Source organism: Neolamprologus brichardi, chromosome 1 (assembly GCF_056152115.1).
Source record: "Neolamprologus brichardi isolate AB-2024 chromosome 1, ASM5615211v1, whole genome shotgun sequence".
Lineage (NCBI taxonomy): Eukaryota > Metazoa > Chordata > Actinopteri > Cichliformes > Cichlidae > Neolamprologus > Neolamprologus brichardi.
Window position 1 is genome coordinate 7,362,282 of NC_142104.1, and position 238,775 is coordinate 7,601,056.

Genomic DNA, 238,775 nt, shown 5'->3' on the forward strand with positions numbered 1-238,775 from the left:
AGGCCAGAGGCCTGAGGGCATCCCATCACCCGGAAGGGGCCCAGCCGGGCCACAGACACCAGGCCCCGCCAATCGGCCACCAGGAGTGAGCCGGTACATACATGAGCGCCCAGCCCCAGTCGACAAGAACCACCAACAGACCAACGTCTGAGGGCATCAGCCACTGGCAGGGAGTGTGGAGAGGGGAGATAGGCCTCCGTACTTTGGAGGGCCTGAGATGTACCCAGAGAGGTCGAGTCTAAGACCCAACCTGACATATAGACACAGACGAACAGGCGCACGCAGACACAAACGTGCATTCCCACACCCATATACACAACCAAATACTCGGCACTCACCCAACATGTAGAAAGACACAAATAGACACTGCACAGACAATCACACTCCCCAAACATATTCTATATCCCAGGTCCAGGTACCTCCGCCCCCAGAGGGGCAAACCGTACTCGGACCCAGGAGATGTAACCCTTCTGTCTGGGGTGGAGGCAAGCGGACCGCCTCCTTATCTGCAGTAGCAGGGAGGCCCCGCATCCCAGACCCCAATCTGACGGCTAGCACCTCCTCCCAGCCCCCCAGCCCTGACGGTTAACAGAACCGGGGTGAGTGAGAACCCCGAACCTCCCTCCGCCCGCTCATATGTAGTGTTGCTGTGTGCTGTTCTGAAGTGCATTTAAAACACAGGAGAGCATGGTTCCTGCTTCCTGCCAGAGAGCAGCACGGCAAGCAGCACAAGGTATGTTTTTATTCTTGAATTTGTCGTGTAGCCTGTAAAAGTTTCCCCTCTGATTTGTGGACACGGCTTGTGTGATTGCACGTAGGCGACAGTATGAATGCAGTTGTTAAATGGGATGCTAACTCATCCTTGGAATAAAACTGTCAACTGTTCCTTTATCACAACAAAATGCTAAACAGCACCCACCTTTAAATCACCTAGAAAGTGGCCACCGAGAAAGTGCTCTTAGCAATGAATAACTTGAAGCCTTAATAGAATTTAATTCAATTCCATTCAATTTTATTTATACAGCATTCACAACAATAGTCGCCTCAAGGCGCTTTACATTGTAAGATAAACCCTACAATAATACATAGAGAAAAACGCAACAATCATACGATCCCCTATGAGCAAGCACTTTGGCGACGGTGGGAAGGAAAAACTCCCTTTTAACAGGAAGAAACCTCCAGTAGAACCAGGCTCAGAGAGGGGCGGGGCCATCTGCTGTGACCATTTGGGGTGAGGGGAGTAAGACAAGATAAAAGACATACAAAAGAGCCAGAGATTAATAACAAGTAATGATTCAATGTAAACAGGATTCAAACACAAATATATTTTCAGTGCTCGATGATAGGTGATTAGGTTTTGGGGCTTTTTTTGTGTGGTTTTTTTTTCCACATCCACAGGTTGATTATACAATGCACAGATCAGCGTCTCCTAAATTTTGATGCTGAACCCGTCTGGATATTTTCTTAATGTGACTTGATTGGCCGATGCCTGTGCTGGCTTGAAACGTAACTTTTTAGTGCAAATGACCAGAAAAAAAGTCTTGCAGTGGATCCACAATTCAGTCTGGTAACATGTGACATCACTGCATGTAAAGTGAGTATGAAGAGCACTGATGGCTAATCCTGTCTAAGAGGAACTTCTGGAGCTTCTGGATTGGGTTAATTTGAAAATGTCAGAGATTACAGCACGTTTATTGCCCCGAACGGCGAAAATTGGTTCCTGCAGGTTTGTGGTTTTATATTGTGGTATTTCTCCTTTGACTCATGAAAGAAATATGAGTACGTCTTCCACTCCTGAAGATCTGCTGGTGATGGTCTTATTAGTGTTTCTGAGTTCTATTTTCTACTGACCAAAGGCCGAGTGAGTGGAATGAGCTGCAGAGAGATTATTTCTCAGTGAAAGTGAAGCCTTTTGCTGTAACACATCAGTCTATTGGAAAGTGGTGATGCTTTGATAAAGTTGGCTGTTCTAGTTCAGCTCAATTCAAAGCCGCTTTCAAACTATCAATTAGACAGATTTAGACAGTTATCATGTGACGGTAATTAGCTCAACAATGCCAAATTTATCTTATCAGCTGCAGATAATTAATAAATCTGAGAATGTACCATGAAGTTTATCGTTAGTCACTCAAGCCTCACAGAGTTATCAGCATGAGCAGCACGGCTTTTCTCCTCTTCTTCTAAGCTATGATGAAATTTTTAATTTGGAATATTTACATATTCATGCTTTTATTTCCCTTCGTTCCCTCTCTGCCTCCCAGCTTCCACTTTTCACTCGAGGCTGTGTGGTTTTCTGTCACTGCACGTCACAGGCAGACTTGCTGTTTGCTGCTCTAAACAGAGATAGGTGAACTTTTACAGGGGTTTGGACCAAGAAACAGAATTTGCACTGCACCTTATCAGGCTACCTACACGGCTGAGTCTTATCAGCTGGTATTTTGTCTCTGGAGCTTATATGTGGAATGAGCAAAATGGGGAAATATTTAGAAAGATCCCATGGTGATGAACTGGGAATAGCATACAAGATCCTACAGTTAAGGGGAAAAAAGCCTCCGCAGTCGAGGTTTCCAGAGGCAAAACACCGCCGAGCATGGAGAGATGAAAGCAGCTGGCTCTTTATTTATCAGGAGAAACGAGTGCTGCCGTGTGCCACCTCTGCTGTCAATCCATCAAGATCTCTGTCAGCTTTTTCCTCTGGTGGTGTTCAAACTGCAGCACGACAACAGGAAACAGGAAATCAAAGCATTAGCACAATTTAGTGATAGCAATTTAATTGCCTCTGGAACAAAAATTGGATTAATGAGAATGATTTTTTTTTTCCATTATTGTGATAAAGCTTCCAAAACAAAACAGACACAGTTGCTGCAGTCAGGACCAGAATACTGATCAGGATAAAGGGGAGAGAAAGAATCCCAGTTAAAAACTGCACTCATTACCAGCCTGGATTATGTACTGGGCAAAGTGGGCAAAAATCAAGGATGGTCAATTGGATTATAGTTTTATTAACCTGACAGTGTGGGTCTACATGGCAAACTACCATGTTAATACACATGGTGGTATAAGTCACCAAGTACATGTGTTAGTTCTAAAGTCTAATAGAGCTTTCTTATTGGTAGGCACAGTGTCCAGATGTGAAATGCTCACACTTATTTATTAGGATATGACACAGCCCGAGGGTTGGAAATGTGCGAACAGCCAACTTCCTAATGGCAGCGGATCCAGTGAGTGTGCTCAGTCATGCAGGAGGCCAGAGGTCTTTAGCATGAAGCAAGAGGGGGGCTTAGCATAGTCACTAAGGCTGCCACAAACGATTATTTTGATAGTCGACTAGTCACCGATTATTTTTGTGATTAGTCGACTAATCAGATCATGCATCCATTGGATATAAAGAGTACAGCTTATTGCACCAGCAGCATCTGCTCTTATATAACTATCATTAGCTTACAGCTGTAAGTGTTTAAGGTACGTGCAAACTAAAAATAAAGACAAGATGTCAGTTTATTAAATTTTAATGAAATTTGCAGATTGTTTCGGTGAAGTTTAATAAACTCCTTGCTATCTAAAATATAACAGGACACCGGAGTATATTCTCCAGCATCTCACACTTCTGATAATCAGTTGTCTGCTTGAGTTTATTCAGCTGTGTAAAAACTATAACTTTAATCTCAGCCAAACCGATTTACTCAAGAACAAATAAAATACTAAAAAAAAAAAAAGCCAAACAATAACATTTTTAAGTTATCTAAGTTACTTATATATGTTTAACCTGAGTAGCGAAAGACAGCGGTGGGTTTGAAAACGATTTGCCGGGAGTCCGGTGCTCTCACGGGCTCTAGTGAGCCTTGTCCCCGGTTAGCTATCGAGCTAGTGGGTAACAGACGTCTCCGAAAACGTCAGAGCGCGTTTGAAAATGTGTGGCGTCTTGATAAACTGAGCAGATATTTGAGGTTTACACAGTTACATTCTCGCCTGAAAATATGTTAAACGTTTATTTTGTGACCCAGAAAGAATAATAAGAGTAATATTAAAACTAACCAGCTTCCGCCATTGTTGGAAACTGAGTTAGGCTGCGCTATGAATTCTGGGACACAGCTTCTTCTTCGGGGTTTAACGGCAGCTGGCATCCTTGTACATGCAGTGCTGCCATCTTCTGTTTCAGTCCGTTATTACACTCTTAAATCCTACTACTTATTCCTGCGCCTTTTGGGATCTTACAAAGCTTCAAACGACGCGTCAACTATTAAATCAGACGTCGACGATTTTGATAGTCGACGTAATCGTGACTAGTCGACTAATCGTGGCAGCCCTAATAGTGACTATTAGGGCTGCCAGACCTCAGGTTTGAATCCATGTTTTCAGTGTTATGAAGGTGGCTTAATTGTTTAGCGGGTTCACCATGATACAAAACGTCCAGTTACTGACCAAGCAGTTCTCTGGAAAACCTGAGCATTATCCTTGCAGACCTTCTACTGTATAAACTCTGTACATGGCCTAAGCCCGTTCTGTACTTTTTTAACACCACAGTAGCTGCAGACAAAGCAACAACGTTCTAAAAATCTAAAAACTAATAAATTTAAACCTTAATTATGTCAGGTCCTCTTGTGTCTTAAAGATGAAGCTGTGATACCATATCAGAAGTACCATATCATACCATAAACATGCACGTTTGCAAGCTTTCCAAAATGATTTTCTGTATCCCTTACGTTGATATAATGTTGATGCTTTTTGCTTTTACAACAGTAGTTTGATTTAGAACAGGGGTGTCAAACTCCAGTACTTGAGGGCCGGTGTCCTGAAACTTTTCCATGTGTCCCTGTGGCAACATACCCGAATAAAATTAGTAGCAAGAGTATAGAACTTGACCGCCTGCTGAAGTGGCAATCCCTAATCCTACTCACGTAAAATGTAAGTGTTTGGAAAAATTTTGTTCTAAAAGTACTTTTATTGCAGTGTTCATTCACTTATGAGCTGCTGTAACATGAATCAAATTGTCAACTCAAGTTCTACAGAGTCTTGCTAATGACCTACTAATTTTATTCAGGTGTGTTGCAACAGAGACTGGAGTTTGAGACTTATCCCTGTTTGCAGCAGTCTGCTGAGAAACCTGAGCACGTTACTTTGAAACAACCTTTCTTCATCACACTTGATACCCAAACTCAGGTGGGGGTGATGATATCTTCCCCCCCCCGACCTCTCCCCCTTGCCATAGCATGTGTCGTCAGTCTCTACCTGTGAGATCAGTCCCTTCTTCCAAATGGAAGATCCCAGTTGTTGTTTTTGTTGTTGTTCGTGAATGTTGGGTATCGAAAATTCCATCCCATATTCCAATTCCAGTAGACTTGGTTAGCATGTGTCTAGCCTAGGACCCTTACTGGATACGAACTTGCGACTCCCACTCCGAAGGCCTGTATTATACTTAACAATTTAATGTTCTGTTAAAACAAATTAATTTACTTTTGGAAATCCTGCTAAATAATGAAAGTGGTGCATTTTAAATTCTGTGAGTATCGTTTGTTGGTAAAATAATAATTCGAATAAATGTTGAGGACAAATAAGTCAGCAAATTTAATAAGTTATTGGGGCAAAAACTAATTTGAAAATCTTCCCCCTGAAGGCACAAAAACATACTGTTCTCTCAAGAACTGCTGTGATGTCTTTTTTTTTCTTTTTTTTTTTCTTTTTTACAAAAAGCTGAGAACTTTCAGAAAGTTGGATGTTTTTTTTTAAACTAGAAGTCTTCGTTCTGTATGAAGTCAAAAAGGGAGGACCTTGATATGGTCCTCTCAGACGCCCCACCATTCTGCTGTTCAAACCATCTGTTTCCATGGGGCACGAACTGTAACATCAGCAGTCTTGTAAGTTCACTGCAAGTCACACTATGTGACACGCATAAACTTTTTTGTTTTCTTTTTCTTGCAGCGTCTTGTAGAATCTGCAGAATGAAGGCAAAGATGCACCACTGTTACGTCTCCACTGCATTCCCCACGGTTCGATCACAACAACAGCTGGAGGACAAATACACAAGCAAGTATCTGCTGCCAAAATTGAACTAGATTTTTCTTCTTTGCTACATCTAGTTTGATTTATTTATTTATTATATAAGTACAGGCGTCACAGTCTACAAGATAGGCGTAGCCTCTGGGTCTGAAAAGTCAAGCCAGCAGACTCCTGGTTTCAAAAACACTTGTAATAGTAAAACAGAAAACCAGACCTCCTCGCTCTTGTGACCTCTGTAACCAAGTTTCTGATGAGTTTGTCCTCAATCAGTAGTTTCAGGTCATAGTGAATAAAAGATGAGATCATCTGTAAACGATGTCCATCGTTAGAGTGAGAAAGGAGTCGTTATTCATGGTGTATTCTGAATACCACCCTTTCAAACAGTAACTGTAACGGAATACAGTTACTCATTTTGTATTTTAAATAACGGTACATGTATTCCGTTACTCCCCAACACTGGCTGTACATTACATTCCTATTGGTTGATTAGCAGACATCCTATTTTGTCACAATTCTTTCATGTTAGTTACAGTGTATACAAACTGAAGCTTGACCAAGACAGAACAAAAAAGAATAGCTGTAAAAAAATAACCCACAAACACTCAGGGTGTCAATTGTGGTATTTTTTTTATTATGAGAGAAATACACCTTTACATTGTTTATCACCTTGTTGGTGAGAATAAAACATAAATAAAACATTCTTACAAAATGCTTCAATAAATCACAAGTCAATTATTTTTTACAAGTAATTTGTATTATACATAAATCATATTTACACATTTGCCCTTCTTTTTTTTTTTCTTCTTTTTTTTTTTACATTGCTGAGAACGAAACAACTGTGTACCAGTTGAATAGTACAAACATTTCCTTCCTTTCAAAGCAGAGGTATAAAAGCTCTCCTCTCTCCTGAGAAGACGCTGGGTTCTACTCTAGTGCATTTTATCATTAAGATTTAAGGCTACGCAGGGTTCACCTAATGGACACACTCGTCTCTCGGACAGGCTTATCATCATCACTGGGTGAGGGAGTTCATTTTCCCGACTTGTGTCTGCTGATTGTCCCTTACAGAGGTCTGTGGTTCTGCCCAGTCGCTTCCTCCAACCTTTTTATTCCCCCCACATTAAAGCTGCTGCTGACTGGTTACACTGAATAACCAATTACAATCTCTGACAACTTATTTGTTTCTGCAGTCAATTACAAATGCCGTGGGGAAAAATGTCGCAGAGTGTGAGAGCCCACGCTCATCACATTATCTCTGACCTGCTGAGAAAAAAATACATCAATTTCTCACAGCAGGAGTCACAGGAAAAAAAACCAAAACAAAAAACTAAACAGTTTCATACTTTCTGGTTGTTGCTCTTGTGTGAGGGAGGGAAATTATTTAGTTATAGGTGCAGTGCTCCCTAGTGGTCAAAACACACCTTAAAGCAACACCAAAAGTCTACCCCTCTCCGTTTCTTTGACAGGATTACACCAAAGCCATAAACAAAAGACATGAAGCAACTAATTGGCAGGCCGCATAAGCCTCTTACAAGACACACTATAATAAACCAGCCTGGACGTGAAGTCAAATCCTCAACACAAGACAGCGAGTTAACAAACAAGCACTTAAACGTGAGAAAAAGAGGCAGCGAGGAAGCAGTTCGGCAATGCTGCTCTGCCTTTCATGGGAAGAGGATCCTTTTTAAACGTCTTTGTCCTTCCTACCTGTCCCGCAGGTAGTCCTGCCCACAGTGTGAGCTTCGCAGGTCTTAAATATTAAGACGGGTTATCTTTGAAAAACTCCATAAAAGCTCACAGCCCCTTATTCAATCTACTTAAACACTTTAACCGTCTTTGGATCATTTTGCCCTTGATTTAAAAAAAAAGAAATCATATTTACTCGTATCTCACGCTGATTAAAAATAAACATGTTAACATTTTTAGGACAAAGTGCTCAAAAACACTGATGAGTGTTGACTAATCTGAAATGATCAGAGACTACCTGCTGAGTCGGTTTAGTCACGAAACAACAACAGAACATATTTGTAGCTAATGTCCACTCTCATTCCCTCTAAGCGGTTGTTTTGTCCGTAAATTAACGGCCTCCGTTCCTACGACCAGCAGCTGTGTGCATCTGCAGAATCTATTATGGGAATTGAAAGGAGGCGAAAGAGAGAGTTGATCTCTTTAACACACAGAAACCATTAGTATGCTACCTGCAGAGTTACATGCAATTAAAAAAAACGAAGGAAAGCCCTGCTTGTCGGCGCTCAGATGAAAGATGAGGGCTGCATAAAAGCCCATTGACAGGCAGATGAAACGACAATCGAGCCAATATCCATCCAAGACTCTAAAACACACTAAAGGATATGAATTGAGCCATTAGACAGAGAGAGATATCTCTCAATCCTTTCATTACTGAGCGTCTAAGAAAATACACATCTGAAGAGCTTCACTCCAAATTGGAGATAGCCATAATTCAAATAAATAAATTAAAACCTCATTAAGGAACATGATTGATGGCATGAAGTCATCATTAAGGATTACACAAGTTAGCCAATTCCCTTTTGCTTGCGAACTGGGGACAGACTCGGCGGATCTAATCGCATCTGCTTTTTGAACACTCGACGCGAACGTCAGGCTATGATTCACTGCGTCTTCGACTGAAGCACTGAAACGGCTTTGGACTCTCTCTGATTAAGAAATGTTGCTAGGTCCCGTAAGTTCCCCCCCCCGTGGGTTCAGTCATCAATTAGCTGTCAATGAATATGATTAGGTGTGAGGAGTTTCCATCGCCACAGGGAGCTCGCTGACATTCACAGTGGCATTTGGATTTGTCTGTGTCCTTGAACGTGTGGTTGAAGTCGCACGGAAAAGGCCCTGCTTCTGTAAATTAACATCACAGCCTGCTGGTGTGGGGCTCTAGGAAAAAAGGCAGCCGTAACACACGAGCCCCTGACAGACTTGGAAGAGCCTGAAAGGCAATTCGCTGTGAAATGCTTTCAGCGTGATACTGAGCTGTCACAGATGTCTGATTTTTGAAAATGAAGAAATTCTAACCATTTCTTTGGAAAAGGAAAAGATGAATTTTGGACAGGGAATAACGAAAAAGTGCACAGCCAGTCCATCATTCCCATTTTTAGCTACTGAGCTGAATCCTAAACGCACACCACAGCAGAGCCTAATATATCCTAATTCCCAACAAACTAAAAGCTGTGGTATTTGATTTTAAAATGTATCTTTTTCCGTGTAATGTTAAACAGCTCTATGTTATGACATGGAAAATTAACTAAAAGCCTTTTCAAGGTGATTCAAAAAGCCTGTGTGCGCAGGTGAATGTGTTACTACTTGGCAGCACATTCCACCATCAGAGTGGTTTGATGGGTTCATGGTAATGAGGAGGAGGAGGAGGAGGAGGAGGAGGAGAGCCACTTGTCTCAGCAGAAAAAAATCTCTCCATCCAGAGGCGGCTCTGGAAGGGGCTGGGAGTCTGTGAAGAGGAGAACAGGAGTCAGCATCACCCCGAAAACACAGGATTTCTGATCAGTTGCCGGTGACGTTTCACCTTATACACGTCAGGATTTTGCAACCCACAAATATTCTCTAAATGCCAAAACGAGAACTAAATGCTTCCAAAATGCAACTCATGGCTGAAATTTAGTAACAGCAACATATTTGCAGAAACTCCCAGCTTGTTTTTCTTCAACGCTTCAAGGACGATAGGCTTGTCCTCCATTTTTCATTGCCGGAGGCCAAAAGAAAAACCACAGTCTACGAGAGAATCTGAGTTATAAGGCTTTTGTAACATAGTGTCACCAAATTTTGCACAGAAATTGAAATATGAGTTCCAAATAATTCAGAGTTGCCCGTATTACTGCTGCAAAAACACTTGTCTGAATAGTGTCCACACTGCATGAACCAGGGAGGTCAGAGTTCCTGCAACATAGTGTGTGCCTGTGTGCCTCAGGGTGAGTACTGTCCAGCACCAGCAGCCTTTACATTTACAGTGATTAGCCCAGAAGCAGCAACTGGCAAATTTGTGTTGGAACTGAACACAGAGAAATAGACCAAGAATAAAGTCCAGCCTTTATTAAGCCTTTATGCCTCTAAGCTGTTATGGAAGTGACAGCTTAGAGAATTCTATAGCATTTTCCTCTAAACTTTCTGAGCCATCCAGGAAATTGTAGTGGGGAAAATGCAAGAGAAAATGATGACGCTGAAATGGAATTACACCCAAAGAAGATCTGAAATGGTTTAGTGGACACCATTTTTGTCACTGATGTTTATTTGCTGCTAATTTAAACATAAACGATTCATTACTCAAGGGTAGTGGTTGTCATCTAAGACACTGTAGCTTCTGTTTAAGCTCTTAGTAACACGTACTGGAAATGGTTACTGGTGGTGTTGTATAATGAAGCTGGCCAGTATGGGTTAACTGCATAGTCTAAATTCAACACTTTAGTATCTCTTTTTGAACTCTGCTACCATCAAGAGACCCACAACACACAGCAAACACACTGCTGCAGTCACAGCTGGGTAGGATATTAACATTCCCCTTGGGCACTTTAATTCAAACACAAAATAAACTCCTAAAGATATGTTGTTACCAACAGGGAGTCCCAACTGTGTGGCCTTATGTTGGCTCATTTCAGAACCATCAGTTCACATCTACATGTAGTTCATATGTTTCATAACAAGTGTAGTTCTTCTGTGTCAGACATAAGTTCACTTCTAACAGTGTTCAAGATCACCCTAAAAATGTAGGACAGTCGAATAATTTACTTTTGTGACTAATTTAATATTGTAACAAATTTAAGCTCCATGTGAGGCCTCGTGACAGCCTGAGCAAATCTGAGCATGTGACCAAAATTACACGTCTGTTTCTCACTGAGCTCACAGTTTTTTCAAGTCTGCTTTAAAACAAGATTGGCTTCAGATCATTCTGATCACTTTCATTGTGACAGAACATATCAGGCCAACAGCTGACACAGAAAGTGGTTTAATATGGTGTAATATAGTGTTGCACAATGCATTTCTAATCACTGATCAGCTCTCTAAAGGTGGATTTTCTTTTTAAGTGTTATTTATTCATTAAGCATTTGCATTTTAAAAAATTCAGAAAGGAGCTGTTCAGATCAGAAGCAGACATTTCTGCAAAGGGCAGAAGCATACGTCACCGCATATGTACATCAACACGGTGGACTTGTGCAGGAAAAATGCTCAAATTTTCTGTAATTGGATTAGGAAACGGAATATTCCTCCACTCTGAATCCAATGCAAATGTAAATAATTCTGGACCTGTTTCTTTCTGGCTGAGGTATTTATATGGAGCCTTTTTATTCTGTTTGTACTTCTAATGCAGTTAGACTAGAAACACCATCATGCATGTAAACTGGGCAGTAGGAAAACAGGAAACTCCCTCTTCATGTTCTTCCAATAGGGGAAAACAAAAGATAAAATCTAGTCTTCGTGTTTGTAATGTATATTCCAACGTTAGCCAGGTGCATATATCAACGCAAGCGGCTCTCTCCTAAAATATCTTCTTTTTAGTTTACATTTCATTCTGTTTCCTGAGGCAGTGTCATCAAACTGAGCTGTCGTGGTGGGATAGTAACACAAAGATGGAATTTTGCACAAAAAAAAGGTAAAACTTTGAAACATTCTCCTTTCAACTCCGACTTGGCTTCAGATTAGATACTTAAGAGCATACATTTAAACAGATTTTGTCTCCAATCATTTCCGTGGTGGTTTCTCTGAAATGCTGCAGTTTAGCAGAAACTAAAAGAATATCTGAAAAAATGCAAACTTTGTAAGGTCAAAAAAAAAAATTCTTTTTTCTAAGTTAGTCATAAAGAAAACTAATTTTTTTGGCTGGTCGTGACAGATGATGCACTTTGGCAGGAAACAAAAAACTACCTTGAAACTTTGCACTCAGCTGTAGACCTGACATATCCTTCCTTCTCCCTCCATTATCCATCCATCCACATGTCTACCAATAATGTCTCCTTTTCAATAATAACTAAACACAGTACATCCTTGACAAAAAGCACTCCACTCCAACCTGCTGACTCACTGTGAAACACTGAACAATTCGACTCGATCCAGCCGGTTTATCATCTTATACCTGCTGACTGTGCGCTCCCCCCTTTGGCCTTTTTCTTCTTCTTCTCCTTCTCCTTCCCATCTTTGCCCTTGTTCTTGGCTAGCTGCAGGAGGCTCTTGGAGATCTGGTTGTTGCCTTCGCTGCCCTTGAGGTTCGTGGAGGATGAGGTAAAGGGATTGAGGCCTTTCCCTTTGGGCTTGGACCGCTGGGGCTGCAGCCTCGGCAGAGACGAGGAAGAGGAGGAGGAGAACTCCGGCGGGTCCAGCTCCAGAGACTGGGAGCTGCCAGCGAACTCATCAGACGTTGTAGAGGGAGTCCTCTGGAAAGGAAGGAACAAGAGGCGCTTAGGAAGATGAACAGCTGCGGTCTACATCTGTATGTGAATATGCATGAAAGGCTTTTTGCTAAATGATGAGCACGACTGTTTCTAGAAGAGCTCAGTTTTGGAAAATGATCATATAACAGTGAACATAACAGTGCTGTTTGGTTTGTGTTGCAGCGATGCTCGCTAGTTAAAATGTGGCCAAGAGCTTTTTTTAAATGCACTTTTAAGAGGACCCAAGTTCAAGCCTCTGCTGTAAGCATCCATAAACATCAACCAGGCTGGAGTGTCATTGAGCGCAAAAAATGAATCCCTCCAGGCTCACACAGTGTTCCCCTGCAGCTGAGGGGGCGACAGAAGAGGCGGTTTCCCTGCAGGGATCAGCAGATTGTGTTATCATTATTATGCTTTTCAGAGTGTCCCTGCTCACCTCAGCTAGACGCAGGTCCTCCATCTTGTTGAGGTGCCGCTGCATAGCCTCCCTGTCCCTCTCCAGCTTCCTCTGGGCATCTCTCAGTCTCTCCAGATCCTTCTGGTACTCCTCCTTCTTGTTCTGCAGCTCCTGCTTCTCCTCCTCCAGGTCCTTCTGCTGCTTCAGGATTTCCTCCTCCTGCAGCGGTTGATACGAGTGTAGATTGATTTATTGAACTGATAGACACGTGAGGCGTCACATCGTATGTTTTCAGCTCCTTTCCTTTAGTGGAAACCTGCAATAACTGAGCCTGAATGAATAAAAGCTAATGACTGCCTGATTTAATATTGTGATCACATTCAGTGTCTCAACCTCTCCTTAATGCACGTTTCCCCATCAGGAAAAAATAAGCTGGAAAAAACAAAACTGAAGTCTAGACTTTACCAATGCTGACTGAATAATTTATTGTCTCCTCATAAATTAAATCAACTTCATAACTCCACAGGTGCTGCTGCTTGCTGTGCATTATGAAGCTGATCACAACTGCATTTAACTTGGTGATTTTAGCCCACAATCAACTTATTATCCTTTAAGTATTCAAACTTTGGGGACACACTGCAGGGAAAAACACGCGCTGGTGATAATGAGTGTGAAATTCATTTAAACGAACAATGACCCACTCGACAGATGCAAGGATATACTGCTCATATCATCCAAGGTGCAGTCACTACCAGTAAACAAACCATAGACTGCTGCTCATTTTGCTGTTTACACCTGCAGCATATGATCAGCGTACCACCCTGAACTTTAATCCCTAACCCCATCAAAATAAAATTTCTCCAAAGTCAAAGCAATCAGAAAATACTAACATTGTTATTGTAAGTATCACGATTCAGGTGTGTTTTTTCAAAATGTACGATTAGACGCAACCCTGTGGTGGGTTAGAACTCGAGGGTTAATCCAGAAGTTGTGGCTTTTTAAAAGAACCTTAATCATCTCCATGTCTACTTGAATAGTTCGGGTTTCTTGTACTGTTGTAATGCTCAAACTCTTAAACATGAGTTTCTTTGCAGATCTGGATGACTAAGTGATCACTATTTTGTAATTATTCTGCCGTTTGGCAGTAATTTAACATGGAAAACAATAAGCATAAATTGCACAATTGAGCACTCACGTGTCTCATTCACCCATTTTTTTCTACATCTTAAGTTAACATTCAGACAGATGATGAACGTGTCAAATATCCTTGCCCAAGGATACTTTGGCACACAGACTGGAGCAGCCAGAAATCAAACCACCAACCTACTAGATGGTTTGCTTTACAGCTGCCCTAATTCACAAACAGAGAGGATGTTTACTGCATGTTGTTCAGCCTTTAGTTAGTGCGACGTTTCAGCCAGCCGTGGAGGTGAATCTACTACCACGCCTTTGCAGCCTTGTCAGATGAAATCTGACCCTGCAACTTTTCTTTCAGCGTTTCAAGCTTGTCAGTGAAAGCTATATTTGAAGGCAGTGTACCATCTCTTTAAAGCACCACAGAAGACTTTAATGCCCTGCACAAGTACGCATTGTAATCTATCAGATAAAACGCTGCATGAGGTGAAACACTGCAGCATGAAACCATCCTGGGGGGTTACTGTCAGAATTATAGCTGCCCTGAAACTATTAATAATAAACAGGGCTAGTGGAAGATGATGCATAGTTACCTGTGCGTGCACCTGTGCCTCCCTCTCAGCGAGCTGCTTTTCCCTGTGCTCCCACTCCTTCTCTCTTCTCCTCTTCTCCTCAGCATGAGCTGCCTGTTGTCTCTGCAGGGATGCCAACTCCTGCCGCTGCTTCTCCAGGCTGCGCTGCTTCTCCTGTTCGATCAGCGAGCTGGGCCGGGAGGACGGTCGTGATAACGATGTGCAAGAGGACGAGCGCTCACTCAGGGCCTGCCGCTGGTCCTCTATGAAACTGTCCTGCTGGACTACCACTGCCTGTGTTAGACAGAGCCACAGAGATTAGGTTAGACATTCCCATCCTGTGGATTGTGGGGTATTCTGCACTGGCTCTATGTGGATGGAGGTCTTTTTTCTGTTCTTTTCATTGGAAAGCTTCACAGACTTGCATCATGTCAGTTCTGATCTGGAGCGCTGGATGTATTGTGATGCTTAGAAACCATCATACCTGCAGAGTGCTTAGCAGAAGATGCAGGTTGGAGACGCTGTGGAGGACCTGCTGTTGAAAAAGAGAGAGCAGTGAGTATAACCTCAAACCTCCGGCTGTGTTCTTGTTATCCAGGAGAAAAATCCACTTTGGCTGCAAGAACAAAGCTCTTTGATGTTGCCTTACTTACTGCTCCACATGACATGTTAAAACTCACCATTATTGGTAGCGGTGTTTTATACAATATCAATTTATAACAATATGCTGATTTAACTTTACAGAGATCTGGACTTTTCTGCGCTCAGATATTAGCACAGTAACCTTGTATTTGTCATCCGTGTTTACAAGGACTCAAAAGGGATCCAAACCACGTTACTGCGAACTAAACAAAACAGCTTTCATAAAGTGACACGTCTGGAGGAAATGTTGTGGTGTCACACAGAATATTTTAATGTAATAATAAAAAACTGATTTTACTACAGCAGACTACGTCCACACGTACACGTATTTTTGAAAACTGAGATTTTCCGTTTTAAAAAATAATCCCGTCCACACGTAAAGGCAGAAATGAAGGAAAACGCTGCTAGGAACATGACAAAAGCAGCAGGTGGCGCTATATTCCTAACCTGTAGAAATGTTGGCCAATCAGAAGTCTAGAAGCCTCGGTGGGAAAAAGTAAACAAAGCTGGGGCATAGAAGCAGAACCGAGTCGTATGTGTGGAGGGACAGTAACTGTGTGTGTATATGTAAGCATTTAAACACTGCAGAGAGAACAATTAACAGTAATAGTATTGTAGAAATTCATTTCACCGAAACAATAACGTGGCGCACAGTGTGACGTCAAAAAATGCGCACACCTTTGACGCTGCGTTTTCTCCGTTTTTCTCGTCCACACGTAAATGCAAAAACGGAGTTTTCAAAAATATCCACCCTGGCCGGAGTTTTTAAAAATCTCTGTTTTCAGTGACCAAAAACGCCGTTTACGTGTGGACGAAAGGTGCAAACGCATAGAAAAATCTGCATTTTCAAAAATACCCGGGTATGTGTGGACGTAGCCTTAAAGTTGTTTATAGCTCCACGATAATAAAACCACTGACAGATGAAGTTACAAATGTTGATCTTCTTTGAATCGTTAAGTCTTGCATTATTGTAAATGCTACTTTAATTCACTGACCTACACATCATGACTGACTAAGCACACACATATTATCAAAAGCACACAAACCACCAGGAAAATGTTCCCTGCTTCACTGCAAAAAAATGTTCAGGAATAGCTCAACGAATATGACAACGAGCCAAAGGCATCAATACACCAGAATAGGACCCATATCTGCAGACAGAGGCATGTACAAAGGGAGGCCACGGAAAGCCTCCTTAACTCGTTTCCCCCTTGGACTTATTCTAGGGGTAACCCTTGTTTTTCTTTGCTAAAGACTGGCTATTCTGACTAATGAGTAATTTTACTTTTTAAATAAAATACTTTTAGGAAGCAACCAGATACAGAAGAAAAAAATTGAAGAAATAAAACAATTAGAACTACTTTGGGCATATTTTTATGGTTAATGTTTTTTTATACTTAAATAAGTTTATGACTTATTCAAATAAAAGGTTCTAAATACCCATTTTGCCATTTTGCAAAACAGCTCAGGGCTGGATATCAGCTTAAAAATTATTCACAGTGATTTTTGCACGGATTTCCAACGATGTATTTCTTCCTGATCAAATGTTCTAATTTGCTGTTGTTCCTGCTTTTGAAAATGCTCCCAAAGCTGCAAAAGTCATGTAGCCTAAGCTGTGCACCATTTATGGTTTTATTTCGCGTGCAGCGTTAGCAACATGAAACGCAAACAACTTCACCGACCCACTAACATGGTTTTAGACTTTTACTCTTGTATTAACTGCTTACTGTTCTTTGATGCTGCAAAAATATAATATTTATTAGTTAAGCCTTATTTTTTCCTGTTATTTTACAGCGCTACGCTGCATGAGCTGCTTCTGATTATTGTGCATTTTAATAACAATTTTCACTTAAAACTCTTCCTACTTTTATTAAATGACAGCTTACTTTGCTTGGCACACGCTCACTTTCACTTTGAGCTATTTTGTTATTTATTACTTAGCAGAGCTTTTTACAGAAACAGCAGTAAATCCCTAAATGTGGGCAGCAGGGTCGTTTAGATTAAGTAAAAACAATTTCAAATTTGAATTTATAAAAAAATTTATATGCTGTTATTGATGGAGTATAAAAGTGTTTGATAGGTGGCAAAAGGAAAGCTGTTAGCGGCAAATCAACCTCAACAAGTGAATAATAATAAATAATAATTAAACAAGTCGATCAAAACCAAAAGGAGGAAAAAGTCCATCACAGTTCTGAGTCATGATCAGTGCTGTGGTTAAAGGTTTGTGGAAGACTCAGATTTCAAACTGGGCCGACGCATTCTGGCTGAACTTGAGCTTTACTGCTGTTTGAGACAACACGCTGATTAATGCCGATAACAATGCCGTTGACACAGGGTTTTGGCAGTTTCTATGTAAACAGCGACTTGAACTGAATTAGACACAGGAAGTCAGTGTTACCTCACTGTTCCTCTTCAGCAGCTGCAGCAGGTTGGCGTTTCCTCCCTGCACACAAACATTAAGACACACTGAGTAAGCTAAAACACAATAATATACTCGCATGCAAACATCTGCTCTTGTGTACAGTATGCGTATGTGGGCCTGTATACTGTATATATCACTGAGCGAATGTGATTAAAGTTGCACATGTGGGTGTGCTGTCAAGTCTAATTGTTCCTGGCCCTGATTATGTGTGACGGATTTAGTGCCGCGCCGCTTTATTTTAAATGGGGACGAGACGAACGGTTCTAAAAAGGTATTTTCAGTTTACAAAAGAACGGCACAGACCAACGTGAATACAATAGAAGATGGAAGGCTGGAATCAACTCTGCATTGTATTTTTTAATGATGACTCGGACTTCTGAACACCCTCCTTCTTTTACTGCTGAACTCTCTTTGAACTTTGGCACCGTGCCTGGGGTGAAATGTTAAGAAAAATTAAATGCTTCCCTTCTGTTTTCAGAGAGCAGCATTTACAAGGAATGGCCTGGTGAATAGCTGGCTCCTTTTTCTTTATTAAACAGCACATTACGTTTACTGTAGTCTGTCTCTGCTAAAAGATTCAAGACACAATAATGTGCAGTCCAGCTGCTGGTATATGCAGTATAAATGACTACAAAGGCTGGCATCCAGTGCAGAGCTACAATAGCAGCACCTAAAGGCACTCCATTCATTTCCATCATCTATTGAATCCTACACAACTGATGGTCGCCATTAGCAACGGGACCTGGGAGGAAGAGTCAAGAGGCTAATTCATTGGAGGGAGAGAAGCAGTTAAATTCATCTTAATGGTATTGTTAGTGTTGGAGGACAAATGCACCCCCACACATGCCCTCAGGTTCTCTGTGACATGTAGGGGCACATTGGCGTCAGAATCAAGGAGAATAACTGGCTGCTGGGATGCAGACCTTCTTTAAAACGCTGTCGGACTCCGTCCTGCGCAGGTCTCCCGCCATATCCTCGCTCTCATCTCTGTCTCCACCTGATATAAAGAGAAACCACAGGAAAAAAAGATGTGATCAAGAAGAGTGCTGCAAGACAAAAGGAGAACTCTTAGAGCTAGAATATGAAAAAAGACAAATGTGATTGGAATTCAACCAAAACAACAGGCTATGTCCTCAAATAAAAAACCCAAACAAACCCAACAACAGTAAGCTGCTCTGCTCAGTCAAAGTCAAATGCTGGGGGAAAAACCAAACCAAAAACAGCTGGGTGAACAGGAAAGGAAAGCACTGCAGATCACAGGTTCACCACAAAGAAAGAAAACACAGAAAAAGATCCGAAACACTGCAGTGGTCAGATGTCATGTCAATGAACAGTTTAAGTTCTTTGAAGTATCGGTGAGAGCACAGACTTATATGAAGCATTCCAGGTAATCAGGTGACAGCAGACAGCCACGACATGTAGACACAGGTCTGCAAAGCTCTGTGTATCAGCTACAGACTACCAGCACCAAATCATGCCAGGACCTTTAGCCTCTCCACAGCTGTGGCACATCTGCAGGCTGCTTTGCAACCCCCACCACCACCCCAGATCCTCTTTTAATGCTAAAACGTAATCGGTGACAATGTCTGTCATTAATGGCTGTTCTGTTATGGCAGCTCATGTTGCCTTTCCTTCCACATATGTGCACATGGAAGAGCGGGAACGTCCCAGAACAGAGCCAAACCGCCAAATCTAAACTACTGCAGATGGAAATAACAACCTCTTGATTACAATGGCCCTGCCTGAATTATGGTTACTTATCAGAATGTGGGTGATTAAATGCAAACTCTTTCTTCTTGGTGAAAAGTTTTGGTGGCGAATGTGAGCATAAATTTGTAACTGAAAAGCAAAATTCGTGTTTTATGAAGCAGGATGGAGACTTAGTGAGTAACTACAGGTTGCAAAAATCAACCTCTTCACATCCATTTTTACTAATTTTGTAGTTTTGCTGGGTTGTTTTTCCCACATTTGTCATTTAACACCACCAGGGCTGCAGCTGAAAAACAATGGCATCTAAATGACACATGGATTTAATTAAATAAATACACTGCAATTATAGTCAAATCTCCACATCTTAATGACAGAGCTGTGATGCTGAAAGTCTATTAACTTATGCAGTCTGCATTTTGACCAATTTTCCTTCCGGCTTCTAATCAGGCCCCAGAAGACGAACAAAATTAGCTAAATGAACACCGAAGCTTTAGCTTTTATCAAAAGAAAAAAAGCAGTGTGTAGATTTGTAACTTAAACAAAGAGTTGGTAGACGTAGTGTACAAATTAAGAATGTAGTTGGTGTTCATACTGAAATAATGTGAGGCGATATAATGATTAATATTAATATCAACCGAGACCTCAAGCTGATCAACCCCTCCCTGCAAGGAAACACTTTTTCTCTGCACCCTGTCGTTTCCGACAAGGTTAATAAAAGTCCTTCGTTTACCATTAGAGAGAGATCCTGTGCAATTTTGTGTGATAGTGAAATTCTATGATTTTAAAAAACAGAAATGACACTTAAAATTGGGGGAATCGTAGATATAATTCATGCTTTTGACACAGAGTCGACTTTCTTGGCGGCCATCATTTCTTTGGATGTATGGGAAATGAGAAATTCTCACTACATTTCAGTGAAAAGCAAAGTCTGACAGATCAGTGCAGCAGAGTAGGCCATTCAGAAATGCAAGCTCTCAAACAGTCTGCAGGAGAGCTTTTTGTAAACCCCCCCTCCCCCACCACCAAAAAAAAAATCCAAAGTATTACAGGTTTTATATTGTCAACAAGTGACTCCTGTGAAGGTTACAGCCGGGTTTGCTATGTCAATAAAATAAGTGGCTCTCACATAGTCTCTGCGGAAATTCGGGAAGGAATCAAAAGATTTTTCTGCTGACCTACATTCATGTTGTGTTTATGTTAATGTTGAATCTGCCATACCATCTGAAAATTATGCTCCACCTTTTTCTTTTACATCCTTTTAGTTTTGCTGCTATTCTTTGATTTACATTTTCTTCCTTCTCCACCTACAGAGACTTGTGTAAAGTCTACATTTACTTTAAAATATAATTAACAGTCAACACATTTATCTATTTGTTATATTCCCTTACATTAGTCTCTATATTTCATTATGTTTGCTTATTTAAATAAATCAAGGCTGCAATAGTGTTTAAGAGACATCCCCCTTAGACAAAAATATCATTGTTTAGCTGTAGTTTTCCAGGTATGCTGGCGATGTAGAGATCTGGACCTCTTAGAGCTCTTGTGGTTCAATGGATTCGACACTATCAGCTTGCAAGCCACCAGTTCAGAGATATCGCCCCAGGCCACCTTTCCCTCAGGAAGCTCCAGCTCTGCTGTCCAAGCCTCCGTCTGAAATGTTTTATCTAACTGCTCTGAACAGGGGAATTGTGGGGAGCGGTGGGTATGACCACCAAAACCCCGTTTCAAGATGAAAAATGAAATATTCCACTTTTAAAAACTGTGCTTTGGCTTTCAGCAGTGTTGTTACACATTTGCAGTCCAGTCACCAAGTCGGTGCAGTTATCTTGACAAGCAGGTGGGGGTTCAGCATGTTTCACTGCACTGCATTGCACAATGTTTAAAAAAAAAAAGAAGAAGAAGAAAATAAAACGTAAAGGAAAAAGACACCAACAAATGTCCAGAGCAGCACACTTACTCTTACTGCTGTGCATCTGGTGACTGTCGAAGCCTCCGAAGGTCTCAGCCCTGCGGGGCAAACACACCGGCCCCGCACCACCTCCTCCTCCCTCCTGGACGCTGGCCATGGCCCCGCCCAGGCTGCCATTCACCAGTGTCTGCAACGTCTCCACTGTCACGGACACACACAGAAGGAAACATCAGCGTGCAGGTCAGTAAGTGAATTATCCAGCTAACTGTGTTACAGTTCAGCTCTGCAGCCATATATCCTGGCAGGCTGCTACCGGCTCCTGTTGCTAAGCAACTATTGACAACCTATTAGCGCCACAGAGCCTCTTCACTAAAAGTTTAAACAGCTTCGCAATTTGAAATGTATAGAAACTCTGAAAAGATGTGTGCATTGCTATCAGCATACAGTGTACTGATGCAACACTGTGACCTTTCCTGTCTGGCAGATTCTCAGTAAAACACAATAACCTGAGGAGGAGAAATCACATTACTGCTGCCAATTCACATATCAAATAAGGACAATTACTGCTCCGGGCTTTACAAGGACGAGGTGAAAAAGACATTGTGCTTTAGAGTAGGTAAACTTTTACTGCTAGTTTGAAAAGTTATAATCATTACAGGAGTTTTCCTTCATTCATCCAACCTCCATTAGAGCTGCAGCCTGTTTTTCTTTGAACTGTCACAAACTTACCAAACCTGTAAACTTTAAAACAAATCCTTTGTATTTTTAACCAGCTCCAGATTTTTGTGGAACACTCTTTGCCTGCAGCGGGACTAAATAATAATGAGGAGCTGTTTCCTTACGCAAGTCACACTCTGACCACCGAAGCTACTCGGCTCCTTCACAGACAAAAACACACACCAACAACAGGTTCAGCTTTTCTCTTCACTTTGTCATATTCAACTACATTTTAAGAACGGTAAGGATTTCCCAGCATACATAATCAAAATTAATGTTTCACTTCATTATTACTCAAAGCTTGATGTCACTGTGCTACAAGAGGACATCAATGGGCCCGTAAAAAGTCCAAAATTGTCTTAAATCCACATTTACTGGTAAAAATCCTTAAAACAGATCAAATTATTTTTGCTTACAATTCTTAGAACACAATGGCACTATTCATGTAACCTCTGTACAGTTAAGACAGTGCAGTTGCACTGCTGTTAAGGCCACGGTGGCTTAATTTAGGCCCCACAGCCTGCTGAGTTTGCAGTTCACTGTTAGGAATGCTGAAGATGATGAAGGAGAGGGCCTTCCAACCAGCACGCTCGTTAGTCTACGGAAATGGAAAGATAGGAAGCAGATAATCCTAGAAACTTTATTTGTGTTACGGTCTTACCTGATTTCAACTAATAGATATCAGACATCAGATGGATATGTCCATGAGAATTTTGGTCATTAATTATATCTAAAATGTTATTTAAAAGTTCTTTAAATATACACTGTGATTGATTGATTATTGGTTATGCAATCATTTGCTTCCATTTTTGACTGAAGGAAGGAGCAAAAACTCTCGTGGCTGCTTGATCTTTTTTGTATTTTCAGCTTTCACTAATTCTAATGCTTATTAGAATAACAAACTCCAACCCAATGATCTGTCAAAGGGTACACATGGAAAAAAGATTGGCACATCACACTGCAGCATCATGCTCAGAAGGCTCAGGCAGACATGTCTTCATTTATCCACAAGACAAACGCTATTAAGCTTTCTCCAGTTTATTCTTTTCAATTATCTAAAAAGCAAACTGTCTAATATTCAAACAGCAATTCCCCATTAAAGTAATGCAAATACAGTTTCAAGCACTTAATCCAAAATCCAAGCACTTTTCAAACCTTGAAAACATCATCTTAAAATTCACGAGTTTGCAGCACCTGCAAAATCCCTGCATGTTGTTGTTAGACTGTATCATGTAAAATCCAAAGTAAACCCATACACTTGAAATAAAGCAGTGCAAATGATACGTAAAGTGAAAGCGATACATACATATATTTCAATACCTTTAACACAGGATACAGTAATTGCTCTGAGCTCACCTCTCCGCTTTCTTCTAATACACATTTGATTAACAACACTGCCAAAGCACCAACAAGCGCTGGAGTAAAATCTCAAAACGCATGCCGACTCCTTTAATATTTGCTATACACTTGAATCTCTCTCTCGGGCTATGAAGGGATCCAACTACTGAGCTCATTACATACTCAATTACATCATTTCCTTAGGGATTAATAACACGGTAGGCTCTCATCGGAAGAATTAAAATGAATAAACAAGTTTTCTTTACATACAAATTGTATATAAACTCCTTATACAAAAAGTACTGAAATTTTTACAGTGAATTTTTCCATGTGGTTGCCAAAGTGTATCCTTTTCACCTGCAGCCTCAAAAATGTGTGGTGGAATGAAAAGTGAGGGCAGAACTGTCCATATGTGCATAATTGATGAAAAATAATAAGGTGCTTTTTTAGCAGATGGCTTTATGCCTCATGTCATGACACAAGTTTTGGTTAATAATTGAAATTAGCTATACATATGAATGAGTCAGTGCTTTCTCTTCAATGAGATGTCATAATACCCTGTTTTATTCTCAAGGTGTCATTTACAAATGCAGTGTTAGGACCGCTTTGGTGTTAAGAACTCAAACCTCACTAAAAGTAGAATAGACCAAAAACTAAAAGGCGAAAGATGGTCCGCCTGCCTCCCTATCCTCACCTATAGTCATGGTCTTTGGATAGTGACCGAAAGACTGTGGATACAAACAGCGATAATGAGCTTTCTTCGAAGGCGTGGCTTGTGCCTTAGAGACAGGTTGATGAGATCAGTCGTTTGCGAGGGGCTCAGAGTAAAGTTGCTACATTTCCACATCGAAAGGAGCCAGTTGAGGTGATTTGGGGATCTGACAAGCACGTCTGCCCGATGTCTAGTACAGACGCCCACCACAGTCTAATAGCTCAGTCACACCAGAGTTAAAAATAGGAAGAAACCCTCCTTCCAACTAGGAAAAAAATATCAGTGGTTGCCCATTGATTCAATTGAATGTTTTTGCTGTCAGAGATTCATTGCAAGTAGTTGCAGCGTACAACATCCTCAGTCACCTTGCGATCAGTTTTGATCACAGGTTGCCTGGTGGGAAGCAACTTGTCTCCACACAATTACAATTTGATTCAGACCAACTGCAACCACTCTGACAGGTTTGAAGGTTTGCAAGTAATTGCAATCTAATTTATATCTGATGTTTATTTCCTAACTTGTGGTATCATTTAAAGTAAAACAGACAATGAAGGGCTGGGCATGATTAGGCCATAGGTATCCTGATTGAGGAGCCGAAAACGCTTCGTTTAAGGCTTTAAAAACACAACTTCAGGATATCGCACTTACCCACATCTTTTACATACTTTCTTATATACTTTTAAGTTTGCCTAGATGATAAAATTTAAAAACGTAAACAGGATAACATGTGAAAGATGTACTTTATGTTCATTGTGTAACAATGTTAGTATACAAGCCTCTCACTGTGTTTTTTTCTTTCATTCAAATTTTTTTCTCAGTATATTCAATGAATGACGCATCCACAGCACACATCTTAGAAACCCGTCTTTCTTACCTTCCTGCAGGGCATCTTTCATGATGGACGCCCCCCCAGGCGGCTCCAGGCTGCAGGGTGACCTGAAGAAAGGTTGGACCTGCCGACAGGCCTCCTCGCCTGGGCTCACGCCCTCCCACATCCCTCTGAAAAGCCGCACCTTCTCCTCCAGCAGAGACATGATTTCTGTATCCTTTTGCCTCAACAGTTCTGACCAGCAGAGACAGACGGACAGGAAGACACAAAGACAAACAGTGAGAAATCTCAGGCAAATGTGTGTGCGTGTGTGCTTGCTATCATACAAACAAATTTAATAGATTTCTCTCACCTCTCATTTCCTTTGCTTTAGTCTCTAGCTGTCTCTTGTCATCTTCTGTCTCGCTGGGAATCCCTTCATCCTCATCCTTGTCCCTGTCCAATAAAGAAAATAAAGATGATGTACAACATCCCATAAATTAGACAGGATTAAAAACCAACAAACAACCAGAAATCTACATCACTTACAGTGTACAAGTGTTTAATCAATTAACTGGAGTTAAATTATTCACTAAAGTTTTGGTAATTAAAAACTTAAAAACAGTATTCTGAGACATTTTCATTAATTTGCAACATTTTACAGATTTCTAGACTTCTTAAAAAGACGAGTCATGAAAATAACCATTAGCTTCCCTCCCACAGGACAACAGACAAGTCTCCCAAAAGTTTGAAGCACATGGTGTTTTTAGTTCAAGAGAAAAAAAACAGAAGCCATAGCCTTTAAAAAAATAATAATAATTTCTGCCAATAGCATGATCTCCATTTGTGCTTTGGCAGAAGTCAGACTGCGAGGGAGACAGAGTGCCTAATCTCTCTCCTTCCCACTGGCTGCATTCAAATAATCCTCTGCTTATGGCGAGCTGTCCTTGAAGCCAAACCAGCATTAGACTGTCCCTGAGTACATCCTATCCCCAGGTAGAGTAGTGCTAATCCTCCTGACAGCACAGTGCTCTGTCCACAGAACTGGGCTTGGTCTAACTCGTGGTTTACATCACAGATGGACGGGTGATGAACTCTGAGAGACAGAGCCCTTAATGTAAAGCACAGTGGAGGCAGAGTTTCTTCTGCGGAAGAGGTTACAGGTTATGGTAAACCAGGAAAGATCGGGGTCTAAGCTTGCTCTTAGATGTAGATTACAAGATGCAAAAATAATTGTGTGTCAAGTACATTAATATATTTAGTCTTCATATGTTTTAAAATAAAAACACTGACGTGAATTCTACTCACATAGACTGCATGGCTTCCTGGATGAGCTGCATCCAGGTGTTGCGTTCGTCTTTCGAGCTGGCCAGGACCTCCATCATCTCCGGCTTCTCTATGCCTGCCGTGATGAGGAAGAGGCCGCGCTCTTCGTTAGCGACCTCCCTGACAATCAGCTTCTGGAGGGAGATGACGGTGGAGCGCTGATCCTGCAGGGAGAGAGGCAACATGGGAGGAGAATGAAAAAAGAGAAGGAAAAAAAAAAGAGAGAGGAGAGATGATAAGGGGAGGGCCAGGAGGGAGGAAAGGGGGTGGAGGGAAAACAAATGGTGAGGATCAGGGAAGAGGATGGAGAAGGCAGGAAGAAGGGTGGGCTAAAGCAGAGGAGGAAAAAGGATAATTACAGGAGAAAAGCGTAAGAGAAACAAAGACAAAGGGATGAATAGGGATCACAGACACAAAGGGGAAAATGAAAAAATATGGAATAAAGAGAAAAGAAGGAGCCAAATTGACATTCTGGCTAATTTTCTGATTATCATGGCTGTCGGCTGATTCACAGAGCCTCTGCTAACCTTGCATTCTTAAGAGTGCCAACACTGTAAAGCACATTTTAGTACACCACAAACCACTGCATCATTTCTTTTCAAACCAGTAAAACTCCAAAGCTGTAACCACATCCCTACATTTTTTCTCCAACCACTTGTCTGAGGTTTAAAGAATAGGTTGAGTTTTTTTCCTGTGTGTTTGTCTTCCTGGTGTGACTACATTGTAAACAATAGGAAGAAAATCCACAGCACACGTTCTACAGTTTAAACCAAATCAAGTGAGTATTTTAGAGGGGAAAAAATGTTGTTGATGCAGCTCAACAAGTGGAACAGAAAGATTGAGTTTGCACTAAAAACACTCCACATTCAACATGAAGAGGGGGGAACTATGCATTCCTACATCAGTCACCTAAACATAAGTGCAAATTGTCACCTTTAATTGGAGACTTTCACCAAAAATACTGCAATAATTGCTAACTGCAGTCTTTATCAACAGCCGTCAGTCTGCAGGAACTTATGTGGGCTATTTCTCAGACACTTCTTTGTCAGTTAAACCGATAAAAGGTCTGGAGATTTAAATGTGGCATTTGCATTCAGAAATCCCACAACATGCAACCCAGAAGATCTCGCAATACTATCTTTAAGCTGCAAAAGCAAAACTAACGCATCAGAGAGAGAAAGAGGAGGAACATTACAAGAGACCAGATCAAGAGCTTTGGTACGTGTGGATGGGAAAAAAAAGAACACACAGCTACATAAAAAGGCCTTGATGTCCACAGAAGAGAGCAGTAGTGGATGATCACAGGATCCTTTCCATAGCAAAGAAAAGCAACCAAGCAGAAAGACTCCAAAAACACAAAAACAAAAACCCAACTGAAGACAAGACAGAAACCAGGAAAAATATTTCAGAGGAAGTATTTTCTTTGTGATGATCATTGGTTCCAAGCTTTAGGCAGTCACTGACTGAAAGTGTTTAACATGCTGCTAATTTGTCCAATTACATGTGAGTTTGAACTACAATGGCTACCATTCCTGTGCAGTTTATGTAACTTTTTTTCCCATCAACCCATGAGAAAAAAAGCACTTTAGCTTTGTTCATTTTTGGGCTCAAGCTGTGGTGATGATGCACACATCACACTAGATAGAATAGAGCATGGCCACCACATCTCTGCGCCAGCAAGCTAAGAGCACTGAATGCAACAAAATAGAAAGCTGAGGTGTATTTACTGAGTGTGTAACCATTTCTTAAGAGACAATTTCTGCTTTCAAAGTAGATCATTTCTGCTGTCATTTTGATGTTTGAATCGTCATTCCAGCAAAGATATGGAGCCACGGACAGAAGAGAGCATCTTTGAGGCCAGCCTCAGAGTAATGAAGTAAAAGCAGGCAAATTTTGGAGCCATTGTCACAGCGGAAAGTTGTGCTGTACAGTTAAAGCAAATATGACGAAAGATCTTTTGCTTTTCCTTCTTGTTTTATGCTTTTGTCAAACCTCTCAGCTTTGCGTTGTTCAGGCCTTTGACAGAGGCAAGGCAATACTCCCCTGTCTTAAGCACATGCCCATGTAAGTAACAGCAATTTGAATATATGTAACACAAAAATATGGAGCCAAATCTATAATATTCTCCTCATCTTTTTGTTTATTTCCTATCATCCATTCTCTTTTAGCTCTACAGGTCTGTGTTCCTGTAAAGGTGGTGATGATCTACGACCTGCTACAGTAGCTGCATGTACTCTTGTTGATCCACAGAACTGATGCCTATACTCTCAAAAACAAACCCTCTCCACATGGCTGCCATCCATTTCAAACCACATGTTATTCCCCTTTCTAATGTCAACAGCTCCAACTCAAACATTGCAGGCTTTTTTTTCTTTTTCTTTTTTTTTTACTGATGGATGTGATTATTAAGCCACCAGCCTGCCTCTGTTTCCATTCCTGCGAGTGTGAGAGAGGGAGAGGGAGAGAGAGTGTGGCATGCCATGAAGCTGTGAGTCCTGTAAACATGGAAAAAACAACTCAAACCTATATGATTTATCACAGCTGGGTTAAGGAGCCCAGGGCCAGATAAGCTTTATTAGGTGCAGCTAGCGTGCTAGCAAGAGGTAGGCATTATTTCACAATGGGATAGCTAAGAAGGGCAGCTCCTGCTAACAGCAACAACAGTGGGAGAGGAAAATATGACAGCATCAACTCTGGCAGCCCTCATGAGTTCTTCATAACTGTAGGGCAAAGGAGAGGGAAAGAGATGACCTACCAGCATGGCAAAGACATATTTCTGGTCTTTCTCTTGGAGGAAGACGAAGACGTCTGATAGGAGCAGAGCATGAACCTCTGGAAGACGACCAGAAGAAAATCAGTTGTTGTTGGATTCGTTTAAATACATCAAAATTTTAGCCCCTAAAAAGACAAACAAATTTCCCATCCCCAACTCCTCACCCTTTAATCTTCCCTGGGTGTTTTTCAGCTGCAGCGCTCCATCGTGGATCAGCCGCCTCCTAAGCAGATCCTCCCTGGCGAAAATTTGCCCGTTCTTCATCATCATAATCGACTTGTTGTCCATACGGCCGTGAAATTCCTTCAGGCGCCGTCTTTTCTCGTGTTCGTTCACCTTGCTATCAACCGCCGCTATCACCTCCTTCACGAGTCGAATAGCCTCCGTCAGGTCAAAGTAGTCTTCGTCGCTCTCTGTGTTAGACGTGTGACAAGATTTTAGAAAATGTATTCTACATTACATTACCATAGGAATGTGATTTCAAACCAGCTGAAGCAAAAATGGAGCACCGTTACATTTGGTAGTTTAATGACTCCAATCTAACACACTTAACCCTGAACGCCTCAGACAGGTGGCGTGTAAGTGCGGCAGACGATGAAGTGACATTTTACTTCTCATTTCAGTATTTTAACCGTGGCTGCATTTACACTCACTGGAAGAGAGTACTGAAAGCTTTTTTATGCTATTAGCTGGTCACAGTGAGTCACACATATTATTATAGAGACATCTAAGACATCTTACAATTTGTTTTTAATTCTTGTACATGTCTAATGAAAAACCTTCATTTACAGTATGTATATAGCAAATTAAAATGATCATTAAGTTTCTTAGTAAGATGTTCGAGCAATATTTGGAGCCAGAATACCTTCATTCCCTATTTTGCCGTTTGATGTTTTGATAATTTTGGATTATTTTGAAGAATTTAGAGATTGTGCCTGAAAAGCACAAAATGTATAGATTTTTGTGATTAAGAAACAATAGTGTTTTACTCGATGATTAAAATAAATATGTCGTTCTGTATGGATTTTGCATGTTCTCCCCATGTGGGTTTTTCCACACACTTGGCTTCCTTCCACAGTCCAAACACATGGAGTTACGGTAACTGGTGAGTCTGAATTGGCCATAGGTGTGTATGCGAATGGTTGTCCGTCACCCCTGATGTGGAAGAAAATGGTTGGATGGAAGGACGGACAGACAGAATAACTTGTTTAGACCTAGAAAAACCTTTTAGCTGTCTAGACTTTTTCATTCCCCTGTACTTATGCCTTCATGTGCACACCACAAATCACAAACTGTAGTAATTGATGACTTCGCAAAGCCAACCTGTGGGCTGAAATAGACCCTCTACTCTAAGGGGACTCAAGCCGTAAGAGCACCCACTGTATGTGTATATTACATTTTCTCTTTTACAAAATGCTCCTATGCTCCTTACTCTATAAATCCGAATATTTAACTTATTTTCTTTGCAGCAAATTGGACAAGAAGACCGATACCGCTTCCTTTGCATTATCTGCTAACTAGCTGCTGGCGATAGACTCATGCAGTGGACACACACCCAATACATATCAGTTTCAGCTTATGCTCAGCAGGAAAGAGAACGAGGATGGAATTATTTCTAATGAAATACATTTTTAATCAGCGTAGCTGCAAAAGCCATCTGGTTATCTAAATAAAGTGCGCACATAAAAGCCTTGATTAACTTGACAGCGGCTGAGTCACTGTCAAGTGACTCAAGCTTAACATTTATTTATAGAAAAGTACTGGGATTTTGTTTTTTAAAGTATAACAACAAAGGAGTAAAATATCAGGGTCTGCCGTGAGTCAGGAAACATGGAGTCTCCGCTGGGGTACTCTAAGGATTACAGTAAAGTCACGAGTGCCCTTTAAGTCTGCAAAGTAAGGAAAACCCCAGTCAAACTGTCCCGCATGCACACTTGTTGTACTCTATATAACACTCTTGAGTTTTGGGCTCAGCATGCAACATCCTTCCCTAAAGTGGAATCTTTTCCTCCTGCGTTGTACGTCTGTGCTCCAAAGCAAGAAAATATAATCTCAAACTGTGACTCTACTGTGTTATTTCCTCTCAGTACATATCAGAGTTGGCAGGAGAGACTCTTCTTAAAGCACCTTGGGGATTAAGGCAGAGCTCCCCCATCCCACATAGAACTATAAACAGGCTTTGGGGAGGGATTAGAGAGAATGCACACAGTGGGAGGCCAGCTGATGAGAGCTGCTTTAAATCAGATATAAATATGGTGTGAAATATTCCAGCTCCTCAGAGTGTGCTTGATCTATTATCCTATAAACATCCATCCAGCACATGTCTCATTCTTCTCAAAATATATGAAACTGTGTGCGAGAAATTGTACTTTTCAGGATGTTTCCTAAAACAAACGGCACACTGCTGTGGGCGGCTTTTCGGTGTACGAGCGGAGCCGAATGCTGTCAGGAAAAATATTAATAATGAGGTACTCCAGGAGTTTATTTTCTATTCTCAGGATAAAGGTGATGTGATAAATATTACTGTAGATAAACTCTCTAAATAAATATATAAATCATAGAGAATGATGTAAAGAAAATATTGTATTGTTGTTCTAAAATTAAAAAAGCCAAAACTGAAATGGGAAAAATGACTTAATTATATTGCTTAAATCTCCAACTTTAAATTCACACATTTTTTTCTGCACTAAGTGAAACTTAGTGAAATTTTGAATTAAGATTTAAGCTGCATCCACATAGGAAGTAAACTTGTAGGAACGCGGTGACCAGACCACAGACTTTATAAGCGACAATGGAAATAACCAGGTCGACCGACTGAAGCAGCTACCATCAACATATTTAAGGGTAGTAAATACATTAGGGCCTTGATGCATACTCAATCATGCAGGTAAGTAAATCCCCAAAAGTTGATTCTGTTCATCTGGACGTAACATTTTCAGTCGAAGAAACGTTTCGTCACTCATCCAAGTGACCTGACTGCAGGATTCCCCCAATCTTATGAACAGTACATTTGCATAACGACTGAAACCAGCCCACTGAAGGAACAATGGGCTGGGAGGCCAGTTCCTTGCTCATTAACATGCAAATTCTCATGACCATTGATCAACAGGCCATGGCCATGAGTACCATTCACAGAGAGTTGGGGAAAGGCTGCAATCACAGCATTGTGAGATGGTGACAGATGTACCCTTATCCCCCCTCCTCGATTCAGACATGGTCTTTCCCTTTTCACGAAAATGGCCTCCTTTGATCAGTGGTTGTTGATCAATGGTCATGAGAATTTGCATATTTTGGTGGTATTACGGCCTTATTCAGGCAACTGCAACCTGGAATGTTCGCTAGCAACAAACTTACAAAGTGATACTCGATTAGGAAACCTTCTGGTTGTTTGGTTGGTTTGTCTTTGTTAGTTTCTTGAAGTTGTTTTACCTGTTAGTTTATTGAAAATGTGTAATAAATATATCGATTAATAAGAAATTCAGTATATTTAGCCTGCAGCAGCAATCTGTAGTAATCCAGCATCTGAAAAATTAGAACCAAGTTCGTGCTTTTGTTTCTACCAGTTTTATAGACAAACTAAAAGTGAAAAAAAGGGCAACATGAAAATAACCTTTAGTGTGCTGCAGCAGTCTCTGAATCAGCACGGGGTACTTCGTTATCCTCTGGGTCACAAGAAGGATGCATTCTGGGATGCCAAGCCTCCGCACAATGCTGCTACTCATCTTTTTCTGAAAGAATAAACGAGAGGTGCTTTTAGTAAAACATGCCCACACACAACAGGTGGCAGGGTCTCACATAACCAGCGAGAAGCTGCAAAACTCATTTGGCGTAGAACAATACAGCAGTAGTACTTGAGAGGGTGTTTATTGTTATTGTTTATGATGGCGAGCACTGGCGTTTCTATAATAAAAATAAACTGCCTCGAGGGTAATAGAGCTTTTATTCAAATGTCTCCAGCACATGCCCTGATTGAAATGAACTGCAGATGCAAAATAATACAACTAAAAGGAAAGCAACACAGAATAAGAACGAGCTCTTTGTTCAACGCTACTTCAAGCACTTCCATACAAGAGAAAACAATGTCAGAACTCTATTCAACAAACACAATCGTGTCTGGAAAGCCAGACGTCCTGAAGAAAAATGTGTTTTCATCAAAAAGCATGAAAAGAGACTTCTCTGGAAAGTTCGTCTGCTGTGTGACAGACACTTGATAAATCCGCGAGAGAAGCCTGACGCTTACTTTGATGAACGCTTTGAAGCGTTTGTCTTTGTTTAGGAGGTCCTTGTGGAAGTTAACAGCTTCGTTGTGGCGACTGCAGAATCTTCCGTAAACCCTCTTCATGCTTTCACCATTTGATCCCGAAAACTAGAGAAGGATTTGACAGATGTAAGCACACAGAAACGTTGGTAGAGCAGAAATAAAGGTTAAAAAGCTAACATTATTTTCAAAGTTTCAGAACTTCAAACGTGAGCTGAGACAAATGTTTGGGATTTGTGGGAGCAATATTTGACTCAGAGATTGTGTAAATTTACTTTGGAGGTGTAAACTTAGACGAGAACAGAAAAATCAACATTAGGCCTTTCATAACAGCCGTGAAAACACATCTCGTTTCTGTAAAATAAACAGTCATGTTACCTTTTAGGTTTTCTGTAAAACCAGCTTGTGTTAAATCAGCTGTAAAGAATAGAAATGAATTTTGAACCAGCCCCTCTCACCTGGCTACCCAGGATGTCCCCTATCCTGCTAATGATGAAGCCTCCTTCAAAGACTCTTCCCTCTAATTGGCTCTCCTTTTTCCTCTCCAGGAGGCGCAGGAGGTGCTGTGTGTGGAGCTCAAGTAGATCATCTAGAACGGGGAAGAGCTTCTCCAACATCTGCTGCTCCAGCTGAACCTCCTTCTGCAGGCCTTTGCTGTACACTTCTGACATGATGCGCAGCGTCCGAACGTGATGCATCTCTGTCTGCATCAGTTCTGCAGGACATGAAGGGAAATCACACTTAAGCCTCCGTTATAGTCACTGACATATAACATCAGCATCGCACCATCGCCATTTCCACTTGTATGTGATTCCCTGCATGATTCTCCTAAATAACAGGTTTCGCAGCTCAGAAAGAGAACAGCTTCACTGGTGGAACAGGAAAAGAAGTAGTCGCTAACAAAGTGGTTATGGAGGTTTTTCCAAAGTTTTCTGCAGACTTTCTCATATTTTCAAACTGCTGCAGCAATCTGTGCCATCTGGGAATCCCTGCACTCATGTATCATAAGATGCCTGCAGAGACTCATGCCTCCAGCAGGTACCCAAAATTGGAGGTGCACAATAAGCTGAAATGACAGCCACCAGCATACACCACCTGCTATTCAAATACATCTATACCCTCCCCGTATCAGAGGTGCACAGAGTTTTATAGAGTTCATAACTTTGCAACTGATCTGCAACTACAGTGGTAGGGGTCACTGCATAGCTACGAAGAAAATTTGACTACAAATAGATTCAAATCAGCTCAGGCGCATTAAGAGTATCTCAGTGCACATTTCAATCAGGTAAAAAAAAGCCATACTAGATCACAGAGCCTGGTAGATACAACTGAAGAAATTCAGGAGAAAGTCCTTAAGTGGGGCCCAATTAAAATACTGTAGGTTCACCCTTAAACAAAGTCCATCGGGCATGAAAATAACAATGACACAGATGAAACAGCAGTGACATTTTTATTTTATCTAACACTGTTAATCCTGGGCTTAAAGGCGTTACCTCCTTTCTCGAGTTTTTGTCTGCTTTAAATAACATTGGTCCACTTTTACTAGATGCTTCCTTGCTAGCTGACACACAGAAATGTAGGAAACCAGGCCAAGAATGAGCTTGATTAAAAACGTTGTTACTCCATTTAATAAACTATTACCTTTCCTTGCTTTGCCAGTTACCACCTTCAGATTAAATTACGTTTAATCAAAGTTACTGCAGTGAGTATTATATGCGGTGATTACCGTAGATGACATCTTGTCTCTTCACCAGCTCTTTGTCCAGCTGCTGCAGGTGTTGCTGATCCACACCTAAACTCCACGAGTCTGCTTCCAGCTCTTTGGCCTCGGCCTCAAACTCCCCCATCAGCTGCCCATCCATCATTTCTGTTCCTGAGTCAACAACACAGCCTGAATTAATAAAACTGACTTCCATTTATACGATAATCTACAGATGAGAGGTTTGGATAAACCACATTAAGTTTCTGTTCGGTGCAGTATATGCATTAATCATTTATTTATTTTTAAAAAAGTAATTATTTGTTCACATTAAACTAGCTTAAATTAAAAAAACGTGGAAAATGAATTTGTGTGTGTGTGCCTTTATTAACCTTCATCAGTAAGTGATTCCATGGATTCTGTGACCTGGTTGGTTCTGTTGAGCGAGTCGGTGGACTGAGAGAGATACCGCAGACCTTTAATGGGCATCTCGTCAAACACCGGACTGAATGGAGACGCGATAATAAAATTCACGTTATTAATGTTGTCTTTGTAACAGGCCGTACACAGTTACCCATATATCTGTTTAAACACATTGTACAGGGGTCAAATAATGCATTAAAAACTATTAAAAATGAAATTAGATTAAGTACAGAAACATTTCACTCCAACACACACACAGAGCAGCTCACCCAGCAATGTTGCTTATTGAGAGACTCTTGGAGAGGTTGTTTCCCGTGAAAGTCATGATGTTGGTGTGTCTCCGTGATGGGATCATTAAGGTGGAATGATCCTCAGGGGGCAAGATGGCCGACCAGGGGCGTTCCTTTGTCCCACCAGCTGAACCAGAGCAAACTTAGATTACAACAATAATCTGAACACTTTTCAAAACCAGCAGGAGATCCTAACTTATCCTGACTTTTAAGCTAAATCACTGACAGGTAAAAGCGATGGTTTTAAGACTGTATTTTGGCAAATACAATCCATCTTTTTCTCTCCTCACAGACTGTCTACCTTCTTAAACATAATTTATTAGGAGACTTCAGAGCAAGCGGACAGCATAAAGCTTCTCTATTCAAAGGAAAAAGGTTTTGTCCTTTGACTAATTTAACAGTTTAAATCTGTTTAAATCATATTTATGTGTATGTGTGTGTGAGTGTGGCTGAATTTTCTAGGAGCAACACTTTGAGCTCTGGTCCTAAGAACAACCCCAAAGAAGCACTCTGTCACGGTGTGTACAAAATAAATGTGCACAAAAACCCTTCAATCTCCTCTTATTAGGGGATCGGAGAAGTTTGGCGATAAATCTGCAAATAATTACTGGCTGTGACAACTTGAGCTGGTTTCACACTCACGTTTGTTCCTCATCGTTACTGTAGGAAACAAGCTCGAATCTGGTACCGCAAACTGCTGGTTGGGCAACTAAGCAGAGAAACGGTGAGAAAAAGCATAAATGAAAAGAAAATCGATATTGGCTTCGGGACAGCAGAGTACTACAGAATCGGCGGAGGAGTAACTGCGAGGAAGCTGTACCTTCATCTTCACCTTGGCACAAACAGCCAGGCTGTCTCTGCAGCCCTTGTGGACGGAAGCATTGCAGTCTGGAAAGAAAAGAAGGAGTGAATACTGTTAGCCTGATGGTGGTGGTGGTGGGGCATGTGAGGGTGTGCGGAAAAGTGGGGGCTAGAAAATCTGACTGGTTTTCATAGCCGGCCAGGAAACTCCACCAGCCTGCTAATGAAAGCCAGACTGGAGCAAAGCATGTGATGCAATCGAGGGGTAATGCTGCTCGTGGACGATGGGGGGAAAAAAACAGATATGACACACACGCACGTCACCACCGAATTGCATGGGAAAATTTAAATCATGTAAACATTCTCGAATCACCATTTAAGAACAAAGTCATGGCTTTAGATTGCTGACATTTGACCTCTTCTACAGGCTGATCTGTCCACTAAACGCAAATTCTCAGTTTTTCCTAATATTCGCTCTTTAATTTTAATGCTCACATCAAGGAGGAAAAAAAATGGTGGCTGATCAGGATTTAATTATACGGGCATATTTCCAGGAGACAGAAGTCCACTCAACACACATGTGAAACCCACAAACGCACTATCAGACCTAGTCACCCAAGTTAGAATGCATACAGTGCAACATTTCCGTTCCTGGGATTACTTCAACAGCCGCTTTTAGTCTGGGTGAGAAAATAGCGCTGCACGAGTCACAAAGGCAGCAACACTGTCAGGGCTGGGAGCTATCGCCTGAAAATGTGTCACTGTAAAAATATTAGCAAGTAGAAGATTGCATGATTATCAAAGCACCTTGATTTATTGCAGTGATATATTTTTTTTTACATGCCTCTGGATTTTATTAGGTTTTTTACTGCTTTTTGGTGACATCCAAATAAGACCAGCTAATCTGAGACAAAGGATCACTGTATTCCTCTGCTGAATGGACACTAGCCAGAGTACAAACCTCCCTCACACTGTCTGTGGCTCTAACAATCTGAACCAGACTGACTGAATACAACAGGGGTTGTTTTTGCCAGTCTGAAGCATCTGAGGCAGATTGTGGCCAAGAGGTCTGCTGTGATCCATCGCAGAGCTTGTTTCTCCTTTTTAGGCTTTTTCTGGGCTTGTGCCAAAGGCTTGTGCAATAAACTTAAACCTCTTTAGGGCTGCCTCTGTCGCTCCAGTAAAAAACAATGCAAAAAACAGTTCTGTTGTCTGTAATCAAAGTCTGACTGGGTTGCATTAGAAGTAGCTCTTTGGGGAGTTTTGCTGCAGCTGCACAACTAACTGCTAATATAAAGTTCAGTTTGTGTTTCATGTTTTCTTGCACTGTCCTTTATAATCAAATAAAGGAATTCTAATTTACTTTTTCTTTAAATTAAAGCTTTTCATTTAGTGCCTAAATGTAAACACAGAGCCTTTACAGTAAACTGACTTGACCTACTATAGGGTTTGACTCCTCTGCTACTCATGCAGTTCCTGTTCATGAGCTACAATTGAGAGATATTGCCTAAATGCATCACATGCAGGAAATCAATTGTTGTGAAAGTTAACAGATATAAACATAGCATTACTGCTCTGAAAACAATGACTGAACACGCGTCTGTGTCACTGCTAAAGGTGTCATTTAACTGAGATAGAAACACTATTTTCTTGCTATGGTATACAAATGTGTGTCATGTCCCATCACACATAAGGCAGGCTGTAGTCCACCAAGGATATCGTCCATACATTTATGTTTGTTTTAAAATTTTCAACCAGGGTCCTGCTTTAGAACTACCTGCAAAAGGTGCCAAATAACCTCTTAACCATTTGCTCACTGTCAACTTCAGTCATGCCGGTCACCATGATTGCTATAAAAACACTAAACTACTGTAAACCAGATAATTAAATTGAGCTTGCATTGCATTAACTTAGCAGTGATACGGGTGTTTACCTTTTTTATTACCAAATTGCTTGAATTAATGTAACTTATAGCTGAAATATATCAGTAGAATTCAGCTGAGGGGGAACAACGCTGGTAACACAAAACAACTTTTAGCCAAGCAGCAACCCCAGATGCTACCGCTAAACGAGAATCACTCCACACAGACACTCATTTTAAAATGCCCAACTTCAGCTACAAAGTGAACACCTCATTTTATTTTTCAAATTAACAAATTTAAATTGGCAAGTTGGTATATTAAGTTGGTTTAATTGACAGGTGCGCTGACATGTACAGCTTTGGCTGGCAGCTGTCTGCTAGGCCAGTTCTTAACAAAATGATCTGACAAATAACATTTTTGGCAGGAGAAATTCTACACTGTATAATTCTGCTCCTCAGCACCAACATAGCAGCCATTTGTGCCTGTTTGTTTGGGAATGCAGCTTGCTAACCGAGATAGCTAGCGTTAGCTGACAACTTGACTCTTTTAATCCTAATATGGTCACCTCAGGCTTTTTAAAACAAGCGTGTACCAACTATGAAGCCTCAAAATGCATAATCCAGAGACTACTGGGTAATTTCATAGACGCGTGGGCCATCATTTACATACAGTCTGTGCTTTTAGCCAAACTATGAGAACTGCTAATCAAAACAACTTTAGACTCAGCACCGCTCTTACTTAGGTTCTCAGTAACACACATAACAAGTGTGAAGTGGATCGGATAAATGGTTATTGAGAGACAAAGACGAGAAGAAACATAAACTAATATATTCAAACATGCATATTCCTGGATTTATTGGTGAAATCTTTTCACTTCCTCTCCTTATGTTCAGCATCGTCTTTCAGAAACGACTTGCAGCTTAGTGTGCTTTCACATAAGAAATTAAAATCTTCTAATAAAATAATTAAAGGTTATTAGGATTTAATATAATTTAAACCTACAGCAACTCTGCAGAAAACAAACAAGACAAAAAGGAAAAAAAAAGAAAGTTACTTACATGTGCAATGGAAAGCATCCTTGCCATTAAAACCTTTATTGCACTGGGAGCACTGGGTGGCGTGGTTTGAGCTGACTGGTGTAAAAACATGACCGTTCACAGTCTTCTTGTCCTTCTCCTTGCTCTCCTTGTCCTTCTCCCGTTTGTCTCGCTCCTTTTCCTGCACAAATGGAAATTAATTAGTTAAGAAGACAACCCAACCTTGAACTTCTCTAATTGCTTCAACTTTGCCATCCAATTAGAAGTTTCGAAGTGAAGCGTGGTAACGTGTAGCATCCACTAACATACCAGACACTGACACTGGGCCAGTCGCTTCTGTTAAATTCCAATCTGAACCCTGCAGAGCAACATTATTACTCGGATGTAGGACGCAGCGGGAGGGTTTGCATATTAAGTGATGCATTATTTATCCTGACAACAAATTGTCTCATTAAGGCACTCTTTTAAATAAATTTCAGACACTTTTAATCCTTTTTTCTGAGGTGAGACAGAAGACTCAGAGGTGGAGATCTTCAATGACCATTTATCCCAAAAAGGCAGCATATTCTCATATTACGTATTTGTTTGGTTTCTCAAGACACTCGAATGCTACAACCTGTTATGAAGAATGAGACATTTCTGCAGGATGCATGACTGGTGACGGAGACGCACTGTCTGGGAATCACTTCTGTGACCTTTCCATAACAGGGTGGGCTTTCTGCTGCCTCTGCATTAATGGATGAGATCGTCCTCAGCAGCTGGTCATCTCTGTACACTGAGCTGAATCACAATCCCATAAAGTGATGCAGAGAAGAACAGAGCTCTCATTCTCTTGGATTTACATCATAGAGCCTCCACCCAAACCCAGAGGAAATGGGAAAATGCAGTTTTCCAGCTCATTTTAATGACCAGCCCTGGGCCTCTTGGTTTGAAGGGACCACAAAGCTCTGACATACTAGAGCTCATTTGGTTCAGCCATTTCAAGATACCAAAAGCCTGACTGGCCCACGCTATGTTTCAGAGCCAGTACAACACACAGCTTTCATTCTCACTTCCTGCAACAACTGTCTAACCAGCACTAAACCACAATAAACGGCCCGAAAAAGTATTCTTCATGGCAGCAAGAATGCTTGCTTGATATCACGCCTATCGATGCCCGGCAAAAAAAAACAAAAACAAGAAAACGCCAGCAGTTCAACGCATTTGAAAAAGATGATTCTCTGTACTCTTTGTTTTGGCTGCAAGCATACACAACAGGATAAGCAATCACTAGTGACATCTAAACCAGAGATTTAAACAAAAAGACATTCCAGTAAAACACACTGTTAACGGGCAATGACTTCACTGGAAAAAGACATCAGCCCAGAGGAAAACACCAGCCCCTTTTAACATGATATTGTGACAGTCTCTTTCACTACAATTCAACTGGGAAACCAGAGCACTGTGTTAGCCTACCTCCAGCCAACCTTTCCATCTCAGTGAGAAGCCACGGCTCCCTGGGAAACTCCTGTATAACATCCCTGGTTGTGGCTCAGTGGCTCAAGCTACTACCAGCAAGTCTCCATTAGGAAGGCTGTGAATGAGGAAGTCACTGGCTCGCTACGGGAGGTGCTATTTCTGCAATGGCCCTTCCTTCAGTCTGACAGAGACATGGTGACAAAATGCACAAACTAGATCCCCTTCCAGAACAGTCAGACTTTCAATGTTTAACCTAAAGAGGAAGACACAAATTCTCCTCCTTAAAACTGGTTCTGGTTTATTAATGACAGGAACAAATGAGATTACCAATTCTTCAACACATTTGACAGTTATAGATTTAATCTCAATGCTCCAAGGAGAGCCAATAGACACCAGGCAAACCCATTTTGAACATCAAAGCTTTAACGGTGGCCAATAACTTTGACCCCTGACAGAGAGCAATGAGCTGCAGGCTGAGGGAAGCTTTTTCAGAATCCTGTTGCTTTAAAAGCAAAGTGACGGCTGAGGTTAGAGGGGAGATTATTAAACCACCAACTCTATCTTCCTGTTTTACTTCCTGTTCACCCTTCAGTGTCTCTTTGCAAGGGCTGCATATTTACAGGAAGCAAACAGACATTTCACTTCCCAATCAGAAATAAAAACTCTGTGCTAAATTCAGGGCATTTCAGACCCTTTAATCACCACATGGTACAAATTTAAATGCACGCTTCGTGATCAAAGCAGTTATCACTGGCAGCAGAAACATGGATATCTATCATTACAGCCAGCTTTTCTTTCTAATAATTTCAGGTAGCATCTAACACCAATTTTGATCATGAAGTAAACTACATATCAGAATAGCTATCAAAAGGTAATATGTTAATTTGTGGTTTTAGTGAATTTGCCTTTTGTACTTCCTGGTGCTGTGTGAGTGTCCTTTGGTTCAATATACTGTCACACACACAGTTTATAGCTGTGTAAGGTCTACCACACAGCCCACAACTGGATATATTGGATATAAAAATGCTGTATAATTACATTACTGCTTATAATCTGTGAATTAAATGTAAGACTATTTAATACCTTCCAAGGCCTCTTTTTTGGGGAGAAGATTGAATGCAATTATTTTTACTTTTAAGCACCCACAGCTACCCCGTTGAGTTTTAAAGTCTTGATACAGACAACTGTATTCCTAAATCATATTAACGGCTACTGCAATACAGTAAATGCCACTTCTGCAATTTAAAGTGAGCAGTGCTGAGCATTGTGATTTTTAAATGCAGTACTGTACAATAATTTCCATGTCATAATAGTGCTGAAGCCATTGTTTCACTAAAGTAACTTATTCTGATCGATATTTCAACAAACTAACAGCATATTATTGTCACCCTGTGACAGGAATGGAGACACTGCAGTTAGATCAGTTAGGAGTACGAAGGGCAGGAGAAAGAAAGTCTGCTTTGACCACATCTTACATAGAGGCTTATCTCTCTGAGAAGACATTGCTGTGAGGCGATTGGGAAATTTGAGTGGGAAGTTGCATCTAACAACGACTTGGGCAAAAGCAGGACATATAAGGAGCTTTTGAACCAGAGGGGCCTATTCAACTTTTTAAAGGAAGTCTTTTGCGTGGCGTTGCATGAGGGACCATCATGCAAGTTCTCAGAAGCTCATTTGTCTGCCATTTTTTAGCTCCCACTTTACGGTTGATCCTCCAGCAGAAGGGGAACCTCTAACTGACATAAGTGTGTGGTCTGAATGCAAGCATGCATTGCAACATGATGAACGTCATATTTTTAAAAACCAACGAACACGTAAAGTTAACATAGAAAAACCATGAGTTAGCTCTTAAATCTAAAACACAAACAGTTGAGCTGGCCGTGAAAACCAGGCGTTGTTAAGCCTGTGTGCTACAGAGGAAATAAAAACTCCGGTCACCTCCTTAAAGGAAAACATATGTACTTCCTCTCAACTAGCTTTTTCACATAGAGTGAAGCCAGCGTAGGGAGAAAATAATGACGCTAGAATAGAAACTAAATGACACATTCATCAAAGTGAAGCTTAATTGGTTTGGTTTACTGCATGTTATCCTTGGAGAGAGCCATGCATTTGTTTGTAGAGTAGATGGAAAGGATTTGTTAAGCCTAGTTTATGGTCATCTCATTGGTTGTTTTGCATGCCAACTGCAAAGCTGCAAAAGTACAATCACAAATTGAACGATAGGTATTCAAGAGAGTAGTGAGGACCCAAGATTCAGGAGCACTGTTATAGGCGTAGAAGCAAAGAAATTGGAGGTTTTTCCCACAGTTTTCTCTGGAGGGTGTCATCTTTTCAAACTCCTGCAGCATCTCCAATTGTATAATCGGAGAATCTCTGAGCTCCTGTACTGATGTATATTTGAAATGGTGGTAAAGACCAACATGATCTTACATTCATGCCTTCGACCTGCCTGCACCCGGTTCCCAAAACAAGGGGTGCACAACAATCTGAAACACCAAAGCATGACTCAGTTCTGATGCCAACATTGGCTTACGCTGCCACACGTAAACAGACTTTAATAAGGATTCTGGATCCTATTATCAGCCACAGTGGGAGTTCTGCCTGAGGTTAGTCTGTGATACACCTGACATAAAGACATTTAGCCACTCGTAATGTTATGTTATTTTAACTTAAATCAGAATGCAAGGCATCTGCCATCAGGAAACTCAAACGCACAGTATGCTCCAACTTATTGTTATGGTTGCAGTTTAGTTGTTGCTATGCTAATCGCCGCCTGCTTAATACGCCACGCACCTATTGGGAGTTGTAGTGTAAACAAAGAAAAGAAAAAGAGGACAAACATATGTAGTTCTTGAGGTGCCACACCTATAACTGTTCAGCCCAGAACTGCCTATAACAGCCCTGCTGTGAAACTGAAGCTAGTCAGGGACCAACAGAAAAAGAAGCTTAAGATTCATACATGTGTGAATACTTGAAAACTGTGGTTGGGCATTAACTGCTCATTGCTCAAAGGGGATACACTTGTAAGAAAACACTGAAGGTGGTTGCCTACTGAATAAACTGTAAGAAGCAGGCTACAGTGAAGTGTAGTCAAAAGAAGAAAAACTCCATGTTCCCTCACCCTGGTCTTTTTGTACATCTTGTTCTTGAGGTAGCTGAAGGTCCGGCTAACTTTTGTCACACTCTTTCCCTCAGTGTCACTCCGCAGAGGCCCAGGCTCCTCCTCTGATATACTGGAACACACAAACAGGTTTAATTTCATCTCCAGCAGCTGCATTCACACAGCATACCTGCTCACACATTGTGAAATGGTTCTTTGAAGCACCATAAAGGTCCTATAGAATCATTTGACCACTACTGCACACAGCTCTTTATAGGACTATAAAAGGTCCTCCAAGCAATGAAAGCCTTAAGAACAATTTACTGGTAAAATGTAAGCGCAGGATTAGACTGACCTGTATGCTAGTGACCCAGAGGTGCTGGAAAACCTCATACCTGGAAAAAAAAAGGAGAGGAAGTGAGTGGCAGGATAGTAAAAACAAAAAAATATATGTCTTTAGGGGCTGACCGCACTTTTCTTATTTTTCCTGATTATAATTGAGAGTAAGCTACAGATTTGGCTCCCTAAAGGTAAATATGCAACACTTTAGGTACCCTTGTACAGCTGTGTGACAACTGACAACCCACTGACATGACTAAAAGAGGCCAACAGCTATATCGAGCACTTCCTTTTCTACCATCTCCTTTAAAGGTGACCTATTGTGATTTTTTTTTCCCCCCATTACGGTCAACTAAAGCACAAAGCTGAAACTATAAACACAACAACCCCACACAACTGCAAGGGGCAGCCAATCAGCACAAAGTGTAAAAGCTATTTTTTGGTCAGTCCTCACCTGCTGTAGCTCTGTGCTCTACAGAAGTGAGCTAAACTGCTCTGTTTTGAGACGGGGGGATAAATGAGGGGCTGTAATACAGTCAAAGACTAAAATTATAGAGTTTTAAATTATCGTGCATTGAAGGCTGGACAATGGATGATGACTCGGGCAAAATGTCATATTTTTTGGTCTGCTCAACCTATTAGAACAAAGCTATGCTGGTTGTAGCTCCTCCCAGACTCTATTGTTGAAAATCTGGATTTTCTGGCTGCAGTAACAGCCAGAACATGTGTGTTTTTCAATTAATCTCTGTGCCAAACGTTAAGCACAGAGTTAAACATAAGGCATGCATCTTTTCTAGGCAACGAGCTGCTTCTCTCTAAACAATGATTTCTACCAATATCCAGACGCACACGAAAATATGCAAAGCGCTGCTCGCATGCGCTGCAGAAGAAAGTCAAACCCAAAACAGGATAATGAGGACAAAATCTTGGCCTGCCTGTGTTCCTAGCAATAGAGACAAGGAGACAGAGAACAGTGCTAATGGAAATATTGCACAGATAAGAAAAAGGAAGGAATGCCTCGGTGTCTTTGACTAAAGGTGACAGGCTCGTATTTATCTGCAGAGAAGAAAGGGCTTCCTCAGTTCACCTGCGGTGTTTATGATTATTTTCCTCTTTCTCTGGTAATTGTGTTTCAGTTTTTTCAAAAAGACTGAAGTAAGGCTAGTTTATGTAAAGGTCATCCGATTCTTGTGCTGCGTAGGAAACACGAGAAGCCAAGGTCTTATTTATTGCTGTCAACATGGATTATAATTTAAACACAATGCAGCCTAGGCGAAAGGTGCTTTTCTACAGCAGCAATCTGGCTACAAGCGTTGTCTAATTGCATTCTCACACTGCAAGTAGATTAATATCAGCAGCAATTAGAAGCTTCTTCATGACAAGATTGTTGCGGCTGAATGTTTGGACTTTATCTTTGATGAAGTTTAAAGAGTAAAAATTTAAATTTTCCTTCAGACAACTTTGCTTCCTCTGTTTGACTCAGTCTAGGAAGCATTTCACGCACACACTTCATGTTGAGTCACAAGTAAACACTTCAGTGTGGGTATCAGGCTAGCTGCTAGCTGATCTGGGTGCATCGCTGTCATCTTTGCAGCTCAGATCCAGGTTGCTAAGCGGAGCAGCTACTGTTCTCCTTCTGACATCACAGCTATTTTCTACTGCAGCTAAGTTTACATGTCAGTACTTACTGAAGTCATCCTCATCATCACTAGATGAGGAGTCCCGATAAATGAACTGAGACTTAGATTTGGTGAGGATGGGGGAAAGGTTGAAAGAGAAGGAAATTCGCCTCTTACGTCTCAGGTGTCCCACTGCTGGGGAGCAGGAAGGAAAGAACCACAACAGGCACTGATCACTTATTGAAATATATAGTAACCTAATAATAGTGAGGATGGGGGCAGGAAGTGGAGATGTACGGGAAACGTGTAATAAGAGCGATTCAGTTTAAATATCTGCATGTTAAACTACCACTTTCTCTCTTTATCTAGCTTTTTGACCTTTTTTTCTATTCTCTTTGCGATGGGGCTTACAGTGAAAAACATAATGAACTCTAAATTTCCAATTACAAGCTGAAAAGATTGTGTCCCTCTGCTGAGTCTGGTGATGTTAAAACGAGGAAATGAAGAATGAGGACTTTGCACTGTACTTTAATTTAGTAAGTTAAAGCCTAAAGAGGATAACAAAGAAAACTAAAGGATAAAAAGGTGAAGAAAAGGGCTGAATGTTACAAGTAGGGACTTGATAGCTGCCTCATAACGTGTCACTCACCATCGATGTCTCTCTGGCTGATGGCCAGCATAGATACAGACTTGGTGAGGGGCAGACTCATGGGAGGACAGCTGTTTCGCAGGGGCCGATATCGTCTGGATTTCTGCAGCAAGAGACAGGAGACTGAATGAAACCAAGTGCATGAAAATGTTAAAAAAAAATGGAGTGAGCCAGGCAGCGATAATGTGGAACAAAGCATTGCCAGCCAGTCAACTGGAAACAGGAACACGAACTAAAAGAGGAAACTCGGCATTTTAAATCGGGACATTATGTTTACAATTTGTTTTAAATTCAATGGGAGAAGTATAAATCTGCCCGAAGAAAGTCATGTTTATTAATTCTCACTAATCCCCAAACTGACAAGGCTCAGATTTCCCTTGACTGCTTATAAGTCTTGTTTATGTACAAGCTTTACAACGACTCTTTTCTCTCGTGAATTAGGCTGTGTGGGTTTTTCAGGATCTCTTGGTGGCCGACTGTGTGACAGTGTAAAGAAGTGGCATCACGTCAACAAACTTCATGTGTGCGTGTGTTTATTAGCTCACCGGGTCATGCACTCTGCTATACTCCCCCCGGTCCTCCTGTTCCTCTGTCAGAGAAACCAAAGAGCCTCTGTCATCGCTGTCTTGCCGGGGAATCCTTATAGGTTCTAGGATACGGGGCCCCTGGCTGGTGGGGCCCCTGAGCTCTTCAGGGCCTCCACTGAGCCCCTCCAAGCTGTAACTGTGTACAAACAGAAAGCAAAGATGACCTCAATAAAAGAACACACACTGTATTGAACACAATCACATCAATCACAATCACAGCTTTCTGAATGTACACAACTGTCGCTGCAGCAAACACAAACACACAAAGATGTACCTGTTCACACACACACACACACACACACACACACACACACACACACACACACACACACACACACACACACACACACACACACACAGCTGGTCCTACACTGTGTTTAGCCAGCTGAGTTATCACTAGCCTCTGGAGCAGATTTACAGCTGAAGCAGCTGCAAATGACTCCCAACATCAGCATCAGCATGGAGAGCTCTGCAGCTGTGATTTACAAACCCAATTACATCGAGCTATGACTGGAAATAAGAGGCCTTGAAAAATCCAATCCAATGATTATGGAGAGGAAAACTACTGCTACATTTCAGGATGAGCTATGCCATGAGGCTGCAGCTCTATTCGCTTCAGGACAGACTCTATGATAGTTAAAGCTCCAGCAGTAAATCTCTCATCTCCGGCCCATGGGTTTGTATGCTACTCCATTATCCAGCAAATCATCAGTCCAACTCATCCAAGCTTCACTAACTAAAACCAGAGTAAAAGAATCATGATTTGGTGATTATAAGTGTCCAGAGTGGAGCAGCACTCACCTATCCTCCGGGCTGTGAATGTAGATGGCTATATCTGTCATACTAAGGCCTCCTTGGTGGCAGTATTATTACATACTATTCTACAGAGCCACAGGGCCCTCCATGCTCAAACACTAGCAGCTATTTCAGCTCCCTCTCTCTCCTTGGTGCAGAAGGTTGCTGACTGAAAGGGTTGGGCATTCATATACACACGAAAACACCCACAACAACGGCTAATGCAAATCAAGCAGCATGTAAATATGCCATGTTCAAATAAGGACATGTGCCCTCGGCAAATAAGAAAACATCACAAACACAGTAATGCAGTAAACCTGAGGAAACAACTTCCACACTGTAGCCAATGGCGAGGGGGCGGGGGCACATGCTCATACTAAGAGAAAGTGAGGTGAAAGAGGTTAGGAGAGTGATGGGAAGATTGATAAGAGAGTATGGCAGAGTGGCAGTGAAGCACACAGATGAGGACACGAGCAGGATAGAGTTGCAGGCGTATCTGAGAACACTGGCGTTATTCTGAAATAACTGGGCAGAGTGGATGTATTTTACATTGTGAAGCATAAACATTGCAAATGGGTTAAAGCTGATTTCCTGCTGCAGCGTTGTTGTAATATCAGTAGCAGACAGGAAATCAACTTGAACCCAGGGTGTTTCCCAGAAATGAAAAACTGGCAGAATAGCCAAGGCACCATTAACACAGCTGGAGCTGCTGCTAGGGTGGCCGCTGGCTTCTTGAACGTGACAGATGTGACCAGATGGTTACAGCAGTGGACTGTGACAATAACAGACTTGTCTTCATTACAACTTGACAGAGATGGAGGAGGGCTGATATTATTGGCCATTATTAGCTAGTAAGCATTGATATATCTGTATTAAAATACATGTCAGCCAGCAAGTGATGAGAATCTGGAGGTCAGAAATACTACAGGTGTGTGTTTAAGGGAATTTAGAAAGAGTCTGTGGCCCAAGGAGTCATTAATATATATTGAAGTCAGAAATATAAGTAATGTTTAACCCTGATGTCTGCCCATGATTGTGATTCTGTGATTATGCATCTAATTAAAACTAGCACAAGTGTGGAAGACACTAGTGCTAGCGGTGGGTATAGATATTGGTTTTTGTTTATGTTAAATATATTGTATTAACTTCATTTCATGTTTTATTTTCTGTATTTATTTTTCTGTTTTTTTTCTCTTGTTCATTAACTAACTTGTGGAGCACTTTGGTCAAACTCAGTCAAACTAGCCCAACAAAGGGTCCGGTCCAGTCCACTGGATAGCCGTGAATACTTCAGAGATGAAGGGCTTAATATTTGTACTTTTCAGTGTACGAATGGATCACCTAATGAGAGTGAATCATTGTCAGTCTTAAAGCCTTGTTACTCATAAATACAGCGAGGCGGTGGTTTGCTTAAGGAGCTGTCCAGATGTGTTTGTTTTTAATGAGAGCAGACAAATTGCACCTTCTTTTTGAACAGGACACTTTCATCTCGGTAAATAGTTGTTAACATTTCCAGAATATGTTTGTATCTCTTTATATTAAAAGAAAGAGGAAAACGTTTATATTTTTCTATAGGTTAATATGAAATGGCATTTACCGGTGCCTGCCATTTGAGATCGAATTGGACTGTATGGACTAAAATGAGTTTGACAACGCTAATCTACACCATGAACCTGTCAAGAAGCTCTCTACACCATTCCTGAACAAACCTATTTTCCAGTTAGATATTTTTTTTAGTAAGTTTTTATTAAAAATGTCACATTTTAGTTTGAGTCTTACTTTAACTCATTTTGATGACCTTATTAAAAGGATAATAATCAGGAGAAAGAGTTGACATGACTAATTAGCCTTTAGTCATTAGTGCAAAATATCACTTCATATATATTACTATTTACAGCCTAGTTTTATTTTTATTTTATTTAACTGAAGAAGTTTTTCCACTCCTAGCTTACTTTTCAGTTTAATTAACTACAATAACCACGACACACTTCAGATGTGTCTTACTAAAGAAGCCTTTTACCGTTTTCAGACACTGTTGTCAAACATTTTCATATCCAACAGACTTTCTGAGTAGGAGTGTAAGCATTCGGCTCACCCTGCAGAGCTGAAATAGATCTATTCTGCATATAATCAAGATCAAGTGAAAGATGCTGACTCTTTTTTTTCCACTGCTTCCTCCCTCCTCCTTCTGGGTCAAAGAGCAACATTTCATACAGTCAACAAAGCTATTTTGCAGTGAGAACAACTTCCATTCTGTTTTTACTGCTGCAGCCCACTGTCTTCTGTCTTCTGATGCTTTAGAGTTTTGAATAATTCTCTACAGGAAGTTATTAAACCCACAAAATAAATAAATAAAATAAAAAGCAATCGTCTGTTCTAAAACTCTGGCCAATGCGGTTCAGCCTACAGAAAGAGAGGAGCTAAACTCCTCTCTTTCTGTGTGGCTGCTTGTTATTACCAATGCAATACAAAACAGCGGTGCCACCACCACCCATTTGCCACAGTATTTCATACAAACTCCAACAGGGGTGAAAAGAGAGCAGCATTTTTCAGAGCAGTTGCCTGCAGGGACGGAGAGAATGCAACAGCAGTTCAGCAAGCATACATTAAAAGCCGGGAGGTCCACAAAGGGCACAACTGCATAAATTTGCCATAGCATGCCACTAAAAAGCAGGGCAAGCTTAACAAAACATGAACTGATGAATGTGATGTATTAATACCTTCTCCTGTGAAAGGCCGGCTTCCTCTCACCAGAGCTACGAGTGGAACTGGAGGTGATGGAGACGGAGACAGAGACAGAGTGGTGGATGAAGGTGGAAATGAAGTGGGATTTGAACGGAAGCCATGACAGCAAGAAAATAATTAATCAACGAACTGTTCTTATTGCCGATGGGACCGTTGGATTTTTATGGCTACTACTGAATAGGTAATGATCTAAGAAAAGACAAGAGTGATAAGAGTGCTGTACTCAGAGTAAATGATGAAAGATGATAAGCATGAAGTAATTGTGGTGATATATTTGCTCATAGTTTCAAAATGATGTTTATCCTTTTCAGTATTCCCACCTCACAGTGAGATTGCTGGTACAAACTAAAGTTTCCACAGGCAAAAGCTTGCATCTCATCATTCAGCAGCTTGTAGAAGCACCTTTAGCAGCTCTAAGTTGAAGTAATCATTTCATCTATGAGTCATCACACATCAGTCTCTCACATTTTTTAGTGGAGGAAGTCGGGCCAACTTTTCTCTATAACATTGTTTCAGTTCATTGAGGTTTGTGGACATTAGCGATTGCAAATGAAGGTGCCCAAGTCCTGCGGCTGCCAAAGAAAAAAAAGTAAAAACAGGAAAGCACTGAATCATCACCCCTGCGCCACAGTGATTGACAGCACGTACGAGGTGTTTGTGCTGATATGCTGCGTTTGGCTTTCCCCAAATATAGAGCTGTGAATTATTATCAAACATTTCCACTTTGACCTCATCTGTCTAAAGGACATTGTTTCAGACGTCTTGTGGTTTATTCAGATGCAATTTTACAAAGCCAAGTTGTGCTTCGTATTCTTTTTAAGCTTTGTCCTGGCAAATAAGTCTTTTTTTAGTCTGTACTTCCATGAAATTTAACATTTAAAAGGCCAAATGAGGCTTGCAGAGTCTGATGTCATTCTTCTGTTTGTGGCATTGCAGGGTCTGACTTTGGTGTGAATTTACTGGAAGGTCGGAAGATTCTTAAAACTTTTATAGAGGTTTTCACACTTGCTGATGACTAGTGAAGCCAGTGTATTTGAATATCAGCACATAGCTGCAACATTCCTTCTTAATTTGTATGAAAGCAAAAAAGGTGTACTTTATTTTTCACAGGACTGCACAGAATCCTGTGAAAATGTTCTTTTTCGTGGGACTGTACATCTTCTAATCAACTGATAATAACACAGCATGAATTGAAACACTCAATAGACAGAAATGTGTCAAACAAAATGTTTGGGATTCAAAGTTAGAGTTCCAGTTGAGTATTGTGAGCAGAAACCCTATTTGTATCATAACCACATGAAGGACAATGTCACAACTGTGACTCCCTAGAGTCTCTGCTGGTCAGTGGATAACCTCTGAAGTCAACTTTAAAGGATGTTGCTGGATTCCGACAAGAATTATCCTTGTGCATTCATCCCCTGTGATACCATTTAGCAAGATAACCTATCCTCTAATTAGTGAACTTTAGAGTTGCTGGTACTGGAGGAGTTAAGAGTAGTGTGGGCGCACTGGTACCCTAGGACCAGGCTTTATTTGCAGTCTGTGCTAAACTATGATAACAGCCTCCTGGTTTTTAATGGTAACACTATTTTGAAAGCCACTTCACATTACAAAGAGTTTTCTGCAGTCGGTTACTTGTCCACCTCAGAAATTAAACAGATTTTCATTCTTTCAAATCTATCAGAAGAAGGACTCTGTATCATCGGCAGAGACTCTGAGGAATGCGTCTGTGGTGCCCCATGTTTTTGTTTGTTTGCTTCACACTTCAAGTCAATTTTTTCAGGCACACTTTGTGGTGCATGTCTCCACAGACAGCTGTTTAAACCAAACAAATTTACTGAACTTGATGAACATAACGCACCATAATAACACACTGTATCTAAAAGTATCGATGATTCCTTCCTGCTGCGACCACATGAAAGCTGCCTTTATCCAGTAAACTTCTGTTTAGACCAGCTGCTCCTTTCAGCTCCTCTGTGCTGACAGACATCTGTTTGGCATCTCTGTCTGAGGATGGAGTTTGTGTGGACTGAACAGATCAAATGCTTCAGTAGGGCTTATGCAACACTCATGTCACTTTCATTGTGGATTCCTAATAATCTTTGGCAAGAAACCGAATAAGCATAATTACCAAATGCTAGACTGTTACTTTAAAATGTCACCAAACACTATACGAGACATTCCGAAAACTTGTTTTTCCTCATAATTTAAAATCTTATTACATTTATTTTGTCTTTTTTTAAAAAGATGTGTCCTAGACCCCACTCACACAGACAGGCAAACCCCCTGGTAACCTTTGTTTATAGGGAAAAATGTGTATTCCCTGACAGTGTTTGCTGGAGCGGTTACTGTTGCAAGTTGCAACGACGTATATGGTGCTGCACTAAAGAAAAACCTCCTTGCAATTGTTTTGTTTGCTAGCAGATTGCCACGGTTTCCTGTAGTTTGCATAGAAGAATCAACTTGCACCTTGTGAAATGGTAAGCCACGACTTTTACTTTCAAGACAAACATTCTCCATTTTGGGTTTGTGTTTGTCACGGGGTGGAAATGGACAAGTTAACTCGATTTTTATCTCGCATGAGTTGCTGTGTTTTATTATTGTTAATATTTTAATATTGTAAAGTGTTTTATTCTTGTTTTATTGCATGCTTTTATTGTATTTATTGTTGAATTGTCCTGGAGAGACTATACCCCTCCCTGATTACAAACTTGGCACACCTGGGAGGTCACAGAGGCCCAATGAGAGGGCCTAGCCGGTCAGGAGAAGCAGGGCAGCAGAGATGGCGGAGTAGATGCTGGCAGGCAGCGGTGGCGGCCGCAAGCAGAGGGCGGCGTTGGTGCGGGTTGGTGTGCAGTACGTGGCGAGGGCATACGACGGCCAGTGCGTAGAGAAGCAGTGAGAGCCGTGCTGCTGCTGGAATAGCTTGAGGCCAGAGGACGCTGTGGTGGGGGATTAGTTAGGAGTGGGACAGCGCCCTACCTCCGACGGTGAGACCATAGTGCTGGCGTGCCACAGAAAAGCGGCGGGCAGGGTTAGGAGCTCTGCCCATCCGGGCACTCCGGATCGGAGAGACTGACAGGACGGCCGGGGACGCCGCCGGGTTTTTCTTGCACGGCCCGATTTTGCTGGATTTTAACGCCGTGGCTGACTTCTCTGGACTTTTAGTGTGTTTATGTTTTATTTTGATTTTTACTGTGTGTTTTAATTGCCTTTAAAATTTTAACTGTGTTTGTATGATAAATTATATTTTAGTGATACAATTTTTATATCGTTCTGTTCCCTTGGCTGCTCCACTGCTCCATCCGTTTTTTGGAGGGTTTCCCTCCTTTAATAACACCTGTTAATCTACTACTACATGTTGACTAGAGGAGGTCGCAGTACCCTCTTTGTGATTTTACTTAGTGAGTCAGTAGGCTTCTATGTGACTGGTCCTTATTTAGGTTGATCTATAATGATATGATATGATATGATATGATATGATATGATATGATATGAGTTACTTGGCAAAGCTGGAGAAATGAGCCCAGCTTTTGACTTTATTATGATCAGGAAATCTGGGTAGCAAAACAAGACAGCATATTAACCCTGCATGCTTTCTTCATGGCCATCCGGTATAAGCCAGACTTCCAAACACTGTCCTCCAGTGTTTGGAAGCTAGAGCCTATCACAATGTGTGACATGTCTCAGTTTGTGGGATAGAAATGCTCTAAAGTTCCACTTAAAGAGGGAAAACTGCCACCCATACATTGCAGAGTTGTATCACAGTTGAGCAGATGGTGATGCAGGCAAGAGGCATTTTTACATTAAGTTGCTGCCTAACTTTTGAAATAAATAATTCTATCTAAAAAGTAAATAATGATATCAAACGTTGCTGTAAAACACTGCCTGCATCTATACATCTAAGCTCTGTGGCTCATGAGGCAGCACAGGTTACTTATTAATTGAAAGGTCGGTGGTTCAATCCCCAGCTACTCTAATCTGCATCTTGAAATATCCTTGGGCATAATGAACCGGAGTTGCCCCAGTGCATCCATCGGAGCGTGAGCATGTGTTTGTGCAGAATACCAGAGGTGGGATTGCCAGGCAGGACCATACATCATGTCCCCCGCAATGTAAATCTGTATGTACAGTGAAGTGTTTGTATGAGCTCTTCCCTCTACAGCCACCCCCAGAAAACCTTGGGATTAAATGAACTCCTGTAAAGTCTCCTAAATGCTGTTTATTTTTTCTTTTTCTTTTTTTTTGCGTCTTACGTGCACAAACGTAAGACGTAAGGTATAAGAAAAAAGTACTTGTGTGAATAAGGATTGTAGTAAAAAACGTTTTGAGTACTCAGAGTAGAAGAGTGCTATACAAGTACCTGGCCATTTGCCATGTACTAAAAACAATGGCCAATATATGATTAATGGATTTCTTTTATACTCCCTGTGAATGAGTAATGGTCTCCAGTATCGTCAGGCTTTAACACACAGATGCACATATGAAATATACACTATTGTCAAAAGGAAAAACTTAATAAGACAGGGGATATTAAGAAGAATATTTAAACTTGCATGTAAATTCTTCTACAGACCATCTCTAAGAGCTAATCGTTTGAGCAGTGATGACAAAACAGCGCTAAGACTCCCGTTCTAAAAGTCACTGTTAGCCTTTCTACTGAACCGATGTTTGTGAAATAATCTTGTTGTCAACTCGTGACAACTGTACAGTGTGGCTCTGAATGTGAAAGCGTGAGAACATGTGTTCATGTTGAAGTGCGTATCTGTGCATTTGTTTATAAGCATCTGTGTGTACAATTTTGGAAGCTCCCTGCCAACGCGAGACAAATGGCAACACAGCTGCTCACAGCATGAAGAGGAAACACTCAACATGGCACAGAAGGACTGACATCAACAAGCTCTAATAATGCTGAAAGAGGCACACATCAAGTCTGCTGACATCTACTGACTAACACCAGATTAACACCAGCAGCCAGTATCTAGGACAGAGGAGAAACGTTTCTATTTCTACATCCACTTCATCAACAATGCAATTAGACATTATTCATCCTGAAGAACCCAGTATTTATCATTCTCACCTCCTCTGGTTCATCTCTCCGTCTCCTCCGTTGTTCTTTCCAGGACCCCAGCTGTGGCGGCGAAGAGGTGACAGGGAACGGTTGCTGTTACGAAAGAGACAGGAACGCCGCGGCACCTCGGTTACTCTATCTTTGGCCTCTTCTTCAGCCTCTCCTGCCCCTCCTCCTTCTCCACCTTCACTGTCCAGTCCTTCAGTGGCAGGTGCCACGGTCTGGATGCCCTCTTCTGGACTCCAGCTGCAGCCCAGGCCCTGGCTGCCCTCCGGGCTGGAGCTGGTCGGGCCGACGCTGGCGGTGTCGTCTGTGGAAGAGCAGGAGACGGAAACCTCGCTGGTACTGTCTCCTCCAGTCACAGGTTCATCATTCTGAAAGACATCCCAAAAGAGAAAAGGTATAACTTTACACTACTTTAAAGCATTACTGTACCATCAAAACGTTATGGTTTATCATGAGCCAGTATGCTAAATCAGCACTATATGAAGTCAATGCCACACTAATAAAATGTTGATTTATTATTTTAGGGAGCGAGGACACATGTAAATGCAACTGTTTCCACGTAAAGTATTAATTTCCAGGTTTAATCAAGCAATGCGCTTGTGAACCGTGAACAGTAACTGAAAGTGTGAAGAGTCTGGCTCTGCTCTGAGAACCACAGGAAGTGGAGCGTGAGAACATGTGTGTGCTTACTAAGCTATTGTGAGGCAAGGTTGTGGATGACAACTTGAGGAATTAGTGATAATCAACGGCAAAAAAATCCCACAAAAAAGCCTGCAGACGCTATGTCTCAACAGCTGCTCAGCAGATATCTATCCATTTATGGTCACTAAGTGCATAAGGCTAAATCATTTATTGTAAGTGAACGAAGCTCTCCTGCCCTCTCACTGGCTGGTTCTATTTTTGTTTGGGTCACATGGTACACATTACACAGAGTGGCTAGCACCACCTTACATTAACCCTGGCCTTGGTGACGGTGATGGTATCAGGTAGTGGCAATCCTACAAGGGAACAATAGGACTATATGAAGGACCCAAAAGGTTAATTCTGTTCATCTGGAAGTAGCGTAGTGTTTTCTATATGGAGGACCACAAAACCCCAATAACAGGAGACTATTTAAGATCCATAATGTGCTTTTGCCATTTTATCACACCTGCAGTTTATGGGCAGAATGTAACAGAACAGGGAAAAAAGGGCACTCCAACACAGCATAATAAATATGAATAAAACATAACACAGCAAAACAGATGTCCTTGAAATCATTGTTAATTACTCAGGCTATCACATTGTATATCAATCAGCATTTCTTCACTGAGGCATGAGATGAATTAAGAGTAGGCTGAAGAGCCATTTAACCCACAGGAATGGAATATAATGAGGACCAAATGGCATGGCTTAGGGATAATGAGCCAGCGCCACTTTATAGCAACACTGGCATTATAACAAACACCAATAAATGATAGCAACCTTGTTAAAACAAACCTTTCCCAGGAAAACACTTCTTAGTGATATATAGTCTTTTTAAAGTCCATTTGTCATTGTCACGGGACCATTTTAGTGATCCAAATCCACAGACAGTTGGCAATTAGCAGTTGGCAAATATAAAGTGTACGTACACCACGTATGTGTAAACTAATATGTATTCTTGCAAGTTAATTAGCCATATGCTTGTGTATAGTCTGCTGATTTCTTGACAAGTCTTCACCTGACAGCTCTATAATATAAGAAGCACACGGAAAACAAATAGTTTTGGTAAAACCACTCTTTGGGAATGGTGGGAAAAAACTACTGCCCACACACACACACACAGGTTTGGGATAGTCCATTTAGAGTTAATTTGTAGGTGTGAGCTTTAACTGGGCCTATTGTGCTGCCAGCTGCAGTGTGAGGGCCGAGCATAGAGCTGCTTCTGTCGCAGAGCTGCGAATGAAAGATCTGCTTTATGCTGCAAACACAACTTCCTCTGGGAGTCGGACAACGCATGAGCATACATCAAGGGCAGAGAGTGCATGTGAACGTCAGCTCCAGCGCTATAGGAGAAGGACCCAGCTGACTTTTAAACTTTGTTTTATTTCAGGATTTTAAATGTTATCTGATGGCACAACATACATGTGAAACTCAGATAAGTCACGACCGTTGAAACCGTCTATGTCCTCTTTATTCTACATTTACAGTATTACATTTCACAAAAGAAGCGTTTCCCTTCAGAGAGCAGCAAAGACGTTAATCCTCTCTTTCAGAATTTAGCTCCTGTAGTCTTTGTGCGGATTCATTTTGCCCATCACGGCCTATCTACAGCGTCCCAACCCTCAGCGCCACACTGTATACTCCCAGGCAGCTGATATTCTCTTCTCTAGCTTTGTTTGCACCAAACATGACATACGGTTCACATTACAATGAGCATGTTTCAAGTGCTCAACACAGCAGAAACTGAGAGATACAAGTGTTTCAACTTTAACCAAAGGGTGCCTGGCTTCAAACAGACTTTCAACAGCAGCAGAGTGACAGCAGGGACCACAGCTTGCACTTTCCCAGCAGCGGAGGAGAGCTGCCGGCTTAAAAAGATGCTTAGTAGATGTTTGGCATCTCTGCCTCAGGGTACTAATAAATAAAAAACAGACACAGACTGAGAAAATAGATACTTCATATATAGTATATAATCCCTATAGGAGCAGTTGCAGAGGCAAAATATATTCTTGGTGTTTGACTGAACCGGATGTTTGGACCACAGCCAGCCAAGGATTTAGTAAACAAGGAATTTGCTGCTACATTTTTCCTCATTTATACATTTAATGATTGATGTGTTTGCAGTTTGGATGTGTAAGAAGTTCATTCTACAGCATATATAGGGGCAATGTTTTTATTTACATTTTTACTTACTTACTTACTTAAAATATATATTTTTTCACAGATTTGTCCTCATTTGCTTTTCTCACTTTGCACAGATAATTAAACCAGTTTAAAATAATTGTTTTTGAGCACTTTAACATTGATTCGAAGTCGATGGGGCTCAGACCTTTCTGAAGATGCTGTCATATCCGGGTTCTGCGTTCAGGAAGCTCTCTATGTCACTGCCAGAGTCTCTGTGAGCTGAAGAGGGGCAGCTGGTGGCACTGCTGGTCCTACTGGGCAAACTGGAAAATGTTGAAGACTCTGAGGATCCTGAAAGACACGACATTTAACACATCGCAGGGTTAAAATCAAACAGAGGAGAAAACTGATAAGTTTCTCAACAGAGGCTGTTAAACTGAAAAACCCCCCACCTTGTTTCCAAAACAATAAGTCTTCATTCTTTGTTCTAAAACACAAGCAGGTCTGTAAGACATCAGTGAAAAGACTTGTGGGAATCTGAGAAGGTGTGAAAAGCCTGGTGGATCAATGGCTGACTGTCCTCACCAAAGCGGTCTGTGCTCGACTGCAAACAACCAGTGTTTGTGGGTTTCATAAAGGTACCAGGGCAGAACTGAAGTTATAATCTGACTCGGAGAAAGACAACGTAAACGGTTATTGATGTACTGCAAAACTGCTTTCATGAAAGAGCTGCATTAGTCACCCTAAGGCCAAACGGACACTGATGCTTACAAAGAATGTCTGCACCTTATTTTAAGCTTTAAAGCAAGAAGTCATTTTTTACTTCTGTTGCTTGATCGATAGAAATTACAGACATCAAGCAGACAGTTACTCGAGTTCATATCAGCCACAATGATATGAACTATAATTAGTCAGAATCGCGTGTATCACACTGACTACTTTGAATTTAAAGTAGTCGCTCTCAGGCCTCGGCTTATATGATGCCATGTTAGTTTTTCTCAGTAAGTCTCTGTACTCTTTACCCATAGCAGCTCACCACAAGCCATTTTTACTTTACACCCACTATTCTATCTCACTGAATTACAAACAGCCAAATCTAAAGTCAGCACAGAATACAACAACTGTTATGCAACAAGGTTCTGGGGCTACAGCTTTTTGGACATGTAAGGACATGCACAGATAATATTCCAGGCCAAACTAAAAGAGGAAGCCTGTACTCGGGCACAGACATCTACCAATGGGCTGACTTTAGCCAGCAGCCAAGAAAAACTGGATGAGATCATTTGCTCAGTTTTGTTAGGATTTTTTTTTTTTTAAATTTCTATTTCTGCTCAAAAACCGGAAGTTATTCTTAATCCCCCGGGAAGACTTGCATCCCCTACACTCATGTGAGCAAGAGGAAGCTAGATTTTGTATACGTATGTATGTGCTCATGCTTCAAGAGCCTGGATTCTGTGTCGCTGAGTGGGTACAAGTAGATGCCTCATACATGATATATATATATATATATATATATATATATATATATATATATATATAATTCAAGTGGAGAAATACAAATCTATAAATAAATGTAAACTGAACTAAACATGCCACAGAAAAGGGCATATTTAAAATAAAGCACACCCTGTATTCAGCACAACCCAAAAGCAGAAGCAGATTATCTTGTTTTTCATAATTATTCACAGCCAAAATCAAGACTAAAAATAAAAGTAGATTAATGAACCAACACCAGCAAAGGATGGCTCGAGGAATCCTGAAGCTGGCAGAAACATAACCCTATAAAATTCAGCTCCCGTCAGCTGCTCTTAGGGGTGGGGAGTCTCTTTACATCATAGTAGTTGTTAGACTTGAGGGGGTGGGGGTATACAATCTTTCTGTAGAATAACCATGAGCTCCTTTAACAAACATCGGTGAGAGAGCAGGTCGACACAGTCAGCTCTTAATGAAAGGAGGGTAGTCAGATCACAGCATCGACAAACGTTATGGTTTCATAATGTTTCAATCAGCCTGATTACAACCCCAATGGGACATCACCACTTTGGGTCGAGTGATACCACTGAATAGTGTGTCACAATGGACAAAGGTAGGTGCTATCCTGACTTCCTTAATTGTAAATTCTTACACAATGGTTCTGTCACTTCTATCTAAAATAGTCTGAGCCTGACACAAACAATCCAAAAACATGAAAATATCAGATAAATAAGCTGCTTCAAGTACTTATTGAGCAGCAAAAGTCCATATGTTTTTCCAGACACTGACATGTTGTTTTCGCTAATTAGCACATTCCTGCGCTGAGAGGCTGAACTAAAGATGGATCTCAACTGCATAATACAGCACAGATTTGAGTATCACTACTATAGAACATCATCATTCCTCATTAGAGCACTTGAAAGAGTTCATGAAGTCTCAATCGAAACTTTGCAATCAAAGGAGTCAGCAGTTTAAATCGTATTTGGGAAATTAAAGTTTCCATATTGGCATCAACACTGCTTTATGAGTCCTGCAGCAGACACCACAACATGACAGGCGCAGGATTATTTCTGGTTTCTGCTTTGAGAAGAAACAGGGTCACAAGTTTAGTTATTACCAAAGTGTTCCTACATGACAACTGGGCAAAACACATCCTGCTCGCTCATACTACAACATGTAGACAACATGTAGACAACATTAAAGGGGAAGGCTGCCATATCATGACATCACCAGCTCTTTTCAGTTAAGATACCAAATCCACACTGACCTTTGACCTCAACTGCTGCAACAGAGCTTAGTCTTGACCACAGTGCGTTGGTGGCTCGATGCAAGAACATTTTGCCCCTTTTTACGTCATATTTCCGCTATTAGCAGACGATCCAAAAATGAACGTGCGTGAGAATGTTGGAGTTGCAAGTGCTGGTGACACAAGTGGACTCAGGGAGTTTTTCCTCAGACTCCACCCCCTCACAGCTGTCTGTCACAACTAGCAGGGGACTGTGAGTTTTGACAGCTGTCCTCCTCCCTCTGTGTCAAGCAGACCCCAACACCACTACCACAGCACGCATAGAAAAGGCTCAGAGAACAGGTGTAAAAGTTGCTCATGAGTCGACGGGTGGTTGAGGCTGCTGGCCAAGTGTGAAGAAGGTCAGATATATATACTTTATATATATTATATCATATCCCCTTTTTTGCACCTTTCATGCAATCTCTATAAATTGATCTGCATATACAAATGCAGGGGACAAGATTTTTGGTTTCTATTTAAAGTCAACTTGTAGTAAAGGAGGATTTTGTTTCCTGAAGGTAAACAGTCTGCCTAGCGAGCAACAGGGGGGACACATCTGATACAGATTCAGCATTTTATTAGCTTTTTAAAAAATGAATCTAAATTCATAAACCAGCAGACACAAACAGAAAACTTGGCCTTGACTGCAGAGATACACGTCACTTTTTAACCACAGGAGCTTTCCCCTGAGAGTAGAAACTCTTGAAGGAATTTCAACTGCATTTCCACTGCGGACACCTGAGTCTAAATTAAACGCTGGGGAAATTATTTTACCCCCAAGTCCCTACTTGGTAGGCAGTATTTTGTCAAAGCATGAAAACTTTGGGGATGGGGCTTGAAGCGATGAATACTTCTGATTGGTCAAGGACTCTTCTGTATTGCCACCTACTGGTCTACAGAAAAGAACTGTCAAACTGTTCTAGCTTTCCTTGTTTCTTGCAGAAGGTATAAAGAGCCCCTTTAGTCCTTTCAAACAATCCTTACATTTAAAGAAATGCAGCTTTATACTGCAGTGTATACTACTTTTTGATTACTGCAATTCGAATAATTTGAGTTTAACTGCAGGTAAAAACACCTCGAAGTGATTAGATTAGATGAAACTTTATTAATCCCTCGGGTGGGTTTCTTCGGGAAATTCAGAGGGTTAAAAATAAGTGTAACGTGCGGCTAAAAAAATATAAAAGTAGATACAATCTAATCTAATTTCGAGTCAGAAATAATCGGCATAGTAACAAAAAAAATTAATAAAAAATAGTCTGTTGGGTTAGAAACATTCTTCTCTGCAAGTTTTCCCTGTTAGGAAAAACACTTATCTCAGCTAAGTGTAGATTTTATCAGAACTTTCATATAAAATCTTATTTATATTTTCTTCGACCTATACTTCCTTGTCCTGTGTTTTTTCATGTTAAATGTGTACAAGGTTCTCTGTCTAACTGGGCTGATTTATTACACATATGAGGTGTAGAAGATTCCAGTTAACCTTTCTAAAAAGTTGATCAAAGTGCATCAGACTACCTGCGAAATACACCATCATCTTGCTGTTTCTTTTTCTTTGAGTGACCTTTGTCTGCAGACTGGTTCAGTTCATAATCAGGTATCACTTCACCATCTGCATTTCAACACGTTCACAAAATTAAACATCCGTTTTCTAAATTCAGCGAGTGCAAAGGACAAAGTCCTCATACTTCTGAGTAGAGGATGTTACCACATAGCCTCCTATTTTTCACAGAGATAAAAATCTGTCTGCACACAGTTTACAGAGTATATTAAACAAAACGGCAATTCAAACCTTCCAAACGGCACATGCAGAAACATCCAGCATGATTCCTGTAAATATGGGAAATGAGTTCCGATAAACAGAACAAGGCTTTACCTAAAAGTATTGCATGACCTACCATGCTCTAAAGCAGAACAATGACTTAACATATGTTAGCAAACCACAGCAGACATGCACCACAACATGTACCAGATGCATGATGGGATAATTCACCCTAGAGCACAACAATGCACATGTTCTGCAGCTACGAGAAGAAGTCTCAGCTGTTCTTTTTTTTTTCTTTTAATGTCTGATCAAGTCAAATGAAATGTCTGCAGTCACTGAGGTTTTGCATAAACTTGTAATTATTAAAATTATGGTAAATGGCCTGTATTTGTATAGCACTTTACTTAGTTCCTAAGAACCCCAAAGCACTTTACACTACATTCAGTCATCCACCCATTCACACACTGAACACTGACTGCTACTTATGTAGCTTGTTTGCCTTTAAGTGTCCTTTATTCTGTCTTTTCTACAGAGAGAAAGTGTTGTATATTGCAGCTGTCATGCAACACGTCACGTACAGAATATGGCTAAATGCTGCCTGATCATCCACAGCAAAACAGTATCACAAGGGCCTTTTCAACCAACAGAAAATTTGCATTACTTCACACAAACATAATGTCTAGCACCAAGATTACTCCTTAGCAAGTTTAGCATGCCTTTTTATTTTTTTCCCCAGGTCTTTAAAAGTAAAGATGACAACGGTGTCTCCAGACAACACAGAGATCAGATCTGACAAGGTCTGGTTCTCACTAAGAACCAATGTTTCAGTTTCCAAAAGGTTGGAACACACCGCAGAGCGTGGGCGTTTCTCATTATCTGAGACACATTAAAAAGTAAGTAAGTAAATAAATAAATAAAATAACATGCACAAAAGCACAGAGTGAACATAAAGCCTTTGCAACAAATTCCTTATAAAGGTAATAATTACTTAAAAAAATTTTCTGAACAAATTAAATTTGCAACAGAACAACAATGAGATTTATATGATTGTGTGAATGTGTGTGTGAATGGGTGGATGACTGGATATGTAAAGTGCTTTGGGGTCCTTAGGGACTAGTAAAGCGCTATATAAATACAGGCCATTTACCATTTACCATATGATATTTATAAATGAGAAATTTTACAGTGCCATTTCTAATCATTTTAATTGACTGTAAAGGTGTATTCATAGCTTAGTCTTCCTCTAACTGAGCTGTCGAGCATATTTAGTAAAAAAAAAAACAAAACCCCAAAGTACCAAATTTCCTGGTTCAACAAAAGCTCAGCTGGGTTACAGAAGAAGTCAAGTGATGTTATTTGATTACTATGATTACTTATCATATGGAATGAAAATAATGAACTAGTACAAGTGTATCCAAACTTTGGATTGACTCTTATTTTTGCAGTCCAGTCGCATAAGACTGTGCATATTGACTTTGAAGAAGGTGTGAGTATCGACTTTCACCTGGAAGGTTTTTGCAGTCAGTAAAATCACATTGACCTTTGACACCAAAAACCAAAAGATCATGGAGAACTTTTCTTCTATAGCCAAACAAATACTGTGAGCTACTTCTACCTCTATCTGAAAGGAGCATCCAGTCACCATTAATGTTCCTGCACAATAAGAATAATAATCTACAGCGAGTTGTTCTGTTGGCTCTACAAGGCCGTGTTGATGCCAACATCTCCCATCTCACAATGATAGTGCTACGTATTACACCTACCAATATGATCATGTGAGAATAGCATGCTACCATGCTAAACTCATCCTCCAGTTTTAAAGATTTCACTACGTTTAAACCAAAGTACTGAATGCAATGGGACTTGACCAGACGATAGGGCTGCTCAATTAATCGAATTTTAATCACGATTACGATCTGGGCTTTCAACGATCATTAAAAATGACTGAGCCGATTATTAGCCCCTCCCTCGTGCTTTACTCTCGCGCTGCTCCGTGTGAAAAATCGAGCGCACCTCTCTGCATTTCGAACACGTGTCACAACAATTAAGAGCAGCGGTCCCCAACCTTTTTTGCGCCACGGACTGGTTTATGCCCGACAATATTTTCATGGACACTTTAAGGTGTCGCGGATAAATACAACAAAATAAAACTAGTACCGGTACCGAAAAAAATCAAATTTATTCATAACACACGTGAAAAGACCAAGGAAAACCGAGTAAAGGATAACAAAATAACGCTGAAAACTGATAAAAACCCTGAAAACTATACATTTCACACCTGAACCTCAACTCTCGCGGCCCGGTACCAAACGACTCACGGACCGATACCGGTCCGAGGCCCGGGGGTTGGGGACCGCTGATTAAGAGGACCCGAGGGAAGCTCGGAAAGCTAAGCAGAAGTTATTTGGAGAGGAGAGTGACTGCCGTTGGTTGAAAAGAGAGGTAAAAAAAAAAAACTTCAGTGGTGTGGAAACATTATGGGTTCGCGGAGTCAGACGTGGATCAAGTAGACATAGTGTGTAAACTTTGCTACGATGTCGTAGCTGCACCACAGAGCAACACTGCAAAGTTCACTAAACATAGATGTTTACATTTTTCATTTATCTTTTATATTGCAAACATTTGCGCTGTTATCAGTATTTGCACACTATTTTATATTATTTTTTTTGACAATCTTTAAAGTCATTATTCAATACATTGTTATTGTTAAATAAATATCGTCAAATAATTGAGATCTCAATTTCAGTGAAAATAATCGTGATTATCATTTTTGCCATAATCGAGCAGCCCTACCAGACGATGGCACTGAGTCAGAGGACTGCATATATAAACCATCTTTCATGGAAAAAAAATAGTCTGACACAGTCCACTACAACACCAACGTTGACCTGAATGATAAAGTATACTATTCAAACAACATATTACCTATGACTGGATATCACAGGCATCATGAGAGTAGGCTGTAATTAATAAAGTGGTCATTATATGTATATTACAAAAGCATTAAATTAAATTGGTAAGTGAATTTAAGTAAATCATTTCAAGCAGCAACTTAAAAAACTACTTTTGCAGTGGTTGAAACATGGATTACATCCCTCTGTTGCCAAGTTAACTAAATAAATAACTATCAGAGAGAAAGAAAGGGAGGGCAGAAAGCATCTGGCTTAATGAGGAAGAAAAGGAAGTGATGTCAACTGATCCCAGCTGCAACAGAGGAAATCCCACCGTTACCCACCCTTCCATTTTTACTTCCACTTGACACCCATGGTTCTTCTCCCTTCTATTTCCATGTTTGCCTTTTCTTTTGTTTCCTCAGTATGTCTCATCCATTTCAGCCTCTTTTCCTCTCTCCCCCTGTCACACACACTGATGTTTCATCTGTTTTCTACTGCAGATAAAAGGCAGTTTGTTCTCCGCCTGATCCAGCTCATCGATCTGTTGGTCTTTTTTTTTATTGAGACCGGTCTCCCTACAGACAGACTCATCTTATGAAGGTCAAAGAATCCCTTTTTCTTATCTTGCTTTGGCTGTTGCCCAAACTCAGACATATCTGTGTCAACATCTAAAATGTTTCACATTAATATTTCTGCTACAGTCATTGCCCATACTGAGTGAACTATATCCCCATGGCAACAATCAACCACTTGCTGCACTGACAAGTGAGCTGATATTTTTCCCAGCTACACTTCCCTAGTGGCTCGAGGAAACTGCTACTGTGGTCCAGGCATAAACGACGTGATAAAAAGTGGGCACAAATAAATTTTAAAAACTATGCAATGTCAAGACATTTTTAACCACAAGTGAAAATACTAAATGATCTTACTGCTGATGCTGCTGGGTCATATAACTTTGTACATTTGAAATAAAAGTGCAACACGGAGGGACAATAAGGTTGTTAAACCTTCTGGAGAAACTAAACTTTGTAAGCATTTCTAACATATCTGAGGTGGGACCATACGAGCAGTTCTGTAAAAATGTACTTAATAAAGCTGACGACTGAAATTAAAGCTTTGGCTCTCATTGTCTGTTAACTGCCAAAATAACTGCCCTGACATGTTACCAAGTTGGTGGCGAGACTTCCTTCTAGAAGGAAATTATCAAAGCCTTTAAAACTAGTGTTCCTACGCTAACATTAAATGATTTATGGGGTCAATTCCAGAAATTTCATACACGATCAACTGGGATATCACCAAATATTGTTGTGGACTTTACTGAAATATAAAGCACAGCATAACCTTATTTGTAAGCACAATTATATTTAACATTCAAATATAATACACAGTGAGTCTAGCCTATATTGGTCAACAGTCCCACAGACAACACGAACTATATAACGACACTTCCTTCTCATTTGGGTTTTCAGTGTTTCTTTCCTAACAGCAGTCGTCTAAATCAGTATGAGCCCTTGTTGATACAGAGATGAAAATCTTATTAGAGTGTGCATGTTCTGGCCCTTTTCACAGCAATCAGGGTCACTGGTCCCCATCTGTTCTGTATCTAACTTTTCATCATCTGTGTGTGCGCATGCTGGCAAAACACACCAAGTCAACAGCCCATGTTTCTACTTACTCAAAGTCTCATTTGCACGATGTTACTTAAAAACCTTTTAAAGTAGCCGCATAACATCTCCAAGTGTCAGCAGACTTAGACACTTAAAAGTGTGGTTTCAAGAATATTAGAGCGCAAAGGCAGCCTGGGCACGTGTCCTGGGTGACAGGTTAACCACTCAACCATTTGGCTTGTAAGTGGAAACTTTTTTTTAATGTCAGACTAGAAACAATAGAGCGAGATCGGGCTCTAACAATACCGATATCAGGCAACATAATCTTATCTGTGTCAAAGTTGGTGTTTTAGGTCATCTGAGTAGATCAAACTAGGAGAAAGAAAAAGCTACTTTCACAAGTTCACAAACAAACTGCTGCTCTCAAGCCTTAAACAATGTAACGATCTTACTTGATGTCAGTGCTACTTTAACCAGGCCAAAGAGAAACATAGTATCACTTCAAACAGGATACAGGCGTAATCAGTGCTAACACTAATCCACACACGACCCAAGAGCAAAACATTTCTTGCTAACAGCAAAGTACCCGTGTCAGGCAGACTGCTGTAAAAGGAACCAAAGAAAAAGTCATAACAGAAATAACCATTACGAAATTAAAAATACCCATTCTGTCAATTTTAACATGAAAATTTAGAGCAGCAGGAGCTGCCAGTAACTCTTACCTGAGTGCTGAGTATTGCAAGGCTGATGGAACGACGTCTCTCTGTCTCGGTGGATCTACAGAGAAACAGGAAGACACTGAATCACTCTCAGCAACATGTGATCATCACCCACAAAGAAATAATGATGCAGACCAGCATGTCTGTTAGGAAGTGTTCCTCCGAACACAGGATGGGAGGCACCGATAAGACACCCTTTATAACAGCGGTCTTAAGAGTATTCACGGGATTTAGTGACTACACTCGGGCTCTATCTCCATCCCCCCCGAGGAACTGTCTGAAAAGATCCAACTTTTTCAGCCTTCAGCGCTCACAGTCACACTGACACCAACTCACACACACACGCAGTGCCTGTCAGAGCTCTGTGGCTGGCTGTGAACACACAGCGCTGTGGCTCCGCTTCCTCTGTGGTCTCTACAACAGCTGTGTATATGTGTGCGTGCATTTGTGTGTGTGTGTGTGTATGAGCTGGTTTTAGCTACAAAAGCCTCAGACTCCCTCCCTCCCATCTTTGCAGGCAACACAAAAGATTCGACAGTTCGGACGAAGCTGTGCAGATTTGACTGACAGCACTGAATGTGAAACTAAGAGTCAGAGAGAAGCTCATTGTGTTTTAATGAACTCCATCAATTATATCTAGCTAAAGATGATGAACTTTGACTTTCAATGTGTGGTTCAAAGCCAGATTACCAAACCCAGACGCTTCAGATAATTACAAACCTCATGCTGATTGAAAATGCAGTTTCTTTTAAAGGGTCAAGTGCTTTCTGAAGTAAACTGAAGCTACTGTCATTTACACATATCGTCTATAAGATGCTTGTACGACCTCCTTCAATAATTTGTTTCCTCTTTTCTTTAACTTCCTCCTCACTTTAACATTTAACTCCCAGCCCCAGCAAGCTCGGATCAACACGCTTTAGCATGACCCTGTAAACTTTAAGATTCATGCAAAGAAACCTGAAGGAGCAGTATAAACAGGTCGCTAGTTTAAAGACCTCAAATGTTCATCTGATGAAGGAATTGTTGGAATCAAAGACAGCTGTCCCCCACAAGCTTAATTCACTGTGACTGTATGGATGCTGTAGCTTTTATCATACAAGTAAAAGTGGTTCTGTAATGGCAAAAACTGAATACCTTCAAATGGACAGGCCAGTGATCAGAGTAGAAAAAACAAAAAAGGGGAACAACAGACTTGATCTTATCGAACAACTGTTCGATAAGATCAAGTCTGTGTTTAGCTAGCAGCTAGTTAACTTCGCATGAAATAAAGACAAAGGCAGCAGACTAAAACAGCTTGTCTCACTTTTTTTCCCCAAAGGTAAGAAGTAGAAGTAGTATCTGCTTGCAATTACAAGCAGAGGCTGAAAAACGCCCGTTACAGTATCCCAGAGCTTCCAGACCAGCATCCAAGGAAGCAGAAGATTTTTCGACTGAGGTTCAGACTGCGAGGGCCTGAGCCCTTGACAGCCACCCAATCCAAGTGTTACTGAACCCTGATGGCCCCTCCTTGTTGGTGGTGGTCCAAGTAGTTACTTCAGACACTTAAGGATGTGCTGAGGCCTGGCCCCAGGCACTCACCTCGATCACGCCTCCTCCCAATTCCTCGTCCCATAACTGTCAAGTACACACACGCTGCTGTTCAGTATGCTGCCCAAAGGCACTGGAGAAGCCAGGCATTTCGTTTCATCGCAAATGTTAGAGTCATAAGCAACAAAGTAACAAAACAGACTATTAAAAACAAAAAGAGGAAAAGAAGTCATAGCTAAACAAGACTTAATATAATGCTCAGGGGGAAAAAAGAGAAGAGAGACTGAAACAAAAAACAAAAACAAAAAAAACCCATATAACACAGAATGATAAGTGAGTCCAAGCCAACTAACAAGGTCAACCCACCCCCAGAATGCTTGACGGTGAGGGAGCTGATCTCAGCTTTTATAAAACGAACCCTGTGCTATCTATTGAGGAGCCCACTGAGAAGCAGAGAAACACTGCACTCTGTTTTCCAGGCCTGGGAGTGGCACGTATGATCTTCCCATTTGCATTCCGACAAAGACACTGACAACTAATTGCATACCAAGTGGCCCCATGTACAGGCACCTACATCATGCATGCATGCACCCACATGACAAACACTCACTTATGCTTCCTTTCCCCACCCCTCATCGAGTCTCGCATGCACACAACAAAATCCCCCACATTCACAGATGCATGCGTAGAACACACAGACTTCTTCTTCGTGTCTCACAGCTGTGTTCAGATATCAAACAGAGCCCGCTGACAGAGAACAAACACGCTGACGAGGAAAGACTAGCTGGTCACGGAGGGCGCCAGCACGCGCACACAAACACAGACAAACGTGGACACATAAATGCATACACAGGTTCTGGTTAGAGGTAAAATGACTGCCAGAGATTGCAAAAAATTAAAAAGGAAAAAAAAAAGGACAACAAGACTCGACCCTTAGCAGAGGACAGGACCAGCAGGACAACTTCAGAACAAAGAATTCAACGAGGCGAGAGAAGCAGCTCTGTGTGTTTTAATACTCTACTCCACAGTGTGTTTTGGCCCTAATTATAAAATGAACTGAACCCTGAAGTATGATGAAGTATGAAGTGGATACTTTACCTAAGAAGTAGTGATACAGCGTGTGCAAATTCCTCCTTTTAATACACGAATATTACTCAAACATTACTGCGGTATTTCCTTTAATTTTTGGCTGTGTTGCAGGCTAAGGTATGAAAGGTGAGTGCGCACAGCTCAGTCTGGACAAAACAAAAGCCTTTTCGATTTCAGTCACAGCATCAACTACTTTCTCTTCTCAGTTCATATGTTCTAATTCAGTTCCATCATGCCTACTGCAGAGCAGCTACAATGCTTGCACAAAAGTCATTGATTTGCTTAAGGACAAGTCATTTTTATGATTGTTTCACTGAGAAAAACATCGACTCAAAGGCAACAACATACTACCAAGAAACAATTTAAGGGCCATAAAAATGATGAGAAATAAAAAAGGAGGGAAAAAGTCAGAGGCACACGCACATTAAAAATGTGTTTATTTTTCCTCACAGACGCACCATGGATAAATGTGACAGGCGATGTGGTTAGTATGCTCGATATAAACCAAGACGCACAATGATTCAGCCAGTAAAGCAGCCACTCATTTTAGTTGAAGAAATCACACATTTATCAACTCAGCAGTTAGCAGGTCTGCTAAACAGCTAGCCGTTTAGGAACTGGTCCCCCGTCTGAAAGCTGGCAGCCTCGATTCTGAACAACACAGAGCATATTTGTATTGCCGGGGGAATCTAAACTGTACCCAGTAAAAACACATCTGGTTTAAAAATAAAAAGGCGGGATGGTTTGTCTATACGCCGGGGCACGCAGGACTTGGACGGCTGCCTTGTTTCTAAACAGGCAGGCGGCCAGTGAGGCTCTGCAGCACTGAAAGATGCCATGGTGGAATGAATGACTGTATCCAGTCCAGCATGTATACATGGTCTCATCCCTGAGGCCTGGTAACAGCAAACCCGTGGATGAATCTCCTCTGGGGTTCACCTTGGAAGGACTTTTATGAATTGTTGCATTCATAGAATGATCTTGTGATTAACGCTATAAAAAGATTGCAATAAAAAGGGTCAAGAAGGTGCCACAAATAGAACAGCTACTTTTCGTATCTTTAAATCACATCACAAATGCTCTGAAAGAGCCCAAATAAAGAAATATCTGGGTTTGCCAAACCAAGAGTGTAGTACAACAGAATATACACCTATTAGCCTAAACATTAAACATTAAACATCCAGCCTGTTATTCTGGAGGTTCCCCTTGTGCCACAAGGCAGCTCTTACCCATCTCTGGACCCAGATGGTTTAGGAGTATGTGGCATCTGGTGCCTGAATGTTTGGGTCCTGCAGATGCTCGCTTAAGATCTGGATATTTATGGCACATTGGGGCCATACTGGGGTGTGCTTGTTCTGCAGTAATGTTTAGGTAGAAGTATAACCTGACACCTGAAGGCCAGCACTCAAGATTTCCCAGCAGAACATCGCAATAAGATTCACTTTATCCGTCAGTGGTTTTATCGTTTATGGCTGATGGGTATATTTACTGTAGTACTATGTTAGTATAAAGGGTTATTCACAGTTACTGTAGATGGTAAGTGGAGTGATGATGTGTTTTGTGATTCCAGGCCAGCAAAGATGCTGGGATGTGAAACACTGGTTGGAATGAAGTCATTTGGCCGAATGCCTGTTTCCATCTGAGGCCAGAGGAAACCGTTAGCCCAGAGCAGCCTTTTTCCCACACCATCATATCTCTACCTCTCTCTCTCTCTCTAACTCACTTGCACACACCCTTGCTATTTCATACCCCCGGGGTAAAGAGGAGCTGACATTTGGAACAAGTTTAGAAAGTGACAACAGACTAAAGAGAGGTGTTACATATACCAGAGCAAGTCTCTTCACTGATTTTCCTCTGCTCTGCCCTGAGTCTGGATGTCACGACCAGCAGACACTGTGACAGTAAACACCCCATATCAAACGCCCACTGCTGCGTAGTTACTAGTTTATTTTATGCACGATAATTAATAGTCCAGCCATCAGTAACTGATTATTAGTTTAGATTATAGTTTATAGTCATCAACCAATAGGAAGCAGTCTAGCTGAGTCATTGGCTAAGTGCGCCTTAAATAAAACGAGGCTCATCACAGTCTGTTGACACCTATTATGGTTCAATTTTACAATTACAAACAGTTCTAAATGACTTTACAGTATTTGCCTTTATCACATAATAATTAAGACTAAAACTGTCTGAAACAGAAACCTATTTAAAATAAAGAACCAGACAAAGTGAGGGTATTACAGTTTAAAGGGAAAGAAGCAGCAAAACCAGATACATTGTAATTTCACTTATTTTTACAATGTTTGCAATGCTGACGACAGACTTTACCATGCTTTTTGAGTAAATATATTACCATCTACTCTAAATAGCTGCATAGATTAGTTTTTACAGCCTGTGAAATTCTTTCCCGAGTCTGTATCTAGAAATTATCTCTAGATCGATAAGTTAGTGAACATCATTTTCTCATTACTATTTGAGATCTGACAGGAAAAGCCTGATTTTGTTCTATCCTGAAAAATCGCTGGTACGTACCCTGCTTACAAATCAAACCAGTCACTTTAATGTCCCTTGATGGAGTTTCCTCCACTTGTGACCGCTAACCAATGACATCTAGGGCTGTGTAATATGACAAAACATAATGGATGCTGACTGCAACACAACAAATATCTCCCGCCACCTAGAATCACATGAAAGAGTGTCGAGAGAGCTAACAAACAAGAAGCAAAAAAAGAGCCGTTAGGTGCTCAAAATAAACCAGAATGTCAAACGCTAAAATAAGCTTTGATGTGAGGCACGCTAAATACTTACAAAGATGGAGGGAGATAACAGTGGAAACTTTTAAAGATATGGTCTGAATTTACTATGTTGGTCAAAAAACCCAAATCCAGGCACACAATGCCCAGCAGAAAATGCTTTACACAAGTCAAGCTGCGTTGTTTATATTACGAGTGTCAGGACAGAGTAGAGGATGAAATCAAAAACGCAGCATACGCTACAAGAGATGTGTGGAGGAGCCAAAAAACTCATTCCTGTATGATGTTAATGGTGCACTTCATCTGAGCACTTCACTCTGCAATAGATGCCTATTGTCCTGATAACCATAGAGCAGAATTGGAAGCCAGAGGCCTCAGGAAAGCTCTTGAGTAGCGGTGGCTGCGTGAGGGTCATCTATGTGCATCACTACGGACAACACCACGATTTTTAGAGCGTTTACTGAACACATATTGAAAACTGTTCTATATTTTATACATTAAAATGTTATGGTTACATTCTTAGTCAAACATTTTCCCAGATGTTCTAAATAAAAAAACAAAAATACTCACATATGAAACAATATGAAATAAGTTATATTGGGATATGAGGTTTTGGTAATATCTCACTCTGTCCGAGCGAAAACGTAGAAGAAGCACGTTTTTCTTTGTCTTTACTAAACAGGGATCTATTGTGATTAAGATTTCAGTTACATAAGTTCCTATTGCTTTGATCGACAGTGCACAGGTCTCTGAGCTGCAACAAGGAGAAACTCCACAGTGGAAAAATGTTGTAAAAGGTTCTATATATGCAGAGAAGGGAAAGTGCCTTTTGGGCTTTAAATAGCACAAGTTTTGGGAGCTATAAACATCTCATTTAGAAAGATTCCATCGAACCCCCGCTACATTTGGTTTAACACAGAACCTTTACAACACAGTAAGGGCACCTCTGAGCGAGAGGGAAATTAGGGTATAGCGAGACATTTTGAGCAACTTTATCTTCTGCTTTAGTTTGCCAGACAAGTACCCATTGAGCTGACCAAAAAAACCCCAGAAAGACCTTAAACTGTCTGAGCCTCATTAAGTTTCATACACAGTTTATTCCACGGAGACGATAGAGCGCAGGCATCTGTCTCTGTGTCGCATGCAGCATACACATGCAGCGAACATCCAGAAACCACACTCCACCCAAAATAATCAGCACTCTGTGTCTGGAGGGCCACTATCAACAACCATGCAATCATCTCCCAGGGAGCAACACAACGAAAGCCGTCACAACATCCCTGGCAGAGGAATACAGGTTTGCCGACACACGCTGAAGCACTTTGCGATGCTTATGATTACCTTTTTCTAAATAAATATCTTTTCTGAATAGCTTTAAGGGGGAACGCTGATGAGGCCTTCAAACTGTCTGAAGACTTAGGCTGCTAAATCACTCCAAAAGTATCCGGTTCACAGTCTTAGTTTCAAGTAATAATGTCATTTATTATCTTTAGCCTCTGTTTTATGGTTTACGTTTATGAATTAAGTTCTGCTTTAGACGCCTTACCTTGCTTTTATTGCTTTAGCCATTACATTTTATCTGTCTGGAGCACTTAACTATGCTTTCAAAGCTTCAGCTCAAATGAGCGTTAATACTGTGGCAGTAGTGGGATCACCACACCAAACGACTTTGTTTGAAAGCGCAGATAGGTAGCCTACCTTAATCAAAACCACGTCTACAGCTCTCTCCCCTTTGGCACAGAGACTATACCTCCGCTTGTGTCGTTCGTACATTTTCCCTTAAATATCCAGGGCTGCTTTATTGAACAGAAGGTGAAAAAATCCAAGAGAAACACTGTTGAGGAGAACTGAAGCAGTCTGCTAAGCTTTTCACATCTGGCCACAGAAGCAGCTTTCCACCAGACTCCAGCTCTACTCCTCCCTCCTCCACTTCTCCCCACCTCCCTCCCATACTTTTCTTTTCCTCTGTCGTCTCAACTTCTCTCTTGACTGTGTTTGACTCATGCCTTTGCTCTCTCTCTCTCTCTCTCTCTCCCTGCGAGGCTGTGAATGCCTCTCTCTTTTTGTATGAATCAGCCATCCAGAGCATTGCATTGTTACTGTATGACAGATGACAGTGGAGCATTATTCCTTCAGTTAACGTTATTCAACAACATCAATTAACGCTGCTGAGTTTTAACACCCCCTGCTGGTGAGCACCTTCTGGGTGTAACTACACCTTTTTAAGCTTTTTTTGTCAATTCCATCTCTGACATACAGTTTGTAAAACGTTAAAACTGTTAAATATCAGGATTAATCCAATATGGATATGTTATATGATAGATGCCAGCATGGCATATGTATGCACAATCACAAACAAAAATCTATGTATAGGAACAGAACACCGTGGAGGGCTATGGTGGGGTAGCTGTAGCTCAGGAGATAACAGGTCACCCACAAATCGGAAGGTCGATGGTTCTGCTCCAGTCTCCATGCCAAATATTAACCCCAAGTTGCACCAGAGTATGAATGTGTGTGAATGTTAGATAGAAAGCACTTACTCTGGAAAAGTATAGAAGAAAGTGCTTGTGTGAATGGCTGAATGAGGCAAGTTGTATGAAACGCTTTGAGCGCTCAGAGCAGAAAAGCCATTTTGTGGACATAAAGAGACTAAACGCCCAAACCCTTATTTATCATTTCTCGCAGCACATTAAGCTCCTGCTCAAGCTGTTCTCTCTTTTAACTCCCCAAACGAGCTCAAAGGCAATATGTTTGAGTTTCTTGATAAGATCAAAAATGAGTACACACAAAGAATAATTTAGAATGCCATGAAATCAAGCTCACTAGCAATTCTGGCAGATCAGCTGATCTCAGTGCCAGTATAAAAAAATCAGCTGAGATTCTTCTAAATATCCAACTGGCAAAGTGCAGACAGGATGTGATATTAAAGCTGATGAACACTGCCTATAGTTGCTTTGCATCCACAAGCCGCGTTGTAACCCAGCTCTGGCACAGCTCCTCTTTCATCCTGTTTCTGATTTACTCAGTGTCACGTCAAGATTTCGACGACGCCTGCTCTGTTCTATAATACTGCGCGTGGGAGGACATGGAGGTCCTAGAACAAGGCCAAACCACCAAATAGAAAAGTGCAAATAGAAAAAAACAGTAACTATAGAGGTCTGAACTAGTTTGTGTGTGTGTGCATGCGCGTACACATGGGCATATTTCATATGTGGCACGACTAACAGACCTAAAAAGTGTAAAATGAAAAGAAAAAACTGTATATTGCAATTATAAAAGCAGCTGGACAAAAGCTTACAAAAACTCATCTAAACATTGTCCTGAACCTGCTTCTGATCTTTTGTATTTGCACATTTCATCACAAATTGCTATTAAGAAAAATAAAATTAAGCATAACAGATAAATCACAAATCAAAGTAACGAAGTTTAATCCCCCGCTGCCTCTGTAATCAAATCTATGCTGCTGGGAAGGAAGCCTGAGGTTCAGAACCCTCTGAACGATATTTGGATGGTATGCAAATGTGTTGAAGTCCCTGCTGTCTGTGGGTTGTTGCTTACATGAGAATCCAGCTTTGACCTACTTGGCTATAGTTGTCCAGTAGCACAAAGGCGTGAATCTCAGTATCCACAAACAAATGAAGCTCGGCCCTAACTGAAACTTTCACAGAGCACCAGGTGCCTCATAGCTCGAGGAGGCTGCTGAATGGCATTTTATTTTTTTAAACAGAAAGCATGATGTTTGTTTCTGAAGTTCTGTTTGAGTTCATATATGATTCTGCTGCAACCAATAGTTCAATTCAATTTACCGGTATATGGCACCAAATTACAACAACGGTTGCCTCAAGGCGCTTTGTATTGTGAGGTAAAGACCCTACAATAATACAAAGAAAACCCCAACAATCGTATGACCCGCTATGAGCAAGCACTCTGGCAACAGTGGGAAGAAGAAACTTCCTTTTAACAGGAAGAAACCTCCAGCAGAACCAGCACAGGGAGGGGTGGCCATCTGCCACAACTGGTTGGGGGTGAGTGGATGAAGACAGGACAAAAACACCCTGGGAAATAGAGCCAGAGATTAATAACAAATAATAATTAAATGCAGAGTGGTGTATAAACACACAGGGATTCCCTGAACAGCTTCTCAGCCTTGGCTGACCATTTTCCCTCACTGTAAAGACAGAAAACTGTGTACATCCATGTAAGAGTTCATTTTAAAACGTAATAAAGGAGCAAAGCTATTCCGTCACCTTAACCACCGACTACAGGATACCCTTAGAATCTCTTATTTCATTGTGAAAATGTCTCTACAGACCATTGCTGTCTCATTCACCAGAGGGTCATTTGTCATGTGCAGTGATTAATCAAAGACATATTTCGCCTTGAAACTGCACTTTACCAGGAAAGGTTTCCAGTACACAAAAAATTATGCAACAACTCCTCCATATTCTCCCTATAATCTATTTTGAATCGGATGAGTGGAGGAATTAAACGGAGCACACACTGAAAGCAAGGACACAAGCAGAAGTTAATGGGTCCATCGTATTGATCTAGCCTCACTGTGATGTCACATTAAATGATACTTATGGGTTTTGTCTAAATAACAAAGCTGTTGGATTAAAAATCCTCAACGAGAGGAGATTATAGCTTTCACTCTCTCTTACACATCTGGAAAAAGACAAAAAAAAAAACTCTAAATCTAATCTAAATTTATCTCGTGTTCTTATCTTGAATATTTTACACTTTTTTACACTTCAAACAGACTCACAGCTGTTGATGAAAACAGTTTTCGTCTGCTTTGACGTGCAGTTTGGAGGAGAGAAAAGCAGAAACTTTATGGGTCAGAGTGTCGCCGTGCAGATTGGCTAAGTCTAAAATATGAAACGGGAAAGCTGTCACACAAACGGAATCATCCAGGACTAAATTATCTGCAGTCTAAACAGCTTGAATCTCGTCAAAATACTGTCACACTCTTTTTGATTTTAATTACTTTGTTAACCTTACGCATCTCATTTCACGCAGCTAGTTGTTGTTGCTGTCACTTAGATTCTGTTAAGCAGTCAGGTGTTTTTGCTTCCTGCTGCCTTGAGTTTTAGAACACACTGAAAATATATTTCATGTACACTTTAACCCACTTGAGTTATTTTTAATTCTTTTTAATTCTTTTTCTAATTATTTACACTTTTACAGAATAATTTGAATAAATAAGTGTGGCGTATTATTGTGATTGCTCTTATCGATTGCCATAAATGCTTTTGAATTCAAAAACTGTAACTTAGCATTCTTAAAAGAACATCTGAGGCTCTGTCTTCAGGCCATTCTTCACCTCAGATTCTACTGCAGTTTGTTCAACACCAGCATGACTCCAGATTTCCTCCTCATCATAGCAATTAGGGGATATTTCAAAAGGATCAAATGACAGGTCATTAAATTGGTCAGAAGAAGACGCTCCAGTGACGCAATTGAGGTTACATCTCCCTCTGCTGGCGACCCCACATTCCTGCACACTGTGTGTATACCCTCCTGCAGTCAAACATCTGGCATTTAGAACAAGCCGATGATTTAGACCGCAACCCAGGAATAAGCAGAGCCACTCCAGTCTATGGCTGCAGAGGAATCTGTCAGTCAGCAACATTTCAGAGTAAAGCCTCGTCTACCAAAAGCTGCATCCGTGCCTTCAGTAGCTGAGCTGATAGTAAACCAACTGCACGGCAAGTCTCCCACGAGATGAAGCAGGGGAAAGTTGTGAGAGTTTATAGGAAATCAAATGCATCGGTGTTACATAAAGGAACTTCACAGAGTAATATATTCCTTTTGAAAAATACAAAAAAAATAAATAAATAATCCAGTCCAAGCTACAAGTCTTACAATGTTCCAGACAGCTTTCCTCCTGAACTCTTGCCAAATATCTAGCTGGCACATCAAGCTGCTTGTAAGAGAATCTGGCTTTTCTTTCTCCTCTAATATTTGTGGTGTACTTTTTCTTTACTTGAAATTTTTTGCAATCCCTCCCTCTTAAGAACGTCAAACTTGGTTACTGTTTCCAGAAAACCTGAAATTCGACTTGTGCATACTCTTAAGGACACTTTCAGCAAAACAAAGCAAGTTTGGTTAAAACTAGCAGTAAAAGCCTTTTCATCCATACCTCACATTAGATTCTGTGCAGAACAAAACAAAATCAAGTATTAACTTTGCTTTAAATCTAGACAGATTTTAACAAACTGTGCCTGTGTTGACTTGCCATGCTAAAACGATACACAATTGCTAAACTGAATTCAAAACAGAAAACAGTAGACTTTGCATTAGCAAGAAACAGCAGCTACATCTGTAACACTCTTCCATAAACTGTACAAAAACTGCATATAAAAGTCCAGCTGTCCATGTAAGAACACAATTGTTCAGACTCACCTTAGCTGCATAGTCGCTGACTGTTTGGTCAGAGCATTTTTACTCCAAAAGCTACTTTGGTTGTTTCAAAGCTTCAGCAAACAGTGACTCATCTTGTGTTAATCAAACCCACATCAACAGCAAAGCAGAGCTTGATAGCTGACAACAACAGAAGAGACTTCAAGCGTACCGTGGAGAAGTCTGCTCCCTCCGCTGGGCCATTTTGTTCCTCCCCTGCATCACTTAAAGTGTCTTCAGACTTGATGACATCCACCTCTAGAGAAAGGCACACGACACAATGCAATCAGTGCAATGGCAAATCTTCCAAATATAGGAATCAATAACAAGTGTTTAGAGTGAATGGTTCTGAGACTTATCTTTCCTGAGCACAGATACACTGATGAGTCACAGACTTTGTACAATAGCAAAGTAGCAGAGTGTTTCTGGATGGTTTTATTCACTATTATCCTTCCCTGAAAAGGACAATTACCACTGAATCTGAGTTTATCAGAAGCCTAAAAGTCCAGTTGGGGTTTTTTTTTTGTTTCTTTTATTCTATATAGCTGTGAGGGAGAATTTGGGGGCTTTATATCTTGGTATTATTAGTCAACAAGAGCTGATGATTGGAAGCTTAAAAAGTCTCATAAATATTCTGCAGAAGAGAAAAATAAATAAAAATGACATCTTCTTTTGAAGCACTCACTAGTAGCAGATTAGATTTTCACTCTTCATACCCAAACTGGGAAACAACAGAAATGTTGTCTCTGACAAGCTCACCAAGATATTACCTGATGCTGTGACACTGTCATGCTGTAAATATATCCTCTAATTCATAATGACAACGCACTCCCTGTGTGACGCACATCACAACCTTGCCCTTGACCTCTCTTTATTGGACTCGGTTCCGGCACAATTATTTCAGATGAGCAAAAACTGCCAACGGAGGACTGCTGAAGGTTCACTCCGTGAGTCTCCCTTCCTGCAACACGCTCACATCAGCTGGCTTGTGTATGTTTGTTTTACAGATTCCAGACTTGTAGCTGTGTATCTGAGGCCGAGTCACGTGCACTTGTAATGTGACTGTGCATGCTGACTTAGACTGTAGCCAGACCTTTGCTTTTGTGAGTGTAAGAGAGACTAACAAAGAACATATGAATATAAAGGGTGTTGTTGTCAGACTAATCGTGGCCTAAGGTACCGGTGGTACAAACCAGCTCCTTACTTCCCATTGCATACCATGTCAAAGTGTCTCATTGTGAGCTACTATGGCATAAAAATGCGTCTGTGGATGCCAAACTTTGATCAAAGTGTTTTAAAATCCCATCTTTTTTAAAAAATCAGATAATTGAGACCTACTAATAACTCTTGATTAGAATTACAATTTCCTCAAAATAATATAAAGACTCAGGACAACATATAGTCACAACAGCAATGCATCACAACGGGATGTCACAAAAAAAGCTAAAACCCCTGTGAGCTCAATAATGGTGAGCTATGTGGCATTTAACTTTGCGGAGCTTTTGCCATTAATCACCTGAAGAGGACTGAATCTAATTTAGCATATTTGCTTAGGAATAAGACTTTGACAAACATATTGGCGTGTGATGCATGAGTGTGTGGACCTGGAATAAACCTGAACAAGGACTGAAATAAATCAGCATTTACCCACCTTGAGCTTTAGTGCTGCAGCTCTCCAAGGATCCATCCACAAAATCAGAGGGATTTTCAGTCATCTGATTCTCAGTATGAAGTTCTTTGGATCCTTCACTCTTAGGTGAAAGTGCCGTTATCTCCGAACTTAGATCAGCGCTATTTGAAAGCACAATGTCATCCTGTGGGATAGACAAAGTGATCTGATTCTCAGGTGGCCTTTCCTCTGCAGTTATCTCGGAATTATCCTGTTTAGGTTGAACATTTCCACTCTCATCTGCTGCCACTACCACAGGCATATCACTTGTCTCACTGGTCCGTTGAACATCCTCTTCAACTATGTTGGTGACTTTGCTCTCTTCTGTTACAGGTGGCTCCGTTTCGGTAAGTGCCCCGCTGCCCAATCCTGATGCTGAAAGCTCTATCCCTACATTCAGGTCAGAGCTATTGGTCTCCTCAGTTTCACTTTCCTCCACCTGTGCTGTTGGAGTATCCGCACTCCCAGCTGAGTCAAAGGACAGATCCTCTTTGGAAAGATCTGGGGCTAGATTCTCAGTCGCTTCAGAATTTAAATCATCCAAGCTCAAGAGTTTGGGTTCTGACTCAAGCTGGGTGTCAGGCTCCGATGAGAGTCCTGTATCCACAGTTGTGAAATGTTCACAGGTTTCTTCAGGTTTAAAATCACCGGGGGCCTCAATCTCAAATCCAGCTGAGGGCTGCCGTACTATCACTGACTGAAGTAAGTCCTGATCCTCCATAGCGACGCTGCCATGAGCGGGCTGGAATATTTCTGTTGTAGAGCTTCCAGCTGATCTGAAACTGCCATCGTCGTCACTGGAGAGTCCGTGGGCCGTACCTGAGTCGTGGTCAGCTTGCCGTTCAGTCGGCATCTTGTCAGGCAACGGCTCACAGTCAAAACTATCAGTCTGTGTATCTACTACGACGTCACTGAAAGCCAAAAAGACAGCTGAACTGTCAGCTTCTTCCGCAGGCAAAATGCTGCTTTCAATCCTGTATCCAGAGGGTTCTACTACGTCTTCACTGTGTAGCTCTTTTCCACCAACTGCGTCAGTACAACTCCCAGAATGACAACCACTTTCTGATGCCAAACCCCACTCCTGCTCTGTAGCATAATCCCTACCAGCTGTTTCCTGGTTTTGTTCCAGGCTGTTTATGTCTGGTAGAGGTTCCCCTTCGTGGAGACCTTCTATCAACAGACATGGAACAGGTTCAGGCTCCTTGATTACATCACCGCACTCTATCAGCGTTGGGTCTGGGAGGTCCATCGGGGTTGATAACGTGTCTGTTAACCCTTCACTCTCTTCCTCGTTTGCATCTACAGATAGTACATTACAGACATCCCGGCTGTGTTTCGCGTCTTCTTTCCCAACAGTCTCTTCTTCTTGGGAGCACTCCTTCACTTCAGAATCAGAATAGTCTGAAACCTCAGAATATGATGATGATGCTGACTGACCCATGATTGACTCGTTTGTGTCTCCGCTGGCCTTTAGTAGATCTGTTAATTCAGAGCTGATCTCCTCCTCCCTCCTCTTGGCTGTGCTGTCCTCTGCTTCCTGCTCAGATCTATTCTCTCCCTTCTTGGCCTCCTGTCCTTCCTGGATCACAGCCTCTCCTCTATCAGTTTCCTCTGCCTGTTTACCACAGCCTGCCTGTGGTAGAATTCCCACAGTGAGACCTTTCCCTTCAGCCTCACTCTGTACTCCTTCAGTCCTGTCAGACAAACTCAAACCCTGCATGGAAACAACAGGCCGCTCCTGTTCCTCCTCCTCCTCTGCTTTGGAGTAATCTCTCTCCGTGTTTGAACACACCCAGTCCTCTGGGGGAACGAGGCCATGCTCCTGGGGGTGTACTTCTGATGTTGGAGTACTCACAGTCAAACTACAGTCTTTCTCTGCATTTCCAGGCTCGCTGTGTCTACAATCAACAGTGGTGCTGCTCTCCACTGGGCAATTTTCTAACCAACTCCCTTGTGTTGTTGTATCCGGGCACTCCGACGCCGTATCAGACTGCTGGAGTCGATCCAGACATGTTAAGTCTGCTTTGACACCGTCAGAACATTCAGCAGCAGTGTGCAGAGAATCAAATTGCAGCTTCAGTAAAGAAACTCCCTGCAGAGTACGGAACAAGACAAAGAAAATGTTAGCTCTTCTTTGAAAAAAAAACAGAAAAAGAAACAACAGACCTGCTCTTCAGTTCTTATCAAGCGCAGACTCTATGATTGCATAAGGTGTTCCACTGGTTATACAAATGAAGTTTGAAGGTTAAAAAAGGAGGGCAGTGAAAAGACAAACAATCCAACAATGTTCAGTAGCGGCAGAGCTCCTGGTTTTAGCGAATGTGAGCACAGATAGCGTGCTAAAAGAGGAAGGTGGCATGACTCACCTTGGCATGAAGATGACAAATCAAGTGCAGCAGCTGCTCCACACTCTTCTGAAAGGACGGTGTGTCACGCCCAGGGTGTATGCTCAGTGTCAACGTGTGTGTGTTCAGTTTGGGAAGGTGGCAAAACACCTGAACGTCTTCAGAGACCTGCTGGACAGCGACAGGCTCTTCGTCGTTCTCCGGATCGGTCTGAGCCCTGCCGTGAAATAAACACTTAGATCATCCGGAAGGGTCTGCATTGGCTAACGCGCAAAGGTTTTAACAGTGATGTCAGCCAATTCACAGACTGCCGTTTTTCTTCAATAACTCACATCCTTAAACTTCAAATTGGCTAAGGCCGGTTGTGAAAGTCTATTCTAGTAGTCAGCATGTTAGTAAAACTTTAAAAGCTCCAGATGCCATATCCTGTCCACTAAAAATTATACTTTTCTTTCCAGTAGTAAAATACACGTACTTAAAGGCCACTCCTAACTGATAAGCTTTCCGAGAAAACGTCTCTCCCCCTGCTGCATTTAATTCAAGAGTTGACGGTAAAGTATGTGCAGTTTTTCATTTTTTTTATTTTTCATATGTTGGTGCTGCACAGGGGAGACGCCTCCTAGTAAGGCAGATCTGTTTGCGTAATCCTGGGTGGACTTCTTTAACACCGAGGCCCGGCAGCTGAGGTCACCAGCCAAGGCTACAAGTGACTTCACTTTTCATGAGGCAAATGTAATTACCAGCACATAAAGAGCGAGATGGAGGTCATAAACTGGCTTCAGTGCAAGCTTAGCAACAAGGAAGCTCGCTAAGTGGCAGTTTTCCTTCAGTGTGTGGCATCTTCACTTTGAATTTAGCGAAACGTCCACTGCAAAGACATAAAAGGAGTCTCTTTCCACTTTAAGCTCTGTCTAAGTCGATGTACTCAAACGCTCCTTTTTCCCCCTCTGAGTTTTAATTCTGAATGAAAGAATTTGACCTCACTAGTCTCTGGAAGATATTATTAGAGGATAATACTTGACAACTTTAAACAAAACACATACATCACCATGCCATTAAACTCCAGAGAGAGCACTGCAGTGTGTTTGGATTAAAGTGGAGCTGCGCATAGTGAGACTGAAAAGGTACTACAAGAGGTCAGTGGAAACAGGACTGAGGCTTTTGTGTTGCAGAATAGTTTCCCATCACTTTAGATTTCCTTGGAACAATACAGGCAGCCCACAACTTTTCAATTTGCCCTCAACTATCTGACTGCAGCTGAAAGTGCTAAGCTAGGCTGCTGCGTGGCTTGGTGGTGATGTTCTTTGAATACTTCTATTGTTCTGTGAGGACAACAGAGAAACAACATTGCTATAAAAGAAGGAGGAACCGCGCCATCTGCCCTCTGATATATTGACATGGAACTGTTTGTACAGAGAAGAGGGCAATGTTCACTGAACCTCAGGGCTAATGTCACTGTCACACAGTGTGAGGACAGTTTAGACAAATAAATCGTTTTCGAGCATAGCCATACGACACGAAACGTTCACGTGAACCTGAACTGAATGTTTTGAGAATAATACAAGCGCTTACTTTGTGAGGAGCTCATGGAGGCATTTGTGCCCTCGTAATTCCGCAACGGCGGACGGGGTGTCGCCTTGCCTGTTGGCCAAACGAAGGGCTCCTCTTGCCCCAGCCTGCTGCAGCAAGAAGTGTGTAACCTGAAAGAGACCTCGACGTGCTGAGAAATGCAGCAGAGTCTCCTGAGGATTCAGATCTGAGGAAGAGAGAGAAGATGACAAATAAAGACCAAAAGAATCAAAAAGAGAGAGCGTGACAGAGCGCGGCGGTCCGGGGAGCTAAATCGTGGCAAAGCAGCCAACATACCATCAATTGTGGCAGCCTGGCAACGCTGCGGAGCAGTCTAATTAAACCAGTTCAGGATCCACGTTGACCCAGCATACAACAGACATTTGTACACTCACAGACTGATAAAACCATAACTTGTCTCCTTCCTGCTATGTCCATCAGATGATCAGTGCAGGTATCAGCAGGACATAACTGTCATTTTGTGATTAAACCCAGCATGCCGACTGACTGTAATTGTAATCATGTCTTCTGTGTGCCTGAAAAATACCATATCAAGATTTTGACATGTTCAGTGAATGCGGAAAAGCCTTTGAAGCATCATCGGACAAATGAAAGCAACAACAGTAATGGCTCTATGAATAAATCAAAAGACACCATTTAATTTCAGCAGATGTTAACCACATACCAGCACACCACAGTCCCATTTTTAATTTAAGTCCATTATTAGCCCAGTATATCAGTCAGACTGCTAATAACACCATCAAACACCAAGATCCTCCCTTTCACACATTCAAAGAGACACTAACAGAGACTCATGGACACACACACACACGTTTCATCTTTCTGCTAAAGCAACAGGTTGCCAGCAAGGCTCTCTTCAGTACTAAAGGCCGGCTGAGGGCTGTTGGCTATCCCAGAAATTTCCTCGTTTCAAGTTGTGTAATTAATTCTCGCTCTGTCTTCATTGGAAAAGATTATGAAAACACTTCTGGGTCTACAGGAGTTGCCCAAACTTTTGTTTTATTATTAATCTCTTTTACTGCCCAACCACTGGCAAATTTATTGTCAATTTAAGAGGGCACGCTGACATAAGGATGCCCTAGTTTTAAGTTAGTGGGAAATCGAGTCCTGAAGTGCAATAAATGATAAATTGTCAATGGAAAGCAGAACAAGCAGCTCATTGGAGTGAAATAAAAAAGTAATAATATGTGAGAGCTGGTAATCTAAAACACCACACAACATTGCAAGTTTGCGAGTTTAAATGTGGTGTTCAACTTCAGTACCCAGATGTCTTTAACGTAGTCAGTAAACTGCATATACAGGGCTTTTGTTTATCACCCAGCTGGTCTGTGGTTATTTTTAGCAGCAAAAAGTATTGTTGCTGGTTCCAGATTTCTCTGCACGGTGTTTCTGCACTGTTTATTAGGAAGATTGTTTTTGTTCTTTCGCTTTCATTTGTCACTGCCTATGAGCAGAGGATTTTCTTCCAGTTCGCAGTACAGGAAAATCAGATTTATTTGCACAAACAGATAAAATATAAGGCTTTTGGGTTAGACACAAACAGGATGTTCTATATACCAACTCCTCTGTGATTTCTTCTGGGACTATTTTACTCTGCCTAGTGTAGGTTTTAACAGCAAGATATGATCAGCTGGAAAAGAAGGAAAAAATAAACCGCAGAACAAATGCTTGAGAACAGGGAAAGGGGCAGAAAACACATTTTCCTTGGTGTTATCAGCATCACAATAATCGTTAGGCAACATTCACAATGCTGGTTGTGTCTGCCGATGAGAGGTTTCAGTCCATTTACTTTGGGCCTTTATGAACAAGCCTGCACTGATCAACCTCAAGCTAATTGGTCAAATTTAATGCTCCACTTGGCCGAGCTGGGCCGGTGTGGAATGTGAGGTGCCAACAGCAGCAGGAAATGCTTTACTGCTGGGTTTGTTTGCGGTTCCTCAAAACTGGCTGCCATAACAGCCATGTCATTTTCATATTATGAGTGCCAGCTAGAATATACATGCAATTTTAGCTTTCTGCTCTGGGACAGAAATCACCAACACAATGTGGCTTCAATGAATGATTGGTCACAACAAAGCAGCTTCACCGCTTCCTGGCAGAGATCCTGGCTTCTTGCTGCTTCCCCAATCGGTATAGTTATTCATCAGGGAAATGAGCCAAAAAAAAAAATCCTTTACCCAAAAGTGACATTTCACTTTTGTAGATAGCTTTGGAGAGAAAACAGAGGAAAGCAGCAAATCCTCAAAATTCAAAGGCAATTTTTAGCCTTGATAGTGGCTCTCAAAAAGTACAAGGCAGAAAATCTGGTACAATCATAGAATGAATACAGACTTTGGCCGTGTGAACTGCTTTAACAACTGTCAGAATACTTGCCAGGATATTATCACCTGATTTTCATCTAGCGCCATCTTCAGATCAGAATTTTATTTGTCCAATACCATCAGTAAAAAAACAAAACAAAAACACAAACAAACATACCCATTAACCTTAGAAAGACTTTGTGGTAATGAGCAAATTTCTGCACTGAACCTTAATTTTGCTAGCGGGTAAATGTGATGAAAAGGTGAAAGAGGTTAAAACGGGTCAGTTATTTTTCTATAGTGAGGATTTCCTTGCTTCGCTGGCACAAAGGGAGGAAAAACAAAAATAAATTAACAAATTGGCATCAGCTGATATCTGTATCAGGCCTTAGTTTGCGTGCAAAAACATTAAACTAAACTGAATATAATTTTTATTATACAACCTATGTAAGTGTTATTATCTCACCTTTGACATCAGGAATAATGGTGGGCCTAACAGAATTGTTAGCAGGGCTGCAGGCTCTTTGTCTTATTGATGAATGAAGTAAACAACTAATACATTATGCAACAGTTCTGTTAGTTGACTTTGGTGAATTTAAAGGCCACAGATCACTGAGTCATCTACTTTAATGGCACTGATTGACAACCCACGGGCTTTAGATAATTTGACACTGAATGCATCTGTTCAAAACCGAGGAATCAGTTGGGAACTGTCAACCATCTTTAATGATATGCGCAGTTTTTCCAGGTGACGTTCCCAGTCGACAATAAATGGGTGGCTACAGTTAGAGCAGCGAGTGCTGCGTGCCCACAGCGTGAAGGATGACTGAGATGAAGCACCGTCACCTCCACCTATAGTCTAATGCTATCCATCATCTGACAGATCTGATAAATGGAGAGCCGAGTCGCGCTCCTCTTCCCTCCCCGCGGCTCGGCACCGCTGAGCGTCTTGTATTGAAGCTGTGACATATTGTGAAGCAGAGCCTATTAGAGCACACATCACTCACCACAGCACGAAGCCGCCTTCCACATCAACAACATGACAACTGACTTCAATGCAAAGGAGCCTGTAAGTGTGCGTCCATCGTTAAAGCGCTCTGACACACTTCACGGTAACAAGTGGATCGGATCTAATCGGGATGAAGGTCAATACTGATAAGCTAATTTTTGATATGACGCGTTTTCTTCCTAGAACAATAACAAATTCAAAATTTTAAGAAGTGTGTGAGCTTTTCTGATCTCCACTCCACATTACTCCAGTCTTCCCAGCTCTTTTCCTTTTTTTCCAGCCAGTTTTGTCTAAAATCTTGCCGGCTCTTCTGGTTTGGCCTAATATCCAAATCCAAGTTTAACCATTAGCTATTATCTGAGAAATAGCCAGAGGCTGAGGCAGTGCTCTAACTACTCCCAAAAGTCTTGTTTATGCCGTTTCACAGAGAGCAATTACCTCGCAGAGTTTATCATCTGCATTGGCTCGTTTGGCTTCCTTTAACTGATTAAAGTTGTCAGAGTCAATGACTGGAGAAAATTGGCACTTTGATTTTAATAAAAATGTATGTTTGTTTCCACTGATGTAGCAGTTTCTCACTACCTCAAGTGCTCAGGCTTCAGCAAAGGGATACTCAGCTCTATTTGTTCATACTAATACCAGAGTTAGAGATAAATCCGTGTAGTGGCGTGTTCTGTAAATACACCAGTGTTCAAATATGCACGTATTTGAACACACGCACTCTATTTTAACTCTGGAGTTTTCTGCTCTGGAGATCAAACCTGCTGTTTACTTCTTTATTTTGACCATTTAAAACAGCTGACTAGCCACAATTTTCACTATTTTTACATTTGAAAGACAAGGACAAGATATTGGGCCTAGGTGGGATGTTGTCACATGGAGAAAAGTCGCTTACATCAGTTAGCCCAAATATTAAAAAATGTCGACATTTTGGTTTGATCATCTTCGCCACATGTCTGTCTATGGATGTCTCCATGACAAACCTTTTTTCAATTATTTTAATATGCAGGGAACAAACAGAGGGGATGCAAAAAAAAAAAAAGTAACTTTACAGTCCTGCTGCCAGAAAGGTCAAATCCAAGGTCAAAACTGAGGCCAAAAGTCAAACAGAGCTAATAAACAATTTGAAATCTGCCACATTTCATACCTGACACCTATAAGTCATAGAAACTTAATCAAAATTGGAAGATTACATAAGTGGCCTTCTGAAATTAGTTGCCAAAATTCACCAGTAAAGCTGTGCTTCAATCATTTTTGTTCCAACAAATAACTTTTAGTCTTAGACATAACCTCGTGGCATATCATGAAGACTAGAGCCAACCCAACCAGTTTTAAGTGTCACTTTCACTTTCAGTGAGCCAAATTACTAAAGTGTGATTACATTTATTTCACAAGCATTTAGGCTGTAGACCAGTGTGTCTTCCATGTGAATCATCCAAGTATACAGAAATATTTCTTATAGATAAAATGAACACACATAGGCGATGACGTAACGATGTCAGCTGTTGCTTTCAACTGCATAAGCTCACTGTGAGAGACCTGAAGTTGCTCTTTGATTGTGTCAGAATGGCACTTCACATGCATCTGACACCCCGAAGAAAGAGTGTGATGACAAACTGAAGCAACTCGAGGGCTTCTGGTATCAATCAAGCCATAAATGGTATGTTGCAAATGTTTATTTTGGGAATACTTTGAAAGCACCTGTCGTATATTATTAAGCTCTTAAAAATAAATATCCAAATATAAATAAATAATAATGAATATATCATTTTTATATACGGTCTTCTTGGGATGTTACGCTTTTTAGCACATCTATGATTCTCATTTGCAGCTCCAGCATTTTTACTGTTGGATTCTCCCAGAGTAGCTTTGCATGAGTGACAAAAAACAAAATAACACATTTTTATATTGGGCCTTCATCCGCAGTCTAAAACACACCATTTGAGCTCCCTCTGCACTCTTTAAACCAGCCCTCTTCTGATTGGCTGCACCTCTCAAACTCAAGAGTGAAAAGCAGGTGGATGTGGTTGCTGTTAAGCCAGAAATATACTCCTGAGATCACAGTTTAAACTGAGAGACCACGATATACAGTTGTGGTGAAAAGTTTACATACACTTGTAAATAATATAATATAATAGCTCTACCGAGTGTCCAGTTATTTCTAAAACTCAGATTTTTCTCTGATAGAGTGATTGGAACAGATACTTCTTTGTCACAAAAAACATTCATGAAGTTTGGTTCTTTTATGACTTTATTATGGGTTAACAGAAAAAAGTGATCACATTTGCTGGGTCAAAAATATACATACAGCAACATGAATTAGCAATTTTGGTGACTTAGAAAGTTGTCAGTGAACTGAGCTTCATAGCATGGCCTCTTAACTTCTTGTGAGTGATTATGAATGACTACAGCTGGTGACTTCTCTTAGGCCAGTTAAATAGGGCTCATTGGATACAAACGCCCACAAACGCTACAATGGGAAAGTCAAAAGAGCTCAGCATGGATCTGAAAAAGCGAATTATTGACTTGAGCAAGTCAGGAAAGTCACTTGGGGCCATTTCAAAGCAGCTACAGGTCCCAAGAGCAACAGTGCAAACAATTTTTTGTAAGTATAAAGTGCATGGCACTGTTTCGTCACTGCCAAGATCAGGAAGAAAACGCAAGCTATGTTATGCTGCTGCTGCTGAGAGAAAATTGGTCAGGAGGATAAAGAGTCAACCGAGAATCACCAGAAAGCAGATCTGCCAAGAATTAGAAGCTGCTGGAACACAGGTGTCATTGTCCAGAGTTAAACGTGTTTTGCATCTCCATGGACTGAGAGGCTGTCGTGCAAGAAGGAAGCCCTTGCTCCAAAAGCGGCACCTTAAGGCTCGACTGAAGTTTGCTGCTGATCACATGGACAAAGATAAGACCTTCTGGAGGAAAGTTCTGTGGTCAGACGAAACAAAAATCGAGCTTTTTGGCCACAATGTCCAGAAATATGTTTGGAGGAGAAACGGTGAGACCTTTAACCCCAAGAACACCATGCCTACCATCAAGCATGGTGGTGGTAGTTTTATGCTGTGGGGCTGTTTTGCCACCAATGGAACTGGTGCTTTACAGAGAGTAAATGGGATAATGAAGAAGGAGGATTACCTTCACATTCTTCAACATAACCTAAAATCATCAGCACAAAGGTTGGGTCTTGGGCGCAGTTGGGTGTTCCAACAGGACAATGACCCCAAACACACATCAAAAGTGGTGAAGGAATGGCTAAATCAGGCTAGAATAAGGGTTTTAGAATGGCCTTCCCAAAGTCCTGACTTAAACTTCATTAAAAACATGGGGACAATGCTGAAGAAACAAGTCCATGTCAGAAAGCCATCAAATTTAACTGAACTGCACCAATTCTGTCAAGAGGAGTGGTCAAAGATTCAACCAGTGAAGTGAAAATGGCTAAGGGACATGTAACCAAATATTAGCACTACTGTATGTATATTTTTGACCCAGCAGATGTGATCACTTTTTTCTGTTAACCCATAATAAAGTCATAAAAGAACCAAGCTTCATGAATGTTTTTTGTGACAAAAAAGTATCTGTTCCAATCACTCTATCAGAGGAAAATCAGAGTTTTAGAAATAACTGGACACTCGGTAGAGCCATTATATTATATTCTTTACAAGTGTATGTAAACTTTTGACCACAACTGTATATGTAGAAAATTTAAACTGCCATTATTCTTATGGCATACTCATATTTCTACAAAAAAAATGTTCAGCATTAAACCCTTTATTAGTGAATAAAACTGGTTTTAACGACCCAATACTTGATCATTTTTAGGTTGAATATGACCATGTCAAGAGAATAAAGGCGTTTGAGTGCCTTTAAGTAATTTTTTTTTAAATGCCTTGGAGGTCTTGGATTTTTAATTCCCAAATCCTCGCACCTAAAAAATTAGTTGTATCCAGGAAATACTCCTCCTCAAACACTCTTCAAGTGGATGAATAAGACTTCATCTGCTGTGACCACATTGACATTAGCACACAGAAAACACACAACATTATTAAAGACACTACCTGGCAGTGTCAAGTCAATGGAAGATTTAAGACAAATGATCAGGAATACATCTTTTGAGTAAAAATTGTTTACATCCATATATTAGCCCATTTGTTGATCAAATTTCTCTGCTACCTGAAAAATGTGTATTTTGACAGCAAGTCTGGTCAAAGCTAGATTTGCACTTCTGCATTGGATTTTTAACTGATGATATCATCACTTACTGCATATAATCAAGATGCCACTACTTCAGTATGTGCAGCTGAAGAGGATGGTGTCAGGTGGTACCAAATCTTCACTGGGTGTTTCAACCCTTAAATGCACAACCCCCTAGTTGGCAAGTAAGCAATGGTGTTGAAATCTCTGCCCATCAATTCCAGACCTCGGGCTCACCTCCTGCCATGTCCAACAGCAGCTTCTTTCTGCTGCCTCAAGTCAAATTCGGCGCACAGCTGTTTCAGATCCTCCCCTGATATTATCTGTGAGCACCGTCCATGTAGATCGCACTAGCAAACATCTAAACAAAACTTCCACAATAAACAGCCACTATCTCTTTTTGTACTCAAGGAAAAATAACTGGAACATACAGTACTGCCTCCTTCGCATCTCTGACCAAATGTCCATCCTCATGTCCGCCCACAGAGAGTTCCACAATTGCCCTTTTTATTCTGTTGTAGCCGTGTTATCAGCTGATGGATTAGTTGGTATCGTTTTCACTTTGTGGGTCTGTGAGTGTTTATGCATGTGTCCTCGGGGCAAAATAAGAGACGTAATACAGCACGAACTACAACAAAGGGGGTTCTGGTGTTTATACAACTGTCTTGGGACAGATGATACTACTGTTTCAGCGCAGAAAGAGCAAATCAAAAAACTTTACAGCTATGTAGTTCAGATGAAAATGGAATGCCAGATTCAACAACAGCTGGTGGTTGCATTTATGCGGAAACATGTCTGATATGGTCTCAGGTCACATATATAAGCTCCACAACAGCAAGTTAATAATAACAGAAATTTGGGAGAACAGTGGAAGGCAAATGTCACAAGCAAAGTCACATTTAAAGTAAAGTGCCAAGAAAAGACTAACCATAAACTGCTGAAGAGGGAGTGATCGTTCTACAGAGATAAGCTGCGACCACAGATACCTAAGTTAATAGTACATTTAAACTTTCACAGTGTCACGCATTTCCAATTTTTATAAAATGATGGATTTCTTGTGTTTAAAATGAACGAACAGTTTACTGATTTAAATTTTAAGCTAGGAGCTGAAATAATTCCTGCTGGGTTTAGGTAGCCAATTTAAATTTACAGACTGTGAAGGTCAGACAGAAGCGGTACCTTAATGTTATTTCTTTCCCAAAAGCTGTGTCATAACCAATTTCAGACTAGCGTTGTGAGACTGGATAACTTCTACAGTTGCACAAGCTAAGTTCATCTGTCAGAAGGGGCGACAGCCGACTGTGATTAACCCAAACATCAGTGCTCCCGCTGTCGTAATGTAAAATGTGTTCAGTTCCACTCTGCCGTTGCGGTAATGGAGGTGGTGTTCCAGAGTGAGAGTGCAATATATAAATCAACCACCAGATTTGTCTATAAAAATAGAAGTTAAATGGAAGTCACTTTCAGTAACGCATGCTGCAAAGCACACACATACCCACACAACGTGGAGACAGTAAACAGCTTGTTACATCCATGCACTCATCTGCACTAATCGGTAACAAAGTCTTTGATCAGTAATCACAGTGTCTCTCTTTGAAAATGCCAAAAAAGAATCCTCAGTCTTCCTAATCTCCTGATATCTGCTCAAAAACATAAAAGCAGCCAGATAAACAAACACACAAACAGCAGGGTCATGTGTGTCAGTATGTGTTATACAACCATAATTTGTCAGTACGTTCCTGCATTAGTGCGGAGACATTCTGCCTGTTTCAAAGAGTCCACTGTCCTCCAGACTCACCAGTGCTGTTGGATCGTTTGTTCCCCAGTAAATTCCATCCTGTAGGCAGTTTGAGGTGGTGCAGGGCCAGTGCCAAACTCTCATCCAGACGCTCACACTCCTGCAGAGGAATCTGACACTCATCCAGCAGCAGCGCCCCATCGAGGCCATCGGCCCGGCCCACAGTGCTCACCTGTGTGGAGGGTGATTACAGAGATGAGTCGAGTTTCATAGAGGTTGAAGTGAGCCGTAGACTAATGGGAGCACTCGTTTTAAAGCGCTCAGCATGAAAGCATTAACCAAATGCCTTTTGAATAATGAAATATGTAAATGTAGGAAGAAACATCCACATGAGTGTATCAGCGCTAAGCTCGATTTGAGGATGCACTGTTTTGACAAAAAAAAAATCATGTTCGGATTTATAAATTGGAACATGCTCCATTAAGTTTGAGTGCCCAAGAAAATTATTTTATCTTACTCCTCAGAAAAGCAAACTCATAAAATTTCCATGGGATGATAAACTATGCTGAAAAGAATTCATTAATTGAGCACCGAGAACTGTCAGACATTAGGCCTTGTCAGGAAAGAAACAATAACAAGGCAATCTTTTGTTTAACTGTCACTTTGTACACAGAGCTGTATTACTTGTAACCAGTGGTAACCAATTTTGTTTTCCAGCCCTGTGACAAGCTTCAGTATTTCTATTATTCAACTGATGACATACAGTAGGAATAGAAATGACTCGTCTTTCTGCTCACCAGGAACTGGGCCATGTCAAACGCCAAATCCTGAACAAAGCTGAATCGATGCTCGGCCAATGGCGCCACGTGAACCAGATGGGATTGTGGCTCCTCGGGGACACCTCGGGTGACTGAGCACAAGGTGACCAGCACCACTTCGCAGCAGTCATGAGCTACAAGAGACACAAAAAGCAAGGGTGAAAAGAGAGAAAGAGGGGATTACAGAGAACTGATCTGTGGAGGACAGTACCATAGTGTATAGCATTTTTCACAACGACAAATAGATAATATTGTGTATTTTCAGTGTATGAGATTAAACGTTTCTTTGTTAGGATTAACCCATTTCGGCTATAGATGACTGACCTTGCTATAAACTCAAGTCATATAACAATACAACAATATTTCAACTAAACAATAAAAAATTATTGCCCTAGCTAAAACACTAGTTGCTTGAACTAATCATTTATACTTTATTGATGTACAATGCCAGCTAAATGTAGGGTCTAAGATGTCCTCAGATGCCAATCTTGCGGAAATTAACTTTAGTTACTTCAGTTACAGAGTATATATATTTCTGTTGATGCAGCCCACACAACTATCACAAGTCATTGCAACAATATTGGCTATTTGCACAGTTCATGTCGCAGGTTTAAAATAGATTCACTGCATGAGGTGCAAAATGCATAAACGATATTTCTACGCAAAATTTTTAAACTCATCTGCTGAATTGTGTTCAGTTTTGAGCGTTTTCATGTTGTGAGACCCAGCTTCTGCAGGCTGAATAAATTGAAATATTGGTCAATGACAGTATCTCTAATACTAACATAAACTGTAGTGCCAGAAAACTACACTTTCTGGAGGGGCCACTAGTAGCTGGCAAGAACTATTTTGGTCTCTATGCATACATTTTGACGACATAGCAACTATACAGTGGGTATACAAATTAGGGCTGTGCGATATGACCAAAATCTTATATCCCGATATAAGAATTCTATCGTCCGATAACAATATAAATCACAAAAATGTAACATTTTCTGTGAATCTCTGGCAGCTCGACTTGCGGGAAGTGTTTCCAGCTGCGCGTCATGTAGCTGGAGTCGAGTGTTTTAACCGATGTATGAAACGACACATAATTTTAGACATAAGCTGTAAAGGCCGCCGTTTTCTTTGTGAGTATTTATTACACGGCGTGCTGCGGGGAAAAGCCTGTTCTAACGTTTGAGTCTAAGGTTTATTTTTTAGCACCTGACGGTTCTTTTTTAATTCTCATCCGTAAAATAATCTGCTCTTTCACGTGATTCAGTTTATTTTGAAAAGTCTCAACAGGATCTTGAGCTTTATTGTGAAAGGTTTATGTAGAACATAAACAAGCGGACACGTGATGGTGTTACCGTCGTTGTTGCTAACCACAACGCATAAAAACAGGCGCTTGTCCTTCCATATAGTGGTTATATTAAAAGAGAGAGAGAGAACTTTAAGAAATTAATATAGCCACTACAGTGACCATCAAAACGATGAAAAAATATTGCCGTAAAGAGTTTATTTTGCGACACCAGGAAACAAACGATAGCATAAAATGAAACGATAGACGTTTTTATATCGTCATCCGATATATAGAGTTATATCGAACAGCCCTAATACAAACTCATTTACAGGTGTGCTGTCACAGGCAGCTGCAGTTATTTGCAACAGTAAGCCTTACCTCACTATTTTTGATTCAATGTAATATTAACATAAAATGGTTTGGTCTTATAAGAAGATTGTATTTCAATTTTTGATGAATGAAAGTTGTTTGGGTTTTTTAATGTTACTTAGTATTAATTGCCAAATATCTTCGTCTTTGCTATGCACTTGTGGGATTTATGGTTGCAGCTAGCTGATAACTTAGACTGGCACAGCTGACATCCAAAAAATTAAAGCCCAGATTATACTGCTGCAGACAGGGACACCCGTTATACTTCTGTGATGCCTACTTGAAGTCTCCTGCCTGGGGTGTAGTTGGCACATTATAATGTAAATTCCCTATGAACGAGTCCACGTAGTCACAAAAAGAAAAAACAGTCAAGCATAACTACGTCTACACCACTGTACGTCACTCAGACCCTAGTAGACCCTAGTGGGTTTGTGGATGCCGAAAATATAATCAAGGCTTGAGATGGCACCATCTAAAACACTAATGTTGTGGATATTGGGTGACACTGGTTAGCTGCATTCATCTTTTACATATAGTCTATGGTTCAATGGGTCAAATATGATGGAGCGTTAAACAGGGCGCAGAAAGTGATGACGCAGCGATCCCAACATAATATGTGCTGTAAGCTCAATTTCACATTACCAACAGTCCATGCTGGCCCAGAACAATTAAATAAAAATTATTAACAAGTCAGGTGTTAATGTTATTAGTAACACCTGTACTGTTCCTAGATAAATCAAAATATTGCTTTAATTCAATCTGCTCTAATAAGAGGAAATCAAGCATAAATTTGACTTTTAAAAAAAAGTATCTTTATTCAATTTAATCACTCCATTAATTGAATTTTTTATCATTTTAGAAGCACTACTTGGATGAAATGGTGAACTCGTTTTGTCACAGTAATGAGCTACAAACGAGTGCAGAGCTGCAATGCTGATTTAAATCCTAATTAATACAAATAAAATCACAATATTATTTCACTTAATGGAACATGTGTTAAATTCTTCTGACTAACCGCCATTTACTCACAAGTCACATCGCAAAGACTGAACAAAGCACACTAATGTCCACAGTGGTTTCATAACTATTGCTTAGGGAGTGGGTCAGTGCCTGTCCCCGACATGGGAACTAAACCTCACACTCTGAACCCACTTTCCTCCCCAAGAAACCATAGAGAAATATATTAAGTAGAAATCAATTTATCCATTAATGCATTTGTTCATTTTCTTAACCACTTATTCAAATCTGGGTCACAGGGAACTGGAGCCTACCTCAGCTGGTGAGAAGAGCGACAGGCCCGTCAAATCAATTTAAAAATATAACATTTTTAATCTACTACGTTTTGGAATCATTTACAGTCCGACTAGTTTCTCTTCCTTCCTCTGCTCTGGATTTCACCATGTGTAAAGTGTACACGGTGTGTAAAGACCCTCATTTTGCCCCACAGTGTATAGTCGAGCAGAGTAGAAAGCCATAAAACAAAGTTACTTGAGTTGAGGACAACTTGATATATTATTGCGGTGGCTCTTTTTTGGCATGCTCCACTTCAGAAGCAGGAAAAAGTACACACAACGCACACCTCACTTTTCATCGGTTATTTACAATGAAAAAAGATTCACTGTTAATTTCTCCTAAACATGGGTACATGTTATCAGTGCAACTGCACAGACATACTTTTTTTGAAAAAAAAGAAGAAGAAAAGCCTGAATATTTTCCCTAAAAAACAAGAAAACAATCATATTAATTCAAGTTCATTTCACTTTATATTTTTCACCTCTGTTTTGACATCCTCTGTGTTACTGTAGCAATTGCTTTTTAAAATGTGTTAATTTGGCAAAATAAGATTGAAAAGTTGCTCATTTTTTCAGTTTTGTCTAGAAGAAGAAAACAAAGAGAAAGTCAGGGAACACTGCCATGGTCCATCTGTCCACTCCCAACAAGATGTCAACACACACAGCCAGTTTCAAAACTGATTTCCCACTTGTAGTTATTAAGCATTGCATGAATTCACATATAATTTCTGGAATCTACTCCACATGCTCTACAACAAAATCAGCCACATTTGCACGTCTGCAATACCCTTTGTTCTGGGAGAAAACTTTCTGTAACAACAGATCCATATATTTTATAATTCGTCAATGTTGTATGTCGCTACCAACGCAGTCAGAAGGATACTAGGCAGCTTGATAAATATTATTTGAATCAGAGATATCTTAATCCAAAGCAGTGATTCAGTGAGTTTGCAGTCATTTTCCCAGGTCCCCTGGGAACTCTATCCCGCGACCTAGTTGATCCCTTTAGAGCCCAGAAGGGCCTGATGGAGAAAGCATTGAAGCAAAGCTAATCTGCTGGTAAAGTGACACCAACTCCCTCCCAACTTTAAGCATTAATTTAGTGGAAGTCGTACCAAGATAAACACAGTTTATAATCCTGCCACTTTTATTTTCCTCTGTGGAACGTGGACCATTGAAGGAAGCAATGACGTCAGTGACATTTCTTATATCATAAGACCAGATTTTATTACATGAACATTTTAGTAGCATGAACCCTTGTTACCACATCCAAAACATGTGACCTCCAGTAAGCTCTGATGTTCCCTAAGAGCTCGAGATTTTTATAATGTAATATTTATTCTTCAAAAGCCCAGATGGTCTGGAATAACTTAATGTCATAGCTGATTCCTCTTATGCTCTGATCAGTCAGTGACTGAAAATATTCAATTAACATGAACTCTGGTCACAGGGTCACAGTTGCATTGCAGTTTTGACTACCTACTTTGTGTGTGCAGAGATCTCTGACCTTTGCTATCAAGGTTTCCTGTTGATTCTTGTTTATTTTCCAAGAAAAAGCACAGAAAAACAATTCAGACCAAATATGTTCCATTTTGCAAGCAGAAAAAGTGGGAAAAGCTCCAAGAGGAGTGATAAATGGGATAGACTCTAGAAAGTGAAGTGATTCCTCTTTCTCCAAAACAAAACATTAGTTTAAAATGTGGACAGTGGTAGCAGATGATTAATCTTTTTTTTCTCCTTCCTGGTTAAACACCTCTTTTAATATTAATTTGGGATGCAGCACATGATGAATACAGAAGAATTTAAAACCACCTTTTAAGATAATGTTCAAACCTCAGTTCTTCTGGAGCACTGCTACTAGGTTTTGACTCAAATACACAAATACAATACAAGTGATCTGCCATAAAGTCGACTTTTATGATGGCTATAAAGGTTTAGAAATGAGGTCAAATTACTGGGGGTGCTCTTTCATGTATGTAAATGCTGATACTGTACTGAATTACAATAAAGTGGACAGGTGCTGAAGTAAAGTGACAAGTAAGGGCATAAAATACATTTACTTTGTTAGATAGACAAGTTCAGTTGCTTCTTAATGCAAATATTTACTTAGTCAATCATGAGGAAATGCAACTCAATGCATTTATGCATGTAGACATGGTCAAGACAACCTGCTGAAGTTCAAACTGAGTGTCAGAAAGGTGATTTAGGTGATTTTGAACATGGTTGTTCAAAATGGGCCGGTCTGATTATTTCAGAAACTGTTGATCTACTAGGATTTTCCCACAAAACCATCTCTAGGGTTTATATAGAATGGTAAGTAAAATATAAAACGAGCAGCAGTTCTCTGGGCAAAAGAGCATCGTTGCATGTGAAACGCATTAAACCTTGAAGCAGATGGGCTATAGCAGCAGAGAGCCAAACTGGGTGCCAGTCCTGTCAGCTAAGAAACTGGTCAGAATTGGTGTAAACATAACGAAAGCAAACATCCTCCCTTTTATCAATGATTCGGGCTCTTCTTGGCAGACTCAGGGCTCTTTAGTAACAGCTGAGCATCAAACGCCACAGCCTACCCATGTTTTGTTGCTGTCCATCCCTTTATGACCACAACATACACCTTTTTCTGAAGGCTCTTTTCAGCAGGATTAGATGTTCTACCAGAAAGCTCAAATCAACTGAGCTCCAACTGGTTTCTTGAACACGACAATGAGTTCACCGTACTTAAATAGTTTCCACAGGCACAAGATCTCAATCTAACAGAGCACTTGTGGTGTGGATGTGGTGGAATGTATCACGGATGTAACTATGTGATGCTGTCATGCCAGTGTGAGCCAAAATCTCCATTTGCTGACACAGACGTAACATCTTGATGAATTTACGTCAGCAGTTCTTAAGGCATGAGGTGGCCCAACGAGATACTGACAAAACATTCCTAAATAAAACAGCTGGTGCACTTTCATAGAGCATCGGCTTTAGTTGTTAATAATCCAGGCTAATCTTATTTAAAAGTGTCTGCAAACACAGTCTCTAACAAATATTAAAAGCTGTAGGTGGAGCTGCCATCCTTTGGGTGCTAGTAAGCTGCAAGGCATTGTGGGTACGATGGCTTACCGGGACACAAAGCCTGCAAGGTGTCATGACTGCTCCTCAGGGTGCTGGTCAGGTGCCTCTGTGTACTGCCAGCGAACAGCAGGAAGTAGTCCACGCCCTCCTCACTACCAGCCAGCTCGTCATCACTGAGCTGTACTGTGATAACACAATGACCCTGCAGAGGCACAGACAGAACGTTAGGAGGGAAAAGGAAAAACAGAAAGAGACAAAAAGAAAAGACATGTTTATAACATGAAATGGGCACATTATCATCCACCTGCAGATGCCTGCAGTCTAACTCAGCTCTCTTCTCAGTGGCCTACATGTCTTGCTTCATCTGCTTAGCCATAGATACCAATCTAATGCCATCAAGTCAGTGTAATTCAAACACTGTTTGTCACTTTAGATGCATTTATTGGCTGCAGTACCAGGTGTGAACTCGACTCTGGACAAGTGGATACCAGATCTTAAGAGTGAATAATAGTGCGTGCGGAGACTCCTGATCTTGTTAGCACCGCAGTTGTTTACAGCAATTACATTAACGCCTCAAATCAATATGGTAATGTTTGATTGCTGATGAAATGTTACACACCACGTCATTAACAAAGAAACAAGCAGACAACATGGAGGAGCAGCTGGACGTCTGCAAAACAGTGTGAGCACAGTCACCATCAGAGAACAGCACAAGACAAAGAAGCACATTCAGCTTAGAAATCTAATACAATAATAATCATCACAACAACAACTAAAACAGCTTTGCCGTGGCTCTTTTAGTCTTGTAGTCTTTAAAAAAAAAAGAAATTTGAATAAACAGTCTTCTCATGTAAGCTGGATTTCCTATTAGCCCTTTTTTGTTAGGACATTACAAATAAAAATATGCTGGGCGATCGTGGCTCAAGAGTTGGGAGTTCGCCTTGTAATCGGAAGGTTGCCGGTTCGAGCCCCGGCTTGGACAGTCTTGGTCGTTGTGTCCTTGGGCAAGACACTTCACCTGTTGCCTGCTGGTGGTGGTCAGAGGGCCTGGTGGCGCCAGTGTCCCGCAGCCTCGCCTCTGTCAGTGCGCCCCAGGGTGGCTGTGGCTACAATGTAGCTTGCCATCACCAGTGGGTGGATGACTGGATATGTAAAGCGCTTTGGGGTCCGTAGGGACTAGTAAAGCGCTATATAAATACAGGCCATTTACCAAAAATATAATGAAATAAACACAACAGTGTAAGCTAAGCAGCTAAATAGGTTCAGGGTGGTACTAAAAACACAGCCATGTAATTATAATGCAAAGACCAGCCAGTACAAAAACTATGCTGTTTGTCCTTTTTCATGTATTCTGCATCATCAGCAGGTGCAGATGCTAAGTTTGTGCCTTGGGGTTCAGCTTTGCCATGGCTCTTTTAGTACGCAGGATTTTGTTTTTCCACCATTAAATGCTTCCAACCAGAAATTACAGGTGAAAATTAACTTATAACAGGTATTTATTGTACACTGCCACTGGCCAATAAATTAAATAAAATAAAATAAAATAAACCATACCATCAATTTGTCTACACATTTTCTTAATACGTTTAAAAGTACAGATTTAGTGACAATTGACAATTGGCTTATTTGTGACAGAGCATCATCTGAGGACACTGAGGAGGAGAAATAGTAACAAAAAATAGGGATATTGTTCAGAATTAGCTGCTTTCCATTGTAGGAGTGCAGCTTCTTGACATGGAGGAGGGATAATGGGACATTTCAACCCACTTAATCTGGCCACCGTTGCAGTCTTTTTACTGGCCTTGTCCAACGTGAGCAGTCTGTTGTGACGATCTGAGCTTAACAGGGTTAAAGGTGTCTCCTCCTTCTCTTATAAAACGGGAGCCTCCGGGCCATGTTCCTCGCAGGCGGATATCAGCAGGTGGACAGCAGCTAGGCAAACCAGCAACCTCAACATTGCAAGGTCTCTGTTTGGCAAGCCACTACTGATGCTTAACAATGTGAGGGGGCAAAATGTGGTCAAAGACAACCACATAGCCCAGAGGCCATACAGCCAGAAAAAAAGCCTTCAGTAACCTTCAGACAACCAGGACTGCGCACAATGGAAAGGGTGTAGGCTTTTCTATGCACAGCCAGTATCAGTTTTAAAAAGCAGAGCCACTGAAGTAAATGAGTAGTAGATGGGAGGAAGCCAGCAGGCATGACATTTTCTCCATTAAAAACTCATCTCTTATCCTGAGCCCAGATTGGAAATTAGGGCTCGGTGCTATTGAAAGGATTGGTACCTCAGAGGATTTGTGAGTTTGTACTCCACGTGAAAATGAAAACGTATTAGTGTGAAATAAGTTCCACGTTTTCACAACGAACAAAAGAGAAGCAAATGTAGAAATGGTTTTCTCTCCATCGCTGGAGGCGAGTGGGAAATTGCCTCAGTCTGAATACCACTCTGCTGCTTTTTGACACAATAGGTGCTCAGATTTCTTAAAGCAGCCCACCAAAATCTCCTTATTCCACCAAAGTTAATACCCACCTTTGTAAATACCATTATAAGCGATTGATAATTTCCTAACAAAGAAAAACACTTTAAAGGGGACAAAATAAATGACACAAATCTTAGAATATTCAATCTTGGTGTTTGAAATTCAATTATTTAAACAGAAGAAAATTACAGCATAGATCTGAATGATCAGATCAACCAGATCTGATCAGTTTCAGTACTTCAAATATGTCAGCAGGAGGTGGGAGTGAAGGTGAAAAGCCAGAGATGTGAAACATCTGCTGGAGAAGGGAGGGGATGTAGCTACACACAAACAAACGAGCACACAGAAGCCCCACAATAAAACTAACCCTGCTGACATTAAGTTTTCAAAACAACAGTAATTAAAATGGGAAAAAGGAAATATTGCAGTGACTCTCCCGCTTAATATAGAAAAACAAACCTGTGGTTTTAAAGCGGTGTTCAAATGGATGTCTTTCAGCCACTGTATGACTGTGCTCTCTGCTGGTTATAAGTACTTAACTAAGTGACCTGCTGGGGTATTGACCTGCTAATCATGGAGCTTCAATAGGGAACAGGCAGCTTTTAAAGCAGCATCAAAAGCACAGCTGGAGACTATGAAGCCAACCCCCTCTTTTTAAATATGCATATGCGTGTAGCCTTTTCCACACATCTTGCTGCAGCGCTGGTTTCATCTGTCCAGGTAAGTTAAGGCTTGGTTTTAAGCATTTGCATATACTGTTACGACTTCACACTGATAATTATTTTTAAACTTATATGGAAATTTTAGCGAGTGTTCACTTAACTCAGGCTTTGTTTCTTACTACAGGCAGCTCTATCCTTCACTTCACCACCCAAACTAATTGTCACTTGTTACTTAAATCCAATAGATCTTCATTTGTATCTTTTTGTGCACTCTGTCACATGAAATCTGCGATAACAGCACATTTTTTAAAAAACAACAACAACAAAAAAAAACATCTTTTAATGATGTTCAGTAAAAAGTTAGCCTCAAAGTTTATGGGTGTAATTGCTTGGCATTGTGATTCATCCTTCGTGGCATTAAGCCATTTTTATTTTTACAAGCAACTAAAGCCAACTCAACATGAGACCCTTCTTTTGGAAGCCATATATTGCAACCTTTTGCATGGTTTACCCTTTGCTGCTTTTGTTCCCAACATACAATTTCAAAGCCAATTTACGGAGCAAAACTGGCCCCTGTTTACACACTAACATGAAACATTGGCAGAGCAAATTAAGCAACCCACATCTTACAAGTCTGCTGACATACAGAGCATCCCTTGTCCCTTCAGGAGGTAAACATGCACCAAGCAGCATTCTTCATGCAATGAAATGTTTGTATTGCCAATATGTGAACTGACTGCAGCATAATCTAAAAAATTAGAGCTTCACAAACAGATCATCAGAGTTAGCAAGTAAGCTAATGTTAGCTACGATAATGTATAATAAACCTAGTTGTATCAAATGAAACCCTTATGCCAAATATTAATGTCAGTAAAACTGGGGCAAAACTACTTTTAGCCAGAAATCCGTGGAAGAAAAATACCAGCATGACTAAGGCGTAAGGAAGTCCTGTGACTGACTGACTGTTTACATTATTACAAATGTTACAAACAAACCATTGCCACATTCACACAGCAAGGGACGGGATTTTTGGGATATTAATTTATGCAAAAAAATCTAATAGTTTATGCAGCTATTTTAATTCTAATCTAAAAGACACCCCGCCCCTTATTTTTACTGTAGTCTGGTTTAATGTGCTATTAAAACATTAACAAAAATAAACCTATAAGCGGTTTGCCCACAAAAAAAAAAGAAAAGAAAGAAACTGCTCAAATTTACCATCCGTCAGACCAAGAAAAGCTGTTTTGTGTGGGACTCCTTTAAATAAGAACAAAAATGTGAAATATCACGCAGGCTACTCCAGGTGAAGCTAACATGTCACACTGATTTTAGAGCAGTCTGCTCAATAATCCTGATACTATACTGCCAGCAGTGAAAATCAGAGTATTTTTGCCTGAAATGTCCAACCCTGAGGTTGCTTTATTGCTTGATATAGATACAGGCAATGTAACAAATAGGTCACAAAAGCTAAACCAGATAACTTCATCAGTTAATGTCATTCATGATACTAACTTGTGTACTGTGTCAAATAGTATTGAATTTAGCAGCATGCACATAACAGTGCAAAGTAAATGTGTATGTATGTATGACCCACAGCCCACAGTAGCAGCCAAGAGCAATACAACACTGGCTGTTAGCTATCAATCTGTAATCTCCCTGCATGTGCAGCTTTATCATTTCAAAGTCAATTTTGTCTTTATTATGCTAATAATCAAGAAATCACTATGGCGGTCTCTTTATTGCTTTGAAAACTAAGTACTCACAGGACAGCTTATAGAACTCCCTTTATAACTTGAAGTTATCAGTTCCTGTATCATTTTATTAGGCTCTCGTATCTTTGTGGGGAAATGTTGACCGACTCTTCTTTACAGCTTAGCTTTATGCATACCTTAACGTCCCACAACAACATTTCAGCCCGACTGAGGTCTGCACTTTGGGCGATTGCAACACTTTTCTTTTTCAGCTATTCTGTTGTAAATTTGCTATTGTGTTTGCGATCATTTTCAGCCAAGCTATAGCTGTCTGACAGATGGCCTCACATTTGACTAGAATACTTTGGTACATAGAAGAATTCACAGCTCACTCCATGACTGCAAAGTGCTCAGGTCCTTAGACTGCAAAAAAGCCCGAGTTATCAACCATCAACCACTGCACTTAACAACTGGTATGAAGCGCTGATATGCTGTGTTTGGTTTGGTCGGCACTGTGTATTATGGACAAACATCTCCAAATTGGCAAACATCTTGCAAGTTTGCACACCTAAGCCATGCTGCCATATTTGTTTCAGAAAAAAAGAGGCGTTCTTCAGGCAACCCTTTCATACAATTGCTCATTCTGTTTGTAACTACAATGTCACAAACTGGCTTATGTGCAGTTTTTCTGAGCATTACACAGTCTCAACTTCTGGTGAATTTCCTGAGATGTCCAGTCTGGAAAGATTGTCCCGCTGTGTTAAAACATGTCTGAATGTTCAGAGATTGGCAAACGGCTAAAGCGTCTGTTTTTACAGAGATGGTCATTCTGGCAGATGGTTAGTTAATCACGTGCAATTGATTAGCAGCACCTGGCTACTACTTACCCTCTTAATTCCTACTTCATAGAGTGAAAACGTTCCTTTTTCTCATGACTACACATGAAAGCCAGTACATAAAACAGTCCGACATACTTCATGACAGTGTGTGTACGTCTCGTAACCATTTTGGCTGTATTGATACGCGCCATGTCAATATGCCAGCTATAGAATGTTGGCTGCAATTCATTTAAAGGCTCTGGAAGCCATTAAAAAAAATTGTATAATTGTAGTTATCCAGAGAAGCTTTAACCTGGAGACAATAACCAAGCAGTCAGTTCACAGGTTCAGCCCATGTAACTGGTACCGTGCCCACAGTCACGCATGCTGTGTTAACCACTGAACCCCTACCTGCTTATTTAATTGTAAGCCGCTCTGGAAACATTGTCTGCTAAATGCCAAGAATGTAAATAGCATGTTTACTCACAGCTAGAACAACAGAGTCTCGCTGTTATGGAAAGAAAACTCATTTTGTTAAGAACACCCACAACTAATCCCCTGCCTAACAAATCATGTAACCCTCTCCCAGCGCTCGCTAAAATAAAATCAGCCCTTACTCAATTTCTTTACCCATAACATGCTCATTAAGAATCCTTCTGAGGACAAAGTAATATTACAAGAATATCGAGGCCTTGACCTCTGTTCTTCTCAGAATATGTAGCTTCTAGATTTAGTTCTGCACTTATAGACTGGGGCTGCCATTTCATCTAGAAGGTAGAGCCCATGAACTATATCTTTTTTTTTTTGTTTAACGATACAATTACAGGCTGACTACTTAACCCCTATGAGCTATCTCACTGTGAACTGCTGTGATAAGTTTCTAAAATCTGATGTCTAATGAGGCCTGACTGCCTGCCTGGAGTTTGAGTGTAAATCACAGATAAGGTTGTCTGGGTGGTTAATGTGTGAGCCAGTATAGCCTTTAGAGAGACACACATACACAAGCACACACATCCCCTCACTTATCTCATTTCCTATGTGCCTTCTACACCTGCCAGTGATAGGAGACCAGTGTAACCACTAAGATCAACTCAGAAACTCCCCTCAAAACACAAACCTCATTAAATATTTATCAAATACTGCAGAAACCCCAGTAGCACTCAAAGACATTTTAACTCTACCTGGAAGTCCATTTTGGACGCAATTCAAAAGTCAGTAATTAAGAGTTATAAATGAGCTATAAATGGAAATTTTGATATTAAGGGATTGCATATATCACTCACATGTACCAATCAGTTTGAAGGGGTGCATGTAACCATATCTATATTAGGTTTTGTAGTTTAATTACAGATACTGAGTTATCTGTAAAACCAAGGTTGTATAAAGTGGGTTTAAATTTACTTTAAAATACTAAATGAAGCAAATGTGGCTTATCCTCCTTAAGAGATGCACACTCAAAATAAAGATTATAATTCCCTCCCTTAAATAAAGACTACTCTTTTTTAAGCAAGTTTGCAGAATTGCTTGTTATTTTATTTAGTTTTTTAAGTAAAGCCAAGTTATCTGTTTTTACACCATTATGCAAACTCACCATCTCCAAAACAACAATAGCAGCTAAAAGGATCATGAAATTGATTGAACTTAAAAGGCGGAGGGAGTGGAAAAAGCCATATGGCCTGATCAGCAATATGAGCAACAATGCAAAGCGTTACATTTACAAGTTGAACACCAGCTGTGTTGCCAAGCTTTGGCCAGCGACAATGAAAGTAGCTAGAAAACTGCTGACATAACCCACATGATATGCCACACAGTTCGGCAATCTGAGACGACCTCAGCAACAAGCTACATCTCATCTACTTGATCTACCTCACGTGACTTCACTGAAGCAAAACACACAGGTGCCTCGCTCCAAAGGACGGGACAAAGGACTGAGAATGACAAGAGACTCAAGCAAGCAGCAAGCTCCAGGGTTAAAAAGTTAAGCCATTGTGTAGTGGCCGCTTGAGACCATCTTCAAGAGTCACTCCCAACAGACTCCAATGTCCAGCTTGTTCATTTGTACCCAAATATGGTTTTAATTAGAGCTGGGCGATAGAACGATAACGATATGTATTGCGAAATAACTTTTTCTCGATAGAAAAATTTAACTATTGCGATAGGCCTCATCTCTCTTGTTCTCTTAAAAAAAAAGAAGAACAGCCAATCCAAATTAAGTAGCGCAGAGCCGAACCAATCACAGCTGCAGCGTCACGTCACGTGACTTGTTACTACAGCACAAGTGCCAAGCCGCACATGTGTATTTGTTTGGGAAGCAGCCAGCCACCGTGCTGCCCGGGTAATAGAGGAAATGAGTGTGCTGACTAGAGAAAAATCAACCGAGAGCGTGACCGAAGGTTACCGAAGAGAAAACAGATGATGGTTCCAATGCCGGAGAGATTGTCGAACGGAAGAGCCATAGAAGTTCCGTAGTGTGAAGGTATTTCGGCTATTTCAAGTCTGACAAAAAACAGAGTAGCGCGCACTGTAAATTGTGCCGAACGCAAGTCCGGAAATCCAATAAACCAGTGTATGCTCAATCTCTGACCGAAAGTGCTAATTCGTCATTCGGCTTTTGTTAGACTAAAGTTATATATATATATATAATTGCACCTAGGATTTGAAGAATGTTCCGGTAGCATCCTTATTTTAAAACCGTTTGAAAAGCTAAGCTATACAACAAGGAGAGATTGAGAATTTCCTTTTAGATCTCAGTTTATTTGATATTGACAAAAGTTAGTCAATTTTGTCTGTTCTTCTGTAAAACAAACTAAGATTTATTTTTAGAATTAATATTTTGTTTCTAAGTGGAATTGACAATTTAGTAGTCTGTTTTGTTTGTTCTATTTTGAAACGTAAACGCTTTAGTGGCTGCCTTTTGTGTAGTTTGCAATATTTGCCTTTATTTATCTGAGAAAGTCTCATGTTCCTTAAGTACATCTACCCTGTTGAACTTATTATGGGAAATAAATATTTAAATCAAAACAAGCTGCTGATTATTTCACATTTTACTTGTGAGCAACGGCACATTTAAATCTTACAAATATAGTTATTTGGCTTATATCGTGATATATATCGTTATCACCTGAAATGAAAAAAACATATCGTGACATGAAAAAATCTTATATCGCCCAGCTCTAGTTTTAATACGTCCAAACGTGCTCACTTCGTGCTCCAAAAATCAACATAGCAATGATCAAAATGCTCACACTGAGCATCACAATGGCTATGTCCGTCATTTAGAAACAGTGTCTCGCCACATGTTTTCGCCAGCTATTTTATTCCAGCAGACAACTGCACAGAAATTTGTAATGATTAGCATACAGCACCTTGAGCTATTGTTTTATGTAGTCACAAATGCAAAAAAGTCTCTACGCAAAGGATATCAGGGGCAACATACTCAACCTGCAGCCTTGACATCCCAAACATTCGTCAATGTGGTTAAAATATGAATGAATTGATGAATATATAAAAACCTACTTCCGGCTGCTCACAAGGGCTCGCCACAGCGGGGAGCTCTGCATGTTTGATTTGGCTGCATTTTTTATGCCGGATGCTCTTCCTGATGCAACCCTAAAGGCATTTGTATCTCCTCGTCAATAAAAAAAACAGTATGACTATGAATGGCTATGATCAACTTATCATGAACAAAGGGATGTTTGGAAAGCTGGTTGTCTTTGAGAATGTTCATCTATTTATCTCTGTAACGTTGACATAGTAACAGGTGGTTAAGATACCTATGTACTTCAAAGCTACACAACACTAGGTTAGGGTATTCCTGATGTGTATGTCTTCAAAAATGAATGGATCAAAGAAGACACTTCCAGGAGGGAAAGGTTTTATTCTGACTGAAGCCACAGTGCTTAAATGTTATTTAAAAAATTGATTAAAAAAAAGATGTGTTTGGAAGAATAGTTTTATGCTGTCTTGTAATATTTCTTGTCATTCACTTCCTACTCGGTTATGTGGGTCTATTTTCTTTCTTTTTCATCATCAGTGTGTCAACATGCAAAATGATGGCCTCAGACATAGAAGCGGACAGTAAAAACAGTATCGACCATTTTCCAGTCAGCAAACATTAAACATTTAGTTCATTTGCATGCAGTCCAGTATGCTCTCCACTATCTGGTCCTGCACACCCACGCAGCTGTTTTCAGTAGTTCCTGTTAATTAGACCTGTTATCAGGTGGAGAGGTGGAAATCAAGAACTGACATTCCAGGCATTATATGAGGTCATCAAACCATGTAAACAAATATTGATAAAGAATTACGGTTTCCCGGCTTAACGGGTTCAACAGATCGAGCGCCTTCACCACCACACCTACGCAGCACGTGAATGCAGAAGCGTTAAAAGAAAAAATAATTATGTGAACTGGAACAACAGCTTTGCTGCTAGTGTTGTGTGATTATGTGATACTTACATATAATGGAGCTTGCTGTGGATTGAGTTTCATGTCCCTGGACACTGTAAAAAGAAGAACAAATTAAGGGTTACAACTCTAATTAGGCATCTATATTGTAATATAAAACAAAAACATGTCTTAAAGCGGTACTAAAACCTGTCTGGCCATTAGGGGCACCACAGCAAGCTGTAAACACAATAGTATCCTATCAACAATTTGTAAAACCGATATTTATATTGAATTACAGGCACTAAGCAAAATTAGCATATATTGACATCTAGACTGTGGTGGGTCTAAAATTGACTTTAGCTCTGTTTTGCTTCACTTTTTACTCGTGCAGGCTGCCTACGTATATTAACAAATGCCTAAATATATGTGGCGACCAGGTCAGTGTTATCCATACACTAAATTATTTGTGGCAGCAACCTCGACTGCCATGTATTGATTTTTAGATCTCCTTACTATTTAAAAGGGTACGGTTTTATTCCAGTGCTGAGCTGCATCCAAGGCAACAATTTTGCTCAGCTTCTTCTTGACCTGCTCTCACACACATACACAAATACAGACTGACACATCGACTTTCTGTGAATAGTCCTTTTTTGTAGTGCACACAATCTGAATGCATTACCATGCACTGATGGAAGGATTATTATTGGTCTTTCTCCACATAGCAACAGGTGACATCATCATAAAAGACACAGGTTTGTTCAAAACTGGTACATCAAAGTCTGACAATGCTCTTACTCCTCAAATAAGTTATTAACATGTTTATGCCCAGAAAGAAAGAAAGAAAGTGGGTGGGCATTAAAAACTAAAACAGAATTCACTTCCATAACCATATTACCTTCAATAATCTACAGTCAAGTGTGTCAAATAAGGAGCCAAGCAGTCAGGTCAGATATGGTTTGAGGAGATTAGCACTCTGTTATTAACTGTTAATAACTAGACCTGCAATCAAATATTGCTAAAGTTATTTAACTCAGACGCTCAGGGCTTACTGAGATCCAGACATAGTCTGAACCAGAGCTTTTAACTAAACAGAGTCCATAAAGTGTCCAGGAGAATATCCAAAAGTCCAACCAGTGTGATAGCTTACCACTTAAATTATTTATTTCAGTATTTCCATGCTTCAGCCAGCACTGATGTGACAGCTAAAGCAAATGAGGGTCAGAAAAAGATATCTATAGCTAACATGAGGAGGAGGACAGCAGCCAGCATGCCGCTGTGGGAGAGCCAGAAAGGGCAGAAGCAGCAGATGAGATAGGCACGCACTGAAAACGCCTCCTTGCTGCAGCTGGTAATTATCCTCTGAGGGTTCATCAGTACAAGCGACATCTTTCACTTTATAGAGTAATTTAGTCCAAATGAGAAACTGCTCAGAGGAAGAACTATACGCTGCCTGCCCAGACAAAGGTAGGTGTGAGCTTGTGTAAACATATAATGGAGGCCTTAGCTTTTACTCAGCCTGATATTTCCCTAGGGTATTGACAAATACCAAACAAATGATTCATCAGGTGGCCAGAAACTCAACTTCACATGAATGCCTTTACTCCTCCATGCTCACTGGTTGTATAAATAAGCAAATATTTTCTAACATGTCAGCCATAACAACTTAATGAATTGATAATGTATCAGTCACAGCTCCAGAGCTTGCCGCACAGTTCAAAAGGGACAGAGGATAATTAAATAATGGAGATTACGACATGTAAGCTTAGTGGGGTTTTGTTTATTACCCTTTTAGAAAATCCTTTAAGTCTGTGTCAGACAAATACATATCCAGAAAATCATACTGAAAATTAATTATTGACAAATTTGTTAAATTGACATTGCTTACTTTTGAAAAAGCCAACAAAATGCAATATGGAATAAACACTTTATTTCCCAAAACATTAGAATATTATATATCTGAAAAAAATGGGAAAAAAATTATATTAATGTGTAAGACCCTTTCCTTCCTCAGGCCCTCCTTTTGCACAGTACAGACATTCATTATTAATAGAGAACACGGGCTACAGGGAATACATGTGTAATATATATGCCTGATTAAATAAAATCCCAATTTATAAAACAGGCTAAAAAATAACTTAATTCCAGTACTGGTTATTTATTTATTTATTTGGTTAAAATCTCTTTGGGGTGTCAAAAATTACTTTATGCAGAAAAGATCCTCGTAGCTAGAACATTAAACCCTATACATATTTTGCAGTACTTTGGAAAATGCTAGCAAACTGCCACTGGGACTACTCTATCCTACTGATGCATGCTAACTGAAATAGTCTGGATACTGGAACAGGAAGCATGTACAGCAGCTCTTCAGAACATTGCTGTGGACAAGGTGGCAGTTAAGCTTGGCTCTGGCGGTTGTCCCAATACTCGGTGGGAGGTTAAGAGTACAGAACAGACACACACTGGATCACACGTGGGTTCCTGCCTCCTCTTATCACTGATTAGTCCCTCACTAAAAAATAAATAAAGCAAGAAAAGTAAACCACCAATATATTTTGACGTTTAGTTCTTTTACAAGGATTTGTATGATCAGTTAGCAGGATTTATCAGCTTATGTTCACATTTGATTCCTCACTCCCACTCGAGGATGCGGGCCTCAAAGCCTTTCTCTGGGCGCAAGGTCAGAGGCAGTGGGTGTGTAATTACATCCGAACAAATGCATAACAGCTTTAGACTTGAGGATGAATGGATTTGAAACCTTTGTGTTGAACTTTCTTGTGGAGATATTGGGCTGCTTGTGTTCATCAATGAGTCAAGGGACTGGTCACTTTTGAGACCAGTCTCCTTGGTTATTTGCAGAGAAAATTTTCTCTTTTGTTTGCTGTTCTTTGGCACCAAAACAAGTCCTTGCTGCTGGCCTGCAGTGGTCAACAGTGCATTAATCACATGAACCTCACAGCGGGGGAGGCAGCGTCAAAAAAGGCCAAGACCTAATGAGTTCAGCAGAGAACTCCAAAGGAGTCTATGCTGGACTCAACAGAGCGCTCAAGTGCAGCGAGACCAATTCACTTTCTGTAGCCCAAACCAAACTATTTTCCACTTTTTCTGCTAAATAAATAGGCTTGAACTAGAATTAGGCAGATCAGGTAAGGGGATAATCAGAAGCTCTAATAATACTCTGGAGCCTAATCCTCTTGCCTTAAGTGCACTGGGCCAGAGACCAGCTTCCTCACTCACCACATGCACAACTTTGACTGATAAGACTCTCACGTAATGTCCTCAACAGGCCCACTGCTTCTTTTATATTTTCATATTTGGAACATTTGTCATCTCCTAGTGCTCTTTTTATAACTACTCCAGGCAAGACATGGGTAGGAGCCTTTACTCAAGGACGTTTCAACAGGGCAGACTGACAGCTTTATTGACTTGTGCAGCCAGTGGGTCCTTGTTATTTTGCTAATGTGATATCTAAGTGACCGCTGACTTAACTCAGTGCACAACACAACAATATCTGGTTGGAAGCAGAGGCTGTGCTACATTCACATTTTTCACTACTGAGGACAGAGATGATAACACTTACTCATCCAAATGCAGGTTTGTGTGCCCTTTATCAGCTGTGCCGTGCTTTACATTTGCGACGCCTTCACACCTGGCAGCTGCACACAGCAGCTTATTTTGCTCACTTCTTCAAATTCATTAAGGGGGCCAGAAGTCCTTGTGACACCCTGATTTTGCCAGCCAGTTATGGTAAATGTTCCTTTCCAAGAAAAAGCTCTTGTTAGGCTCTTGTTTTGTTTTAAATCAATCTTTAACATCTACAGATCTCAACAACAAACAGAATAAGTGGCCGTTCGTCTGTTTAGAGCGAGCGTGCATTAAGCAGCAGTAAACTAGTAAAACAGTTCAAGCTTACAAATATTTAGTTAAGAGAGAAAATAAAACAAGTGAGTAATCGGAGTACAAAAGTTAAGCACACTTGAAACACACTATCTAAATGCACTTTGGCCATTTCCCTTTTGAAAAAAAGCCAAGCTAAACGCTGGGTGGTGATATGGCCATCCACCTCATTCCATACTCTGGCCACTTCTGTTTTTGAGTTCTTTATTCCTGATATAATGTAGAGCTGTGCACACCAAATAAAAGGAAATTGACAAAGATCTACTGCATCATCTCAGGATGTAATTGCTCCACCGTCTGCCTAGAGTTCATGGAGGGGCCTTTATTATTACACCAGACCTCCAGAACTTCCTCTTGGGTGATTTTTCATCTTGTCATGGCAACTAACTTCAGCTTCATGACTGACAGGCAGCACACACACAGAAACACAAACCCACTAACCAATACTTGTCGGTTAGTATGTTTGTAAATAATTTCCAAGAAATAAGTTACATGTCACCAAACCAAAGGTGGGAGATATGCTGATGCCATACTCTGCCATAACAGATTTACAATACTGTCATTACTTTGAGAAACACACACACTCAGGCACGCACACACTTAGGCTTTAAATAAACTGTTAAATGATTGTCCCTGCCACTGATTACCTTTATTAACAAAAGCGTTCACCTTTAAGGACTTTTGGATAACATGATCTGTCCTGAAGAACAGTGAAGCCTGGGCCTTAAAACTAATGGTTATAAACAGTGGGTCCGTTTGCCTGTATTTATATCTCAAGACAAAACATCAAGAGGAAAGATTAAACAAATTCTGAACAGGTTGATGGAAGCACAGCCTGTCAGGGGCTTACAGAACTCACAGATGGTAACAACCTGCGTTTAGCACACAGACTACACTCCACTGGTTAGTTACTATATTCAAAGTCGTAGCTAAACTCAGAACTTTAAGTAAGAAAAGTACCCAGTTTTTGCTTAAGGTAGAGTAAAAACACCACATTGAAGAAATACTAGATCAGAGTTAATACCCATTGTATGGCTTATGTATTTGTGGTATGTCAGATGACATGCAGATGACCATCCACTGAAACAAGCTGTTTTAGCTCCTTTCGCCTTAAAACAGCTTCTTCCTGATTGGCTGCCTCTCACAAACACAGGGACCACTATCCTCACCGACAGACCTGGAGCCTTATTGCATTTTCACACCTGCAGTTTGCCTACTTTGATGCAAACTGCAGGTGTTTGCATCAGAAAACCTGTAGGTTTTCCTCATGGTTTAGTTTCTTTTCACAAAGAAAACACAAAAGAGTGAGATCTAAATTATTTTTAAAATGTGTTCAGAGTGAGGTATCCATTTAATGTTTAAATACCATAACAGAATACAGTATTGATGCAAAGGAAAAACTGGGATACAAATTTCAGATTACATCATCTGCACAGGCAATATTCTTTATTCACCTTATCACAATTGTTTGGTATCTTGACAAACTCCTGAGAAAATATTTGCACCTTTATCTAGCACCAGTTTACTTTGGCTCTTATTTGACATTTTGTGCTACAGGTCCAGGAACAATCAGGTTTCTCTGAGCTTTGTCCACTCGCTCCTTTTTTTCCAGGGTCCTTAATAGAGGTGGGATTCAGACAATAACAGTAAATCAAAACAAAACAATGAACTAACAATTCTCTATGTATTTATGACCCCAGGAAGCCCTTTCACAGGGAGGATAGGGAGTCGCTTGATTAAATGTAATAAAGTATAAAAATATTACTGAATGCATGTCTGGTATCAGTTCATCAGATTGCCATTGATCTGCTTTCTTCTGCTGACCTCGTGGTCATACAATATAGTGGGTGTGACAGTTCATCTGGTCTAACAGTTCCTCTTGGCCAGCAACAGTCATTCAGAGAGAGAACACAGGGGACTTCTTAAATAGCTACATCTGTGGGTCATTTCTGGTGCAGGAAATTACAAAAAAGGTTCACACTGAATGCATTGATTTCTGCAATGCATAGGGCTGCTGAGAGGTAAACAAGTTCCAGGCAATTTACTGCAGCAAGACAGTATGCTGCTGTGAATAATACCTGGAGTTCTGGGTCAAGTTACAGAGTGCACGTACAGATCTCATCCTTAATAATTCTAAAACCTGACAAAACAAATACTGCTTGACGTTGTTTTAATTACCGGTAGTAAAAAACAACAAGAACAACTGTGTCATTTCCAAGTGTGAAACTAAGCAGGAGTAAATATTACGTTAGAGCTTTGCTTCATGTACAGAAATGAGCCTAAACAAAACGTTATTTTGCCTGTGCAATCAGATATTAAGAAAAAATTGTTGACTCAAAACTGCACCAAATCATACCACAAAAGAAAAAGAAAATATTCAGTGAAAGAAAACTCTGGGAAAAAATAGTGTATAAAGCAAACCCTTTCTCTGGTAACAGAAGAACCTTGAGAAATGACATCCCCTAAGCTTGCCCTATGGCCACCCGACACCTGCTTATAGAGATGACACAACCCATTAACTCCACCTAAAGCACAGGGTACAGCCAGCCTTTGGCCAAGCTGCTTAAGAGTCTCTTTTACAGCAGAAACTGCCTTTGAATTGCTACTAAAACAGATTTTTTTTCCCCTCTGTAGCTGAAAGGCTGAACAGAGGCAGGGCATGAGCCACGTTCAAGTGCACAGCCGTCACAAATGGACCAATGAATCAAGAGACAAAGGCCCCTGAACGCTGTTATCGGGGCAGCGATGTGACGAGTCAGGGGTGCTGAATGGACCTGTTATGGCTTCCGCTGATCCCATGGCTATCAAAATAAGCCATAATAGCCATGTGACTGCAGAGTGAATGGGAGGATGAACAGGATTAGCTTCCCAACTCATTAATCTGACCGTCTCCTACACCCTTCCTGATAATCAGCTGAGGATTCCCCAACATAGCCATGTGCACAAGACACATAATGACTGTTTATTAGCTGATTAAAGAGCCTCATTCTTACGGGGCTGCCATACAAGTGATTCTCCCTGAGGAAAAATGTAGCCAAAGAAGGTAAATATCACAAAATGACTAGTTTAATTTTAATGTCATCTTTGGACATCCCGGCCTGCATTATCACATCCACGACATCTGGCTCAAATAATCATGACTCAGTATCCCAGAAGAGCTTCCGACAGAGAAGGAAGTTGTTATAGTGTCTAGTTATTGACATGCATTCTGACACATGTTCAAAAACCTGGAATAACAAAGAGTAGAACTACACAAACCCAACTAAATTTTAAAGTTGTGAAATAATCAAGCTGTTATCTTTTTTATTTCTCTTCGTTTTACTCTGTACTTTAACCTGGAGTTGCATTATATTGGTAGTCTACAGGTGCTGTGCAGAGCTTTGTAGACATGTCTACATAATGCAGTGGTCAGCTAGGGTAGTGAATAGAAAAGAATATGTGGAAGAAATTATAACATGCTACTTTTTATTGTGCTTTAGTTGGTCCTGGTTCAAAGTAGAAACAAGCATGCATGTATGTGCAACCTTTACATTTTTAATCTTTATACTTCAAGATTTTTAAAGGATATTTTTTTTTGTTTGTTTCAAAATGCCTGAAATTACTATTGATTGGATGAACATGTAGAAACATGTAAAAGCCCATTGTCACAGGCCTAGGGCATGTTGGTGACCCCGCTAGGCAAAAATATGTGTTCCTCACCGACTGAATGATTACTGACAGTGCTACACCAACAATCTCATTGCAATCACTTTTATCACTAGCAGATCACTATGGTTACCTGCAGTTTGCATGTAAGGCTAAGTTGTCTACAAAAACTCACCAACTACTTGCCAACAGGAAATGAAAGTGTTAGAAGTGAGGCAAAAAACCAGAAACAGAGACAGTTTATCTTTGAAATTAAGTTGCACCTTCTGAAATGCGCGGGTCAAAAGTAGAGTTAAATGCAATCATAAATACAATCTTTTCTATCTCTCTCTGAGAATTCCTGTAGGACTACAAGAATATATCGGCCAAAGGCTGTATCAACACTGGCAGAGCATTTCAAAAATAAAACGCTTCAGGAAATAAAGACGTTATGGTTTCATGGATTATCCTAAGGCGTTGATCTAGCCCCACCCTACAAGTATGATCTACGTGCCCATTCTCAGAGATCATTTACAGAGTTATTATCCCGCCTCAGTTTAGTGACCTATAATCTTATTCATAAAACTGAATTAGACATAAAGTTCAGAACATGTTTACAGTGCTGCTGTATTCACTGGACAAAAAAAGAAAAGAGTTTGTATGAGATTTTATTAATGTTTTTAATTGTAGTGAGTTTTAAAGAATTATGGTCAACATTTAAAGTATCATCAAAGCCAGCAGGCTTAAAACCACTAATTTCTAAATATTTCTAAATATTTAGCAAATGCTACCTCGTTTAACAAATGCCATTAAGCAGATCAAATTTGGTTGTATTGGCCTCTTCCTGAGTCTGTATCTTTACCTGTGATGTTACAAAATGCAAAAGACACAACAAACCTTTCCTGGATACTAATCCCAAAACACCAACATGCACACTCTGGTGCAGAAAACAGGTCAGACCACTGGACATGACAGACATGTATACCTTTGCATTAGCATTTAATAGCCTTAAAGCTTCATACACCAGCCTTTCTAGGCCAAAAACCTCCCATTGGCCATTAATTAACTTGAAGAATGTCAATGAGGATCCTTGTTATAGGGGCAATAGTTACCTGCGGCTGCTTCTTCACACCGCTTTTTGAATATTGCTGTGCAGAGGGAGCTGCCATCAAGGACATGGAGGTACTCTAAAGAGGGACAGAAGCCCAATATAGACCTGAGGTGTCACCCAACACCCAGGTTCCATGATGACAACATAGAAAAGTCTCAGGGAGGGGCAAAAATGAGTTTGTGCCTCACCTATAATACAAAGGAGATGAGGACAACCTGGCCTGGATACTTTATCCTTTCTGCCCTTTTGGTGTTTTTTGCTTTAAACACACAAACACATACACACACACACATATACACATATACATATATACACACACACATATATATATATATATGTACAGTTTTAAAACACAGAAACCATCCCTTAAAAGCATCTACTTGGGATTTTTGTCTCGATGCATGCTCAATCATCCGGGTAAGGAAATCCCAAAAGGTTCATTCTGTTCATCTGGACGTAGCGTTCTCAGTGGGGAGAAACGTTTCGTCACTCATCCAAGTGACTTCTTCGTTCTCAGCTGAATGCAGGTTTCCTCAATCTTATAAACAGTACATTTGCATAATGACTGAAACTAGCACCACCAAGTCATCAGTTTAGGTATGTGATACTTGGGATTTTTGCGAGGCAAACTAAGATCACTGACACTAGGAGAAAGTTTACAGGTTCACAGCTCAAGTCACGCTTGCTTTAGTGTAAGGCCTCAAGGTACAGTAAGAGGCTTTGAAAGAAAGCCTCCACCAAATGGCATACAAGAGTGCCAGGGAGACAGCTTTCAGGCTGGTTTTAAAGTCTCACGAAACACAGGCATTAAACGTCCTTGATCCCCACGTCAAACGCTTTGTTAAGACTTGGAAATGAATGTGCTCTGAATGAATATTGAATCAAAGTTTACATGTTAAAGTTGCTGTTTAAATACTAGGCCTTTTAAGGATGAAGGAGTTCAAGCAGTTTGTCCAAATAAATGTTTCATTCCAAACGTGAACAATATCTGACTCACAAGGCCTCTAAAACTCTAGACGATGATATCAGTCAAATTCATGAAGAATTCACTGGAACATTTGGGCCCGTTGAGAGTTTGCTGCATGAATAGAGCTGTGCCACACTGGAGGAGGATTAAAGCGTCGTATGGCTCAGCTGGGTTTGATGTTTAACCCAGAGGTTTGTTTAACCTCTCACATTCTCTCTCCCTGGTTAACCGCTAGTTACTGACCTACTGCTACAACATGACCATTGCTGAGAGAGAGCACCTGCTTTACGCTGCACCCTTGTCTGGTTCTTTTTACGGTTCACTATCAGCCCTGCTCCTCTGAAGCACTGCTAAATTAGTCGGGGCTACGTCACCTCCTCAACAACCCCACCACAGTTACTTCGACACACCATGTTGACTACCACTTAGGTAGTCACGGCTGTTTGATTTAATCAAACCGGGCTATTGTCTCTATGAACAGATATGAGACCGCGGTGGTGACGCGACCTCACCCTGCCTCACAAAAGCTGCCTCTGTGCAGAGACAGCACACAAATGCTGGCTGACAACACAAGGCCGGGGTATGAAAGGTCTCCTCAGTGCGTGGTGACAGTTATTACCCTCTCCACTGAAACCAAATACCTGTGAGCCCAGATAGCATTATCTTATTGTGAGGCACACTGGGGGCCAGCCTGTAATCAGGGCCCAGGCCTTCACCAACTCTCCTCCTTAGGTTTAAAGCCATCCCTTCCCTTCTGTTTCCACACGATGGAAAATCTGTCTATTTGATTCTTCCCTGACACCTAGATGATTTATATTTATTAGGAAGTTTAAATTCTCTCAGGACTACATGAAAAAAATCTATTGAAAATGAACAAGAAAGCTTTTATGCAATAAATTCAGCAGGATTCCAAATGCACAATCCATTCACTGGCAGGCGATGGGTGAGCATTGCACAAAATCTCTCAAAATGATCATCTGACATTTCATGGGACCACAGTGTTAGTTACAAAACGAACTACTACGGAGTACAAAACAGAGGGCAAAAAGCACACAGAAAGATGGGGAGACAGCAAAGTTTTAGAAAAGGAAAGTGCTGGTTAGTCTCATTTGGGAGGTAAGAGGTTTAGCCAAGAGAATCCTGAGCAACGCTAACCCCAGCTTCACAGCAGCCATGATCAGATTAATATTACGTCTACAGCGAGACTGATGCACATTGTTAGGTAACTCCTACATAAAGTACCAAAGTTACATGTGAAATTAATGTATGTAAATACTTAATTCTTTGATAGCACAGCCGCTTTTTGGTTAGTTAGCATTAGACAGTATTGGCCTGAACCTAAGGTTTGGTACTCTCTCAGTCAAGTTAAGACATGCAAGTTCTGTCAATCAGACCCTCTAAATTGCTCCCAAATATGCATGTGTTTGTGTGTGTTTACACTCCTGACCTGTCTTGGATCATTTTGGTGAGTTCCACAATTCAGATAACAAGTAGCTGTCAACCTTTTCACCACTTCTTTAGAAATGGTTTTAAAATAGAAATCTACAGCTACTGCAGTTTGTTTGGGGAACTGAATTCCCAGTGGGGCATGCAAGTTTCTACACAAGACACTTTTAAGTTGCATTATGAGAAATAAATGACATCTACCCCAAAACGGATCATGCCTGCCATGTGATCGAACTAGGAGACAACTAAAAAAGAAACTGAAGAGTAAACCATTTAGAACAATAATGTGAATGAGAAAGCCGTCAGAACCCTGTTTTCACCAATTACAGGAAGATTTTGGAAAATAAAGAAGTAAAGCTTCCATATTCTGTCTCAAAGCACATCTTTCACAGTATTCCTACCAGTTTAATGATGCCCTATAGAATGTATTAATTTGCAGCTTTAAAAATGGCTTTCAAAGAAACGTGTGTTGAGATAAATATGTAAATTACCATGAGGAGAGCCAAATTACAACTTTAAAAGCGGTCATATTAGTTGTTATTGAACGCATTATCAGTGAGGCAGACATTGCTAGGTGCATCACAGACTTTGCCCCAGGGAATTGCATCAAAACAAACACGAGAAAGACAACCTGCAAATTCAGTGTGCCGCTTCACACATGGCAATGCTTTTATTTAGTCGTCATCACTGCCTACAACATAAAAGCTGCTTGTTGAATTGCTCTTATAATTCTGTCACATCACACTGAGAATCAACTTTCAAAGCTTTTGTCTCAGCCAACTAAGACGCACATGAAGGCATCAATGGAAACCTTACCCACAGTTTATTTGACGACACCGGCTGTGAGCAGACTCCTTCAGGTGATCATTAAATTAATTTTAAGTCCATCAGAGAGAGCAGGTGTGTTTATACTAGGCAGGTATTCTCAGTAGGCATGCAAGCTCTCACCACACTGATTACACTGAGCTAAATATGGCTTTGTGCTAACACAGACAGTAGGCTGATCAAAGCCCTGATGTCACAGGGCACAGGCGGAGCCAACAGACTACAGGTCAGGTGTATGCCGCAACTGCAGTGGCATAACTGCAAGCGTACTCTTTTTTTAGCAATGCTACAGTTTTGAGCATGTGCAGATACACAGGTTCTACTTACGGCAACATGTTTGGGTATTCAGATCACTTAAATGTTGTGATGATTTTTATATATTAATGTATATCCTGATATTGAACCAGAAAAGAATAGATAGTAAACACACTGTAAACTGATTTCATCGGGTGGAAAAGTAATCAGAAGTAATCAATGGCAACAGTGGCTTGGTACATTAAAAGTCCTGCAGTCACATTTACAAATCAAGTGTGCGATCATCAAAAAAATGGTTTATGACTTGATTTATCTACTAAGTTTGGTTCAAAACAAGTCAATTGGTTCCAGGTTCTCACATATAAGAATATTTAGTTTTTCAATCATTTAAAAAAAATTACAGAAAATATGGGGGGAGCTTTCACTGTTGAACAGATTTTACATTTTTACAAAATATAACTATTTAAGTCACAACATATTCAAAAAACAAAAATAATCATTAGCTGCAGCCCAATTCAGCTACAGGGTATTTTTATTTTCTAGGTACAGACACCATCTATCCCCACACCGTTCCATCTTTTTCCCCTTTTGTATGCTGGTCAGGTCTTTGTGTGGAAAACCTCAGTATCATCCAGATCCATCTACAGAAACTATGGACTGTATGAAAGTTGGAGGCAGCCACCGTGACCTCTTCTATTTTTTCTGAGCACCTGAATCTTAGCGTTTTGGTTGTTAAACTACAAGAAACCAAACTTAGACAAGAGGGTGGCGTTCCTAGTTATTAGCTAATGCTAGTGAGGTTAGCAACCTGCATCAATAAACTGTACGATTGAAATGTATCTGCGATTTGTGTGCTAACTGACTAAAAAACTAACAAAATAATAGAATTTTCACAAAACATTTTCCACAAATATCTTAGACTATCTGCACCTCGCAGAAAGTCATTATTTATTTATTTTTACAAACAGCAAACACTGCTGAAATACCCAGTTTAGTGACTACACTTGGTGGAGGTGAGGTAGCTTGCAGACATGATGGCCACCTCTGTCATGACACCTGTCCAACAAGAGTCGACACTCCTAACTGAAGCTTCCAGATGAATGGCATTATAAAGAGAGTTCACTCCAAGCACAACTGCTATAAAGTGGGGAATAAGAGAGGCTAAAGTTATTTGGGTTTTTATTTTCACTGGCTTCATTTTTCAGCCTTGGTGGCTGCCGCTTGAAGGACACATGAACCAGCTCTGATTGGACTGGCCCTAAAACTCAAGTCCACTTACAGAAGGATGACAGGACTGTGCAACAACACTGAATTAGCTAATCTGCCAATTAGCTAGTCAATCATACGATGGCAACCTGCTTGAGATGAGAATGACTGCATTCTGGTTACGTTCCTATATAAACGCACGTTTGCCAAGCGAATTTATGTTTTCAAACCTATGTAAGTCTATGTAGTACATGTGAATTTCCATGTCAGACTTCCAATTTTCACATATTCATCATTTATCACCATATTACAACCAACAGATTGCATGTAATTGCCAATTTAATCCCATTCAATTGCAAATCAATAGCTGACTAAGACTTCGTCTTATTGCCACTTTACCTCCATCTAGATGCACCAAAATCACTTTGAAGACGGCGACTGAGCGTGAGCTGTCGCAGACCTGTTCCCTATTTTCGAATCAAGTACTTCAAAGGAAACAAGATCACAAGTTTATTGAACACGGTCAATAATTTTGGTCGTGCCTCATTCTTCAACTACCGTTTTCTCCAGTGCGACAGTAGCACAAAGGAGACACGACACAGGACTGGTTTAGCAGCGACAGAACTTTCAGAATAAAACACATGTAACACCTTACAAATAAAGAAAACTGCTGCAATTTATCCTTCTACATGTTAACTGTGAGGTAGAAAAAAGCAGTGGACCAACATTCAGAAAGAAGTGTTGTAGAGATATATCTCATGACTTCTGGTCAGAAGTCAACTAACAGTGATGTTAGTTGGTTTGTATCTTGGCAGGCTTTATAATCTGTTAGCTAGTTTAAGTAAATCAAGTAAATTAGCAGAAGTTGAGGATCATCATAACCTTTTGACTATCTCGCACACCTTTGTTTCTCAAGTACGGCTCCCAAACATCACCTGCATACTGAAATCAGATTTCACTATGTAAACACAAGACCTCCTCCAGATGCCTTTAAATCCGCTAGTAAATATTCAAGCTGTTCCTCATCCATCCAGGCAATCCAGTTTTTGTATGTTGTGTTCTGTTTGTTCTGTTTGTCTTCCCGTTGTGTTGGCACACAAAGGCTTATTTCTGTTCAATAAAGAAATTCCCAGAGTTATATTTATTATTAGGTTTTTAATAAAAGGCTATTGTAACCAATTCCCAAGGTGATTTAAATTATCTGACATCTGTGTCATTAAAAAGAGCTAATCTGATCAAACGCAAGTAAATAACAGAGGGTTTAGCAGAATGCATGCAAATGGAGAAACTGCTACGGTTATACTTGTTTACAGGATTATAAAATCCTGCTGCACATGTTGGTAACAAAGAGAGGGTTGTAAATAATTCATCATAAGCAAACTTTAACAAATCAAAGTTAGCATTTTGTCACAAAGCTGATACTTTTCATGATGTTAAATTTTGATATCAACATAGGCACATTAACAATTAACATCAAAGCGTTCTCAATAATTTCCAGGAGAAAATAAACTCTGCTCCAGGGCACAACGTTTGGACAAGCTGTGGAAATAGCTGCTGTTTTGGAACAATGAGTGCGGCTGCTGTTTGGCGTGCTGAGAGGATTCCAGCGATTCCAGCCTTAACAAAAACTAAGTCAAGGCTTTATTGTGAATATCAGTGGGGAATTCAGCAGTCGCCCTCCCAGGCATACCAAAACTTATCCCTGAGACAGCACTACATGATAAACTAGTACCTGTAAGACTTCCTCTAATGCTTCCATTCTATAGCAAATACAGTGTAATTACAAGGCCCACACTGTGCGTATCCTCCATCATCATTAAATTAGGGGGTTTGTAAAGATGAGAAATTGACGGGGTTCTGCTTGGAGCCAGCAGGATCCTCATGGAAATTTACAGTACTCAAAATGGGAGGCCAACTCCTCTTTCATTTGTCTCTCATAACGGAGCTAAACATATATCGCTAACTAGGACGTCCTAAGAAATAAACCTGAATTTTGCAGGGAAAGACGCAGAGAGCAGAGTAATAAGCTTTTGTTTAGTGGAAAAGTTGCACAGTCCTCTCCTGATAGCTTGTGTCTTATGGAAAAAACGTGGAATGATGTGTACTGGTTTTTAAAATGTGTTGGCAGTGAAAGAGCTCAGCTGCAGCTCGGTTTACTGTTGCACTCACATTCTGTCATGTTTGTTAATACCATCATCTGAAGATGGCTATAATACATGGTTTGAGACCGTTTTTAAAAGACGACATATCCAGTAAGTGCCACTCTAACAAAATCACGATATTAACATTTCATTCTGGTTAGCAAATCTCAAGTTAGTGTTTTGAATTTCACACTGAACTTCACATCTAAATCTTCAAAGGAAAGTGAAATACATGTTTGTAAAATATTAAATGAGACTTATTATGCTTTCTCTTAAATTTATAGATGCCCATTAAAAATATGCCCAAAGTTTCAAATAATGAAGAAACTGTTTGTCAAAGTAATCTCTGCACCAAAAGCTCAGGCTTCATACTCCACTCAACGCCCAGTTTCAGATAGTTTTTTTCCCCACTCTTAGAGTTGTATGACAGCAAATATGTATGAGAGCAAATATCCTTACCAGTCATTTCAGTCAAGAAGCTCTGGATGTGTGCACAAAGCTAAACTGACCTGCTGTTCAAAGCTAGTTTAAAGGGAGGGTGCCCTTAAAGGGAGAGAGGCCGCAATTGCTTACTTCATACAGTGGAAGAACTGAGGCCACACCAAGGCCCAATATTAGTGAAAAAAGGATTACTTTAAATGGAAAAACATACAAATTTATCTAGGAGTGTCCTCAAAAAGACCAAGATGGAAGATGAAAATGAACAGGTTCCCATTAAATTCACAAACAGTCGTGAAAATTTGGATGATTTTGAATTACTGCAACTGAAAACTTCTTTGACCAACACCTGACAGGATAAGCAACTGCTCAAACACTGAGAAAACAGTTTAACATTATTCAAACACATTGACACATTACACAAGTACAAAGCACATTTGAAGTATAGAAGTGTTAAGTTAATGAACTAGGTGAGTTTGCAGGGTTGATTCGAAGTCTTTATAAAGCTATTCTGTACTCGCTGTCAAAGTACTAATAATTAAGGCACTGCAATCTCACATCTCTACAATATATCTGCTTCATATTTATCAACTTGGAAATTTCCTTTTGCAACATAAAAGTTCATATCAACTAGGTGAAGTGTTACTGCAAATGTGACACACCCACTGTGTAAGAGGTTTCAAGAAGGAAGTCGCAACAGGTCCATTTCCTTCTTTCTCTCTTGGTCAAAGAACATAATATGGGGGTGATGGATACTTGGCCTACATTCATTGGCGCCGACTCGTTTTTACAGGACAATTGCACAGTCAAAGGCATGCATGGAGCGATACAAAATAGATGAGTGGGCTGCTTGATAGATAACAGAGCCAGTTCTACCAAGTCAACAATGACAGCAGGAAATCTCTGTAAACAAGTCAGATTACCAGGGTCACTCCACTATGAAGGAGTGACAACAAATGTGAGCAGTGTCACCTGTTCTCACTTTTACTCTTGCCATTACTAGGGCTTATTTAAAGATGAAACACTAGTGTGGAATCCAAAGATCCAACATTATTATAGACTGGGTGATAGCGTGAGTATTAAGAAAGCGTAGAATCACTTGTCAGATTAGTGTTGATGTTGAGGCCAGAGATAATCCTCAAAGACACTGGAAAAATGTAAAACATTTAGCACCCGACTCTTTTTAAGAGAATAAGAAGATTCTCTTTAAACAAGCCACTGATAGGCTTCACTGCTTGTACCCAGGCAAGTGGGATAAACTCAAATTAACCAGGAAGTGAAGAAGATGAGGCTTGTGTTGTGACTTCAGAGCGAAGCTATGGGTGTGTTACAACATGGGAACCCAGAAAGCAGCCATGCCTTGGTGCCTCGCCCTTTTAACATGTTCAAATGGGTGAGGTCAAGCGGGTGTAAGTGAATTAGTAGGCCACTGCTTTTGCTTACATGTGTGCAGACCTTCCCAACAAACCAGGAAGTAAAATCAGCTCTTGGAAGTAGGCTTCCTTAATGAGGAAAAAAATAACCCTGAAAAGATTTTAAGTATCTGCCCAACACAACAATGACTTTAATTTGTTTTTGTGCTTGTGGGGGGTTATTAGAGGCAGAGTCAGTATAATTATTGACAGTTACCAGGGTTTCGGCTTCATACAAAAAAACAAAAGAAAAATGGCGCCAAAGATCCAGCAATTTTTTTTTTAAATGAAATCAGTTGATTTATTTTTGGTTAAAGATCATTTTATTAATTTAATAATTAGCATAATTTAATATACATTTTGATCATTTAATTTAATAAATAGCCAAAATAGGTGTAATCACCCCAAAAGGCCAACTTTGAGCCGATAAAAAACCCTGATAACAACTGGGTAATCTGAGTGTTCCTCATTAAATCCTTAAGAGTGGTAAAGGTCAATCATGTGAAAATAAGTAATCATACAAATCAATTTTATGTCTCTCAGAATGACATATATATATGTAAATATAGCTAATTATTAAATTAAATTCCATGCCTTTTCTTGAGAACCAACTATGACATCACTGTTGAGGATGTATCCATTTCGGATTCTTTTTACATTTGCACATAGATACACCTTACCAGAGCTACCTTAATTTTCATGGCACACATTCGTCCAGGTGCTTACGATTGGCCTCCTATCAGCTCGAAGCAATCAGGTTGTTCTCCTCTATGGTACTTTGAACCAGAGAATGGTTACTCACGCTCACCTTCCTTTTTTACGACAGTGCTGAGATTATTGTAAACAATGGAGAATATGCTATGCAGATAGATAGATAGATAGATAGATAGATAGATAGATAGATAGATATTCTTATTGCCACATCAAATAACCATTTAAATTTAATAACTACTGATAAATCTGTGTAAGTCAATAATAGCTGATATTGCTGGTTTAGTTCTTAATTTCCTTATCTCATTTTAACTGAATCTATGATACTTTTCCTAGTCCATCTACCTATCTTATTGCACTTATCCAGTTCAGGGTTGCAGTGGGACATGCTACTTAGCCAAGCTGCAAAAGGGCAAGAGCCAGGGTATACCTTGGACAGGTTGCCATTCTGTCACTGTACTAAAATAGAGATACAGACAACTATTTTTACTCACATTCACACCTTTTGGCAGTTTAGAATCACCAATTGAACTAACATCACTACCATGTTTTTTTGGACTGTCGGAGGAAGCCAGAGTAACCAAAGAGAACCCATGAGAAGAAGATGGTCACTAGATGATGGATACAAACTCAGAACCTTCTTCTATGAGGCAACAGTGCTTACCACCATGCTGTGTGGTATTAGTGTGGCACATTGGTGGATGCTTATTTTAAACACGGCACGTATATTCAAGTAATCTCTATGTGCCAAAAAAAAGCTCTAAATGCCTGACATTTCTGACAGTTTTTCTACCCTTAAAACTGTATCATGTCAACAAGAAGGGATCTTTTTAAAATATTCATCTCAGATGCAAGAGATGAGAGATATCTCTTTTTTTTTTAAATAACTCAAGCAGGTAGCAGACCCACCCACCTGCTTTTAGACTTTCTGTTTGCAACAGACAGCCAACCACAAAAAAACTTGTAGAAGAAGGGGAAACAGCTTCTTTTCTGGCAACGCACGAACCAAAGAGCTACACTGAGGCCAAATATGAGATAAATAATGATTACTTTGAACTCTGAATCATGCAAAGTTACTCTTTGACTATTTTATGACTTGATCTATTTAAACTACATACACCTGAAGACTTTTTTAACCAAGCCCAAACACCAGGAAAATTTGGTTTAAAATTCTCTTGGTGGGGGTTACACACTGCACAAAGCACAAAACAGCCTGAAATCATGGTAAAAGAAGGTCAGCGAGCTGGGTGGTGGAAATGAGGGGCCTAGTATAAGATAAGGGTTAGTTGAAATCATGCAAAGCTACTTTAGTAGAATTAGCATATAAGGAATAATAGGGCTCCTTAAATAATACAATCCTAAATACTATTAGCTAATGAGCACAACATTTAATGCTAGTATGAGAGCTTTCGGAGTGGTGATATAAGCATACTTGCACAAGTCACAAGCATTTCTTCTTTACCTCCTAAACTTTAGCTTCTTTTGAACAGTATCATTTTACACGTCTATGTTGGTCTTCGTCGTTTTAAAGCTAGCAGAAACGTGAGAAGCTCTAGCTTTTGGCCCCACAGGCTCTAAGTGAAGATGTCATGGCTACCAAGCAACACGTTAACAAACCCACCCAGCAGCCATTTAACAACTTCTCTCAATGTAAAACAACCCCGATACGTACAAAGCCACGCCGGGCTCCATTCATAGTACAGCTGATAACGGGTTTACATTGTAAAGGAGTCCTCTTACCTTCAGCACTTGAAGCTCAGCGTGAAGAAGATGAAAAAGAATGTTCTGAACACATAATAATCCTCCTGTTGGTGAACTCGCAGTATTTGGATGTTCAAAAAAAAAAAGAGTGAAAAGTTGCGCAGCGATCAGGTTTTCAAACCAAAAGTGTTCTCTTCAAGGAACAAGACTGACTTTCTCAGAGTTGTTAGTGTTTCCCAGGACAACTCAATGGGGAGGAGTCAGCACGAGAACTATTAAAAGCTCAGTGGTTTGTTTTTCATGGAGTAGACTTTCAGACAAGAGGAAGTCAGTGTAAACTCGTGAGGGGGGCTTGAGTAACTTTAGTGATTTCCCAAAAATTACTTGGAGAGGGAACTAATATTGTGAAACGGTCACTGTCCGGGTTTGTGAAAAAGTATCGTGGTCGGTCCCCAGAGTCGAAATGAAAAAACGGAGGAAGCTGGAAAGATCAGATTAACATCCCGTCTGTGCTTTTCACAATAAAGGAACATGAACCCTGCACGCTACTAGGACCAAGGTGTCATGGACCGCATACCGCCGAACTAATAACTAGATCACTGAATGAAAACACATTCAAAGTTACTTGGGAAAACTTGAAAATGAAAAATACGTGAAAGTCTGTGTCATAAATAAGAAAGGAATATATGAGAAGGACTTTATTTTGGATATTTATTTTGAGAATAAAGTTGAAATTGTGATATCTATGAAAATAAAACACATGGTTGGACCTGAAATATTGCTTTGAAAATAAAGTCAAAATGTCGGAATAAATGTGAAAAGTTACATCCAGAAGAAACAGTCGTTTTTTTTCTTTCAAAATTAAAGCTGAAATTACAAGACTAAAACTCAAATATTAAGATAATCAAGGAAATGTTACCGGTATTAAGTCAAATTAGGGGCAGCTAGTGCACAGCTGCCCAGAAAAATGCCTTGTGCTTAAAAATCATTTAATCACACTACAGAGTGACAACTTTGAGAGCTAATCTTATTCTTTAAACTTACTTTATTCTTTACATACATTTTCAATTTCACTTTCAAAATTTTGACTTTATGCTCACAATGCAAATAAAAAAACACTTCTAACATTTTTTCTTAATTGTGGCCTTAACAAAACTTTGAATCCAAAAAAAAGTACTTTAAACTATCAAGACATTTACATTACTGTGTAGTAACAGAACAACAGGAATAGTAATGCGTTTAGTAACAGTAATGCATGCAAATGATTTGAAGGATGGCTGCATCCAGTGGTTTCCAGTGTGTTTGACACCGCCTGCTCTGGGAGACATCGTCTTAAATACAAACACACAAACGATAATGGTTTGGCATCACTTTGCCATGTATCTGAATGAATTTTTAAACTTAGAAGCTAAAATTTGTTTGTATGGCCCAATGCAACAGTCTGTATTGCATTTTTCTAATGGAATGGTTGGGAGTACTACATTTATTGGTCCTATGATGGGTCAGATTATTTGGGAATGATGTCACTTACATGGCAATTATTGTAACTTGCAACATAATTGTATTTTTATTTTTATTTTTCAGTACAACTATCATGCATTTCCCGACACTCAGCACTGACAGCAGATCATAATCAGAATTTTAAAAAAAATAGCGCTTGAAACTGCACATCCACAACATACACACACAAAGCACTTTGCTCTGTGTAACACCAGGGGAACACTTATTCAAAGTCTCCATTTTTGATTTTCATTAAGTAAAAAGAAATAAAATAACTTTATAGTTCACAAATTGTCACTAGAAGAAGAAGGGGGGTAACTTTGATTTTATTTTATACAGTAAAATTCATCAGCATATTGAAAATTTAACTACCCAAAACATAATCACACAAATCCAGATGATTTAACTATAAATGTAATCTTGTAGTTACTAATTTATTTGTAGTCAAATACGCTGAAACCATAGCAAACCCCATCTTCCACCATATAAACTTTTATTTTGAAGGGAGCGCTTCAAGCCACTAACTTTAACCACTAACTGCTGCTCAGCTGACAGACAGTGATCCACTGCTTTCTGTAATAAGGCTAAAGAAGAAATTAAGTGAAGGTTGCTGCACATTTTGCTTAATTTAAGTTGTAGCTTCTCTGAACTACAGTGACCTTTATGTGCTGGGCGGACTCTACTTTTCTATTATTACTTTGCTGAAGTCACAGAACTGCTCTGCACAGGGCTGCTATAAATCACGTCTTGTAGCAACATTAGTTGTTAGTAACGCTACACAGAGATTAAAATGCATTACACAAAGACACTGAATTCATTTGATCCATATTGGTTGCACGCCATACAGTACGGTAAAGGTCACTGATTCCAAACACATTAAGCTTCCTTTCTTGCTTTCCCCTTTTTCAGTTTGGTAATGTATCAAAAAGTGATCTATGATTTAGACTATCTATGATCTCTGATTTGGACCCAGTGATGAGAGGTGAAAAGTACAATCTCCTGACATTACATTGTGAAGCACAGGCGCTTTCATTTTTCAGCAGTGCAAACATTAGGTAGATGCTTATAATGTAGAACAGCGAGTTTCAGTGTTGTCTCATCATGACTGCAAATCCCTTCCAGGCAGAGGGGCGAAGAAAAACTCCTGTGGTTTCAGCTGCCCTCTGCAGGCACAGGAGGTTTTCTGCAATGATCTCTGTTCCCAACACATTATATACAATATACTGGTAAAGGAATGCTGTTTGAAACTTTTATAACACCCCCCTCCAAAATGCTGCAAACGCAAACATAAGTAGAGTTTCCAAACCCATGAAATACATTTGTCTCTTTCTGTGTTAAATGTCAACAGGAAGAAAGAAAAAAAAGAGCACAAAAAAATAAGACCTTGTGTGCTCGGTTTACTCAGTCTTGTAAAGAATGCAGTGTTTAGAATAACCTTACCTTTCATCATTCTTATACATACTGATACAAATCAGGGCAGCACTGAAAAGGACCTTTCATTCCCTCTGGCTTTAGCCGGCCAGATTTATAAATAAATAAATGTATGTTGTATGTGGCTTCTATTATTTGCCTTCGGGCATCAACAAAATGAATTAGAGCTTGCAAATACCATCACATATCCTCATTCAAAAAAAGGATAATGCATGCTTATGTGTTTAAAATCAAGCCAGAGTTATTTCTGGATCTTTAGAGTGACATGAACTGAGCTAATGAAGAAAAATCAGTGTTTTTCAGCTGAGCCTTGCTGGCATGTGAGGCCACACTTCGGGATGGAATCACTTTTAATAATGTCACAGTGTCCCTGGGGCAGGAAAAAAGAAATCTTGATAAGTGAAAATCTTTTTAAAAGAAAATCTACTGTGTAACTTCATGAACCAACTAAGAGTCTAGATAGATGATTGGTTGCCTGTATGGACAGACTGACCCGTCAGAATGAAAAAAATATTTCTGAGTATCAGTTCCCAGCTCAGAATTTGAGTTTGAGGCTGTTTCACTCCATCCACAGATTATCTGCTGTTATGGATCACAGCTGTGACAAAAGCATTACTGATAAATCAGACCACTCTGCTGCCTTGTGCAAGTAAATGTCTCTTGCCAGAAAGAGAAAATCACAATAAATACCCCATAATCTCCAATGGTGTGTCTTTGGCTGCAGCAGAACCGGATGGATAGATGGGCGTAAAATAAATAAAACATTTTTAGACTAAATTTCTGCACAATTCTGGGAATCGTGGGTTATTGTGCTTCCATTTTTGTCGTTTCACAAAAATGAAAATACTGATCACGCTGGAAAAAGATGAAAGCTTTGATGTCATAAACATACATATAAAAACACTAGAAACTAGAAAATGTTTAAATATTTAAAGCTGAACCTGAAATAAAAGCTATTAAGATTTTACCTGAAACTCATACAAAGACATAAAACTTACTACCATCTTTAAAGCTCACCTTTCTGCACAGACGCTGGCACCTCATCAAACACATGCGTACGGTGTCATCAACACAACAGGCGTACTCTTTCCATCACTGTACGTGAAATTGAACCGCATAAAAGTTGTTTTGGAGGCCCAGCAGGGATCCAGGCCTGCCAGCCATCACAAGCATCTGGGCTCGGAGCTACGCCTCTCTCCTGCACCTGTAACCAGCCGAGGGTTAGATAAATGGCAGGTGGTATTGAAAAGGGCCCCCATTCACAGCCATACCGAGCTGCACTTAGACACATTATTGCAGCCTGGAGGAGGAGTGGAGGGATGTGGGGGGAATGATGAAGCAGGGGCGGTCTACAGAGTGCCAGAACATGAGTGAGACGGGGTAACAAGCATGACACAAAGAAGTACATAGCTGCCTTTGTGTGGTGATAAAAGAAGGTTTTGTAAGTTGGAGGATTTGGATGGAAGAGATAGAGCTGGAAAAAAAAGCCCCATCCTGAGTAAACACTTGGACAGAGAGACAAAAACGCACTAGTTGCAAGAGGAGGGAGGAGGTGGCAGAGAGAGGAGCGAGAGGCATATCATTTGGCTGAAGTGCCTTCAGAATAAACTGCCTCACAGCTCAATGGAAGGACCCTCTCACTCAGCACCAGTGTCCACAAGTCTTTTAACTCTGACCTTTGTTGTTTATATACAGTTAAAGCTACGCTGGGAAATGTTTGCAGTCCAAACAGCCACAGTGGGGAGATGTTTGAAAGTGGTTTTAATACTCAAGGTCAATTTAGCAGCTCTTTTGTTTGTGGTTTTTAAATTTATAAACACACAACGCTCCAGGGATCTTGCTTGAGGTTCAATTTTTTAGTTTTAACCTTGTTTAACAAAGCAGTCATAGTTGCCAATTTACAAAAACTGACTCCACAGGACACTCGTGCATACAGCTCATCTAAGCCACTTGAGGCTGACTTAAAAAGTCATTCAGTCCACACAGACTAACACACAGTGTAGGTCTCTAACCAGTCTCTAGGCCTTTGTGTCTGGGACTTTACAGTAGAAATAAAAACATGCTTATACTACAAAAACGGTATTCTCCATAGCTATACAATAGGGTATTTATTTGCTGAGGCATCTATTTAGTTAATAAAAGGTTTAAAGTCACTCCAAGTGACTAGACTGCTAAGTCTTTTTCAAAAATGACCTGAGCTTATTTGAGGCACTGAATTGGACTGCCTGTGTTTGCAGTGTTGATGGCGATTTCAAACATATTAAATGCAATTGCCTGACAAATAGCATGGCGAGTTGTGTGGTTAATTATAATTAACTGCCTCGACAGCCAACCAAAGACGTCTGTGTTCCAGGTTGGACAAATGAAATTGTAATATTTTACCGTTACGTTACTTACAATTAATTAGAAGGTGTCTATGTCTGTGCAGTCCACCCATATTGACTGAAGGTGCAGTGTGCTAAGAAAGCTTGCAAGCCACAACTAAAACCGCATCGCAGCCAGATATGGTTACCTTTAGGTACAAAACTAAACAAAACAGGAAATTACAAGCCAACGGAGGCCATTTTTACACACCCTTAGTGTCATTATCACAACGCCATCTAGTGGCTTTGATAATTATTAGAAAGGTGAAAGTTAGTAAACTCATATTATTATTATTATTATTATTATTATTATTATTATTATTATTATTATTATTATTATTATTATTATTATTATTATCATCACTTGTGGTAAAAGATTAATTATGAGGGTTATTTGTACTTAATAAAATAAGGCTCTGTTATATTTTGCAGCATCATGTAAATTTTTTTGTGTCAAAATTTGCTCAAAATCTGATTTAGATAACATGCTAGCTTGATTTAAAGCAGCGCTGCTGGATTTCTGTCCACAACACAAGTTAAAGACAAAATGTATGTACTACCACTCTATATAGTGTCTAAGGTAAACACTCAAGCAAAATTTGCATTCAAAATTAGCATTTTTATTAAGTCTTCAGTCATTTAAGTCACTTAAGCCAGTACACATTAACCTTCAGGAGCTGGTTACCCATGGGAAAATGACATGATGCTCCTGGTACACGCTTTCATGCAGATGTTAATGCCAGATGAGTCCATAGTTGTAGGCAACAGCAATGCACCATGCCTAGCAGCACTCAGCAACCCTGCTCTGTAACTTTGCATAGTCTAACACTTCTCAGCTGAGTTGCTGTAGTTCCCAAAATTTGGGAACCACATCCACATTAGATTACACTACCATACTAGATTTAAACGAACCCACAAGAATTACCCATTATTTTTCAAACGTTAGTAAAGAGAGGCTGCATGACTAGGTGTTGGATTTTATATACCAGCAAGTGTAAACACCTGAATTCAAAGATGAAGAGGTTATTATTTTGTTTGTTATTTTTGATTATGGCTGATCCCTCAGAAATAACATATAGCCATTTAACCTTTAATATAACCATATTGATAAATGCAGTTTTAGATTAAATGTAAGGAAAGAATGAATAAAATCTCTATGTAAATACACAGCTTGTATGTTAAAAAAATATATATCGCGCCATAAGATGCTCTGACTATTGTTCTTTGAAGTTTCATATCATTGTTACTTTGGGAAAGTTGACACATGTTCAGCATAAAAAGTTCTGACACCATAAAGATAAAAGCTTCCTCTGGGCTGTAGCTGTCTGTTTTCTCAGCAGCACTGTTCACTCAGCTGCCACCCACCATTTGTTACAGCAGAGCTTTTCACATGCTTACCTTACAGGTACAACAATTCTCAGGATACTTCATACCAATTCTCTGTAACTGTCAACTTTAAATTGACTCCGGGTGTGAGATTCTTACCATCAGATCCTTATTTTCTTCATCTCGGTGTGCAAAAAAAAGCTCCAAACTTCAAAGTGTACCTTATTATCATGATACAGTGTGGTATAATTGCACAGATAACAGTGCACCAGTCATGCTGCTGTCATTCAGCTGAATGGACTGGCTGACATCCAAACTGCCACCCCACAGTCATTGTGTGTGATGAATATGTGGATGCTTGTAGTTTAGTATCAACAAATGCCAGGAAAATACCAAAATTAACATTTACGAGTATTTCCTGTGAGCCTGACACGAGGCCTCCTGTAGCTTATTTCCACAGTGTTCTGTGAAAGGTCACAATAAAGACCTCGATGACATAAATCAATAATGTTTTTGTAATTAAAAGCATTTATCAATAATCTCAGTGCCCACAAGATGTCAGTATCTGTGGCGCTGCAGGTCAGTAAGTCCATTTGATCCTCATCACCTGGGATTTACTGTCTCTGTGCAGTCGAAACACACCACAGTACAAATCACTGTCACATAAACTCAGTGTGTGTTCCACCAATCAGAGCAGTTTTTGACCAGTTCAAATGACTCCAGCGACGCAAAACCGTGACTGCACTTTGTTCACACCCGGAATTGAAGTTAACCAACTGCTTTGTTTCTTCACCCTTCTGTGTGTCTTTGCATGCAGTCCTGGATCCGTGCCAGAGAGCAGGTCAGGTGACTTAAGCTAAGTCGGCGTGTCCAACCAGATGATTGGGATTTGCGGTGGTCGGACCCTGGCCGTCTCCCACCCGCCACCACATCCCATCTCCATTCACCAAAGCTCAGCAGATTAACTCCCTCAGATCTTTCCTCTTTAATTAGGAGCAAACAGGAGGCATGAAGGCACAGCAACTCCATACTAATAATTCATGATAAGCACAGCTGGGGAAATAAACAAAGAGGCCTCACTTAGATTTCACCCGAAAATTTGTATGTAAAACCATTATTTTTCTGCTTCTGAATATACTCCACAAAACAATGTTTACTCAGCTGGGAGAAAAAACTCATAAATTTCATCTATTACCATTTCTACAAGATTGAGAGAAAGTTGGTTGGATCATATTTTTTATATATAGTTTTTTATCTTTCAACTGTAGGCAAATATGAAGAACAGGGGAAATGATATATACATATAAGACTCGGCTTTAACTTGGAGACCCACAATCATGTGGAGCGTCGTCTCTAAGCTATGTAGCACTGACTCCATTAAGGCCCAGCCAGCAGATGAGAAAAAACACCAAGCTATGTCTCAGTAATTGTACCAGCAGGGTTTTGTTTGCTGTATTCTTCACCGCCTTGTTATCTTAAAGTTATTTTGCGCCCACATATATAGAAGATGAGGCACTCAACAAAAGGAAGCTGCAGTGCTGAAAAGAACTGACACTTGAAGATGCAGAAGCCCTGAGGGTCTTATAAACAGTATTTTAAGCAAATCAGACTGTAAACAAACAGCTGCAACAATTGAGTTCGCATTAGACATGAAAAGGAGAGAAAGCAAGGAATTTCACTAACCCAAGTCAATACCTAAGTCAATGCAAAACATATAGTAGAATGTAGTTCTTTGTATGACAATGGCTCAAAAATAAACTTTAATTCCACAATAATGCAAGGTTGCAAGGATGTTAAATGTCACGGAAATAAAAATTTATTTGGTCCTGCAGTCTATACAGATTTCATAGGAGGTAAAAGCAGTAAATAGTGAGTTCATGCTAAAAGGGATGCAAGAGTGGGTTTATCACGCCTTTCCAGAATCCTCCCCTGGAAGCCATTCATTTCCTGGATATTTGCATGAGACGTCTCCTCAATTCATTGCAGGGATTGCCCCTCCTCCTAAGGCAGGCCTATGGCGGGCATCATCAGCTGCAATCTCACTGTGCTGCCAGAGGACACAGCTCTGCAAATGAAGGACGGAGACATTGCAAAGTGTAAAACCCGAGCACAAATTTTCACTCTTAGAGTCTACATCAAGTGTGCGCAGCTGTGACACAGTATCATTAACGCTGACAGGAGGCAGGGCCAGAATAACAGGCCGAGAGGGTGGATTATGTGGATGCGCATGTCTGTAGATGTCATGATGGCGTAATAAAGAACTGCAATGTGTGATTGGTGGATAGTGTCCCTACATGGATGGGTGAAGGCAGTCACAGGTGGGGCTTGGAGGAGGGGTTAAATGGAGACTGGTGAAGACAGAGAGTAAGGGGGCTAAATTTAGCCAATGGCTCTGCTGGGGTGGAGCTAATCCTCTTTGCACTCGAATTATCTGGCCTTCGGATTAGAGAGCTTTGCCTCTATGTAAGACATCTACTCTTTATAATGATGTCCCATAGCAGGCCGTACCAAGTCCTCTGATGGGGGTGTGAGAGTTGACAGACTGACCAAAGATATGAATTTTGTGTGCCCGTGCATGTGTGTGTGTTTTGTCATGGTATGTCACACAAATGTGCGTTATATAGTAACAGCAAGTTAGTAACAGCTATCATATATAGCTGCATATGGTGCATTTAATATTGGATCAAAATTTACATTTAAATCTTAACACAATATGTACACTAGTGAGCAAGGCACAAATGATCTCTGATCTCTCTAATGAAACTCTTAGATGTGTCTGTGGAAAGAGATTTTGAGCTGTAAATGCTGCATAAATATCTAAACCAGCAGGTAGGTATATGGTTTACATATCAGCTGTAGAGACTCCAGTTAAGGCATAGAAAAACTAATCTGATGGGTCACAACAAGATGACTAACAGAATAGAAAAGCAGTAAATAAGTGTTTGTATTACGCTGCTGGATTTTTATTTTGACAGACTTTTCCCGCAAATCTTATTTTCGTGTAAATAACCGGGCAATTTTACCTCTGAAAGCTTCTTGTAAACAAACTGCATTTATATACCACTTTTATCCAAACTACCTTAGATTGTGTCTTCAATTCACCCACTGAACACACACATTTTTGAAAGTGAGCCACCACCACTATCTTGATTTATCAGACCAGTCATTGCAGCTGAGGGACAGAGCTAACTGAGAACCTTCAGAATTTTTACATTCAATACTTTATCAACATCTAAACGGGAGCCTAATTTACTAAATGAACACAATGTATTAATTAAAAATGACACTAGCAACTGAAACCATAAACTCACTCGAAACGTTTTTACTGAGCTCATAGATCAGTAGATTCATAGACAGTGTTGGTCAAGTTACTTGAAAAAAGTAATCAGTAACTAATTACCAATTACTTCCCCAAAAAAGTAATCCCGTTACTTTACTGATTACTTATTTTCAAAAGTAATTAATTACTTAGTTACTTAGTTACTTTTTAAAAACACGATTTACAACCTGAATAGGTGATAAAGCGATAGATCTTTCAGCCCAATTCTACTTTTTCTACATAATCCATCATACAAAATGTAATCAAATGGAAAAGTCCCTTTTTAAAACTTGTTTTATTAGTTTTAATCTTTTAACTTTATGCATCAAGCAAAAATTTAATTATATGCACCATTCTCTGACTGGAAGAAATTTGTTTAATATTTAAACCTATTTTCTGCACATTCCAGCACATAATTTTTTTTGTGTGTGTGTTTACACTCAGTCTTTCAAATAGATGCAAGTAAAACACAGCAGAAAATAAATAACGTCAAAGACTCAGCAGTCCTGTTGCTCTATTTTCACCTGTAAAGCAGGAGTGAGGTAGGTGGAGGTTTTCCCTGGTGCAGGTGTGCCGCCGCGGTCAGTGGAAGAATCCGCAAGTTTCTCTGTGAATTTCCCATTATGTATCGGTGTAAAAAGAAGTTTTCTTCCCACGCACAACGGACACTAATGTTTTTGTCACTTTTTATGGAATCAAACTCAAAGTAAGGTCAGTACTTCCACGCTTTAAACGCTGCACGCTCATACTCTCTCCCGCACTCGATATATTAACCATTGTTGATCTGCACAAAGCTGTTGTCACACACGTAGCACTTGCTGACGTCACTGTCATGAGACATTCTCGCAAAAAAATCACGGTTTTAGTAACGCAGTAACGCAGCGTTCCTACGGGAAAGTAACGGTAATCTAATTACCGTTTTTGCAAAAGTAATCCCTTACATTACTCGTTACCTGAAAAAAGTAATCAGATTACAGTAACGCATTACAAGTAACGCGTTCCTGCCCATCTCTGTTCATAGATAGTCCAATATATCCGCTGTCCCTTCTCTGCACATGTCCAAATGAGCCTCGTCTCTCATCTCTCTAACTGCTCAACCTGAGATTTTGTCCATCCTGATCAGTCCCAATGAAAGCCTCAACATCTTCAACTCTGGCACTAACCTTTATTAGTGCCATCCTCTCACTCACCAGGTTTATGTTAAACAGTCTGGTCAAAAAGTCCACTGCTCTGTCTTCTAGACATCTCCATATTTTCACAGGTATGTTTTTTGGACCAACCCAGCAACATGATTCAGAGCATAGCTGCCATGGTCCTGGGTCTTGGACCTAGCTTTTGGGTTTATGACCGTGTGATTCATTCTTTGGGATTTAAGAGATTTTCATGTTTTAGTTCTGCATTCGTTTTCTGTAGTTAGTATTCTCTAGTGTCTGAGTTTGTTATTTCTAGTTCCTGCCTCTTGTTTTATTATGTTAATTCTCTTTTGTGTTTAGTCTGTTCCTGGTCTTGTCTTGTCATCAGCATCTCCTTTTGCAGCCTGTCTAATCTCCATGGTCTTATCATTTGTCTCCCTGGTCATTGTCCCATGTCTAATAATAATAATAATAATAATAATAATAATAATACATTTTATTTGAGGGCGCCTTTCAGAAACCCAAGGTCACCTTACAAAAAACACAATTAATAAAAGGAACAGTAGTCATATGTCTGTCTGGTGTCTCTTGTCCTTTCATGTTAATTCACAGGTCCAGTACCTGAATCCAGTTAACGTGTCTCAATCTAGATCTCAGTGTGTTGTTGTTTGCTGTTTTATTTTGATAGAGTCCTGCCTCGTGTGTATGATTCAGCTTTGTTCCCCAGGTGTGTCCTCTCTGTCTTATCTTCTCCCTGTGTATATATTATTTGCATCTCCCTCACGGCATCTCTGTCTGCCCAACCAATAGCTTGGTTAGTTAGTTCATTTTCTCTGTTGTTTTTTCAGCATTAAATAAAGCTGTGATTCTTAGTTTACTTCTGTCTTTCAAGTCCTGCACTTTGGGTACATCCTCTGCCTGCTATCCACCTGCATCACATCACAGTAATAAAGTGCACTGTATCATATCCATCTGGGTAAATAGACCTATACAGAAGTGTTTTAATGTCTTGCTCAAGCAGATTTGGACACTTTCAAGCTTTTATATTACAGGACAGTGTAAATACCCTCAGTAAAAACAAACTATATAAAGATGTTTTGGCCCAGGGAGACTGCAGATAGACGATGGAGAAGGCCTCTCGAGGCCTATGTAATACATCTATATATTAAAGGCCTTTTATATTATATAATCTACTATCATTTGGGAAATGCTGGGCATCCATATACCGCACCGTCAAACCATAACTGCAGGTTTTTTTTCTGCAGAAACAGACCTCTCTTCTATCACAGTCAGTATATTCTGTGTATGTAAACCACAGGAATGATATGTGGAGCAGCAAAGCTATGATTATCCATCTTCCGCTCTAGGTGCCACTCAGACACATCCATAATAACCTCTACACTCATCCACACCCAGAGAAATAAAACTGCCAGCCCTTCCTTCCTGCTTCAACGGAAAAGGAATATTTCATCCAGTTTTGCTGATATGCTTATCCAGAGTTTCTCAGGATGGATGAGCAGCCAGCAAAGCGAGCCAATGTCTCATTCAAGGATACTTTGGCATACAGCTGTTCCTCAAAGGAAGCAGCTCTTCTGCTTCTGGGACAAAAGGGAGCGTCTCTGACTGGGGTTACTATAGATAGTCATTATCCTAACATGGTGTAGGCAGTGAAAACCACTTGGTGTGGTGATTAGATGTAAACTAAAATGTGCACCTCTTGGAACTTTCTTCATGTAAATTACAGGAACCACATTTAGGTACCCATGACAACGAGCATCTGCCCTGCTGATGTGTCCTTGAGCCAAAAAGAGAAAAGGAAAACAGAAAATCTGAAGACTGCTGTTCTGACAGCTGACTATAAACTCTGACCTCTGTTAATACAAATCAGCAATATCCAAAAAATCCTGCAGAGCAACTACACAGTTTGCAGTCAGTGTCAGTTCAGCCTGTTGCTATTTAAACCTTTAGGACCGTACCATTACCTCGCAGAGGGGTGGTGGGGTTAATTCTGGGGAGTTTCCTGTGGGGATGAGCCCTGGTGAGGGAGGGGTAGTGTGTGTGTGTGTGTGTGTGTGTGTGTGTGTGTGTGTGTGTGTGTGTGTGTGTATGTGTATGCGTGGGGTGGGGGAGTTGTGAGCTTGGACCCTAATCCCTTAGGTTTGGCTACAGCACGGCCTTAGGATAAACTGACATGTAGGCGATCGACATTTGAAAATGCTACTTGGACTTTAGCACATTTTTAAGTTCAGAAGTCATTTCATATATTACAGGAATGCTTTCTCTGGTAAGATAACATTTGTTATTTTTCAATGCTTGCTGCTTTGTGAGATGAACTAGTGAGGAAGTAGATAACAATGATGGAAAAGATAGCTGCAGTATAAGTTTGATGTCGTGCAGCAACACAGGCCTGATGATATGCAGCAAAGGCTCCTTTATGGTCAGCACTAATTCTGATGTTTATAAAACAGAGAAATTTTAGTCTGAAATGATTTGTGTCAGCTGGTTTGTCTTTTACAAAAAAGACATAAAGCCGAATGCTTGATGAGATTTTATGCGTTGAGTGGAAAATCTCCAATCTCTTGTCTGTCAGACATAGAAATGGGTCAGTTAGCAGACAGTTGTCTCAAGAAATCAAAGGGGATTCTCCTTTGACCTCTGGAGATCAGTGCAGAATTGAGATTAAAAATAACTTGTTTCTGTTATGGTCGAGTTATTCTATCCACAGATGCACGACATTTAGCAGATGTAGTGCAACTGATTTTGTGTTATATCTCAATAGACACGAGTTGCTTAGCGGGATCCTGGTTTTGTAGGCTGATAAGAATTTCAGCCATTTCAATCTGGACTAACAATTTTTAGCGAGCAAGAAAAATGTTTAGATCCTCTCAGAATTGCTTAGCTGTAGGTAAGGCTTTGATCAAACAGCTGTGTTGCAGAAATAGGGGTGGGGGGGGGGGGGGGGGGGGTGATCCAGTCGCCAAAAGGGGCCAAATTAAAAAATACGATTGTAAAACAGAAGGCTAAAATTTAATTAGAGGACAGTGACTTGTTGCAGACAATTAATAAGCACAACGCTGCGGGTTCTAGGGTTGATTTGTGATTTTGTCAATTTCTACATTTCCTCAAATGTAATTAAAACATAGATTAAAAAGCAGGAGGTTGGACCAGCTGGGTATGAAAAAGTGAATGAATAAAGCTAGGCTCCTACAGCTAAACTGGAGCTGCCTGCAGTGGTACTGGTAACTACGGTAACTTAGAAATTAAATATAAGAATTGCAACTGGAAAAAAAAAAAAATCAAAACGTAGACCACTGGGCAGCTCTGATGCTCTATCCACTGCAAGTGTATGTGTGTCTGTAGAGCTATTCTTCCACAGTCCATTATCGCAGCATTAATATGTAACGCCACACGAGTCTGTGGTTCCATTGCTCTCTGTAGAATGAGCTACAGAGTTTGGCTCAGTCAAAATAATAAATGATCTGAATGGTAAAAGGTCATTTGTGAAATTGAAATAGCTTTCTGTAAATTAGGTGGCAACCTCTCTGCTTCCTGTTAAACCTCAGACTCACATTGATTTTCGTGATTTCAAAGGGGCTCTCTGACTTTTCAACAACGGGACACACTCAGATAAAGGCAGATTATGACCTATTCAAAAACTGCAGAGGCACAAATGGGGATTTGACATCTGTGTAAGTGTGTATTCGTGTGAGTTACTGCTGTGAATCCAAACCTGGATCAATAGGTTAGAAAACAAGGGCGGGAGATAGAGGGGAAAGACTAGGCAGCCCAACTGTTATGTAAGCGCCAGCTGTGTGAGAAAAGGAACTGCAGCAGGATGATGAAAGCAACGTCTCTTCCCTCAACATGACTGCGCATCCATCCTAACACATTCCCTCTCATGAACTGTTCATGTATTATTCACACAGCTTGAAGAAATAATAAATAGATGATGGTGATTCTATCACAGTACTCGACTTCTTCTCATTACTCCCGACAGTAAAACTGATTCGAGCGTAGATTTTAACACAGACTTTCAGATTTCAAAAACCTCGCATCCGAAAGCACCAAACAGCCTACATTTCAGTGCATCAATCCAGACTGTGTAATCCATCGCTGCTACCAACCACCTCTGTGACTTTCATGATGAAACAATGATGTGAGGCAACAAGGGCAGAATAAAAAAACCTGCTGTCGTAATCTGGATTAATTTACAGTATTCGTCATCCTGCTTCCAAACCAGCACAGACCAACCCAAACCAAACCAAGCACTGTCACATGATAGGACTACAGATATTTCTACTTGGGTATACAGGGCTTATAATCACCAGATGAAAGTTAGGCCATTAACACTTAGGTGGACACAAATGGTCCATTAGGAAAACTGCAGTAAATCAGGATTAAAATGGTTCAAATCACAATAAAAGTTACGTGAAAGGATTCAGGTGGAAATACACCGTTTTTATACAGTTAGCAAACCATCTTTCTAACTTGTATCACTTAGTTATTTCAAACAAACTTATCATTCATCTTATTCATTGAAACTATTAAGGATTCTATTAAAACGCATATGTGGAATGTAAGGACAAACATGCTAAAACCTTTAGGTATAGTTTACTCTGGGAAAACAATCAGTTTGCCATCAAAAAGCAACAGAAGTCAGAGAAACAGAGATTGTGTGGAGATCTGGGTTATTTAGGTGATCTAGGTATTTATTAATTAATCATGTTAAAGACTGTCATTTACATTAATTAGTGTCAGGCTAAAAAAAATCAATTAATATATTCTGTTATTTAAGGTGAACTTTGTGGGTTACCTTTTGAAATGTGTTTTTTAATGAAGAAAAATATATAATTAAACAAGATCTTAATAATTATAATACATACAGTTGCAAGTACAGCATTACTTGGTCTGTCGTGGACAATAACTTATGCTCCTAATGCTAGTTTATGCTAATGTTAACTAATGCAAAGAAGATTCAGTTTTCTAGATTTACTTCTTTACCAGTTTTATGTAATTTCTGCAGTAAAGGTTTAATAGGTTGCTTTACAGTACTATATACTTCATAAGTAGTACAGATGTGGTAAAACATGTAAGTGTGAATGTGAAGCTGTAGCTGGAGGAGGAATAAAAAGCTAAAATTTGCCTGTGACTATACAGTTAGAGGTTAAATAAAGGTTTGTCTTGTTTAAATGTTTAACTGTGTGACTGAATTGTGTGTTGTGTTTGGTATTCAGCCATTTAGTTATCTGACACAAAGCATTAAAAAAAAAAATGACATCATATTTTATCTCTAAACTACAGAGGATAACAGCCTCAGGTTAGCAATTTCTTGATTTTATGAGCATGTGTGTGCTCGGCTTCACTGTGATACTCATTTAATCACGTCAGGAACGGACGCAGCAACAAAGATCCTAAAATTTAATGGAATTTGTGTTTCTCTCTTCGTCGGCATTAGATGCTCTGGCCTCTGGTCAACAGAAAAATCAAGACAGATCTGAATGTGTCATTGCAGCAGTGCTGTGTGATGGATCAAAATGGCGCCAGAGCATTTGAGCGGGGAGACGATGAGATTATCTGCTTGTGTGGAAGGACAAGCAGCCTACGGAGAGGGAGAAAAGCATTACCAAACTTGTTTTTCCTTCCGCAAGACACTTTGAAAAACTTAATTTTTGGAAGAAGGATAGGATTTTAGTTCACAAGCAAGTATTTTTTAAAAGTTGGAAAAATAAAAAGGAAATCAACTCAAAATCTGTTTTAATAGATGCAATAAATACAATAGAAAGATAAAAACAGGTTTAAAAATCTTTCAAAAATTAACACGTTTAATCAAAGTTTAGCCATTAAATCTTATTCTAGTACTTTTCCCGATACTTTTATAGAATTTTGATGTAAGTTTTATAAAATGATTGTTTGGTCCTTTGAGGCATTACCTGTTACCTGCCCGTTGCATAGCAATGGCTTTTCCTCTACAAGTGATGTGAGGCTAACAGACGATATGTAATGTGTGGTGTTCATTGTTTTCCAGGTTCAGCATGCAGCACTTTACGTATCAAGGAAGGTAACAGTCTTTCAGCATACTTGTTGAGGCCTTAAACCTGAGACCTAACTACAGAAGACCTGCAGTTTTCTTCTGACACCAGAACACTGCAGCTACACGAGAGCAGCTCACGGCTTCTTGGGAGGATTATGCCATTATAGCTGACAACTTGAGCTTCCTCAGCACACGACGGCTCCGAGACAAAGTCACTCCTGCTCTCCTTACATGCAGCAGGAACCATGGATGACCCCTATCGCAACAATGTAAACCAGCAGATGACCGAAGGTGGAGATTACACCTACACCCAAGATGGTGGAGGTCAAGACGGCTACCCTTATCAGACGGACTACCCTCCACAGGACGAGGATGCTGCTAGTGATGCCACTGAAGGGGCAGATGAGGATGATCAGATGTATGAGGGGGAGTACCAAGGCATCCCGCACCCCGACGAGATCAAGGAGGCACGACGGGCAGCTCGAGTGGAGGCCAGGAGGAAAGCCCGGATGGCTGCCCAGCAGGAAGAGGAAGAGGAAAACCTGCCAGAGCAATACGAGACCATCATGGAGGACTGTGGCCATGGACGCTTCCAGTGGATGCTCTTCTTTGTGCTGGGCTTGGCGCTAATGGCTGATGGCGTGGATGGTTTCGTGGTGGGCTTTGTCCTGCCCAGTGCTGAAAAGGACATGTGCATATCTAACGCTGACAAAGGATTACTGGGTGAGTTTAACTGAATTTCAATTACATTTTATGCAGATCAACGGTTGTTTAGAGCCAAATCAAATCAACAGTTGGGTCAAGGTAATATAAGTAATGTTGACGTTGTTAAATGAGAAAAATGAAGGTCACAAATGTGAGATATAGTGAATATTAAGTGTATTCGCTCACTTTCTGAAAAGTGAGCGAAAAAAAGTGAAAACTGATGATTAAGAATTGTTTTTAAAAACTGCAGTAATTTGCTGACTCGCCTTTTGGGACAATGTTTCAGGTACAAAATATCTGGATAGTGGATAACACTGACCTTGTCCAAATGTCCATCAGTGTGGAATTCAACAACTGCAGCTACATTTGATCAATGACAACAAATGCAACGACCTGTTTATCTTTTTTGTACACAGCCGTTTTATCTGCATGGCAACCAGAGTATGTTTAAGAATGATTAATCCAGAAAACTTTCAGCATAAAAAAATCTTGTTCCTTCTTGACAGTTTATCTATATTGTTTAATATGATAATATAATAAATATCCTCATATCGGTTATTAGAGATCATATTCACAGATTTTCAGATGGTCAGAAAATGTAACTTTTACCCATATGAAAGGCCCGGAGAGGCCTATAATTCATCCAAAAGATAGCATACTCATAGCATTCTGTCCAATAGTCCATAATTCTCAACTTCATGAGGCTACAAAAATATCAAGACATCCCCAAAGTCAGTAGAGTTAAATCTATTTAAAAAATCAATTCCACAGTTGCTGAAGTACATCAGTTTGAACAGACTAGTACTGACAAACTACTCCCTCTGCCATTATTTATCATATGGCTAGCATGACAAACATAAATTATATGTAGACACATAAAAACCTGCAAAACTACCTAATTACAGTCATCTGTCGAAGAGTTTCACTCTTTACCCAGGGAGGAGGATCTCATCAGTGAAATGATCTGTTGTTGTGCTTGGCTGGAGCAAAATCCCGCATATGCTTGGCTCTTGACGGCACATGGCTGCAGCCCACTGCTTCAGATAAAAATATCCCCCAGTCGCTGGAGCAAATTAGGGGAAAAAGGCTTGGATCTTTCTAGGCAAATGCAAAAATAAAGAACATAATGAACATTGTGTGTCCTAATGGAGTTTGGGTCCACTGTGAGCAACCAGATTAGCTTCACTGAGCCTTGGCAGTGGTCCTCCATGTGTCTGGGAGTTGGCTTGAGGGTGCCAGCAGATATATTTTAATTATTTAGTTATGTTTAGAACTAAAATTTGTATGCAGCGTGGACTTATCGGGACATTTACCTAGAAAACGTCAGTTCCTCACTTTCTGTGCAGACAACTGAACTGCAAATTAAAGCCTTTCACCTTATTTCCCAGACCTCGTGTGTAGCCAGGCGATGTGGCAGATTGCACATCGCTCATTTCATCTTAACAACAGGCTCCTGGGACGAAGCATTGCGAGAGATTGATGAGGAACCCGGTGGTGATTGCATTCGGTGTGTGTTCCCAGGCTAATATGGAGCATGTTGCAGCAGTCAGAGATCCTGGCGGCCTGCGGAGCTGGTGCAGAGCTGTCAGATATGCTTCAGGCCTCTGACAGGCTGCGGTAGCAGGAGGAAGGCCTGGCGAAAATGAAATCACAGCGTCTGTTTGCGCAGAATGGGGGCAGAGAGCTGATCATTGGCTGAGAATATGAAGTAGATCTGCAGAATGATCCTGTCTGATTCATGCTCATGCTCTGTCCACTAGACACACAGGAACAGAAATTACTTTAATTGTAACCTTAGTCTTGGAAAGCAGACAGACTCCCAAAGCTTTTGTTAAACACAGGAGGGTTAGCACACTCACCTTTAATGACAGTTATATTGTTTAATCTGCAGGGTGAAGTGTTCAATAGAGGAAGACACAATGGTGGACACAAACAAAAGGAACCTACACCTGATTGATGATATCAGAAATTCTGCTCAGATTTAATCTCAACCCAAGCTGCTATACTTGATCCACAGCTACTGCGTACGTAGATAATTATATGATACCTGCCAGATTGTCTTTGGTGCTTCATGTCTATTACTGAAATGTTTTGGCAGACTGGGAGAAAACACGCTAATCGTTCAAAATGTCAAGGTCTGTGATGCTCAGAATTTGAATTTTCACATGTTTCTAGAGATTTTCTGAAAACAGCAGCTTCACTGCCCATTCAGAGCCTTCAGTTCTTATTTTCTTTTTATCTCGCAGATTCAGTAGTTTCTTTTCCATTTAGTTTAGCAGGAAAACTTTGCTAATATACTCAACAATGTTGAATAACTATTCAATTCAATTCAATTCAATTTTATTTATATAGCGCCAAATCACAACAAAAGTCGCCTCAAGGCGCTTCATAGATACAGAGAAAAACCCAACAATCATATGACCCCCTATGAGCAAGCACTTTGGCGACAGTGGGAAGGAAAAACTCCCTTTTAACAGGAAGAAACCTCCGGCAGAACCAGGCTCAGGGAGGGGCGGGGCCATCTGCTGCGACCGGTTGGGGTGAGAGAAGGAAGACAGGATAAAAGACATGCTGTGGAAGAGAGACAGAGGTTAATAACAGAACTTATGGCAGAACTACTGCAATAACGCATTATACATTATACATTTTTCTTAAAACATAAATTCAAATACTTTCAGTAAAATTTGAAAAGTATTCAACCATGGAAACAGTCGATTAAGGAAAAATGAACATGCTAATGCTAGTTTTTTAAATTGAGTTTGGTTATCTTAACAACAGTTGTGATAAATGTGTTTTAAAAAGGGAGGCATTTAAACATAGTAAACAACCTAAAGTAGCTGAGCCAGAAGCTAACAATTAAAATAACTTCCATCCTTTAGTTTGGTCCCTGTGTGAGATGGCAGCAATGATCAACATTTTCACTTAAAGGCTTTTCAGTGATTTGAAACCATTTTGTAAAACGTTGATAATGTTGGGTCTAATGTTGGGTATTTATAAAAGATGATATTCTCTTAAACAAACTGACTCCCATGCAGGGATCGACCCACTTGTTTCACAAGCACTGACGTTTGCTTCCCAGTTTTCAAGGGACTCATGGATTAGTAAGTTAACAAATGATCAAATATCATAAAATCACAAAGAAAAACTGCACTGATTCATGAAAGTAGGTAGCAAAAATGTGGATCATTCACCTGGTTAGAAAAATGCATCGATTTAACAGTTGAAATAGTCACCAATGTGCTATCTGAAGAAGTGGGCTTAATTCATTTTATTTGGGAATTAATTTATACAGCATCTATTCACGTTCAAGAGCATGGGGTCTCTTTTACTATATATTTTGTATCTCTGGCATCTTTTGCAGCTGTATTTTGTTCTGTGCCTGCAGTTGTGATAAAAGCACTTCAGCACAGTGCTTTCACTTTTAATACAGGAAGGAAAAGATAAATTCTCCCTTTTCCTCCAGGGACTAAGTGTCTTCACTGTATTCAAGGACACTTTTGCAAGCTTGTTGCTGCCAGGACAGATCCTAGGCCTCCATGTGAAAGATGGGATTTCTAAATGCAAGGCCATCCTGTTAACTTATCCTTGCAGATATCTGAGGCGTACACATTTCCTTAAGCAACTATTTGGCCAGCATATTAGATGGCATGATATCTTTTACTCTTCTTTCCCCTGTGCAGTCTCGAGTTGAATGGGATATGCAACTTGGCGTGTGGAGCATCGGAGCATTTGGATAGTCTAGTAATCCACGGGGAAGGTGCACACTATGGCTCCACGTGCTGTTAAGCTGCTTAGTTCCTCTGTAGTTATGGCTGTGTAGTAAAAACACAGACTAGGCAGGAAGTATGCATTGTTCTAGTGGTTTAAACAACACGCTGAAGAAGATAGCTGAGGCTGTAGATTTGAGTCCCTAAACAGCTAAGACAGGAGAGCTTGTTTCTCTCCCCAGAGACATTAAAATGAAAAATGGAGGATGCTCTTGTGTGGAGCTGTGGAACTGCTTCAGAACAAGAAGAAATGGCAGGCTGGACCACCTGCCTGCTGCATGCTGACAGATTCCAGACTGGCCTGACTCAGAGTGGGAGTCTGCAGTGATAAAGCATGTAATCAAAGAAACAATAAAATGTCAGAGAAAGCCCAAATAACAGAAAAGGTGACCGGCGCTTGTGAACAAAACTGAAAGCAGGTTTTAAAATATGGAAGGTGAGTGTTGTAGAAGCGAAATGCTCTTCCTGGGAAATTATTGTGACCTTTATTTCTTTGTCTCAAATGTAAGAATGTGTCACACTGAAACACTGTGTGACAATTTCTCTTCTTCCTACTTCCTACTTCATACAAGGGTAAAGGGAGCCCCCTTGTGTTTGACTTGAGTTTTAAAAGTGAAGCGTTTGTTTGTGTGTGGACGTGCGGATCTGTAAAGGTCACATTTCAAGTTAACCAGGTTCCCAAGTGATTAAATATGTGCGTGTGTATTTGCAGGTCTCCTGGTGTATGTGGCCATGATGGTGGGTGCACTGGTGTGGGGTGGTCTGTGTGATAAAATGGGGAGGAGGAAGTGTCTGATCTACGTCCTGACCATCGACCTGGTCTTCTCCTTCCTGTCCTGTTTCGCTCAGGGCTACGGCTTCTTCCTCTTCTTGAGGTTCTGCTCCGGCTTTGGGTGAGACACTGACTTAGCCAAATTTACATTTACATTACTCGAACAAAGAAAAAAACATCCACAGGCTTTTGTCAGACTGACTGACCTTTTCTATAAATAAGTTAGTAGAAAGAGATTTCAAAATAATACCCCTGACATTTAAAGAAAAAAATGCACCTGGTAGAACTAACATTAAAAAGACTGTGGTCTGTGGTACATTTAGTCAGACTGCTCAGAAGAAAGTAACTGATATGCATGTTAAAAACATTGCATGTTCTATTGTATCTAACCTATTATGCTTCTTAGTGCTTTAATAATGGAGTGTTTTAATTTGGTGGGCTATATTAGACATTTCAGACTGCTAAATTAGTTTAATTGGTATTCTAAAAGAAAAACTGACCCAGTGTTTGAGTCTAATTGGCGTTTACTGTGTTGGGCAGTTTGACATCAGTTCTTTACTACTATGTCCTCCAACTACATGAGGAAGTGTAAAGCAAAAACTGTTGTTTAAGCCATTTAACAATTGCAGGAGAGAGCCAGGAAGATTAGAGTAAATTAGGGGTCTTATAGTACCTTCTACTCTGCATGCTAACATGTGCAGCCTGCTGGCACACGCCACGAGAACACACTGTTAACACCACCTCAAAGACTGCATGCACACGAGGAGATTTCTGCTTATTTACTTCAACAGAGCATTTCTTTATTACACTAATTAAAACAAGTAAACAGTGCTGTTTGATTGTTCTTATTTTCAGCTTTATTGCTCAGTCCCTGCTGTTGCCAGCACCTTACGGTGAAGCTATTGGTGCACATTGATTGATTTCGCAACTTTCAAAGACACATCTATTTTGATAATGGTTCCAGCCAGATCTGCAATACTGATGTTTGAGCTTGTTGTTCGGCAACAAAATACAAGGTCACCGAAATAAACTGTTCTGCTGTCGCTGATTCGCGGTGATAATGAGTCCCACGTTAGTCATTAACACTCACATTTGAGGAAAAACTATGTGCATTTTTCTGGCATGCTAACAGGAGGCTGACTGCACATCCCTGTGTGAAAAGATTTGCTACAGTCATAAAAAAGGGAGGAATCTTCTAAAATGCCAATAATCCTTGAAGTCATTTTAAACCTACAGATATGATAATCTGATTTTTTTTCCCCACAGTTCAAAAAATGTTTTAATGTCCCACAAAGTATGTAAAAGATCTGAGAAATGGAAACGGCATTGGCCAAAACGATCAAATATCCCTGCTGATGCCGTTATTAAACTGTGACCATCGCCAGCACTGAAACTTCCTTATCGCAAGGCTCCAGAATTAAATCAATAATCACCCTCATGATAGGAACCAAAATCTTGATTTAACTCGTGCCTGTTCAATAAAATGAGCTCTAAGAAAATCTATCAAATATTCTATCAATGCCAGTAATTCTGTCATTATATAACAAAATGTTTTTAATCACGAGTGTTTGAAGCTTGCATCATCATGAGTTTTAGATAAGAATTTTCCCGTTCCAGTTAGAGTATGGCCTTGCATAATTTTTCATTTAAAATGCAAATGTGTTACAAGTTGTCTATAAAGCAAATTTGACGAACATCCAAAGGAATAGCATGTCCTAAAATCTGGACAAAATCACATCAAAATCAAAAACATCTGTGTAAGATTACACTAATTTTATGTTTTATGATCCCTCCTCCAGAATTGGTGGCTCCATTCCAATTGTGTACACCTACTTTACTGAGTTCCTGCAGATGGATAAACGTGGAGAACATCTGAGCTGGCTCTGCATGTTCTGGATGTTTGGAGGCCTGTACGCCTCCTTCACCGCCTGGGGAATCATCCCTCATTATGGTAACGCACAAACTCTGATAAACAGACAAACACATGTAGAGCATTAAAACATATGAGATGAATAATTGAGACCCCCACAAATGGAGTCTGTAATAACTGTGTCCTCTGTTAGTCTCTCACGGCTGTCAGTTCAAATGCCTCGTGCATTAATGTTTGCACAAGTTTGCAAATTTAAACGTTTGCCTTCTAAAAATATTACATTTAATAACGTAGTATAGTGACGATACCCCAATTCTGGTATGTGATAGTTGCGTTAGGAAATCAAATGCAGTATTAGCGATTCATAATGTGTTCGTAGGGAGAACAGCATTACTATTTCAGTTTTAATCAGTGGCTGAGACCATTACTTGCTGAACAGAAGCTGATGTCTTAATCTTTTCTGCCATATGGGAAGTCACTGTAGTCCAAAATGTCACATTTTTTTGCCTCTTACTACCATTTGCCAAAAATTCTTGAAATGCTACTGAAGTTAATCTCTTTGCTTAATAATCGTGTTCATAAGATTACAATAAAATGTATTTGTGCTATTAAAATGTGTTCATGTGTGACAGTAGAGAATGACGATGACAAAAAAGTAGTTACTGAATGTAATTTCTGAAGGCAATTTATCTGAAGTTCAAGAGCAATTTGACACCTCATATACTCGCCTTTTAACTTTTATGTGTATGAACACCATCCTGCCCCACATACCCTTTATTCACAAAAATACTGGGCCGTTACACTTAGAGGAGCTGCCACAAAGCTTGTTTCTGTGCTGCTGTTTATGCCAGAGGAGGATCTGAACTCTGAAGATCATTGCTTACTATCCATCCTTGATTCTCTATTAGTAAATGTCATCTAATCATGTTTGAGAATGTAGCTCTTGCTCTTGAAAACTGTGTGTAGCCCGCTAACAGGTTTCTGCTCAAAAGAGAAGCCAAGGCCACCACTGGGCACCCCTTGGCTCCTTCCTTGCTTTTTGCTGGAATTTTTCTCATAGTGGGAACATTTTGCTTCTTCTTTTTCTTTCTCAGTCTGCATAATGTGGTCAAATGTATTGAATAGCTCATTAATATGGCTTATCTGGAACCTTATCTAATCAATTATGTTCTGAATTAATTATTCACAATAAAACCAAACATACCGCCAGCATCCAGTTTGAAAAAGATTCCCAAACAGCCTCACAGTTTGCTGCTTGTAATTGACTTTTGATTACTCAAATGTAAACAACTCAAGAAAAAAAATTGCAACACATTAATTCTGTGATTTCATAATTAAAGCATTCCAGAAAACAAGGTTTGTGGAAATATTAACGTGTTCTTCACTGGGTGTTTTTTGCAGGTTGGGGCTTTGCCATCGGTACACATATTCAGATGCACAGCTGGAGACTGTTTATCCTGGTGTGTCTCTTTCCTGCACTGGCTGCACTCATCGGACTGGTGTTCATGCCGGAGAGCCCGAGATTCCTCCTGGAGGTCAGATACTGGAACCAGTGTAGCCAGTTTGTAGTAATAATATTGATTGTCAGGATTAAGCATCCAGCTGTGATTGGTTAAGAATGTTGAGTCATCACCACACCAACATCCCACTGCTGTGCAAAGGTAGCGATGAGCTGCTAAGACAGCACCAGAACACCACCCACCCCGTTTCTCATCCTGGACAATATCAGGGCTTTAACCACATGTGGTATTGTATTTGTATGCTACTGCTGCACCACAAGTTATCACACATTACCCCTTCTAATGAGTGGCAGACCTAATGGGAACATTCATCTGGCTGCAGTGCTGGTGGGAAAGTTAAGCGCTCAAACCGAAACCCATGATTAAAAGAGTCACTCTTATATATAGTTCACTGAACTTTATAATTTCAACTACACATTGGAAAACCCTGAGAGGTTTCACAGGGTGCCCTTTAAACTTGTTTAAATAGATATTTATATGTTTGTACGTGTGGTTTTTCAGAACGCACGACATGATGAGGCGTGGATGATCCTGCGACAAGTTCATGACACCAACTGGAAAGCCAAGGGGGAGCCAGAGAGAGTTTTCACTGTAAGCCCTCATTTACACTCATGCTTGGCTCAGTCAGTTGACAGAAAAGTTATCTAATTTTTAAAAAAATAAAATAAATGTAGCTCCAATATCCCTGCATTTGTGCAGGTGACATCTCTTTGTAATTTATGTAAATACCTTAGAGTTAGTCTTACATCTCTTCGTTCATCTATTCATTATCTGCTGCATATCTTGGTCCAAGGGCAGCAGTCTAAGCAGAGATTCCCAGACCTCCCTTTCCCTAGCAGCCTCCTCCAATTCTTCTGGTGGGACACCAAAGGGTTCCCAAGCAAGCTAAGGAACATAATCTCTCCAGCATGTTCTGAGCCTGCCCTGGGGCTTCCTGCTCAGTAGGAACATTTTTGTCCAGTTGCATGTGCCAGCTGGACAAGCCCAAAATAACTCATCCAGGAAGTGCCTGTGTGGATAGGGTGGCAGTCAGAGGGAGAGGACTTGGTGAAATGAAGCTGAAGACGGTTCTTGGGCTCTTGAGTGTGCAATAAAGTAAAAATCATTGAGGAGAAATCATTTGAAAGAATCAAAAAATAATAAGAGTTGGCCATTCAGCAACTCCAATGAACTAACATAACAGGACCTACAACTCTAGACTCTGGTGGTGATGGACTTGAAGATTTGATTGAGGTTCTCTGTGCAACTAGGATGAGGTGGAGATGGGGGCGAGTGGGGTTGGACAAATGAGAGTCTGAAATTCAGAATAACTGAAAGGAACACATGCATGTAAGAAAGTAACTAATTAGACTAGAGTAACGATGAAGATGCTTCATAACAAAATCAAAAAACCAACATAAATCACAGAGTCTGTTAAAATACTGATGAAATGTTATTCACAAGTCCTCATAATCATTTGTTTTTATTAATTAATCTGGTTAGGAAACTTTGATCAAAATTTCCAATGTTTGTTTGTCTGTGTGCAACAATAATTAGAATGAATGTCACTGACAGATTTGTTTTTTTGTTTGTTTTATTGTTTCAACTCAAGGATCTAACACAATAGCATTTTTTTAAAAACTCGATCATATATTAATTTACATGTTTTCTGCTTAAATTAAAGTTTTATTTATTTTTAATGTTTTTTTTTATGTCACACTTGTGTCATCTGTAATTTTACATGAAAAAAAGTATCAAAAAAACTTGATGCCTTTGTCAAGGTAACCAACATCAAGACTCCACAAACTCAGGACGATGAGTTCATAGAGATCCAGAGTGAGACTGGGACTGCCTTCCAGCGCTGGACTGTCAGAAAAATGACCATGCTGCAACAGGTTTGCAACACTTTACAGTAAAATAAAACATAAATTCTATTAAAATAGACAATTTTTTGCTTCTTTTTTAATGCAGACCTTGCATGTCAAGTTTGATTGTCTGTCGGCCTCTTTCTCCTTCCTTAGGTGATGGCCAATATCATGTCTCTATCAGCGCCGGAGCTCCGACTACAAGGCCTCCTTCTGGTTATTGTCTGGTTCTGTTTGGCCTTCAGGTAGATCTACATTGAAAGCTTAGGCCAAAACACACCTGTGCTTTCATCTACAGAAAAAAATTACAATTTTCTATCTCAGGCGGATCATTTTAGTTTTCTCCACTCATGCTTCCGATCCTTCTGTGTGTATCAGCTATCACGGGCTTGGAGTGTGGTTTCCTGATATGATCAAGTACATGCAGTATGAGGAGTACGAGTCCAAAGTCCGAATATTCCATCGAGAACGTGTGGAGCGTTTCCACTTTAACTTCTCTCTGGTCAACCAGATCCACCGTGAGGGGGAGTACATCCATGACAAGTACATTTCCGTAACACCTAAAGTTATAAATTTTTAGTTTGTTTGTGCTACTGCTTCATGTCATTATTTTCATTTAGGTTCGCCAACATTGAAATCAAGTCGGTCAAGTTTGAGAGTTCTCTGTTTGAAAACTGCTACTTTGAGGATGTCAAATCCACCAACACCTTCTTTGAGAACTGCACTATTAAAAACACCGTCTTCTATAACACAGGTACCAGACTGCACTGAAACTGTACAATTAGCTAAAGCATTAGGTTTCTCCTGTAAGCACTTTTTACAGTCTAACCCTCTGTACTCTTCAGATCTCTGGCAGGACAAGTTCAAGAACTGTCGAATGGAAAATGCCACCTTTCTCCACCCGAAGAAAGGCTGCCATCTGAACTTTCAGGAGGAGAATGACATCGTCATCTACATGGTCAGCTTCCTGGGCAGTTTGGCTGTCTTGCCTGGGAACATCATCTCAGCGTTGTTCATGGACAAGATAGGAAGGATCCGCATAATAGGTGACCTCAGGAGAGAGCAGCGCAGGAACGATGAGCTTACGTAGCCAAATATTCAGTCAAATATTTGTCAGTATGTCCTCATTTATTTGTCTTTCTAGGTGGTTCTATGCTGGCGTCATCGGCCTGCACTTTCCTTCTGCTGTTAAGTTTCAGTCAAGGAGCTGTAATATGTTGGCAGTGTCTCTTTTATGGCGTCAGTGTGGCAGCCTGGAATGGACTAGAAGTAATTTCTGTGGAACTCTACCCGTCCTCTAAACGGTAATCTATCCCATTTTTATGTGTAATATGAGCCCCATTATAGTACAGATAAATTATTATGACTCTTGCAAAAGGGTAGGCCAAACCCACCATTAGAACAACAAATATGCAGCTGCATTTTAACCAAAAATAGCCTGGAATGCACTTCATGCCTTCTTTGTTCAGTAGTGACTCGTTGGTTTTAAATATATAATCTCCCCCCCCCCCCCCCCCCCCCTGCTGGTACTGCAGCTTAGGCATGCATGTCCATTTTATGCTTGGGAGAGGCAAAGTGTAACATCCACAACCAGGTTTTTTCAAATTCAAATCAATACACAGTACGATATGCAGTGAAATGCTTGGACAACTGCTCGTGACCTAAAGAAAAAAAGAAAAGGCTATGAATAAGATAGGAAATAAATATGAAAATAAAAAAGGGTAAATTTAACCAGGAAGGAATAAAATAAAATAAAATATAAAAATTAAGTTAAGAATGAGATAACTGTACAACACAAATTAGAATGAAGGGTAAATTTAACTGGGAAAGAATAAGATAAAATATATAAATTAAAGTTGAAAATAAAATAACTGTACAACAAAATACACAGTATAGAAATATATAAGAATGTATGAAGAAATATAAATATAAATATATATATACACACACAATAACAGCAGCCGTACAAATATTAACTGGAAATGAGGAATATAATGTCCAGTGTTGTGCAATCCACATTATATAGTGTCTTTTTTGAGTAAACCCAAAGACCTGTTGTTTCAAATGGAGTGAGATATTTACAACATAAGAACTGTAACCAGTAAAGGCAGGACTTTAATGAGTAACTGAGTAATCACATCTGCCGGGGGAGAAAATGAAAAAATATGCAACCAGGAGTTTATATGTGAATTTAATGCCTGACATAAAGGGAGTTATTTTGCAGTTGATAACAAAATTATACATATTATATATAGAAAGGTAGCTGTTAGTACACCAATTTTAGCTGTGTTACTGCGGTTTGCTGAGGAATGAAAAACAGTATGACATTACTGCACAGCAACACACTGCAAATGTCAAAGTAGCTTAACTAAACTCAAAATGTGGCACCTGCCCTTGGAAATGATTGAAATAAGGAAAGCATACACCAGTGTGTACCACCGAGATTAAACGTGCCATCTCTCCAATGTGTAAAAATATATAAACCAATACAAAAATGACAAAGTAGCTTAACTAAAATCAGCTATTTCCTGAACAAATACATTGCACAAACTCGTGCATTATTCTTTGTGGCCTGCGCTCATAGCTGCCTCCCTAAATCATTTTCTCAGATATCTAAACTCTGACACCTCCTAGTTGCGCAAAAATGACTTGGATATTTCACAACATTGGTGACACAATGCTTGGTACGTTTTCTATGTTCTTTCTGCTGATGCCTCATGTCCTATTGCCTGCATTCTGTTTTGTCTTCTGTGAGGCTCAAGCTTTCAGTTTGGCAGCTTTGTTCTTGGTTCCTAACGTTGCAGGTAGTGCTTCCCACCTCACAGCACCTGTGAGGCATATTTGATGTTTTTTCCTGGCAGACAGAAGTGAACACCTTTGTGCAAAAACAATGCCAGCGGAGAACAAATGAACTCAAACGTGAACCTGCATCCATGGCCAATTCGGTTCTCCACACATTCACTTCATCAGTAAATCAGCCAAGTTATGACTCTAACCCTTCTCTGTCTTTCTGACTCTGCAGAGGAACTGCGTTCGGCATCCTGAATGGCATCTGTAAGTTTGCGGCCATCATTGCCAGCTCTATCTTTGCCGCCTTCATCGGCATCACTAAGATCATCCCCATCTTCCTGGCCTTCGCCGCCCTCGTCTGTGGAGGCATGGTGGCTCTTAAACTGCCCGAAACCCGGGAGAAAATCCTCTCCTGAAAAGCCAAACTCCTGCAGCCTCTGGGCCCCAAACGCAGTCTAGCTATGGGTGAAGCCGCATATTCTGGGGAAAGTATCAGCTTTTTAAACTGAAACAGAAAGATAATAAAGAAAGGCCACGTTGTGCTAGATGTGTGTGTCATGGTTATATGAGTAAAACTATTGAAAACCTGTCTGGTTGCCTATATAAACCTGTGGTTGCTTTCTGTTCTGTCTCTGAGTACCTCAGGCTGCCCAGCGTTTCTGTCACATTGAATAAAAAAACTAGTCTTTGTCTTCCCTCCATCTTTCTCCCAACCTGCGTTTGCACACAGTGTAGTAACATTTGTGTTGTTTGAGGTTCGTGTAAAAGATTAATATGAGATGAAAATGTGTACTTGAAAGGTGTTGTAGTTCTTGTTACCATGTCGTGCTTTGATTTCATTCCCTCTCAGAGAAAGAGAAAGGACTTGTAGTGATAACTTGAAATGAATTAGAATCCTGTTGTATTCACCGCCGAGACTCAGCAGCAATATCACTGCAGGTGTTGTTATTCAGAGAAAATACCCATTTCACCCACACAGTCTTTGTTTATTCTGCGGTGTCCTGTGGTGTCTGTAGTCTTCTTTAGTCGTTGCTTGGTTTTGTTTTCTGTAGACTTGAATCCAGATTCACCCTTTTCAATAATGTAGAAGATTTTTTTCTTTTAAATGAAATCCTCTCCCGTCCATTTCTCCCAGCGTATCCAACCAAAACAATTCTCCTTGTCTGTCGTCGTGTCCTCGACTCTGAGACGTTGTGTCTGTCCTCAGTGGTAGAGCTGTGTTTTGCTGGTGATAATGTAGAATCAGAGTCTTGTTTGTCACATCTTGCCATGACAAAGTGTAAGGAACTGTTTAATTTGTTTTTGTCTGTCTTTTTTTTTTTTTAAAGAATGACTGTGAAAATAGATGTTTTGATATGATGCTCTCATTTTAACATACTGATGAAGAACTGATTTACAGAACTTGTTGCATATTATGTTTCAAGACTTCTAAAGAAGGTGTTACTTTTTCTTTTGGCACAACTGAGGTGTGTATGTGCGCGCGGCTGTTATCCACATATCTGTGAATTCACTGAATCACAACAGTCTGAATACCAGTATTGTATTTGTGGTTGTACATATAGACCTGTGTATATTAGTTGTAACATAATAGCTGCATCATGACTTGAATAAAGCTGAGGGCTCATGCTCTGGTTTCCTGGTTCATGAACACATGACAAATGTCGTGCATTTTAAACTTTATGGAATACTGTTAGTACCTGATTTGTGTTGATTTAGAAGTCACTGACAGATGCATATAAAAGCAATGGAGGTGCTCTAATTCTGGGGATTAAAATCTTTTCTATGTGATCCAATGACCCTCTAAGTACAGGTGTGTTTGGCTCAAAGACACACCCCATCTGATTGTGGTCACCCACTGGTTTGTGGACTTGCATTTTTAATTTTGGAGCCAACAGTGACCATATTTGAAAGACAGGGTTGATTCCAAACCAATAGATAGCTCATCATAGCCATTGCGTGTCGTTGGATTCTGGGAGAAAGCCAGAAAACCTGGAGAGAATCCACACAAGCAGAGAGAACATGCGATCTACACACAGAAAGGATGAATGAATTCAAACCCATGACCTTACTGCTGTGAGCTGACAATGCTAACCATGGAAAAATAATAAATAAAAACTTGGAGACTTGTGCAAGACATGGACTGGTTCCCATAGTAGAGAAATAATGTAGGTTATGTGCTTGTTTACATATAAAGGAGAGCTGAGATCCACATAAGCAGTCATTCCAGATGTCTATGAAGATGTGCGAACTCAAGTATTTTGGGCTCATTAGCAGCTCCACCCTGAAGTACATTTCCCATTTCCCTCTGTTTGTTTATCCTCATATAATAAGCAGGGATAATGCATTTTGGTGTGACGCAGACTACAAGACCTTTATACTACAACACCTATAACTGGAACAGTGATTATGAATCTCTCTGAAAACTGTAACAGAATTTCAAACTGCTTTGATTTGAGCTACAGGTGTTTTCAGTTTGTGCTCGTCTTTCCACTCCCTGATCCATCTCAGACTTCTGTCCTGCACATCTTCTGCATACAAGCTTCAACGTTTTATAATGAAACAGGATATTTATTTATGTTTTATTCAGACACAATGTGCATTTATCATCATCGCACTAAAGGGCTCACTTTTCACTGTTGTCCTGTTGCCAGAGGTTAATCGTAATCCTCGGTAAATACTGAGCTTCCTTTTTGATTCACCCTGCAGAAGTGTCCCAACTCTAATGTTACATCTCATTTGATTTAGTCACACAAAAACAAAGCAATAGTCACAGGGGGGGTTGTGTGTCAGCGCTATCAGTCTTATCTTAGTCTAGGCAAGAAAGCAAATAAGCGCTTTTCTCAAAATGTTGAGCTTGTCCATTTGATATAATCTGACAATGTACAAAATACCCATAAGAAAACATTTGACAATAGTGTTTTGCTTGGCAGATGAAGGTGTGCTTTCAGTGGGAGGTGCACTCTGAATATAAACTGTGACACAGTGATGAATACTGGCAGGACATTTAAAAATCTGTTAAGAGATAAAGAAGAAAGATACAATCAGCATGGCCTTCTTAAAAAATGTCATTTGAATTTATTTCTTTGGTCATGTAAACATGATAAAAAAATATATTATATCTTGCTTATTTTTTAATGTAAGTATTTGTGATCTCTTCATTCGATTGTTTTCTAGCAAATTGTTTTCTCCTTCAGGTACGACGACTGCGAAAGGGAGCGGAAAAAAAATAGCTGTTCCCATGTCAGAGCCAGCTGTGTGATTGTGGGGAACTAGTAAAAACATGGCAGCACACAAGTGTGAGCAAGTGCCAGTAGTAGGAGGATGTGTTTACTCTGGCTAAGGTGTGAAAGACACTCTGCTGATGTGTCTACCAGGCTTATCAGAATGTCTCATGGCTGTAGAGGCCAGTGAAACGTTGTCTCTGAAGCTAATATTTAAATTTAATCTCGTACTGACTTTTGCGCAATTCGACCTATCTCTGCAGCCTGACAGCGTCTTCCTGCTTGGAGAAGAAGTTACCTCAGTCGTGCTGGCCAGCTGGATTCTTTGATGTTCTGTGAACGTCACTTTCTAACAACTAGATGAAATTTACTGTGCACCTCTGGCTGACCCCTCCGGTTCCAGCACTGTTTCACACCTAGGGTGTAAAATGTGCTCCGCTCACATGGCACCTCACCCACTGACACACACACACACACACACACACACACACACACACACACACACACACAGAATCTAACAAAATAGCTGTTATTGCCGCATTAATTTGGGACACATAGGACTAAAGTGATACTGCTTTTCACAACTTTAACTGCCTCTGTCAACTCCATCAATGCCATTAGTATAATAATGAGACCTCTGAGTTAACCCGTGAGCTCTCTAAACCTATTATAACTAAAGCAGCTGTGGCTCTTGAAGAAAAAAACAGACTGACATTTTTTCGGCACATTAGAGTTCTTCATCCTCAGTCATCATCATCATTTTCTAGTCTCTTTGTAGGACTCATTTACTCCTTTGGCGCCCTTGCATTGCAGCTACATGGGTGTCCACACAGAACCATGAGTGCACCCTATAATGACAAAATGTATGTCATTCAGACCCAAGCAAACCCCCACATGCCCACAGTAGCAAAAAGTGTAAATCTAGGTTTATAATGCCTTGTGGATGTCCACATGGATAGTTGTAGACACCACAGATAAGTAGTTACTCTTATAATATTAATTTATAGTCCACTTGGGAGGACTGACTTGCAGTGTAGTGTAAACCATGATTGTGAAACATGCGGCCTGACACCCAGAACCTTCGCAATTGATCTGCAATTTAGGTGATGCAGTGATTCTTGGAATTTTAAAAAAAGGCTTTTAGCCTTGACCAAATTTAGCAAAATGTTTTTGTTCTGTCACCCAAGTGAATTGTGTGCACTGCCATTGCAATAGCTGATACTCATGCATATTCTTGCAGACTGTTTCGAGGAAACCTATTTTAAACTGGAAACTGTAGCAGGCACTGGGATTTGTTTTTAGGTTTGAACATGTCTAACATCTCTACAAACAACAACGACAACAACAAAATTCCCCCCAAAACCAAACCTATCCTCTATCAGTCCAATGATATTGTGCAATTTAATCTTTCTTGAAGATATTTGGTGTTTCACAGTGAAGGAGAAATCACAGTAAGACTACCCTGACCCTGAAATTGTGTATCTGAGTATCAAGAGAATCTGAATTATCTAAAACCCTTGAGAGCCATAATAGTCGTGAACTACAGCGTTGTGCACAGTGATATATTTGCTATAAAGTTTTCTTTTATTGTTGCTCCTGAAATTAGTTTCACATCAATGAGATAAAAGTCGAAATAATGTAGTTATGCAAACTATTTTGCTATGCATGCATGTATAATATGTTTGATTTCTACCGTGTTCTACAGTGATTCATTAAATTTCATATCTCTAATCTTTTTTAAATTTTTTTATTTGCTATGTCACTACCAGAATATCCAAACAATGATGCTATAAATGATGTCAAACTAGATTTTAGTCCAAGCAGAGGGAACACCCTGGAGGTCGTGGTGGGGTTGAGGGAGGCACAGACAGGTGGCAGGCAGCCCAGCCTCTGAGCCTTCTGTGGGTGGGCATCCACCCAGAGGTGCCAAACTCTCAGCCAGGCTCCCACAGCCTCACCTTGCTCAGAGTGACTGGCAGGGTCGAACAGCGGGTTCAAACCCAGTTCACTCTGCCCGCAGCCTGACATAGCACATACCTATCCATCACTTTCTGAGCTCAGGCCACAACAGTGTCATATTATACACTTATGTCCTTTTATCTGTCATACTTAAGCCTTCTGGAGCTTCCAGCTCTTCAGTTTTCTAGTCAGAACAACTGAATGTGCTCCCAGCTGGAGGACACTGTCTACAAACATGTATTTATTTAATTACCTGCTTTACAGCATGCCAGTTCTCCATCAAGGAGAATACGCCATTGTCACAAAGCCAACTGGAAAGAACAGAATTAACTGCTGTGTTGAACAGGGTTTGGATTTATGACAGCTTTGATGTTTAATAGATGATTTAATAAAGAGCAGACAGTCCAACACAGACAGGAAAGACAAATTGCCTCCTAGCTCAGAAAAGGGGATGCATCCAACTGGAAAATGCTGTGAAAAAGCATAAATGCACAGACTCAGCATTCACAGACAATCAGTAAACATGTCATGTTGTTTTTTTAGTGAAGTTGTACACTCGAATAAAGCCTGAATGTTTTATTATTTGGAATAGGTTTCAGATTTAAGATGCCATATTTTTTTAAGACAAGAATGCAAAATTTAAAACTTTTTCACTAAAATGGGAAATTTATCATCTCTGTTATGTTCTAAATCTACCCCATAAAAAGCCCTCAGTAGGGCAATCGTTTTTATTTAAGGGGACAGAAGGCACACCGGTCTCCCCTTAGGGAGATATGAACTGGGGAAATGTTTACCTTCTCTTTGAATATATTGGAACTAAACTGTGCTCACCTGGCCTTGCTTAAAGTGTACAAACACATAAAAATAAATTTCAAAAACTTGACAGAAATGTCTCTTTCCAAAAATCTTCCTTTAGTTAAAAATCCAAAAACTTACTGTGAGCCATTTAATGTAGGAATTATTTCTACCAGCCTTATCCTTGAAGAAAAAGCCATGTATCTATATGTGTGGAGAGTTTGTGGGTCTCACCCATCTCTTGGTTGGTAATGTGTAGTGGAAAGACAATAGTTCGTACGAGAAACTGTTCACAGTAAGATTTGTGTATTATTCTAAGTACATTAGCCAAAATTTCCAGAAAGATCAATTCTGTTTAGTTTTTTAAATGTCTTAACTTGGTACTTTTAGCACCGTAAATCAAGCATAATTTCTCAAAAACTTGACAACTCACATCAAAATAATGGAAATTACAGACCAGAGGAAAAAATTGAACACTTAAAGGGAATTTTGGGGTGAACTGTTCCTTTAATACCGAGCTTTTTCCAGGGAAAACACAGAAAGACTGGGGACACAGAGAGGTTACCAGCGACTATATTTTCCAGCATTCCTGGTTCTCACTGCTGAGGTGTGAAGTGACGCCTTCAGACTCATCAGTTCCCATGAGTGTGAAATAATCACACCTCAGCTTTAACTGGATAACGGAGGTTCATTAGGCTCCATTAAACCTCATTATATTTGCATTTTAGCCATTTAGGACATAACTTTTCTTCCTTGAAGCACATAAAACAAGAGCAGCGGTTTCAGTTCACCGATCGAGGTAAAGACAGAAGAGGATTGGTGCTCACGCCTGATTTGCCGTGACAATAAAATGATCACACAGGTGAGAAATGGTGGGATGTAAAATAAGGAGATGAAGTGAAGAATAATGGACGCTGTCAGGTTCAAGGCTAGAGAGAGGTGAGGAGAGGCAAAGACCTGTTGAAGCAGCACATCCACTGTTCAAATACATGCCACACATGATCAAAACAACACACAATCCCAGACTCTCGATTTAGCGTTTTCATTCTGCACGCTAGCTTTTAATAGTTTACTTAATGTCATTCATTAGTGTTGTGTTTTAATAAAGTCATAAACAATATTCGTACCCTGCATAGACCAACCTGCTACATCTGACGTCGAAATGAATCAGATAACAGGAGCAGTCTAATATCTGGGCTTGCCTCAACTGGTTTAAATCCATAAAACATGCATTTAGGCATAAACTGCACTTCACAGAAGAATTTAAGAGCTGATCACACAGGGTGTCGGGGTTTACAGCCTCATGCAACATATTGCTTGGTTGCTGAAATACATGTTTAAGTGTTTGCATTATAAAAACCTGTTCTGAATGTAAATCTTGCATGTTACCACCAAACTGTAACTAAAGAAGAACCCAACTTTGGAAACCCTAACCGAGAATTGAAAATGGAAATGGAAAGCTAAGTAGAAACTATAATATCAGTACTATAATAACTCTGATGTTGAATCAGATTCAGAAAATGTTATTGTTTTAATACTATCTATCTTTAGTACTATCTGTCATGCAGCTGTTGAAATTTAGCTCGTTGATAGATATTTGCTGATAATGGATCAGAATCCTGATTAAGTTCCACATACTTCTAATTTATAGTAAACGTTGACTTTTCTTGGTACTTTTGCAGATTAGTGTGAAGTACATAACATCCATCTTCAGGAGCCAATGTAAAAAACTGTGGTTAAGTCAGCATACAGGCAGGTTTTTCTGTATCGTATATCATTGCTTTATTTCTGCAGTGTATGTCTTCTTCACACTCTTCTGTCATATTGTTGAGTGCGCTGACCTTTTCGCATGTTTGCCTGTGCGTGTGTGTTTGTTAGCAAGTGAATGTAAGAAGGAGAAAGGAGATTATTCCAAACAAATCCCTTAAACATGTGCAAAATGCATCTGGCCCGCTGCAGGGACAAAAAGCCAAAAAAACCAAAATCTGTTTATTGTTTTCAGAAGGAGTCAAAATTCACACGTCGACTGCTGTAGCTGAGCTTTCCCAGATTCAGAGAAGAGGGAGAACCAGAGGGAGAGGTACAGAGACAGGGTCCCACTCATGGTGTGTGTGTGTGTGTGTTCAGGGGCAGTAGCCTCTGCTTAGACAGTGATTGTGAGAATCTGTGGAGGTGTCACTTCGCACCTCTGTGGCCTGGCCTGGGCTTATAAAGCACTGGAGCAGAGCTGAGGAGCACTTAAAGCTTTCCAGTCTCTCCGGTCACACTGTTGAGACCCTTTAACACAACATGGATACCTCCTCAGTTCCTCACCTTGACTACAGTCTGCAGTACCAGTGGTTCTCCGACTCGGACCTCTCCAGCATCTCCTCCCCAGAGACACTTTCTCCTGTCCACTCCATGGACTCCAGCCTCTCTCCTAGCTACCAGCAGCTTCCACAGTGTACTCCCATGGGAGCCAAGACCGGTTATTCCCAAAGCGTCAAGTCCTCACCGTGCTCCTTGTCCGGACGTGGGCGTAGGACTGGGAGGCCCACTAGGATCCGGAGCAAGCAGAGGGAGAGCGCCAGCGAAAAGGAGAAATTAAGGATGAGGGATCTGACTAAGGCTCTACATCACCTCAGGTCCTACCTTCCACCTTCAGTGGCACCTGCCGGACAAACTCTGACGAAGATAGAAACCCTCCGACTCACCATCCGCTACATCTCCTACCTCTCATCCCAGCTGGGCCTCAGCGAAGAGGTGCTGTTTCAGAGGAGGGAACGAGCAGACACCTCAGTCAGTGACACGTCATCCACTGACATCCTCAGCTACTTCCAGAGTGCTTCCACAGGAGGACAAGTGACTCAGATGCAGAGCCAGAATCTGATCCAGAGCAGCCTGTACCCAACACCATGTTATAGCCAGAATACTGTTCTGCATTCTGGGAATTGTAGTATTGGAGTGGATCAGCACCACAGACCATACAATGAAGCTCCCCAGAGAGATATGAGCATGGACGGTATCCTACAGTCGCCTCCAGTGCCACAGCCTTCCTGTCAGGTTTGTGAATATTAAATCAGTCACATAATTCAGAATTCACTGTTTGTACAATAATTTTTTTGCATGTTTCTAATACTAATATATATTCCACTTTCTTCAAAACAGATGTGTGGCAAAGACTTCTGCACCCCGCTGGTTCCAAGGGAGTATTGGGGTTGAACGCTCCAATCTCTGTGTGATCGTCAGCAGAAAAAGACAAAAACTTTACTGTGTTTACTGCCTCACTGTGAATCAAGTTATTTATTTGAAATAATCATTCTAATTCTATCTTTTATTTATTTTCTCCTCTGAAAAATTCCATGTAAATATTGATATGACTAACAGTTATTTTTCTATTTCTCTATACCACTATTTATAATAAACCATTTAAATATAAAATATCTTGTCCGGATTCGAAGCTTCTCTCGCACGATACACCAGTCAGTTTTTTTCATTTACATTTCATGTGCATGGATGAGGTGTGCACATGTGAAAAAGGAAAGACTGCGATAACACACAGCTAAATAAAATATAAGTGAGCACACTTTTGAATGCACTTTTGACTATAAAAAAAACCCAAACATGTATGTTTTTGGTTATATTTTGTGTCCATTCTTGTATAATTTAGTATTGAGAAACTATATTAAACAAGTAAAGCAGCATGGAGCTCTGGGGATTTACCAGAGGGCGCCCTCTGCTGGTAACAAATACCGAGGAGAAGAACCCATCTCCCACACTCATGTGTAGCTGTGATACTTTGAAAGGAACACCTCCACGAATGTGAATTCAAAATAAAACAACAATCTACTGGGAATAAATGAGGGAAATATCGACAAACTACTCAACCAGTTTATCTTAATTAAATGTGAGGCTGCATCAGTTTGAGTTCTCTCCTACAATTCAAAATAAATATGAATCATTGGATTATCAATAAATATGATTAGCATAAAAAATACTATAATGGTAAATATTACCTGTGTTAGTATATATATATATATATATATATATACATATATATATTAATATATTATATATATATTATTATATTATATTCAATAAAATATATAATGCTTTACAGAGCTTAAAAAATAATTTTAGATGGGAATTTCACATATTATATTATATTATATTATATTATATTATATTATATTATATTATAGCACTGGTTGACCTTACATTCATTTGGGTTCAGGATTTGTTTGTTTCATTTCAGTTTTGTTTTGTTTTTTAATATTTAACAAGTTTTTATTATGGTTATGGTTAAGTTTTTATTACTTAAAATGTTATCTGTAGGCTTTTTAGGTATTATAACATAGTAGATATTTGCCACTAGCAAATATAACTCATATATAGCATTATAGAAACATAGAAAGTCATATACATGGCAGGTACTCCAGCTTCCCCCCATAGTCTAAAAACATGCATGTTAGGTTGATGTGTCATGGCTGTCTGTCTGCGTTGCCCCTGTGACAGACTGGCAACCTGCCCAGGTTTACCCTAAGCCACCTGGGAAGGCTCCAGCTGGCTGCAAAAATTAATTTAACTTATATTTTTATAGGGATAAGTATGTTACGTGAACTGTGCCGCATTGAATGGCATTTATAGCCTTAACTAGTTTGCAAACACATACAGAAAAATATCAATAACATAGAAATAGTATAACAAAGAAAACGATTTCCATAACAGCCCCTCACATCTTCCAGTAGATGACAATCCATAAATAATCATTACTTTTCATATGGATTCATTTCTCTTTTATTATTTTAGCCGTCATCTTCAAATCGAATCATGTTATCTTCATATCTTATTTACTTTTGCTCTTGTATCACTCTGTCATCATTTTTTAGGTTATGAACACCAGACTGTAGTGGTGTAAGTTTGAATTGTGCTGTTTTGATTTAATTTTTTTAAACTTGTGTTTTGCTTTAATTTCCCCGCACAACGTCTGTGTGTACAAAAGTTCTTTCTATATGAAACTGCCTGGCCTTATATTTGAATAACAGTCGTTTTTGTTTATTTCACATAAATGAGAAAAATAAAAATTTCATTTGAATATTACAAGTTCAGTCATCTTACTTTAGTGCAAACACACACATATACCTCAGAAACTAGCCTTTCCAGAAGCCTCTTAAAAATGTCTCTGTTGGGGGGCTAAAGTACTTGAAAAATCTCCACAACATGTCAGAGATCAGTCTCTGTGACTGGTTATCTAGTTTTCTTTTGGTGTATCTTTGTTAATGGGGCACTGCAAACACAGAGAAGTTCCTGGCACCACTGAGTCTAGACTAGGATCCCTCCCTGCTCTTTCCCTTTTCTTTCACCTCATGCCCTAATTACCTGCTAAGCCCACTGAGAGCACTTTAATATTCATAGAGAATAGTGGATCTGCATATCAGGCTGAAGAATTAGGCCCCAGTGTTTCATTTGCCACCTACATGTGCTTCATTTGATATGCGAGCAGTAAGCCTAACACAAAGCTTAATATTCTCACTGAGGTCTTTCATCGTGGTAGAGTTAATAAACTCTGGGCTAAAAGGGTTTGGGATGAAAGGGTTAGCACCGCTGTGCTGATTATTCACTCATTACAAGTGAGTAAACAACATCAGAGCTAATGTGGATTAAGAGAAGGAAGATCCTCTTTATCACCGGCCTGGGAGGGAAGAAGACAGTTGACAGCCGGGGAAAATCTGCAGAAGTTCAAAATGAAAAAGAAATTAATGAATAAAATGTGAATACAGAGTTCACTGGCCCTGGACTTGAAATATATATATATATATATATCTTTATAAATAGCACATTTGTGTGCTTGTGCTAAAAAAGTAATTTGTATGTAACAAGAGCACTGGACCAGCTGGTAGTTCATTCAATATGTAACAGAAACACATGAATGAATAATAAAACATATATAAATCCAAACATATGTAAATGCAACGTTTCTCCCACTGAAAATGCTACGTCCACATGAACAGAATCAACTTTTGGAGATTTACTAGATTTATTAGAGATTTACTTAACTGGATGATTGAGCATGCATCAAGACATAAATGCAATGTTGTTTTTAACGGTGACTCGTGGCACAGGGTCAAAGGTCATTGTCTTTTCTTCAATAACAAATAAAAATTCATGAGGACTTAGAGAAAAAAAGGTCAGCCCCAATCAACAGAAATTTAAAATGCTTTATGTAACGTGCTGTAATGAAATTACAGTGTTCTGAGGGTGAACTGCAAAGAGTACATCTAAAATTTAAGGTTGCAACTGTGCCAACATTATCTTCACATGTGCATTTGCCGGTATGTATGTGTTTTTACAGACTCTGTATGCAATTTTACTTGTGCCAACCTGTAGTGCTTCATTATGAACGTTGTCCTGAAGTGTTTTTGTCTTGTCTTTGTTATTTGATTACTGAGTCACTGATTTCATCACCACCACGGCCGCCACATAGATTTTGTTTCAATGGAACTTTTCAAAATTTCAATGAAATCTTCTACACGAAATCCCAATTATTGTGCTATATTCCACAACAATAAGGACAGGATGGGATTCATAACACAAAACTACAAACTGAAATTTAAAGATCATTGTTTTATCATGTTAATAACTGAACTGAACTGAACTGAACTGAACAGAACGGTCTGTCAGCATAATTTTGTCACTAATTTATTATGCACCTGTCTGTACTTATTGTGTTGGTGAATGAGGAAAAATATTATCCAGAGAAATCATAAATATATAACAGTGGTCACAAAATAGAATGAACCAGTTGTTACAGCGTCACAGAATTTTCACCTCTCCCGGACTTATTCCTTCTTCCAGCTGTGGACTTTAATGTCTCTTTGATCATTTCAATATAGCTCAGAAACTTTATTTCTAAGCAGATCCGATCACATTAATATAGCATTCATAGTTTACCCAGTTTTTGGGAGTTCAAAATATATCCACACTTCGGCAAATGATAAAATAAGATGGAAAACACAACAGTAATTTATGTGAAACACTACAACTCCTGCCAGTGATGTTGTGATGGTGTCTTGCTTGGGATTGTGGAATGGCATTATTCGCTTTCTTCTGGAATGAATAAATACCGACACTCTGTTCATCCAGATCAGATGTCCAACTCATATTGTGGCTGTCACTTTGATACTTTATTGTTCCCTCATTAGGAACCTTCTTAAGCACAAAAGACTGCAATGTTTAAGTGAGCTGACTATCTTAGTGTCTCCTAAAACCCTTTGAAGCTTAATTAATTTTAAAAAATCAAATCAAGTTTCAAAATAACCAAAGTTGACCAAGCTCTCAAATACATTATTCAATAGGCAACATCAGAAATATGTACAAAACAAAAAACATTCAAATGTAAATGTAAAAAAAGTGTTTTCTTTGAATTAAGGTGGCTGTTTTTCTTGGGGAAGTGTGTTGGTGGGTGCTGTGCGAAACGGGTTCGCACTTCCTAGACATAGGTTTCACCTCTGCTGCAGAAAAGGAGACAAATGTGACGCGCTGGTTTGTGGGAACACTGCTCAGGACTCAGATCCACGGTTCATGAGTGAAAACAAAACCCACCAATGGGCAATTAGTGAAGGGATGTGATTGTGTGAATATTATGTGTTTGTAGTTATAGGTGTTATTAAGCATAATTAAGATGAATTTCAGATATATACTGCACAGCAACATGAAGAAAAAAATATCCACAATAATATCATACCTGTTTTTATTGTCTTGGCGTTAGTTCTTGATGATCCACAGTTTTACCTTCCAGAAGCACTGAGTACTGCTGCTGTCCAAACAGCTCAAGGTGCAAAATCCTCACACCTCACAGCTGCCCAGACACACTTCTTCCAGCCTGACCTCTGTTACCACATGCCAGAACTAAAACCAGTTAGTAATACACACAACAGCTACATCATCAGCATTTTTTTAAAAGTAGGATCATATTTTGAATGGTCATTCAGTGAGCATCCATGAAGCAGAAATGCTGCAAGTGAACATTTTTCCTTTTGTGGAGAAATTGAGATGCGTTTTTGGTAACATACACATTTGCTGCTTCCAATTGGTGCCTTTGGGTTTTTTAATAAAATTCTAAGATTCAGAGAAGAACCTGTGACCCAGGTACAACCCCAGTCGTGCCAGGGTCATGTTCCCAGGCTGTGGGAGCATATAGTGTGAACCTGTATAGTTTATAATGACCACGCAAGTTGCCAGGTTACACCTTGTGCTGAAGCATGCCAGATTCCCATGGGACCCCCTAGCCTAGGTGTCATCTGTGGTCCCAGAGTTTCTCAGGACCAGAGGTGGCTGTCAGAGGTGCAACCTCACACCTCCCACCACATATATGGAGCAGCCTCCATGTACCTCCTCAGTATCCTCTGCCTGCCTTACCAGCAACATACTAACAGCTGACTTCCCAAAGAAGAGCCTACAGCAGCCACAATGGAGGTATCCTACTTTTCTCCTCTCCCACTCCAGGAGAACTCTTTCCTCTTTGACTGCGAATCTCTGTTAGAAAAATCTCTGGCTTCTGATCCTGCCTCAGACGCTGGTTACAGCAGCACTGGCAACAGCCTGTCTCCTACTTCCTCTGTGGACTCCTTCTGCTTCTCCCCTACTTCCCTCCTAACATTTGGAAGTGAACAAGATCCCTTGGACTGCTTAATCTTTAATACCCCTGCAGCACCTCATCTCACTCACCAGACTCCACTCTGCTCCAAATCTTCTTCTGCAACAAAGAAGTCCAGATCCAGGTATCCGGGTAAAAAGCGCCAGACTGCCAGCGAGAGGGAGAAGCTGAGGATGAGGGATTTGACCAAGGCTCTGCATCACCTCAGATCATACCTCCCACATTCAGTGGCACCAGCCGGCCAGACTCTGACCAAGATTGAGATTCTGCGCCTCACCATTCGCTACATCTCTTTCCTGTCAGCCCAACTGGGCCTCAGCGAGGAAGTGCTGGAGCAGAAGAAATCCTCAAACTCAATGGAGCATACCCAAACCTTCAACAATTTCCTGGGTCAGCCAGCAGCCAGTTACAGTCCCGAAGAGCCGAGCTGTAGCACCACGAGCAAAGCCCAGCAGCCCTTTCTGCAGAATTCATATCAGGTATGTTAATATAATAAATATAACGCATATTATTGAAAAAATATTTTCTATAAAGATTTGCACCACAATTTTTGATTACATTTCAAAATGTTCTCCAACATGTTAAAGCTAAATGAGTTTCTAATAAAAAAACCTGTCTTCTGTTGTCAGGTTCCAGGTGGAGTTTGCTTGAATATCGAGCAGTACTGGATGCTACAGCAACAAAACCAAAATGTCACCTTCTCTGGACTGTGTTGAGAGATGTGGTGATCAATCCACTGAACCCTTTTCATTGCAACAATGACAAGATTTATGCACAAAACCTCTGTTTTTTTTTTGTTATTTTTAACAAAATATGTATTCTAACGTTTTATTTTTGTATATAGATCTTTGTATTTATTGAACTTTCATATTGTGAGCAGAATAAACATTATTTATCAAATTAATCCTTGCTTCTTGGATTATTGGTGCATTTACTTTTGGCATCATGAATGATGTAGACTTGTAGCTTGCCTGCCACTTCCTTCCTAAACAAACACTGCGGCTGCAGGACAATGAGGTGCTAAACAAGGAGCACATCCCCTCTAAAGTCTTTAAGGAAAGACCCCCACTGAGAGAAGTGACAGCTGAACTAGAACCAGTCAATCAGCACCTTTTAACATCCTGTGTAAACATTACTTGATGGCTGAGATCCTTTAAAAAAAATAATTAATTAATCAATGTTCGGGTCTGATATAATTTCAGACTTGACTGTTAAACAGACTGAGCATGTCTCATTGGGATGCTTTATTTATACAATTTTGCCCCATCCCACTTGTGAGTTGATGCTTCACAGTGTGATCTATGATGCTGAACAGATGCCTGGAGCAAAGAACAACCAAAACTTTTCAAACATTCATTTCCAGTGTGGCATTTTGCAGACAAACTGACTCTTTTATCTACCCTCAGAGTTACAAAAAGTAACAAATTAAAACTTCAAAACATTTCTTCTATGTATTTACATCTGCCTAATATTTAAAAATGGGGACGACAAGCTAACCCTATAACATATTAAAAGTTAACGTGCCAACACACAGAAAAACCAAGAGAAGTAATCACATCCTTTTTTATTCTTAAAAAGCCTTTTTAATCAAAAAATTACAATTAAAAAAATCTCCAATACATTTAAAATATACATATTTCAAAAATACATTTGCTTTCAGCAAAGTTAAAGATTTGAACATTTTCTACATTTAAAAAGTGAAAACTGTGTTTCAGTTATCAAACTGTCCCTGAGATTTCATCGGTGAACCAGTCAAACACTAGTTTCTTATTCAGAGCCAACCAGTCCATGTTGGCCTTGGTTCTCTCAAGCGCCTGCTCAAGAGATGAGGCAGCTGAGCCAAGTTGGTTTATGTTGTCTTCTTTAAACTGCAGCAGCTATAGAGGAAGAATGTGAAAAAACTGACATTTAAAACTGACACTAATTTGCTGTAATTGTAGCAATTTTAGCAAGTATTTAATTTAATCTGAAAATATGGAGGTGAAAAGAAAATGTACCTGCTTATACTCAAACTCAGAGGAGAAACGTTTGGTCACTCCAGTAATAAGTCTTCCAAAGGATATTGATCCTCCACCATAGCTGAAGAAAAGGCAAACATTAGAGGGCTTTTATCAGTATGCAAACAACTACGCATGACAACAGCTCTTTGGCTGTGCACGCTCATCCAAATATGCTTCCAGAATCAAGGAAATATCGCGCGCGCTTTGACATGGTCCTTTGTCAGGTAAGTCCTGGAAAAGTTCAGGGATGCAATGCATGTGGGAAACTGGCTATGCTATGTAAAGCAGGGATAGCTCAGTAGGCAAAGTGGTCGCCCCATTAATGGAAGGTCGGGGGGTCAAATCTACAGAATGGCTACCCTGAGGTACCCCTGAGCAAGGTACCGTCCCTACACACTGCTCCCCGGGTGCTGGATTGGTGGCTGCCCACTGCTTCACTGAGTGAATGGGTTAAATGCAGAGAGTAATTTCCTTAAAGAGGATTACTAAAATATGCATAGTATTGTACATATTATTATTAAATAAGGAGAAAACTCACTTATTGAAAATGTGATCCCAGTTGGCTCTAATAAAGTCCCAAGCCAGGGGCTGTCCAATTGGATTACCGGCAATGTAATTGATGGTAAAGGTGGCATCCTGCTTACGGATCATCGTTGGGTCCAGACAGTATTCCAGATACCTAAAAGATCATTTGCATAATAATAGGGATTAATAAAATATTCTGACTCTGATTCTGATTCTGATAAAACACAATTACAGTGAGGCTGAAAGACAAAATGCATCATCAAAGGTGTTGTAAAAGTCACTCAGAGCAGTCTGTAAAATGTTAAATTACCTAAGAAGTACCAAATGAAAGGGCAGAGCGTTACAAAGCTGCTATTGCAACTGACCTGTTCAGCAGCCAGGGCTGTTTGGTGCAGGACAGAGCATACAAAAGTTTTTCAGCCTCCGAGGCAATGGTAGCATTCTTATACATTCTCCAGGCAAAGTCCCACTCCACCACTCCTCCTTCAGCAATTGCACTGCAGTACACTGTGGTCCTCAAGTTAGGGCTAATCCTGGATGGTTTGAACAAGACAGGAAAAATGGTGATGACAATCACTGCCCAAAACAGAATTATACATGTCAGATCAGAGCTAAAATGTTTGGGAAAAGTATATCTAATAAAAGTTAAAGTATGGTAGTGAATACCTATAGTGTAGGCAAACATATGAAGTAAAAATATATGATTATAGAAGAAGCGAAGGGGATGAATATAAGTAATAATTGTTGTTTAACATACATGTTATTATCAGGGTTGTCCATCCACTCTTTGAACCACGCAGTTGTCAGTTCCTTACAACCCTCTACTCCTGTGCTGCAGCCCCAGGTGAGTGCGTTCACCTGATTGTACCTGGATGTAAGCGAGTCAGGAGAATGCAAACATTAATGACGCTATCCACTAAGACGAGGCATAGCCAAAGACACATGGCTCAAATTGCATTTCACATTTCAGAATGCTAGAAGTGTGTAGCATGTGTAGCAACACGTGAAACAACCCAGAAAAACCGAGTAAACGACAAAAACGATAACAAAATAACACTAAAAACCGATAAAAACCATACATTTCACACCCGATCCTCAACTCTCGCGGCCCGGTACCAAACGACCAGTACCGGTCCGTGGCCCGGGGGTTGGGGACTGCTGTACTAGTGTACTCATAATGGAGTGTGTAGCGCTGCACATTTCACACTCTCAGTGGATGTTAGCCTTGCTATGTGGCAAAAGAAAATTTAGGGACCACCAACCAGTGTTTAGACACCAGGAGTAAAAGTTGTCAAGGTCATGCTAACCAACTAGCTTTCAGCAGCAGAGACAATGTGAGTTTGTAGCCACACTAGCAGCCACACTCTGCAGATAAGCAAATAAGCTCTTTCTTCTGTCTCCTTTTCCACTCACTATAAGTTTATACACCTCTCTGTATTTAATCATTTGTTATTATTAATCTCTTGCTCTCTTCCACAGCATGTCTTTTGTCCCTCACCCGGCCTGAGCCTAGTTCTATGGCAGGTTTCTTCCTTCCCACTGTCGCCAAAGCATTTCATCATGGTGGGGGGGTGTTACATGATTGCTGGGTTTTTTTCTGTTATATTACTGTTGGGTCTACCTTACAATATAAAGTGCCTTGAGGAGACCATTATTGTTGTGATGTGGCGCTGTATAAATAAAACTGAATTGAATTGAACTGAAGCTAAATGCTATCTAGCAGTGCTAATACGCAGAATGTGTTTAACACATACACATCACATGGTTTATTATATCATCATGCTAATATGTGCTAATTAACAATATAAGTTCAGTATAGCTGATTTGATTTCCTTTTGGGTTACCAAGAAAAATGATGTGATAATGCTAAAAAGATCATTGCAGCACTAATATCTCAAGTTAATGGAAATCATTGAGGACACACAAAGCGAACTTGATGATAACTGACCAGATTAGGTTAGCTCATAGAAATGCAGTGGTGGGAGAGAAAGGGAAGAATTATGTGCAGACTTGATCAATGATTGTTGTGAACACTTTCAAGAGATGTGTGAAGTACTGCGTCTTACATGACATTGACGGCACATTCTTTGCAAACTGCAGGCTTTTGCAACTGGGATAATAAGGCTAATCTAGCCTACAATGTAATTGTCATTCATGGCATTTATAACATGTTCAAAAGAGTAAAAAAGACAGGCAGCAGGTTAACATCCTTACTGGTCGGTGTGCTTTTCAGGGATCTTTGTCCAGTTGGCAGTGAGATCTTCGAAGTGTTTAAATAGAGGGGTGACCTTTTTATTTATGTAAGCCTGAGGAATGAAGATGAAACAGTTTGTTTACTGTGCGGAAAAAATGATCTACGTTTGATTGCCACTGACTCTTCTACTTCTATGATTAACTTACACGATTAATCTCAAATCGTCATTGTTTCAAAAACTTGTTTGGATTAATTTATTGATGATGTACTGATGATGATGAGCCTTAAAGTTTTCCTACAAACCTGCATGGGTCCGTACACTTCGCTGCGGTCAAACATGAGGACGAAGTAGTCCAAGTTGCGAGTGGCAGTCTGCCAGGGCATGTACTCCAATTCCGCGTCGAGGAACCTCGTAGTGCTCAGTGCCAGAGTTGTGCTGACTATCTTCGCCCTAAAAATAACCCATACAGCTGTTCAGTTGTTTATTTCAGTATTTAGCAGTACTGCTAAAAATAAAATAAAATAAAATAAAAAAGCATGGCCTCACCTTGCCAGGTTAAATGCATCGTCAATAATCTGAGCGCGGTTGATCACTGGAATATCCTAAAAGGCACATTAAAAAATTAGTCTGGAGGCAATCGTAGCTATTAAGAGATAACGCAGAGGTATTCTAGATGTTATACCTGATGTTGGGTGCTCAGCTTGGTGAGGATACGGTCCCAGTTTTCAGAATCATAATTTACTCTATAAAAGCCCTTCATGTCTATGTTGGCTATCAACCATTCACTAGCACCAATCTTCATGTCTGGGTTTGTTGCTGTTTGGGTGAAGATTAAAAACGAATTAATCATTTTAATTTATCTTTGCCAAACTACAGTCACCCGAAACACAGTAAATCTCACCTTCTTTGGTAAGAAGCCAGTACTGATCTTTAGCTGCACCAGTCTTAATCCAGGTAATCGGGACAAACCACTCATAACTGGAGCCACATCAGCCAGACACACATGTAAGTAAATAAGGTGAGAGAAGAGAGCGGGTGACTTTAACATGACATGATCAGAACATGTTAAAAAATGTGCTCGTGAAACATGAAAAAAAAAGGTTCATACTTGAACTCTGAAGGTACGTCCACCACAGAATCTGGGTTCAACAGGAAGTGCTTCTGAGAGATTTTTCCAGTACTGGTGTCGATGGTGACCACTGGGAATCCCATCTGTAGGATCCACCGGTTCATAATCACTTCCACAGAGTGGGGCAGCTGTATGCCAGCATTATCCACTGCCTGATAACAAGAACAAGCGAATTAGTATAACAATCTGTGTGTCAGCTTCTTTTCACATTTCAGTATGGTCAGTAACAAAGAATATTTTTGATATTTTTTCCAAGTATAAGTTACTAGTTCAGCATTTTTTAAGTACCTTTAAACTGGGTGGAAAGCTAAAATATAGTAGAAACATTAATGTTATTTATACAGAAATGTAAGGAGGCCAATTGTACAACATTTGTATTTGTGTATTCTCCTAGAGAAGCTTTGCATGTTTCACAGTTCAAAATAATCATAATTAATTTTATAGCGGGGGAAACGCATTCACGTTCTGAAACACGGTCTGAAACAATTTGTTTTCTCTCTGTTTTGGACCCATTATACTCACAACGCACAAGCCTCATTTTGGAGTTGTTTTGGCTGTGCACCTCTCAGTTTTTGTAATCTTCTCCTTCTCTACCATCAGCTCCACACGAAACCTGTTATTCAGGCAAATACTGTAGCAGTACAGCCAGTTTGGCAGATTTTTGCCTTTCCCTCAAAACACTCCAAAAACATTTGTGTCTTGTCCTCTTTTCAAACAAGGGACCTTTCCATTAGGCAGAGGTATAAACCACCACAGAGATGTGGCACCCTAACTGTTTATGCTCAACACGACTGATATGGTGGGTTAATGGACCTTTAAGGATACCCTGCCTTCGAACTCACTCTGTTCTGATGGGTTACCCCACACAATCAAAAGTTTTGATTATGACATTGTTGGGTTGTCTGTACTCTGAGTGTGCCTGAAATAACCTCATTAACATTCAGACGCAAGAGAAGAAAAAACTGACTGAAGTGGAGCGTTTAAAGCAATCTGAAGCCACATCTTTCAGCTTAGTTGGATTACTTGTTCATACATGGACCTCTTTCTTTAAAACTTGGCCATCTTTAAAATCAACATCCTCCTGTTTTAACAGAAATGTAAAAGAAAAAGAAGTATGCATGTTTGTTGCTGGAATAAAAAACCCTGCAAGAACTCTAGACAGAAGGTTTCTGACTGGGTTAGAATTGAGGACCCACTTGTGATGAGGCAACAGTGCTAACACTGAGCCATGCTCCCTATAGTCCCACTCACTACAATACCCATAGTTCTTGGCTCCATCACACAATTTGCTTCAGAGGATAATTGATCCAGTTATATTAGGACATATGAGGAAACATCTTACTGTTGTTATTCTTTTAATAGTCTTAAGACAAATTAATAATAAAATAAATATAATAAGACATTTTCCTTTTTAAATCATATTTTCATATTTAAATAATAAATAAATAAATAAATAAATAAAATAAACCAACAAATGAATGAATATATTTTAAAAAATAAAAAAAATTTCAGTGTTACAAACTTACCGTTTGCAGGTTCTTCCACAGGTCTTGGTAGACTGTGTTTTTATATTTGAACTCTTCTAAATACATCTGTAGACAAATTATGAATGACTTAGATTGATGCATGTCAATAAAATGCTGATATGAGCACATTAACATTTCTCCTGATTTGTGGACAGAACCTTATAAGTTGAATTAACAGTACTCACGCTGAGCCCATTTGAAAAGACCTCCTCGGTGATGAAGCTGGAGAGCATCCTGAGAACTGCAGCTCCCTGTGAAGAAACATATCAGCTGTTAAAAGAACTACCAAAAAAGTCCAGTTATGCTCATTTTTAAACTCTTGAGAAAGAATCTGCCATTATACCCTTGATTGGAGTACTTTTTTGTACATTAACGATTCAAGTTGTGATCCTCTAGTGATAGCTATGTAGCTATTGATTATATGTCGATGCACGTGGAAGCAGATTTGTATATGTAAGTAGCAGTCAAATCAAATCTCCAATTTGCACCTCATTCTGTGCTAAAAAGATTAAAATTTAGGAGTAAAATTCATATTTCACTGAATTCTGTTCAAATATTTTATCTGTTCTGTGAAAATCTGAAAGAAATGGTGAAATATGTCTTTGTTTGTTTATCTAGTTTTTAGGTTTCTTGTGTTCTCTCATTTCTGTTATCATGCCTCCCTCTGTGTTCTGTGTAGTCTGTCTCATGCCCGTGTTTGTTTCCCTTTCTGTCTGTGTGAATTCTGTATTTCCCATCTGATTTTGCCAGTGCTTTGGTTTTAGTGTTTAGTTAAGTTTCTTCTCATGCTTTGTGTCCACTTCCTCCTGTGTCATTCCCTTGTATTTAATCTTTCCATTTAGTTATTTCCCTTCCTGTTACCTTTGACTCCTGTGTTTTGTTCTTTTGTGTCTGTCAAGTTCACGTGTCTTTGTCTACCTCAGTGGTTATGCTTCCTGTTTTATTTTGGTGGCCAATCTCTCCTGTGTGTTATGCTTGCTTTTCCTTCCTCTGTCATGTTATTCCTGAGTCGGCCCTGCTGTGTTCTCAACTGTTTCCACTTCCCTATTCACCCTGCTGTCTTTATATTGTCTCAGTCTCCCTTTGTCCCTCATCAGAATATCAGCTTACTCCTTCTTGCGACTCGTTTAGAGTTCTGTAATTTGACGTTTCCATTTTACTCAGTAGTTCATGTTTTTCCTTTGATATCCCCAATACTGGCCAAATAAACAGTTCACTTTTTATTAAAGTTTCCTACTTCTGAGTTTCTGCATTTGGTCCTCTCAGTCTATAGTTTCCTATAGTTTTTGAGTTTTATCTTCCTGCCGTTGTTCCCCATCTGTTTGCTCTTCCTTGATTACCTTTAATATAAATTGTCTCAGTCTCCTCTAGTCCTTTGTCAAGTTGACCCCATGTAGCTATGTGCTCCTAGTCATGTTATCTCTTGTTTTTGTAATTCATTTCTTGGATTGTGGACTTTGTTCTTGTCTTTGGGTCTGCAAATTATTAAACCACTCACACAGGCTTAAATACGACTATAGTACTCATCTTCAGGTCCAGTAATTGAACCCATATTTCTGAAAGTGAAGTAATGAAGTTGTCCTAACAACACACTGGGTCAGTAACTTGATTAGTGGAGCTTGAAGAATACAACACACTGGGTTACTGTAGTTTAGTTCTGTTGTAAATTACACTGCACCTTGCTGTACGTGATGGAGTCAAACAGTGCATTTATGTCCTCTGGTCTCATGACGTCCGCCTCTTTGGATGAGAGGGGATGGGAAGAGGCCAAAGCGTCCACAGCCATCACACCAATGATCTCATTCAAAACTATTAAATCGCTCTGGAAAAGACATGGAGAAATATTTGCACTGTGTTCCAACCAGACGCATTATTAAATTTTAAATTGACCTCTGCGTAAAACAACAATAACAACAAAACGCACCATATTCCAGTCTGGCTCTGCGTAGTTGGCTCCAAGATAAGAGACGTAGGTGGCAAATCCCTCATTAAGCCACAAGTCATTCCACCACTTCGTGGTCACTAAGTTTCCAAACCACTGTGAGGACAAAGCTTCATGTCACTGTATTGGTTTGTAAACATATTTGAGCCTTACCCTATTTACAGTTAAGGTTTGTTAGGTACCATATGAGCCAGCTCGTGGGAGATGACTGTTGCCACCCACTCTTTATCTCCATTAGATGACACTGCAGGATTGTATAAGAGTGCAGTCTCTCTGTAGGTGATCAGACCCCAGTTCTCCATGGCTCCAGCACTGAAGTCAGGCAAAGCGATCTGGTCTGAAATTTATCAAAGACGTCATTTTTGGATTATATATGGTCCTTTTTGTTGTTGTTTTTCTAGGTATTTGTTGTTCTCACCTGACTTTTTAAGGGGGTAGGGAATTTTGTAGTAGTTCTCAAAGAAAGAAAGTATGGGTCCAGTCTTCTCCAGGGCATATTTACCCTGGCCCTCATCTATAGCCTTCCTGCGAGCCCAGATCCTGATCTGAAAAAGGGAAAACAGCTTTATTAACCAGACAGAAGGAAATGCATGTGGACCTGAGAGCTGAAGTGAGCTCTGAGTCCAGCAGAGGGCAGCAAAGAATCACTGTGACCAGCAGAGAGGGAAAACTGTCGTGATTATTTTCAGTTTAATACATTTCTTCCAAGAACTAATGCAGCAATTATTCTCTCTGAAAATAGCACCTATCATCTCTGATAGTTTACTTCAACATCCACGATTTATCCATTTCAGCCTATGCACCAGAATCCAGAGCAGAAATGAGCATTGCATATATTTTAAAATCTTTTATATGAGGCCTCACTGCTCTAATTTTAATTCAAACTGTCATGAGCACAGATCAACTTGAATTATCGGGCCTAACATAGACCAGAGATAGTAGTTTATTTATTTCTTTTAATCTATTTAAAAGGAACCAAAAATATTAAATAATATGTTGCCATTTGTGATTCTAACTGAAAGCTTTAGTAAATACTCACCAAAACATCTGCACCTAGATCTGACTGAATGTATCCAAAGTCACACACAACAAAAGCCAGCAGGTAGGTTGACATAATCTCTGTGGGTCCAAAGCTTGTCTGGATTAAATCCAAACCATCCGGAGTGGTGATGTTTATAGGTTCTGTTTTGGGGTCAGAGACAGCTCCGTATTAATGATAAATGAGGAAAACAGAGGAAAATAGACATTTCTGATTGAAGCTGTAATGATAAGAGTGTGATAGCGATAGATTTGACACTAAACTATTAAATATACAGTAGTGAAATATTTTAAATAAAGTGAAATTAAAAGTGTATTTCTAAAAGTGTCACTTCAGTGAGTTTGCCTTAAAAATGACATGTCCTGTAGTTGGTGTCGGATAAAATGTAATTGAGATTAATTTAAAGTCGTCACACGGGGACAGCTGATACGTTAAATGTTGCTCTGAACACTAAACAAGAAAAGAACTTGCCATAGTTCATGGAGTTAGACAGAGCTACAGTCCCGTGGGGGTGAATGAGAGTCATGTGGAAGACGGCTTTCATAGCTGGTTCATCGAAGCAGGGGAAGGCTTTCCTCGCGTCCGTCGGCTGCATTTGAGTCGTGGCCAAAATTCTGATAGTGGAAGAAGAGAGAACGTAATAATTACATCCACATAATCGAGTCAGGTGTTGAATTCTTCTTGACGTACTTGATTTTCTTTAAATGGAAAGTTTAAAACAAACTTGACCGTGACTTTCATTAAATCCTTATCAAGATGAGTGTTTTGTATTTTAAATCCTACACATATCAGCTTTAATTACAGAGGTCCAAAAGTAAAACTTAGTTTTGTATTGAATTCTTATTTGACTTCATTTCATAATATTAGTGGTTTTGTTAAAACTACATTAGTTGATGTCCATGAATCATAGCCTGGCTGTGAAGGTGCTTGCATTTAGGCTGTAAGTGATCATATACAATACATACGGTTTTGTTTTTTGTTTTTTTCACTTTAATAAATCTATATTTAAATTACCATAAAGTGATTGTGATTACACAATTAAATCTTTACATTTTTAAAATGATTAAAAATGAAAACATCCAGTGGTTTGATTTAAAGTAAAGTTATTCTAAATGTATTAATTCATCCACTTACTTTTAAACTAGCGCACATCTGATATTTCATTAATGGTGGGAGAACAGTTAAAATTAAGGAGTGGCTATTAGGTAATACTCAGATGCAACATTCTTAAATTTGGGAATGAGGCAACTTGTTAGACATTACAAATGAATTTGTGAGCTTTTAGCTGTTTCCCCATGTTTACAGTCTTAATTTAACATTCTGTCATTTAAATTTTAGAAAGAGCAGAGGACTTGTCCAACTTGCAACACTTTGCTCATTTGAATCATGTCATGAACTTAAGCTTAATAAAAAAAAGAAGTTCATACTTTTGCACGCCGTCTTCATTATATTCACTCCTGTAGAATCCTCCCAGGTCATCGGCCAGCTCTCCGACAAACTCTGTGAAGAGCTCATAAGTGCTGCCGGCCTGCAGAGGGCTGCTGAGCTGGATCACCAGATACTGAGTAGGAACCTCCAGCCAACTCTTTTTCAGCTGGGGTGCAGAGGCTCCATCCACAGCTTTCAGCTGTGCGTGGTATCCGTCAAACATTGTGAAGTTCAGCTTGTTGGAGTGGATGAGAATGAGGTCAGTCTCCTTCACGCATGTGAACAGCACCGTGGAGTATCCGCTGAAGATGTAGAGGCCATCAGGGTTGGGAGTCAGCCGGGGCCACAGGGTCACATTGTATGAGATAGGAGAAAATGAATCTGGAAGTCTGTAGTGCTGCCAGGGCTCTTTTGGGGTGGAGGGTGTGGTGGTCTGGGTGCCAGGTCCAGCAGTCGTTGCAGTCGTCGGAGTCGTCGGAGTCTCTTGATTCTTTGATTTCTCCTGAGCATAAACAACTGAGAGGGCTATGATGGTGGCCACAGCACTGATGGCTACAACCACGCAGACCACTGCCACCGCTTTGCTGATGAAGAAGCCTTTACCCATGTCTTCACCAGAGAAGAAGAGTAAGACAGAAATTAGAGAGTGATTGTAATTTATATCCTACCTTGCTGGATTCAAAGTTAATGATTCATTTCCTGGGCGGAGAAAATGTCCTGAAGTCAAAAATATTGAGTTGTAAAAAGTTCCAGCGATAAGAGTAAGCTCTACTAATCTTTAAACTTTTTATCTGCATAAAGGCTCTGAACAAAGGCCCTCTGTAGAAACTGGCCTGTTTCGTCTCTGTGTGTTGTAAACTATGTGGTGGGAGATCTGCGGCAGAGCCTCCTATGTGTCTGTCTGCATATGTGTCTGTGCATAATTTTCAAACGTCAAGTCAAGAAGCCAAAATTACATAATGAAATAGGCTAAGTATGGGTTTACACAAGGCCATAAAGTTTTATTTTTTCCCAAGATGCTGTGAAAAATCTAAATTTACTCCAGCTAAGTGACTGGAGATGTTAAAAAAGAGAGAAATTGTAGGGTTAGAAATGAAAACACATGCCTTTTAGATTAGTTCCACAGTATTTTGTTGAATTTCTGGATTTAGGTCAACAAGGAGAAGGAGAAAAGCAGAAATGAGTGTCACTTAAACAAAGCATAGGTATACTGTTGGCAACGTCATTTCAGCGTAAGTGAGTCATGTATCTTTAAAAGTTTACTGTAATAATGAGATGTGGTTTATGAGTCAGTCAGTGCTGAGAAGCAGCTCAGCACCGCTGTAGTTACTACATCACCCACGCCACACCCAGGATGCATTCATTCAGGTTGTTTTGCCACCAGCACAGGGTGATGCATTGCAAAGCAAAATAGTACTGTGATCACATTACATTTCTCTGTAATACAGCTAATATAGCTATTATGATATCATATTACATCAACAAAAATCTTAGTAGTCACATCTGAGCTGCTTCAGACCCATGTGACATAATGTGTCACATGGGTCTGTTTCTAATGGCCTAACAATGCAGGAGTCAGAATAAAGGCTTACAGAATCGGTGTTGGAGTAGCTGGTCCCCATCTATAAATATTCACTATTCATTGAGGCACAACTTTATTTTTATTCCATGTTATTTGGCGGCTGTGGAGCATGCATATGCCACACAGTTCTTTTCATAACTGCTGCATATTAAACAGCATTTGTGTTTATTTCACAACGGTTTTGTAATGTTTTCCCGTATGTCCGCAAAAAGGCAAAACTCTGCATTCAAGGCTCCAGGAGCGCTGCATGAGAAGTCCAGCAGCATGTTTATTTAACTTGAGCGATTTTCAATTTTTTCTTACTTATCATCACCAAATCCCATAAGTTTCACAACCAGAAAGTTGTTTCTGGAAAGTGAGAGCGTAATCATTTTTCTTCTCTGTCACTGTTTTTAATAAACTGGTTCCCATATGTTCAAATATTATCCATTGTAACTGTGAATCAAGGGAGCTTAACATATTTATTGCCATTCATTGTTGGTTTTGGCCTTTTAGTGATAATTGTCAGCTGGAAAATGTTGTGGTTTTATCTGCAAAGGATGGCAACGTGCTGTCACCATCCACTGAGGCAGATCAAATTCCCGCAGTGGCCTCTGTTTAGGGTAGATTCCTAATCATATTGTGGACATAATATACATTTACATTATCCAGCCCCCTCTGCACTGAGCAACACGAAGCAAAATAATCTGTTTTTCTTTAAAAATTCACTATTTTTAATCTGAAACACATAACAGGACCAAAATCTTACATGTATACAGGATTATATTTAGCAGCTACCCATGCATTCAAAACAATTCATGAGTTTTTCAGGCTATTTTCCCTAAATTAGTGTTTTTCTCACACTAGTGAAAGATCTCCAGTTTACATGCATGAACCTAAAGTTCCATATTGTCTAAAATATGAAAGTTGTACATACAGTGGCTTGCAAAAGTATTTAGCTCCCTTGAACTTTCCCACATTTTGTCACATTACAGCCACAAACATGAATCAATTTGTTGGAATTCCACGTGAAAGACCAACACAAAGTGGTGTACACGTGAGAAGTGGAACGAAAATCATACATGATTCCAAACATTTTTTACAAATAAATAACTGAAAAGTGGGGTGTGTGTAATTATTCAACCCCCTGAGCCAATACTTTGTAGAACCACCTTTTGCTGCAATTACAGCTGCCAGTCTTTTAGGGTATGTCTCTACCAGCTTTACACATCTAGAGACTGAAATCTTTGCCCATTCTTCTTTGCAAAACAGCTCCAGCTCAGTCAGATTAGATGGACAGCGTTTGTGAACAGCAGTTTTCAGATCCTCAGACCTCTATTGGTCTTTCACGTAAAATTCCAATACAATTGATTTATGTTTGTGGCTGCAATGTGACAATATGTGGAAAAGTTCAAGGGGGCCGAATACTTTTGCAAACCACTGTATCATTTAGATTGATTTATATGAAATATGTTTCAATCACAAAAATATTTTCTGATTTCTGTAGGAACAGAAAAAAATGCTTTGACTCCAATATAACAGTAAACTGAAATGAGAGTTTTGTGCTTGTCTCTATCCTTAAATTATTTTTCTGGAAAAGTATGCAAATCATTGCACTGTCCAATGTTTCTATGATGCAAAATAAATTGTTTAAATGTACATTTTATCTTTGATCTTTCTCCCCACCAAGTAGCAGACATATGTGGACATTGTTTTCCAGCCTCAGGCAGTGATAGCCTTTAAAAAGAGGCCCTTTAACATCTAAAGTTTATTAAAAGTTGTCTTTTTGGGATTTTACAAAGACTTTAATTCAGTCCAGTTCAACTGATTATCAATCCTTCGGGCCTTTTTGTTGACTAGATGTGTGAAAAAAAATGTCAAGATAGTACAAACCCATCAAGACTAAAATGGGGTTAAATTTGGTTCAAAAACGTTCTGGTGGTCATCTAATGTGAAGTGTCCTTAAACTTTTAAACGTTTAGACATGTTCTTCAAAGGTTTTTCATCTTTCACGTTTAGATATTTGGCAACGTTCTCTTGATCATCTTATGAATGAGTTTTGCTGTGTGGGTGGTCTTAAGTGTGAGATCTAAAGTGATAACCCAAACACTACTCTCAACCCTCTCTTCTGAAGAAAAGCGAAAAAAAATCTTCTTTCTCTATCCTTTTTTTTCTATTTTAAAGTAGTTTTCGCAAAAAACCAAAAACATTTTTTGATGCATATCACTTCGGATAGTCTTGCTTTTTTCATACTTCATGATTGAAATGGTTAAACAAAGTGCGCACACACACACAGGCATAAAAATGACTAAAAATACATTGCAACTCTAAACCTTCAGCTAGAAACACAAACAGTAGAACATTTTTCGTACCTTGAATTTACTTAGCATCAAGTCACTGGTTTCAGTTTCCTTTTCACCTGTGGATCCAACTATCTTGTTGTCCTCCAAACTTTGAGCAAAGTGGCTGCTTAACCAGAATAAATATGTCCTGTAACTTTGATGATAAAGGGAAATACTTACTGAATCAGCTGGGACTTTCTCAGATTTGAGCCAACAATGACTGCGTACAAATAACATGGGAAGCTATTACACAAGCACTGATGTCAAAGCTAGAACTGCAGATACTTCTGGACTTGTTGTGTCTTGTCTTGATAAAGTCAATGTTATGTTTACTGGCATTTCTCCAGCACACCTGTGTTCTAAGTATTTCATGATAGAGGTATTATTACTATTACAATTACGTTAATACTATAATGTTATATTATATCAATTTTCCATTTGTATTCCCATCTTTATTGTGTGGATATTGTAGATATTGTATAATGCACTACATTACAGATGCAGGAATACGCCGCATGTGCCCGAGATGATCATATGACGACCATGACTATAAGAAGAAGATGATAATGATTATTATCATAATTATTATCATTGTTGTTGTCATTATTTGCATACATTGTTTGTTCCGCTCTTATCCTAAATTGTCCTGTTCTTTTGTTCGTTTAGTAATTAAAATTAAGCTAAGTAAGAAATTAAATTAATTTAATTAAATTGAATATAAGCAGCTTCACCGTCATTATAAACAGACTCTATATGAGTTAAAAAATCAATAGCGTGTAAAAGGAAAGTGAATAATGTTTTATTAACCTTATCTTTTCACCTTGAAGTGTAACATCTGTTTCAAACGAGTAGAAACAAGAATGACTAATTTGATATCTTTATCCCATATATCTTTTTTGACAGATGCTGAGGCTTCCAGTAAGACTGTAATTACACAGAAAAAGTAACAAAAGCATTTCAGGCAGCCGGCAGATGATTCCTTTTAAAAATATATCGGAAAAGACTCTGATCACATACTCTGTTTTCCATCTGATTACATTGCTGCGGCTAAACGTACGAGCTTGTATTGTCAGGATTAGACCTGCAGTGAGATTATCCTGACAGGGAAAGTTCATCCAAGCGCTCAGCTTAGAAAAACAACCCTTCTTATGACCTATTATGTTTCTAATGAGATATTTTATGGGAAAGTTTTTAACCTGTCAATGCTCCTTGGGTAAAAATGACTCCATTCATCTATGTTAACTCTTTAGGGTTTGCAGGTCTTTTATTTTGACTTGGCAGGTGATTAAAAATGTAACAAGTTTAAAAAAGCCAAAATGCGTAATGAAACATGTACTATTATTCTAAATGTAAACTCATCCACTACAATTAAAAACTCAAAAAAGCTGCAGAAATTGTCAGTAAACAACGATGGGAAGAAAAGATGAATCTAGAGTTACTGCCCGTTTGCAATAAACACACCAAGAACAGGTACAAATGCAAGTTTATTCATGGGAAATCAGTTTGAAATGTGACATGAAGTTTGGATTAAAGGCAAGCTGTTTTCACACATGAACTTTGGAAAATATATACATGTAAGCTCAGTGTGCTTAACACAGAAGATAAACACGTAAAAACAGGCTTAGTTATTGAGTGCAGGCCTGTGTGAACAAAGAGATTTGGAGTTTGTTTTTGAACGTCAGCGCAGATATAACTGATCTCAGGTCAGCAGCCGGCTTGCTCCAAAGAACAGGAGCACAGTAACTGAGTGCGCCCTCATCATACACCTGAATCAGATCCAGGTAAGAGATCTTTGCCTGATTGCTAGACAGTTGTGACTGGCTTATGAATCAGGATAAATGATTCTTATTGATAAACACAAGTGTGGGGAATCATCTGGAGAATCAGAATGATTTTAAATGGATGGGTTTGTGCTTGTTATCTGCATGTTGTCACCTCTCTTTGTAAGGAAGAAAATTGTTTATCTCAATGGCAATCATGGAGGAGCCATGAAGGTGTTGTAAGGAAAGCAAAAAAGCTGATGAATTTGACAACTAAGGAAAATAAAACAACAGCATCTGAGGAGGAAATCAGAAAACCCACACCTTTCCAAAATGTCTACTTGAGAATGATGATGGTTTAAAAAAAATTAAACTTGATTAGTAAAATGTTTATCGCTGAAACAGTTTGTAGCTGCTGGCATTTACTTTGAAATACTGAGACTTTTCCCCCTCACTCTTTGTTTCTGGGGCAAACATAACCACTTCTTTGGACCTTCCTTCACATCCATTCAGATAGTTTTAGCAATCTCCCTGCAACAATTTGCTGAAGTTTGTGAGCCCTTACATTGGTGCTATGATCATTATTTCTTGTATTGACACAATGTTATTCTTTCGCTGATGAATTAAAAAAAAAAATGTAGTAAAAAAGTAGCCAGAAATGCATGGGAGGAATCGACAGTGCTGAACTGGACAATCTCAATAGTTGTGAGCTGCATCAGCCTGATGTGTAGTTACGGTTACAGTGTAGCTGCTGAAGCATAAACCCCCAGTCCCCTCCTCCAGCTCTTCAGGAGGGCTACCAAGGTGTTCGCAAGTCTCCTCCCAGGGAACCATGCCTGAAACCCTTCACCTAAAAGGTGTCCATTATTTTTGGTTGGTGTTGTAAAGTTAGAGAAGGAAGGCTGAGATGGTTTGGGCATGTACAGAGGAGAGACAGTGGATATATTGGACAAAGGATGTTAAATATATAGAGCTGCCAAGCAGCAGGAGAAGAAGAAAAGCATAGAGGAGGTTTATGGATGCAGGGAAGGAGGAGGACAGTGTTGGTGTGACACATGATGTCACATGATGGAAGCAAACAATCACATGATAAAATTAAAATTTTGTGAATGAGGTCATTTGTCTAAAGCTGTCCTTTTCCCCAGGTGACAGGAAGCACACAACTTTAGATGTGCTCTTACTTCTGGAAATACTTTATTGTGTTTAGCGGTCAGCACTTGCTGTAATTCAGTGAATTATTTTAAGTATAATTCTACCATGGCTTCAACCGCACATCATATGCACTTTGTACTAGGACGTTGGCAGGATAGAGACTGTTTAATGTCTGATCCCACCACATCAGACATTTCTCCCATGCACCTCTGTCTAGGAAAGTTCAAGCACATGCATGAAAACAGCTGTCGTCAACAGATTTTAACCACTTGTAGAATTGCTGCCATTAATCTCTGCCTCTACTGCGCTACATTAAATTTACTGCCTTAGGTAATAGTATAAATCATGATAAGCATCAACTTATAATGTAAACTATGTAGAAAACAAACACGCTGTCTTGGTCTCTTCCCTTCCCTTGCACTAAAGCTGATGTTAAGTGGGCTATTGTGTGACAACAGTTAAACAGTCCTTGTGCATTTGTCAAGAGAAAAGGCTTTTGTTGTTACCGATGATTATAGTGATTTTCATTAATTACATATCACTGTCAGTACTGAAAAAAGGACTGTGGTGGCTTTTGGTGTTCTCACGTGGACTCCTGAGCAAACCACCGCTGCACTTCAGCTTTGTTTTCTGTCACCCACTTGATGTTAGCCGTTGTTTTCTCTATGGCCTGCTCTAGGGCAATGGTGGCAGAACCAAAGCCAACACTGAGGTTTTCTTCTTTGAATCTTTTAAGCTGGAGAGAAGAGCAAATACAAACAGACAAAATCAGAATTTTAGCAATCGTTGTATTTATTTTCTCCCAAATGCCCAAAGGGAAATTCTGTGTTTTTCTGTGTGGTTGTGGTTTTGTTGTTTTCATACCTCCTGTAACTCATACTCTGTAGAGAATCTCTGTGTGATTCCACTGACAAGATTAGAGAAGGAAAATGATCCTTTTCCATATCTAAAAAGAAAAGAAAAGGAAAAAAAGCTGTAGTTCAGCAGAAGGAATTAGGAATAGGTAGGTAGTCATGCTTGAAAACTCAAACTGGGCAAGTAAGTGAAAAAAACAGCAGGATTTGCACCTAAAGAAATGTGATTACTACTTAAATCCTGCTGTTAAATTCAGCTTTTAAAATTCTTTTCTGTCTTTAACAATTACCTTGTGAGTATTGACTATTTAGAAACAAAAGGATAGAGCTCTCACTGTTGGAAGATGTAACTCCATCTAGCATTGACGAAGTTCCACGCTAGCGGCATCCCCACAACATTTCGGGCAATATTCTGGATGGTAGAGGGGGCGTCTTGCTTACGGATCTTAGTTGGGTCTAGTGTGTACTCCAGATACCTGAGTCAACGATATACCCACATGCAACGATTATTTCCGAGGGAAAATGGAAAATATCTGAGATCGTTCAAAGTTGTGACTGCACAATGCCTGTTATAGATATTGCTCAGTTTAATTCAGTTTTATTTATGCAGCACTAAACTATAAGGGAGGGAATCAACAACCAGAGACCAGGAGATAAAGTAGCATTAATGGTATATGGGAACTATTTTCTATTGTGACCACATTAATATTTAACATAATTATAGCACATTTATAGGCAATAACACACAGATTAATATCTTGGAGGTGTGGGGGGGCTGCTAAAGGCTTTCTTTAATTTGCATGGCCACCCTCATTATTTGGAAAGGAGTCCTTAGGGAGCGTAACCCACTCGCTTACTGATCGAACTGACAAACTGATTAAAAATGAATTACCGTGCATTTGTTGATGAGTTTATGGGACTGCATAAAAACAAACTCATCCCAGACAAGATAAAAACACGCTTGGTGGCCAGCATCCACAAGCAGGATTTATTTGTTTGTGAGGATATAATTAAAATAGTACTGTTTAGATAGCACCATGATGGGTGGTAAATAGAGTACAAGCCAATGTGGAAAGCTCAGTTCGACACACTTGTTCTTCTGCTATGATGCGAATCTCTTCACCGCCAGTTCACAGTGTTACATTTACTGTTTTTAATGGTTCTGTCATTAAGATTTAATTGCTATAATTGCTCTTATGCTGCAAAGCAGGGTCTCTTTCTCTGTGTTCAAATACTCGATATATTAACTGAGTTTCATTCTGAATAAACAACCAGTTTAGCTTCTTTGAAAAGCATTTACATTGCTAATACATTACTATACTTCCACAACACACCTGTTCAAAAGCCAAGGTATTTTGCTGCAGGCCAGTGCAGACCTGAGCCTGGACGCTTCAGATGCCAGAGTAGCATTCTTGAACATGTTCCAGGCAAAGTCCCACTCTGCCACACCACCAAAGGCTATGGCGTAGCAATAAACGGTGCTTTTCAAGTTGGGATGGATCCTGGTGAACGTAAACAAGATTATGCAATGAATTTCAAATGAATCCTAGAACACTGGCTCACTCCTCTCCCTCTCTCTGAATGCACACACACAGACATACTTGGCATATAGGTCGCTAGCTATTTAACAGTTTTGTAAACAGTAAACACCAGTCAAATTTAAGAGGTCTGAATTATGGCAGATTATAAGAAATATTCATTCTCACACCGCTCTAAATTCCTTACTGCTCTTGCAGTGGCCAGGGCAAGAGTCTTTGGACAATTGTAAATTGTCAATGTCTGACAAAGTGTGGCATGTCTGAGGTCAGCATGGGAATGACATATCTTCTTGCATGTCATGATCTGCTGGATTTGTAACTATGAAGATGCATTAATTTAAATGTATTTATTTATTTTATTTAGAAAGAGGGGCAATACATATTAATGAACATTTTAACAAATGTAAATATGCCAGATTATAGCCTTGGGCTAATTTCCATCTGCAGAACCTCTGGCAGGTTGGTGTTAAACACAAGTTAGTAAAAGCATACAGAGACACTAGTTACAGGTCATGTGACAAGGACAAAAACAGTGATCACATTATACTAGAACAAACACACAGATAGGCAGGTTTTCTGTACAATGCTTTTTCCCAACTGACTGCAGCGCCTGCTTCCCACAATGCATTGCGAACACAGATTACTCCTTCAAAATAAGATACAGAAAAACTAATGCTGACTGTATAGAACATATTTTTAACTAAATGATTCTCTTTTTTAACATAAATTACCACAGATGAAATATGACATTTTAATACTAAATTATTATGAACCGTTTTTTAATCTTTTACTTGGGACAGAACATCAATTATATTGCACAAGCCCCAGTATTGCACATGCCCTTACTGTCCTGATATTGAACTGACCCATTACACTAATTACAGGTCTTGTTTCTAAAATCTGCTGGTTATGAGCTGCATCATAACCACCTAACCCCAAAAACACCTGTGACTGCCAAGATTTGCCAAGACTGAGTAGTAAAAGACAGATATAAAAGCCTTAATGAGAACTTTCATGGGCTCAAAAGAACAGATTGAAACTACTTTGTACTCACGGGTTGCGACTTGGATTTTTCATCCACTCTCTGTACCAGCTTTTTATAAGCTCCCTACAGCCTTCCACTCCCGCACGGCAGGCTATCCCAATAGCATTTATCTGATTATACCTGAGAAAATTTTTTTACAGAGACAAACAATATATACAAAATCTTAGCTTTTTGATTTTATATCAAAAATCTGTGTTTAAAAGAGCCCTTACTGGTCGGTGTGTCCTGTAGGTACTCTTGTCCAGTTAGATGTAATTGTCTTGAAATGCTCAAATAGAGGTTGTATTTGTTTCTTAAGGTATGCCTAAAATAAAAGTTAGAGTTAGTTTTTTTCCAGTCAGTTGACTCTTTTACTTTAAACACTCACAATAGGCAAGAATAATAATTAGCATGTAAACTAAAGTAGGGCTAACCTGCAAAACTCCGTAGACTTCATTGCGGTCAAACATGAGAATATAGTAGTTGAGGTTTCTCAAAGCTGACTCCCAGGGGATGTAGTCTCGCTCTTTTGACAGGTATTTGGTAGTTCTCAGAGCCAGCGTGGTGCTGATTATTTTGGCTCTGGGGAAAAAGAAAAGGATGCTTTTTCACACATAACTGTTTAATACTTTAACTTAAGATTTTTCTTTGTCTTTACCTTGCTAAATTGAATGCATCATCGATAATTTGTGCCCTGTTGATGATTGATACAGCCTGAAAGAAAGAAAAAAGTCACATGCAAAGGCAACAAAGAGTACAAGACAAAACAATTTAATTTAAATATAAAATTATGAAATGTAATACACTGAAAATGCAATATGAAAAATGACATTGAACAAAGCCAACATATTTCTGTCAAAATCAGCTCTGAAACCTTGGGCTTTATCAGATCAGCTGGAAGGACTCTCTGTTCTCATGTGTTTGTTTGTTTTGCACTCCAGCAGTTGAAAAGGCATTCACAAAGGTTGCCTGGTAGCTAAAAGTGAGATTGTTGACTTTACTGCTTGGTTTTTTTAAATTGCTTTGCCACTGAAGGGTAGCCTGGATGACTTAGATTGTGACTGATTGTGATTTTACACGCTTGGGTACCGACCTAAAAAGTACTATGAACTCATTGTCATGTTAAAGAAATCAATTTGAGATGATCTCAGCTTTGTAAATTGGCGTCTTATACTGCCGAAAGCAGCCATGAGGAGATGGATGGACATTGTCAGCAGCAATACTCAGGTAAGCTGTGGCATTTAAATAACACTTGGTTGCTTCTAATGGGTCCAAAATGTGCCAAGAAAATATCCCTCACACCACTACCAGCTTATACCACCAGCACCAGTCTGAACCGTTAATCCAAAGCAGCATGATCCATGCTTTCATGTTGTTCATCACAAATTCTGACCCTACCATCTGAATACTGTAGCAGAAATTAAGACTTACATCAAGGCCTTGGTTTCCTGTTCATAATTGATGGTAGAGGTACCAAGTTTGGCCTTTTGCTTCTTTAGTGTTTTGTGTGTATTGAAATGCTCTTCTGTTACTTTTCAATCTCAAAGCAGCCCTCTAGTATCAGCAAGGCATTTTCACCCAGAGAGCTACCGCTCACTGAATGTTTTCTCTTTCTGACCATTCTCTGTAAATCATAGAGACACATGTGTGGGAAAATCCCAGTAGATCACCAGTTTCTGAAACACTTAGACCAGCCCATCTGACACTAAGAAGCATGCCTGTGGCGTGGGCGTGTTCTTTGGCCTGCTGCAGAGGAGGGGAGACGCAGTGAGCTCACAGGACGGCGCTGATGCGGGAAGGAGCAGGTGCCTGGAACTGACTTGATGAGGAGAGACTTTTCTTATGTCTTGCAGTGAGAAGGAGCAAGAGGGACAACAGGGAGTGACGGAGTGGCTGCGTCCGGGGCAGGAGCCAGAAACCGCAGGGAAATTCACGACTGTAAATAAAGCACCGTTAAACTCTCAAACGCAGAAGTGTCCATCTGTGGGTCGTGTGTCACAACGACCTTCTCAAAATCCCTTAAATCATTTAGATTTAGATGCTCAGTTCTATTTCCACCATGCCTAAATGCAAAGAGTTGCTCCCATGTGGCTGTGGATCTGATAGTTGCATTAAAGTGCAGAACGGGTGTACTCAACAAAGTGGTCAGTGAGTGTAGTCTCAGAGCTCAAATAACTGACAGAAAAAGCAGCAAATATCATCATTTGACAGCTGATACGTTTCTGAAATGTAACAAATTCAGCTCTTGTCTCGTCTTCCACAACAAACTTTGATCGGTGCACTCAAAGAAAAAAATTTAGTCAAAAGCCAAGAGTTACACATACTGAAAGCAGTTCAAATTGTCTACAGCTCAGTGTGTAAATGTGGCAAAAATGCATAGATTGTACCAAATATCTTTTTTCTGCTAAGACTTTTAACTTGGAGTTTTTGTGCAGTTATTGTGTTTTTAAGATTCTTTGCCTAGTCTAGTGCTGTCTGCCTTTAGCCATTTAACACATGAACCTCAGTCAATTTCATGAGATATAGTTTTAGATGATTATCCTTTCTCACATGAAGGACAGCAGGAAAAAACACCCTTGAAGTACATTCATACTACTGATAATACTGTGTTTGCTTCAGGCAAAGGAGTCTGGAGAGCCTTAACAGGAGACAGCACACATAATTCTCACTTGATACTGTTAAATACACAATTGTTGTGCTATTTTCATATCAGTGCAATAAGATGGCACACAGAACAGAACAACAGGGGCAGGTTGAAGACCGGCTAATACTGGTTCAAGAGTACCCAGACCTTTATCACGTGGTATCTGTAAAAGGTTAGGGCTGCAGTGCTATTGTCAGGAAAGTGTAAGATACAGCTAAAAGTATAATAACCAGTCACAGCAGAAAGTCTTTGTGTCATGAAACGCCATGTGGCAGGCAGGAGATGAGGACTCAAAATGCAGGACTCACAGACTCAAGGGATGAACTCAAAACCACAGCTTTATTTGCTGGTCACAGAAAAACAGGCATACAAAGTAAACTAAACTGGGAAACAACAAACTAAAACTCACAGTGAGATCCACACAGCAAGAGGGACGACACGACACTGACTCAGAGAAACACAGGGTTAAATACACTGGGAAGTAACGAGGGGAATGAGACACAGAAGGAGAGCACAGCTGGGAGAAATCAGAACTGACGAGACAAGGAAGCATAAACTGAACACACTGAGATCAGACACGGACCTTCAAAATAAAATAGGAAGCACACACGCAAAAACACAGACTCAGGGACGCGGGCTTAACACAGAGACCTGACTACACTAGAGGGGATACACAGGCAGGGACGACGGAAAACAGAGGGAGCACAGGATAAACCCTGGGAAACCAAAACACAAAATGTCATAATTCATAATATCAAAAATAAGAGTACAAAATCAAAAACACTGGGTCACCGACTCAGAACCATGACACTTTGTCGCTGACCTAATCCAGCACAAACCGACCTTAAACATAGGCAACAGAAACTAGGGGAATTTCATAGATATAGTTGGAGTAAATTTGTTTCTTAAATTTTTTTATCTTATTTTGTTTTATTATTTTAGTTTAGTTTGGTTTTATTTTTATGCACCTATTCCATCCAGTTTTGGTTATTTGAATAGCCGTTGTACAGTCTTTAGTTGTCATACCATCTAAATGTGGACATAAAGCACAAACAGGAAAACACTCGTGACTCACCTGGTGGTTGGTGTTGAGCACGGAAAGGAGACGGTCCCAGTTATCAGGATCGTAGTTCACCCTGAAGTATCCAGATACATTTGTGTTTGCGAGTACCCAGTCCTGTCCTGACACTCTCATCGGAATATGAGTGTCTAGTTAAACAAAAGAAAAGAAAGATTTGATTAATTTAATGAGCTGTGGTTAAACCAACTAATCTAGTAGGAAATGTCTTGTTTTTTAGTCTGTATGCAGAACTAATACAGCACCATGATATGAGTGAACCTGTTTTTTGTAGGAGCCAGTATTGTGGCTGCTGCACACCCCTCTTCATCCATTTGATAGGGACATACCAGGTGTAACTAGACAGAAAAGACATAATGGGAAAAGAATAAAGATAATTTATTGTTTGTCATTTCCATATTACGATTTCACTGCTGGTGGGTACACTGGATTAATACATCAGATTCTTATTGGCTGCTGTCGGAAAAAAATCAGCTTAGGCAGAAGAAACACAAACAAATCAGAGTCACATCTCATGTCAGCAACACACGACATCAGCCCCTTCAATGTGAACGAGAACCAGGAGCCTAAAGCACATATGTGTAAGTGCAACCTAAATCCCTTCATTTCTCATCTGAGTGAAACTTGCACCACAAGGTTAAACAGTTTCCTACTTGAACTGAGAGGGTCTGTCCACTGTAGAGTCTGGATCCAACAGGAAGTGTTTCTGTGTGACACTTCCTGTCCGGGTGTCAACAGTGACGACTGGGTAGCCCATCTGGAGAGTCCAGCGGTTCATGATATTTTCCACAGAGTGTGGAATATGTATTCCTGGTGTGTTTTCAACTGCCTGACAACACACACACACACACACACACACAGGTAGCAGGAAATTAAGATAATTGCACACACACACACCCAAAAAACACAATACCAGTGAAGTCATGCAGGTTAACCAACCTGTTGGAGATGATCCCACAGGTCTGTATATACAGTGTTACCAAAAGCGAATGTGTTCAGGTAAGACTGAAGACACAAAACGGAGATGAGGATCATATGATGCAATCACGAGGAAAGGAATATAGTGTGAATTTACCAGGAAACATTTTTTGGCTTAAATAACCACAGACACAGCATCATTAATTCCTAGTCTGCTGACAGTCGCACACACATTACGGCAGCAGAGATGAAGTGACGATATACTCACACCGAGTCCTCTAGCAAACACGGGCTCGGTGAGAAACTCTGACAGCATCCTTAGCACTGCTGCACCCTTGGAAAAACAAACCGCCAGAATTTGGTGAGCTTGAGTTTCGCATAACGGAAAGGGATTTTCCACAAATCACAAAGCAAACATTAAAACGAGTTGCTGTCCTGATGGTGCGATATGAATCACACGGACGCAGGAAGACTGAGTGAATTGGGAAAACTGAGCGTTTTACTGCAAATTAGCTGAACACAAAGTAATATAATTTAATAAACATGAGTTTAAAATCAAAAGGGCTTCAAATCTGGCTATATTGTCTGCAAATGTGGGTGATAATGTAGAATACATACTTAATTTCTGTGAATCAACTTGCATAAAATGTTGTGTAAAATTATAGGAGGAGCAGACCTTGCTGTAAGAGATAGTGTTGAACATTTCACTGATCTGAGCGGGCTCATTGACTTCCTCTTCTCCACGTGACAGTGGGTGAGAGAAGGCCAAGGCGTCCACAGCAAACACCTTCTGAACATCATAAAGGATGATGTGATCTTTCTGCAGCCGAGCAGAGAAAGAGAACCAAGAAAGTTACCAATCTGTGACACAAAAGTGTACATCTGTTAAGAACTGTATCGAACTTTGCTGTCTGTGGAGATGCAAGCACGTCTCTTACAATGTTCCAGGTGGGCTCGGCGTAGTCGACTCCGAGGTACTCAACATATGATGCAAACCCCTCGTTTAACCACAAGTCATTCCACCATCGCAGAGTTACCAGATTTCCAAACCACTAAATAAACACACGAGGAGTACACAGATGAGCATTTCTGCCATGACCAGGGAATTAACGTTTCCATGAACCTAGACTTTGGCCAACATTAGCACTATCAGTCACATCCAAGCAACACAATAACCGAATCAGCAGGGGATTAAAACATTTCAAACCACAGGTTTTCCCATCTGTTATTATGTGTCGAGAGGAGGGTGAAATTACTCCACTATCACGATTTGTCATCTGCTCTTGCAAAAGGGAGTAACACAAGTAGATTTGTTTTTACAGTGCTTGATGAGTGAAGGAGGGGGACTTTGCTGCAATCACGTTCATTTCATAATATAATGTTGCTTTAGTTTGTGATGCCTAAAGCTTTGAGAAAAGAGACTGTCTGGGTTAAAAACCAATGCTATACCATGTGTGCGAGTTCGTGGGCAATCACAGTTGAGACCCTCTCTTTGTTTCCAGTGGAGGAAAGGATGGGGTCATAGAGCAGGGCCGTTTCCCTGTATGTGACCAGACCCCAGTTCTCCATTGCTCCAGCGTGGAAGTCGGGCAAAGCGATCTGATCTGTGGAGACGAAGGGTTAAAAAAACATGCTGTGCTTAGGGAGATCATTGAAATGAAGTGATTTAGCAAAATGGTCTACCTGACTTGGAGAGAGGATATGATGTGTTGTAATAATGCTCATAAAACCTCAGGATGGGTCCCGTAACATTGAGAGCATAGCTCCCCTGCCCATCATCTATTGCTTTTCTCCGAGCCCAGATTCGAATCTGCAAAAAGTAATTTAAATCTTTGAGTCCAAAAAAAGCCGTGCTCCTTACCATTTCATGCTTGTTTTAATTTTCCAAGATCATGTTTGGGAACATATAAGCTGGGAAATGCTTTTTGGATCCTGGCCTCACTGGGGATTTAAGTGAATATGTAATCCAGGTTTCTTACCAACAAATCATTTTGGTTTGACTCAATGGGAACAAAGTCGCTGACGATGAATGCCAGTAGATATGTTGACATTTTCCGCGTGGGCTCAAATGTTGTAATTTTGACAGCCACACCGTCAATGACAGCCTCTGAAGCTTCTGTGCAGGCAGAGAAAAATATTAAACACTCTGTTAGCATGAACAGTGTTTAGTTACTTATTTACTTCAATAACTTGGACAAGGTGTTTTTTATTAGTTACAACCAATGACTGAATAAAACAGTCATTGGCTTTTCCACATTCACTGGTTTATGAAACAATCACATTACCTACTACTTACAACATGATATCTATTCTCATTTTGAGCTTGTTTTTCCATTTTACACTTTCCATTTGCACTGAAAAAAAAAACTGAAATGGTTTTGTTTATCCAACGAACCCTTTTCCTTGCCATTGGACAGAGCCACAGTGTCTCGTGAGTGAATGATCGTGACACTAAAGACTGCTTTCATGGCTGGTTCATCAAAGCAAGGAAAGCTTTTCCTGGCGTACGTTGCCTGCATTTGTGAGGTAGCAACAACTCTGCAAAACATTGGAAATAAACATTAATGGAAAACATTCACCAACAATCCAAAAGCCTTCAGAGAAACATTACGAAAATAATACTGCAGCTTTATCACAGAAACTGGCATCTTAAAATTATGCACAATCTCATTTGGTGTTTGCATGTGATTCACTAAATATCAGACACAAATCATCACATATTAAATAAACATCGATAACACAGTCATTCATCCAGCTAACAATCATAATTCACAAGTTACTGTATTGTGTGAAGTACAAAAAGAAAGTGATATGTCTACATTTGATTGATTGGCTGTATTGCTGAAAACTGCAGTGATGAAAACTGCAATCTACTGAGAACGACAAATATGACTTTCACATACAGTTTGGGTAAAGACTCATTCTGCAGCTTTCACTCAAATCTGACCCGTCCACTGGAAGGAGTAGAAATTTTTGCGATAATGAAAATGTGCATGTTAAATGACAAATATGACCTTAATCTTGACCTTGAAATGTAGCTAGTGAGTAAAACCATAAGCAGAGAACAGGTTCAAAACATAAAGCTAACAGTGGTTACCTGTCTGACAGCTCTGTGATTGCAACCTCCTAACGTTGACATGTTTGCTCTCCAAAAAGAACCCAATATCTCACCAGCAGCATCTGACAGAACAGCAGTATTTGACACCGTGGAATAAGAATGTGTTGACAAGTCTTACTTCTTTACGCCATCCTCAACATATTCACTCCTGTAGAAGCCCTCCAGGTCATCCGCCAGCTCCCCGAGAAATTCTGTGTGAAGTGAATAGGATTCTCCCGCCGATAATCTGCTGCCTAGCTGAATAACCAGAAACTCAGTTTTCTTCACAAGCCAAGAATTCAGTATAGTGGGCACTGGGGCCTCACCCTGGCTGCTCAGTTTAGCGTGGTGCCCAAAGAAGGTAGTAAAGTTGAGTTTCCTGGAGTGGATGATGATGAGGTCTGTTTCTTTCACACATTTAAAAATTACTGTTGAACGTCCAGTGAAGATGTACAAGCCCTCTGCATTGGGCTTCAGTCGTGGCCACAGGGTCACATTGTAAGAGACGGGGATGAGGGAATCTGGAAGTCTGTAGTGGTCCCAGGGTTCCTTTGGGGTGTCAGGGGTGGTGCTGGGTGTAGTTGTACTGGTGCTATCTGATGCTCCATCTCCTACGTTACCTTGATTCTTGGACTTTTCCTTGTCGTAAGCAACAGAAAGAGCTATAATTGTAGCCAGTCCACAGACCGTGAGTACAAGCATCCCGAGGCCCACATTTTTACTTATGTAGTAGACTTTCCCCATGTCTGATCAGAAGGTCAATGCAGGCATCAGAGGGGTCTCAGTCTGTTTATGTCAGCACGGCAGAACTCCTCCTTCTCAGTTAATGGGTGAGCTATTTACATGGCACCTGCCAAAAAAAGAGGAAAAACAAGAAAACCTCAGCCATTTAATCCATAACTTGGCATCTTTATTTTTGTAATAAACGTCAAGGATGCTTAACAAGCCATGTAGTTTCATAGTTACTGTTTTGAAAGAGTTATGTAACATTAATAAATCATTCCATTTCTGTGATGCATTATAAAAACCAGACTTCCAAACTGGTCTCCAAACAGCACTTCACTTTGTGTGAACAAAAACAAATCTGTGAAAAAACCTTTTTGCTTTTAAATTTATATTTGCATTCCATGAAGGTGGCTCATAACAATATGGGGCTCATAAAACAGTTCTCAGTAGTACTACTTGAAAAATGTATCATTATTCCTCATCCTGCAGGCAGCGGGTTAAACACTGAAAAAGACACCTAAGGGTTGAAGGTGTTGTTACTCAGACTTCTTGGCTTTGGTGTTTTGCGCTGGTCTCATGCAAAACAAAAATGTTTCAGCATCACAAGTCGATCCGAAAAACAACTTTATGTATCACAACGAAAATGATCAGTGGTACTATAACGTTAAAAAAAAATCATCTGAGAAATATTGGGGGTAAATATTGTCACAAAGGCAGCAAGCTGAATTATGAAGCATTAAGCCAGAGCTCATCTTTTGAGTGCCTTTAGCTTTTCTGTGGATAAATTCAAACTATTCCTGTTCTATTTTCTGAGTCTTTTCCGTTTTCCCACACTATCAAAACATCAGTGCTATTCGATCATCGAGCTGAAGAAAACAGGACGGGAGGAAAAGGGAGGAACCGTCTGCTGTAATTGATGGTTGGGGTAGTTTGGGTCAAAGTCAATCTCTGTGAACCGCTGAAGATAAAAAAAATGAAGCCAGTGTGCAAGTGGAAAAAAAAACCTGCAGTTCTTGTGGGTATCACTTGAAGCTGATTAATTAAACTGGACCTTTTCACTCTGTTGTTAATGGATTACCTGACCGATATCATCATTTGCTGCAAGTTAAAGACCGCCTAAGAAATTTTTGCTTCAGTTTGAATAAAATTCTAGTGTTTAATGAGCTCATAGTACTTATTAGACCAATATCTGTCTGTGCCTGGCACCCATACAGTTTATAAATGTAGCTTGCTAAATTTATATGATAAATAACACCACTCTTTCATCAATACAAGGTAAGTTCTGGCTACAAAACGTGGCAGTGGCCAAAAAGATAACAATACATGTTCAAAAAGCAAAAATTAGACCAGTGGGTAATATCACCATGGCTACATCCAGCTTTTAACCTGTCTACTGTCTATGGTCAGAAAATGGAAAGCTGATCCAGTCAAGGACCAACCCTAGAAAAGACCACAAATCCAGCTTCTACCTGAATCCAGGTAGTACCCGATTGGGGTTCTTCTGTCCTTCCAAATTTCAGACATTACCCAAAATTGACCTTTTTGTTTTTAACCAACAAAAAGGTAACCAAAATTGCCTAAAACTCTATCAGTGATTATTTTAAATGAGTCAGAGATAATGAGAAGAAGTTCTTGTTATTTTTAAAACTTCACCTACAGACAACGAGATGTGTAGCTCCTGTATTCCTTCTTGTTAACTCCTGTTTGGTTAGGAAGTAGCAGCATGCATCCAACTTCAACTCTGAATTCTTTCTAATTTTACCAAAAGATGTTGCTGAAATCAAAAGTGTCATCCCAGTTCCTGTTACTCCTGACACGACAAAGAACACTCATTAGCTGCCAATTCAGTTCAGCTTGTTCTGTTAGATAACCTTCCAGCTACGTCTCTTCCTTGCCTCATCAGTATCATAAAGCACTCTGCATGCAGACCAGTGCATCCTATCTCCCTACATTATTTGCATCAAACGGTTCAACTCTTCACTCTGAATTCTCTGTATTTTTAGCAGGCAACCAGCAGGTTTTCCTGCACTACCTGCAAAAGTTAGTAATTTAGCCTCTTTGTAAACAAGAATGCCTTTCCAATGAATTGTTTTCACCATATCTCATTTATTCATATCATCCTGTCTTTCAGGCCTATAATCACACAAACCTACTCCTTTCTTTTCTTCACCACAAATCCACAGAATCCTGTCTCATCGCCATGACCTTTTGTGATGTTTTTACTGAAAAAGGAATTTTTCTCTGTCACAACCTCTGTGAATATTATCATACGTTTCCAAAGACTGTAATCTTGCCTTATAGTCATCTAAATTCAAAAGCATTTTGGTAAATATGCTTGTTCACTTTCTAAAGAAACTGACAGAATACTCATGTGTGTACAGTAAACATGAAATTGGGCCAGTGGCCAGTTAGCAAACAAGGAAACATTATTTTTTCACAGACAAGAGTCACAAGATGCTTTACAGAAAACAGTCTAAGACAATACAAAGAGGACAGAAGAGAAAACTAAGATAACAAACACAAAATGTGTACAGTGCAAAAAGTGACATTTAACCTTATATGAAGCAAGAACTGCACAATAATTAAAACAGGGTTAAAAGAAGACTCAAAAGTAGGTTACACAAAACCTCAGCTGGCACAACATGTGTTGCTAAAATGCTAAAGTAAGTAGATATATTGTCAGCTCTCAACAGGATCGTGCTAAGTCCTCTACAGGTCGGGCCAAGTGGCTTCAAAATCGCTGTTACCCTGCATCCTTATGTGGGTGCAGGGAACAAAACTATAGGTAGGCCAAGCTTAGCACAAAGACTGGAAACACAGGAGGAAAAAAAAGAAACTGTCACGATCTGAGGAGACAGACCGTACGGTGGTGCGTGTGGTGGACCCAGGTGCGAACAAGAGAGTAGACCGGAGTAACTTAAACTGAAAGCGAGCCTTTATTATGGCTGAAGACAGGTCTCAAACAAAGCAGAAATACCGTGACAAAACTGAGCTAAACTAAACTGGGAAATGGATACTGATAAACTATGAAAACTCAGAAAACCATGCCGAAGACTGGCCGTGAGGACATGGAGGGTGGGAAACACAGACTGTATCCCAATTCAGGGTCTGCAGCCTAAAAGTACGCAGCCTCAACGATCCTCAAGGGCCGCGTACTTAAAGACCGCTAAGGCCGGAAGTGCGAGGCTTGTGAAATGGGACGGTCTAGCCTCCGTTGCGCTGCCCAGGTTGCCTAGCAACCATGATACTAACAGCTGGAAACGTTTCATACAGCTTTGTTTGACAGAAATGAAGGAGAAAATCTTTTGTTCATTTGTTTGTTTGTTTCTACATGAGCTTTGATCATTCTCTGATTAAGGTCAGCTATTGAACGGCGTATATTTTAAAGTAAAGGCTTTAAAACCAAGTTAGTACAAACGTCACTAATGTCACATAACTTTGCCGACATGTGGCCAACAGTAATGTTTTAATGTTCTTCGTTATTAAACATTTGCACATAAATAAGTGACATAATATTCAGTACTTAGTTTACTAAGTTACTCTTCGGGTGCCCCTCATCCGCTGTTTTTTTTTTTATTATAAATTATCCACACCCACCACTGCGCTATGCATTCGGGGATATGTTGGGCCACGAAGTCTACACCACCACGTCCTTAAAATTCAGGGAAATGAAGGACGCATTTGAGGGCCGCATTTCGAGCAGCCTTCGAATTGGGACAGCCTTCGTTGTGTCGCTGTGACGTAATCGGCCTTAAAATGCAGCCTTTAAGGATGCAGACCCTAAATTGGGATACAGCCATTGACGACGCTACACAGACTGCATGAAACATACACATGAGGGATGATCAGGGGAAGTGGCCACACATGGGAGCACAGCTGACACACATGAACCTAAAGATAGGACAGGAGAAGTGAAACTAAATACACTGACATTGAATACAGACTTTCAAAGTAAAACAGGAAACATGGAGATTAAACATGACATGAACTAAACATAACCACACAGACATGACGCATGACAGGTAGACGCACGAACCAGGGAGACTGAGTACAGGGAGATGACATAAACAACTAAGAAACAAAGGGCTAAACAGCACCCTAGAAATTAACTAGACGAACTAAGCTAAAGCATAAATGAATACAAAAGATACATAAAACTCAACAATGGGTCACATGACTCAGGACCATGACAGAAACCATATTAACTGGTACTTGCTGTATATTAAAGAATGCCTCAGGTATTTATTTGAGCTCCTTTTTAATATTGGACTGTCCATTTTGGCTTTAAGCTTTCAAATATATATTTCCATGTAGTAACTTTTCCCACTTCACTTTGTCATTAACTCATTTCCATTTGTGTCATTAATATTTAACAGTAGGAGATCAGACAGCCTTCACCTCTACACTGGTAGATATGCCGTGACATCATAAAAACACTCTAATGAACCTGTTATCAATAATTTCTCAATATTTACAGCTGATTCTTTCCATGGAAGACTTTGTATCCCGAGTTTTATGGAGTCTTGGCACAACAGTTCATAAAGTGTAACAGGGTAACAGTTATAAATGAAAGTGAATATAAGATTTTTCTATTAATTCTGTCTGCTTCACCAGGTTTTGACTTGAAAATGAAAGAGAGAAATGAAAGAGAGTAGTGTAACAATAACACCTCTGTACTATTTAGACATCACAACTAGCAATAGAAGTAATAATACCTTGTTTACCAGTTAAAGAGTGAAGAGATATAGAAAGATATAGAAAAGAGACTATTTTCTTTCAGAATCTTCTCACATTATCGGTATTTTAAGTGAAATTGAGTCTACTTATATCTGCTAGTGAACAAACAAACAGAATACAACCCGAAGTCAAAGCACTCTGTGTCACTTATGACTTGTACCAAACCAAAAACCTGGCCATGTAGTTATTTATTTCATAATGAACGGTCTGACAGCATGTCCATGTGACTGCTCATCAGAGTGTCCTGAAACACAGGATCATCATGATGTTGTCACAGTCCTGGGTCGTGTAACCTAGCACTTTAAGTTTTCTTGGTTTTTTTTAATTCATTATTTATTTTTAGTCTTTTTGGCATTAGCACCTAGGTTCCTCAGTTGTACTTCTTCGTTCATTTAGAGTCCCTTGGGTATTCACCCCTGTGTTAAAGTTCCCCTTGTTGTTGAGTGTCTTGCCTGTCATGTTTTATATCTGCACGGTTAATGTTGTCATGTCTGCGTCTCACCGTGTTCATTTCTCTGTGCGTCATTATGTTCATTCTAGTCATCTGTTTCCTCATGTGTGTCCACTTCCCCATATCACCTCATGTGTGCGTATTTAAGTCCTTTTTCTATAACTGTTCGCTGTCAGGACGTCTGCCCATTTTCCTTCATGTTATCTAGTCATAGTCACAGTTTTAGTCACAGTCAAAATCATAGTTCAAGTCATAGTCTTAGTTCATGTCAAACGAACTTGTCTGTTTATCTTCATGTAGACTTGGTCTCGTTTTTGGTTTAGTTCATGTGTTTGGCCAGAATTGGCCAGAAAGCTTCTTCTTTTGCTGAGAACGCAGTTCTTTCCTTCGGTGTCTGTTTTTGGGTCCGTGCAACAAAACGCAGCAGCGTACCCCGCCGTGACAGATGTGTTAAATATCTCATGACTTGTTCTGTGTTAAGAAGGCTTTTATATCTAAGAGTATTTTATATCTATATATGAGGTTGTTTTATAGTTTTTTTTTACATTTATTTATATTATATATATGCATATATTATATATGATATATATGCTTTCAATTGTATCTTTTTTTAATAAAGGTAGTTGGTGATTAGCGCTGTCACCTGGGTTTGAATCCACCAGCCAGCTCGGGCCTTTTGTGTGACTTCCCTGTACTTATATGTGTAAACTCTGGCTCCCTCCTGCAGTTCTCTATGTGTTAGCCCTGTGACAGCCTGGCAGTTAGTCCAGGTTGTACACCAGTTTTTGGCTGTTGCAGTGTGACAGCTGAGATAGGCTGTAGCACAGATAGGCTGTAGCACAGATAGGCTGTAGCACACTGCAACGCTAGATTGGATAAGTTTTAAAAGAAATTGATGGCTGAATGGAGTTTTGTGTACAAAAAATACCTTGTCTTGGAATCTATCATACCATTATAACACCATGATAACGGTAAATTCTTCACATGAGGTTTATATTTTAAGTTGAAGGTTAATAGTTTCGTTTTTGTATTCGAAGAAATACATCAGTGTTGTGTGTGAAAGTTTTATTTATGACTTGGACTTTGACTTAAATTTGATACCCATTACAGGATGACATCCGAGCCAATTTTATCTGTTTACTTGTTAGAAAAGCTGACCTAGGCCATAATGACTAACTTTCCAATCAGTCATAAAAGCGAGTAAGTGATTGGAAATGAGTCATGGTGTTAAGTGTGTATTAAACCATCATTATTTAAGATGCTATTGTTCATTTTGAACAAACACATTTTAGTCTTAACTTGCCACTCTCTCTGCTTGTGTTATTTAGCTTAGTTTAGTTTGGATGTGAAGTGTTAACAAAGATCAGTTGTATCTTCCTCCAGTTAAGTATACACAGAGCTGTGTCTTCGGTTTGTTCACACACATCTAATTAAGAATGACATAACTGATGGTTGATAATAATCCATCGCCCATTGTAACGATAGCTTGTAACACTCATCAGAAGGTGAGTCCAAAGCCATGATAACATCCGCGTCATGATGATTCAGCTTCTTTAGAAATGAGATGCTCACAGGTGTACACACGGGTGATCACACACACAAACTACACCCTTTTTGGCTCCTACCTCAAAGCACACTGTGCGCTGTCGATCTTACGTGCTGCACAATAATGTTTAATATTTAGTATTTACTGTCATATTCCCATATATCACTGTGATGTTGTTTATTCTATTACTCTCGTTTTCTTTTGCTTGTTTTCTTTTTTCTTTCTCAACAGGTGATCCAGGTGATCGATATGGGTTTTTTTTGTCTGCTTATTCTGTTGGTTTTTGTTTTTTGCCCTTTCCCCCTTCCTCTTCTCAGCTGTTTTTCTTTCCCTCTTTCTTTCTCCCCTTTCTTTCCCCCAGTCAAGTCTGTCCCGTATTCAGCAAGTGAAAATAAAATAAACAATAAAAGGTGAATCAAATGGACCATTACGGCAAGGCTGGGATGGTCAATTTGGTAAAGTAAATCCGTTGGGCATCTTTCTTCGTCTTTAGACAATAATTCTGATGGCAAAAGAGCCAAACGGGACAGGCAAAAAGTTTATAGACCAAGAGAGGGGAAACAACGATAAACGCTTACCCCGCTTACTTCAATTGATTTAAAATATCAGTGGGTTCCTTGAGTATGCAAAGACCCACTGCAGTCAGTGGTATGTGAACTCAACAACCTACAGGTGGAGAACATGAGGAACATACACTGGAATGCAATACTGCGGGCCAGGACAGAGAGTTATTCTTCGAGCTGGCTTAGAAAGCCTGCTCTCAAATGTCTGAGCTTTTCCCACGCAGCAAAAATGAACTAAAAGCCTACTGTTTTTGAAAGATTGACTTATAGTTGTAGACTACACACAAAAAAGGAACAGAAGCTCAGGCTGGAAGACACAGCAGCATGTAGAAAGATTATAATTTGGTGATGATTTTATTTTTACAGAACATTCATTGCCACATAACAATAATGCACTCAAATTATTATTGTCTATATCTCTTTCAGAGCTTATTTCTTGTGTTATTAATGGAATACCTTTTTAGTGGCAGAGAAATGGAGCAGTGCTTCTTAGGCGCCAAAGAAAAGGTGCTGATGGCGAAACAGCAAGCCGCAAGAGCTGAATGTATCGATGGAAATAACCAGAAGAATTTATAAAATATTATTGCGTCCCCATTATGCAGTTTACAACTGTGGCTTTGGAAGGCTTAGCGTTGTGTTGAATAAATATTCAATCGAGGGTTTGGGTAGGTCACAGAAATTGTTTTATCCAGCGTGTGGAATTTACAAAGCTTGTTTGGGAGCATGAGTTTGATTATTTACAGTCACTGGGAGGTGTTTGTGTGACTATTCATATTTATATTGAGAGTGACATGTGGACAGTTGTGGAGCTGTGAGTATATCAGCACCTTGCTGTGATAAAACTGGATATGACAAAGGTGAATTTTCCAGGAAAAAACTATATGCTCGTACGGTAGCAACTTCTCAGTCCCGACATGTGATGTTTAATAAGACTTAAAACCATAGATTGGAGTCATAAAAACAACATATTGTCATAGACTTCTAGGTTATCTGATTTAATTTAGCAAACAGTGGAGTTGCACCCTGCAGGGTATTAGAAAGAATATAGATTTAATGAAATAAAGCTTTTATACATTGTTTGTTTGTTTTTGTTTGTTGTTTTTTATTGGTATTGCTATCATTACAGCATAAAGCTTCAAAATCGCACAATGTGTTACGTTTTAATGACGGAAAAGTTTTATAGCATACGGCTCGGCTTCTTTGTTGGTGCTAACTTATAAACAATGTTGAATAGAAATATAATTTTCAAACAACAGGTAATAAAGTCTATTCTTTCCCATTTCAGCAGTGGAAGGTAAATCAAATGTCTGTGAAATCAATCAGGGGAATGAATTTTAATCATCAGTCTTTCAAATAAATCCACTTACAGTCACTTTAGACCAATTTAATAAGAAATATAATCCAAACAAATCACGAGAACGTTCCTCTTTGCCAACTGAGAGCCGGAGTGGGAATGTTTATCGTGGGGAGGGCAAAGTCACAGATTTTCATGGAGTAATAAAATGACCGTGAAAAAGCAATGTGACAAGGCGCGTTTCGTGGTGTGATTTTTAAAAGGCCTCCCGCTTACATTCTCTGTAAGTGCTGTGTATTCTTTTTGAAGAGCCACAGAAGAACGTCTTTTATCTATCATGTGATTAACTGGGAAATGCAGGACAGCGCACCTTCTTTTTTGTGTGCTCCATCCGTGTCCTATCACACTTTAACCTTCAGCTTTTTTTAACAAGATTTATCATTATCCATCAATAAATTTCGACTTATCTCAGACATTTAAAGGTAAAAATACCTTTTAGCACTCATGCAATCATTCCACCTGTTCGTGAACCTGTGACTGACACTATCAACTCTGTGTTTACTCACTTCCACGCTGTACAGATAAGCTACAGTCAGTTTATGGGGGCTGCAGAGTTTACATCCAGAACAGCCCATGCTGGATGTTAACAGATGACTAATAAATCCACATCACAGCCACTAAAGCCAAACACTGATTTATCTCACAGCTGCTGTACTAAAGTATTTACTTTGCACTCACTGCAAACCGAGTTGCCGTTGCATACTTTTGGTTTGCAGCGTAAGAGCAGCGTAACTCAAAGTATCATGGATTTTCTTAAACGGCATCACAAGACTGTACTTCACAGCGAAAAGTCTGCCTTTGATCCATTCAGAGACCATTTGTGAACAATTACACCAACTTCTTGCTGCACAGAAGCTCTAAGGGAAAAAGCAGTGCAACAATTTACCAGATGGCTGTAAAACTTGCACAAAGGACAACTAATGTTACTTTTCTTAGAAAAAAAAAAGACTGGATCAACAGGACTGGTCTCTTTGGTCATATTTTTACTAAAGATGTAGAAAACAGTACCTACCAAACCTTGTGTAGCTGCATGTCCACCGCTCGCCCGGAATTAAGTCCACAAAAGACGTTTAAGTTGAGCTGGAATGATCCCAGGCTTAAAGACTTGCAGTCGGCATCTGGGAGAACTGAGGTAGGAGGTGGCAAGAGCTATGACAGGTTTCTCTAGAGATGTAGGGAGGGAACAATCTCCTCTATGCCCCAAAATCCCTAAATTAGTGGGAAGGGGGGACTGAAAGAATGCGGCTGTATCAACACTGCATTGTGGTCAAGCAGAAAGGGCTCCGATCCTCAGAGGTACAGAGTGTCCTGATCATTCTGATTAAGGTTTCATATGACACACATAAACCCCAGCCCCAGTGCCTCAGCTTACCTGCTGAAATCCAAGAAAAACTCAAGGTTTGTTATGTGCAAACCGAATAAAGCACAGCCACAGGGATTTCGATTTTCATTCATTTAATTTACCTTCGCAAGAAAGGTCTTTGACACCAGGACACATTTCCTTCCTAAAAAGGATTTCATGATAAAAGTCTTAATTTGAACATACCTGACCACTAAATACAGCCAAAGAGACACAAATATACTTTATACAAACATTTCAATGATCCAAAAATGCACTCTGCTGTCTCTCCTAACAGATGTTGGCAAGATCTTGCAGTAGCACATTAAAAATTTGGGCATAACCAAACATGATTTGCAGGTTCTGCACCCTGGAGAACGACACCATTAGTCACAAGTCTCAAAGACATCAAGGGGAAAATATATAAAGGAGATGGAAAATGAAAACAAGAGAAATTGGATAAGTGGCAAAAACAAATAAGTTTGCCAGAAACAGAAGCCTAAGATCATATTTCAGTGAACTGAATGTAGTCCAGAAACTCAATCCAGAAAGGAGGGAATGCTTTGAAAACAGATTTGGGAGAGCTGTGTAGAAAAATACACACGGCTAAGACATCATTTATTTATCCTTTAGAAAAGGAAGGAAAATCGGGTGGCCCCAAAATCCCCACAAACAACAGTACATATATAATAACAGCACACGTAATGCTTTCTAGAATCAAACCTTATATCATTGTGCAAATCCTCCAAATAATCTGTAACATGGAAACAACAGACATCAAATATCACTAACAGTTTACCTCCCATACATACAGGAAAAAAGGTGAAAGTAAACTTATGTGGTTTTATGGTACATTTATTAAAAATAAGCAAAACAGTGTTCTCAGTTTTGACCAGAGAGCTGGGTGGAGAAGGACTATATCGGTAGTGCACCAGCCCTGCAGAGCTCAGCGGGAAAGCTGTTCAGAATGGGGAGAGGCTCGGCACTTTGATATTGATGTCTCCAATGTTGATGTTGCGGGGAATCTCGGGCAGGTTCATGTTCTTCACAGCAGAGACAGCACGAGCTGGAGCCGCTGACAGACCTCCCTGCCCAGAGAAAGATGGCACAGAAAACACCTTTAAAGCCTTCGTGTGTGGAATCACGTTTCATCTTTAATACTGCTGTAATGGCACAAGTCTAAGCATCTGCTGGGGGGGAAATCCTGTAGTAAAACTGCAACAGTGTTAAGTTACACATGTTGTGTATATAGACTTTACTATGAAAGGATCATGTGACTGAATGAGAACCTCATTAACCTCATTCAGTCAGACTGACACTGTGTTCATGCTTTGATTCCCATAATTTCGTGTACATGTACAATGACAATAAAGGGCTATTCTATTCTATCCTTTACTATTCTAATTCAGTGGTAAATATCACAGATTCTGTAATGAAACTCCACTCAGGTCTGAAGAACCTGACCATTTCAAAGTCTAACTGAACTGCTACGGTCTTGTTTTGGCTCGGTGAGACGATTTGCTCAATACCCAAGGAAATACAAATTGCTGCAAGTGTGCTGTGTAAAATCTCCTTTTGTTTACAGTAGTTTTCTTTGCGGTGCACCTTTGCATGAAGCATTTTTAAAGTAAGGTCATCTTAATCTGAAAAGCTAATCTTAAAGCAGACGTAATCTTACCTTGTATAGGAGTTATATTTCTGTCTATTTGTACATACCTGTGCAATCTGGTGTAGGATTTTAGCCAGCTGGTAGTGGACTGTTAGCAATGCGATGATGTCATAACACATCAGGCAACATTTAGGTTTTTTTTAATATAAATTTGATTATTGTTATTGTTGTGAAGTTAAAAGTATTTATGAGGTGTTATAGGTGCAAAAACACTACAAATGAGTCATTTTAACCCAAAATTGGATGCAACATGATAAGATCATAATATCTAATATAGATACTTCAGGGGCTTAAGATATGCCCATGTGCTAATTTTGGTTGCACAACTCCTGATCATGTAGGATGAGTTTGCAGAGAAAGAGGTTTCGTATATTACAGTAAGACTAACTTCTTAGTATTATGAGTGGACGCTCAGTCATCATACAGTGGGGCAAAAAAGTATTTAGTCAGCCACCGATTGTGCAAGTTCCCCCACTTAAAATGATGACAGAGGTCAGTAATTTGCACCAGAGGTACACTTCAACTGTGAGAGACAGAATGTGAAAAAAAAATCCATGAATTTATTCGTAAATCAGGGTGGAAAATAAGTATTTGGTCACCTCAAACAAGGAAAATCCCTGGCTCTCACAGACCTGTAACGTCTTCTGTAAGAAGCTTTTCTGTCCCCCACTCGTTACCTGTATGAATGGCACCTGTTTGACCTCATCATCTGTATAAAAGACACCTGTCCACAGCCTCAACCAGTCAGACTCCAAACTCCGCCATGGCCAAGACCAAAGAGCTTTCGAAGGACACCAGGAAAAGAATTGTAGACCTGCACCAGACTGGGAAGAGTGAATCTACAATAGGCAAGCAGCTTGGTGTGAAAAAATCAACTGTGGGAGCAATCATCAGAAAATGGAAGACATACAAGACCACTGATAATCTCCCTCGATCTGGGGCTCCACGCAAGATCTCATCCCATGGGGTCAAAATGATCATGAGAACGGTGAGCAAAGATCCCAGAACCACACGGGGGGACCTGGTGAATGACCTGCAGAGAGCTGGGACCAAAGTGACAAAGGTCACCATCAGTAACACACTACAACGGCAGGGAATCAAATCCCGCAGTGCCAGACGTGTTCCGCTGCTGAAGCCAGTGCATGTCCAGGCCCGTCTGAAGTTTGCCAGAGAGCACATGGATGATACAGCAGAGGATTGGGAGAATGTCATGTGGTCAGATGAAACCAAAGTAGAACTTTTTGGTATAAACTCAACTCGTCGTGTTTGGAGGAAGAAGAATACTGAGTTGCATCCCAAGAACACCATACCTACTGTGAAGCATGGGGGTGGAAACATCATGCTATGGGGCTGTTTTTCTGCCAAGGGGACAGGACGACTGATCCGTGTTAAGGACAGAATGAATGGGGCCAAGTATCGTGAGATTTTGAGCCAAAACCTCCTTCCATCAGTGAGAACTTTGAAGATGAAACGAGGCTGGGTTTTCCAACATGACAATGATCCAAAACACACCGCCCGGGCAACAAAGGAGTGGCTCCGTAAGAAGCATTTGAAAGTCCTGGAGTGGCCTAGCCAGTCTCCAGACCTCAACCCCATAGAAAATCTGTGGCGGGAGTTGAAAGTCCGTGTTGCTCGGTGACAGCCCCAAAACATCACTGCTCTTGAGAAGATCTGCATGGAGGAATGGGCCAAAATACCAGCTACTGTGTGTGCAAACCTGGTAAAGACCTATAGTAAACGTTTGACCTCTGTTATTGCCAACAAAGGTTATGTTACAAAGTATTGAGTTGTATTTTTGTTATTGACCAAATACTTATTTTCCACCCTGATTTACGAATAAATTCTTTACAAATCCTACCATGTGAATTCATGGATTTTTTTTTCACATTCTGTCTCTCACAGTTGAAGTGTACCTCTGGTGCAAATTACTGACCTCTGTCATCATTTTAAGTGGGGGAACTTGCACAATCGGTGGCTGACTAAATACTTTTTTGCCCCACTGTATGTGCAAATAGTCTCTTTACGTCAAGTGAGTGCTCACAGTGCTCTTATTCTAAAAATGAGTTAAATAAACACACACATTAAGACGCCCTTGGTGCATCATTTTCCAACGTCTTGTGACAAGAGATATTGCAACTAAACCACAATTTCTGAATGGTGACCAAAACAGTACGCCAACTCTCACAACAACGCAACACCGCTACTTGCCTACTTACAAATTCCAGTATTATAAACATCAGTTTTGGTTCTAAAACAACCATTTAAATCATGTTTACATTAAACATTTATAAAGTTTCATAATCAGCAAGTGTAACTTTACAAGAACCATCAATTAATGTTTATAGAAGGTTTGCAAATCAATTACTTGTAATTCATTGTATGCTAACAGTAAATCATTATTACTTAAAGTTTAATTACCAAAGTTATTATGAAGGATTCATTTTAGGGGTTCACAAGAGTTTCTGTTTTCAAGCTAAAACATGCAATAACCCTCGAGTGTGGTCCTTTAACAGAAAGGATCTGACCTCTGACTTCTCCATGCGGTTCTGCACCTCCACCTGAGCTACAATCTCATTCATGTTAGTCTCCAGCACCATCCCTCCCATCACCACCTCCTGCAAAATGTAATGGACCTGCAGAAAGAGCAAAGCAGGCAATTAAAACTAAGCAATGCTGAAATGCATACATTTTAGTTGGAAAGCAAAGCAGCTTTCCATCACAACCTTCAGATGTTTGAATTCCTGTGGGCACAAAATGCTTACAGCAGCATAAAACTGTCATCTACTGCAAATCTGTCAGCCTCTTTTAAACCCCTGACTGTATCAATGACATTTTTACAATGCCATGTATGTTAGTTGTGTCTACCCTCCAGAGATGTACGAGAGCATGTTTTTCTTTCAAGAAGAAATACTTCCAGGTTTCACTTTGGGAAAATTCCTTAGGCCAAACCTAACAACACCACATGACATCCATTTCCTGCTGGGAAAATTCAATCAAGATGGCCGGGGATGTGTCTGATTAGTTTCCAGCAACACATCTAGCTAGGCTCAGAAGAAGAGAAAAACAGATCTACATGTAGCCTGATGCACATACATACATCTTCAATTCTAAAGAAGCCCTGCACACAGTTTTAAAAATCTTTATTATGTACTGTGATATATATTATTTGAAATGCAATCATTCATTTCTGAGGTGAAAAGGTTAAGTAAAGAGGCTGTTCCAAAAAAGCATCTGGCTGCACAGCTAAGACTAATAAACTGCACATCACCTCAGGGTCAGGCCTACAGTGCAGTCATAAACACAAAGTTCCCTTTTATCTCAACCTTTTCATTGAATGGGTAAAAAGAAAAAAGCTGTCCATGAATACAGCTCGTACACAATTATTCTGCTACAGCTTTACCGTCAATATCAAGACAGCGTTTATTCTGTAATGGCAGCATGTTAATGTCACATTCAAATATTTATGGACAGTTTTCTACAAGTTTGAAACACCAGTGTATGTTGCTCCAATATGGAAGCCTACTCCTACTCTGTGCTTTTAATACAAGACAGACCGACTAAGCTGTGCCTGACCAGTGCTATTTTTTAACATTTTATATCACTGTCTTTAAAATCCTTGAAAATTGAGACGGCTCTTTTTGCCAAAAAAACTGCCAGAAACCACATTCACACATTTGGAAAGCTGAAAACATTTACTGACACATTTAGTTTTTTTGAGCAATTATTCAACTAATACTTGCAGCTCTACAGAAATGCCACTTACCTTATCCATGTGGAATATGAGGTCTAGTTCGCAGACATTTTCGAAGCATTTATCCAACGTTTCCACAAACACCTGCAGTGAAGAGAACAATGGGGTCAAAATAATTGAAATATTTTCGATAACAGATTTGTATTACTGTCTGAGTGCTGATTAAGTACATATAGTTAAGATGGTCACAGGCCAAATGTAGAACAACTTCCAAATTTCCCAAAGGGACAATAAAGCTGTGAAGCCAGATGTAAGCCCTAATCAAAGTGAGTGCATCAGCACTTTGCGTAGTAATGTTGTTGAGAGGTCTGTACGGCCTGTATCTGAGATAACAGGCTTTCTTTTTAACAAGTTACTTCTTTAACACAACTGCCAAAGGATAATTAAGACATAAAAAAGTGAAAATTTACTTGTTTCCAAGGAGACACACTGATGTCAGTTTAAAATACAGTAAAAGGAATTTGTTTTTAAATGGTTCCGTTTATAAACATTGTCCAAATTTGTTCATTAATCTTGGATGTAAACAAAATAACGCAATCATATTAAGCCATTTATTGTTAAAGCAGCAGCATCTTAGAATACTGGGAACACAGAGAACAGTGAGTGTTGTACAGTGTGTTTTCACAGACGCATTCCCAAACTTCAACACTTTTCGGCTGAACGGGAACAGTAATCTGAGTGATAAGATAAAATGTGGACACACCAGTTCTGATTGAAAAGTAGCATAATCCTAGACGCCTCACTGCAAAAGAATGTTTCTCTGGACTGGATATTTAACTGTTAGCTGCTGGCATGCATCCAGGCTTGCAATAGATGCTGAAAGAATTTCCTCGAATCATTTCTGTTTGAATTCAGTTTGGATCAACACAGTGTTTGGATTCATCCATTAGCTGAGGTCATCCAAATAACTGTGCCTCTCACCTCTCACATCTGTTTCAACTCTGCTGACAGAAGCATAATAACAGAGGGGTTTATTTGTAAGATTTCACTCAGTAGGCTCCTTCTTGTATCATACACCATGTTGCCAAAAGTATTCATTTGTCTGCCTTCACATTCATATGAACTTGAGTGAAATCCCATTCTTAATCCATAGGGTTTAATTTGATGCCAGCTCATTCTTTGCAGCTACTACAGCTTCAACTCTTCTGGGAGGCTTTCCACAAGATTAAGGAGTGTGTTTATGGGAATTTTTGACGATTTTTCCACATGTGCATTTGTGAGGTCAGACACTGATGTTGGACAAGAAGGTCTGGCTCACAGTCTCCACTCTAATCTCGGAGGTGTTCTATTAGGTTAAGAACAGGACTCTGTGAAGGCCAGTCAAGTTCTCCCTCATCCATGTCTTTATGGACCCTTCCTTGTGCAGTGGTCTGCAGTCATGTTGGAACAGGAAGTGGCAATCCCCAAACTGTTCCCACAAAGTTAGGAGCATGGAATTCTCCAAAACATCTTGGTATGCCGAAGCATTAACAGTTTGTTTCACTGGAACTCCGAGGCCGTGCCCAACTCCTGAAAAACAACCCTGCACGATAAACACCCCCACCCACCCATGTGTCTACCTTTACACTTGGCAAAGTGCAGTCAGACAAGGACCGTTCCTGGAAACCGCCACACCCAGACTCATCTATCAGATTGTCAGACAGAGAAGCATGATTTGTCACAAAAGACAACACAGCTCCACTGCTCTAGTCCAGTGGTGGCATTCTTTACACCAGCAGTCCCAAATCTTTTTTGCACCACGGACCGGTTTATGCCCAACAATATTTTCATGGACCGGCCTTTAAGGTGTCGCGGATAAATACAACAAAATAAAACTAGTACCGGTACCGAAAAAAATAAGATTTATTCATAACACACGTGAAAAGACCCAGGAAAACCGAGTTAATGATAAAGACGATAACAAAATAATGTTGAAAACTGATAAAAACCCTGAAAACCATACATTTCACACCTGAGCCTCAACTCTCGCGGACCAGTACCAAACGACTCATGGACCGGTACTGGTCCGAGGCCCGGGGGTTGGGGACCGCTGCTTTACACCACTCCATCCAATGCTTTGCATTGCACTTGGTGATGTAAGGCATATATGCACCTGCTCAGACAGAAACCCATTCGGTGAAGCTCTCTGTGCACTGTTCTTGAGTTAATCTGAAGGCCACATTTAGTTTGGAGGTCTGCAGCGACAGACTCTGCAGAGAGTTGGCAACTTTTTTCACAAATGTTTGTAGAAGCAGACTGCATACCTAGGTGGCTAATTTAACAGACGTGATAAGAACACATTAAGATTTTAAATCAGTGTTCTCTTGGCTTTTTCTTTTTTGTTTGTTTGTTTAATTTTCTATTAAAGTGAGATCTGTTATTTGTGTAATTTTTACCCTTCCAAGCTGTTTTGTTACATTGCATTTATTTTATTGACCTAAGTTGTTTTTATGTTAGTCATGCTACTGTAACACAGTAATTTCACAACTTTGTGGATAAAAACAAAGTATATCTTATCACTGGCCATGACACTTTTTCAAAAAAAAAAAAAATACATATTGATCCTGTGTCCCAGGGTTAGGAATACATAGCTGTAAACAAGCTGGTTAACCAGCTGCTGGTCAATTCTTTTAATGATAACATTTTTAGCAAATTATGAGAAGGACTTTGTCATTTCGGTTTACAAATAAAAATCTTCAATATTATTCTTTCAGGCTGTTGACTGAGTTTTCACTGATTGACTCACCAAAGAAGCAAACTGGTTGAAAGAACAGTCGCAACTAATTTGTTTTCATCTTTCTTGCAGTCAGTATTTTCACAATAAAACGCCAATTAGTCACATGTGTTGATAGTTTAAATGTGAAGAAAAGCGATATTTACCTCTTCCCATCCATTACTAGATTGTTTTACATAACACACTCACAGCTATCACTCATCATTTCACCTAAGCTGGAAATTGTCCGTGTAAAATGATAATTCGTTAAATTTGGCACGTCTTATAAACCTGCAGAAAACTGCCAGCACCCACCTCAAGTAGATAAGGAAGATAAGGAAAAGAACACATGTATTCTAAACAGAAACTGAAACTGGCGAATGATCCCACCTGGTCATTTTTGTAACTAGAATAGTTTGAATGCTTGAGAGTTAATACTCCTAAGGCCTTTAATGGATATTTGTGTATTTAAGGACCAGTAGACACCCTGCAATTGTACTTTTTGCTCCAGGGTCAAGTGTCTGCTTTACAAGCTTGGTGTAGTGGTTGTGTGATTCCATGTCAAATATTTCCAAAGAGCCATTCAACAAAAGAGCAGCTGACCTGGATCAGGTCCAGTATGCCGAGCTCGCTCTCCGATGAGTCGACACAAAAAACAAAGTATAGAGTGGCGTAGTGTCGGTAAATCAGCTTGTAGTCAGAGCCACCAATGAGACTGAAAGCAGATTTAAAAAAAGAACAACTTCAAAAGGCATTCAGGAGTAGTTTCATTCTGAAATAGACTAAACTTGTTTGCTGTTAATTCACTTGAAAGATATGATGGAGACTTTTGAATATTTGTCTCCATCTAGTGGTTAAAGCTAGACCACTGCATCCACAGCTGCTGTAAAGTAATGTCAGAATGCCCAAACCTGGCTCAGGATTTACAACAGTTAGTATTTGCCGAATTAAAATGTGACAACACATAACTAGTCAAACAACAAGTGTGCCTCAGAGATCCCAGGTGAGCATGTATCAAGACACTCTGACAGAGATCTATTAAACCAGCTTTTGTGACAGCTGTGCCTTAGAGTACACACATGCATATATAGAGGATTTGTTTTATTGTAACCTGTGATACAAACAGAATTGCATAAAAGAACACCTGACTTACCTTCCACCCTCCAAGAAGTTGCAGACGTTGTCATCTCTTTTAGATACCAAATGAAAAGTCTCCCGAATGATCTGCTGCTGCATGTCCTCCGCCTGCAAGCAAATACGTTACAAACTCCATTAACTCCAAAATTGTCAAAATAAATAAATAGAAATTAAATTTAAAAAGTCTAAATATATTTGCCAATAATGCATTACTTAGAGTTTTACTTATTTTTAACCACGTTAAGAAGTAAAACCTCCACAGTAGGACCTGAACAATATATCGGTTAGCCAATATTGCTCCATCACAGATTTGATATATTTGCTGTCCTATACAATAAGTTTTATCAATATAAAAAAATGGAGAAAAAAATGCACATGATTATTTAGAGATGCCATCAGTTGGTTTAAAGAGTGGAGCAGAGGCCTATACTTCATGGAAGGATTAGGGATTTAGCCAGGTAACTTCAGGTTTTAACCCTGTGGGGTTAAAACCTGATGGGAAGGTGGCTCACTTTGTACATCTCCGCAGTAACTTATGCTGAACACGTAACCTGCTCCAGAGCAGGCAGTTCAAAATAACTCATAAACACACACAGAACTACCTCACACTGACTAATCAATTTTCTCTAAAATAATGTCATCACTCCAGGAAAAGCCTGTGAACCTCAGTAACCAGATAGCTCACTGAGGTTCTTTCTCTTATGTACATCAGTAAGTAAATAGATCATGAGGAGTAACTTTATTCCTCGTGTTCCCTGCAGCTGTCAGCAACTTTGATGTCATTTAATTGTTAAAAGTGATCGCCCCTCTTCCCAGTGTTGCCAAGCGCTTACTAATAGGAATTGTCTTAATGTTGGGGTCTTTACCATGCAGTATGAAGTGTCTTGAGATGCCTGATGCTGTAAATTGTCATTATATAGATACATTTTAATTGAATTATGAACCTTAAAATAGGAATATGAACCTAAGACAAATCACCTAAGCCTTGTACTTGCTGACTTTAAATAAAATTTGCACGCAAGCCTACTTAGAGTTAATTGGTTACTTTCTTTAAAACCACTTTGCATCCAAGAAACACTCGAATGGAATACAAACTGTAGATACGGAAAGATCCCTCTAAGCGTATAGCTTACATCCTACACACTGCTCACACACATATACACCTGTTGCCTTTAGTCTACATCGTGTGTTTAAAATATAATTTTTTTGTGATATTAGCACATATTAGCAAAATGATGTTAGGGTAAATGAAGCCAGATAAATAAGCAATGGCTTGTATACACTGGGCATAATAAAATCCTAATTCCTTTCCCATGACTAAAGTACACTCCACACTGTCATAATTTTTATATTTATAAATAAAAATGTATAAGATGATACAAACCCATATCATATGTTTTAGAGGTAAGTCTACTTGATTTCTATTATACAGTTAAAAAAAATTAAATAAACCTACTTACAGACAAATCTGCAGTCACTTAAGCACAGCCGCCATTTTTAAATGAGAGTTTTGATAACTATGATAAAAGAGTTCTCTTGATAAAACCATTTATTTATGTTGTATGTTATGTAATTAAACACACAACGATGATGTAAAGTCAGTGATTTCAGGACAGCTGGTCCGGCTAATACATACATATGTACGATTTAAGTGGATTTATCTTCACAGATAGCTACTCCTTAATTATATAACGCCTATATACTTTCATATAGAGAGAGGTCTGTTTTAATAGAAAGGAAGTAAAACTGAAGAGTGACTGAGCTCCAAGTTTGTTCCCTTTCTTGCTCACGTGATCCGCTAATAGTTTTACTTGGCTACAGGAAAATATCTCATATGTCAGGATTTCTGAAATATATGTGGTGCTGCTCATTACACGAAAGGTCACAAACGCTTATCAAATACAGACTGTAAGGTAAACAAATTGTTTCAGCAGTATTTGCTACAATACTCACAAAATACTGATAGAATCTGATCAGCCGCGGCTTCCCGTGGTTGTTAAAAATTAATATGGCTTTAATCATCTCTGTTCTTTGGCGTATCAAAGTACAGCTTGGAAAATTCTCAAAATGTTACGATTTTGACTCTGCTCGACGTTAGCTTCCGAGCTCCCTGCAACCGGATGTCTCGTTCAGCTACATCCGGTTGCACCGCAGCGGTCAGCCAGACCCATGACAAAAGGTTCCGCATAGATTTTCGTTCGGGTTCTGTCTGCCATACAGGTTATCCAAGAAATAATTAACGTCAATAAACCCAAAACCTGAGCAAGTACGTTTGTTGTAGAGTTGCTGATTTATGGCTGAAAGCTAAACTAATATACAACAAAACCAGGTCTGAATGCACATCACATTAAACCTTAAAACAGCAGAAGACTACACTGGGTGCCACTCCAGTTGTGTAACAACAGGAAACTGAGGCTTTAACTGTCAGTGGCATACCAAAACTGGAAAACAGAAGATTGGAAACAAGTTCCCTGTTGTATCTCAGTTTCTGCTGTGACATTTAGATAATTGGGTCAGAATTTGGTGTAAGCAACATGAAAGCATGGCTCCATACTGGCTTGTATTAACAGTTCAGGCTGCTGATGGTGTAATGGTGTGGGAGATATTTTCCTGGCACACTTTGGTAACAAATAAACAAATGGCAAAGCCTACCTGAGTATTGTTGCTGACCATGCCCGTTCCCTTGTGCCCACAGTTTACTCATCATCTGATAGTTACTTTCTGCAGAATAATGTGCCATATCACAAATCCTTAAATCCTGTTAAACTGGTTTCTTGAACATGATGAGATCTTAATTCAATAGAATCAAATCAAATCAAATCACTTTTATTGTCACATCACATGTGCAGGTACACTGGTACAGTACATGCGAGTGAAATTCTTGTGTGCAAGCTTCACAAGCAGCAGAGTCGTGCAAAAATACAATAACATAAAACAAGCAAAATTTAAGAATGGCTAAATCTGAGACTAATAAATATATGTACAATATATAATAGTATATGCATCACTGGATGTGTATACTAAATATGTTTTTCTACGTGTGTGTGTGTATACATATTTTACAAATTAAATAGAGTAAGCAATAAAATAAAATATATAAAAATATACAGAGGTTGGCAGTTGGACATGTGCAAAACAGTGGCATTAATGTACAGTATGGAGTGCATAACGTTGAAGTTCCAGTAGTGGAGGTGAGGTGTCCATGAAGTGTTCAGCAGTCTGATGGCCTGGTGGAAAAAGCTGTCTCTCAGTCTGCTGGTACGGCACCGGATGCTGCAGAACCTCCTTCCTGATGGAAGTAGTCTGAACAGTTTATGGCTGGGGTGACTGGAGTCCTTGATGATCCTCTCCGCTTTCCTCAGGCACCGCTTCCTGTAGATGTCTTGGAGGGAGGGAAGCTCACCTCCAATTATCCGTTCAGAGCACCACACTACTCTCTGGAGAGCTTTGCGGTTGTAAGCGGTGCTGTTGCAGAATACATTTGGGATGTGCTGGAACAAGAGATTCACATTATGTACGTGCACCTGATAAATCTGGCATCATGTCATTATGGACCAAAATATCAGATGAATGTTTTCAGCACATTGTTGAACCTATGCCATAAAGAATTAAGGCAGTTGTAAAGGCAAATGTATGTGCACCTAATGAAGTGGCCAGTGAGTGTATTTTGTAAAATCACTTGCATAACTTTAGTAAGCCTTAGCCAAAAGTGCTTAAAAACATAAACAAAAACCTCTAAAACCCACATAAAATCACATATTATTTTTTTTCTTGCTTAAATATGTCTGCAGTTTTTGGCTTCCTATCAGACAGCCAAAAGTTTCTTGGGATTCAAATTTTATTGCAGTAAGTATACCCAGTCCTCAGTCTTCACAATGGTGGTCTATACTGTTCACTCTATGAGGCTATCCACCTGACACATTATGTAATTTTGGGGTCTTCGTGACTAATGCACCATCAGCTGAGGCACCATGTTAATTATTGGAACCTTTGTACTTGGGTCAGCTGCTTCACACCGCCTTGGAAACTTGTTTTCCTTTGATCTACAGTGGGTGGTCAGAAAACCGGATCAAGACCCAAATTATGTAATATTATAGCAAAAGTTCTCAACAATTAACACATGTGTGCCAAACAGGAAAATTTAATTCCCCAAATGGTAAAAGGGTGAAAGATGGCATGTTAGCATGCTTTGAAGATGTTTTTTTGTTTTTAGTTTTTTTCTGCTGAGACAAAATAAGAAGTTGCTGAGTTTTTCTTTAGGGATTTTCTAGTACACTTGGAGGTTTTAATCATCTACTATAAAATATGTTTCCATAAAGAAAAGCTGTCATTGTAAGATGACATTAAGATTATATATATATAATCTTATATATAGCTTATATCTTATATATATCTTCAATATATATATATATATATATATATTGAAGATACAACTTATATATATATAAGTTGTATCTTCAAAAAAAGTGTTTCATTTTGCATATTTTGAATCCATTGTTTACTTTTTCATTTAGTTAGACAAGGATTACGTATGGAAATTAAATTAGTTTGGGCTACATAACAAATTGTACTGCATGACTCCATGTAACAGATGCGGGTAGACCAGGCCTGAATTTTAAAGCCATCAGCCTGCATTCTATATATTGTCCACCAGAGGGGAAACTCTGATTTCCAAAAAGAAGTTCAGCTGTACAGAACCCTTTAAACGAGAGGTCTCAAACTTAAGTGAGCCGTGGGGCACTGCTGGCACTTTCATCTCATTGGGGGTCCACTTTAGTGTTCACGGAGTACAAAAAATAATGGCGCGTGTTTTGTTTTGTTTTGGGGGGTTGCTCTCGCTAAATACTTGTACTAATCCTGTTTTCTCTCTCTTCGCACTAGTGTTTTCACGGATTCACCCTTTGTAATAAGTTATTGCCATGTACATTTCGCTTCTGTGTTGGATCTGTTCTGGGTCCAATCTGTCACAATCGCCGTGACACAAACAAACAAGAAAACACCTACAAATATTTCTGAAAATGTAGTGTTTTGTTTTGGGGTTTGTTTTGTGATTTTCAAATCTTGTATAAGAAGACAAAACTGTAAACGTGAATGCAATTTTTTTCCCTCACTCTCTTTCTGGTCAGACACATGGCAGCACTTATGCTATAATTTTGTTCTTATTTAACAAAAAAAATGCAGACGTGTGTACACATTAGTTTTTGACTACTAGTGAAAATTGTTTTCTTTACAAATAACTCTCACTGAACTAACACGGCCAAACCCTCAACATGTTTGTACTGTGCTCATATTAAGTAATGTTTTGCTTTTTAAAGAATTTACTTTAGCATTGCACTCAGCAGCGAACAAATCCTCCTTAAAAAGGTAACTTGAAGGGCCAAATTGCTATATATTTCTTCATGTCAATATACAGGCTGCAAGTTTGAGACCTCTGCTTTAAGTCCATTGATATATGAGCTCAGAAAAAACTTTCCTGATAAATTTATGGACTCTAGCTAGTTTAAAATCTTACTGGATACAACATAATATTCATTTAGCAAACTATGGTTCCTATTACAGTAAAAACGCACAATAAAGCAGGGTAGGTATATACATGTTGATACTACAAGCTCCTCAGGTGTGCGGTGTTCTTGATAAAAGTGAAACACGGACTTTGTTCATGACATCCAATTTTAAAGCACCAAGAGGTATATTTTCACAGAAGGATTCAAAGAAGGTTTTATGTGGCATCAAGGTGTCTATGTCCAATATACAATTTAAATACATCACATGCTCAATGTTAAAAAAAAACTCTTTACTTTAGGTTTCTAAGGGCGACACTTTCAACATATCTAAACCAACTAAACCAACATGCATTTTACGTGCTCATACAGCCACTAGAAGCTGGTTAATTTTAAAACCAACAGGTGCATGTGTTTGCACTTTTATATAAAGACTTTTTTCTTGTAATATGCAGATTCTCCTTCTAGAGATATATTTAATACCTTTTTATGGTCTTTCCCTATATTAACCGTGGATAAATCTATAGTTTCCAGGAATGCATGCATATAGAAAATACCCCCAAAGGGCTCAAAATATTAATAGCCACCTTTTTTCTTCTTCTTTCAGCTTCTTCCAATAAAGGTTGCCGCAGCAGATCATCTGCCTCCATCTCACCCTATCCTTATGCATAATCCTCTAACATGGCAACTCATTGCACACCAGCTCTCACTCTATAATTTGACAGTGGGGAAAACCTAAAAGTCCTTACTTACTTATTTACCAGGAAAGCACCTTAACATCCACAATCATGGACTTTGGGATTGGGCAGAATACTTACAGGTATCCTTCGCTTCATCACCTTTCCCCCAGAATGAAATGAGCTCAATATAAAATAAAATAATTCCTTTGTTATACTTTGTTAAAACATACAAACAAGACAAGAGATGAAGTGATCAGTTTGGGAGCAACCAAAAGGTATAAATAATGATTTCTTATTTTTGTTTCAGGAAGAGACCAAATGCCAGTTGCTTTCTCCTCAAAATGAAAGGTTTTGCATCACTGCAACACATAAGAAAAAACAGTCCCCATAAATGTTTCAATGAGAATAACAACAGATTTTCTTAATTCTAATATTACCAATGAGAGAGAAATCATAAACCAAGGTCAAAAACACAGATCGGAAAATCCCTTGAACTACAACCTGAAACTCCGAGGCTTGTCACTTTGTTTATGCATGAGGACACTGCTGATGATGAAATACCCCTGAGACATCCTTGCAGCTGCTTCCCGAGATACTGCTCCGTCACACAAAGGTGTCCAAGTGGCAGTGCTGCTGCATAATGTTTCTATTCACAGGATGCTAAGCCACTTTCAAACTATCCATCTGCTCCAGCACAGATTTAACAGGTGAGGGTGACAGAGGAAAAAAGGATATCACAAGCTTTAACATCATAAGCAGGACACGAGTAAGCCAAGCTGTGAAAAAGGACACACGGAAAGAAATTATTCAGGACAGAAAGAAGACCAGGAGTGGGTGGACCAAAGTCCAAAAAGCAAATGACAAAACCTCTTCAAAACCCACCTGTCTTCACAGTTTTCTCTGAGTCAGCTTCAGTGGGTACCAGAACTTTAGGAGAGGCATACGTGTTTCAAGTAAGTTCTGATTTTTTGCTGCAATGTCTTTGTATAATACTATATGCTTCTGGGACTAATGCCTATGCACTTCTCATGCTCTGATCATCTCGCGTAGCATTCTTTAAACAAGTTGCATAAAAATCTAAACTCCTTCAAAAAACAATCAACAAAAGAGTTGTTTTTTTGTTGTTGTTGTTGAAGTTTCAATGCAGAATGCATGAATGGGAAGTGAAGCATGTACCTCAAGGTAATCCCATTTCTTTGAGTACAGCTCAATAAACCTCCATGTTGTTTAGGGCGAGCAGGTGTCCTGGTTCAAGTGGGACTGCACAGTATTTGTCTTCCCATAACACAAACTGAGATAATATCCTACATTTTAATTAGCTCTAGTTTGCAAGCATTAACAGATAAATCTCACAATAAACATGTAGCTAATCTTTAGAAGTATCCCTACTGAAAACCAAAGATGAATACCAGAGAGACAGTCGGCTGAAATAGTAGTTTTATTACAACAGGTTGCTCTGTGTGTAGTTCTTATTGATTGATTGCATAAAAATAAAATAGAGTGTATTTGTCATTTACACAATTGACCCCAGACATGTAACCTCCATAGTTCTTGTATTTACTTTTCACGTAGATATCAGTCTGAATATTAAGTAAAATACATTGAGAGGAGTGAACCTTCTGGTAAAGACTTCAACAGCACTTCAGCTTTTTGTAGTGAAGCAGCTCGGGGAGCAGTTGAGAAGTTCTGACCTGTGGAACACAGTTAGCTGCTCAGTTCATAATGTCTGATTTAATATATAATGAAAGCTTAAAATCAGTTTGATCTAATAGATAGTCAGTGTGGTGTACTGAAGAAAATTCTGGGTACTGAAATTTAAATAAACTGGAGGTGGGAGGTAGGCTTTGGCTCAGACCAAAGTAGCGGGAATTATTAGAGCCCAAATTTGATGAGATGAAAGCATGGGTGGCTTTTTTTAAGGTCAAATGAAAAAAAAAGATCTTTTGAAACATGTCTTAACTAAAGAAAGGATGACAATGTGGTAATTTGTAAGTAAAAAACAAAGCTCAGTTAAAGATTACACGCAGGTGTTGAGTTTGAGAAGTAGAATGAGGAAAATATCACACACTGTGCAAGACAATGTCCCCACCTCTACAGTATACATTGAAAAGTAGTTTCTGCCTTCCTGTTTTAAAATTAGACAAAGATGACTCAAGTAAATACAAAGTGCTGTTTTAAAATAACTATTTCAATAATTTAGGGGGGAAAAGCAATCTATACCTTCCTGGCCCTGTGTAAAAAAGTCACTGCCTCCTAAACCCAATCACTGGTTGTGCCACCCTGGGAAGCAAGAACTGCAGTCAGCATTTACGATAACTGGCAATCAGTCTTTCACATCGCCATGGAGGACTTCTGTCCCACTCTTCTTTGCAGAATTGTTTTAATTCAGCCGTATTGGAGAGTTTTCCGGATCATGTGCTCATGTGAAAGCCTCTCAACTCTAGACTTTTACAGGGCCACTCCAAAACCTTCATTTTGTTTTGTTTTTTTAAAGCCTTCAGAGGTGGACTTGCTGGTGTTAACCCAACTGCGCTTGAGCTTCAGGGCATGAACTGATGGCCGGACATTCTCATTTAGGATTTTATGGCAGAGAGCAGAATTCCTGATTCCATCAATTATGGTAAGTCATCCAGGTCATGAAATAGCAAAGCAACCCCAGACCATCACACTACCACTTATGACATCCTGTGTTAGTTTAGCCAGATATAATAGATCTTGTCAGTCTGAATATTGTCGGAATATTTCCCCAAAAGTCATGGGGATCATCAAGATGTTTTTGTCCAGTGTGAGACGAATCTTTGTGTTGTTTTGGTCAGCTGTGGGGTTTGCCTTGGACCTTTTTTATGGAAGCCATTTTTTTCAGCCTCTTTCTTACTGCAAAATCATGAACACTGACCTAAAGAACGAAAGAAAGAAATCAGCAATGGGGCAAATGTCTTTTCACAGAACTTCTTGATTCTTACTGTCCATCCCTTTGAGGCTATATGACGTACAGTATGCTGGCGCTGTGGTTCCCAGAGAGTGTGTGGGTGTTTGCCTGTGAGGGTTTACAATATCTACCCACAATAAAAATGCACTGGCTCATTAGTGTATTCCATTGTGCATACAAGTATATAATTCTGCACAGTATATTACAACTTATTTGTCACACACGCAGTCAAAGGTGCCTGACCTGCAGCTACTACTTTCACATGGGGCCAGACGCCATTCTGTACCTCAGGCCCAGACTCATCAAAATGTCACACCGCATTTCCTATTCTGATTTCATTTCCATTAATTCTCTGTTGTACGTTTTTCATCATTAGTGCTGCAAAGCCACCCAGGCTGTTGTCTGCATATCATCTATTATTTCCCCCCTAAATTCCCTTCCTCCTGCATGAGCACAGTGGAAAACAAACAGACGCTCATTAGCATGTGTGACCCGTTGGTGGTAAACAGGCTTATTTCCACATGAGTGAAGTGCGAGAATGGATTCCACCGGGACAGTCGAGGTAGGTGGGCCCGCCGGCTGCCTTCATGGGGACTTTAATAGGGACTTAACAAATGCAAGTGGACAGGCACAACATTCTCTGGCACAGGGGGTCATGTTGGTACAGTGAGCACTTGTTAGAGGGTGACTCACTGTATTTGGACTCTTGGGTGGCCACTGATATTCACTTCATTTTTAATGTGAATTTTTTTTTTCTCCTCAGTGCTAATTGTTGGATTGTGACGGATGCTGAGTGCTGTCTGCCAGAGCTGAGGTAATGCGTGGCTTTCAAATAATGCTTCTGTGCTCTGCTCTTGAAGTGATGAAAGCGGCCTGTAATTACAGGGATAATCAAAACTGTCAGGGGCTCTTCTATGGATGGTTTTGTTTACTGTCTGCTTCTCTCACAGCATCACAAGCTGCTGGCCCTCCACTTCCTCTGGCTGGGCCTCAGACCTCAAAAGATCACAGCAGTTGTATCTGTCTGAGAATCAAATGTAAGTAAAAGTCAGTTTCATTAATGGGTTGTTTTAGAAACCTGTTCGGCTTTCCTGTACTCAGCTCATAGGGCTACAGTATAACAAAGATGCAGAACAAATCAGGTGGCTCTTTTATCATTTGTCCCTCACAGGGATTAATCTGTTCATATCAGTACAAAGTCCTGATGGGAGTGGTCGCTTTCAGGGTGCCAATGCCCCCATGCAGAGGACACCGGAGGTCCCTAAATTGTATGAAATTGATCTGAAAAACAATTATATGCTACTTTACTAATACACTGTTTGCTAGTTTTTCTTCTACTTGTCACCTGTCTACATTTTTCCTCTTAGTTATGCTGCTTTTTCAAATAGAGATCAATATGTTGTCCAAGGAAAGGATTATAAGGATCACAAGGTTCTACATACACTCCAGCTTCCATGTGGCATGTAAAAAAGGCACATGTTACCTATAACTTTAAGAGGAATATGTCGGGTTCTTTTTGTTTTTTAAAAAAAAAAAGCGGTATAAAATTTTCCATTCAGTCTTTTTTGTCCCACACTCAGTTACGTCTGTTCCCCTCAAGGTGGCAGCATTTCAGTATCTTTTCATTCCTTTGTTGTTGCAGGAGATGCTACAACAGTCTCCACAAGCCATGACAGCATGATACCTTTTAGGCACACACATTAGGCATTTAAGTGAAAGTACAGATAAGTATCTGTACTATTAAAAAAAACTAAACATAATTGTGTTAAAAAAAATACTCTGATAAAAGCTGAAATACTGATTCTTTATTCAAGTAAGTGTGACAAAGCACAGGTCTGAAATTTGTTTTCGTTTTTTCCCGCAAGCCAAGTCATATTAATATCATAATTAAACGATAGTAATATAAGAGAAACCTCAACTTTAATTCTAATTTTAATGAATTTACCAAGCTTGAACATCTGTTACGTAGAACATAATGTTACAGAATGAAATTGATTATAATCAGTACACACCTAGTATAGAGCTAGTATAAACCACAAGTGAATCTGATCAGCATCATCAGCTTGACTTTGTGTGCTATCCTTGATGTGATATCACACTGACTTTGAACAACATGAATATGAAATTCATGAATATGAATTCACAATATTTCAATAATTCACAATATGAAAAATAAGAAAACATAACTTGAGATATAAAGTTGTATTTTAAACAAATGCTCAAATTAACAAGAACATCACATGATATATTTAAATTTCCAGTTCATCAAATGTCACTGAGCAGTCCTTAAATTTTAAAAATAACCTCTCTTCTTCCTCTCTTGTCTTGTCATTCATACATCTTTCTCTACCTCTGAGTGATGTTACCTCTCATTCTTTTCTCTCCCTGGGAAATGTGGCAGTTGTAGCACTAGCTAGCAGACACATTTTGTGACAAACTGCACAGAAACAGCTATGTGAATGCCAATATTTGTTGAGCTGGTAGAAATGTTGCATTTTAAATTACCTACCACTTAAAAAACAACATGTCACTGCCTTTATGCTCAGTCCTTGGTTGTTTTTTCTTTTGCCTATCTCTTTGGACGTAATAAACATCAGTGATGCATACACTCATGTTCCCTCTATTTAGGTTTAAGTGAATTTGGTATTTCAAGGTGTGAGGTGAGATGAAATAATGATTCCCCTGAAATGTCACAAGTCTAAAGTAATAAGCCAGTTTTGAAAATATAAGAAGTAGAGAGTCTGGATATTTGTGTTAAAATGTGTTGAGTAAGAGTAAAAAAAACTGTCAGAAAAATAGATATCTGAATTTCTATTTATATACAGTAACAAAGTACTTTGTTATTTATCACTATTGGTTTTAGAGGTTAATTTTCCACAAATTTCAACTTTTTCCATCTCTTGTTTTTAGCATTTTATTGAATAATTGGTATTAGGTATGCTAAGTAAGATCAAGTCAATTTAGGGATTTTAATTGTTGTAAAAAAAACAAAACAAAAAAACAACCCAAAACAATATTATTATTGTATTATTATTATTATTGTAAAACACTAGACACTAAATACCTGAGCACCATATCGCTATCTAGTAACACCTGTGCTTACATAGGTTATGATCCTATAGGAAAAGACAGATAGCATTCACAGATATGTGGAAAAATTGGTCTATACAGCTAAAGATACACAGGTGGATTTGTTTTCCCTACGGTGACCAGGTTAGTATTTTTGTTCTGTGTATTTAAACCCTTGCTTCCCCTTGTGTATTTACAAGTAACTGCTAACAGTATAACCAGTAATTAACATTTCTGAAACACGACACAACCTTTTCAGAGTAAACAGCTTGAACTCTGTGGGGTTTTTTTGGAACACAAATATTATTTCCTTTGGGTACCAATGGCAGTAAGAACATGGCAGAAAAAAGCGCATGTTTTCTTCCCTTCTGATAATTTGATTTTTAATGAGGGTCAAGTGAAGACCACAGAAACAGCATGCTGTGTTCACTGTAAATGGAAATCCTCTTTAAGGTGCAAACTTAAAGTGGTAGATTTAGAAATCTTTTAGCAGGCTAAGCACTTTATGAGCTTATCTTTTGTTGCATCCTAGGGAACATGGGA

The 238,775-nt window shown here is 39.8% G+C and overlaps 7 protein-coding genes across 12 annotated transcripts; 3 read left to right on the forward strand and 4 right to left on the reverse strand.

Annotated features, from left to right (window-relative positions):
- Positions 1-6,607: 6,607 nt before the first annotated feature.
- Positions 6,608-131,805, reverse strand: akap13a (A-kinase anchoring protein 13a). Of its 6 annotated transcripts, XM_087845860.1 has the most exons (40): positions 131,395-131,805; positions 111,694-111,737; positions 101,634-101,787; positions 95,559-95,713; positions 94,822-94,993; positions 85,506-85,689; positions 83,955-84,150; positions 81,571-83,680; positions 80,092-80,177; positions 68,152-68,206; positions 58,611-58,756; positions 55,601-55,965; positions 50,496-50,543; positions 46,939-47,116; positions 46,394-46,496; positions 45,814-45,936; positions 44,142-44,181; positions 43,808-43,919; positions 39,250-39,409; positions 36,349-36,416; positions 36,171-36,237; positions 35,508-35,655; positions 35,208-35,320; positions 34,843-34,989; positions 33,575-33,831; positions 33,099-33,224; positions 32,469-32,586; positions 29,023-29,271; positions 28,841-28,917; positions 26,068-26,249; positions 25,133-25,215; positions 24,826-25,014; positions 21,233-21,385; positions 18,489-18,562; positions 17,542-17,586; positions 14,986-15,036; positions 14,523-14,795; positions 12,835-13,014; positions 12,104-12,401; positions 6,608-9,469 (listed from the first exon to the last, which is right to left on the reverse strand). In XM_087845860.1, the coding sequence occupies exons 2-40, from the start codon at positions 111,724-111,726 to the stop codon at positions 9,417-9,419; spliced, it is 7,371 nt and encodes a 2,456-aa protein (XP_087701986.1). In that variant the 5' UTR covers positions 111,727-111,737; positions 131,395-131,805; the 3' UTR covers positions 6,608-9,416. The 6 variants fall into 6 exon arrangements, with proteins under 6 accessions (XP_087701986.1, XP_087701866.1, XP_087701758.1 ...); XM_087845740.1 differs by lacking the exon at positions 45,814-45,936; XM_087845632.1 differs by lacking the exon at positions 45,814-45,936 and having other exon boundaries at positions 12,835-13,017.
- A 12,775-nt stretch (positions 131,806-144,580) lies between these two features.
- sv2ba (synaptic vesicle glycoprotein 2Ba) lies at positions 144,581-163,352 on the forward strand. Its single transcript, XM_006779731.3, has 13 exons — positions 144,581-144,711; positions 148,453-149,181; positions 153,643-153,823; positions 155,502-155,653; positions 156,974-157,107; positions 157,594-157,683; positions 158,853-158,966; positions 159,093-159,181; positions 159,315-159,479; positions 159,557-159,690; positions 159,782-159,982; positions 160,081-160,240; positions 161,959-163,352. Exons 2-13 carry the CDS (start codon positions 148,704-148,706, stop codon positions 162,140-162,142), a joined length of 2,082 nt encoding a protein of 693 aa, XP_006779794.1. The 5' UTR covers positions 144,581-144,711; positions 148,453-148,703; the 3' UTR covers positions 162,143-163,352.
- A 6,638-nt stretch (positions 163,353-169,990) lies between these two features.
- Positions 169,991-170,902, forward strand: LOC118453712 (uncharacterized). The gene is made up of 2 exons (XM_087843915.1): positions 169,991-170,743; positions 170,849-170,902. Exons 1-2 carry the CDS (start codon positions 169,991-169,993, stop codon positions 170,900-170,902), a joined length of 807 nt encoding a protein of 268 aa, XP_087700041.1.
- Positions 170,903-176,149: 5,247 nt separating this feature from the next.
- Positions 176,150-177,052, forward strand: LOC102788470 (uncharacterized). Its single transcript, XM_035904800.2, has 2 exons — positions 176,150-176,815; positions 176,966-177,052. Exons 1-2 carry the CDS (start codon positions 176,150-176,152, stop codon positions 177,050-177,052), a joined length of 753 nt encoding a protein of 250 aa, XP_035760693.2.
- Positions 177,053-177,924: 872 nt separating this feature from the next.
- Positions 177,925-188,727, reverse strand: LOC102788761 (aminopeptidase Ey-like). Its single transcript, XM_087843925.1, has 20 exons — positions 188,120-188,727; positions 187,164-187,306; positions 186,693-186,835; positions 186,072-186,198; positions 185,836-185,990; positions 185,636-185,749; positions 185,390-185,533; positions 183,897-183,962; positions 183,712-183,777; positions 182,165-182,337; positions 181,958-182,034; positions 181,739-181,872; positions 181,603-181,658; positions 181,359-181,506; positions 181,076-181,167; positions 179,619-179,729; positions 179,227-179,394; positions 178,875-179,015; positions 178,334-178,415; positions 177,925-178,213 (listed from the first exon to the last, which is right to left on the reverse strand). Exons 1-20 carry the CDS (start codon positions 188,725-188,727, stop codon positions 178,055-178,057), a joined length of 2,907 nt encoding a protein of 968 aa, XP_087700051.1. The 3' UTR covers positions 177,925-178,054.
- A 4,767-nt stretch (positions 188,728-193,494) lies between these two features.
- Positions 193,495-216,568, reverse strand: LOC102789041 (aminopeptidase N-like). The gene is made up of 21 exons (XM_087846002.1): positions 216,478-216,568; positions 206,228-206,938; positions 205,387-205,529; positions 204,971-205,107; positions 204,675-204,801; positions 204,441-204,595; positions 203,930-204,043; positions 203,668-203,811; positions 203,260-203,325; positions 203,013-203,078; positions 202,727-202,902; positions 202,335-202,411; positions 202,071-202,204; positions 199,010-199,065; positions 198,786-198,933; positions 198,585-198,676; positions 198,382-198,492; positions 197,124-197,291; positions 196,125-196,265; positions 195,800-195,881; positions 193,495-195,671 (listed from the first exon to the last, which is right to left on the reverse strand). The coding sequence occupies exons 2-21, from the start codon at positions 206,830-206,832 to the stop codon at positions 195,519-195,521; spliced, it is 2,895 nt and encodes a 964-aa protein (XP_087702128.1). The 5' UTR covers positions 206,833-206,938; positions 216,478-216,568; the 3' UTR covers positions 193,495-195,518.
- Positions 216,569-216,903: 335 nt separating this feature from the next.
- On the reverse strand, positions 216,904-228,182 carry ap3s2 (adaptor related protein complex 3 subunit sigma 2). Its single transcript, XM_006779732.3, has 6 exons — positions 228,007-228,182; positions 226,070-226,161; positions 225,520-225,631; positions 222,237-222,308; positions 220,999-221,106; positions 216,904-217,892 (listed from the first exon to the last, which is right to left on the reverse strand). The coding sequence occupies exons 1-6, from the start codon at positions 228,073-228,075 to the stop codon at positions 217,767-217,769; spliced, it is 579 nt and encodes a 192-aa protein (XP_006779795.1). The 5' UTR covers positions 228,076-228,182; the 3' UTR covers positions 216,904-217,766.
- Between the last annotated feature and the right edge of the window lie 10,593 nt (positions 228,183-238,775).

Bases quoted from the DNA above. Each gene is read 5' to 3' on its own strand.
- ap3s2 (XM_006779732.3), bottom strand. From the start codon at position 228,075: ATGATTAAAGCCATATTAATTTTTAACAACCACGGGAAGCCGCGGCTG. The intron at 222,309-225,519 runs GTCAGCTGCTCT...TCTTCACTGCAG, and splicing joins GCATACTGGACCTGATCCAG to GTGTTTGTGGAAACGTTGGA. The intron at 221,107-222,236 runs GTAAGTGGCATT...CTCTTTCTGCAG, and splicing joins TCATATTCCACATGGATAAG to GTCCATTACATTTTGCAGGA.
- LOC102788470 (XM_035904800.2), top strand. From the start codon at position 176,150: ATGGAGGTATCCTACTTTTCTCCTCTCCCACTCCAGGAGAACTCTTTC. The intron at 176,816-176,965 runs GTATGTTAATAT...TTCTGTTGTCAG, and splicing joins TTCTGCAGAATTCATATCAG to GTTCCAGGTGGAGTTTGCTT.
- akap13a (XM_087845860.1), bottom strand. From the start codon at position 111,726: ATGAAACTCAATCCACAGCAAGCTCCATTATAT. The intron at 39,410-43,807 runs GTGAGGGAACAT...CCATTTGTGCAG, and splicing joins AGATGTACAAAAAGACCAGG to GAAAAGGAGCGAGACAAACG. The intron at 15,037-17,541 runs GTAACACTGACT...CTTTTTCAACAG, and splicing joins TGCTGAAGAGGAACAGTGAG to CAGGTCCTCCACAGCGTCTC.
- LOC102789041 (XM_087846002.1), bottom strand. From the start codon at position 206,832: ATGGGGAAAGTCTACTACATAAGTAAAAATGTGGGCCTCGGGATGCTT. The intron at 204,596-204,674 runs GTAGACCATTTT...TCGTCTCCACAG, and splicing joins ATATCCTCTCTCCAAGTCAG to ATCAGATCGCTTTGCCCGAC. The intron at 198,493-198,584 runs GTAAGGGCTCTT...AAATTTTCTCAG, and splicing joins CCTACAGGACACACCGACCA to GTATAATCAGATAAATGCTA.
- LOC102788761 (XM_087843925.1), bottom strand. From the start codon at position 188,727: ATGGGTAAAGGCTTCTTCATCAGCAAAGCGGTGGCAGTGGTCTGCGTG. The intron at 185,991-186,071 runs GTGAGAACAACA...GATAAATTTCAG, and splicing joins CTACCCCCTTAAAAAGTCAG to ACCAGATCGCTTTGCCTGAC. The intron at 178,214-178,333 runs GTACATTTTCTT...CTTCCTCTATAG, and splicing joins CTGAGTTTGAGTATAAGCAG to CTGCTGCAGTTTAAAGAAGA.
- sv2ba (XM_006779731.3), top strand. From the start codon at position 148,704: ATGGATGACCCCTATCGCAACAATGTAAACCAGCAGATGACCGAAGGT. The intron at 157,108-157,593 runs GTCAGATACTGG...GTGGTTTTTCAG, and splicing joins GCCCGAGATTCCTCCTGGAG to AACGCACGACATGATGAGGC. The intron at 159,182-159,314 runs GTAGATCTACAT...TGTGTGTATCAG, and splicing joins TGGTTCTGTTTGGCCTTCAG to CTATCACGGGCTTGGAGTGT.
- LOC118453712 (XM_087843915.1), top strand. From the start codon at position 169,991: ATGGATACCTCCTCAGTTCCTCACCTTGACTACAGTCTGCAGTACCAG. The intron at 170,744-170,848 runs GTTTGTGAATAT...TCTTCAAAACAG, and splicing joins TGCCACAGCCTTCCTGTCAG to ATGTGTGGCAAAGACTTCTG.